The 288,358-nt window shown below is 39.0% G+C and overlaps 1 long non-coding RNA gene across 1 annotated transcript; it reads right to left on the bottom strand.

Annotated features, from left to right (window-relative positions):
- Nucleotides 1-46,765: 46,765 nt before the first annotated feature.
- Nucleotides 46,766-275,611, bottom strand: LOC128663059 (uncharacterized). The gene is made up of 3 exons (XR_008402828.1): nt 275,558-275,611; nt 47,080-47,127; nt 46,766-46,807 (listed from the first exon to the last, which is right to left on the bottom strand). It is a non-coding gene; the product is annotated as an uncharacterized LOC128663059 (long non-coding RNA).
- Nucleotides 275,612-288,358: the final 12,747 nt, after the last annotated feature.

Below are 288,358 nucleotides of genomic sequence, written 5' to 3'. Positions count from 1 at the left end.
CTCTCCCCCCTCTCTTTTGCGCTCTCTCCCCCCTCTCTTTTGCGCTCTCTCTCCCCCCTCTCTTTTGTGCTCTCTATCCCCCTCCCTCTCTTTTGCGCTCTCTCCCCCCTCTCTTTTGTGCACTCTTTCTCCCCCTCTCTTTTGCTCTCTCTCTCCCCCCCTCTTTTGCTCTCTCTCCCCCCCCTCTCTTTTGCGCTCTCTCCCCCCTCTCTTTTGCGCTCTCTCTCCCCCCTCTCTTTTGTGCTCTCTCTCCCCCTCCCTCTCTTTTGCGCTCTCTCCCCTCTCTTTTGTGCTCTCTCTCTCCCTCCCCCCTCTTTTGCTCTCTCTCTCACCCCCTCTTTTGCTCTCTCTCCCCCTCTCTTTTGTGATCTCTCCACCCTCTTTTGCGTTTTCTCTCCCCCTCTCTTTTTGCGCTCTCTCTCTCCCCCTCTCTTTTGTGCTCTTTCCCACCCTCTCTTTTGTGCTCTCTCTCCCCCCCTCTTTTGCTCTCTCCCTCTCCCCCTCTCTCCCCCCCCCTCTCTCCCCCCCCCTCTGTCTCTCTCCCCCCTCTCTCTCTCTCCCCTCTCTCTTCCCCCTCTCTATCTCTCTCCCCCCCCTCTCTCTCTCTTTCTCTCTCCCCTCTCTATCTCTCTCCCTCTCTATCTCTCTCCCCTCTATCGCGCGAGCACACCTGGCAACGCCCCCTTCACGTCCGGCCATGCCCCTTCACTGCCATTCATGTCCGGCCACGCCCCTTTACTTCTAACGCAGACAGCTAGGGACTCAAAGGCCAGGTGTGTTTGTCCTCGTTCTGTCTCTACTGCACATGACAGCTTCGGACAAACACACTTGGCCTTTGATATTATAGGACTAGTCCTAAAGCCCGTTCACACAGGCCATTTTTTGCAGTACAGCGGTCCCACCCTTCGCTCTCTCCCTCCCCCTCTCTTTTGCTCTCTCTTTCTCCCCCCTATTTTGCTCTCTCTCTCTCCCCCCTCTCTTTTGCTCCCTCTCTCCCCCTCTCCTTTGAGCTCTCTCTCTCCCCCCTCTCTTTTGAGCTCTCTCTCTCCCCCCTCTCTTTTGAGCTCTCTCTCTCCCCCCTCTCTTTTGAGCTCTCTCTCTCCCCCTCTCTTTTGCACTCTCTCTCTCCCTCCTCTCTTTTGCGCTCTCTCCCCCCTCTCTATTGTGCTCTCTCTCTCCCCCTCTCTTTTGCGCTCTCTCTCTTCCCCTCTCTTTTACGCTCTCTCTCTCCCCCCCTCTCTTTTGAGCTCTCTCTCTCCCCCCCTCTCTTTAGAGCTCTCTCCCCCTCTCTTTTGCACTCTCTCTCTCCCTCCTCTCTTTTGCGCTCTCTCCCCCCTCTATATTGCGCTCTCTCTCTCCCCCTCTCTTTTGCGCTCTCTCTCCCCCATCTCTTTTGCGCTCTCTCCCCCTCTCTCTCTCCCCTCTCTTTTGCGCTCTTTCTCTCCCTCTCTTTTGCATTCTCTCTCCCCTCTCTTTTGCGCTCTCTCCCTCTCCCCTCTCTTTTGCGCTCTCTCTCCCCTCTCTTTTGCGCTCTTCCCCCCTCTCTTTTGTGCTCTCTCTCCCCCTCTCTTTTGCATTCTCTCTCCCCCCTCTTTTGTGCTCTCTCTGTCCCCTCTCTTTTGCACTCTCTCCCCCCATCTCTTTTGCGCTCTCTCTCCCCCATCTCTTTTGCGCTCTCTCTCCCTCTTTTGTGCTCTCTCTCCCCCCTCTTTTGCGCTCTCTCTCCCCCCTCTCTTTTGCGCTCTCTATCGCGCGACCGCACCTGGCCACGCCCCCTTCATGTCCGGCCATGCCCCTTCACTGCCATACATGTCCGGCCACGCCCCTTTACTTCTAACGCAGATCAGCTAGGGACTCAAATGCCAGGTGTGTTTGTCCTCGTTCTGTCTCTACTGCGCATGACAGCTTCGGACAAACACACTTGGCCTTTTATATTATAGGACTAGTCCTAAAGCCCGTTCACACGGGCCATTTTTTCTCTCCCCACTCCTCTCTTTTGCGCTCTCTCTCCCCCTCTCTTTTGCGCTTTCTCTCCCCCCATCTCTTTTGCGCTCTCTCTCCCCCATCTCTTTTGCGCTCTCTCCCCCCTCTCTTTTGCGCTCCCTTTCCCCGCCTCTTTTGCGCTCTCTCCCCCCCTCTCTTTTGCGCTCTCTCCCCCTCTCTTTTGACCTCTCTCTCCCCCTCTCTTTTGCGCTCTCTCTCCCCCCTCTCTTTTGTGCTCTCTCCCCCTCTCTTTTGCACTCTCTCTCCTCCATCTCTTTTGCGCTCTCTCTCCCCCATCTCTTTTGCGCTCTCCCCCCCTCTCTCTCTCTCCCATATCTTTTGCGCTCTCTCCCCCTCTCTCCCCCCTCTTTTGCTCCCCCTCTCTCCCCCCTCTTTTGCTCTCTCTCTCCCCCCTCTCTTTTGCGCTCTCTCTCCCCTTCCTCTCTTTTGCGCTCTCTCTCTCCCCTCTATTTTGCGCTCACTGTCTCCTCCATCTCTTTGCGCTCTCTCTCCCCATCTCTTTTGCGCTCTCTCCCCCCCCCCTCTCTCTCCCCTCTCCCCATTTTTTTTCTCCCTACTCCTCTCTTTTGCGCTTTCTCTCCCCCCTCTCTTTTTCGCTTTCTCTCCCCCCTTCTCTTTTGCGCTCTCTCTCCCCCTCTCTTTTGCGCTTTCTCTCCCCCCATCTCTTTTGCGCTCTCTCTCCCCCATCTCTTTTGCGCTCTCTCTCCCTCTTTTGTGCTCTCTCTCCCCCCCTCTTTTGCGCTCTCTCCCCCCCCCTCTCTTTTGCGCGCTCTATCACGCGACCGCACCTGGCCACGCCCCCTTCATGTCCGGCCATGCCCCTTCACTGCCATTCATGTCCGGCCATGCCCCTTTACTTCTAACGCAGATCAGCTAGGGACTCAAATGCCAGGTGTGTTTGTCCTCGTTCTGTCTCTACTGCGCATGAGAGCTTCGGACAAACACACTTGGCCTTTTATATTATAGGACTAGTCCTAAAGCCCGTTCACACGGGCCATTTTTTCTCTCCCCACTCCTCTCTTTTGCGCTCTCTCTCCCCCTCTCTTTTGCGCTTTCTCTCCCCCATCTCTTTTGCGCTCTCTCTCCCTCTTTTGCGCTCTCTCTCCCCCTCTATTTTGTGCTCTCTCCCCCCTCTCTTTTGCGCTGTCTCTCCCCCCTCTCTTTTGTGCTCTCTCTCCCCCTCCCTCTCTTTTGCGCTCTCTCCCCCCTCTCTTTTGTGCTCTCTTTCTCCCCCTCTCTTTTGCTCTCTCTCTCCCCCGCTCTTTTGCTCTCTCTCTCTCCCCCCCTCTCTTTTGCGCTCTCTCCCCCCTCTCTTTTGCGCTCTCTCTCCCCCCTCTCTTTTGTGCTCTCTCTCCCCCTCCCTCTCTTTTGCGCTCTCTCCCCCCTCTCTTTTGTGCTCTCTCTCTCCCCCTCTTTTGCTCTCTCTCTCACCCCCTCTTTTGCTCTCTCTCTCTCCCTCTCTTTTGTGATCTCTCCACCCTCTTTTGCGTTTTCTCTCCCCCTCTCTTTTGCTCTCTCTCTCTCCCCCCTCTCTTTTGCGCTCTCTCCCCCTCTCTTTTGCGCTCTCTCTCCCCCCCTCTCTTTTGTGCTCTCTCTCCCCCTCCCTCTCTTTTGCGCTCTCTCCCCCCTCTCTTTTGTGCTCTCTCTCTCCCCCCTCTTTTGCTCTCTCTCTCCCCCTCTCTTTTGTGATCTCTCCACCCTCTTTTGCGTTTTCTCTCCCCCTCTCTTTTGCGCTCTCTCTTTCCCCCTCTCTTTTGTGCTCTTTCCCACCCTCTCTTTTGTGCTCTCTCTCCCCCCCTCTTTTGCTCTCTCCTTCTCCCCCCTCTCTCCCCCACCCCTCTCTCCCCCCCTCTCTCTCTCTCCCCTCTCTCTTCCCCCTCTCTATCTCTCTCCCCCCCCTCTCTCTCTCTTTCTCTCTCCCCTCTCTCTCTCTCTCCCTCTCTATCTCTCTCCCCTCTATCGCGCGACCACACCTGGCCACGCCCCCTTCACGTCCGGCCATGCCCCTTCACTGCCATTCATGTCCGGCCACGCCCCTTTACTTCTAACACAGACAGCTAGGGACTCAAAGGCCAGGTGTGTTTGTCCTCGTTCTGTCTCTACTGCGCATGACAGCTTCGGACAAACACACTTGGCCTTTGATATTATAGGACTAGTCCTAAAGCCCGTTCACACGGGCCATTTTTTGCAGTACAGCGGTCCCACCCTTCGCTCTCTCTCCCTCCCCCTCTCTTTTGCTCTCTCTCCCCCCTATTTTGCTCTCTCTCTCTCCCCCCTCTCTTTTGTTCTCTCTCTCCCCCTCTCCTATGAGCTCTCATTCTCCCCCCTCTCTTTTGAGCTCTCTCTCTCTCCCCCCTCTCTTTTGAGCTCTCTCTCTCCCCCCTCTCTTTTGAGCTCTCTCCCCCTCTCTTTTGCACTCTCTCTCTCCCTCCTCTCTTTTGCACTCTCTCCCCCTCTCTATTGTGCTCTCTCTCTCCCCCTCTCTTTTGCGCTCTCTCTCTTCCCCTCTCTTTTACGCTCTCTCTCTCCCCCCTCTCTTTTGAGCTCTCTCTCTCTCCCCCTCTCTTTAGAGCTCTCTCCCCCTCTCTTTTGCACTCTCTCTCTCCCTCTTCTCTTTTGCGCTCTCTCCCCCCTCTATATTGCGCTCTCTCTCTCCCCTTCTCTTTTGCGCTCTCTCTCCCCCATCTCTTTTGCGCTCTCTCCCCCTCTCTCTCTCCCCTCTCTTTTGCGCTCTTTCTCTCCCTCTCTTTTGCATTCTCTCTCCCCTCTCTTTTGCGCTCTCTCCCTCTCCCCTCTCTTTTGCGCTCTCTCTCCCCTCTCTTTTGCGCTCTTCCCCCTCTCTTTTGTGCTCTCTCTCCCCCTCTCTTTTGCGTTCTCTCTCCCCCCTCTTTTGTGCTCTCTCTGTCCCCTCTCTTTTGCACTCTCTCCCCCCTCTCTTTTGCGCTCTTCCCCCCTCTCTTTTGTGCTCTCTCTCCCCCTCTCTTTTGCGTTCTCTCTCCCCCCTCTTTTGTGCTCTCTCTGTCCCCGCTCTTTTGTGCTCTCTCTCTCCCCCCTCTCTTTTGCGCTCTCTCTCTCCCCCTCTCTTTTGTGCTCTCTCTCTCCTCCGTCTCTTATGCGCTCTCTCTCCCCCATCTCTTTTGCACTCTCTCCCCCTCTCTCTCTCTCCCCCCTATCTTTTGCGCTCTCTCTCCCCCTTCTTTTGCGCTCTTTCTACTCCCCCCTCTTTTGCACTCTCTCCCCCCTCTCTTTTGCGCTCTCTCCCCCTCTATTTTGCGATATATCTCTCCCCCTCTCTTTTGCGCTCTCTCCCCCTCTTTTGTGCTCTCTCTCACCCCCTCTTTTGTGCTCTACCTCTCCCACCTCTTTTGCACTCTCTCCCCATCTCCTTTGTGCTCTCTCACCCCCTCTCTTTTGTGCTCTCTCTCACACCCTCTCTTTTGCTCTCTCTCTCTCTACCACCCTCTCTCTCCCCCCCTCTCTCCCCCTCTCTCTCCCCCCTCTCTCCCCCCCTCTCTCTCCCCATCTCTCCCCCCCTCTCTCTCCCCCCTCTCTCTCTCCCCCCTCTCTCTCCCCTCCTCTCTCTCTCTCCCCCTCTCTCTCCCCTCCTCTCTCTCTCTCCCCCTCTCTCTCTCTCCCTCCCTCTCTCTCTACCCTCTCTCTCTCACTCCCCTCCTCTCTCTCTCTCTCTCTCTCTCTCTCTCTCCCACCTCTCTATCCCCCCTCTCTCTATCCCCTCTCTATCGCTCTGCCCTCTCTATCTCTCATCCCTCTATCGCGCGACTGCATCTGACCACGCCACCTTTACGTCCGACCATGCCCCCTTTACATCCGACCACACCCACTTCATGACCATACACACCCCACCATGCCCCCTTCACGTCGGCCACGCCCACTTCTGCCGCAGATCAGCTGCTGCTAGGGACTCAAAGGCCAGGTGTGATTGTCCTTATGCTGTCTCTACTGCGCATGACAGCTTCTGACAAACACACTTGGCCTTTTATATTAAAGAATATGATTGAATGTGAATAGCATTTGCATGCAATATATTTGTTTTCTGGTAGATTTGACTAAGTTTAAATGTTTCAAGTTTAGCTATTAGTGATGTCGCTAATAGTTCGCCGGCGAATAGTTCCCGGCGAACATAGCATGTTCGCGTTCGCCACGGCAGGCGAACATATGCAATGTTCGGACCGCCCCCTATTCGTCATCATTGAGTAAACTTTGACCCTGTACCTCAAAGTCAGCAGACACATTCCAGCCAATCAGCAGCAGACCCTCCCTCCCAGACCCTCCCACCTCCTGGACAGCATCCAATTTAGATTCATTCGGAAGCTGCATTCTTAGTGAGAGGAGGGACAGTGTAGCTGCTGCTGATTTAATAGGGAAATCGATAGCTAGGCTAGTGTATTCAGTGTCCACTACAGTCCTGAAGGACTCATCTGATCTCTGCCTTTTTAGGGCTAGAACAACAGTCTGCTTTTTTTTTTTTTCCCCTGTGTAATCTAATTGCAGTTGCCTGCCTGCCAGCGTGTGTGTCAGGCTTACATACTGTGCCCACTTGCCCAGTGCCACTACTCATATCTGTTGTAACAGTAGTGTATATTTAAAAAAAACCCCACTTTTTTGACTGTGAAATAATAGCAGTCAGTTTCCTTCACACGTGTGCGTTTCAGTGCCAGCCAGGGCACAGTGTCACCCCAGTGCCACCACTCATATCTGTTGTAACAGTAGTGTACATTTAAAAAAAACAACACTTTTTTAACTGTGAAATAATAGCAGTCAGTTTCCTTCACACGTGTGCGTTTCAGTGCCTGCCAGGGCACAGTGTCACCCCAGTGCCACCACTCATATCTGTTGTAACAGCAGTGTACATTTAAAAAAAAAACAACACTTTCTTGACTGTGAATTAATAGCAGTCAGTTTCCTTCACACGTGTGCATTTCAGTGCCTGCCAGGGCACAGTGTCACCCCAGTACCACCACTCATATCTGTTGTAACAGTAGTGTACATTTTAAAAAACACTTTTTTTGACTGTGAAATAATAGCAGTCAGTTTCCTTCACACGTGAGCATTTCAGTGCCTGCCAGGGCACAGTGTCACCCCAGTGCCACCACTCATATCTGTTATAACAGTAGTGTACATTTAAAAAAAACAACACTTTTTTGACTGTGAAATAATAGCAGTCAGTTTCCTTCACATGTGCGCGTTTCAGTGCCCGCCAGGGCACAGTGTCACACCAGTGCCACCACTCATATCTGTTGTAACAGCAGTGTACATTTAAAAAAAAAAAAACACTTTTTTGACTGTGAAATAATAGCAGTCAGTTTTCTTCACACGTGTGCGTTTCAGTGCCTGCCAGGGCACAGTGTCACCCCAGTGCCACCACTCATATCTGGTGTAACAGTAGTGTACATTTAAAAAAACAACACTTTTTTGACTGTGAAATAATAGCAGTCAGTTTCCTTCACACATGTGCGTTTCAGTGCCTGCCAGAGCACAGTGTCACACCAGTGCAACTCATATCTGGTGTAACAGTAGTGTACATTTAAAAAATCAAACACTTTTTTGACTGTGAAATAATAGCGGTCAGTTTACTTCACACATGTGCGTTTCAGTGCCTGCCAGGGCACAGTGTCACACCAGTGCAACTCATATCTGGTGTAAAAGTAGTGTACATTTTAAAAAAAAAAAACACTTTTTTGACTGTGAAATAATAGCAGTCAGTTTCCTTCACACGTGTGCGTTTCAGTGCCTGCCAGGGCACAGTGTCACTCCAGTGCCACCACTCATATCTGTTGTAACAGTAGTCTACATTTAAAAAAACAAAACACTTTTTTGACTGTGAAATAATAGCAGTCAGTTTCCTTCACACGTGAGCCTTTCAGTGCCTGACAGGGCACAGTGTCACCCCAGTGCCACCACTCATATCTGTTGTAACAGTAGTGTACATTTAATAAAAACAACACTTTTCTGACTGTGAAATAATAGCAGTCAGTTTCCTTCACACGTGTGCGTTTCAGTGCCTGACAGGGCACAGTGTCACCCCAGTGCCACCACTCATATCTGTTGTAACAGTAGTGTACATTTAAAAAAAAACAACACTTTCTTGACTGTGAATTAATAGCAGTCAGTTTCCTTCACACGTGTGCGTTTCAGTGCCTGCCAGGGCACAGTGTCACCCCAGTGCCACCACTCATATCTGTTGTAACAGTAGTGTACATTTTACAAAAACAACACTTTTTTTGACTGTGAAATAATAGCAGTCAGTTTCCTTCACACGTGAGCATTTCTGTGCCTGCCAGGGCACAGTGTCACCCCAGTGCCACCACTCATATCTGTTGTAACAGTAGTGTACATTTAAAAAAAAAAAACACTTTTTTGACTGTGAAATAATAGCAGTCAGTTTCCTTCACATGTGCGCGTTTCAGTGCCCACCAGGGCACAATGTCACACCAGTGCCACCACTCATATCTGTTGTAACAGCAGTGTACATTTAAAAAAAAAAAAACTTTTTTGACTGTGAAATAATAGCAGTCAGTTTCCTTCACACGTGTGCAATTCAGTGCCTGCCAGGGCACAGTGTCACCCCAGTGCCACCACTCATATCTGTTGTAACAGTAGTGTACATTTAAAAAAACAACACTTTTTTGACTGTGAAATAATAGCAGTCAGTTTCCTTCATACGTGTGCGTTTCAGTGCCTGCCAGGGCACAGTGTCACCCCAGTGCCACCACTCATATCTGGTGTAACAGTAGTGTACATTTAAAAAAAACAACACTTTTTTGACTGGGAAATAATAGCAGTCAGTTTCCTTCACACATGTGCGTTTCAGAGCCTGCCAGGGCACAGTTTCCCCCCAGTGCAACTCATATCTGGTGTAACAGTAGTGTACATTTAAAAAAAAAAACACTTTTTTGACTGTGAAATAATAGCAGTCAGTTTCCTTCACACGTGTGTGTTTCAGTGCCTGCCAGGCCCAGTGTCACCCCAGTGCCACCACTCATATCTGTTGTAACAGTAGTGTATATTTAAAAAAAAAAACACTTTTTTTACTGTGAAATAATAGCACTCAGTTTCCTTCACACGTGTGCGTTTCAGTGCCTGCCAGGGAAAAGTGTCACCCTAGTGCCACCACTCATATCTGTTGTAACATTAGTGTACATTTAAAAAAAAAAAAAACACTTTTTTTACTGTGAAATAATAGCACTCAGTTTCCTTCACACGTGTGCGTTTCAGTGCCTGTCAGGGAAAAGTGTCACCCTAGTGCCACCACTCATATCTGTTGTAACATTAGTGTACATTTAAAAAAAAAAAAACACTTTTTTGACTGTGAAATAATAGCAGTCAGTTTCCTTCACACGTGTGCATTTCAGTGCCTGCCAGGCACAGTGTCACACCAGTGCAACTCATATCTGGTGTAACAGTAGTGTACGTTTAAAAAATCAAACACTTTTTTGACTGTGAAATAATAGCGGTCAGTTTCCTTCACACATGTGCGTTTCAGTGCCTGCCAGGGCACAGTGTCACACCAGTGCAACTCATATCTGGTGTAACAGTAATGTACATTTAAAAAAAAAAATCACTTTTTTGACTGTGAAATAATAGCAGTCAGTTTCCTTCACACGTGTGCGTTTCAGTGCCTGCCAGGGCACAGTGTCACCCCAGTGCCACCACTCATATCTGTTGTAACAGTAGTGTACATTTAAAAAAAACAACACTTTTCTGACTGTGAAATAATAGCAGTCAGTTTCCTTCACACGTGTGCGTTTCAGTGCCTGACAGGGAACAGTGTCACCCCAGTGCCACCACTCATATCTGTTGTAACAGTAGTGTACATTTAAAAAAAAAAACAACACTTTTTTGACTGTGAAATAATAGCAGTCGCTTTCCTTCACACGTGTGCATTTCAGTGCCTGCCAGGGCACAGTGTCACCCCAGTGCCACCACTGATATCTGTTGTAACAGTAGTGTACATTTTAAAAAAAAAACAACACTTTTTTGACTGTGAAATAATAGCAGTCAGTTTCCTTCACACGTGTGCGTTTCAGTGCCTGCCAGGGCACAGTGTCACCCCAGTGCCACCACTCATATCTGTTGTAACAGTAGTGTACATTTAAAAAAACAAAACACTTTTTTGACTGTGAAATAATAGCAGTCAGTTTCCTTCACACGTGTGCGTTTCAGTGCCTGCCAGGGCACAGTGTCACCCCAGTGCCACCACTCATATCTGTTGTAACAGTAGTGAACATTTAAAAAAAACAACACTCTTTTGACTGTGAAATAATAGCAGTCAGTTTCCTTCACATGTGTGCGTTTCAGTGCCTGCCAGTGCACAGTGTCACCCCAGTGCCACCATTCATATCTGTTGTAACAGTAGTGTACATTTAAAAAAACACTTTTTTGACTGTGAAATAATAGCAGTCAGTTTCCATCACAAGTGTGCATTTCAGTGCCTGCCAGGGCACAGTGTCACACCAGTGCAACTTATATCTGGTGTAAAAGTAGTGAACATTTAAAAAAAAAAAACTTTTTTGACTGTGAAATAATAGCAGTCAGTTTCCTTCACAAGTGTGCGTTTCAGTGCCTGCCAGGGCACAGTGTCAAACCAGTGCAACTCATATCTGGTGTAACAGTAGTGTATATTTAAAAAAAAAAAAAAAACACTTTTTTGACTGTGAAATAATAGCAGTCAGTTTCCTTCACACGTGTGCGTTTCAGTGCCTGCCAGGGCACAGTGTCACCCCAGTGCCACCACTCATATCTGTTGTAACAGTAGTGTACATTTAAAAAAAACAACACTTTTTTGACTGTGAAATAATAGCAGTCAGTTTCTTTCACACGTGTGCATTTCAGTGTCTGACAGGGCACAGTGTCACACCAGTGCCACCACTTATATCTGTTGTAACAGTAGTGTACATTTTAAAAAAAACAACAACACTTTTTTGACTGTGAAATAATAGCACTCAGTTTCCTTCACACGTGTGTGTTTCAGTGCCTGCCAGGGCATAGTGTCACCCCAGTGCCACCACTCATATCTGTTGTAACAATAGTGTACATTTAAAAAAAACAACACTTTTTTGACTGTGAAATAAGAGCAGTCAGTTTCCTTCACACGTGTGCGTTTCAGTGCCTGCCAGGGCACAGTGTCACACCAGTGCCACCACTCATATCTGTTGTAACAGCAGTGTACATTTAAAAAACAACAACACTTTCTTGACTGTGAATTAATAGCAGTCAGTTTCCTTCACACGTGTGCGTTTCAGTGCCTGCCAGGGCACAGTGTCACCCCAGTGCCACCACTCATATCTGTTGTAACAGTAGTGTACATTTTAAAAAAACAACACTTTTTTGACTGTGAAATAATAGCAGTCAGTTTCCTTCACATGTGCGCGTTTCAGTGCCCGCCAGGGCACAATGTCACACCAGTGCCACCACTCATATCTGTTGTAACAGCAGTGTACATTTTAAAAAAACAACACTTTTTTGACTGTGAAATAATAGCAGTCAGTTTCCTTCACACGTGTGCGTTTCAGTGCCTGCCAGGGCACAGTGTCACCCCAGTGCCACCACTCATATCTGTTGTAACAGTAGTGTACATTTTAAAAAAACAACACTTTTTTGACTGTGAAATAATAGCAGTCAGTTTCCTTCACACGTGTGCGTTTCAATGCCTGCCAGGGCACAGTGTCACCCCAGGGCTACCATTCATACTTGTTGTAACAGTAGTGTACATTTAAAAAAAACAACACTTTTTTGACTGTGAAATAATAGCACTCAGTTTCCTTCACACGTGTGTGTTTCAGTGCCTGCCAGGGCATAGTGTCACCCCAGTGCCACCACTCATATCTGTTGTAACAATAGTGTACATTTAAAAAAAACAACACTTTTTTAACTGTGAAATAAGAGCAGTCAGTTTCCTTCACACGTGTGCGTTTCAGTGCCTGCCAGGGCACAGTGTCACACCAGTGCCACCACTCATATCTGTTGTAACAGCAGTGTACATTTAAAAAACAACAACACTTTCTTGACTGTGAATTAATAGCAGTCAGTTTCCTTCACACGTGTGCGTTTCAGTGCCTGCCAGGGCACAGTGTCACCCCAGTGCCACCACTCATATCTGTTGTAACAGTAGTGTACATTTTAAAAAAACAACACTTTTTTGACTGTGAAATAATAGCAGTCAGTTTCCTTCACATGTGCGCGTTTCAGTGCCCGCCAGGGCACAATGTCACACCAGTGCCACCACTCATATCTGTTGTAACAGCAGTGTACATTTAAAAAAAAAAAAACTTTTTTGACTGTGAAATAATAGCAGTCAGTTTCCTTCACACATGTGCGTTTCAGTGCCTGCCAGGGCACAGTGTCACCCCAGCGCCACCACTCATATCTGGTGTAACAGTAGTGTACATTTAAAAAAAACAACACTTTTTTGACTGGGAAATAATAGCAGTCAGTTTCCTTCACACATGTGCGTTTCAGTGCCTGCCAGGGCACAGTGTCACCCCAGAGCAACTCATATCTGGTGTAACAGTAGTGTACATTTAAAAAAAACAACACTTTTTTGACTGTGAAATAATAGCAGTCAGTTTCCTTCACACGTGTGCGTTTTAGTGCCTGCCAGGGCACAGTGTCACACCAGTGCAACTCATATCTGGTGTAACAGTAGTGTACATTTAAAAAAAACAACACTTCTTTGACTGTGAAATAATAGCAGTCAGTTTCCTTCACACTTGTGTGTTTCAGTGCCTGCCAGGCCCAGTGTCACCCCAGTGCCACCACTCATATCTGTTGTAACAGTAGTGTATATTTAAAAAAAACAACACTTTTTTTACTGTGAAATAATAGCAGTCAGTTTCCTTCACACGTGTGCGTTTCAGTGCCTGCCAGGGCACAGTGTCACCCTAGTGCCAGCACTCATATCTGTTGTAACATTATTGTACATTTAAAAAAAAAAACACTTTTTTGACTGTGAAATAATAGCAGTCAGTTTCCTTCACACGTGTGCGTTTCAATGCCTGCCAGGGCACAGTGTCACCCCAGGGCTACCATTCATACTTGTTGTAACAGTAGTGTACATTTAAAAAAAACAACACTTTTTTGACTGTGAAATAATAGCAGTCAGTTTCCTTCACACGTGTGCATTTCAGTGCCTGCCAGGGCACAGTGTCACACCAGTGCAACTCATATCTGGAGTAACAGTAGTGTACATTTAAAAAATCAAACACTTTTTTGACTGTGAAATAATAGCAGTCAGTTTCCTTCACACGTGTGCATTTCAGTGTCTGACAGGGCACAGTGTCACACCAGTGCCACCACTTATATCTGTTGTAACAGTAGTGTACATTTTAAAAAAAACAACAACACTTTTTTGACTGTGAAATAATAGCACTCAGTTTCCTTCACACGTGTGTGTTTCAGTGCCTGCCAGGGCATAGTGTCACCCCAGTGCCACCACTCATATCTGTTGTAACAATAGTGTACATTTAAAAAAAAAAAAACACTTTTTTAACTGTGAAATAAGAGCAGTCAGTTTCCTTCACACGTGTGCGTTTCAGTGCCTGCCAGGGCACAGTGTCACACCAGTGCCACCACTCATATCTGTTGTAACAGCAGTGTACATTTAAAAAACAACAACACTTTCTTGACTGTGAATTAATAGCAGTCAGTTTCCTTCACACGTGTGCGTTTCAGTGCCTGCCAGGGCACAGTGTCACCCCAGTGCCACCACTCATATCTGTTGTAACAGTAGTGTACATTTTAAAAAAACAACACTTTTTTGACTGTGAAATAATAGCAGTCAGTTTCCTTCACATGTGCGCGTTTCAGTGCCCGCCAGGGCACAATGTCACACCAGTGCCACCACTCATATCTGTTGTAACAGCAGTGTACATTTAAAAAAAAAAAACTTTTTTGACTGTGAAATAATAGCAGTCAGTTTCCTTCACACATGTGCGTTTCAGTGCCTGCCAGGGCACAGTGTCACCCCAGCGCCACCACTCATATCTGGTGTAACAGTAGTGTACATTTAAAAAAAACAACACTTTTTTGACTGGGAAATAATAGCAGTCAGTTTCCTTCACACATGTTAGTTTCAGTGCCTGCCAGGGCACAGTGTCACCCCAGAGCAACTCATATCTTGTGTAACAGTAGTGTACATTTAAAAAAAACAACACTTTTTTGACTGTGAAATAATAGCAGTCAGTTTCCTTCACACGTGTGCGTTTTAGTGCCTGCCAGGGCACAGTGTCACACCAGTGCAACTCATATCTGGTGTAACAGTAGTGTACATTTAAAAAAAACAACACTTCTTTGACTGTGAAATAATAGCAGTCAGTTTCCTTCACACTTGTGTGTTTCAGTGCCTGCCAGGCCCAGTGTCACCCCAGTGCCACCACTCATATCTGTTGTAACAGTAGTGTATATTTAAAAAAAACAACACTTTTTTTACTGTGAAATAATAGCAGTCAGTTTCCTTCACACGTGTGCGTTTCAGTGCCTGCCAGGGCACAGTGTAACCCTAGTGCCAGCACTCATATCTGTTGTAACATTATTGTACATTTAAAAAAAAAAACACTTTTTTGACTGTGAAATAATAGCAGTCAGTTTCCTTCACACGTGTGCGTTTCAGTGCCTGCCAGGGCACAGTGTCACCCCAGGGCTACCATTCATACTTGTTGTAACAGTAGTGTACATTTTAAAAAACACTTTTTTTGACTGTGAAATAATAGCAGTCAGTTTCCTTCACACGTGAGCATTTCAGTGCCTGCCAGGGCACAGTGTCACCCCAGTGCCACCACTCATATCTGTTATAACAGTAGTGTACATTTAAAAAAAACAACACTTTTTTGACTGTGAAATAATAGCAGTCAGTTTCCTTCACATGTGCGCGTTTCAGTGCCCGCCAGGGCACAGTGTCACACCAGTGCCACCACTCATATCTGTTGTAACAGCAGTGTACATTTAAAAAAAAAAAAACACTTTTTTGACTGTGAAATAATAGCAGTCAGTTTTCTTCACACGTGTGCGTTTCAGTGCCTGCCAGGGCACAGTGTCACCCCAGTGCCACCACTCATATCTGGTGTAACAGTAGTGTACATTTAAAAAAACAACACTTTTTTGACTGTGAAATAATAGCAGTCAGTTTCCTTCACACATGTGCGTTTCAGTGCCTGCCAGAGCACAGTGTCACACCAGTGCAACTCATATCTGGTGTAACAGTAGTGTACATTTAAAAAATCAAACACTTTTTTGACTGTGAAATAATAGCGGTCAGTTTACTTCACACATGTGCGTTTCAGTGCCTGCCAGGGCACAGTGTCACACCAGTGCAACTCATATCTGGTGTAAAAGTAGTGTACATTTAAAAAAAAAAAAACACTTTTTTGACTGTGAAATAATAGCAGTCAGTTTCCTTCACACGTGTGCGTTTCAGTGCCTGCCAGGGCACAGTGTCACTCCAGTGCCACCACTCATATCTGTTGTAACAGTAGTGTACATTTAAAAAAACAAAACACTTTTTTGACTGTGAAATAATAGCAGTCAGTTTCCTTCACACGTGAGCCTTTCAGTGCCTGACAGGGCACAGTGTCACCCCAGTGCCACCACTCATATCTGTTGTAACAGTAGTGTACATTTAATAAAAACAACACTTTTCTGACTGTGAAATAATAGCAGTCAGTTTCCTTCACACGTGTGCGTTTCAGTGCCTGACAGGGCACAGTGTCACCCCAGTGCCACCACTCATATCTGTTGTAACAGTAGTGTACATTTAAAAAAAAACAACACTTTCTTGACTGTGAATTAATAGCAGTCAGTTTCCTTCACACGTGTGCGTTTCAGTGCCTGCCAGGGCACAGTGTCACCCCAGTGCCACCACTCATATCTGTTGTAACAGTAGTGTACATTTTACAAAAAAAACACTTTTTTTGACTGTGAAATAATAGCAGTCAGTTTCCTTCACACGTGAGCATTTCTGTGCCTGCCAGGGCACAGTGTCACCCCAGTGCCACCACTCATATCTGTTGTAACAGTAGTGTACATTTAAAAAAAAAAAACACTTTTTTGACTGTGAAATAATAGCAGTCAGTTTCCTTCACATGTGCGCGTTTCAGTGCCCACCAGGGCACAATGTCACACCAGTGCCACCACTCATATCTGTTGTAACAGCAGTGTACATTTAAAAAAAAAAAAACTTTTTTGACTGTGAAATAATAGCAGTCAGTTTCCTTCACACGTGTGCAATTCAGTGCCTGCCAGGGCACAGTGTCACCCCAGTGCCACCACTCATATCTGTTGTAACAGTAGTGTACATTTAAAAAAACAACACTTTTTTGACTGTGAAATAATAGCAGTCAGTTTCCTTCATACGTGTGCGTTTCAGTGCCTGCCAGGGCACAGTGTCACCCCAGTGCCACCACTCATATCTGGTGTAACAGTAGTGTACATTTAAAAAAAACAACACTTTTTTGACTGGGAAATAATAGCAGTCAGTTTCCTTCACACATGTGCGTTTCAGAGCCTGCCAGGGCACAGTTTCCCCCCAGTGCAACTCATATCTGGTGTAACAGTAGTGTACATTTAAAAAAAAAAAACACTTTTTTGACTGTGAAATAATAGCAGTCAGTTTCCTTCACACGTGTGTGTTTCAGTGCCTGCCAGGCCCAGTGTCACCCCAGTGCCACCACTCATATCTGTTGTAACAGTAGTGTATATTTAAAAAAAAAAAACACTTTTTTTACTGTGAAATAATAGCACTCAGTTTCCTTCACACGTGTGCGTTTCAGTGCCTGCCAGGGAAAAGTGTCACCCTAGTGCCACCACTCATATCTGTTGTAACATTAGTGTACATTTAAAAAAAAAAAAAACACTTTTTTTACTGTGAAATAATAGCACTCAGTTTCCTTCACACGTGTGCGTTTCAGTGCCTGTCAGGGAAAAGTGTCACCCTAGTGCCACCACTCATATCTGTTGTAACATTAGTGTACATTTAAAAAAAAAAAAACACTTTTTTGACTGTGAAATAATAGCAGTCAGTTTCCTTCACACGTGTGCATTTCAGTGCCTGCCAGGCACAGTGTCACACCAGTGCAACTCATATCTGGTGTAACAGTAGTGTACGTTTAAAAAATCAAACACTTTTTTGACTGTGAAATAATAGCGGTCAGTTTCCTTCACACATGTGCGTTTCAGTGCCTGCCAGGGCACAGTGTCACACCAGTGCAACTCATATCTGGTGTAACAGTAATGTACATTTAAAAAAAAAAATCACTTTTTTGACTGTGAAATAATAGCAGTCAGTTTCCTTCACACGTGTGCGTTTCAGTGCCTGCCAGGGCACAGTGTCACCCCAGTGCCACCACTCATATCTGTTGTAACAGTAGTGTACATTTAAAAAAAACAACACTTTTCTGACTGTGAAATAATAGCAGTCAGTTTCCTTCACACGTGTGCGTTTCAGTGCCTGACAGGGAACAGTGTCACCCCAGTGCCACCACTCATATCTGTTGTAACAGTAGTGTACATTTAAAAAAAAAAACAACACTTTTTTGACTGTGAAATAATAGCAGTCGCTTTCCTTCACACGTGTGCATTTCAGTGCCTGCCAGGGCACAGTGTCACCCCAGTGCCACCACTGATATCTGTTGTAACAGTAGTGTACATTTTAAAAAAAAAACAACACTTTTTTGACTGTGAAATAATAGCAGTCAGTTTCCTTCACACGTGTGCGTTTCAGTGCCTGCCAGGGCACAGTGTCACCCCAGTGCCACCACTCATATCTGTTGTAACAGTAGTGTACATTTAAAAAAACAAAACACTTTTTTGACTGTGAAATAATAGCAGTCAGTTTCCTTCACACGTGTGCGTTTCAGTGCCTGCCAGGGCACAGTGTCACCCCAGTGCCACCACTCATATCTGTTGTAACAGTAGTGAACATTTAAAAAAAACAACACTCTTTTGACTGTGAAATAATAGCAGTCAGTTTCCTTCACATGTGTGCGTTTCAGTGCCTGCCAGTGCACAGTGTCACCCCAGTGCCACCATTCATATCTGTTGTAACAGTAGTGTACATTTAAAAAAACACTTTTTTGACTGTGAAATAATAGCAGTCAGTTTCCATCACAAGTGTGCATTTCAGTGCCTGCCAGGGCACAGTGTCACACCAGTGCAACTTATATCTGGTGTAAAAGTAGTGAACATTTAAAAAAAAAAAACTTTTTTGACTGTGAAATAATAGCAGTCAGTTTCCTTCACAAGTGTGCGTTTCAGTGCCTGCCAGGGCACAGTGTCAAACCAGTGCAACTCATATCTGGTGTAACAGTAGTGTATATTTAAAAAAAAAAAAAAAACACTTTTTTGACTGTGAAATAATAGCAGTCAGTTTCCTTCACACGTGTGCGTTTCAGTGCCTGCCAGGGCACAGTGTCACCCCAGTGCCACCACTCATATCTGTTGTAACAGTAGTGTACATTTAAAAAAAACAACACTTTTTTGACTGTGAAATAATAGCAGTCAGTTTCTTTCACACGTGTGCATTTCAGTGTCTGACAGGGCACAGTGTCACACCAGTGCCACCACTTATATCTGTTGTAACAGTAGTGTACATTTTAAAAAAAACAACAACACTTTTTTGACTGTGAAATAATAGCACTCAGTTTCCTTCACACGTGTGTGTTTCAGTGCCTGCCAGGGCATAGTGTCACCCCAGTGCCACCACTCATATCTGTTGTAACAATAGTGTACATTTAAAAAAAACAACACTTTTTTAACTGTGAAATAAGAGCAGTCAGTTTCCTTCACACGTGTGCGTTTCAGTGCCTGCCAGGGCACAGTGTCACACCAGTGCCACCACTCATATCTGTTGTAACAGCAGTGTACATTTAAAAAACAACAACACTTTCTTGACTGTGAATTAATAGCAGTCAGTTTCCTTCACACGTGTGCGTTTCAGTGCCTGCCAGGGCACAGTGTCACCCCAGTGCCACCACTCATATCTGTTGTAACAGTAGTGTACATTTTAAAAAAACAACACTTTTTTGACTGTGAAATAATAGCAGTCAGTTTCCTTCACATGTGCGCGTTTCAGTGCCCGCCAGGGCACAATGTCACACCAGTGCCACCACTCATATCTGTTGTAACAGCAGTGTACATTTTAAAAAAACAACACTTTTTTGACTGTGAAATAATAGCAGTCAGTTTCCTTCACACGTGTGCGTTTCAGTGCCTGCCAGGGCACAGTGTCACCCCAGTGCCACCACTCATATCTGTTGTAACAGTAGTGTACATTTTAAAAAAACAACACTTTTTTGACTGTGAAATAATAGCAGTCAGTTTCCTTCACACGTGTGCGTTTCAATGCCTGCCAGGGCACAGTGTCACCCCAGGGCTACCATTCATACTTGTTGTAACAGTAGTGTACATTTAAAAAAAACAACACTTTTTTGACTGTGAAATAATAGCACTCAGTTTCCTTCACACGTGTGTGTTTCAGTGCCTGCCAGGGCATAGTGTCACCCCAGTGCCACCACTCATATCTGTTGTAACAATAGTGTACATTTAAAAAAAACAACACTTTTTTAACTGTGAAATAAGAGCAGTCAGTTTCCTTCACACGTGTGCGTTTCAGTGCCTGCCAGGGCACAGTGTCACACCAGTGCCACCACTCATATCTGTTGTAACAGCAGTGTACATTTAAAAAACAACAACACTTTCTTGACTGTGAATTAATAGCAGTCAGTTTCCTTCACACGTGTGCGTTTCAGTGCCTGCCAGGGCACAGTGTCACCCCAGTGCCACCACTCATATCTGTTGTAACAGTAGTGTACATTTTAAAAAAACAACACTTTTTTGACTGTGAAATAATAGCAGTCAGTTTCCTTCACATGTGCGCGTTTCAGTGCCCGCCAGGGCACAATGTCACACCAGTGCCACCACTCATATCTGTTGTAACAGCAGTGTACATTTAAAAAAAAAAAACTTTTTTGACTGTGAAATAATAGCAGTCAGTTTCCTTCACACATGTGCGTTTCAGTGCCTGCCAGGGCACAGTGTCACCCCAGCGCCACCACTCATATCTGGTGTAACAGTAGTGTACATTTAAAAAAAACAACACTTTTTTGACTGGGAAATAATAGCAGTCAGTTTCCTTCACACATGTGCGTTTCAGTGCCTGCCAGGGCACAGTGTCACCCCAGAGCAACTCATATCTGGTGTAACAGTAGTGTACATTTAAAAAAAACAACACTTTTTTGACTGTGAAATAATAGCAGTCAGTTTCCTTCACACGTGTGCGTTTTAGTGCCTGCCAGGGCACAGTGTCACACCAGTGCAACTCATATCTGGTGTAACAGTAGTGTACATTTAAAAAAAACAACACTTCTTTGACTGTGAAATAATAGCAGTCAGTTTCCTTCACACTTGTGTGTTTCAGTGCCTGCCAGGCCCAGTGTCACCCCAGTGCCACCACTCATATCTGTTGTAACAGTAGTGTATATTTAAAAAAAACAACACTTTTTTTACTGTGAAATAATAGCAGTCAGTTTCCTTCACACGTGTGCGTTTCAGTGCCTGCCAGGGCACAGTGTCACCCTAGTGCCAGCACTCATATCTGTTGTAACATTATTGTACATTTAAAAAAAAAAACACTTTTTTGACTGTGAAATAATAGCAGTCAGTTTCCTTCACACGTGTGCGTTTCAATGCCTGCCAGGGCACAGTGTCACCCCAGGGCTACCATTCATACTTGTTGTAACAGTAGTGTACATTTAAAAAAAACAACACTTTTTTGACTGTGAAATAATAGCAGTCAGTTTCCTTCACACGTGTGCATTTCAGTGCCTGCCAGGGCACAGTGTCACACCAGTGCAACTCATATCTGGAGTAACAGTAGTGTACATTTAAAAAATCAAACACTTTTTTGACTGTGAAATAATAGCAGTCAGTTTCCTTCACACGTGTGCATTTCAGTGTCTGACAGGGCACAGTGTCACACCAGTGCCACCACTTATATCTGTTGTAACAGTAGTGTACATTTTAAAAAAAACAACAACACTTTTTTGACTGTGAAATAATAGCACTCAGTTTCCTTCACACGTGTGTGTTTCAGTGCCTGCCAGGGCATAGTGTCACCCCAGTGCCACCACTCATATCTGTTGTAACAATAGTGTACATTTAAAAAAAAAAACACTTTTTTAACTGTGAAATAAGAGCAGTCAGTTTCCTTCACACGTGTGCGTTTCAGTGCCTGCCAGGGCACAGTGTCACACCAGTGCCACCACTCATATCTGTTGTAACAGCAGTGTACATTTAAAAAACAACAACACTTTCTTGACTGTGAATTAATAGCAGTCAGTTTCCTTCACACGTGTGCGTTTCAGTGCCTGCCAGGGCACAGTGTCACCCCAGTGCCACCACTCATATCTGTTGTAACAGTAGTGTACATTTTAAAAAAACAACACTTTTTTGACTGTGAAATAATAGCAGTCAGTTTCCTTCACATGTGCGCGTTTCAGTGCCCGCCAGGGCACAATGTCACACCAGTGCCACCACTCATATCTGTTGTAACAGCAGTGTACATTTAAAAAAAAAAAACTTTTTTGACTGTGAAATAATAGCAGTCAGTTTCCTTCACACATGTGCGTTTCAGTGCCTGCCAGGGCACAGTGTCACCCCAGCGCCACCACTCATATCTGGTGTAACAGTAGTGTACATTTAAAAAAAACAACACTTTTTTGACTGTGAAATAATAGCAGTCAGTTTCCTTCACACATGTTAGTTTCAGTGCCTGCCAGGGCACAGTGTCACCCCAGAGCAACTCATATCTTGTGTAACAGTAGTGTACATTTAAAAAAAACAACACTTTTTTGACTGTGAAATAATAGCAGTCAGTTTCCTTCACACGTGTGCGTTTTAGTGCCTGCCAGGGCACAGTGTCACACCAGTGCAACTCATATCTGGTGTAACAGTAGTGTACATTTAAAAAAAACAACACTTCTTTGACTGTGAAATAATAGCAGTCAGTTTCCTTCACACTTGTGTGTTTCAGTGCCTGCCAGGCCCAGTGTCACCCCAGTGCCACCACTCATATCTGTTGTAACAGTAGTGTATATTTAAAAAAAACAACACTTTTTTTACTGTGAAATAATAGCAGTCAGTTTCCTTCACACGTGTGCGTTTCAGTGCCTGCCAGGGCACAGTGTAACCCTAGTGCCAGCACTCATATCTGTTGTAACATTATTGTACATTTAAAAAAAAAAAACACTTTTTTGACTGTGAAATAATAGCAGTCAGTTTCCTTCACACGTGTGCGTTTCAGTGCCTGCCAGGGCACAGTGTCACCCCAGGGCTACCATTCATACTTGTTGTAACAGTAGTGTACATTTAAAAAAAACAACACTTTTTTGACTGTGAAATAATAGCAGTCAGTTTCCTTCACACGTGTGCATTTCAGTGCCTGCCAGGGCACAGTGTCACACCAGTGCAACTCATATCTGGAGTAACAGTAGTGTACATTTAAAAAATCAAACACTTTCTTGACTGTGAAATAATAGCGGTCAGTTTCCTTCACACATGTGCGTTTCAGTGCCTGCCAGGGCACAGTGTCACACCAGTGCAACTCATATCTGGTGTAACAGTAGTGTACATTTAAAAAAAAAAAAACACTTTTTTGACTGTGAAATAATAGCAGTCAGTTTCCTTCACACGTGTGCGTTTCAGTGCCTGCCAGGGCACAGTGTCACCCCAGTGCCACCACTCATATCTGTTGTAACAGTAGTGTACATTTAAAAAAAACAACACTTTTCTGACTGTGAAATAATAGCAGTCAGTTTCCTTCACACGTGTGCGTTTCAGTGCCTGACAGGGCACAGTGTCACACCAGTGCCACCACTCATATCTGTTGTAACAGTAGTGTACATTTAAAAAAAAAAACAACACTTTTTTGACTGTGAAATAATAGCAGTCGCTTTCCTTCACACGTGTGCGCTTCAGTGCCTGCCAGGGCACAGTGTCACCCCAGTGCCACCACTGATATCTGTTGTAACAGTAGTGTACATTTTAAAAAAAACAACACTTTTTTGACTGTGAAATAATAGCAGTCAGTTTCCTTCACACGTGTGCGTTTCAGTGCCTGCCAGGGCACAGTGTCACACCAGTGCAACTCATATCTGGTGTAACAGTAGTGTACATTTAAAAAAAACAACACTTTTTTGACTGTGAAATAATAGCAGTCAGTTTCCTTCAAACCTGTGCCTTTCAGTGCCTGCCAGGGCACAGTGTCACCCCAGTGCCACCACTCATATCTGTTGTAACAGTAGTGTACATTTAAAAAAAAAAAACACTTTTTTGACTGTGAAATAATAGCAGTCAGTTTCCTTCACACGTGTGCGTTTCAGAGCCTGCCAGGGCACAGTGTCACCCCAGTGCCACCACTCATATCTGTTGTAACAGTAGTGAACATTTAAAAAAAACAACACTCTTTTGACTGTGAAATAATAGCAGTCAGTTTCCTTCACATGTGTGCGTTTCAGTGCCTGCCAGGGCACAGTGTCACCCCAGTGCCACCATTCATATCTGTTGTAACAGTAGTGTACATTTAAAAAAACAACACTTTTTTGACTGTGAAATAATAGCAGTCAGTTTCCTTCACAAGTGTGCATTTCAGTGCCTACCAGGGCACAGTGTCACACCAGTGCAACTCATATCTGGTGTAACAGTAGTGTACATTTAAAAAAAACAACACTTTTTTGACTGTGAAATAATAGCAGTCAGTTTCCTTCACACGTGTGCCTTTCAGTGCCTGCCAGGGCACAGTGTCACCCCAGTGCCACCACTCATATCTGTTGTAACAGTAGTGTACATTTAAAAAAAAAAAAAAAAACTTTTTTGACTGTGAAATAATAGCAGTCAGTTTCCTTCACACGTGTGCGTTTCAGTGCCTGCCAGGGCACAGTGTCACCCCAGTGCCACCACTCATATCTGTTATAACAATAGTGAACATTTAAAAAAAAACAACACTCTTTTAACTGTGAAATAATAGCAGTCAGTTTCCTTCACATGTGTGCATTTCAGTGCCTGCCAGGGCACAGTGTCACCCCAGTGCCACCATTCATATCTGTTGTAACAGTAGTGTACATTTAAAAAAACAACACTTTTTTGACTGTGAAATAATAGCAGTCAGTTTCCTTCACAAGTGTGCATTTCAGTGCCTGCCAGGGCACAGTGTCACACAAGTGCAATTTATATCTGGTGTAACAGTAGTGTACATTTAAAAAAAAAACACTTTTTTGACTGTGAAATAATAGCAGTCAGTTTCCTTCACACGTGTGCGTTTCAGTGCCTGCCAGGGCACAGTGTCACACAAGTTCAACTCATATCTGGTGTAACAGTAGTGTACATTTAAAAAAAAACAACAACACTTTTTTGACTGTGAAATAATAGCAGTCAGTTTCCTTCACACGTGTGCATTTCAGTGCCTGCCAGGGCACAGTGTCACCCCAGTGCCACCACTCATATCTGTTGTAACAGTAGTGTACATTTAAAAAAAACAACACTTTTTTGACTGTGAAATAATAGCAGTCAGTTTCCTTCACACGTGTGCGTTTCAGTGCCTGCCAGGGCACAGTGTCACTCCAGTGCCACCACTCATATCTGTTGTAACAGTAGTGTACATTTAAAAAAAAAAAAAAACTTTTTTGACTGTGAAATAATAGCAGTCAGTTTCCTTCAAACCTGTGCCTTTCAGTGCCTGCCAGGGCACAGTGTCACCCCAGTGCCACCACTCATATCTGTTGTAACAGTAGTGTACATTTAAAAAAAAACAACACTTTTTTGACTGTGAAATAATAGCAGTCAGTTTCCTTCACACGTGTGCGTTTCAGAGCCTGCCAGGGCACAGTGTCACCCCAGTGCCACCACTCATATCTGTTGTAACAATAGTGAACATTTAAAAAAAACAACACTCTTTTGACTGTGAAATAATAGCAGTCAGTTTCCTTCACATGTGTGCGTTTCAGTGCCTGCCAGGGCACAGTGTCACCCCAGTGCCACCATTCATATCTGTTGTAACAGTAGTGTACATTTAAAAAAACAACACTTTTTTGACTGTGAAATAATAGCAGTCAGTTTCCTTCACAAGTGTGCATTTCAGTGCCTACCAGGGCACAGTGTCACACCAGTGCAACTCATATCTGGTGTAACAGTAGTGTACATTTAAAAAAAACAACACTTTTTTGACTGTGAAATAATAGCAGTCAGTTTCCTTCACACGTGTGCCTTTCAGTGCCTGCCAGGGCACAGTGTCACCCCAGTGCCACCACTCATATCTGTTGTAACAGTAGTGTACATTTAAAAAAAAAAAAAAAACTTTTTTGACTGTGAAATAATAGCAGTCAGTTTCCTTCACACGTGTGCGTTTCAGTGCCTGCCAGGGCACAGTGTCACCCCAGTGCCACCACTCATATCTGTTATAACAGTAGTGAACATTTAAAAAAAAACAACACTCTTTTAACTGTGAAATAATAGCAGTCAGTTTCCTTCACATGTGTGCGTTTCAGTGCCTGCCAGGGCACAGTGTCACCCCAGTGCCACCATTCATATCTGTTGTAACAGTAGTGTACATTTAAAAAAACAACACTTTTTTGACTGTGAAATAATAGCAGTCAGTTTCCTTCACAAGTGTGCATTTCAGTGCCTGCCAGGGCACAGTGTCACACAAGTGCAATTTATATCTGGTGTAACAGTAGTGTACATTTAAAAAAAAAAACACTTTTTTGACTGTGAAATAATAGCAGTCAGTTTCCTTCACACGTGTGCGTTTCAGTGCCTGCCAGGGCACAGTGTCACACAAGTGCAACTCATATCTGGTGTAACAGTAGTGTACATTTAAAAAAAAACAACAACACTTTTTTGACTGTGAAATAATAGCAGTCAGTTTCATTCACACGTGTGCATTTCAGTGCCTGCCAGGGCACAGTGTCACCCCAGTGCCACCACTCATATCTGTTGTAACAGTAGTGTACATTTAAAAAAAACAACACTTTTTTGACTGTGAAATAATAGCAGTCAGTTTCCTTCACACGTGTGCATTTCAGTGTCTGCCAGGGCACAGTGTCACATCAGTGCCACCACTCATATCTGTTGTAACAGCAGTGTACATTTAAAAAAAAAAAACACTTTTTTGACTGTGAAATAATAGCAGTCAGTTTCCTTCACACGTGTGTGTTTCAGTGCCTGCCAGGGCACAGTGTCACCCCAGTGCCACCACTCAAATCTGTTGTAACAGTAGTGTACATTTTAAAAAAACAACACTTTTTTGACTGTGAAATAATAGCAGTCAGTTTCTTTCACACGTGTGCATTTCAGTGCCTGCCAGGGCACAGTGTCACACCAGTGCAACTCATATCTGGTGTAACAGTAGTGTACATTTAAAAAAAAAAAACACTTTTTTGACTGTGAAATAATAGCAGTCAGTTTCCTTCACACGTGTGCGTTTCAGTGCCTGCCAGGGCACAGTGTCACACCAGTGCAACTCATATCTGGTGTAACAGTAGTGTACATTTAAAAAAAAAAACAACACTTTTTTGACTGTGAAATAATAGCAGTCAGTTTCCTTCACACGTGTGCGTTTCAGTGCCTGCCAGGGCACAGTGTCACCCCAGTGCCACCATTCATATCTGTTGTAACAGTAGTGTACATTTAAAAAAAACAACACTTTTTTGACTGTGAAATAATAGCAGTCAGTTTCCTTCACACGTGTGCGTTTCAGTGCCTGCCAAGGCACAGTGTCAACCCAGTGCCACCACTCATATCTGTTGTAACAGTAGTGTACATTTAAAAAAAAAACACTTTTTTGACTGTGAAATAATAGCAGTCAGTTTCCTTCACATGTGTGCATTTCAGTGCCTGCCAGGGCACAGTGTCATAAAAGTGCCACCACTCATATCTGTTGTAACAGCAGTGTACATTTAAAAAAAAAACAACACTTTTTTGACTGTGAAATAATAGCAGTCAGTTTCCTTCACACGTGTGCGTTTCAGTGCCTGCCAGGGCACAGTGTCACCCCAGTGCCACCACTCATATCTGTTGTAACAGTAGTGTACATTTAAAAAAACAACACTTTTTTGACTGTGAAATAATAGCAGTCAGTTTCCTTCACACGTGTGCGTTTCAGTGCCTGCCAGGGCACAGTGTCACCCCAGTGCCACCACTCATATCTGTTGTAACAGTAGTGCACATTTAAAAAAAAAACAACACTTTTTTGACTGTGAAATAATAGCAGTCAGTTTCCTTCACACGTGTGTGTTTCAGTGCCTGCCAGGGCACAGTGTCACACCAGTGCAACTCATATCTGGTGTAACAGTAGTGTACATCTAAAAAAAACAACACTTTTTTGACTGTGAAATAATAGCAGTCAGTTTCCTTCACACGTGTGCGTTTCAGTGCCTGCCAGGGCCCAGTGTCACCCCAGTGCCACCACTCATATCTGTTGTAACAGTAGTGTACATTTAAAAAAAAAACACTTTTTTGACTGTGAAATAATAGCAGTCAGTTTCCTTCACACGTGTGCGTTTCAGTGCCTGCCAGGGCACAGTTTCACCCCAGTGCCACCACTCATATCTGTTGTAACAGTAGTGTACATTTAAAAAAAACAACACTTTTTTGACTGTGAAATAATAGCAGTCAGTTTCCTTCACACGTGTGCGTTTCAGTACCTGCCAGGGCACAGTGTCACACCAGTGCAACTCATATCTGGTGTAACAGTAGTGTACATTTAAAAAAACAAACACTTTTTTGACTGTGAAATAATAGCAGTCAGTTTCCTTCAGACGTGTGCGTTCCAGTGCCTGCCAGGGCACAGTGTCACACCAGTGCAACTCATATCTGGTGTAACAGTAGCGTACATTTAAAAAAAAAAAAACAACACTTTTTTGACTGTGAAATAATAGCAGTCAGTTTCCTTCACACGTGTGCGTTTCAGTGCCTGCCAGGGCACAGTGTCACCCCAGTGCCACCATTCATATCTGTTGTAACAGTAGTGTACATTTAAAAAAAAAACCACTTTTTTGACTGTGAAATAATAGCAGTCAGTTTCCTTCACACGTGTGCGTTTCAGTGCCTGACAGGGCACAGTGTCACCCCAGTGCCACCACTCATATCTGTTGTAACAGCAGTGAACATTTAAAAAAAACAACACTTTTTTGACTGTGAAATAATAGCAGTCAGTTTCCTTCACACGTGTGCGTTTCAGTGCCTGCCAGGGCACAGTGTCAACCCAGTGCCACCACTCATATCTGTTAAAAAAAAATACAATTTTGACTGTAATAGATTGAATAGCAGTTAGTTGTCTGCAAGCGTGTGTGTCAGGCCTACAGCGTCTACTCTGCCAACTTCTGCCAGTGCACAGTGCCACTCATATCTGTTGTCACAGTAGCTTGCACACACAGTACCACTAATCGGAAAAAAAATGACAGGCAGAGGCAGGCCAACCTGCAGGGGCCGTCGTGGTCGTGGTGCTGTGATTTCCTTTGGCCCTAGAATAATGCCCAATGTTCAGAGGCCACGTACCCTGAACGTGAACAGTTCTGAGGACATAGTTGACTGGCTAACACAGGACACCCAATCTTCTACAGCTTCCACTCGGAACCTTGACGCACCATCCTCCTCCAGCTTAGCTTCGGGCACCTCTCAAGTTACCACTCGCCTGCCTGCCGCCACCACCAACACTAGCACCACAGCCGCTTCACTTGATCTGTCAGAGGAGTTATTTACACATCAGTTGGAAGAAATGAGTGATGCGCAACCATTATTGCCAGAGGATGTAGATAACAGGGATATGTCTCAGTCAGGCAGCATTACACACATGGACGTACAGTGTGATGATGATGATGATGATGTTGTACCCACTGCTGCTTCCTTTGCTGAGTTGTCAGATACAAGTGAAGCGGTTGATGATGACGATGCGTCCGTGGATGTCACGTGGGTGCCCGCTAGAAGAGAAGAACAGGGGGAAAGTTCAGATGGGGAGACAGAGAGGAGGAGGAGACGAGTTGGAAGCACGGGGAGGTCATCGCAAGGAGCTAGTGGCACAGTCAGACAGCATGCATCGGCACCCGGGGTCAGCCAGACAGCACGCAAAATCAATGCATGCTGTTGCCACCACCAGAATGCCGTCATTGCAGAGCTCAGCAGTGTGGCATTTTTTTTTTGTGTCTGCCTCTGACAACAGTGATGCCATTTGCAACCTGTGCCAAAAGAAACGGAGTCGTGGGAAGTCCAACACCCACCTAGGTACAACTGCTTTGCGAAGGCACATGATCGCACATCACAAACGCCTATGGGATCAACACATGAGTACAAGCAGCACACAAACTCAAAGCCGCCATCCTCCTCCTGGTCCAGCATCTTCAGCCACGTCAACCACTGCTGTCCTCCTTGCCCCCTCTCAACCATCCACCACTCCGTCTCTCACCTTGAACAGTTCCTGCTCATCTGCCCACAGTCAGGTGTCTGTCAAGGACATGTTTGAGCGTAAGAAGCTAATGTCACAGAGTCACCCCCTTGCCCGGCATCTGACAGCTGGCTTGTCTGAACTCTTAGCCCGCCAGCTTTTACTATACAAGCTGGTGGAGTCTGAGGTGTTCCAAAAATTTGTAGCTATTGGGACACCACAGTGGAAGGTACCCGGACGAAATTTCTTTGCACAAAAGGCAATCCCCAACCTGTACTCGATTGTGCGAAAGGAAGTAATGGCATGTCTGGCACAGAGTGTTGGGGCAAGGGTCCAACCTGGTCTGCAAAGCATGGTCAGGGCAGGTATATCACCTACATTGCGCATTGGGTAAACCTGCTGATGGCTGCCAAGCATGGAATGCGTGGCTCTGCAGAGGAGGAGTTGGTGACACCGCCACGACTTGCAGGCAGGCCTGCTGCCACCTCCTCTACTCCTCCTACTCCATCCTCTTCCATAACCTCCTCGGCTGAGTCCTCTTCTGCTGCTACGTCTTGCTCCACATCAACGGCACCCCCCAGCTCCCCAAGTACTATTCCACATCCCGGATACGGCAGTGTCACGCCGTCTTGGGGTTGACTTGCCTGAAAGCAGAGAGTCACACCGGAACAGCACTCCTGTTCGCCCTGAACGCACAGGTGGATCAGTGGCTGATTCTGCACAAACTGGAGATCGGCAAAGTGGTTTGTGACAACGGAAGAAATTTGTTGGCGGCATTGAATTTGGGCAAGTTGACACATGTGCCGTGCATGGCACATGTGTGTAATCTGATCGTACAATGCTTTGTGCATAAGTAACCAGGCTTACAGGACGTCCTGAAGCAGGCCAGGAAGGTGTGTTGGCATTTCAGGCGTTCCTACATGGCCATGGCGCACTTTTCAGATATCCAGCGGTGAAACAACATGCCAGTGAGGCGCTTGATTTGCGACAGCCAGACACGTTGGAATTCCACACTCCTAATGTTCGACCACCTGCTCCAACAAGAAAAAGCAGTTAACGACTATTTGTATGATCGGGGTGCTAGGACAGCCTCTGCGGGGATGGGAATTTTTTTGCCACATTACTGGACGCTCATGCTCAATGCCTGTAGGCTCATGCGTCCATTTGAGGAGGTGACAAACCTAGTCAGTCACACCGAAGGCACCATCAGCGACATCATACCATTTGTTTTCTTCCTGGAGCGTGCCCTGCGAAGAGTGCTGGATCAGGCCATAGATGCGCGTGAAGAGAAAGAGGAAGAGTTGTGGTCACCATCACCACCAGAAACAGCCTTATCAGCATTGCTTGCTGGACCTGCGGCAACGATGGAAGAGGATTGTGAGGAAGAGGAGTCAGAGGAGGAATGTGGCTTTGAGGAGGAGAAGGAAGACTAACCACAACAGGCATCCCAGGGTGCTCGTTGTCACCTATCTGGTACCTGTGGTGTTGTACGTGACTGGGGGGAAGAAGATACCTTCAGTGAGATCAGTGAGGACGAATAACGGGACATGAGTAGCTCGGCATCCAACCTTGTGCAAATGGGGTCTTTCATGCTGTCGTGCCTGTTGAGGGACCCTCATATAAAAAGGCTGAAGGAGAATGACCTGTACTGGGTGTCCACGCTACAAGACCGCCGGTATAAGCATAAAGTGCCTGAAATGTTACCGAATTACCGCAAGTCGGAAAGGATGCAGCAGTTCCAAAATAAATTAAAAAGTATGCTTTATACAGTGTATAAGGGTGATGTCACCGCACAACGGGAATCTAACAGGGGAAGAGGTGAAAGTAATCCTCCTCCTCCCATGACCACGCCGGCAAGGACAGGACGCTTTTCAGACGTGTTGTTGATGGAGGACATGCAGAGCTTTTTAAGTCCTACGCATCGCCACAGCCCTTCGGGGTCCACCCTCAGAGAACGACTCGACCGACAGGTAGCAGACTACCTCGCCTTAACTGCAGATATCAACACTCTGAGGAGCGATGAACCCCTTGACTACTAGATGAATGAGGGATGGATCCCGAAGGGACTGACAGTGGGCGATACATTCGACTAAAAAAGGCCTGATCAGATGAGCTGCCTTGGGCTAAAAATGGTCCACACGCTGCTGTATTTTATCTCTGAATGCTGGATGACTTGCGTGACTTATCCGCCACCAACTAGGGTTCAAGCCACAATGTTTTAGGGCACTTTCTGCCTGGGAAACAAACATCAATTTTTCTGGCCGCTGCTACAGCAGTGGCTGCAACAATACCTAATTTTTCAGGCATGTGTACATGCCTAATTTTTCTGGCCTCTGATGCTGCACTGTGGCTTCAAAAAACTGATAGGAATAGTACTACTTAACACACCACTCCTATCTGGTGGCACATTAGATTGCACGCGCAGTGCCCCATATTTGAAGTAGGAGGACCGACCAACCATCTTTTTCCATCTCCCGGTTCCTAAAATCGATGCCATATACACGTCCCCTGATAGGGAACGTAACAAGGATTAAACTAATAAGAATAGAACTACTTAACACACCACTCCTATCTGGTGGCACATTAGATTGCATGCGCACTGCACCAAATTTGAAGTAGGAGGACCGACCAAGCATCTTTTTCCATCTCCCGGTTCCCAAAATCGATGCCATATACACGTCCCCTGAAAGGGTACGTAACAGGGATTAAACTGATAAGAATAGAACTACTTAACACACCGCTCCTATCTGGTGGCACATTAGATTGCATGCGCAGTGCCCCAAATTTGAAGTAGGAGGACCGACCAAGCATCTTTTTCCTTCTCCCGGTTCCTAAAATCGATGCCATATACACGTCCCCTGATAGGGGACGTAACAGGGATTGAACTGATAGGAATAGTACTACTTAACACACCTTATAATAACGCAGAGAGAGGCAATGCAGAGAGAGGAGTCTGAAGAAGATGAGTCAGAGGAGGTGGAAGACCAAACACAGCAGGCGTCCCAGGGGGCTTGTTGTCACCTTACGGGGACCCTTGGTGTTGTATTTAACTGGGTGGAGGAAGAGACCTTCAATGACATCAGTGAGGACAAGGAATGGGACATGGCTAGCTTGGTATCCAACCTTGTGCAAATGGGGAGTTTGCGGTTGTGCAAATGGACTTCTTGCGGTTGTTTGCGGTGTGTTAAACGGGGAGTTTGGTCTGTCACTGTGAAGCGGGCGTAACCCTTACACTACCTGATCGATACAACATCATACCTGATGTTTTAAAGCACGTTATTCCAAACAATTTAGGAATGTTAGGTGATTTATGCCCTTTATGGATTAAAACCAGACTCTGCATCAACTATGTAATTTTCCATGGGATTTTTGCCATGGATCCCCCTCCGGCATGCCACAGTCCAGGTGTTAGTCCCCTTGAAACAACTTTTCCATCACTATTCTTGCCAGAAAGAGTCCCTGTGGGTTTTAAAATTCGCTTCCCTATTGAAGTCTATGGCGGTTCGCCCGTTCGCGAACATTTGTGGAAGTTCGCGTTCGCCGTTCGCGAACCCAAATTTTTATGTTCGCGACTTCACTATTACCTATATGTGTACTCTGTATCTTGCAAAGCTTTATTATGTTTGTTACATTTGATATTTCATCTCGCTGCATGGATATTGTGTACAATATTGTCATGACAACCGGTCCTCTGTTTAGTTGTACCACATGTTACGTCGCACTACATGACGTTATCATTACTGTACTGGTTGGCAGCTTAAGGACGGATGAGATTGTCTGGTTGCTGTACATTCTATATATGCATGCATACTTCCTGTTGTCTTATTGTAGTCATGACAACCGTTCTCTCCATGTGCGTTCTGATGATGGCGGCGTTTTGTGATGATGTCATCAGGACGGGAACGGCGTGTCTGGAGTTCGTGTTTATTCGTGGCTATATAATGTAGGTTGGGAGACGATGTAAGCACTTGTTTTTAGGTTCACACTTGTGGACCATGACCTGGCATTTGACAAAGGGTTTGCAATACCCTCGAAATGTTATGCTGTTTTAATTTGTTTGGAATAAAGTATAACTTTTTATTAAAGTCCAGTGAGTGCCTTTTTCTTCTGTCTTGATACTTAAACTATTTTGAATGTGCACCCTGGCAGCTGCTGTTACTGACAGCCTGTGATAATCCTCTTTTGACTTATATATATATATATATATATATATATATATATATATATATATGTATGTATGTCTTGTCAAAAATAATAATAACCAAAGATTGAGAATAGCTGATTTATAAAAGAAAAGTAATGTTACAAACATTAACGTTTAGTTTTTTTAATCGCATTTTAAAAGGTGATTATAGAATCATGAACCTATTGCAATCCATTTGCATCTGCATCACACTGCTAAACCATTGCTTCTTTTATTTTGTAATAATATGTGGATTATACACCATGGGCCCGATCCGATATAAATCGTCGCCCGCAAAAGCCGGCGACCCCAAATTTTGTGCTGGTTTGGTATCACATATACGGCGTAACATAGAAGTTACGCTGGTATATTTCTGCCTTTGGCCGTAGTTTTTTGGCCCATAGACAGGTATACCAAACCAGCGCAGTTTGGTATCCAATATTCAGCATAAGGCCTAACGTGGCGAAAATGGAGGATAAGAGCTACTGTAATTCTATTGGCTGATTAGAATAGCCAATAGGATTACAGTAGCTCTTATTCTATTGGCTATTCAAATCAGCCAATAGAATTAAAGTAGCTTGCATCCGATTGGCTGATTTGAATTTGAAGGCTCAAATCAGCCAATAGGAATTCAAGGGACGCCATTTTTAATCGCGTACCTTGAATTCCTATTCAGTGTACGGCAGCAATCGTATGAAGAGGATCCTCCACGCTCCGGCTCCGGACTTCAGTTCCAGCGTCGTCGATCTTCAGTTCCAGCATCGCCAGTCTTCAGTTCCAGACGGACGGTCTTCAGCTCCGCGGTCATCGGTCTTCATCTCCTCCGCTCCTCCTGGAAGAAGAAGAGGTTGCCGCCTGGAAGAAGACGTCTCTGCCTGGAACAGGACCTTCTCCGCCAGTCTTAAGGACAGGTAAGGAGCACTTGGGGGTTAGACTTAGGTTTTTTTATGTTTAAATACTTTTTATTGAAAACATTTTTTTACCATGTGTAAACAAAGCGAAATTATCAATACATTCTCATTATAACTAAAATACAGGTCTTTAACCTCTTAAGGACATATGACGGAATTTTTCCGTCATAAAACAATTGAGCAAACTGAAAGCTGTGTCCTTAAAGGGTTAAGTCATATAAGTAAATAATACTTCTGCTTGCATACCTTCATAAATGTCCATTGTTTTCAGCGTGAGATTGATACAACCTAGTGTATTTTCTACTTAATTTTTATCAAACTTCTCACACCAAAGAACAACGCAACTGTGAGATACGTTGCTATCAGGTTAAACAAAACAAATTAAAAACTAAAAAGAACAGAGGTTTGTCAGTCCCTCATCTTTGTTAACGAAACTACAAACTAACAAACCAACAGAAAACAACAGGGGGAAAAAAAGAAAAAAAAAGGGAAATTTTTAAAGGGGGGAAAAAAGGGAAAGGGGGAGATTCTTTCTCCGTTCACATAAAACAGTGACTCTTTTTGTAGGTAGCACTTTACCTGATGAGTAGAGTCCCTCGTCCCACAACGCACCCCTGCCAACCCGACATCAGCTCATACTAAGTTAAGACCCTAGATGATTGTTCCTGTCTACTTATCCAGTAGAACCAAACCTTTTGTATTGTCTCTCTATTGTTTAGAATTCCCGCTGCTGCTTCATACATAGTATATGTGAGTTGTATTTTATTGTATATCTCTGTCCATGCTGGAGCCCCTACTTTCCAGTGTCTCGCTATACATGTTCTGGTGACTGTACATAGGATTCTAATGAAAGTGTTCAGGTGTCTATGGTAGGTTTCTATAGGTTCATGTAGTAGTGCTTGTTGTATGGTAAGGGTAAGCTCCTCATCCACCAACTGACCTATAAATGAAGAGAGTCTCCTCCACACCTCTTGGACAATCTCACAATCCCACCACATGTGTTTGTATGTGCCTCTCTGTCCGCAACCTCTGTAGCACAAGTTGCTTCCCTGTGGGCTCATATGAGAAGTCCTAATTGGGGTTAAGTACCAACAGAAGGCTGTTTTCAGTGCGTTTTCTTTTAAATCAACACTTAATAGGCCCTTGTCTCCTAGTTGGAATGTTGTTTCCCACTCCTGTCTATCTTTTACTATACCTAGGTCCTGCTCCCAAGCCAGCATTATGGGAGTTTTAGGCGTATTTGGGGGGGATTGAAGTGCCACATATAGCCTGGAGATCAAGTGTTTGGTCCTATGTGGACTGATGCTGGAATTTTCTAACACTGTAGCGATTAGCGATCCTACCTGGGGCATTTTTAAGGAATTCCCGAAGAGCAGACTGCAGCTGCAAGTAGATATACCAATGTAGCTTGAGGGGTGCGATCCTCTCTTGTAAATGAGAAAATGACAATATTGCTGTATTCTCTAGGATGTCTGCCACTCTATAGAGGCCCTTATTTTCCCATTTCTGTATGTGTTTACGTGTGTCATCAACAGGGAGTGTTGTGGGATAATATCTACTCTCTTCCTTATTTTTTACCATAAGTTAATTGTAAGGTCTCTTGTGTGTGTTTCTATGTGACAGTCATCAACTCCAGTCTGTTGTGTGTCCCACAATATAGAGTCCGGGTACACCCTCCCCTCCAATTCTGCTTCTAAGGTAATCCAGATCATTTCTTCCCCTCTCTTTAGTATCATCGCATCCTGCGCTGTTCTAGCTGCCTTAAAATAATCCATCAAATTAGGACCCCCCCCCCAAGGATCTATGTCGGTAAACTAAGGATTTAGAAATCCTGGCTGATTTTGTCCCTCTGATAAAAGCTGAGAGATCCGTCTGTAGTTTTTCTAAATCTGCTTTGACAATCTTTATTGACAATGCTCTGAATAGGTAAAGTAATCGGGGTAAAATAGTCATTTTGACTGCTGCCAACCTGCCCAACCAAGAGAAGTTGTATTTACTCCACTTTGTGATGTCTTGTCTAATTTTTCAGAATAGAGGTGGATAATTGCATTTGTATAGGAATTGTATCTGTTGTGGAAGGTGAATCCCCAGATATTTAAGTGTATGCTTGACCCACTTAAAATCAAAGTTTAGCTCCAACAATTTCTGAGTATGAAGGGGAATGGCAATGGGAAGAGCTTCACATTTATCCTAATTGATTTTGTAGCCTGATATGTTTGAGAAAGTTGCTAACACCGAGTATAAATTAGGTAAGGATATGAGAAGTTTGGTAATTGTCAATAGAATATCATCTGCGAATAGGGCCACTTTGTATTCTGAATGTCCTACTTTAGCTCCCTCTATGTCTGGGTGTGTTCTTATTCTAGCTGCCAATGGCTATATACAGAGCGCAAATAACAACTTCTTGTGTCTTGATTTTTGCCACTTTGACTGGTCTTCTGTACATGTAGAGGTCGGTCTGTGTGCCAAGGTTGATTCTCTCTCAGGTAACGGAGGGGTCTCCAAACCCAACAACTCACACACTTCAGGAATGTCTTCTGGTTCCTTGATGGTTATGACTTTAGTGTATTTTGTTATAATTAATGCGAAAGGGAAACCCCACCTGTATGGTATTTGTCGTTTCCTCAACAAAGAAGTAAGGGGTCGCAGGGCACTTCGCCTTTGCAGGGTCCGGAGGCTCAGGTCCTGGTAGAATTGGATCACGTTGCCTTGAAATTTGAAAGTGGGTTGTTTTCTGGCAGCTTGGAGGATCTTCTCTTTGTCTGGATAGAAAGTCATTTTAATAACTATGTCCCTTGGTGGGAGGCCCGCCTTTGGTTTAGCTCTTAGTGCCCTATGGGCTCTCTCAACATGGAAGGTGTAATCAGAAGGCGAGCCTGTGATCTGGGTGAAAAGTTGCGCAAGGTATGCCAGGAGCTTTGCAGTGGTTATCTCCTCTGGAACTCCTTTCAGCCTGAGATTATTCCTCCTGCTTCTATTCTCCAGGTCATCTAGTTTATCCTGAAATTCCAACAGCTGTTGTTGTTGTGTTGAGACCACCTGCGATATTTCATCCACATTCTCCTTTTTTTGAAACCAGGGTCCGCAAGTCAGCTTTAGTTAATGGGGCGTTATCTTCTATTTGTGATCACGACTCCCCTTCTGCCTCCATCTCCTTGTTAGTTTTGTTAGGTTGCAAAGACTTAAAGAAGGAGGACACTGTGGAAGGTTTAGTAGCTGACTTATCTCCCTTCACTACTCTCTTGGAGGCCATTTTACTATCAAAGAGTATGTACTGTCCCTTTGTGGTACTTGATTGGTTCCCACCTATGAGAAAACGTAGTAAGTATCGTGGTCAGGTGGTCTTTTGCTACTGGTTAGATATGGAGGGACAGTAGTTAATGATTATTACGGCATCACAGTATCTCTTATCTCCCTTATTGTGGTCTCATCTTGTGGTATGCGGGGGGTAATATTATTCCATAGGCTAGAGGAGTTCAGTTTATTCTGCTCATTGGCTTGTTAGACGAGCTTCCCCATGTGGCCCTGTCGTGCAGACTACATGCCACCACACACTGTTCAGGGGTATGGGTGGAGTGGTGTTTTGGAGATGCCTTTATTTGTGGGTATAAAATATCATAATAGTAGGTTTTGCAAACTGTTTGACTCTTAATTAAGTCTCTCTTTCAATGGCTTTGAGGCCCAATTTTCTAAATGTACCCTTCTCCCCAGGGCAGTTGTCCTCACAGGACGATCACGGGAAAAGGTGTAGAGGGTATGACCTGTCGCCCCTAAAGGCTGGCAGGAAAAGGAAGGGGAGAGGGCACTAAGGGCAGTCTCTTCTGTGTTGTTTGGGCTATGTTAAGCTGTAATGCTGACTTTTTAACTTTTCCTTCTGGACACTAAATCACTGCTGTGCAAAGGAGGGACCCAGTAAAATGTCCATTCAATCTTCCTTATCTCTGCCTGTTACACCTAGCTTCAACCCTGCACTCAGTATTGATTTGCAGCAATTTTTGTCATATACCACTCTGTGGATGCTAAGGTGAGTGGGCAATCTCCTTTTGATTATGATTCCCTGAGGAGACGCCAGGCTGCTGCCTGTTTTGTATATAAAGTTCCCCTGTTGTCCCCACAGACCAGCTCTCTCTTTTACCTCCTATTATGTTTCTGAGGCTTAATTTTTAGGTGAGAAGGACAAAAAAAAAAACCTCTTATATCTTGGGGCAGTGTTCTCTTTATAGCCCCTATATAGCAGCAGAGTCTGGGGCCCCTGTTAACTGGTGAAGTAGTCAGCGCTGCAGAGTGTCTGTGTGGTGCTTTACTGTGGCGCACTTACAAATGGGGCAAGATGGCGGCTCATTCCCAGGAGGATCACAGGACAACAGATCCCTCCGAGGCAGATCTCTATCCCCGCTTGTTGGTCAGAGGCTCCGGTGTCTGGTAGGATTGTCCTAACCTCTGGGGGGTTGTCGCTGCAGCGCTAGCCTCTCTCGCTGTTAGACCGGTAATGGCGGCTGTAGATGTTCTGGTGCTTCACCGTTTGTGGTAGTTCCCGGTCAGCTCCTTCTGTATTTTACCGCCTCCGGATTCCCCCACAGCTCACAGGGATGGTAGGGCACGCATAGGCTGAGGGAAGGGTTCCCAGTCACGAGTGAGCATGCAGGCCTCTAACGGTTGTCACCTCTATCCAGCCGTATACTTGTCCGGTCACCAAATCTGTGCCTCTTTGGCCCCAGCTGCAATCACGGGCTATCGTCCCCTGTATTTTGGGCAGTTTGAGGTAATTTTGCAATGATTTTAGTGCGCTGATATATTTATAAAAGTTAGTAATTTTATGGAGCTTAGGTCAGGCACGTCTGCTCACACTTATCTCTAGCTCCGCCCCCCCACACTCTCAGACTTAGGTTTTTTAAGGGGGGATTGGGTGGGTTAGAGTAGGGGTATGTGGGTGGTGGGTTGTAATGGGGGGTTTACAGGTAAAAGAGCTGATTACTTTGGGGCAATGCCCCACAAAAGGCACTTTTAAGGGCTGGTAATAGAGCTGATTACTTTTGTAATTTAGATTAGGGTAGGGAATTTTTTTTTATTTTGGGGGCTTTGTTATTTTATTAGGGGGCTTAGAATAGGTGTAATTAGCTTAAAATTCTTGTAATCTTTTTTTAATTTTTGTAATTTAGTTTTTGTTTTTTGTAATTTAGTTTAGTGTATTTAATTGTATTTTAGTTTAGATATTTGTAGTTTATTTAATTAATTTATTGATAGTGTAGGTGTATTTGTAACTTAGGTTAGGATTTATTTTACAGGTAATTTGGTAATTATTTTAACTAGGTAGCTATTAAATAGTTATTAACTATTTAATAGCTATTGTACCTAGTTAAAATAAATACCAAGTTACCTGTAAAATAAATATAAACCCTGAAATAGCTACAATGTAATTATTAATTATATTGTAGCTATCTTAGGGTTCATTTTATAGGTAAGTATTTTGATTTAAATAGAAATATTTTAATTAATAATATTAATATTAATTAGATTTATTTTAATAAGAATTTAGTTAGGGATGTTAGGGTTAGATAGGATTATTATACTTAATATATATAATATAATAACGATATTAACTATATTAACCCTAATATAATTAGGGTTAATATAGTTAATATATATAATATAATAACTATATTAACTATATTAACCCTAATATAATTAGGGTTAATATAGTTAATATAGGTGGCGGCGGTGTAGGGGGGTCAGATTAGGGGTTAATACATTTAATATAGGTGGCGGCGGTGTAGGGGGATTCGATTAGGGGTTAATATATTTAATATAGGTGGTGGTGGTGTAGGGGGATTAAATTACAGGTAACAGAGCTGATTACTTTGTGAAAATGCCCCGCAAAAGGCCCTTTTAAGGGCTGGTAATAGAGCTGGTTACTTTGGGGCAATACCCCGCAAAAGGCCCTTTTAAGGGCTGGTAATAGAGCTGGTTACTTTGGGGCAATGCCCCGCAAAAGGCCCTTTTAAGGGCTGGTAATAGAGCTGGTTACTTTGGGGCAATGCCACGCAAAAGGCCCTTTTCAGGGCTATTTGTAGGGTTAGACTTAGGTTTAGTGGTAGGGAAAATTTAGTATTTTAGGGGTTAATAAATTTAATATAGGTGGCGGAGGTGGTGGAAGTGTAAGGGGGTCAGATTAGGGGGTAGTACATATAATATAGGTGGCGGCGGGGTAGGGGGCTCACATTAGGGGTTAATATAGTTTAAATAGGTGGAGGCGGGGTAGGGGGCTCACATTAGGGGTTAATATAGTTTAAATAGGTGGCGACGGGGTAGGGGCTCACATTAGGGGTTAATATAGTTTAAATATGTGGCGGCGGGGTAGGGAGCTCACATTTGGGGGTAATAATTTTAATGTAGCTGGCGGCGGTGTAGGGGGATCACATTAGGGGGTAAAACATTTAATGTAGCTGGCAGCGGTGAAGGGGGGTCAGATTAGGGGGTAAGACATATGTAGCTGGTGGGGGGGATTGCGGATAGAGGGGTATACGTGTCGGGTTATTTTTGGGAGGTGTGTTAGACAGTACGGGAGATTTAATACTTTAGTAAGGTTGTGTAGGCAGCGGCAGTTTCTAAAGTGCCGTAAGTCACTGGCGACTCCAGAAATTTGTACTTACACAGATTTCTGGACATCGCTAGTTTGTCAGACTTACGGCACTTTAGCATCTGACGGCGCCGTATATGTGATAGCTCGAGTTGCGAGCTGAAACTACGGGCGGCGCAGGTTTCCACATATATCGGATCGCGTCCCATTTTTTCTATTGCTATAATGACACTTTTTATTGTTTTTGACAATATTTAATTAAATTGTTTACTAAAGCACTGTTTCCATTTTGGCGTGAATTTAAAAGAAGATGGTGACTACAGGTTTCTATTGAAAGGACTTATAATATCTTCTTATAATGGATTTTAACATTACTGAAACTGTAAAACATGAACCCACTGCCTTGCAACATTGTATCTGACTCGGAGACTAGATTGCACCTTCATGAACTGGTTTAAGAAGGACAAGAATGCAAGAAAATCACTAAAAAAACTTACAAGAAGTCTATTAAACAAACTATTCAAAAAGTGAACTTGCAATTACCAGACGGTAGTATGTCTGCTTCTATATATCATCCTACCAAATTAATACCCAATCTGTTTATTGGTTTGAATTCTAATATTGCGCTTTTTTCAGCTCTGAAGATATTAAAAACTTCTCAGCTTCATCAAATTTCAACGGCTTTAGTAATTTCCTTTTCCTGTTTTAAATAAAATTTGTTGGCCTACAATGCAGCTATATTTTTTTGTTTTATAGTAAGGACATTCTTTGACAAACAATAATTACCACAAAATAATTAATGTATTCATTTGTGCAGCACAAATACTCACACAGCATTAGCACTATCTACCCACATTAGACTCACATGCAAAATCTTATCACACCAGCAGGAGAAGGAAATTTAGCAAGAATGTGGTAGGAAACTTGAATCAGCACAATACTATAAATATTAGTTTTTGTTTAATAAAATCTTTTGATTTTTGAAATAGTGTATATGCCATGTATCATGCTATTTTTTTCATAGTTGGAGCCACACTTACATATAATTTTTGGAGAATGAGGTTGGATATTGCTAACCAGACCACATTAAGTCTAGGAAAATAAAAACAACATCTTTAAAAAAAATAAAAAAAATATGCATTTTTGAATGCACAGTTCTATGGCACATTTTTTAAGAATACTAAAAAAACTGTTTCAAATTTTACCATCTTAAGATGGTAAAATTTGAAACTGTATTTTATTCTTTTTAAAAATGTGCCATAGAACTGTGCATTAAAAAATGATTTTTTTTTTTTTAAATATGTTGTTTTTATTTTATTAGACTTAATGTGGTCTGGTTTGCAATATCCAACCTCATTCTCCAAAAAGTATATGTAAGTGTGGCTCCAACAATGAAAGAAATACCATGATACATGACATATACACTATTTCAAATAATGAAACCACCTTCAATCCATAGCATTAAAGGGACACAAAATCCAAAAATTTTCTTTCATGATTAAGATAGAGAATACAATTTCAAACAACTTTCCAATTTACTTTTATTATTTAATTTGCTTCCTTCTCTTGTTATCCTTTGCTGAAAGGTTTATCTAGGCAAGTTCAGGAGCAGCAGAGAACCTAGGTTCTTGCTGCTGATTGGTGGCTGCATATATATACAGATTGTCATTTGCTCACCCATGTGTTCAATTAGAAACCAGTAGTGCATTATTAACAAAGCATACTAAGAGAATGAAACAAATGAGATAAATTAGAAAGTTGTTTAAAATTATATTCTCTATCTGAATCACAAAATAATTTTTTGGGGTTTCATGTCCCTTTACGTAATGAACTAACTAGTCCCTCTTACTACATCCATATTATCTGTCCACACATACCTTTTATCTTATGCAATGCATGTTGTCTTCAAATTCACCATAATTAATAAATAAAATAAAATGTAAAAAGTCCCTTAATTTCCTCCCCTGTTTCTCTCTTTCTCTCTTATTTTCACTCTCAGGGCCCGATGATGAAAATAGGGGATCAGACCTTATGTTGTAATTTAGGTTTCTCTCCTTCACATTGTGAACCCTGACTATCAAAATAAACACATCTCAAGCTAAAATTTACCTTATTAAAATTCTTTCAGGGACAATGCAGTACTGATGAGTCTTCATAGATAATCTCACCTGACTAGAGTTTTAGAAAATCTGGCCCACAGTGTCTCCCTCTATCCCTATTCTATGCAAAACATATCAATTGTAGACTGTTTTAATGAAACAAATATTTTCAAATAAATCTTTATTAGTTCAATGTTAGTACAACATTATAAATTATTAAATAGATTATAAATAGATTATACATTACAAAAGCAATATATTATTTAAATATCGTTTTTAAGATTATTGATTTGATGAAAGGCATCCTTCAGTTTGTCTAGGAACATGTAGACATTTTTTGTTTCATATTGAGCACACGGGTTTGAACAATTTTGGGTCTGCATATAAAAAAAAAGTTATGAAAATAAGTATAAATAGCAACGAAAAAAGGTTAATTATTTACAAAAAATACATTTAATTCTGAATTTATTTTTGGTGGAATTTTGAAAAACTTCAAATATTAAAATATTAAAAACATACCATACAAAGATTGCCCAGTGTCTTTATTCTTGTTGATAGGGTTTTGTACGCTTTATTATCACGTGTAATCACATTTCTTAATCCCTCTTTTACACCTTTTTCGAAGCATGAAATATTACAGGTTTGCTGAAGATAAAAAACAATCATATGTAATATATATGAACTGAATACATTGGTCAGAATACTACAATAGTTTGGTATAAAAACTCAAAATAAATGTATTGTATATTTCTTTCTAGTTTTGCATGTTATTACAGAATGTCCCTTGAAATTAAATAAAAAAAGTTAGTAAACTTTCATGTGCAGTTGAATCTGCCTTGTATTTGAAAATTGTGCTTAACAGAAATAGGATCTAAAAAAGAATAATGTTTATATGATCTAATGATTAGTTAATTGTATATGTTTGTCCTAATGAGTATCTTCAAGTGTTATCAGTTTATCATTAGAATGAAGCATTTCCTTCTATATACTGGTGTGAAAAGTTCAAGATGTTTTAAGAAATGAGCAAAATAAAAGTTACACCCACAATCAAACTCTAGACTGTAAAACTACAAAAATGCTTTCAGTTAAATCCTTTCTTAATTACATAATACATACAGATGAGAAAGCATTGTTTGAATGGAGTCCAATTCCAGCTATGAATTGCAAGCCAAAAGATATATAGATTGTTAATAAATAAATGCATTTTTGGATGTTTGGGAGATTGTTTAAACATTGGTTGGATCTCCTCAAGCTGGTAAATGTGATATAATATACAACAATGTTGGCTATGTCTTTGTTTTTTTAATTCTACAGTTGCTTTTATTTTTTTAAATATTTGGATCAGGGAAGTGAAATTCCAGCTTCATATAAAGATATAACAGAAGTCTCTGTTCTGCAATCCATATGGGCAAATCAAGTGAAATATAACTTTAGTAATATTCTTTATTCTGTAGAAATATGAATTCTATTATATCTTGCTTTTAGATGCATGGTTATTAGGAAAAAAAACTGAATTAAGCATTAGGAAAGCAATACAGCTTTATATTTAATTAAACTATTTATTTTTTGATCCTTTAAAAGTAAGGTATATATATATATATATATATATTTTTTAATTAGCTGATAGCTTTCCAATATTATATTAATGTAATAAAATGTTACTCTAAGCTAAAGGTATTAGATTTGTTCTCTACAATGCACAATTGGCAGTTGAGTTTGTAAAATAAATGTGAATTGACTAATGCTGGCGTAAGAGGTAAGAAGTATACATTGTAATATTGTTGTGGAACTATGCTAAATGCTGACATAAATAATTTGCTGCATGAGACAGCAATTTAGTTTTTTGACTCTGTAGATGTTGCAGCAATTAGGTTTATGTCACAATAATAAAAAATACAGGTAATTAAATGTCTAATTTATTAAAGACTGTATAAAAATGTTATATAGAAATTACTAAAGTTTTAATAAATATTCCCTTACTTTGTTTATATATTCTATCTAGTTGTTATGAGGCTATACGAGCTTAGAGAGTCTGTGAATAAGACAGAAATGTCATTTTATGAGAAAATTTAGCATTAGCAGGACACTTGATTATATTGCATTGCTTTGCTGCCTTTTTTATAGAATGTTTTATGTTGTAACTTTGACAAAAAATAAATTAGATAAAATTATTTAGACTTTTTGAATTTCTTTATATTTTCTCAGTTTTTACCACATAATTAAACATATGCCCTTAAGCATCTTAATATCATTATATTTATATTTTCCTAAAAAAAAAATTGGAATCCAGATACAATTACCTAAAAGTGGCGAAAAATAGATATTATAATTCTAAATAAGAAAGAACGAATATATATGTTATTTGAAATTCAACCAAATTCTAAATTATTGTAAAGGAAAAACACTTGTATACTAGAGTATTCATTTATACTGGCTGAGAGTTACAACTCACAGAGCCATATTAGAGAACAGGTGTGACACTTAATAAGTTTGCTCTAAAAGTAGGTTTATATAGCAGGGAAACATTTATTTTCCATGAATATATTAAAAAGTTATGTTTCTATTGAAAACCTATAGCCAAACTGATTAAATACATACAAACAGAATAGTGATTGAAATGTAGTTTTACAAAATAATTTGAGAAATTTGTTTATGTTACTAATAAAATTAATTTCCTTTATAAATCAACTATGGTCAATCTCTAGTTATTACTCTTTATGACAAGACATGTATATATATATATATATATATATATATATATATATATATATTATATACACACACAATAGAAAAATGTGTATCCAGATTCAGCAAAGATTTGGATACACATTTTTCTATTGAATGTGGTTACTAGAAGTGCCCAGGACATAATATATATTGTAAACATCAATAAGTGTTACCTATTTAATTATAAATTAATCAAGAGTAAACACCTTTTTTCATTTTAATATCTATTTATTTATAGGGACTCTTAAAGGGACAGTCAACACCAGAATTTTTGTTGTTTAAAAAGATAGATAATCCCTTTATTACCCATTCCCCAGTTTTGCAAAACCAACACTGTTATATTAATACACTTTTTACTTCTGAGACTAACTTGTATCTAAGCATCTTCTGACCGCCCCTAATCACATGACTTTTAGTTATTATCTATTGACTTGCATTTTAGCCAATTAGTGCAGTGTCTGCCACTAGCCACGAGCGTGATCACAATGCTATCTATATGGCCTACATGAGCTTGCTCTCCCCTGCTGTGAAAAGTAAATAAAATAGAGGCAGCCTTCAAGGGCTTAGAAATTATCATATGAGCCTTCCTAGGTTTGCTTTCAACTAGAATACCAAGAGAACAAAGCAAAATTGTTGATAAAAGTAAATTGGAAAGTTGTTTAAATTTACATGCCATATTTGAAAAATTAAAGTTTTTTTTGGACTTGACTGTCCCTTTAAGTTCATATCATACATCAGCAATAAGCATTGTGATGCAAAATAAATGCTCTCCTAGATGCTGCAAAAAATGTAAATGTAAAGCCCCATTTAGATTAATCTTACCTGAGGAACAGGAAGACATACACATCTCTTTTCTCGAGGTGCCTAGGACAGAAAAAAATATTTAGTACTATTTTTATTAAATATTTAATAATATATACATGTGTTTTAGAAATTCAATATTTCTGTAGTTTTTTTTCAGAAATATTCTGTAATAATGGAAAATCAGTTTGCCTATATTTAAATAGTAGACTTAAAGGAATATTAAATATATCTTATGTTAGTATAAAATGTGTTTTGTCCCACGCTCCCTAAATAGACACAAAAGCAAAAGGTTTTTCATGTCCTTTTAAAAACAGAAAAAAAAATATACTTACAACAGTAGTTTCATTTGACCCATTGCATTTACAGTCCGCATATGTTGTCTAAATAAAATAAATAAAAGACAAGTCTGTTAAAAAACAAAAAAGAACCTTTTAAAAACTGTAGTAAAAATAATAATACCATACCTTTAATGTGTCCATCATTTTTACAGTTATGTCTAAAAATTTATTAACTTTGCACTGATTTGTTTTGCACTGTTCTATATTAGAGAAAAATAAAATAGCACAAATCAAAATGTATGACTTCATTTTTTTGCTTTTCAGGGCTGTTTAGCAGATTATCCTGCATGCTACTGGAACTCTTTTAAATCCAAATATACCTTCATATCTAAGGGGAAAATCCCTCCTGTACCATGAGAAACTTTTTGACCACTTACTTTTTTGGAAAAAAAAATATCATTTTTACATTGTAAGTTTAGTCATCTATATTGACAGAATACCTCTCTCTCGCCAGGGAAATTCATGCATTTGGTTCAAATATAATAAACTTTAATCTGTTGCTTCTCTTTCAATACAGGAAATATTACGTAAATCTTCCACCCTTGCAATTTTTGTTTTACATCTGGGAATTCCACTACTATAGTTTGTAGCATTGTTTCCCTTCATAAACAAAATGTTTTCTATTAAATAGCCACATACATCACACATTTATGATGTAATGTTTTATCAAATTAATATGTATTATCAAAGATATAAATCTGTGTATGTTTTAGATGATATCCAACAACCTTTTTGCACATAACTTTTTTTCTCATTAAATTATGTCAATTGTCTTTGGCTTTATTATTAATTATTGTCATAACACTAAAACATTTACCTATGATCAGCTAAACTGAATATGCAAATATTTTTAAACTATTTAATAAACCTTAACATTTACCACTAAAAAAATGTAATATACACAATATAATTCATATATAAATATATATATATATATATATATATATATATTTATATATATATATATATATAGATGCAACAAAGAATGGGACCAGCGCTCAATTGGATTTTATCCACAGATAAGTATCTGGGATAGAGTGGTTACTGTGTGATCTATATATTTATACAGTTATAGTGGGTATAAGATTAGATGAAAAGGTAATGTATGATCATGTAAGGAGTATAAGTCATCCTCTCTTAAGAAATAAGGAACCTCAGGACTGTAGATTCTGGAGTATGATGTTTTCAGAGTCCTTCACTGCTGTCCTGTGTATGGTCTTTATCTTGTGGAAACTTCCAGGATTTTGTTGTAGGTGCCTAAGTGTCTCCCAGGAGTATAGTGTTTTAAACTGTATTTTTGGCTCCACCGTTTCTCAGGAAGATATGTTTAAAAAAAAGAAAAAGAGTACATAGCATAATACTGTTTATATAATCAATTTATTAAGAACAACAGTGGTAAATAATTCACTCACATGTAAAGCCCTCAATCCGTGATGAGGTAAGCTTTTGGCACATAGATTAATGTAACAACAGTAGCCAATAATTCACATAGGTATTTTGTAGTGAAGCTGGAAGGTGAGTGTCAATATTTCTTTCTCTAAATGTTGAATCACTCCTTCCAAGTAAAAGTTTTCTGGAATATGCTGGCTAATAATATGAATAGCTAAAGCAGCTAAAATGGGCCACCCAGAGGGCGGAAGTGAAAATGAAGGTGAGCCCCAAAGCAAGGGCTGTTGTTGAGTCAATAAGAACAGTTGAAATAAAAACACTTATAAGCAAAAAAAGAAGGGAACAAAGGTCCTCAGTAGCCGGTCACAAATCAAGTATGTGAAAAACTGCACTGCCACACTTCTATCACACCTTACGCATTTCAAAGTTTTAAACTTACTTCTTCATCAGAGGCTGTGTGAAGTGCAGTCTATCCGGCTGGAGTTTTAAAGGTGAGAAGTAGGCGTGTTTTTTCGCATACTGCGTGTGACGTCATTACGTCTGGGCTCTGAGGCAGCCAATGGAATTAATTGTGACCGGGGTTGCTATAGTAACTCAAAAAGCTAGTTTGTTGGTACGGACCGTGAGTGTATTAGTTAGCTTTTAGATTAGACTTCCTGCTATGCGCAAACAGCTTTAAACACTTACACAGATTATTGTGTGATTCAAATGAATATCAATTGAAAAAACCAGGGGTCAGTACGTGTATTCATAGTATAGACTGGGGTTTCTATTTTATTCATAATTACTATGGTTGCTGAGGGTAATGTTTACAGCTGTATGCGATAGGTTGGATTGTTTTCTCTATTTCATGTATTGAGGAAACTTATGTATATATATGTGTATATACAACCGTATAAAAATGCTAGGTTACACATTGAAGAAAATAACTCAGGAGAAGCAATAATAATAATGTATGCAATAAAGCTTCATAATCTGTTAGTGTGTGACAAATTACATTGCTAAGAATTCTAGTATAAAACTTACACGACCTGTGACTCATTAGTAAAGGGTGAGTTTTTTTCTCTAAATATCCCCCATTGTAAGTATCGTTTCTGGTAATAGCCTGTAAAAGGCATGGGGGCGATTGTAACGATGTCCTTGCTATTTCATGATAGGGGGAGAAACCAGATGTTATTTTAATTCTTATTATTAGTTCTGTTATTTCTTATACAGAGAGTCAAGAAAAAAATGAAAAAAATGTGTCTATTTGCTAGGAGCTCCGTTTTCTTTCCATTGTAGATTATTACATTTTGTTATAAGGTCCGCAGAGTCTCTAATATATGTTGGTAATAATGTTACGAGCGGTTTCAAGAAGAAATCTACGTATTCCGATAATCTAGCTGTTAGAGAATCGATTCCGGACACTATGGGCCGCCCCAGAGGTTTTTTTTTATCTTTGTGGATCTTCAGAAGATGGTAGAAGATATTTAAGCTCATTGATGTTAAGTAATTTATTAAATTTAGCTGTGTCAATCAAAGAGTCATATTCTTTTTGGAATATTGTGAACGGACCTCCTCTGAGGCACACGTAGGTTTCGGGAATCATTTAGAAGCCTATATGCTTCGGTAATGTAGTCAGATTTATTTTGGATGACTAAGCCCCCTCCTTTGTCAGCCTCTCTGAGGACTATGTCATCCATCTCCATAACTGATTTTAGTGCTTCTTTTTCTTTTTTAGACATGTTGTCATTTTTTATTTTAAAGTTGACACACAAGTTATCCAGTTCTTTGGAAACAAGATCACTAAAAGTAGGGATGAAATTACCCTTAGATTAAGTTGGATAAAAGATGGATGTGGGCTTCAGATTGGAGTTGCTCTTAGTTTCTAGCATCAGTGGCGTCACTAGGGTTGGTGTCACCCGGTGCGGTAAGTTATGGTGTCACCCCCCCCCAGAAAGCAGACACACACAAAAACACAGGCACACACACATACAAACACTCAGACACATTTAAAAACACACTCAGATGCACACACAAACACTTGGAAACACACACAAAAACACACACACCAAAACACTGAGACACACACACAAACACAAAAACTCAGACACACACGAAAACTCAGACACAAACACATACAAAATAGACCCCCGCCCGCCCTCCCCTCCTACCTCTTCAGTGTGCACTTAGTGTACTGTGACCGTACCGGTCTGGTGGGCATCATACGTGGCTCCTTCACTTTAGAGACAGTGTCAGACAGTCATGCGGTCAGGTGCCAGGCATCCCCCTCACGATTTCCCAGTTCCCGTTTAGAGAGACAGCACAGCAGTGAGTGACTGCACTGCTCCACACGTCACTGAGCAGTGAGCACAGATAGGAAGGCAGGTTTAGGCTAGCAGTCCCCAGTCCCACTAATGTTCACAAATGCCGGCCCCTCTAATAAAAAAAATCTATGCATCTCTACATGTATTTCTTTTAATTTCAATTAATTTTTTTTGTGGTGTCACCCCCTGGAGGGTGTCACCCAGGTGCGACTTGCACCCCCTGCACCCCCCTAGTGACGCCACTGTCTAGCATTGTATTCTTCTGAAGGTTTTTGCTTTCTAGGTTAAGTTCTTCTAAAATATTCAAGGTTTCTGTGTCCATTATAAATTTTCATTTATATTCTCGGAATGTTTCAGTCTTATTTTTTCATAATGTCTGCATAAGGTAAGTTTACGGATGAATTTATTGAAGTCGATGAATAGATTGAAGGGATTTGGTCATCGGGTAGGAGCGAAACTAAGTCCCTTTGACAGTACTTCCATTTGGGTATTAGAGAAGGATGATGAGGAGAGATTGAATATTTTCAGTAATTTGTCTCCTGTTTCCCCCTCTTTGGGGTTCTTGGTATTTCGTTTCCTCTTTATGTTTCCCACCATACCTCTTCCTCTTCTTCCTCTACTGGTCCTTTTCTTTTTATTGTTTGATCTCTTGACCATTGTGGTCTCAGATTTACCTCGTAGTCGTTTAGTTCTGTCACTGTTCGTGGTAGTGTCTCTGTAAAATTTGGTATATCTTGAGGGTAATGGTTTCCTGTCCATTCCCTCTCTAAAAAATTCTGTGTGTGACCTCTATATTGAGGTGGTTTGTATATTATTTCCTGGTGTCTATGGGATTTTTAATAACTTGGTCCTGGATTTGAATTTCTCCATTCAGGTTTGTGGTCTCTATGGTGAGGTTTGTTTTGGTTGTGATGTTGGTATGTAGTATCTGATCTGTTATATTATTGTTTTGTATGAGTGAAATTATTTTGGGAATGATCTCTATTTTTAGTGTCTTTATTCCATGAGACTTGCTTTGGTATGAATTGGTTAGTATTCCTTTCATTTGCGTTAGGATGATCAAAGTGACGTCTTATGTTTGGGTTTCTATTCGAATTGGAACTATTGGTTCTGGCTTTGTGATTTTGCATGTTATTTGAATTACTATATTTTCTATTGGTGTTAGAAGCCAAATGTTTTTGGTATGTATGCGTAGAGGTCTTATTTTGTTTTGGATAGTGTGATCTATTCTTTGTGTCCTTTGGTATGTTTTCTATTGGTTCTACTGTGGGTATCTCTTCCCAAATCGCTTCCTCTCCCTCTACGTTGTGTGGCTCTTCTCCCTCCTGCATATCTAGATAGTCTCTTAGAATTGTTTTTCTCTTTTTTGCTTCTAAAGTTATTTTGAATCTAGATATTTTATCTTTATTTTTTTCATCTAGTTCTTTGAATACTGGGTCTCCCTTGTGTTTCTCTAGGTTATTTTTAAGTTCTTTAATTTCTGATGTAATTTTTTCAACCTTAAAATTTCGGTATTTGGAGGCAATTTTCATTAGAATAAAGGAACATTCCTCTAGGGCTGTGTCCCATTCAGTAAGATATTCTACATCTTCTGGTTCAAAAATAGATGATTTATATAACTTCAAGCCTCTCTGTATAATGTTATATTTAAGGTATCTTTCTAGGTTGAGATTGTCATACCAGTGTGTCAGTTGTTTCTTACTTAGTTTTTCTAAGTTTTCAAATATTTCTTTCGGATCTACATTTTGTTCAATAATACGTTTACTCTCTTCCTCTAAGTTAATAGAAAGTTTTTTGATTTTGGAAAATGGATCGAAATAGTTTCCAAATTCAAATGTGTTGGAGTCCATATTTGACTCCTATACCTAGGGCCAACGAGCTGCTGATTAGGGTACGTCACTAACAAGAGACGGGATAGGTAGATGCAACAAAGAATGGGACCAGCGCTCAATTGGATTTTATCCACATATAAGTATCTGGGATAGAGTGGTTACTGTGTGATCTATATATTTATACAGTTATAGTGGGTATAAGATTAGATGAAAAATAGTATTGTGCAGCATGAACCAAAAATAATGTGTACCCCTAACACAGTGGGTAATATGAATAACAAGAGAACAAATTTTGGAAATTCAGCGCAACAAAATACAAAAAGTGAATAAACCAATGGTACAGATATACGATGTGTATATACAGTCGATAAGAACAAATACACAGTCTATATAAACATACAACACAGAAAGAGAGAGAGATTTATAGATAGATAGATTACTTTAATATAATATAGATAGATTAATTACTTTAATATAATATAGATACTGTAGATGATAGAGATAGATACAGTAGATTACTTTTATATATTATAGGTAGATGATTGATAGATACATTACTTTAATATAATAAAGATAGATAGATAGATATACATCTCTCTCTCTCTCTCTCTCTCTCTCTCTCATATAATCCCAGAATGTATTATATTTTATAGTCATATTTTATAGTACAATATATCTAAAATATTAAAGCATTGAGCTAGCTGAAAAATGCCAATGACAGTAATGTGAACTGAAGAGAAAAAAATACAATTTAACGACTTTTGTCAACTTCAATGGTAGTTAAAAGTTGCTTTCAACAAAATCTTGAAAATACAATATTATTTTTTTTTAAAATATATGGTTATTATTGTATTTCAAATAAACCATTACTGTATTTTAATGTAAACCCTGCTTTTTAGTTTCAATTGTGTGCTGGATACTTCATCAATTTCCAGGTGTGTGGGTGGTGGGTTTTACTGTTGGGGGGTTGTTTCTATTTTTTTACAGGTAAAAGAGCTGATTTCTTTGGGACAATGCCCCGCAAAAGGACCTTTTAAGGGCCATTGGGAGTTTATTGTAGGCTAGGGTTTTTTATTTTGGGGGGCTTTTTTATTTTGATAGGGCTATTAGATTAGGAATAATTCTTTTTTATTTTTGATAATTTTGTTTTTTATTTTCTGTAATTTAGTGTTTATTTTTTTTGTAATTTAGATAAATGTATTGTATTAATTTAATTTATTTTATTTTATTGTAATGTTAGATTTTAGTGTAAGGCAGGTTAGGTTTTATTTCACAGGTAACTTTGTATTTACTTTAGCTAGGTAGTTAGTAAATAGTTAATAACTATTTACTAACTAGTCTACCTAGTTAAAATAAATACAAACTTACCTGTGAAATAAAAATAAAACCTAAGATAGATACAATATAACTATTAGTTATATTGTAGCTAGCGTAGGTTTTATTTTACAGGTAAGTATATAGTTTTAAATAGGAATTATTTAGGTAATAATTGTAAGTTTTATTTAGATTTATTTTAATTATATTTAAGTTAGGGGGTGTTAGGGTTAGGGTTACGTTAGCGTTAGTGTTAGGTTTAGGGGTTAATAGGTTTATTATCGCGGCGGTGTGGGCGGATGGCAGATTATGGGTTAATAATATTTAACACAGGATATACAAAAAGGGAGATAGAATTGCACCAGAATAAGATGCAGTTCAAAGACCAGGATATCAAGCCAAGCACATTATAATAATAAATTGAATTAAATACTCAAATAGATAAAAAAAATGCAATTTATTAAACTTCTAATTAGTCAAACAATACCTGATGAATTGTTTAGGTAAATTTCAAATTAAAGAAATACAACAACAAAAACCACATACCAAAAATTTCTGACATATAATAGTAGTTATTCCAGTATTAGCTTTTTGGATTTGCTTATAAGCAAAAAAGGCAATCAGGTCCCCACTGCATCCAATAGTATTCTTTTGGGTAGCAGCCATCATCCCAAGAATCTAAAAAACAGTATCCCTTATGGACAATTTTTAAGATTACGTAGGACATGTTCAGATACCTATACATTCAACAAACAAGCCTCAGAGATGATGGAAAGGTTTCTAGTAAGAGGCTATTCTAAAAGAACCTTAAAGAAAGCAAGACATAGGGCATTGATGCAGGAAAGATCTAATCTTCTCTATAGTCAAAAGGTCCAAACCCCTGCGGACAGCAAGGTGCGATTTATAACCAAATTTAATTACCATTGGGATAAATTGAAAATGATACTCAAAAATAACTGGCATTTGCTGACTCAGGACGAGGACCTGTCTGATTGCATTGATGATTTTCCATCTATGACCGCACGGAGAGCGAATAATCTGAAGGACCTACTGGTCAAAAGTGAATTTGTTAAATCAGTACCTCAAAATTGGCTAGTAAGCCACTCTCAAAGTATAGTAGGATGTTCTCCCTGTGGCCATTGTGCGGCTTGTTCATTTGTCAAAAGAACAAAAAAAAATTTTTGAGACCACCACACAGAGAAATTATCAGATCAGATCTTTCATAAATTGCTCTAGTACAGGTATTATCTATATTCTATCTTGCACCTGTCCTTGTTTCTATGTAGGTAAAACTTATAGGGAATTTAGAACAAGAATCTATGAACATCGTGATGACATTAAAAATGTAGATGTGGACAGTCCAATTGCAAGACATTTTGCTAAATATCACGACTCCAAACTGGATGGTTTGGAGTTTATAGGAGTCGAAAAAGTGAGCCCCCATAGAAGAGGAGGGGATATTGATACTATCCTTCTCCAAAAAGAGGCACGATGGATTTACCATCTTAAAACTCTGTCCCCTACTGGATTAAATGAAAAATTGTAGTTTGTATCGTTTCTCCCTAAAAAATGAAAAGTGGATTAGCAGTGTCCATATATCTATTCTTCATTTTAAATGTAAATTCATGTATCTAAAAATTATTCTTCATTTTCTATGTAATTCATTGTGTTCACTCTTTGGTGTGGCCAATGCTCTGGTGTTGCCTTCCTCCTTTCTCTCAGTTACTTGGTGCCACCCAGTGTGGCCGACCCATTTCCCCACATACGTGTGGGAAGTGGTAGTACAAAATAATTGTAATTTTATTTAAAGAATTATTTGTTTATTCAAATAGTATTTCCTATATGCTTAATGAATATTGATTTATTTGTCATTATTCTATGTATCAACCTGCCACTGCACGCAATGTTGAAATCAGATTAAAATTAGACTGTTTTTGCATTTATCTGACATATGTTTTCAATTTTTATATATGTATTCCATTTTCAATAATAAGTATGTCTTTTTTATTTTTCTTTATTTAGTTTTATAAATAATTGTCCTTGTGTTTTGTATTTTTTTGTGTTGTCTGTTTTGTATGGATTGGTAGTAATTTGCAATGTTATCTCTATGCTTCATCTGCCTATTACAGTTACAGTAATTCTCCTTTAAGTTTGGTGATCTGAAAGTACAAAGTGACCGCTTTAAGGCATAGCATTGAAGTTATTGGTTGAACATTTTTTGACTACCAATTAAAAGAGACGCCATGACGTGAATCGTCACTACCCGGAAGAAGCTCCCTGCTGCGGACTGGGAGTGAAACGCGCAAGAGGACGCATCGGTGAGCAGCGTGGTTTGCCGTGGGTTACCCCAATCTTGTTTATGCAAACAGCAATTTCCAGTACGAGTGACTTCTGGTCTCTGCCGGTCAGAGAGTTGGTGGTCAGTTGTGTGAAGCGGTCGTGAGTATAATCTGGAGGATCGCATGAGTGATCAGCATAGGGGCTTGAAGTATTGTGTTGTGCCTGCTATTTGCCTCACATTGTTGCTATATACTCGCCCCTAACAGGAACTTTGATTTGAACTCTCTGTTGCATGTCCGCCACACTTCCCCACCAATTTTGCAATTAATTACATCTTGGCTGCTGTTTGTAGTTGTACTCTACACCTGTTACTTTACCTAAGTCTTTGGATATACAGTTATCATCACCAGTCATTATTCATCATTTCATTCATCTAATTCATCCTTGTATTCATCTATCATAACCATGAACAGTTTATTTTGATTACTTTTTGTCATCAACTACAGTCATTCAACGCATTGTTTTACTGTCATGCTATGCTTTGTTCCATCTTCATGAAAAAACTCTCTACAATGGACTTTTATTTGCCGGCTTAGGTTTTGTACAGTGTTTCAAGTGGGGCCCATGTGAATTGTCTGTTTGTCTTTGTGTGTTTATGTGGGGGGTTTTGGTATGTGGTTTTTGTTGTTGTATTTCTTTAATTTGAAATTTACCTAAACAATTCATCATGTATTGTTTGACTAATTAGAAGTTTAATAAATTGCAATTTTTTTTATCTATTTGAGTATTTAATTCAATTTATTATTATAATGTGCTTGGCTTGATATCCTGGTCTTTGAACTGCATCTTATTCTGGTGCAATTCTATCTCCCTTTTTGTATATCCTGTGTAAAATTATATTTACCAGGTAGCTAGCACTTTGTATTGTTTAATTATTATTCTAATTGTGGTACTTTCTCTTCATTTGTTTGTTTGGTTTGTTATTAATAATATTTAAATAGTGTTTGCGATGCAGTAGGGCAGCGTTTTAGGGGTTAATAGGTTTATTATAGTGGCGACGATGTCAGGAAGAGGTGGAATAGGGGTTATTACATTTTTTTCAGTGGCGGCGATGTCCAGAGTGGAAGATTAGGGGTTAGTAATTTTATTATAGTGTGTGCGATGCGGGAGGGCCTCGGTTTAGGGGTTAATAGGTAGTTTATGGGTGTTAGTGCACTTTTTAACACTTTAGTTATGAGTTTTATGGTACAGCTTTGTAGCGTAAAACTCATAACTATTGACTTTAGATGGCGGTACGGATCTTGTCATTTTAGGCTGTACCACTCACTTTTTGGCCTCACAGGAAAACTTGTAATACCGGCGCTATGGGAGTCCCATTGAAAAAGTGCGGTACTGATGTTGCGTGGCGGCCAAATAAGTGTGTGGTACAGCTATTCTGGCAAGACTTGTAATAGCACCGTTAGTGAAAAAGCATCATTATGGGTCATAATGAATCTTTTTTTACTCATAACGCCAAACTCGTAATCTAGCTGAGTGATAGTATAGTATGAATATACTGGAGCTTCCAAGTAAAAGCACTTGAATAAAACTTGCCAAAGCGATCAATTATTTTCATGCCCCCTAATGTAGCTAGCAATAATTCCCTTTGTATATGGCAAAAATGATTTTTAAAAGTATTACAGGTACAATGAAAGGACTTATCTGAGAATGAAACATGCCCTTTCCTTCCTCATTCAACCAGTTGTAGTAAGGCCTATTAGGCTGTCATATGCAAATGGGAGAGGGGAGTTAAAAATTTACCGTCACTGAAACAAGCTATGTATTATCCTCTTTAGAGGGATTGGTGCAGACCCATATACAATGTATATCAAAATTAATTGAAGGAAGATGGTGATAGTGTAATCCACTTCTAACAAAAAAGAAAGGGAATCAAGCACTCTTTTAACCTTTTATTTATATAGCTATAAGGTTTTTGCAATGCCAATTATTAAATGCAAAAATCAAATATAGAGACACTCTCTCACAGAAAGTTCCAGTCATCAAATACCTTTACCAAATCAATTATAATATTGATGTAGACAAACATATAGTGAAAACATTTATACAGTGAAAACAAGAAAACACTCTTAAAATAAATATAGTGAAAAATAAAATAAAAATAGTGACGTCACTTGGAGATTAGTGCTGAAAGGAAAAATCAAAAACTTGCAAACCTTATCAGAGGGCAGCCCCAACTCTGTGGAAGGGAATAGCTGTCATGGATGAAAATAGGATCTATGCTGTCATTCCTTCTCTATAGTAAACTGGTGGATGGTGTTAGCTTTTAGGCTGCTTGGATTGGCGCACACAAATTTATTTTTATTTATTTTTAAACAGATTTATTGTATACAAATCAGTTTTACAAAAGTTCGGAGGCGCAGCTCCGCAGTGCAGAATACAACAATAGCTGTCAATTTTGTGGGTAACAGTAATAGAGCCTAAACCTCTTCAATGCTGAACAGCAGCAACCTATTTCCAAAAGTATGCAAAACTGAATTGTGAAAAAAGTCCTCCAAAGCTACTTAGTACCCACTTAGTGGTCGAATAGTCCATTTGAAAGTCTGTTTGGAAATCATCCAATCTAAGGAAGAGGTGTACTGATAGTTAAATAATAAGTTTCCACCTGGTATGATATGTTTCAACATTTAAACATTCAGAAAATGTTAGGTCCTGGTCCACCCACGCCCCATGCAAAGATAACCACATCACCCTTTTTGTTCTTTAACTCCCACATCCAGTTATATACAACCCGTAGCATTAATCATTTCTTTTGATTCTGTGCTGAACATAGTTAGACCAGAGCTGCGAGAAGTCTGCGTAAGAATCCATTTTATTGTGTTTAAGATAATAATATTCTAGTTCTATAATTTCTGAAACTTTCTGGATCCACATGTCTATAGTTGGCGTTTCCCTGCTTCTCCAGTTTTTGGCTATCAGAATTTTAACTCCATTGGTTAGAATGTTGAATAAATGGGTGTATGGTTTATATTTAATTGTTAGGGGAGGTTTGTGTAGGAGCCACACCAGGGGGTCAAGTGGCAGTAGGGTTTCTAGTATGATCTCCACTTCTGAAATCGCTTCTCTCCAGAAATTCTGGATAATGTTACACCACCACCACATATGGGTTGTATCACTGTTCACGTGGCCACAGCACCAGCATTTGTTGCTTTGAGTGTGGAATAAGTGGTGTATTTTCCTCAGGGTGAGGTACCATCTATGTAGTAATTTGTAATAATTTCAAGGATAGAGGATGAGATTGATGATCTCATCATGGCCTGAAACATCAGTGTACTAGTTTGGGGTAGTATTATAACTCCTAGGTCCCATTCCCAACTCTCTAAGTATGGAGGTATGTAACCCGGTGGAGTGTGTGTTAACATTTTATATATGATTGATAGTGTATGCCTCAAAGGAGGATTTTGGAAACAGAGGGATTCAAAGTTGGTTAGGGACCTGACCATATTTATGTAACCTGTATGTTTGGTTATGAAATGAGTCGTTTGTCGGTAGGTGAACCAGTTGGTAAAACAGTCATGTCCCCTTGAGATTAGTTCTGTTTGAGAGAGTAGAGATTCGTTATTGGTTAGTGTGTGGATTGTGAAATCCCTATTGGATGTGTTCACCGTGGCTTGGTTAGAAAAGGGTCTCACCACGAAGTCTCCGTTTTCGATCAAGGATGTCAGTGGTGATGGAATTGATGATATACAGTGCATTGTGTTGATGGTGTGTTCCCATGTCTGGTAAGTCTCCCGGATCATTGGGTTGTCTGTTCTGATTTTTTTAAAAAGGTTTGGGTTGCCCCAGCACAGTCTCCCTAAGTGTGGTCTACCCATTATTAGATGTTCCAGTGGGTCCCATCTTTTATGTTCAAAATGAATGTTCCAGTCTACCAATCGCTGAAGAAAGATGGCCTGGTGGTAAGCTGAGAGGTTCGGCACTCCCAGATCCCCTTATATTTTAGATGTTTGCATTATTAATCTGTTTAATTTAAGGCGGCTTTTTGCACCATATGAAGTCGCTAAATGCTTTTTGTAGTGAAGGGAGAAATGCTTTAGGCAAAGGGATTGGAAGGGTTTGAAGGAGGTAAAGAATTCTTGGCAATATGTTCATTTTGATGACGTCTAGCCACGATAGTTTTTTTGAGCCCCACGATGAAAGATCTCTTACTATAGTTTGGTATATCTTGAGGGTAATGGTTTCCTGTCCATTCCCTCTCTAAAAAATTCTGTGTGTGACCTCTATATTGAGGTGGTTTGTATATTATTTCCTGGTGTCTATGGGATTTTGAATAACTTGGTCCTGGATTTGAATTTCTCCATTCAGGTTTGTGGTCTCTATGGTGAGGTTTGTTTTGGTTGTGATGTTGGTATGTAGTATCTGATCTGTTATATTGTTGTTTTGTATAAGTGAAATTATTTTGGGAATGATCTCTATTTTTAGTGTCTTTATTCCATGAGACTTGCTTTGGTATGAATTGGTTAGTATTCCTTTCATTTGCGTTAGGATGATCAAAGTGACGTCTTATGTTTGGGTTTCTATTCGAATTGGAACTATTGGTTCTGGCTTTGTGATTTTGCATGTTATTTGAATTACTATATTTTCTATTAGTGTTAGAAGCCAAATGTTTTTGGTATGTATGCGTAGAGGTCTTATTTTGTTTTGGATAGTGTGATCTATTCTTTGTGTTCTTTGGTATGTTTTCTATTGGTTCTACTGTGGGTATCTCTTCCCAAATCTCTTCCTCTCCCTCTACGTTGTGTGACTCTTCTTCCTCCTGCATATCTAGATAGTCTCTTAGAATTTTTTTTCTCTTTTTTGCTTCTAAAGTTATTTCGAATCTAGAAATTTTATCTTTATTTATTTCGTCTAGTTCTTTGAATACTGGGTCTCCCTTGTGTTTCTCTAGGTTATTTTTAAGTTCTTTAATTTCTGATGTAATTTTTTCAACCTTAAAATTTCGGTATTTGGAGGCAATTTTCATTAGAATAAAGGAACATTCCTCTAGGGCTGTGTCCCATTCAGTAAGATATTCTACATCTTCTGGTTCAAAAATAGATGATTTATATAACTTCAAGCCTCTCTGTATAATCTTATATTTAAGGTATCTTTCTAGGTTGAGATTGTCATACCAGTGTGTCAGTTGTTTCTTACTTAGTTGTTCTAAGTTTTCAAATATTTCTTTCGGATCTACATTTTGTTCAATAATACGTTTACTCTCTTCCTCTAAGTTAATAGAAAGTTTTTTGATTTTGGAAAATGGATCGAAATAGTTTCCAAATTCAAATGTGTTGGAGTCCATATTTGACTCCTATACCTAGGGCCAACGAGCTGCTGATTAGGGTACGTCACTAACAAGAGACGGGATAAGTAGATGCAACAAAGAATGGGACCAGCGCTCAATTGGATTTTATCCACATATAAGTATCTGGGATAGAGTGGTTACTGTGTGATCTATATATTTATACAGTTAAAGTGGGTATAAGATTAGATGATAACTAGTATTGTGCAGCATGAACCAAAAATAATGTGTACCCCTAACACAGTGGGTAATATGAATAACAAGAGAACAAATTTTGGAAATTCAGCGCAACAAAATACAAAAAGTGAATAAACCAATGGTACAGATATACGATTTGTATGTACAGTCGATAAGAACAAATACACAGTCTATATAAACATACAACACAGAAAGAGAGAGAGATTTATAGATAGATAGATTACTTTAATATAATATAGATATATTAATTACTTTAATATAATATAGATACTGTAGATGATAGAGATAGATACAGTAGATTACTTTTATATATTATAGGTAGATGATTGATAGATACATTACATTAATATAATAAAGATAGATAGATAGATAGATAGATACATATACATATCTCTCTATCTCTCTCTCTCTCTCTCTCTCTCTCTCTCTCATATAATCCCTTAATGTATTATATTTTATAGTCATATTTTATAGTACAATATATCTAAAATATTAAAGCATTGAGCTAGCTGAAAAATGCCAATGACAGTAATGTGAACTGAAGAGAAAAAAATACAATTTAACGACTTTTGTCAACTTCAATGGTAGTTAAAAGTTGCTTTCACCAAAATCTTGAAAATACAATATTATTTATTTTTTAAAATATATGATTATTATTGTATTTCAAATAAACCATTACTGTATTTTAATGTAAACCCTGCTTTTTAGTTTCAATTGTGTGCTGGATACTTCATCAATTTCCAGGTGTGTGGGTGGTGGGTCTTACTGTTGGGGGGTTGTTTCTATTTTTTTACAGGTAAAAGAGCTGATTTCTTTGGGACAATGCCCCGCAAAAGGACCTTTTAAGGGCCATTGGGAGTTTATTGTAGGCTAGGGTTTTTTTATTTTGGGGGGCTTTTTTATTTTGATAGGGCTATTAGATTAGGAATAATTCTTTTTTATTTTTGATAATTTTGTTTTTTATCTTCTGTAATTTAGTGTTTATTTTTTTTGTAATTTAGATAAATGTATTGCATTAATTTAATTTATTTTATTTTATTGTAATGTTAAATTTTAGTGTAAGGCAGGTTAGGTTTTATTTCACAGGTAACTTTGTATTTATTTTAGCTAGGTAGTTAGTAAATAGTTAATAACTATTTCCTAACTAGTCTACCTAGTTAAAATAAATACAAACTTACCTGTGAAATAAAAATAAAACCTAAGATAGCTACAATATAACTATTAGTTATATTGTAGCTAGCGTAGGTTTTATTTTACAGGTAAGTATATAGTTTTAAATAGGGATTATTTAGGTAATAATTGTAAGTTTTATTTAGATTTATTTTAATTATATTTAAGTTAGGGGGTGTTAGGGTTAGGGTTACGTTAGGGTTAGTGTTAGGTTTAGGGGTTAATAGATTTATTATTGCAGGGGTGTGGGCGGATGGCAGATTAGGGGTTAATAATATTTAAATAGTGTTTGCGATGCGGGAGGGCAGCGTTTTAGGGGTTAATAGGTTTATTATAGTGGCAACGATGTCAGGAAGCGGTGGAATAGGGTTTATTAAATTTTTTTCAGTGGCGGCGATGTCCAGAGTGGAAGATTAGGGGTTAATAATTATATTATATTTTTGCGATGCGGGAGGGCCTCGGTTTAGGGGTTAATAGGTAGTTTATGGGTGTTATTGCACTTTTTAACACTTTAGTTATGAGTTTTATGGTACAGCTTTGCAGCGTAAAACTCATAATTATTGACTTTAGATGGCGGTATGGATCACTTTTTGGACTCACAGAAAAACTTGTAATACCGGCGCTATGGGAGTCCCATTGAAACAGTGCGGTACTGATGTTGCGTGACGGCCAAATAAGTGTGTGGTACAGCTATTCTGACAAGACTTGTAATAGCAGCGTTAGTGGAAAAGCATCGTTATGGGTCATAATGAATCTTTTTTACTCATAACGCCAAACTCGTAATCTAGCTGAGTGATAGTATAGTATGAATATACTGGAGCTTCCAAGTAAAAGCACTTGAATAAAACTTTCCAAAGCGATCAATTATTTTCATGCCCCCTAATGTAGCTAGCAATATGGCAAAAATGATTTTTAAAAGTATTACAGGTACAATGAAAGGACTTATCTGAGAATGAAACATGCCCTTTCCTTCCTCATTCAACCAGTTGTAGTAAGGCCTATTAGGCTGTCATATGCAAATGGGAGAGGGGAGTTAAACATTTACCATCACTGAAACAAGCTATGTATTGTCCTCTTTAGAGGGATTGGTGCAGACCCATATATTCTGGCAAGACTTGTAATAGCACCGTTAGTGAAAAAGCATCATTATGGGTCATAATGAATCTTTTTTTACTCATAACGCCAAACTCGTAATCTAGCTGAGTGATAGTATAGTATGAATACACTGGAGCTTCCAAGTAAAAGCACTTGAATAAAACTTGCCAAAGCGATCAATTATTTTCATGCCCCCTAATGTAGCTAGCAATAATTCCCTTTGTATATGGCAAAAATGATTTTTAAAAGTATTACAGGTACAATGAAAGGACTTATCTGAGAATTAAACATGCCCTTTCCTTCCTCATTCAACCAGTTGTAGTAAGGCCTATTAGGCTGTCATATGCAAATGGGAGAGGGGAGTTAAAAATTTACCGTCACTGAAACAAGCTATGTATTATCCTCTTTAGAGGGATTGGTGCAGACCCATATACAATGTATATCAAAATTAATTGAAGGAAGATGGTGATAGTGTAATCCACTTCTAACAAAAAAGAAAGGGAATCAAGCACTCTTTTAACCTTTTATTTATATAGCTATAAGGTTTTTGCAATGCCAATTATTAAATGCAAAAATCAAATATAGAGACACTCTCTCACAGAAAGTTCCAGTCATCAAATACCTTTACCAAATCAATTATAATATTGATGTAGACAAACATATAGTGAAAACATTTATACAGTGAAAACAAGAAAACACTCTTAAAATAAATATAGTGAAAAATAAAATAAAAATAGTGACGTCACTTGGAGATTAGTGCTGAAAGGAAAAATCAAAAACTTGCAAACCTTACCAGAGGGCAGCCCCAACTCTGTGGAAGGGAATAGCTGTCATGGATGAAAATAGGATCTATGCTGTCATTCCTTCTCTATAGTAAACTGGTGGATGGTATTAGCTTTAGTATCCACTTAGTGGTCGAATAGTCCATTTGAAAGTCTGTTTGGAAATCATCATCTAAGGAAGAGGTGTACTGATAGTTAAATAATAAGTTTCCACCTGGTATGATATGTTTCATCATTTAAACATTCAGAAAACGTTAGGTCCTGGTCCACCCACGCCCCATGCAAAGATAACCACATCACCTTTTTTTGTTCTTTAACTCCCACATCCAGTTATATACAACCCGTAGCATTAATCGTTTCTTTTGATTCTGTGCTGAACATAGTTAGACCAGAGCTGCGAGAACTCTGCGTAAGAATCCATTTTATCGTGTTTAAGATAATAATATTCTTCTAGTTCTATAATTTCTGAAACTTTCTGGATCCACATGTCTATAGTTGGCGTTTCCCTGCTTCTCCAGTTTTTGGCTATCAGAATTTTAACTCCATTGGTTAGAATGTTGAATAAATGGGTGTATGGTTTATATTTAATTGTTAGGGGAGGTTTATGTAGGAGCCACACCAGGGGGTCAAGTGGCAGTAGGGTTTCTAGTATGATCTCCACTTCTGAAATCACTTCTCTCCAGAAATTCTGGATAATGTTACACCACCACCACCACCACCACATATGGGTTGTATCACTGTTCACGTGGCCACAGCGCCAGCATTTGTTGCTTTGAGAGTGGTGTATTTTCCTCGGGGTGAGGTACCATCTATGTAGTAATCTATGTAGTAATTTGTAATTAATTTCAAGGATAGAGGATGAGATTGATGATCTCATCGTGGCCTGAAACATCAGTGTACTAGTTTGGGGTAGTATAATAACTCCTAGGTCCCATTCCCAACTCTCTAAGTATGGAGGTATGTAACCCGGTGGAGTGTGTGTTAAGATTTTATATATGATTGATAGTGTATGCCTCAAAGGAGGATTTTGGAAACAGAGGGATTCAAAGTTGGTTAGGGACCTGACCATATTTATGTAACCTGTATGTTTGGTTATGAAATGAGTCATTTGTCAGTAGGTGAACCAGTTGGTAAAACAGTCATGTCCCCTTGAGATTAGTTCTGTTTGAGAGAGTAGAGATTCGTTATTGGTTAGTGTGTGGATTGTGAAATCCCTATTGGATGTGTTCACCGTGGCTTGGTTAGAAAAGGGTCTCACCACGAAGTCTCTGTTTTCGATCAAGGATGTCAGTGGTGATGGAATTGATGATACACAGTGCATTGTGTTGATGGTGTGTTCCCATGTCTGGTAAGTCTCCCGGATCATTGGGTTGTCTGTTCTGATTTTTTTAAAAAGGTTTGGGTTGCCCCAGCACAGTCTCCCTAAGTGTGGTCTACCCATTATTAGATGTTCCAGTGGGACCCATCTTTTATGTTCAAAATGGATGTTTCAGTCTACCAATCGCTGAAGAAAGATGGCCTGGTGGTAAGCTGAGAGGTTCGGCACTCCCAGACCCCCTTGTATTTTAGATGTTTGCATTATTAATCTGTTTATTCTAGGCGGCTTTTTGCTCCATATGAAGTCACTAAATGCTTTTTGTAGTGAAGGGAGAAATGCGTTAGGCAAAGGGATTGGAAGGGTTTGAAGGAGGTAAAGAATTCTTGGGAATATGTTCATTTTGATGACGTCTAGCCATGATAGTTTTTTTGAGCCCCACGATGAAAGATCTCTTACTATAGTGTGTTTGATAGGTGTATAGTTCAAATGAAATATGTCATCTAGTGAAGGTGTGAGGTGTACCCCAAGGTATTTCAAGGAGTGGGTACACCAAGTGAATGGGGTAACTTTTCGGACGGCCGTTAAAGGCGGTCCGGACATATTTATGTTTAGTATTTCAGATTTAGACATATTAACAACAAAATTTGACAGGGATTGGAAGGTGTTAAACTCGGTTAGGAGGTGAGGAATTGAATTTTCCGGATCGGTGAGAGTGAAAAGCATGTCGTCTGCAAATACACAACACAACACATATCTCTGCTCCTCTATATTAATACCGGTTATCTGGGGGTTCTGCCTGATTTTTACTGCTAGGGTTTCGATGACACATGCAAAAAGGAGTGGGGACAGGGGGCACCCCTGACGTATCCCGTTGGTAATGGAGAAAGGAGAGGAGAGGGCACCATTAACTAAGATTCTCGCAGTGGGTTGGAAGTATAAAGAGAAGATCCTAGTAAGTATCTTCGTTCCTAGTCCCATATGGGTTAGTGTGGCCCGCATGAAATCCCAAGCAACACGGTCAAAGGCCTTCTCCACGTCTGTGGACAAGAGAACGGAGGGAATATTTTTGAGTTTGACATAATGGATTAAATTTAAGGCCCTGACTGTGTTGTCTTTCGCCTCCCTCCCAGGGACAAAACCGACTTGGTGGAGATGAACTATGTCTGGGAGAATTTTATTCAGTCTATGTGCCAATATTCTTGCGTAAAGTTTGATATCGGTGTCTAACAATGATATGGGATGGTAGTTGTTGGGGAGGTCTTGTGGTTTGTTGGGTTTAGGAATTAGTATTATGTGGGCTTCTAGTGCTCTAGGGGAAAAGGACTTGTGTTCATCAATGGATTGAAAATAGTTTAGCATGTGTGGGTTCAAGATGTCTTGTAACACAGTATAATATTTGTGACTGAAACCATCAGGGCCTGGTGCTTTTCCAGTGGGTAGGTTTTTCAGGGCCGATCTTAACTTGTTAAGTGAAATGGGGTCTTCTAATTGCTCTTTTTGAGATTCGGTTATTTGTGATAATTGGAGTTTCCCAAGATATTCCTCTATTAATTGTGCCCTGATCACGTCGTGATTTTGATTGCTAGTGTTTGAGTTTTGAATGTTGTATAGTTTGTGAAATTTTTTTTGAAGGTGTGTGTAATTTGTTTAGAGGAATTCCGGAGGAGGCCGTTGTTATCTCTGACCTGCATGATGTATTTTTTATGTGCTTATTTCTTCCTTCATAGTGTTTTTGTTGGGTGTATAATGTTTGCCTTTTATGTGCTTTGTTAAGGTGCGAGGCTAATACCTGTCTTTCTTGTGTACGTTCGCTAAGTAATTCTTTATTTGTTGGCAAGCTCTTATGCAAAGATTCTAAGTGTTGTATGTTTGAGATTAGTGAGGTGGTTAGTTCTCTTTTAGTCTTATTTATTTACGCTTTTATGGCTATTAGTTCTCCCCTGATGATGCTCTTGTGGGCTTCCCATAAAGTGTGTGGGGTGATCTCAGGGTTATAATTATGTTCAAAGTATTGTAGAATTGCTTTCGAGATTCTGGGGGCTACAAGGGGGTCTGTCAACATGTATTTATCTAGTCTCCAAATATAGTCTTTTAATGGTTTTGAGGGCCATGACATTGTGCAGAGTATGGTATCTGTGCAATGTTATGCCACTCGTAGTGAGGGGCGGGAGGTCTGGTTCAGGGTGATTGAGTGTCCAACTTTTTCCTTTTATTGAATAAGGTCCATTGTGATTTTTGGGGTTTGGGTACGGAGTCATTTCTGGAGGTAGACAATTCCGATGGCTTTGGGGTCAGCGACGGAAAGGAGATGTTGAGACCCTTTGAGAATGCTTCCAAATCATCTGGTTCTTTATATACATGGGTCTTGCCTTCTTGCTGAACAATGAGGCTGAAGGGGAAGCCCCAGCTGTATCTCACCCGTCTCTCCTGCAAAACTTTGGTAATGAAACGTATTTCTCTGTGTCTCTCGATAGTGGAGCGGCATATGTCTTGAAATATTTGGATGCTGTAGGTTTGAAATTTGATCTACCGGTGCAACCTGACCTGTTTCCATATTGCTTCTTTTTCCAGATAATTTGCAAATTTGATAATAATGTCTCTTGAAGGGTTAGGAGTAGTGATGTTGTGAACTGTTCGCCGGAGAACAGTTCCCGGCGAACATAGCTTGTTCGCGTTCGCCGCTGCGGGCGAACATATGCGATGTTCGATCCGCCCCCTATGTGTCATCATAGAGGAAACTTTGACCCTGTATGTCACAGCCTTCTGACATATTTGAGCCAATCAGCAGCAGACACTCCCTCACAGACCCTCCCAGCTCCTTGGCAGCAGCCATTTTAGACTCATTACGATCTTGCTTTCTTAGTGAGAGGAGCTTTAGTGTTGCTGCTGCTGACATTATAGGGAAAAAGATAGCTAGGCTAGTGTATTAAGTGTCCAATACAGTCCTGAAGGACTCATCTAATCTCTGCTGTAAAGACAGCACCCCAAAAAGCCCTTTTTAGGGCTATAACTTCAGTCGTCTTTTTTTTTTTATTTGTAATTTTATTTGCATTTGCCTGGCTTTCAGCCTGTGTGTGAGGTTCACAGCATATACTGTGATTAGTGCCACCACTGATATCTGCTTAACATTAGTGTAAATTTAACCAACAAAACTTTTAAATCATTTTGCTAGTGTAATCTAATTTCATTTTCTATCAGGCCTGTGTGTTTCTGGCTTACACAGCATACTGTGGTTAATTGCTGTCCTAGCAGCAGCCAGCCACCACTCATATCTGCTTAACATTATTTGAAATTTAAAAAAAAAAACTTTTAAATCATTTTGCTAGTGTAATCTAATTTCATTTTCTATCAGGCCTGTGTGTTTCTGGCTTACACAGCATACTGTGGTTAATTGCTGCCCTAGCAGCCACAACTCATATCTGCTTAACATTATTTAAAAAATTTTAAAAAAACTTTTAAATCATTTTGCTAGTGTAATCTAATTTCATTTTCCATCAGGCCTGTGTGTTTCTGGCCCACATCATATAGTTTGATTAATAGCTCTTTTTTCCACCACTTATATCTGGTGTAACATTAGTGTAAATTTTTTTAATTTTTTTTTTTTACATCAGTCTGCTATTGTTATATAATTTTAGTTGCTTGGCCAGCCTGGCTGCCATTAGTGCCAGCCTGTGTGTCAGGCTGCCAGCATATACTGTGCCTACTTCCATCCTCAGTGCCAGTCCACCACTCCTATCTGGTGTAACATTAGTTTAAATTTTGTAAAAAAAAAACTTTTACATCAGTCTTCTAGTGTTATTTAATTTTATTTTACAGGCCAGCCTGCCACTAGTGCCAGCCTGTGTGTCAGGCTGCCAGCACATACTGTGCCTAGTTCTATCCTGAGTGCCATCACTCCTATCTATTGTAACATTAGTGTAACTTTTTTAAAAACAAACTGTTACATCAGTCTGTAAGAGGGATTAAACTGCTAAGAACAGTACTACTTAACACAACCTAGTTACCATGGGTCCAAGACCGTGTTTCTTGTTGTTATACTTTGTCAGGGTAATCATGCAGGCCATATAGACCTCCCCCGATAGGGGGAGTAACAGGGATGAAAGTGCTAAGAATAGTACTACTTAACACAACCTAGTTACCATGGGTCCCAGACCGCATTTTTTGTAGTTATACTTTGTCAGGGTAATCATGGAGGTCATATAGACCTCCCCCGATAGGGGGAGTAAGAGGGATTAAACTGCTAAGAAAAGTACTACTTAACACAACCTAGTTACCATGGGTCCCAGACCGCATTTTTTGTAGTTATACTTTGTCAGGGTAATCATGGAGGTCATATAGACCTCCCCCGATAGGGGGAGTAAGAGGGATTAAACTGCTAAGAAAAGTACTACTTAACACAACCTAGTTACCATGGGTCCCAGACCGCGTGTCTTGTTGTTATACTTTGTCAGGGTAATCATGCAGGCCATATAGACCTCCCCCGATAGGGGGAGTAAAAGGGATTAAAGTGCTAACAATAGTACTACTTAGCACAACCTAGTTACCATGGATCCCAGACCGCATGTTTTATTATTATACTTTGTCAGGGTAATTATATATCTATCAAATCTATCTATTTATCTTCTATCGATTCTATCTAACTATCAATCTATGTATATCTATCTATCAAATCTATCTATCTCGTGTCCGGACTGTTTTGAGACAGCCACTTGTGTTTTTGACAAATTTGAAGTAGGAGGACAGACCAATCATCTTCTTCCATCTCCCTGTTCCAAAAATGCAGGCCATATAGACCTCCCCCGATAGGGGGAGTAACAGGTAGTAGTAAACTGCTAAGAATAGTACTACTTAACACACCACGGGTCCCAGACCGCATGTCGTATTGTTATACTCTGTCAGGGAAATTATATATCTTTCAAATCTATCTATTTATCTATCAAATCTATCTAACTATCAATCGTATCTATCAAATTTATATTGCATCTATTGATTGATGTAATTCGTATCTATAAAATGTATATTGCATCTTTTGATCGATGTAATTCGTATCTATCAAATGTATATTGCAGCTTTTGATCGATAAAATTCGTATCTATCAAATGTATATTGCATCTATTGATCTATGTAATTTGTATCGATCATATGTATATTGCATCTATTGAGCTATGTAATCTATGTATCTATCTATCTATCTATCTATCAAATCTATCTATCTCGTGGTTGTGCAAATGGACTGTTTGCGTTTGTTTGAGGTGCGTTACACTTGGAGTTTGGTCTGTCACTGTGAAGCGGGCATAACCCTTACACTACCTGATCGATACGACATCATAACTGATGTTTTAAAGCACGTTATTGCAAACAATTTATTAATGTTAGGTGATTTAGGCCCTTTATGGGTTAAAAGCAGACTCTGCATCAACTATATAATTTTCCATGGGAGTTTTGCCATGGATCCCCCTCCAGCATGACACAGTCCAGGTGTTAGTACCCTTGAAACAACTTTTCCATCACTATTGTGGCCAGAAAGAGTCCTTGTGGGTTTTAAAGTTCGCCTGCCTATTGAAGTCAATGGCGGTTCACGCGGTTCGCCGGTTTCGCGAACAGTAGCGGAAGTTCGAGTCCGCCGCTCGTGAACCGAAATTTTTAAGTTTGCAACATCACTAGTTAGGAGCTTTTGTGACAGGCCTCAGTGCCTTAAGGGCGCGTTCCATGGAGGATTCTGTGAGTTTTAGGGATGGAATAATGTATTCCAATAACTGAAGTAGATAGGAGGGATCCTTGTGTTGCCTCCTCTGGGACCCCCCTTATCCGTAAGTTGCTCCGTCGACTTCTATTGTCAAGGTCTTCCACTTTAAGTTGGAGTGATTGTATGAGGATTTCTTGTCTCACCATTTGGTGGTTTGAATCTGATACCATGTTGTTCAAAGTGTCCTGTCCCTCTTCAAGGCATTCTATTCTTGACCCCAGACCGTTTATGTTTTTCTTTAGGGAGGTCATTTCTGTTTTAATGAATGATTTTAAGTCTACCAGATCAGATTTAAATGGCAGCTGGGAGATAGTCGTTTGAATTTGACTGAGTTGTTGTGCATGTGGTGAAGCTGTCTGATCCTGTGCCAATTGTGTATCTGACATCAACAAGTCCTTGGCAGTTTCAGCAGTATCATTGTCTTGCTTTTGGAAGAAGGAGCTCATAGTGGTTGTAGATGCCATGGGTGCCCTCTTATCTGTCTTGGGTTTCTGCCTAGACGCCATTGAGAGAGTGCTGTTTGTCTCCCCACGTGGCTAGGGGAGCTGCAATGTCCCAACGCTAACAGATATGTACTTATTTGTAGGTGCAGTTTAGTGAAGCAAAGTGAGGAAAATGGGGAATGTTGAGTTATATAGTTACGTTGTAGCAGACATATAAGTTCCCCTTCTCCTTATTCAGGTGTCTTTACTTTGTGGCCTATCTGGGTGGGATATTGGGTTATGAAAAGGTCCCCAAGTTAGTGTGATTTGGGAAATAGTTCCCAGGTTTACAATTTGGTAGCCCAGCTAATAGTCCATGACCCCAGGCAGGCACTTACTTGCAGTGGGGCAGCTAACCGCTTGTATAGCATACAATTTTTGGGAGGCTGCAGCTGCTGTGTGGCTGTGCTGTGAAGAGTTTATGTGTGCCACATAGAGGCCGCAATGGCGTCTCGTTCGTCTCTTGCGTGTGATCTTCCCGGTTTTCAAGTTCGATCTCTGGATCTTACTTTTTAGTCTCGTTGTTGAGAGAATACTTCCGTAACTACAGGGTCGACTGCCCCTTTGCAATTCGGGCCCTTTTTGAGCTAGATCACTGCGGATGGTTCGTCTCAGGATTCCTTATATCTCCATATCCGTTATGGTGAGTAGTTGATTATAGCCCCTTTCGAGATCACCGGGTGATCAAAGATGTGCCATGAGTTTTTAAAGAGTGGATTTGCCCCTATTTTCATCAGTATGGAGCCAGTAGTAGAGGATATGCCATGGAGCTGTTTCAAAATGCAGCCATGTTCCTGCACGGCTACGCTCCACCCCCCGGCGCACACACATTTTTAAATGGTGGTCTAGTAAACCCCACTGTGATTTGCCTACAGTCCCTCCCACAGTCTAAGTGATTAAAACTTTATAGCCGTTGTGAAGCCCTGCTGAGGCGCATGCACTCTCTGTCATGGCTAGCCCTCTTTTGCAAGTAACTTTAGTTGTGTAACTCAGCAAAGTTCCAGTTGGGTAAAAGGTTAGTGGGCATGTAGGAGGATAGTCAGGGCCGAGTGCAACTTTCCACAAACAATCCTGGCATGGGGCAAATACAACACACCCTCACAACTGTCAACTTGGCACACCCCCTGTTTCCATCACATTCTGGTAAGACCTGAAAGGGATGAGTGTATGCTCGTTATCTGAACTTCACTCTAGTAAATGGTTAGTGGGTGTATGGGGGCGTAATGGCCAAAACTGTGACATTAGCCTGTATAAATAGTGTTAAGAAGTGATGAGCTACTCACTCTAATACTAAAAAGGGGGTGCTATACCTCAATGAATTAGTAATCAAGGGTCATAAACCTACAGTGGGGAAAAAAAGTATTTAGTCAGCCACCAATTGTGCAAGTTCTCCCACTTAAGAAGATGATAGAGGCCTGTAATTTTCATCATAGGTATACCTCAACTATGAGAGACAAAATGTGGAAACAAATCCAGACAATAACATTGTCTGATTTGGAAAGAATTTATTTGCAAATTATGGTGGAAAATAAGTATTTGGTCAATATCAAAAGTTCATCTCAATACTTTGTTATATATCCTTTGTTGGCAAATGGCAATGACAGAGGTCAAACGTTTTCTGTAAGTCTTCACAAGGTTGTCACACACTGTTGCTGGTATGTTGGCCCATTCCTGCATGCAGATCTCCTCTAGAGCAGTGATGTTTTGGGGCTGTCACTGGGCAACACAGACTTTCAACTCCCTCCAAAGGTTTTCTATGGGGTTGAGATCTGGAGACTGGCTAGGCCACTCCAGGACCTTGAAATGCTTCTTACGAAGCCACTCCTTCGTTGTCCGGGCGGTGTGTTTGGGATCATTGTCATGCTGAAAGACCCAGCCACGCTTCATCTTCAATGCCCTTGCTGATGGAAGGAGGTTTGCACTCAAAATCTCACGATACATGGCCCCATTCATTCTTTCATGTACACGGATCAGTCGTCCTGTTCCCTTTGCAGAGAAACAGCCCCAAAGCATGATGTTGCCACCCCCATGCTTCACAGTAGGTATGGTGTTCTTTGGTTGCAACTCAGCTTTCTCTCTCCTCCAAACACGACAAGTTGTGTTTCTACCAAACAGTTCTACTTTGGTTTCATCTGACCATATGACATTCTCCCAATCCGCTTCTGGATTATCCAAATGCTCTCTAGCATACTTCAGACGGGGCCGTACATGTACTGGCTTAAGCAGGGGGACACGTCTGGCACTGCAGGATCTGAATCCCTGGCAGCATAGTGTGTTAATGATGGTAGCCTTTGTTACATTGGTCCCAGCTCTCTGCAGGTCATTCACTAGGCCCCCCGTGTGGTTCTGGGATGTTCTTTTGATCATTTTGACCCCACGGGGTGAGATCTTGCGTGGAGCCCCAGATCGAGGGAGATTATCAGTGGTCTTGTATGTCTTACATTTTCTAATTAATGCTCCAGCAGTTGATTTCTTCACACCAAGCTGCTTGCCTATTGCAGATTCAGTCTTCCCAGCCTGGTGCAGGTCTACAATTTTGTTTCTGGTGTCCTTCGACAGCTCTTTGGTCTTCAACATAGTGGAGTTTGGAGTGTGACTGTTTGAGGTTGTGAACAGGTGTCTTTTATACTAATAACAAGTTCAAACAGGTGCCATTAATACAGGTAATGAGTGGAGGACAGAGGAGCCTCTTAAAGAAGAAGATACACGTCTGTGAGAGCCAGAAATCTTGCTTGTTTGTAGGTGACCAAATACTTATTTTCCACCATAATTTGCAAATAAATTCTTTCCAAATCAGACAATGTGATTGTCTGGATTTGTTTCCACATTTTGTCTCTCATAGTTGAGGTATACCTATGATGAAAATTACAGGCCTCTCTCATCTTCTTAAGTGCGAGAACTTGCACAATTGGTGGCTGACTAAATACTTTTTTTCCCCACTGTATATCCTATGCAGTTATCTAATTCACAACTAATTATTATCAGATCTCATAGCAATACACTGGTTGTGAAATTATCATATAATACAGTGACCATATATGTTTGTTAGAATAGTCTCTGTAATATAGTCACTTTGATGCTCAAATGAAATGAAGACACTAATTTTGTGTACGTTATTTTCATCTCTCACCTTTCATAGCGCTGCTATTACAAGTTCTGAAAAAGCAGGCTTGCGTAGGCGATATGGTGGCGTTGAGCTCCATACTTCACCCAAATATAAGCGCTGCTTTGACATGCTCGTGCACGATTTCCCCATAGACATCAATCGCGGAAACAAAAGATCCGTAACGCAGCCCCATTGATGCTCTTTTAAATAGTTAATAACTATTTAATAACTATTCTACCTAGTTAAAATAAATACAAACTTGCCTGTAAAATAAAAAAAAACCCTAAGCTAGATACAATGTAACTATTAGTTATATTGTAGCTAGCTTAGGGTTTATTTTATAGGTAAGTATTTAGTTTTAAATAGGAATTATTTAGGTAATGATATCAATATTTATTTAGATTTATTGTAATTATATTTAAGTTAGGTGGTGTTAGGGTTAGGGTTAGACTTAGGTTTAGGGGTTAATAAATTTAGTATAGTGGCAGCAACATTGGGGCGGCAGATTAGGGGTTAATAAATGTAGGTAGGTGGCGGCTATGTTAGGAACGGCAGATTAGGGGTTAATAATATTTAACTAATGTTTGCGAGGCGGGAGTGCGGCGGTTTAGGGGTTAATATATTTATTATAGTTGTGGCGACATTGGGGGCGGCAGATTAGGGGTTAATAAGTGTAGGTAGGTGGCGGCAACATTGGGGGTGGCAGATTAGGGGTTAATAAATATAATGCAGTTGTCGGCGATGTTGGGGGCAGCAGATTAGGGGTTCATAAGTATAATGTAGGTGGCGGCGGTGTCCGGAGCAGCAGATTAGGGGTTAATAAATATAATGCAGGTGTCAGCGATGTCGGGGGCGGCAGATTAGGGGTTAATAAGTGTAAGATTAGGGGTGTTTAGACTCGGGGTTCATATTAGGGTGTTAGGTGTAAACATAAATTTTATTTCCCCATAGGTATCAATGGGGCTGCGGTACTGAGTTTTACGCTGCTTTTTTGCAGGTGTTAGACTTTTTTTCAGCCGGCTCTCCCCGTTGATTCCTATGGGGAAATCGTGAACAAGCACGTTACACCAGCTCACCGCTGACTTAAGCAGCGCTGGTATTGAAGTGAGGTATGGAGCAAAATTTTGCTCTACTCTCACTTTTTGTCTTTTAACGCTGGGTTTGTAAAAACTCATAATACCAGCGCTGTACGTAAGTGAGAGAAAACTGCTCGTTAGCACCGCACAGCTCATAATGCAAAACTCGTAATCTAGCCGAATGTTTGGTAGGCAAAGCCCACCTCCACCCCAAGGCATTGACAGATGAGTTTTTCCTATCCTATGTTTTTTCCCCTGCCAAATGAAGTGCCCTACAGATGCCTGGAGGGAGCTGGCATCTTGTTTAGTGAGGAGGAGGGGTAACATCTGTAAGGGATATAGAAGTTTGGGTAAGGCGACCATCTTAAATAGGTGGGCCCTGCCCAAGAGCAAGAGGGGAAGCTTCATCCAACTTAGCAGCATCTGTTTAATATTAGCAATGGTTCCCCTAAATTTAGGGCATATAACTTGTGGGGGTTCACATGAATTTGTATTGCTAGGTATTTAAAAGAACCTTCAGTGATCCTAAGACCAGTGTCTATCAGTGTAGTATTATGGGTGTTCTGCAACCAGGTGACCTCAGATTTGTTAATGTTTATCTTGTAACCAGAGAAAGAGCCAAAGCTTTTAATAATTTCAATAAGTGGGAGTAAGTTAGTACAGGGGTCACTTACAAATAATAACAAGTCATCCGCATATAACTACAGATGCTGTTTGATGCCAGAGTCCTACGCAGTGTTGCCGAATATAGGATGCCAAAGGCTCTATGGCCAAATTGATAAGCAGAGGGGAGAGAGTGCAACCCTGTCTGGTGCCCCTCTGCAGCACAAAAGAAGGGGAAAGTCCTCCATTGACTATGAGGGATGCTCTAGGGGCGGAGTATAGTCTCTTAAGGAAATTCGAGAAATCACCTGAGATACCAAATTTTGCCAGCGAGGTGTGTAGATGGTTCCATTCGATCCTGTTGAATGCCTTCTCGGCGTCAAGTGCCAAAAGACAAGCATCCGGCAACGGGACAGGGGTTTGCGAATGTGCATTGTACCAATAATGTGCAGTAATTGCAAGGGTTCTTCTAAGGTTTACTACTGAGGATCTACCCTTCACAAAACCAGTCTGGTCTGCGTGAACTATAGAAGGTAGGACAAATGCCAATCTATCTGCCAAGATTTTTGTTAATAGCTTATAATCCCCATTTAGTAGTGAAATAGGGCGATATGATGATGTTTGAGTTGGATCCCTATCTGGTTTTAGTAGAAAACAAATATTAGCCTCAGTAAATCTGGCATCCATCTGTTCAGTACCCACTAAATAAGCAGAGTATAAAGAGGAAAGAATCGGGGCAACCTCCTCACCTAATAATTTAAAATATTCTATAGGCAGTCCATCAGGACCTGCAGCTTTCCCTAATTTACTGTTTCGAATAGCCTTAAGTACTTCCTGTGTCTGTATAGGACAATTGAGGAGTGATTTTTGCTCATCAGTAAGGAGGGGAAGCTGCACTGCACCCCAAAATTGGTGTTTCACCTTTAGGTTAATTGTTTGCCTAGCGTAAAAAGATGTATAGTTTTTCACAAATTCAGCCATAATTTCCTTGGTGTCTGAAGTTATATGGGATTGGGAGTTAATGGCCACAATGTGGGATTTAGGGCTATAAGATTTAACAAGTATGGCTAGCAATTTACCCGCTTTATTACCATGTCTGTAATAACGGCCCTGTCTATGCAAGTTAAGTTTGTTGTCTTGTTGAGCCAAGAATGTGTCCATGGTTTGCTTAAGGTCATAGTAGGTTTGTTTGGTGAAGGGTGTGGGGTGTGAGAGGAAGTCATTATAAGCTGCTGTTAGTTTGGAAAGAAGATAATTGTCTACCCCTTTAATGTGTTTATTATAATGTGCCGTGAAAGAAGTTATATGGCCCCTCATCACTGCCTTTGAGGCATGCCAGAACAAGTCAGGAGAGTTCAAGTGAGAGGCATTGTCTGATGCATATTGCATCCAAGAGGATTTTAAATGTTGGCGAAAGTTTGTATTACTATAAAGCTAAGAGGGAAATCTCTAAGTCTTTTCCTGGGGTTTGGTGGGCAATGATTGTAGCACTAGAGTGATTTTGTAACCTGTCCTATATTTGTGGACTGAACCTGTAATGTTAGCAATGGGGAGGTTAGGAAGTAGTGAATTTGCGACATGGTGTGGTGTGTTTTGGATAAACATGTGAAATCCCTCCCATCTGGATTTCTCACCCTCCATACAGCCAGCAAATTGTCCTTAAAGGAGCTAATGAGAGTCACCTCTAATTTATGTCTAGCCATATGCCTTCCTGTGTTTGTTGAAATGGCAGGGTCTCTAAATCTATCCAAAGGGAGAGCCAAGTTAAAGTCCCCCCCCCCCCACAATTAGGGGAGCATTGTATGCGGCCAATTTTGCTGTTAAATTAGTCCAAAATAAGGGGTTGTAATCGTTGGGGCCATAAACATTACATATGGTGTAGGTAAAAGTGTTGACGTGAAGGAGAGCTATAATGTATTTACCCTTTTGATCTATCTCAATTTGAGAGAAGGACGCTGCTAGACCCTTTCATAATAATAATGGTAACCCCCTCTTCCTACCCTCAGTCGGGGAATATAATATCTGACCTACCCAGCGGATTTTCAATTTTTCATTTTCCTCTGCCGACAATTTGGTCTCCTGGAGTAGGGCTAAATTAGTGTGTAGGGAATTTAGATACTGTAAGATAGTGCTTCTTTTTGCAGGAGATGTGATGCCACCTACATTCCAAGAAGTTATCCTAATAGGAAGAGCCATGACTACAGCTGTAGGGGATATGGAGTTTGAATCTGGAAAAGGGGATTCTCCCTTTCACTAAATGTGGTGTGTAAGGTGTAAGAGACACATTGTGACTCATTGTTAAGAGGGCAAGAGAACCTTCAGGGATACCTGGCACGAGGTAGGAGGGGGAGACCGGAGGTGTCCGGGCACACACATGGCAACTGCATACTGCTAACAAAAGAAAAAAGAGGGAAAAATAGAATAAGGTATGTGTTAAATAGTACAGTAGTCTCCAAAATGCAAATACAGACATATTACAGAGCCAACTCAAAAAGGCAAAATGGCAATAACAGAATGAGGTAGGAGTGAACCCCTGTCCTGGAAAATGATACACATAGTAGCATGGGCCCTTTAACATATATGGGAGGGGAAGACCCTGAGATAGGGAGGACTGAAGTGGTAGTAGGACATATTTGTCAAGGAGTGGAACCAAATCTACCTTAAGTGCTCTGATGAGGAAAGGGGATGACAGGTCAAATTTATTGTGACTAGTTGTGAGATGGGTTAGATGCTGATAAGTCACAGACCTACAAATGCCAGGGCAGACAGGAATCATATTTGGGAGGGCTGGATTCTAATAAGTTAAGGTTTTAAGGAGAGATAAACCCCTGAATTTGCAGAGAGAACAATGGCCACGGGGATAGGGGCCGACACCTAGGAGGGATACCTATTCTAACTAGCAGGTACAGAAATATCATGAGTGCCCTGCACGTAAGGGGGGATAGCAGGCTGACAACCTGATAACGAGGTATGGGTTGGGATCTAGAATGAAAGGTCCTGGGATCATTATCGCCATGGTTTGCAGGAGATACAGTAGGACAATTATGCATGTACGGCTTAACAATAATAACAAATAAACAGAATAACATAGAGAACCTCAGGGCTATGTGCCCTGTGTAATAAAGGTCAAACATTAAGGTAGGTGAAAAATGCACTGCAGTGCCCGTGAATGCGGTGTCTGCAACCAGGAAAGCTTGAAAATGGCCAAATTCTATGACCTGAGGGCATTTCGGTGCCACAGTGCTTCGATTCCTAGCCCCAGCCCAAGCAGCATAGTTTCGTGAGAAATATAAGCAACCAATGTGCTAGTCCCTGTGGAAGAAAAGCAGCAAACATTTTAGAATGTAAGACATGCTAGAAATGACACATTAACACTTAGTGGTGGCCTCTCAGCCATTGTCCTGTCTTCTCTCTGTTGACAGGTAGGCCTGCGCTGTAGCGGGCGTGAGGAAGGTATTAGGGCCTGAGGTGGTCTGGATTTTCAATTTGGCAGGGAACATGAGGGCAAATCGTCTGCCCTGCTCATGGAGGCTGGAACAAATTAATGCAAAGTCTTTGCGTCTCTTAGTTACCTCCACCGGAAAGTCCTGAAATAACAGGAGACGTCGATCCTCATATTTGATTTCGTTTGCTGATCTGTAGGCTCTTAGAATAGCCAGCTTGTCCTGGTAGTTCAGGCACTTAAAAATTACTTAACAAGGTTTTTCCCTGGAGTTTTCCAGGTATCTGTCTGGGCCTATGAGGTGTGATCTCTCAATGTCCAACGATAAGCAATCCAAGAAGTTTAGGAAGGCAATTCCAAGAAGTTTAGGAAGGGTGAAGGCTGCAAATTTTAGCAAATCTTTATTTTTGATGGATTCAGGTACTCCCACAATACGTAGGTTGTTCCGTCTGCTGCAGTTTTCTAAGTCCTCCATCTTGTAAATACTGGTTCTGCTTCAAAAGATGTTTTAAGGAGATTTCTGCTTCTTGTTGTCTGTCTTCAACTCCAGAGATTCTCTGCTCTGCAGCGGACATTCGTGTTAAAAACATTCTCACCTCACTAGTCAAGGTATCTACCCCAGCCTGCAGTGTGTCCATCTTTGGCAAGAAAAAAGCTTTGAGATCTTGGAGCAGGAGTGTATGATCTGCTGAGGAGCTTCCCTCATTCTCTAGTAGTGAGGCATTTGCATGAACATCTATGATGCTTTTTTGCCTTCTGTCCACATTTTTTGATCTGTGACTCATGGTGTCTTTTATAGGCGGGGGTAGCCTATGGAAATAGTTGTCAACTTTCATAGAACAAAAAAATAATATTTACTTGAATGCAGTAATGAGTATAGGTCACTAGATGGTGCTGTTGCTTTATTTAGAGGAGTAGCCTCACTGAACGTGATGGGGAGGTGGGAAGAAACAGTGCTGGAATGTGCCCAGGCGGTGCAAATGCAGTCCAATACACAAACAGTCATTAACACACTCTCCAAACACACTTTTTGCGTATTATAATGAAATGAAAATTTGCAGGCAACTATTCAAAAAGTTTTAGAAAGACCTTTCAAAAGAAGTATAGATACACAGTTCAGGCAGCTGAGGTGTACTAGGCTGATATTTTCCCCCAATAAAAAGAGTCAGTGCATGTATAAATAGGCTTCTATGCCAAGTGGCTATATAAATATCCTTGAGGATGTTTATGAAATCTTTTACTCACAGAGAAATATGCGGCCTAAGTTTGCACTAGTGGTTGAAAAGGCCTTGCTTCCATAAGTAGCGGCCCCCTGCACAGTACCTTGACAGTGGCTTGGTGAGTATAGTGCCACCCTCACTCAGAGGCTTACAAGGCAGGACACGATTGCTGCATCAAAGCTGTTACACTGTGTAGAGGATCTCAGCCAAGGCACAGGCCACGAGGGGAAACTCTGAGAGCCACTCCCAAGATGGCGCCTGTCCGCGCTTCTTCTTCTGCACCTCTTCCGAGGACCAGGACCATTACCTTCATCCTGCATGCATGGGATTCGGCCAGGAGTTGCCTGCGGCAAGCCAAACCACAGCTCTGGCAAGAAATAGGTACGGGGATAACAGGGAAGGCAGTGATTGCTGGTTATTTCGGCAAGCTGAATGCGGAGCTTGGTTAAGCTGCTGCCTTCCCGTCGCCTCGCCCACCGGAAGTCCGGGGTTAATATATTTATTTAGTGATGTGGGAGGCCAGAGGTTTAGGGGTTAATAGTTTAATTTAGTATATTTAGTTGTGGGGGGCTTGCGGTTTAGTGGTTAATAGGTTTATTATAGCGTCGGTGTGGCCGGACGGCAGATAAGGGGTTAATAATATTAAAATAGTGTTTGCTATACGGGAGAGCAGCGGTTTAGGGGTTAATAGGTTTATTATAGTGGTGACTATGTCAGGGAGCGGCGGAATAAGGTGTTAATAAATTTTAATAGTGGCGGCAGATTAGGGGTTAACAATTTTAGTTTAGTATTTGCAATGTGGGAGGGCCTCAGTTTAGGGGTTAATAGGCAGTTTATGGGTGTTAGTTTACTTTGTGACAGTTTAGTTATGAGTTTTATGCTACAGCTTTGTAGCATAAAACTCAGAACTACTGACTTTAGATGGCGGTACGGATCTTGTAATTTTAGGCTGTACCGCTCACTTTTTGGCCTCACCACAAAACTCGTAATACTGGCGCTATGGAAGTTCCATTGAAAAAGGACTTTTTTAAAGGTGCGGTACTGAAGTTGCGTGACGGCCAAAAAGGTGTGCAGTACACCTATTCTGACAAGACTTGTAATAGCAGCGTTAGGGTAAAAGCATTGTTATGAAGCATAACAATGCTTTTTCACTCATGACACAAAACTCGTAATCTAGCTGATTGTGCGTCAGTTAGTATAGTAATAGGGGAGACTATATAATTTGTGTTACGTATATCTGGTGACCTAAGTGCTAAGGAATATTGAACAGGGAACATCCTATAAACTGTTATATTGTTGGGGCTGTAATTGTGCACCTAGTAGACTGAATAGACATTAAAGGGAGTATGGAGTCTCATGAGAGATGTTTTGAAAGGAATATTAGAGCTGTATATGTTGCTAACTAATGTGAGCATATATGGATACCTTTATGATGTCATGAATTGTTGTTTGAAAGGATCAGAATCAAGGTTGGCATAAATTATATACTATCACCTCTGCTAATAGAAAGGCAGACTATCGCAAACTTCAAGTGGGCAATGTAGGGTATATATCCCCTTTATATATGTGTAGCAGAATACTAAGGAATCTCCAAAAATCAATCGTAGGTATGTTTTGGCTAACAAATATTAAATAGCATATATATCTCATCTCCACCAGGTAAGATACTTTAACAAGAAAGTATGTTTAGCTCCAACATCTCGGCCACTGATAACAGAGCAACAACCCTATGTAAAAATACAATAAGCTGCTATCAGTTATCATTTTAAATTTTGTATAAATTATGAGTTAAAGTGTTTAGCTTAGACTATTGGCATGCTTATAAACCTGAAATATGTAATACACAGACATAAAAACCTTAAATAGCCAAATCAAGTTAAAATAACGTGTAACAGAAATTCTTACTGCTTAAACTTGTTTTGATAGTTAAACACCTAAATTAAAAAATTAGCTGTATTAGGGGAATCCAGTTAAGATCATTTCAGAATAGGACTTTGCTTAATTCAAATCTTAGGATAAAATAATGTTTCAATGAATAGGCAAAAAAAATAACGGGGGACACATGTATATCTAATATCTCAATATATAAAGCCGCTACATAACCTCATAGGCATAGACTGAAATGTGACACATGATTTCTAATACATGTGTAATACAGGATATGTTAGCTATCCCTAGACTAGCTCAAGGGGGTAATTTAACTTAAGAAAGTAGGATTCAATCTTAAGGGGTATCCAGTCTCAGACTCACTGTCATCATGTTAGGGTTTAAAGCAGGGGATTACAGGTGGGCACTCTATGTTTTCAAAGGTCCACAAAATATACCCTTATCCAATGTTGGTTTTATGATACAGCTTGATCAGCAGCAGGAGTCTATATGGGCATCTCAAGGGATAAGTGAACTCAGGGAACACCATGAGTATAACGACTGAGTCCACCAGGACTTCTGAATTACTTGGTCCCAAAGTTTTATTTATGGTGCTCTGCGGTCGCTCGGTCTTGGTATCCTGGGGTCCTAACTGCACAGCTATAGGGCTATCGATAGACTTCCTTCCACCTGCATCGGCCTCTGCCGCATTAGTATAGTCTTCCTCATGTGTACCTTGCCCAGCTGCACTTTTCTAGCGGGTCACCAGCACCATCTTAGACCTGCTGTCAATGCTAAATTAAGAAAGCTGGTTAGGCTGTAAAATTCGATAGCACGGCAGTTCCATCTAAATCAGAGTCCCCTATTTTGGTAGGGTTATTGTAATGCTGCACAATATGTCGGGTTTTCGCTGGTAAGTGGGTCGAGTGGGAAAGGTTTAATTTCTACCGCCCGACTCACTAGGCGAGTTGCAAATGGTGTCGGCAGCTCAGATGTCATATCTGGTAGTTCTGAGAATGCTTCGGCCACATAGGCCTCTGCTCAATCATTTGTCAGTAGATTCATCTATAGCTCGCGATATGTCAGAAACTGCTCCTTGCTGATTGAATTGTAGGTTTTCTATAGCCAACGAAGGGTAGTTTATAATCTTCAGGCTCCCCATTCATATTTAATAAGCATTGATAGCTGGTGAAAGTGGTCACTCAAAATTCGTTCGCCATCTTAGCATAGGGTCACTCTCTACTAGCAAAAGGAGTTCTTCCACAGACTTTTCCTAGCGTCGTTAGGTTCGTGATGTACTGTTGTATTTTCGCTCTAGAAAGGTAGTGATCTTGTACTACTTACCCCATTTACTAGGGGGGGAGGCTGAGATCCTCACCTCGAGAAGGCCGCCATAGGCCTCAACGCTCCGGTTCAGAAAGCTGTGGTAGAACTTTACAAAAGTTAAATCTAGTAGTTCAGCAGAAGTTTTGAGTTTAGATAGTATAGTTTAGCTGGTAATTGGTGATTTATCAGCTATCTACTCGCAGCTGCTGAAACTGCGACCAGTGTAGTCGCTGTCCAGAGACACGCCCCGCTGATATCTGTTTTTAATGAATCAAGTAATTGAATGTTTTAGCCAGAATTTTTTTTTTCATATTCTCCTTTGCTGGTTTGGATCGTATTCACATAGTGGCTTGAACAGCCATGAAGCAGTTCTGCAACAGTGATAGCCTGCAAAGCAACTACATTTTTCCGGCGAAGTCATATATATATATATATATATATACAGTATATATATATATATATATATATATATATATATATATATATATATATATATATAGTTAATGTTGCAGAGATAGACACAACACTCACCAGATTGTTTGAAAAAGTTTAAAACTTCACCTTTAATTCATGAGATTAAAATTCATAAACAGAGACACCGAATATATATATATATATATATATATATATATATATATATATATATATATATATATATATATATATATTTCTTAGTGGTCCACTTTTTTAACTTCATATTTTCACGTCGGGTTATGTGTAAAATTTATCATTTGATAACACATGATTTATTATACATTTGGATTAACAAAAATACTTTTTATTTACACTATAACAAATATTTCAAAATAATGTGCAATTTGAAAAACAGTGAACTATTAAAGTAAAACTTTAACAATAATGAGTCTTCACAAAATGGTGGCGCTTCAAAAATTTTAAAACCTTGACAATTAATGTGGCTTTTAAATAACAATCCTTAAAAATAATGTGCACTTTGAAAAACAGTGAACTATCAAAGAAAAACCTGAATAATAATGTGCCTTAACAAAATGGTGTTCCTTCCAAAATTCGATAAATAAATTATTCTATTACTTTGAATTGACCCTTTAATGATTTCAAACCTTTAAAATAATGTGACCTTTGCAAACAACTGAACTATTAAAGTAAAAGCTTAAAAGTAATGTACCTTCACAAAATGGTGGCTCTTCCAAAAAGTGAAAACCTTGACAATTAATGTTCTTTTTAAATAACAATTGACCCTTTAATTATTTGCAAACTTTCAATATAATGTGCCCTTTGCAAAACCGTGAACTGTAAAATTAAAACTTTAACAATGTGCCTTGACAAAATGCCTTCTAAGAAATTGCAAACCTTCACAGTTGTGCGTCCCTTAAAGAACAATGGCACCTTTAATAATTTGCAAACCTTCAAAATGTGACCTTGATAATTAATGCCCCTTTTAAAGAGCAATTATTTGCAAACCTTTAAAATTATCTGACCTTTGCAAAAAAAGTTAACTAACTATATGTAGAACCTGAAAAATAATGTACATTCAAAAATGGTGCCGTTCTTAAAATTTTCCAAATCTTATCAATTAATGTACATTTAGAATAAAGAATGGCTTTTTAATTGCACACCTTTACAAAAGTGAGCCATTTAAAAAAAAAAAAAAAAAATATGTTCTCAATAATGTGCCCTTCACATAATAGTGCAACCGAGAAAAAAAAAAAACTTTCACAAAACTGTGGATCTTCAAAAAATTGACAATAATGTGCCTTCACAAAAAATACAATGGTTAAAATAAATGTAATGGTCACAAAAATGTGTCCCTTCAAAAAATGTGTTAGAAAAATTGATAGAATAAATCTGAATAATTGTAACAATAGTGGGGGACAACTTAGGAATCACAATAAGCCCTTAATAAGGTGCAAAAACCCCTTAATAAGCTCACCCAATCACTTAACAAGCAGGTCCCCAAACCTTATAATAAGCACATTCATGCACTTAATTATAAGTGGCCCCCAAACTTCTAAGTGCACCCAAGCCCCCAAATTTCTTTACACACTTTTGAGCCCTTCACAGTTAACTAACTAAAAACATAAAACATCATATTTATGCAATATTCATATTTAATAAAGTGTTTAACTGTGTATTTACTGTGAATATTTGACATTTCAATGTTCTTCACATAGGGGAATATGTTCTTTCTAAGTATTTATAAAATAGATATTCCTATATATATAGGCAAGGATAATACCCTCTGTAGGTCGTACCCTAAATGAGGTATACCCAGTGCGTGATCTGGGAACTTCACTGCTACATATCTACTTCATTCTGGTCTGTGCTAAATACTCACCTACTATCTGCCTGCTGCATCACCGCATTCACCAGACTTTAGCTTGCCCGTATAATTTGCTTGAATGTATAAGCTTTCTTGCTGTCGCTAATTATTATTAATAAGTAGCTGCTAACTAACACAGACTTATGCTTGTTGACTTACACTCGCTTTATCATTATCTGCACATTGCATTATTGGATTACAGTTAAGAGACTCTGTATGGGGCAAGCTATAATGTGAATTGACTCTCCTTCTGCTCATTAGCCCTTCACAGGCCCAAGGATATGGGAAACAATAAACCCCTAAATTACTGTTTACCTGAGCTCTTGAATTGCAATAGGACTAGAACATTATCCCAATGCCCATTGGTAGATGGGTATCATAGATTAGTGTCCTAGTATATGCATTTTACTTTTTATTGCACTTATTATATAAGATTAATTGTTGAATAAATATGAATTTTTGTATCATCTGTTTTCATCCAACCAGGGACCTCTATACTCAGTGTTTGATTGCTCTATCTTTTTATATGATTATTTATAGACAGTGCTGGCATAAAGCATATTGTGTCTCTTTAGTTTTCTATTTCCTTTTTTCTTTAATTATCTATCTATCTATCTATCTATCTATCTATCTATATATATGTATTTATGAATACTGTACATAGAAGATATTCTACTATTTGAACAATATTGGAATTTGATATATTAATATTTCACGTCGGGTTAGCAACCATGCAATCATGATATGAAATCACGATATTTAAAGTTTGGATTTTTTTATGCACATTAGATTAATGATTGAGAGAAACATTTTTACTTTTAACTTGTAATACGAGCGGTATCCGACGCACAATAAAAATAACTTCTAGCGAGCATGAGCAATACTTACCACTGCACTCGTAATCTGGCCCTAAGTATTTAATTTGGCCTGGTGTTGGGATCATGGCATTTTTGCTTCTTAACTCTTGACCACAGTGAACAAGTAAATATGTGAAAGTTAATAGGATAATAAACTTCTTGAGATTTTTATATAAAATGTTTAGTTATGCATATTGATATAACTTTGCAATATTCTTTATTTAGCCCCCTTTTCGTGTAATTTATCTCTGAAATGAGCAATTTCTAATCCTCAGAACTCAAGGCTAACCCTGCTAGATATCCATCTCTAATTGGATTTATTCGATAAGAACTGCAAAACAAGGTACTTTATACTAACTTTATGACAGTGACTAGACTTATTGTCTGTGGACTAAAGACCAGATTGACTTCTCCAAATAAGGCAAATGGTAGGTGGAGTTTGGCTATTGAAAAGTAATCACAGCAAAAAGGATGTTAATTTCTGTTAAAAACTAAGACTTGCTTGATATGTTATTCTATAGCAAAACAAAAATGGAATGTGGACATATACTATAGTAGCAGAGATTGCTAACGAAACTCAAAAAACAGACCTAAAAATGTCAGTTCAAGATAGGGAGAATATAGAGATCCTTTTATCAAATTATTAAAATTCGTGAGAAGGGAGTTATTACCTGTGCTTTGTGTCATTCAAATTACTGGAATAATTTGAAAATGATTATGTCAATTTAGAACATGTTCATATCAAGAAGTCCTAAGAATAAATTATATACACCTAGATTACAAGTTTTGCGCTATAGAGGGTGTGAAACGAACGCAACAAAAGTTGTGTTATTTCACCCTCCATAGTGCTGCCATTACAAGTTTTTGAAAAGCCGCCTTGGGCATATAATATATATATATATATATATGTATATTAATATAAGCGATAAAAACTCCATACGGCACAAAATCCAAGTGCTGCTTTGATGTGCTCGTGCACCATAGATATCAATGGGGAGAGAGTGTTAGAAAAAAAACTAACACCTGCAATCGCGGAATGAAAAGCTCCGTAATGCAACCCCATTGATGTCTATGGGGAAAAAAAGTTATGTTTAAACCTTACACCCTAACATACATCCCAAGTCTAAACACCCTTAATCTGCGACCCCTGACATCGCCGACACCGAAATAAAGTTATTAACCCCTAATCTGCCGCTCCCGACATCGCCGCCACTAATACAATTTATTAACCCTTATTCCACCGCTCCCCAACATCGCCACCACTATAATAAAGTTATTAACCCCTATTCCCCCACACCACAACACCACCCACACTATAATAAAGATATTAACTCCTATTCCAACGCTTCCCGACATCCCCGCCACTAAATAAAGTTATTAATCCTAAACCTCTGACCTCCCACATCATTGCGACTAAATAAACCTATTAACCCCTAAACAGAAAGCCCCCACATCGCAAAAACTAAATGAAGCTATTAATCCCTAAACCTAACAACCTTTAAATTAAAATTACAAGATCCCTATCTTAAAATAAATAAAAATTTACCTGGGAAATTAAAAAAACTTAAGTTTAAACTATAAGTTAAACTAACATTACTAACATTATCTACAATTACAACAAATAAAAAATATTAAATTACAAAAAATAACAAACACTAAATTACAAAAAATAACAAATGAAATTATCCAAAATAAAAACAATTACACCTAATCTAATAGCCCTATAAAAATAAAAAGCCCCCCAAAATAAAAAAACCCTAGCCTACAATAAACTACCAATAGCCCTTAAAAGGGCCTTTTGTAGGGCATTGCCCTAAAGAAATCAGCTCTTTTACCTGAAAAAAATACAAAGACACCCCAAAAGTAAAACCTACCACCCAACAACCCCCCAAAAAAACCTAAGCTACCCATTGCCCTGAAAATGGCATTTGTATGGGCATTGCCCTTAAAAGGGCATTCAGCTCTTTTTCATTGCCCGGAAAAGGGCATTTAGCTCTTTTAAGATAGCCCAAACCCTAATCTAAAATAAAAACCCATCTAAAAAAAAATCTAAGACTAACCCCCGAAGATCCACTAACAGTTTCTGAAGTCCAGGCATCCAGGCAGTGAAGTCTTTAACCAGGAGGCAAAGTCTTCATCCAGGCGGCGAGGTCTTCATCCATCCAGGGGGGGCGTCTTCTATCTTCTGCCCGGGCAGCGCGGAAACGGTCCATCCTGAAGAAATCCGTTGCGGAGCATCCTCTTCATATGGTCGCCGCCGTATACAGAATCTTCAATAGCCAATAGAATTTCAGTAGTTCTCATTCTATTGGCTGATTTGAACAGCCAATAGGATTGTAGCTCTCATCCTATTGGCTAATTTGAATTTCAAAAATCAAATCAGCCAATAGGAATGCAAGGGACGCCATTTTGAAAAGGCTCCCTTGTATTCAAGATTCACTATAAGGCGGCGACTGTATGAAGAGGATGCCCCGCGCCGGATGTCTTCAGGATGGACCTGCTCCGCGCCACCGGGATGAAAGTAGAAGATGCCGCCTCAATGAAGATAGAAGACGCCGCCTGGATGGATGAAGACCTCGCCGCCTGGATGGAGGCTTCGCCGCCTGGATGTCCGGACTTCAGAAACTGTAAGTGAATCGTTGGGGGTTAGTGTTAGGTTTTTTTATACTTTTTCTGGGTGGTTTTTTTTTTTAGATTAGGGTTTGGGCTATCTTAAAAAAGCTAAATGTCCTTTTCAGGGCAATGATAAAGAGCTGAATGCCCTTTTAAGGGCAATGCCCATACAAATGCCCTTTTCAGGGCAATGGGTAGCTTAGGTTTCTGTTAGAGATAGTTTTTTTATTTTGGGGGGTTGATTGGGTGTTGGGTTTTACTGTCTTTGTATTTTTTTTCAGGTAAAATAGCTGATTTCTTTAGGGTGATGCCATAGAAAAGGCCCTTTTAAGGGCTATTGGTAGTTTATTGTAGGCTACGGCTTTTTATTTTATTTTGGGGGGAGCTTTTTTATTTTTATAGATAGGGATCTTTTAAGTTAGGGATCTTGTAATTTTAATTTTAAGTAAGGGATGTTAGGTTTAGGGGTTAATAGTTTAATTTAGTTTTTTGCAATGTGCGGGGCTGTTGGTTTAGGGGTTAATAGGTTTATTTAGTGGCAGTGATGTGGGAGGCCAGAGGTTTAGGGATTAATAACTTTATTTAGTGGCAGTGATGTCGGGGAGCGGCGGAATAGGTGTTAATATCTTTATTATAGTGTGGGCGATATTGGGGTGCGGGGGAATAGGGGTTAATAACTTTATTATAGTGGTGACAATGTCTAGAACTGTGGAATAGGGGTTAATAAATTGTATTAGTGGCGGGGATGTCGGAAAGCTGCAGATTAGGGGTTAATAAGTTTAATATAGTGTTTGTGATGCGGGAAGGCCTCAGTTTAGGGGTTAATAGGTAGTTTATGGGTGTTAGTGTACTTTGTAAAACTTTAGTTATGAGTTTTCTGTAACAGTTTTGTTGCGCAAAACTCATAACTACTGGTCTCAGATTGCGGAACGGATCGTGTCGGTATAGGCTGCAACGCAAGCTTTTAAGCCTCACCGCAAAACTTGTAATGGCAGCGCTATGAAAATCCCAGGCAAAAACGTAATTTTTTTGAGTGCGGGACTGATGTTGCGTTACACGCTAAAATGCTTGCGGTATAACTATACCGACAAGACTCGTAATGGCTGCGTTACTGTTTTAACACTGAAATTGGCATTTTTTCACATTAAAACACAAACGCAAAACTTGTAATCTAGGTGATAGTTATTTGTCAAATTATTTAGGAAGTTTGAACGGCAAATTTAAAGGGACACTGAACCCAAATTCAGATAGAGCATGCAATTTTAAGCAACTTTCTAATTTACTCTTATTATCACATTTTCTTCATTCTCTTGGTATCTTTATTTGAAATGCAAGAATGTAAGTTTAGATGCCGGCCCATTCTTGGTGAACAACCTGGGTTGTTCTTGCTGATTGGTGGATACATTCACCCACCAATAAACAAGTGCTGTTCAGGGTACTAAACCAAAAAAATAGCTTTGATACCTTCTTTTTCAAATAAAGATAGCAAGAGAATGAAGAAAAATTGATAATAGGAGTAAATTAGAAAGTTGCTTAAAATTGCATGCTTTATCTGAACAATTTTTGGGTTCAGTGTCCCTTTAAGCATCATGTACCATTCCATGTAAACTTTTATACATTTATACATTGCAAAATATTTCAAGAATTTGAAAGCTCTTAATAACACTGCTACAGCAGGGCAACATATGTCAGATATGACTTGACATCACATGGAGGGTTGTGTTCAGTATACAAGATTGTATCAGAAGGCTCATAGAGCAGAACTTAAAGGAATATGAAGTCAATATATTTCTTTCATTATTCAAATAGAGTATGCAATTTTAAACAATGTTCCAATTTATTTCTGTAATTTGCTTTTTCTTTGGTATTCTTTGTTAAAAATCTTACCTAGTAGGTTCAAGATAAGCATTGCATCACTGGGAGCAAGCTGTTGATTGGTGGGTGCACATTTATGCCTCTTCTTATAGTCTCGTCTGATGTACTCAGCTACCTCTTAGTAATGCATTGCTGTTAATTCAACAAAGGATACTAATAAAATTAAGTTAATTTAAAAAAGAATTGTATGCTGTATCTGAATCATGAGAAAAAAAAAGGTTTAATTTCTATAAGCTGTGTGGCTGCAGTGGGTTTAGTCTCTGATACATTGTATTTGAGCCGATGTATAATAATTAAGTAACATTTTAACCCCTTAATGACAACTGACGTACCAGGTACGTCATGCAAAAACTAACAGTTAATGACAATGGACGTACCTGGTACGTCAGTTGTCTAACAGAGTTCTGGAAGCGATCACAAATGCTTCCAGCAGCTCTGAGGGTATTGCAGTGATGCCTCGATATGGAGGCATCCTGCAATACCACTTTACAAGCCTCCGATGCAGAGAGAGCCACTCTGTGGCCCTCTCTGCACCGGTAGCGATGGTGACAGTGTCCGCCGGGTGTGAGGGTGCGCGCGCGTGCACGAGGGGTGAGTGTGCACGTGAGCACGGGCGCGCGTGCACGGGCGCGTGCACGTGCACGTGCACCCATTAGCCACACTGACACCAATGAATGAGGGCAGAAAGGGGGGAAAAAAAAGGGATTTTTTTTTTTTTTAAATATAAAAGGATCTGGGGGGGGGTGGGGGTGGGGGTATTGTGGGGGGCTGCTACACTACAGAAATAGTTTTTAAGTAAAAAATAAAATAAAAATACTTTTTGGGGGTTTTTTGGGGCCAAACTGGGTACTGGCAGACAGCTGCCAGTACCCAAGATGGCGGTAATTAGGTAGGGGAGAGGGTTAGAGAGCTGGAGGGGGGATCAGGGAGGTTGGGGCTAAGGCAGTGGTCCATCACAGCTAAAATATTTTATTATTTTTATTTAAAAAAAAAAAAAAATCTTTTATTTAGTACTGGCAGACTTTCTGCCAGTACTTAAGATGGCGGGAACAATTGTGGGGTGGGGGAGGGAAGGGAGCTGTTTGGGAGGGATCAGGGGGTGGGATGTGTCAGGTGGGAGGCTGATCTCTAAAATTAACCCTGCAAGCTCCCTACAAGCTACCTAATTTAACCCCTTCACTGCTGGGCATAATTAACGTGTGGTGCGCAGCAGCATTTAGCGGCCTTCTAATTACCAAAAAGCAACGCCAAAGCCATATAAGTCTGCTATTTCTGAACAAAGGGGATCCCAGAGAAGCTTTTACAACAATTTCTGCCATAATAGCACAAGCTGTTTGTAAATAATTTCAGTGAGAAACCTAAAATTGTGAAAAATGTAAAGTTTTTTTTTTTATTTGCTCGCATTTGGCGGTGAAATGGTGCCATGAAATATACCAAAATGGGCCTAGATCAATACTTTGGGATGTCTTCTAAAAAAAAATATATACATGTCAAGGGATATTCAGGTATTCCTGACAGATATCAGGGTTCCAATGTAACTAGCGCTAATTTTGAAAAAAAGTGGTTTGGAAATAGCGAAGTGCTACTTGTATTTATGGCCCTATAACTTGCAAAAAAAGCAAAGAATGTGCAAACATTGGGTATTTCTAAACTCAGGACAAAATTTAGAAACTATTTAGCATGGGTGTTTTTTGGTGATTGTAGATGTGTAACATATTTTGGGGGTCAAAGTTAGAAAAAGTGTGTTTTTTTCCATTTTTTCCTCATATTTTATTATTTTTTTTTAGTAAATTATAAGATATGATGAAAATAATGGTATCTTTAGAAAGTCCATTTAATGGCGAGAAAAACAGTATATAATATGTGTGGGTACAGTAAATGAGTAAGAGGGAAATTACAGCTAAACACAAACACTGCAGAAATGTAAAAATAGCCATTGTCATTAAGGGTAAGAAAATTTAAAAATGGTCCGGTCATTAAGGGGTTAAAGTGAATTTTTACTTATGCTTTTATCCATTTATCCAAATAAATATCTTAAATAAGAATACCATAGATCCACTGATTTATGATTGATACAAATTTTTGTTTATCAAGACCACTTTGGAGAAGTGTTTTGTTTATTTAAAGATATGAATGTTGACTGTATCATTCCCAGTGGAGTGCACCGTGTTTTCATTCATTTTAATATATTTTGACACTTATTTAGTTTCCCTTTTGTGATAATTATTTTTTTGTATTAGATATTTGTTTTTCTTTAAACCAAGAATGTAAGAGGAGTATAGAGGCCCTCCAACAAGAAGAATACAGTTATAGCACTCAAGAGTTAAAGTTAATATAAGTCCAGCTAAAATTGCTGATTCATAGAAAGCTACTCAAACAAAAAGGGGGATGTGAGCTATGAAACAATTAAAAGATAACTTATTAAATCATAAATTGCTTAAAATTAGTATTGTATAAAATAAAAACACTCTTAGTAACCTTGTGTAGTGCTTATACATCAACTATAATTGTTGGAGTTAATGTATAGTTACTCATAGAGAGCAACTGCTACAGACGTTAATGATGGTGTTCAGCAATATATATTGAGCTAATCGGGTAAATATACGTCTCCTTAAATATAGGAAGGCTATAGGATATTAAAGTGGCTATGTTTGTACAGATGGTAACTAAAGAGGCATGTATAATAGCTTAAATCATATATATCAGACAAGCCATGAGTAAACATACGTTGATGTCTCAATAGGATCAAGCAGTAGTGCTTTAAATCTGTAACTGCAACCTTTTTATATGCTATAGTATTGAGTCACAGTGCATTGATAAATATATAGCAGGATAACCAATGCATTTGTAACTGATAAGTAATAAAAATATGAGGTTGCTATTGTTACCTAAAAAGTACAACTGTAACCAATAGATAATATAAAAATATGGTTGCCAATGTTACCTATAATAACACTAGTTAAGGCCTAGAAGTACTCTGGTCTTAACCTTTAATATCCAGTAGACCTCCCTCTTGGCCAACAATTGGTCCAGATCACCTCTCCTCCTTGGTTTAGCTATCTTCTCAATACACACCATTTAAAGGTGTCCAATCTGCTGTTGTGTTTCTCAGTGAAATGCTGTACCAATGGGGTAGATAACCTGCCAATAGTAATGGTAGACATATGTTACTGAATACGGGATTTCATATCTCTGGAAGTGAGTCCCATGTATTAGACCTCACATTTGTCACAAATGTTGAAGTATATTACGTATGTAGAGGTGCAATTAAGGCATGACTCAATTCCAAATACCTCCCCCGTTACACTGGATGTAAATGTCTTGGTGGTAATCACCTAATCACAGGGTTTGCACTTTCTCCCACATTTGAACATCCCTATGCACGTTAACCAGAAACTCTTTTTTTTTTTTTCTCATCACTCTTAATTCAGTTGGTGATAGAATAGAACCCAAAGTTCAACACCTTTTTATATGAGCATCTCAGACCTTTTCTCCCTATAGAGGTAAGTTTATCTTCTGGTGCCAGAAGAGGGAAATGTTTACAAAGTATTCTGCATATATCTGGGTATTGGGCACTGTACCCAGTAAAAAATGTTACCCCCTCATAATTGGATTTCCACCCTCTGGCAGCTAAATCTTTCAAAAAGTGTTCCTTAGGTGAAGATTCCACTATATTCCTTGCTCTTTTTATGTCACTTATTTTATATTTCCGCTCTAATAACCTATGTTTCAATAGGTCTTTACTGAAATCATCCTATTGTGTACAGTTACATCTAAGACGTGTGAACTGACCCTTGGCTACAGCAAATGGTGTTTTTCTTGGATGGCAGTTATTCCCCTGCTACAGGAAAGTAACCTAATATAGTCTTAAAATAGACTTTTATTGTGACTCTACCATTATCTGATCCAATTAAAGTGAGATCCAAAAAATTGATCTGGGAGGAATTTTTTACAAAAGTAAACTTTAAACCCAAATCATTCTCATTGAGTCAATCCACAAATATTTCTATATCTTCATCGGAACCTTACCACACCAGTAGCAGATCGTCTATAAATTTCCTGTATAGTTTTATGCTGGCTTAAAAGGGGTTTCTATCTCCAAAGATGTGGGTAAACTCCCACCATCCTAAAAACAAGATGGCATATGAGGGGGGCAAATGCTGCCCCCATAGCCTTCCCATATCTCTAGAGATAGAACAGCCCCTCAAATAGAAAAGCATTGTGAGTAAGCAAAAATATATAAACTCTGATGATAAAATTCTGGAATTCTTCAGTATACTCAGTAAAATTGTTTAGAAAAAAGCAAAGGCATTCAATTCCCTTCTCATGCAGGATGGAGGAATATAGGGACACCACATCTATGGTCAACCATTGGTTAACTTTATTCCACTCAAAATCCTGCATGACATTCAAAACATGTTTTGTTTCCCTAACATAGGATGGTAGAGTCAAAACCAAGGACTGTAAAATTGAGTCAAGCCACTGAGAGAGCTTTTCTAAAAGGAAGTTAATCCTGCTGACTATTGGTCTACATTTTTCTATTAGTCACATATTTGTGCACCTTAGGGCAATGGTAAAAATGTGGGACCCTAGGATGTATCACATCCAGATATTCAACAGTATCTTTATCCATGAAACCCCCTTCCTCAAAATTATCCAGAATCTGATGCAACTCTGCTTGAAATAGATCAGTGGGATCCTTACTCAGCACCATGTAATCATCTTTATTACCAAGTTGTCTCATAGCTTCCTCAATGTACATATTCCTATCCGTGATGACAAGAGTGCCCCTCTTATCTGCAGGGTGTATTACCACCTGATCGTTATCCTGCAAAGATCTGAGGGCTCTTTTTTTAAGATAGGGTTAAATTGTATTTCACTTGCCTGATATTCTCCTTCAGAGACAAAAAATCAGACTCAACTCGATTAAAGAAAGTCTCTATAATGGGGCCTCGATTATGTATGGGATAGAAATGGGATCTATTCTTAAATGAAGTACCACTAGTGGATGTTCTACACTGAATATTTGATTCCATTTGTAATTCTTGTAATAAAATTAGATCACAAGACTCTTCAAAAGTATAAGACTCATGTGGCCTAGTGATAAGGGTCGGTGCATCCGTATCTTTCAGTGCAGTATTGACATAGTCTGAAAAAAGTTTCTGTAAAGTAATGTTTCGAATCAGACGATAAACGTCATTGATAGTTTGAAATATATCAAAATTAACCATAGGGGAAAAGGTCAAACCATAACTAAGTACCCTATATTGTTCAATTGTTAAAATGTGATGATATGATTGGTATTATTAACATTTACTTTGGGTTGATCTACCTGTTCCTGGTTCCGCTGGGGTAAAACCTGATTTACTGATTTTTTAAAAATATCTCCCTGTGTACCGTTAGATTTTCCCCTCCCGATCCTTTCATCAGATGAGTACTCTGGTTCACTCTCAGAGAAGGATACTGATTTAGATTTGTTCCCCTTCTTTGAGTGATCCTATTATTTTTATTTTGTTTATTCTGTTTCCTTCTATTTACCCCAATCCTTTATTTTGTATTCTATTTAACCAAGCTTGGTCCTTTCTAAAGTTCCTCCTCTGTTTTCTATTCAAAATATAGACAGAGTTGGAACTGTAATCAGATTTGTCTATTAAGTATTTTAAATGTTTGTTTTCAAGAATAAATTATTTACCAAGTGCCACAAATTCCTAGAGTATACCATCAAACCTCACAAAATTTGGGTCTGTACTTCTCTTATTCATCTGTACTTCTCTTATTCATTAAAACATAGTAACATAGCAACATAGTGACACCTTGCCCATGTAACCCTCTAAACCTCATTAACTGCACCTTTGTTAGTACACCCCAATTCTCTTGTGCCCTTTGGAATGCATGCTCGCTAAGCAATAAGCTTACATCTATTCACAACCTATTTATTTCAAGTTTACTTAACCTGTTAGCCATCACTGAAACTTGGCTTTCCTCCTCTAACACAACTGCTGTAGCCCCTCTGTTCTATGGTGGCCTGCAACCTGCACTTTAGTCACACTCCCAGGCCAGGAGACAAACAAGGAGTAGGAGTAGGAATTATCCTGTCTCAACACAGTACCTTTCACTGCATTCCTTCACCCCCTCTCTTTCCTTTTGATCCTTTGAAGTTCACGCTATCCGCCTCTTTTCCCCTATAGCTCTTCGTGTTGCAGTTATCTATTGGCCCCCTGGCCCAGCATCACAATTTCTGGACCACTTTGAAGCCTGGCTTCCAACATTTTCTCTCTTGTAATGTCCCTTCTCTCATCTTAGGGGACTTCAACATACCCCTTGATATTTCTAACATGCCTGCTGCCTCTAAACTTCTATCCATTACCACCTCTTTAGGCCTGCCCCAGTGGACAGCATCTCAAACCCACTGTGACGGCAACTCCATAGACCTGGTCTTCACTAATCTCTTTGCTATTTCCAACTCCCTTAACAGGAATTTAAATGACTTGGATCTCACAGACTTTTCCACTCAATTGAGTCCTCTGCTTTTTGACATTTCATCCCTCTCTTGTCCAAATCTCGTCACTCTACAGTATAATTCGGCACTAAAATCAATACTTGACAAAGCTGCGCAGTCCACTCTTCGACTTACATCAATCACTCGACGGCAACCGTGGCACACCAAACAAACCAGATATCTTCAGCGATGCTCACGGCTGCTGAACGGCAGTGGAGGAAATCACGCCCCTGTGCTGATTTCCGGCATTATAAATTCACCCATAAGTCCTACAACCCTGCGCTCAGCCTGGCCAAACAAGTCTATTTCTCCTGCCTTGAGTCATCTCACGCATCCAACCCCAGAAAGCTGTTCTCAACCTTTAACTCCCTTCTATGTCCACCTGCACCCCTGCCCACTACCTCAACCTCACTCAAATTATTGATGATCACTTCAAAAATAAAATTGACACCCTTAGAAAATAGATCTGCACCTCACACCCCTCAAACCCAGCAATCCTAAGCACCCCTTTTATAAACAAAACTCTATGCTACTTCCCTCCTGTAACAGAAGTCTCTGTACTCCTATCCTTGGCTCATCTCACAACCTGCCCACTTGACCCTATTCCTTCACAACTTATTCCCTCTCTCTCTGCTTCACTAACCCCTACCCTAATTCATCTCTTTAACAATCTCTCACTGCTGGCACATTTCCTGACATATTCACGCATGCATCAATCATCAAACTACAAGTATGGTTTATTATTCATATGCATATAAACAAGGATGAGTAAATAAGAGGCAGCTCCTGGGTGGTAAATCACCATAGAATTAGCTGATGAGCTGTTGTCCGTTCCTGGTAGAGTGCTTCTCTCTTTGTATGCAAAGCAATGGATTACCTGTCCCTGATATGCATAGACCCCAATACTTTAAGGTATAATGTCATGTAGATCCCAATATCAAGCGACCAAGTCCACTCACTATATGTAAATCTCAACTATTGTAACCAGATCAAACAGACATAAAATGTCTGGTTACATTATTGCACCATTTATTCCCAAAAATGTATTATATCATAACGTGAGTTAAGGCCTAGAGGTACTCTGGTCTTAAGCTTTAATATCCAGTAGACCTCCCTCTTGGCCACCAATTGGTCCAGATCACCTCCCCTCCTTGGTTTGTGTTTCTTAGCGAAACGCTGTACCAACGGGGTAGATGATCTGCCAATAGTAATGGTGGACATATGTTCCGGAATATGGGATTTCATATCTCTGTTAGTGAGTCCCACAAATGGGTGTGTTTGTTTTAACATATCAGCAAGTATATGTGATTTTCAATATTGTGTGTTAAGCATTACCAGCCAGGCTATTACAGCGGCAAGCAGAAACGCGTAAACCATTTGGTATACGCCACTCTGTGATTGCTGTGTGAAGCTGTGACCTCCGTTTGGATTTTTAATGTTTTCCAAATAAAGCATTCTTTTTATGGAAACTGGACTCTCTCTTTGAATTTGTCTAACTATACACTCACTCCAACAATTATAGTTGATGTATAAGCACTACACAAGGTTCCTAAGAGTGCTTTTATTTTATACAATCCTAATTTTAAGCAATTTATTATTTAATAAAAGTTATGTTTTAATTGTTTTATAGCTCACATCCCCCTTTTTGTTTGAGTTGCTTACCATTATTTAACAATTTTAGCTGAAATTATATTATCTTTAACTCTCAAGTGCTATAAGTGTATTCTTTTTGTGGGAGGGCCTCTATACCCCTCTTACATTCTTGGTTTAAATTAAGTTTTCTGCACAGCACCCATACCATGAATCTAGATTCTCTGATACAGAGATTTTTACAAGGGATTAAGAGTTTGCGTTTACACATTAGTAGTTCCATTAGTTTTCCTATTTCTGACTAAATTTGTTTTTCTTTATATAACACATCCAATCACTTTTCCCTTACAGTGCCCTCCACTAATATTGGCATCTTTGGAAATTATGAACAAAGAATACTCTGAAAAAATGTCTTCATTTTTTAACCTTTTGGTATTTTGCTAAAAAATACACAAAAATACTCTGCTCTCATGGATATCAAACAATTGCAAACACAACACAGGTTTACCTCCCTTTTCCAAGATAACTGCTATGAGTCTTCTCCTATCATGCCTGCTGAGGTTGGAGAATACATGGCAAGGGATCTGAGATATTCCTAAATACAGAATCTCTCCAGATCCTTCATATTTTGAGGTTGACGCTGGTGGACTCTCCTCTTCAATTCACCCTCAGACTTTCTATGGGGTCAAAGTTAGGGAACTGGGATGGCCATGGCAGGACCTTGATGCTATGGTCATTAAAACATTTTTGTGTTGATATTAATGTATTTTTTGGATCATTGTCCTGCTAGAAGATCCATTATGGCACATTTTAAGCTTTCTGGCAGAAGCAGTCAGGTGTTCATTTAATATCTGCTAGATATAGTCCATTATGTCATGTATCCTAACAAAATGCCCAGGTCCTCTGGCAGAAAAAAGAGCTTGTGGTGATGTAGGTGATGTTGCTGCTCCTGTATGCTTTATTCATGGTGAATATATGTCTGTTGCTTCTTTGTTTTTAAAGTGCACCAATAAATACCTACACTTTTGCTTTCAATCACCTTGGCTCTCATTTTTGTGAGTTGGATTGACGGTGAGCCGGAACCTTTTCTTGGTGTTTCTAGATGTTGGATTGTAGTTTTGGAGACTTTCTAACCCCAAGACGCAACTAACTTCTGCAATTCTCCAGCTGTGATCCTTGGAGATATTTTGGCCACTCGTACCATCATCTTCACAGTGCTTTGAGACAATATAGACACACTTCGTCTTCCAGGTTGATTCATAACATTTCCAGTTGACTTGAACTTATTTACTATTGCCCTGATGGTGGAAATGTGCATTTTCAATGCTTTAGCTATTTTCTTTTAGCCACTTCCCATTTTGTTAAGCTCAGCAACCTTTTGCCGCACATCACAGCTATATTCCTTGGTCTTACCAATTGTGGTGAATGACTAAGGGAATTTAATGTATTTGCTATCTCATATGTTAAAGTCATGGTTGAACAATTTCTTGTTCCTAGTTACCCAGGTGTACTAAAAAATATAAAATATCAATGGGAATATACTTCAAATATATTTTTCTCATATGAATTTATAAGGGTGCCAATAATTGTCTTTGGCCCGCATTTCAATTCATCAGAGTCTGCCTTATGAAAACTTCTTATTTGACTTAATTTGCTTAGTTCTCTTGTTATCCTTTGATGAAAATCATACTTAGGTAGGCTCAGGAGCTGGGATCTAGCTGCTGATTGGTGGCCGTACATATATGCCTACTTACATTGGCTTACCAATGTGTTCAGCTAGCTCTCAGTAGTGCATTTCTGTTCCTTAAATTAAGGATAATAAGAGAATAAAGCAAAACGGATAATAGACGTAAATTGGAAAGTTGTTTAAAAATCTATGCTCTATCTTTAGCATGAAAAACAATATTTGGGTTTCATGTCCCTTTAATATACTTCCATGCCCTTCATGTATTAACATGCAACACAATCAAGCTTATCACCTCTCCAAGCAACTTAATTGTGCTGTAGGGGAGGGAAAAATGTGATGACAGCCCTATACTCTTGTTTGTTTGTTGTTTATTTTTTATAGTTTGTTATATTTTTATTTTATTATTATTGTTTTATTTCAACTACACCTGTCCTTTCCTTCTCCAGGTATGTGAAAATGTAAAGGGACATCATAGTCATATGCTAAACTTTAAAAAGCTGACAAGAAAATATTACCTGAGCATCTCTATTTTAAAAAATAAGTTATTTTACCTCAAAATGCCTTCAGCTCACCAGAGTAAGTGCTGTGCAAACAGTTATTCTTCAGCTGCTGCCCAGCTGCAAGTTGAAAAAAACAAAGAAAACAATAGCCAAACCAATCAGCATCAGCAGTGCCAAGGTAATGCTTTGTCTTTGCTGCGATCTCATGAGATTTCACAGAACTTACTTAAACTGAATAGGAAAATAAGATGTCTGTGCCTGTACATGACAGATACACACTCCCTAGCTTGTCCTTGGACAAGCATCCTGACTGACTGCTTAGTCTCTTTATGGTGGGGTGTGAATACTTAGGAAATTTGAGGTAAAATATATTTTTTTTTACATAAAGATGTTCAGGTGATATTTGCTAGTCAGCTTTTTACAGCTAAGCTGCATCAATTTCATCTGCTTCAACATTTGGGTAGAATGTCCCTTTAAGTCAGCAGTTATTTTAGAACATCTAAGTCAAGAAAGCTGATTGGCTTTCTTGAAGGCACAAATTGTGCCATGTACCACCGTGTCTTTGCTGTAAAACAACTTGATAGTTGAAACTTGTCAAAAGCAGCCCAGACACAGGTTCCCTAAGAGGACGGCATGGTGATAGCATCCACATTCCATGGGAAATGCAAATGCCTGCAAATCTAGCACTTGTGGTAAAATATATTGCAACATAACCTCATATGATAACAAACATAAAATATATTTATAGCAACATATCTTAAAGGGATAGGAAAGCCAAAATTAAACTTACATGGTTCAAATAGAGCATGTTATTTTAAGACACTTTTAATTTCACTTCTTTTTTCAAATGTGCTTTGTATTCTTGGTATCCTTTGTTGAAAAATAATATGCACATATCCTACACTAGTGGGAGCTAGCTGCAGGTTGGTGCCTGCACACATTTGTCTCTTGTGATTGGCTGACTAGGGGCTTACTTTTATTGAGCCATGATTTTGTTTTTGCTGGGACGCAAACCAATAAATATAGGCCCCTAGTTATCAAGCCGTCAACCTCAAATACGCTGGAATTCCGCAACGTATTTGTGGCGAGGCTGATTCGCCTTAGTTATCAAGCCCTAGACACCGGCAAAAGTAGAATTTTGTGACGTAAGCTTCGATCCGCCGGACTCAGTCCGACACAGATCGATTCTTACGTCACTACAGATGTTCCGCACACAAGTTCGGCGCAATCTGACTACTTTTGCTAGTTATCAAAAAACTAGCAGGTACGCTCGGCACTTTTCCGGCCCAGCGTACCTGGTTTTCAAACCGCTGTCCTGGAGGCGGCGGATCCCATAGGAATCAATGGGAGTCTGACCATAGCGAAAGTTCATGTTCGCTGCTGCCAGACATCCCATTGATTCCTATGGGAGCTGTCTACACCTAACACCCTAACATGTACCCCGAGTCTAAACACCCCTAATCTGTCCCCCCTACACCGCCGCAACTAAATAAATGTATTACCCCCTAAACCGCCGCTCCCAGAGCCCACCGCAAGCTATAATAAATATGTTAACCCCTAAATCGCCGCTCCCGGTCCCCGCCTCAACTATAATATATGTATTAACCCCTAAACCGCCGCTCCCAGACCCCGCCGCCACCTACATTATACCTATTAACCCCTATCCTGCCCCCCCTACACCACCGCCACTATATTAAATTTATTAACCCCTATCCTGCCCCCCTACACCGTTGCCACCTATAATAAAGTAATTAACCCCTATCCGGCCCCCCCTACACCATCGCCACCTATAATAAAGTTATTAACCCCTATCCTGCCCCCCCTATACCGCGGCAACTGTAATAAAATTATTAACCCCTAAACCTAAGTCTAACACTAACCCTAACACCCCCCTAACTTAAATATTAATTAAATAAATCTAAATAATATTTCTCTTATTAACTAAATTAATCCTATTTAAAACTAAATACCTTTAAAATAAACCCTAATATAGCTACGATATAAATAATAATTATATTGTAGCTATCTTAGGATTTATTTATATTTTAGAGGCAACTTTCAATTTATTTTAACTAGGTACAATAGCTATTAAATAGTTATTAACTATTTAATAGCTACCTAGCTAAAATAAAGAGAAATTTACCTGTAAAATAAAAACGAACCTAAGTTACAATTACACCTAACACTACACTATACTTTAATAAATTATAGGTTAGGGGAAGGGAGGCTAGTAAAGCCTAAAAGTTATATCTTTACCTTGGGCTGTAAGGCAACGCCCAGGTGATAAAAAACCTTATATGAAGGAAAAATTGCGAATGTGCAGACCCTTAAACTATTTAAGTATTTATTATAAAGAAGGAAGATTATACAGCAACCGCAGTTAGATTGCTATATGGATAGACAGGGATTTCAGCACATCTTTTTTATTTATGAAATGCTAAGAAAATTCTCAGCTCCGCAAAATAGCGGTAAGTGAAGTCTATTCTCATTCACCATATTCCCATATGTCACCTAGAGAATATAAATATCAAAGTAATCAACCAATGTAAAACCACATGAACCAATGAATCAGGAAACGTAGTTGGACAAATGCATTAGCACAGATTTCGCTGTGCAAATTTATTGTAAATACACAGAGCAACAAGGAAATCAAATTTAACTGTGAACTGTCAGCACTGACAACACCTCCACTAGCGAGTGGTTACGTATAGACGTAAAATCTGCCACCATAGTGATCCTTGAGGATCTATGTCAGCACAAGTCTTGTATAAGTCAAAAGCAACAAACAAATTACACTGTAATAGCAGGGTAAAGTGTTAAGTGTATCGTTTTAGTAATGTGCACAATACTTCAATTTGGCCAAAATGTGCAAAATCATCCCCAATATTTATGGAAGAAAGCAGTATAGTCTGTAGGGGGCTAGAAAAACAACTCCAGTAACAGCGGGCACCACCAAATAATGATAGAGTTATCTGGTGTCATGTTATAGTAATTCTGGATCTATGTTTCTCATCGCCAGTGTATACAGACTAACTGAAAAAATAACTTAGAGCAATAAACATATGTTAATTGATACAATGATTTATTCAAAGACAAGAAAAAGCTATAGGGATAGGATATAACAACTCCAGTATTCAGCGGTCACCACCAATAGTAAGGTATCAGGTGTCATGAATATAGTATTTCTGGATCTATGTTAGAACTATCCTAAAGCAAATCTTTTCGTCTTTCACAGTTGCATATATGCTGATAATGTTAAATCAGAATTATATTTAAACCATTGAACATAGTGCATAAAATACATGATAAAAAGATTGTACACAAATTGCGCACAAGTTGTTAATGTAGCAGTGTAGGCAAATTTCCAAAGACAGCTTTAAGATTGTCCCGTTACTTGGAGCTGTATGTACAACACCCTCTGATATCCAGAGTATAGCGGACTACAAAGTCAGAATTATACGTTCAATTTGTTATACAACCGTATTTTAGCTTGCAATGGTCAAGTTTCCAATTTGTTTCTGTGTGGGCTGTATCAGCATTAGTTGTTCGCCATCGAGCTGAATTTAGCACAGCGTGAATGCCACAGCGATCTGTCCTTCGTGCACGTCCATCTCCACTTCCTACGTCACTGCAGACGTACGTTTCACCCCCCACGTGACAACCAGTAAGCACAGGGGTTTCCTCAGGGCAAAAGCGCTTTTATTTTATTAGGGGGCGTAGATTAGGTTTAAGTAGCTTAAAATTGTTGTAATATTTTTGAAATGTTTGTAACTTATTTTTTTTTATTTTTTGTAACTTAGCTTTTTTTATTTTTTGTAATTTAGTTAGTTTATTTAATTTAATTGCAGTTATTTGTAGCTCATTTATTTAACTAATTTAATGATAGTGTAGTGTTAGGTTTAATTGTAACTTAGGTTAGGATTTATTTTACAGGTAATTTTGTATTTCTTTTAGCTAGATAGTTATTAAATAGTTAACAACTATTTAATAACTATTCTAACTAGCTAAAATAAATACAAAGTTACCTGTAAAATAAATATAAATCCTAAAATAGCTACAATGTAATTATTAATTACATTGTAGCTATCTTAGGGTTTATTTTACAGGTAAGTATTTAGTTTAAATAGGATTAATTTATTAAAGTATAGTCTAGTGTTAGGTGTAATTGTAACTTAGGTTAGTTTTTGTTTTACAGGTACATTTCTCTTTATTTTAGCTAGGTAGCTATTAAATAGTTATTAACTATTTAATAGCCATTGTACCTAGTTAAAATAAATTGAAAGTTGCCTCTAAAATAAAAATAAATCCTAAGATAGCTACAATATAATTATTATTTATATTGTAGCTATATTAGGGTTTATTTTAAAGGTAAGTATTTAGTTTTAATTAGGATTAATTTAGTTAATAAGAGAAATATTATTTAGATTTATTTAATTAATATTTAAGTCAGGGGGGTGTTAGGGTTAGTGTTAGACTTAGGTTTAGGGGTTAATAATTTTATTACAGTGGCAGCGGTGTAGGCGGGGCAGGATAGGGTTTAATAAATTTATTATAGGTGGCGACGGTGTAGGGGGCAGATTAGGGGTTAATAAGTTTAATATAGGTTGCGGCAGGGTCGGGGAGCGGCGGTTTAGGGGTTAAACAATTTATTTAGTTGCAGCGGGGTCCGGGATCGGCAGGATAGGGGTTAATAAATTTATTATAGGTGGCGGCGGTATAGGGGGGGCAGGATAGGGGTTACTAGGTATAATGTAGGTGGCGGCGGTGTCCGGGAGCGGCGGTTTAGGGGTTAATACATTTATAAGAGTTGCGGCGGGGTCTAGCAGCGGCGGTTTAGGGGTTAATAACTTTATTTAGTTGCGGGGGGCTCCGGGGGCGCCGGTATAGGGGGTAGAACAGTGTAGTTAGTGTGGGTTTTTAGTGACAGCTTGTCAATAAAGCTGTCAAAAAGCCGAAGAGCAGCGGGATCGGATGAGTGATAACTATCACAGTCCGCTGCTCATCGCCCCGTACTTTGTGCGCGGCTTTTTGACAGATTTTTTGATAACTTAGGCAAAATTTTTCAGGTCCGCGGTGGCGATGGTAGGCGAGCTTGGGTGGGTGTATTGAACCGGCGAAGGCAGGTAAAGTAGACACATTGATAACTAGAGGCCATAGTGTCTGAAGCAATTTTGTTAATCAACTGCTTCCGATGGCGCATTATACCTCAAACATTTTCGCATACCATAGAAAGTATAAGAAGCCGTTAAGCATTAACTTATACCAGGTTTCCAATAAAAACGCAAACTGTTAATAAACTGTCGGAGGCTGTAGATACACAGCTCAACTAGTTATAAAAGACGAAACCAGATTTTTGAGACCTATTTCCCATTGAAATGTTAAAACTTGCAAATGATGCAAGCGTTTCAATGTAGACAAAAATTGAAATATGTAATATTTATGTTTGTCCCATGTATAGGAATAGTTGAACTTATGTTCTTATGGAAATATCAGTATGCATTTACATATAAAGATATATGCAAGCACTTATTACATATAGGGCAGCAATACATATTACATATATCAATAAAGTGAAAAATATTATTATAATCAAAAATAGCATTTGCTTCTAGTTAAAAATTATGTATTATAAATACGTATATTTTTGTTTTTGTTTCTTTTTAGAAGTGATCACAGGTAAGGAGCACAGACGTTAAATGTAGATTTTATAGTGTAAGTCCGGATTACCATAGCAACTAATTGATTTTCAAGAAATCTGACGTTGGATGGAAGTGTTAACACAACGTAACTTACACCTACAAGAAAAGAGTGACTGCACGCAATGCGCAAATATTTCAATGGAAACCTGGTACTAAAATGAAGCTGTAAACTACTTTTATCTGTCGGCCACTTCGATAGCTTACGACTCCATTGTATATAGCTAAATGGAAGTGAGCCCTAGATGTGTTCAGCTAGCTGTTAGTATTTCAGTGCTGTTCCTTTAGCAATGGATGAATAAAGCAATAAGCAAATTTGATAATAGAAGTAAATGTAATAGCTTTTTAAAATAGTATGTTCTATCCAAATCATAAACAAGAAAATTGGGGTTTCCTTTCACTTTGAAACTGGAGTCTTGTGAATGAAAAATACTCTCCTTACTATTATCCATTTACTCATACTATTCTTTATTCCTTTGTTTCATTTTTGTATGAGTCCTTTGATGATGGATATAACCCAAACCGCAGGTTTCACTTACACAAGTTTAGAAAAAGTAGGCTTTTCCCTGCCTTTTTGTATCTGTATTTTTGTGAGTTTCTGTGACCTGATCAATGAAAATGTAAAACATAACAGCAAATGTATTAAATACTGATGGTTATAGTGTTTGAATGCAGTTAAATTGAATTAAAGGGATGTGAATACCAAAAATTTTCTTTTGTGTTTCCGATAGAGCATGCAATTTTAAACAACTTTCCAATTTTATTCAACCCCTGATGATTATTATGTAATATGATTATGCAAGAAAATAGAAAGATTGAAAAAGCCACACAAACAAGTCATAGTGAAGGGTCAAACTTTTAAATTACAATAATGCAAAAATGATGCAAACCCCAAGGGGCCGATTTATCAATGTCTGGTGAACTGCTTCTGCAATGCCACCCCCTGCAGATTCGTGGTCAATCGGCCACTAGCAGGGGGTGTCAACTAATCCGATCGTACACGATTGGGCAGATTGAAGTCTGCTGCCCCAGAGGAGGCGTATGAATTAAAGAGCAGCAGTCTTAAGACCACTACTTCTTAATAGTGATGTCGCGAACTGTTCGCCGGAGAACAGTTCCCGGCGATCTTAGCTTGTTCGCGTTCGCCGCAGTGGGCGAACATATGCAATGTTTGATCTGCCCCCTATTCGTCATCATTGAGGAAACTTTGACCCTGTATCTCACAGTCTGCAGACACATTTGAGCCAATCAGCAGCAGACACTCCCTCCCAGACCCTCCCAGCTCCTGGGCAGCAGCCATTTTAGATTCATTACGATCCTGCATTCTTAGTGAGCGGAGGTTTAGTGCTGCTGCTGCTGGTGATTTTATAGGGAAATAGATAGCTAGGCTAGTGTATTCAGTGTCCATTACAGTCCCGAAGGACTCATCTAATCTCTGCTGTAAGGACAGCACCCCAAAAAGCCCTTTTTAGGGCTAGAACTTCAGCCCAAAAAGCCCTTGAACTTCAGTCGTTTTTTTTTTTGGTCATTTTATTTGCATTTGCCTGCCTGTCAGCCTGTGTGTGAGGCTCACAGCATATACTGTGATTAATTCTTCTGTGCCACCACTGATATCTGCTTAACATTAGTGTAAATTAAAAAAAAAAAAACTTTTACATCATTTTGCTAGTGTAATCTAATTTCATTTTCCATCAGGCCTGTGTGTCAGGCCCACATCATATACTGTGATGAATAACTCTGTTTTCCACCACTTATATCTGGTATAACATTAGTGTAAATTTTTTAAAAAAAAACTTTTACATCAGTCTGCTATTGTGATTTAATTTTAGTTGCCAGGCCAGCGTGCCATTAGTGCTCAAAGTATGAGCTGTGAGTTGGACTATCTATAGTGGGTAAATATATAGGCCAGCGTGCCATTAGTGCTCAAAGTATGAGCTGTGAGTTGGACTATCTATAGTGGGTAAATATATAGGCCAATCTTTGATTGGTGTGTATTCGATTAATATATGGGAGCGTCCCCTCAACTATATGTTGATGTGAGTGTAATAATTTATCACTATTGTGACCCAATCTACTGTGTAATGGTCTAGTGAAATTGTCCGTGTATAATGTTATATCAATGTAATGCAATCTTATGCAATGTATACACAATATTATAAGTTATATGTCCTTTGAAGAAAGATAGTATGTAAAATTGAATTTGATTCTTATAAAAAGTAGAAGTTAATTGGATATCCGTTAATATGTTATTCTGAGAGACTATAATTCATTAGACCAAACAAACCATAAAAAATACAATAATGCATAGGTTTTACTGTAAAATGATTTTTACTGGATTAAAAATGAACTTTTATAAAGACATGTAGGTGTCTAAAAATACACTTAATAATAGTGGGTATCAATTCTTATATGGATTGAAGTAATTAATTCATAAACGCCAAATGGCAACAATTGACACATCAGCCCCAAAAGGCAACAAGTGTAGCAGTTAAATTCTATATGTATTATCACAAAAGATGGAACATATTACATATGATTGAATCACAGGTATAAGCAGTTTCAATCAATACAGAGACGTCAAATTGTAACAAATAAATTTCACATCAAAAAGAACTGCCTATATATACATTGGCAATGGTAGCACTGATGAATTACGAAAGGTTATAATTGTTTACTGCTATTAGTATTGTAATGTTCCTGGTCAGAACCTCATATGGGTTGTATATAGATGATGATCGTTTTATGACGATTATGTAAGCAAAGTTAAAATAAGAGCTGTGGCCACAACTATTTGTAATAGATCCAAGGGCGTATGCCCCTGTTAAAAAATGCTCAATTCAGCTGAGCGGTAAAAATAATGTGAAGTTGCTGTTTAAAAAGGCTCAATATAGCTGAGCGGTGGAAATCAAGCGAAGTGAAGCGGTGCTCCCCCTTACCGTACTACTGATATCCCTTACCTCCTCTACAGTTGCATGGGTTGTTGGAAGATTAACTCAGTAGTTTCTGCAACGGGATGCGGATCACTTTTCTCGTCGGCGTCTCGCCGTTTGAGTTTCCCGGCAATTCCTTCTTACCCTGGCGTGTGTAAAGTATTCCATGTAGTCCTCGGAGGTCCAATCAGGTAGCCGGGTCGTGGGGGGAGTGGTTCCTGGACGGATCTCTCGTTCTTTCGCTAGAGCCTGTTTCCTGATCACACTGGATAGTCAAATCTACGCGTTTCAGCGTTATATGTGCACCTTTATCAAGACTTGATAAAGGCGCACCTATAACGCTGAAATGTGTAGATTTGACTATCCAATGTGATCAGGAAACAGGCTCTAGCGAAAGAACGAGAGATCCATCCAGGGACCACTCCCCCACGACCCGGCTACCTGATTGGACCTTCAAGGACTACGTGGAATACTTTACACACGCCAGGGTAAGAAGGAATTGCCAGGAAACTCAAACGGCGAGACGCAGACGAGAAAAGTGATCCGCATCCCGTTGCAGAAACTACTGAGGTAACCTTCCAACAACCCGTGCAACTGTAGAGGAGGTAAGGGATATCAGTAATACAGTAAGGTCCACAGTCTCAAAGTGATTCAAGCACCAGTAGTGTAGATTAGGTGTGCAAAGCTGGAGGAGCCACTGCTCAAAGACTCCCATATATCAAGTAAAAAGAAAATCCAGCAGCACCACAATGGTTATCTTTCAAAGTTTTATTAGTACCTGGAGGTAAAAAGATGACGTTTCGGGCTCAGTAGCCCTTAATCATATGACCCTCATGCAGTATACAACTCCCTTAAATACCCAACACCACAGGTGTATTCAATAACCATATCATCTAGCTTATACCTGCAACAATTCTCTAATGTTATCGCCACCTAGTGGTATATAGCAATAAATACATCAAACACAAAACTTTATATAGAAGTCTAACAGTGTTACATACTCGTATTTCAACTGCATCTTACATTTCATATCAAGATTACAGAACAATACACAATTTAATATTTACAAAGATAGTAGTGAGTGATAATTCTTCATCTTGATCCTTCATATCTAGAAAAGGGAATTATTGTAGAATCTGTAAAATCACAAAAAGATATTAAAATCAATTTCACGGTTCATTCCTTTTGGATACAGACAATCCAGTCTATAAATCCACATAGACTCTCTCTTTTTTAAGATCAACTCTCTGTCCCCACCTCTTCGTGGGACAGAGACATGATCTATAATTTGGAATTTCAACTGTGCAATTGAGTGGCCAAAAGTCAAAAAATGATTGGAGACAGGGGCATTAAAATCTTTACACCTATTGTTAGGCTTATGCTGTATGATTCTGTCCCTCACCCTTTGGGTGGTCTCTCCAATATAAATCCACCCACATGGGCATTTAATCAAATAGATTGCATAATCGGTATTACAAGTATAGAAGCCATTAATTTTATATACTTTACCAGTTAAGGGATGTGTAAAATTATGGCCCTTAGCCATGTTGTTACAATTAGCACACCCTAAACAGGGATAACAACCCAAACTTTTTCCAGATATATAGCTTTGTTTCAATGTCTTACTCCCTATATCTGCTCTTACAAGTTTATCTTTAATACTGGTACTTTTCCTATTATCAAAAACCTTTTTATCTTGATGACAATCTCTTAACAAGAACCAGTATTTATTCACAATTCTTTGTATTTTATAACTTTGATTACTATATTCTGAGACAAAGATAATTCTATCTTCTCTATTGTCCACTCTCTTTTTATTACCACTGGTCAGTGTATCTTGCTTAGCTCTCTTTATTTCATCATTTATAAGGTCAACCGGATAACCCCTATCTCTAAACTTCTTACCCATCTCTTCCAATCTAGTTTCAATAAGCTGTTCATCTGATACAATTCTTTTCACCCTAGTCATTTGACTTCTAGGTAAGGATTTAATTAGAGAGAGTTGGTGCACACTTGTATAGTATAATAAGCTGTTCTTATCTGTAGTCTTCCTATACAAGTCTGTTTTAAGACCACCTCCTTCTTTGTATACCAAAGTATCTAAAAAATTGATAGATTGTTCATCCCAGGTAAGGGTAAACTTAATACATCTTGTGGCTCTATTCAAATCCTCCACAAACTCCAATAGGGATCCAATGTCGCCCCACCATATTCCAAAGATATTGTCTATATACCGCCACCAGGTGGCGCCATATAGAAGAAACATCTTATTTTGATAGACAAACTTTTCCTCAAATGTTGACATAAATAAATTCGCATAGGTAGGGGCGACATTGGATCCCATTGCAGTACCCTTGACGTGTATATAGAAATTGTCCTCAAAGAGAAAGAAGTTACAATACAAGATTATACTCAAAAGGTTCAGCAGCTTGCGGAATACCATAGGATGCAAAGAATTCCCAGGTGCCTGAGGATGAGCTCCAGACCCACCCTATTGGTAGACAATAAGGAATATTGCAGGAAATATGAGTGCATCTTAAATAAATGCTCGCTAGATATTATAGTGCTATAGCTTACAAAAAGCTATAGACGAGCAGAAGATTGAGATCAAGCAAGTCGAGGATGCATTGAAAATGGCTCTATCTACTGCCGATATCGAATCAAAGCTGGCTGCAATTAACAAAGAGATAGCTGAAATAAAAAAAGAACTACAAACCAGAAAGCGTGAGAAGTTCTATCGAGATGAACAGGATTATACACACGGAACTGTGTATCACTGGACCAGGGAACGCACCGGAAGGGAATGCCAGCGCACTTCCGGTTGGGCCAGACGGGCAACCGTTGCACTAGACGTGAGATGAATACACCTGACTCGCAGACAGATAGTTCTCCGGGGGAGTCGGATGCAGGAAGCGACGCGGGGGCAAGAGACACCGCCACAAAGGGCCCACAGGGACAAGGACGGATACCGCAGAGGGAAATGCCACAACAACGCCAAACGAGACAGAAAAACAGGACTTGATAGTGAATATCTCGGGAACACCCTTGACGGCCGCGGAGGAAAAAGTACTGAGTAAGGGTCTTTCTTTTTGCCCTAGCAAAGACTGTAATTTCTTTAACTTACAACAAGATCTTAATAGACTGTTTAGGAATATTAAATTGAAATCCTTTTTTTCTAGTAATGAATTACATATGAATGTGAAAGAGTATAATGAGTCAAACATTCGCAAATTTGGGTTAAAGAACAAAAGTAATTTTATACCTAACAGCTATAATCATTGTGTAGATACCTATATAGATTTGGTATGCAAAAATATTGACAAACTGAGAGATAATGTCTATAATAAAAAGGTAATACACACTAATAGAAACAATCTTGCAAAAGCAGAGAGAGAGGCCTTGATAACATTGAAAGATAAAAAAGACACGATCTATAAGCAGGCCGATAAGGGTGGTGCCTTAGTGGTACTTAATAAAGGTTATTATGTGGATGAAATAAGATCACAATTATGCAATACAGAAGTATATCAGCTTTTGAATTATAATCCAACATGGGCAATACAGAAAGAAATAAGTGGTTGTTTGGAAAATGCTATGAATAATGGGCTAATTGATAATGAAAACAAAAAGTTTTTGTTTGTAGAAAATGGGATAATACCCGTTTTTTATACTTTACCAAAAGTGCATAAGAAACTATATAAGCCGGCATGCTCTTGAGGAGTTCCGGTGGAGGAGGAGCTTCACAGGTGTTGCACAGGTGTGGCACAGGAGCTGCACAGGTGCTGCTAGGCTCGATACTCCAGCCCTTCAAACACTGGCGGTTTTGCTTCTCCGCGCCTGGCCTCAAGTTTTGGGTCTATTGCTGTAGGCAGTAAAGAGAATCTACTCTGGAACTCGCTACAGTGGTCTGTCATCCCACTGTTATTTAAGCCTATTTTCCGGCTATTGATTTCTATGACCTAACCACTACAAGGTGCCTTCCAAGTTATCAAAGGTTCATAGCCCACTAACTAGGCACCAGCGCAAAGTGACTTCCTACCCCCCCCTTACATATACACAGACTGGATAAACAGAACTCAACAAACGGCAGTGTTACTCCCCCATCTCAAACTGCTAACCCCGCCAGCTAAAGGTGTAATCCATCAGCCTAATCCGCAAACTTTAAGTCATCTTTCGAACTGTTCCTACCTTTCTTTTTCTTTGCTGGGACTTTGTTTGCTTGGTGTTTTTCTTCTTCCCTCCCCCACCGGTGCTGCGTGGGAGGGATTGCGCTGGTTCTGAGATGGGACCTGACGTCTGGAGCACGCTTGTCGCCTTGTGGTAACGATTTGCCCGCTCCCCTCCAACCGGTGCTGCGTGAGGGGAGCTGAGCGCGGATCATAGTGAAACTGAACACGGGTGCCGGCGGTGCCCGGCTGAATATATAAAGAGCTAGAAATTCTGGAGGTTCTCGCTGCGGGCGGTGGATGCCTGGATATCGTGTGAAGGGGTGAGTCTGTAGTGAACTGATTGCTTGGTAAAAGGGGAGAAGAAAGAAAACGCATAGAAGAAGATCAGAAGGGGGGGAGGTTAACTAATCATTTATTATATAAAGACTGGCGGTGCCTAGTTCCTTTTCTTCTTGGAAATTACAGTCCGAGGCAAGGCAAGAACAGAGGAGAGAGGAAGAAATTGAAGGAGATAATGGACAAAACGGCCTGGTTATGCCGATATAACATCAGAACTGCACAGAATTATAGCAGGGGATAATAAAGTTGGACAGAAGGAAAAAGATTAAAAACTTCAGAACTCTGCTCTGTTATATCAAAATTGCCAGACTGGTTAAATTGCACTAATATGCTTTCTGTCAGTTTATAATATCCATGAGAAATGTATCACTGAGATGATTACATTGTATATTGATTACAACATTGCTTGACGGTGCATAGGTTGACAGCTTTATATCTGGAAAAGGCTTCTGATTTATGTCCTCTTTCCTTTCTCCTTTATCTTTTGTTTCCTTCCTTTCTTTGACATCTAGTTAAAAATGATTAGACTCTAAAGGTTTGGTTTACCATTCAGGTAACAAAAGTTCAGAGATATAGGTGTTTGAATATTACAATTTAATTGCTCTTGGTTACTATAAGTCACATTATCTACAGATTCAAGTCTTGAGAGCTATTTATATACTCAATTTAAAGGGGATAGCAAGCAAGGGTCAGTAATCCCTCGGCCAATATCTTAAAAACTATCTAGGGTAGTAGGCCCGTGCAGCCCATTTTTGGATCAGGCTCTGTGTAGAGCAAATATTGCTGTGAATTGCTCTCTTACTGTTGTTTTTGCTGCTTGTATTGAGGCGAGTGAGCTTATTCACTTCACATTTTGGGGTCCTTGAATTCTTCTTTTTCTTATGGTATAAATTGGGAATATATCTTCACATTTTTAGATTAGCACTGCCCTGCACTCAACTCCCCCACACTCACTCCCATCCTTCCTCTCCCCCACTTCCAATCTATCATTGATTGTCACAGGGAGGCTCATCCCCCCCTTAGATTATTTTCCCCAACTCGGCACATGGACAAGGTTCTTCACAGTCACTCTAGCTCTCACTCCCCAGGTATGGCAGCAAGACAAAGGCATAGGAGAGCAAAAAATGCCTCTGAGAGTTTATCTGAGACACAAACAACCCATAATAATGCAAAAACTCTGAATGACACAGATAATATGCAAATCTTGGTCCTAAAAATCTCTGAGGCCCTAGCACCAAATTTTGATGCATTGAAATTAGAGATTAAAAATGATATTACACTACTATCACAGGAAGTAAGACATTTTGCCAACAGACTCAACGAAGCTGAACAGAGGGTCTCAGATCTTGAGGATCTTACGACACTGCATAGTGCTAACTTAGAAACAACTAATCAATCAATCATGACATTACAGGCTAAACTCGAGGACCTCGAGAATCATTCCCGTAGGAACAATATTCGTATAATCGGGGTCCCAGAGGATAAAACATATGAGGACTTAAATATCTTTATTTCAGAGACCTTGCCCCAAATATTAAAAATTCCATCTAACCATCCCCAGATTATAGTAGAAAGAGCACACAGATTAGGTAGGCCAAGGGTAGACAATGGAGGCAATTACAGACCGAGACCTGTAATTGCAAAACTTCTAAATTTCCAAGATAAGGTCACAATAATGCAATTTTTCCGCAAGAACCAACCTATTACTTTAGATGGATCTAGAGTCCTCCTCTTCCAGGATTTCTCGGTTGAGACATCATCTAGGAGGAGGGCACTGGCTCCAATCTGCTCTAAGTTGATCCAACAGGGCCATCAAGCCACTATTGTCTACCCTGCAAAATTGAAAATTATAAATGGTGAAAATATACATGTGCTCAACAATCTATCAGAAGCTGAACAATTTTATAAAGAATTAAATGTGTCAGGCCCATAATTGCCAGGCTGAAAATAGGCCTCTCATACGCTGTTTTTCTTTTCTTTCCCTTCCTTTTTTTTTTTTTTTTCTTCTTCTTCTACCTCCCTCCCCCTTTATGTTTTCCCCTGTTCCCCTTCCCCCTGCCTCGACTCTACCCTGCACCACGGAATATGGCTATAGATCCCATTTTGTATGGCCAATTTTAAAGTAGTATCTTGGAATGTGGGTGGTATATCCACCCCCATTAAAAGGAAGTCTATCCTCACACACCTAAGGAAATTGGGGACTGACATCGCATTTTTGCAAGAAAAACATTTAAATTCAGAAGAGTCCCTGAAGCTAAGATCATCCTGGGTTAAAGAAAAAATTTTCTCACCAGCCTTGGGCAGGAAAAGGGGGGTGGCTATTCTGATAGGGAAAAGAATCAATCTAGAATGTATACATAGTGAAGCAGACCCTGAGGGAACATTTGTATTGACAAAATTTAAAATTTTTAAAAGGATCTTTACCATGTGCAATATCTATGCTCCTAATAAACTTGAACCAGTTTTCTGGTCTAAATTACAGACTAAAATTCTATCTGTGTGTGAGGGTCATCTGGTTCTCGGTGGAGACTTCAACATGTCACCACACTGCCCGCTGGACAGGTTAAGACACTCCACTAGATTAATTAAGCATAAAAGGGACAATCTAGAAACTAAATTGTTGAAATCAATCATGCAGAACCTAGCAATTAAGGACGTGTGGAGACAACAGAACCCTGATATAAGAGATTTCACCTGTCTCTCACGGGCACACAAAACTCTCTCAAGAATCGATTTATTTCTAATCGATGAGAGACTATCTAGGTCAGAAGTAAAATCAGGTATATTACCAATCTTCTTGTCAGACCACGGTCCAATATTCCTGGATTTCCAGTTAACACACTCCAAGGACAGATCAATACGGTTTGCTTTTCCAGTATTCCTTGCGTCAGATTTAAAGTTTAAGAATTGGCTCAAACTTAAATTCTCTGAGTATTTTAAAAATAACCAGGCCCAAATAAGCTCGCCTCTGGTTTTCTGGGAGGCCGCGAAGGCAATCCTTAGGGGAGAAATTATAGCTTACAGTGCCTGGAGACACAGGAAAATAAAATTGAGAGAGAAAGAAATCACCAACTCAGTAATTAATTCATATAATTCTTTCCTAATAGAAAAATCGTGTGTGTCAGGCTCCCAGCATATACTGTGCCTACTTCCATCCTCAGTGCCACCACTCCTATCTGGTGTAACATTAGTGTATCTTTTAAAAAAAAAACTTTTACATCAGTCTTCTAGTGTTATTTAATTTTAGTTGCCAGGCCAGCCTGCCACTAGTGCCAGCCTGTGTGTCAGGCTCCCAGCATATACTGTGCCTACTTCCATCCTCAGTGCCACCACTCATATCTGTTGTTACATAAGTGTAACTTTTTTAAAAAAAACTTTTACATCAGTCTGCTAGTGTAATTTAATTGCAGTTGCCTGTCTGCCAGCGTGTGTGCCAGGCCCACTTTCCAACTAGTGCCACGAATCATATTTGTTATAACAGTAGTGTAAATATTTTCAATAAAAACTTTTTTGACTGTGAAACATCAGTCTGTTAGTGTAATCTAATTGTAGTTGCCTGCCTGCCAGCGTGTGTGCCAGGCCCACTTGCCAAGTTAGTGGCACCACTCATATTTGTTGTAACAGTAGTGTAAATATTTAAAATAAAAACTTTTTTGACTGTGAATCATCAGTCTGCTAGTGTAATTGAATTGCAGTTGCCCGCCTGCCAGCGTGTGTGCCAGGCCCACTTGCCAACTAGTGCCACCAATCATATTTGTTATAACAGTATTGTAAATATTTAAAAAAAAAACTTTTTTGACTGTGAAACATCAGTCAGCTAGTGTAATCTAATTGCAGTTGCCTGCCTGCCAGGGTGTGTGCCAGGCCCACTTGCCAACTAGTGCCACCAATCATATTTGTTATAACAGTAGTGTAAATATTTAATAAAAAAACTTTTTTGACTGTGAAACATCAGTCTGCTATTTTAATCTAATTGAAGTTGCCTGCCTGCCAGCGTGTGTGCCAGGCCCACTTGCCAAGTTAGTGGCACCACTCATATTTGATGTAACAGTAGTGTAAATATTTAAAAAAAAAACTTTTTTGACTGTGAAACATCAGTCAGCTAGTGCAATCTAATTGCAGTTGCCAGCGTGTGTGCCAGTCCCACTTGCCAAATAGTGCCACCACTCATATTTGTTATAACAGTAGTGTAAATATTTAATAAAAAAACTTTTTTGACTGTGAAACATCAGTCAGCTAGTGTAATCTAATTGCAGTTGCCTGCCTGCCAGCGTTTGTGCCAGGCCCACTTGCCAACTAGTGCCACCAATCATATTTGTTAAAACAGTAGTGTAAATATTTAATAAAAAAACTTTTTTGACTGTGAAACATCAGTCTGCTATTGTAATGTAATTGAAGTTGTCTGCCTGCCAGCGTGTGTGCCAGGCCCACTTGCCAAGTTAGTGGCACCACTCATATTTGTTGTAACAGTAGTGTTAATATTAAAAAAAAAAAAATTTTGACTGTGAAACATCAGTCAGCTAGTGCAATCTAATTGCAGTTGCCTGCCTGCCAGCGTGTGTGCCAGTCCCACTTGCCAACTAGTGCCACCACTCATATTTGTTATAACAGTAGTGTAAATATTTAATAAAAAAACTTTTTTGACTGTGAAACATCATTCAGCTAGTGTAATCTAATTGCAGTTGCCTGCCTGCCAGCGTGTGTGCCAGGCCCACTTGCCAACTAGTGCCACCACTCATATTTGTTATAACAATAGTGTAAATATTTTTTAAAAAATTTTTTTGACTGTGAAACATCAGTCTGCTAGTGTAATCTAATTGAAGTTGCCTGCCTGCCAGCGTGTGTGCCAGGCCCACTTGCCAACTAGTGCCACCAATCAGATTTGTTGTAACAGTAGTGTAAATATTTAAATTAAAACATTTTTGGACTGTGAAACATCAGTCTGCTATTGTAATCTTATTGCATTTGCCTGCCTGCCAGCATGTGTGCCAGGCCCACTTGCCAAGTTAGTGGCACCACTCATATTTGTTGTAACAGTAGTTTAAATATTTAAAAAATAAACATTTTTGACTGTGAAAACATCAGTCTGATTTTTTTGTCAGGCTCACAGCGTATACTGTGCCCACTTGCCCAGTGCCACCACTCATATCTTGTTTAATAGTAATGTAAGTGTACATTTAAAAAAAATAAACTTTTTGGATTGTGAAACATCAGTCTGCTTTTTTTTGTCCGGCTCACAGCGTATACTGTGCCCACTTGCCCAGTGCCACCACTTATATCTTGTTTAATATTAGTGTAAGTGTACATTTAAAAAAAAAACTTTTTGGATTGTGAAACATCAGTCTGCTTTTTTGTGTCAAGCTCACAGCGTATACTGTGCCCACTTGCCCAGTGGCACAACTCATATTTTGTTTAATAGTAGTGTAAGTGTACATTTAAAAAAAAATGACAGGCAGAGGCAGCCACCCCGCAGGTGCCATCGTGGTTGTGGTGCTGTGATTCTCTTTGACCCTACAACTATGCACAGTGTTCAGAGGCCACGTGCCATGAACGCAAAAAGTTCTGAGGAGGACTTAGTTGAATGGCTAACACAGGACACCCGATCTTCTACAGCTTCCGCTCCTAACCTTGACGCACCATCCACCTCCAGCTTAGCTTCGGGCACCTCTCAAGTGACCAGTGCCACTCGCCCGCCTGCCGCCACCACCAACACTAGCACCACAGCCACTTCACTTGATCTGTCAGAGGAGTTATTCACACATCATTTGGAAGAAATGAGTGATGCGCAACCATCATTGACAGACGATGTAGATAACAGTGATATGTCTCAGTCAGGCAGCATTACAGACATGGACGTACAGTGTGATGATGATGATGATGTTGTACCCACTGCTGCTTCCTTTGTTGATTTGTCAGATACAAGTGAAGCGGTTGATGATGATGCGTCCGTGGATGTCATATGGGTGCCCGCTAGAAGAGAAGAAGAAGAGGGGGAAAGTTGGGGAGAAAGAGAGGAGGAGGAGGAGACGAGTTGGAAGCAGGGGGAGGTCGTCGCAAGGAGCTAGTGGCACAGTCAGACAGCATGCATTGGCACCCGGGGTCAGCCAGACAGCACGCCAATCAACGCATGCTGTTGCCACCACCAGAATGCCGTCATCGCAGAGCTCAGCAGTGTGGCATTTTTTTGTGTGTCTGCCTCTGACAACAGCGATGCCATTTGCAACCTTTGCCAAAAGAAACTGAGTCATGGGAAGTCCAACACCCACCTAGGTACAACTGCTTTGTGAAGGCACATGGTCTCACATCACAAATGCCGATGGGATGAACACATGAGTAGAAGCAGCACACAAACTCAAAGCCGCCATCCTCCCCCTGGTCCAGCATCTTCAGCCACATCAACCACTGCTGTCCTCCTTGCCCCCTCTCAACCATCCGCCACTCAGTCTCTCTTACGTAGCAGTTCCTGGTCATCTTCCCACAGTCAGGTGTCTGTCAAGGACATGTCTGAGTGTAAGAAGCCAATTTACCAAAGTCACCCCCTTGCCCGGCGTCTGACAGCTGGCTTGTCTGAACTCTTAGCCTGCCAGCTTTTACCATACAAGCTGGTGGAGTCTGAGGCATTCAAAAAATTTGTATCTATTGGGACACCGCAGTGGAAGGTACCCTGCCGAAATTTCTTTTCACAAAAGGCAATCCCAAACCTGTACTCGATTGTGCGAAAGGAAGTAATGGCATGTCTGGCACACAGCGTTGGGGCAAGGGTCCATCTGACCACTGATAGCTGGTCTGCAAAGCATGGTCAGGGCAGGTATATAACCTACACTGCGCATTGGGTAAACCGGCTGACGGCTGACAAGCATGGAATGTGTGGCTCTGCAGAGGAGTTGGTGGCACCACCACGACTTGCAGGCAGGCCTGCTGCTACCTCCTCTACTCCTCCTACTCCATCCTCTTCCATAACCTCTTCCTCGGCTGAGTCCTCTTCTGCTGCTGCATCTTGCTCCACATCAACGGCACCCCCCCAGCTCCCCAGGTACTATTCAACATCCCGGATACGGCAGTGTCACGCCGTCTTGGGGTTGACTTGCCTGAAAGCCGAGAGTCACACCGCACCAGCACTCCTGTCCGCCCTGAACGCACAGGTGGATCAGTGGCTGACTCCGCACCAACTGGAGATTGGCAAAAGTTGTTTCTGGAAAAAGAAAGAATTAAGAAGTAACAATCTGGAAAAATCTTTCACCCTGGAACTTGCTTTTTCTATATGAACTCTAGGCTACAGGAGTTTTTAAATTGTGTTTTTCTTTTTTAATTGTATTTTTTGTGATTTATGATTGAATGTTTTAAATAGGTCGACCTATATTGTAATAAAGTTTTTTACATATAGCATCTTCTATATATTGAATATTAAATACATTATCTTATACTTATATTTACATGTATCATACTTAAACTTATATTTATATTTACATGTATCATATTATACCCAACACCTTTTTTCTTTAATACGGAATTGCTTACTTTATCAGTATTAGGTTAGGTATTTTAATTTTACTCTTAAGCTGGTTTCAGCGCTCCCTAGTGTTTGTGTTGTATATCTAAAAGTTGTTTCTGACAACAAAAGTAATTTAGTGGCGGCATTGAAATTGGGCAAGTTGACACATGTGCCGTGCATTTCACATATGTGTAATTTGATTGTACAACGCTTTGTGCATAAGTACCCAGGCTTACAGGACGTCCTGAAGCAGGCCAGAAAGGTGTGGGGCCATTTCAGGCATTCCTACACGGCCATGGCGCACTTGTCCGATATCCAGCGGCGAAACAACCTGCCAGTGAGGCGCTTGATTTACGACAGCCCGACACATTGGAATTCAACACTCCTAATGTTCGACCGCCTGCTCCAACAAGAAAAAGCTGTTAACGAGTATTTGTATGACCGGGGTGCTAGGACAGCCTCTGGGGAGCTGGGGATTTTTTTGCCACGTTACTGGACGCTCATGCGCAATGACTGTATGCTCATGCGTCCTTTTGAGGAGGTGACAAACCTAGTCAGTCGCACCAAAGGCACCATCAGCAACATCATACCATTTGTTTTCTTCCTGGAGCGTGCCCTGCGAAGAGTGCTGGATCAGGCCGTAGATGAGCGTGAAGAGGAAGAGTTGTGGTCTCCATCACCACCAGAAACAGCCTTATCAGCATTGCTTGCTGGACCAGCGGCAACACAGGAAGAGAATTGTGAGGAAGAGGAGTCAGAGGAGGAATGTGGCTTTGAGGAGGAGGAGGAAGACCAAGCACAACAGGCATCCCAGGGTGCTCGTTGTTGTCACCTATCTGGCACCCATGGTGTTGTACGTGGCTGGGGGGAAGAAGATACCTTCAGTGAGATCAGTGAGGACGAGAAACGGGACATGATTAGCTCGGCATCCAACCTTGTGCAAATGGGGTCTTTCATGCTGTTGTGCCTGTTGAGGGACCCTCGTATAAAAACGCTGAAGGAGAACGACCTGTACTTGGTGTCCATGCTACTAGTCCCCCGGTATAAGCATAAAGTTACTGAAATATTACCGAATTCCCGCAAGTCGGAAAGGATGGAGCAGTTCAAAAATAAATTAAAAAGTATGCTTTACACAGCGTATAAGGGTGATGTCACAGCACAACGGGAATCTAACAGGGGAAGAGATGAAAGTAATCCTCCTCCTCCCATGGCCACGCCGGCAAGGACAGGACGCTTTCCAGACATGTTGTTGATGGAGGACATGCGGACCTTTTTAACTCCTATGCAAAGCCACAGCCCTTCGGTATCCAGCCTCAGAGAAAGACTCAACCGACAGGTAGCAGACTACCTCGCATTAACTGCGGATCTCGACACTCTGAGGAGTGATGGACCCCTTGACTACTGGGTGTGCAGGCTTGACCTGTGGCCTGAACTATCCCAATTTGCAATCGAACTTCTGGCCTGCCCCGCTTCAAGTGTCCTGTCAGAAAGGACCTTCAGTGCAGCAGGAGGTATTGTCACTGAGAAGAGAAGTCGCCTAGGTCAAAAAAGTCTTGATTATCTCACCTTTATTAAAATGAATGAGGGATGGATCCCGAAGGGACTGACATTGTGCGATACATTAGAGTAAAAAAGGCCTGATGAGATGAGCTGCCTTGGGCTACAAATGGTACACACGCTGCTATATTTTATCTTTGAATGCCGGATGACTTGCGTTACTTATGCGCCAACAACTAGGGTTCAAGCCGCAATGTTTTAGGGCACTTTCTAACTGTCAAACAAACATCAATTTTTCTGGCCGCTGCTACAGCAGCAGCTGCAACAATACCTTATTTTTCAGGCATTTGTACATGGCTAATTTTTCTGGCCTCTGGTGCTGCACTGTGGCTAAAAAACACAAACCAAAAAAAAAAGGCACATAACAGTGATTAAACTGTTAAGAATAGTACTACTTAACACACCACTCATATCTGGTGGCACAGTAGATTGCACGCGCAGTGCCCCAAATTTGAAGTAGGAGGACCGACCAAGCATCTTTTTTCATCTCCCGGTTCCTAAAAATTATCTCTGGCTTCCTAAAATTGATGCCATACCTTTACTCGATTGTGCAAAAGGATGGCATATGTGGTATTTCATGCTGTTGTGTCTGTTGAGGGTCGTGGACCCTCGTATAAAAAGGCTGAAGGAGAACGACCTGTACTGGGTGTCATAGCATCTTTTTCTATCTCCCAGTTCCTTCCTAAAAATTGTCTCCGGGTTCCTAAAATCGATGCCATACCTGTACTCGATTGTGCAAAAGGATGGCATATGTGGTATTTTATGCTGTTGTGCCTGTTGAGGGTCGGAGACCCTCGTATAAAAAGGCTGAAGGAGAACGACCTGTACTGGGTGTCCAAGCATCTTTTTCCATCTCCCGGTTCCTTCCTAAAAATTGTCTCTGGGTTCCTAAAATTGATGCCATACCTGTACTCGATTGTGCAAAAGTATGGCATATGTGGTATTTCATGCTGTTGTGCCTGTTGAGGGTCGGGGACCCAAGTATAAAAAGGCTGAAGGAGAATGACCTGTACTGGGTGTCCAAGCATCTTTTTCCATCTCCCGGTTCCTAAAAATTATCTCTGGGTTCCTAAAATCGATGCCATACCTGTACTGGATTGTGCAAAAGGATGGCATATGTGGTGTTTCATGCTGTTGTTTCTGTTGAGGGTCGGGGACCCTCGTATAAAAAGGCTGAAGGAGAATGACCTGTACTGGGTGTTCTAGCATCTTTTTTCATCTCCCGGTTCCTTCCTAAAAATTGTCTCCGGGTTCCTAAAATCGATGCCATACCTGTACTCGATTGTGCAAAAGTATGGCATATGTGGTATTTCATGCTGTTGTGCCTGTTGAGGGTCGGGGACCCAAGTATAAAAAGGCTGAAGGAGAATGACCTGTACTGGGTGTCCAAGCATCTTTTTCCCTCTCCCGGTTCCTAAAAATTATCTCTGGGTTCCTAAAATCGATGCCATACCTGTACTGGATTGTGCAAAAGGATGGCATATGTGGTGTTTCATGCTGTTGTTTCTGTTGAGGGTCGGGGACCCTCGTATAAAAAGGCTGAAGGAGAATGACCTGTACTGGGTGTCCTAGCATCTTTTTCCATCTCCCGGTTCCTAAAAATTATCTCTGGGTTCCTAAAATCGATGCCATACCTGTACTCTATTGTGCAAAAGGATGGCATATGTGGTATTTCATGGTGTTGTGCCTGTTGAGGGTTGGGGACCCAAGTATAAAAAGGCTGAAGGAGAACGACCTGTACTGGGTGTCCAAGCATCTTTTTCCATCTCCCGGTTCCTAAAAATTATCTCCGGGTTCCTAAAATCGATGCCATACCTGTACTCGATTGTGCAAAAGGATGGCATATGTGGTGTTTCATGCTGTTGTTTCTGTTGAGGGTCGGGGACCCTCGTATAAAAAAGCTGAAGGAGAACGACCTGTACTGGGTGTCCAAGCATCTTTTTCCATCTCCCGGTTCCTAAAAATTATCTCCGGGTTCCTAAAATCGATGCCATAGCTGTACTCTATTGTGCAAAAGGATGGCATATGTGGTATTTCATGCTGTTTTGCCTGTTGAGGGCCGGGGACCCAAGTATAAAAAGGCTGAAGGAGAATGACCTGTACTGGGTGTCCAAGCATCTTTTTCCATCTCCCGGTTCCTAAAAATTATCTCTGGGTTCCTAAAATCGATTCCATACCTGTACTGTATTGTGCAAAAGGATGGCATATGTGGTGTTTCATGCTGCTGTTTCTGTTGAGGGTCGGGGACCCTAATATAAAAAGGCTGATGGAGAACGACCTGTACTGGGTGTCCAAACATCTTTTTCCATCTCCCGGATGTAGCGGTACTCCACTAGGGGGTCTCCCTTCCTCTGTCCAAACCCAGGGGTGGCCACCGGATAGTGGGACCAGAGATATAGTTGCTGAGACCAGGGTCAAGCCAGCGGGTGTATCTCCCACAGCTGGGCTGGTCTCAGTGGACTCCCAGTCAGGTAGTGTCCTCTCTGCCCTGCAGCTCTTTCTTGGCAGGTATCGTCCCCTCTGCCTGTCTACTTCTAGGCAGGAATAAATCCCCCTGCCAGGCTGCTTCTTGGCAGGAATAGATCCCTCTGCCTCCAAATAGTGGGACCAGGGCTATCGTGGCTGAGACTGGGGTCAAGCCAGTGGCTGTATCTCCCCCAGCTGGGCTGGTCTCAGTGGGCTCCCAGGCAGGTAGCGTCCCCTCTGCCTGTCTGCTTCTAGGCAGGAATAGATCCCTCTGCCTCACTGCACACTTCCAGCAGGTAGCGTGTCCTCTGGTTTCTTATAGGCAGGAATTGATCCCTCTGCCTTGCTGCTCCTTTCAGGCAGGCCAGCTCTTTGCATACAGGCCCACAGACTCTGTAACTGGTATACCTGAAAGAATCAGACAGCACAAAAAGCCAATCCCAGACCCCAACCTGTACTCGATTGTGCAAAAGGAAGTAACCTTACCATGGGTCCCAGTCCGCATATCTTATTGTTATACTCTGTCAGGGAAATTATATAACTATCAATCGTATCAATCAAATATATATTGCATCTATTGATCTCTGTAATTCATATCGATCAAATGTATATTGCATCTTTGGATCTGTCTTGCTGCTCCTTTCAGGCAGGCCAGCTCTTTGCATAGAGGCCCACAAACTCTGTAACAGATCTATCTTGCAGGGAGAGGTGCAGCTACAATGCAGGGTCAGAACCTCTGCAACTGGTATACTCGAATGTGCAAAAGGAAGTAACCTTACCATGAGTGTCAGACCTCATGTCTTATTGTTATACTCTCTCAGGGAAATTATATAACTATCAATCATATCAATCAAATATATATTGCATCTATTGATCTCTGTAATTCGTATCGATCAAATGTATATTGCATCTTTTGATCTATGTTATTCGTATCTATCAAATGTATATTGCATCTTTGGATCTGCCTTGCTGCTCCTTTCAGGCAGGCCAGCTCTTTGCATAGAGGCCCACAGACTCTGTAACAGATCTTTCTTGCAGGGAGAGGTGCAGCCACAATGCAGGGTCTGAACCTCTGCAACTGGTATACTCGAATGTGCAAAAGGAAGTAACCTTACCATGGGTCACAGACGCATGTCTTATTGTTATACTCTGTCAGGGAAATTATATAACTATCAATCGTATCAATCAAATATATATTGCATCTATTGATCTCTGTAATTCGTATTGATCAAATGTATATTGCATCTATTTATCTATGCAATTCGTATCTATCAAATGTATATCACATCTATTGATCTATGGATTTCGTATCTATCAAATGTATATTGCATCTATTGATCTATGTAATTCATATCTATCAAATGTATATTGCATCTTTTGATCTATGTAATTCATATCTATCAAATGTATATTGCATCTATTGATGTAATTCGTATCTATCAAATGTATATTGCAGCTTTTGATCCATGTAATTCGTATCTATCAAATGTATATTGCATCTTTTGATCTATGTAATTCGTATCTATCAAATGTAAATTGCATCTTTTGATCTATGTAATTCGTATCTATCAAATGTATATTGCATCTTTTGATCTATGTAATTGGTATCTATCAAATGTATATTGCATCTATTGATCTATGTAATCTATGTTTCTATCTATCAAATCTATCGATCTCGTGGATGTGCAAATGGACTGTTTGCGGTTGTTTGCGGTGTGTTACACAGGGAGTTTGGTCTGTCACTGTGAAGTGGGCATAACCCTTACACTACCTGATCGATACAACATCATACCTGATGTTTTAAAGCACGTTATTCCAAACAATTTAGGAATGTTAGGTGATTTATGCCCTTTATGGATTAAAACCAGACTCTGCATCAACTATGTAATTTTCCGTGGGAGTTTTGCCATGGATCCCCCTCCGGCATGCCACAGTCCAGGTGTTAGTCCCCTTGAAACAACTTTTCCATCACTATTGTGGCCAGAAAGAGTCCCTGTGGGTTTTAAAATTCGCCTGTCCATTGAAGTCAATGGTGGTTCGCCCGGTTTGCCGGTTCACGAACATTTGCGGAAGTTCGTGTTTGCCGTTCGCAAACGCAAAATTTTAGGTTCGCGACATCACTACTTCTTAATTCCTGTTTCCGGCGAGCCTGAAGTCTCGCACAGAAATAGATACATTAGGGGCCGGGGATTGATAAATCGTCCACTAAGTGTAAATGGGTTTTCTCAAGGATTGGAATGACATTAGAAACCTGTGTGAAGCATTTCACATGATTCTTCTAATGGAATCAGAATTTCCATCTCTTAAAGGGAAAATAAACACCCATTGTACACTGCATAACTATGTACCTTTATATCTGTGAAGAACTGAGCAATGATTAATACAGCTTTATTTTATCAAATTAGCATATTATTTAGTTTTTTCTTTTCATTGATTTCATCGTCCTCCAGAATAAAAGTACCCTTGCTAGCTAATTATAAATTTATATGCAGATACAGCATGAACTCTATTTGCACATGTGCAGTTAATGAAAGAAAAAAAAATTCCAGAGGTGACTGCAAAAAGGAGTTTATTTAAAACACACACAGGGAATAGCAGAGCAACGTTTCGGAAGTGATCCCTTTTTCAAGCTAATATCACACTGTTCAAAATCCTCAATTTATACATACTCCCTACAAGGGGGAGCTAAATAAATATGAGTAAATTGACTCTATCATGGCCAGAATCAATTCATTACACATAATTGTGAAAAAAGATTAAAACACATGATAGAGAATATAATAAATAAATTACACAATTCCTACATGATTACAGAAAGCAGAAAGGCAATTCAATAATCTGAAACCTAAGTTGGTTTATAGCATGACCTATTTTAAGAAAGTGATATGCAACAGGGGCTGTATCTTTTTTAGTTCTTATATTACTTTTATGTTCAATTATCCGATCACGGATACATCAAGTGGTTTTGCCGATATAGCTCCTCCCACATGAGCATTTAATCAAGGTATCTATTAGTACTATATTTGTGGCCAGTTGTAGGATGATATAAAACGGATCCCTTAATAAGATTTCCACAACATGAACACCCTAAACAGGGAACCATTATTCTTTTTAGTGATATAACGTTGTAGCTATCTTTTTTTACTACTGCCAATATCAGCTTTAATCAGATGTTGTTGGAGATCAGGCCCTCTTTTATACGCTTGCATAGGGATAGTTTTAAATTCTGATATTTCAGGATTACATTTTGATAATATTTTCCAATGTTTCCTAATGATCTTTTGTATGACATGACTTTGTGCATTGTATTCTGATACAAATACCATCCTCTGATCATCATTAATATTGCTCTTATCTTTCTGTAATTTACCCTTCTTAGGATATAACAATGTTTCTCTTGGGGTAAATAAGGCCAACTGTTTCTCATTTTTTAATAATGGTCTCAGGATAGCCACATTCTAAAAATCTATCGCCCATTTCATTTAACCTGATCTTAAAAACCTCTTTATTTGAAACTATTTTTGGAACCCTAAGGAATTGGCTTCTAGGGAGAATATTAAATAAGGAGGGGGGCTGGGCACTGTCATAATGGAGACTGTTATGATCAGTTTCCTTTCTGTACAAATCAACCTGTAAACCAGTTTCAGATTTAATACTTTTAGTGTCAAGGAATGCTATACTCTCTTCGCTCCATGACAGTTTAAACTTTATGTGACTAGTAGTTATATTTAAATCCTCAACAAAAGCCAACAGGAATCCAACGTCGCTTAACCATACACCAAAAATGTTGTCAATATAGCGCCACCAGCAGGTGCCATATTGAATAAATAATTTGTGAAAAAAAAAAAAAATTCTTCGTAGACATTCATAAAAATATTTGCGTAATTGGGGGCGACGTTGGATCCCATGGCTGTGCCTTGCACTTGTAGGTAATAATCCTCTGCAAATAGGAAATAATTACAATATAGAATAACTTAAATGAATAAATAAAATGAGGAAATGAAAAATAAAATCAACCTGAACAGAATCATATTTACCACTTGTGTTAAGTACTATTTTAACTGTACCTAGTCTGCTCTCATGGGTTATGGATGTATACAAGCTCTCAACATCTAGGCTAAATAATAGGTATTTATTGGTAGGTAAATCCAATGTGTCAATTTTCTTAAAAAATCTCCTATGTCTTTTATAAACGAATTGGACAATTCCACATATGGTCTAAGTATTTTATCCAGAAAAAAATGACACATTGGTAGTGACTGATCCATTGCTTGCCACAATTGGGTGGCCAGGGGGCTTATTAACATTTTTATGCACTTTCATAAAATGGGTCATGCTATAAACCAACTTAGGTTTTAGATTATTGAATGTGTTCTCAGACCCCGTCGTGGTGGTAATAGACAACTTTTATTGAAACAGCGCAAATCCTTTTGGATTCATAAACTTGGCACCCTAGAGCCATCTGGATTAAAAAGAGAGTTGGATCTCTCTGTGTTTTTTGTAAATAGCTCTCTCTATTGAGGTCTTTAAAATAATAATATAAAAAATTTAAATTTAAAATTTGGATTTAATTCATATTAAATTTGAAAATGTATATATATGAATTTTTGCCTTTCTGCTTTCTGTAATCATGAAGGAATTGTGTAATTTATTTATTATATTCTCTATCATGTGTTTTAATCTTTCATGAAATGTCTGTACAGTATATAGATTAGTTTTTTTCACAATTATGTGTAATAAATTGATTCTGGGCATGAGAGAGTTAATTTACTCATATTTATTTAGTGCACCCTTGTGGGGAGTATGTATAAATTGAGGATTTTGAACAGTGTGAAATTAGGGATCACTCCCGAAACTTTGCTCTGCTATTCCCTGTGTGTGTTTTAAATCAACTCCTTTTTGCAGTCACCTTTGGACTTTTTTATGTTGATTTGGGAGTTTTGTGGAGCTCCTGTGGTTTGCATACAGTACCCTCAGTGATGGACATTTCGAAAAAGTTGGGACAGTATGGAAAATGCAAAAAAACAAACAAAAAGAGTCATTTTAAAATTCAATTCACCCTGTACTATACTGAAAAAAATTATTTGATGTTTTACTTTGTGAATTTAATGTATTTTTGAAAATATACACTCATTTCAAATCTGATGACTGCAACACGTTCCAAAAAAGTTGGGACAGTCAACTGTTTACCACTGTGTAACATCAAGGGGCCAATTTATTAAGGGCCGAATGGCCCCTGATGCCCCTTTTCCATGCAAGGCTTCAGGCTCACTGGAAATAACAGTTATGAGGCAGCGGTCATAAGACCGCTGCTCATTAACTGGTACGCTTCCTCTGAGGCTACGGACATCAATCCACCGCTGATAACAACTTGCATGGTCCTTTTTCTCTTTGACCCGGAGAAAACACGGCTGTGTTTTCCAAAAACTATTTGAAATGTTGACTCGTCAGACCCCAAAACACGATTCCACTGTGCTACTGTTCATCTCAGATGAGACCGAGCCCAGAGAAGTTGGCTCCGCTTCTGGAAAGGGTTGATGTATGGCTTTTGCTATGCATAGTAAAGTCTTATCTGTGGATGCAGCAGCGAATGGTGTTGATTGACAAAGGTTTACCAAAGTATTCCGGAACCAATGTCAGGATATCCATTACAGACTCAAGACGTTTTTTGAGACAGTGACGTCTGAGGGATTCAGAAGTGGTTTTCCGCCTTGCCCTTTACACTCCAAGATTTGACCAGATTTCTTGAATCTTTTAAAGGGACACTCAGGTTTTATTAAATTTTCATTATTCAGATACAGCATGTAATTTTAAACAACTTTCCAATTTACTTCCATTAAAAAAAATGTGCACAGTCTTATATATTTACACTTTTTGAGTCACCAGCTCCTACTGAGCATGTGCAAGAAGTCACAGACTATACGTATATGCATTTGTGATTGGCTGATTGCTATCACATGGTACAGGGGGAGTGGAAATATACATAACTTTGAAATTTGTTAGAAAAAAATCTACTACTCATTTGAAATTCAGAGTAAATGTTATTGTAGTGTCTTGTTATCTTGCATTTGTTGATTATGCAAATCTACTGTGTTTACTGGTCCTTTAACTATATTGTGCACTGTAAAAGGTGAAATGCCCAAAATCCTACCAATTTGTCTTTGGAGAATGTTCTTCTAAAATTGTTGGAATATTAACTGAAGCATCATTTGGCAAACTGGCGAGCCTCGACCCATCCTTGCTCATGAAGGACTAGGCCTTTTTTGGAGGCTCCTTATATACTATGATTATACGATTGCCTCACCTGTTTCACATTACCTTCTAATTTCAACTTGTCACATTGCTATTAGTCCTTAATTGCCCATGTCCCAACTTTTTTGGAACATGTTGCAGTCATCAGATTTGAAATGAATGTATATTTTCAAAAATATATTAAATTCCCAAAGTAAAACATCAAATAATCGTCTAGATTACGAGTTTTGCATTATGGTGAAAAAACAGCATTATGCCTCATAACGCTGCTTTTTTACTACTGCTGGTATTATGAGTCTTGCAGATTTAGGGGCACCACACACTTTTTTGGCCTTACCGCAAATCAACTTACGCAAATTGCGTATAGTCTTTTTTCTATGGGACTTCCATAGCGCCGGTATTACGAGCTTGTCCTGGGAGGCCAAAAAGTGAGTAGTACACCCTACCACGTCAAGATTCGTACCGGATTTTAAAGTCAGTAGTTATAAGTTTTACACTACAAAGCCGTAGCATAAAACTCATAACTAAAGTGCTAAAAAGTACACTAACACCCATAAACTACCTATTAACCTCTAAACCGAGGCCCTCCCGCATCACAAACACTAAAATTAAATTATTAACCCTTAATCTGCCGCTCCCGACATGGCCGCCACTATAATAAACATATTAACCCCTAAACCACCGCACTCCCACCTCACAAACATTAATTAAATATTATTAACCCCTAATCTGCTGTTCCTAACATCGCCGCCACCTAACTCCATTTATTAACCCCTAATATGCCACCCCCAACGTCGCTGCCACTATATTAAATGTATTAACCCCTAAATCTAAGTCTAACCCTAACCCTAACGCCCCCTAACTTAAATATAATAAAATTAAATCTAAATAAAACTTACTATTAATAACTAAATAATTCCTATTTAAAACTAAATACTTACCTGTAAAATAAACCCTAAGCTAGCTACAATATAACTAATAGTTACATTGTATCTAGCTTAGGGTTTATTTTTATTTTACAGGCAAGTTTGTATTTATTTTAACTAGGTAGAATAGTTATTAAATAGTTATTAACTATTTAATAACTACCTAGGTAAAGTAAATACAAATTAACCTGTAAAATAAAACCTAACCTGTCTTACACTAACACCTAACCTAACCCTACAATTAAATAAATTCCCTAAATTAAATACAATTAACTAAATTTAAACAAATACAAAAAACCCCCACTAAATTACAGAAAATAAAAAACAGAATACAAGATCTTTAAACTAATTACACCTAATCTAATAGCCCTATCAAAATAACCCCCCAAAATAAAAAAAACCCTAGCATAAACTAAACTACCAATAGCCCTTAAAAGGGCCTTTTGCGGGGCATTGCTCCAAAGAAATCAGCTCTTTTATCTTTAAAAAAAAATACAAACAACCCCCCCCAACAGTAAAACCCACCACCCACACAACCAACCCCCCAAATAAAAACCTAACTAAAAAAACCTAAGTTCCCCATTGCCCTGAAAAGGGCATTTGGATGGGCATTGCCCTTAAAAGGGCATTTAGCTCTATTGCAGCCCAAAGCCCTAGCCTAAAAATAAAACCCACCCAATACACCCTTGAAAAATCCTAACACTAACCCCCGAAGATACACTTTCCAACGATCGTTTAGCTTTGCAAGCTTTTTCAAGGAGATTTCCTTGAAAAAGCTTGCAAAGCGAAACGATTGTTGGAATTCTTTACTCTCCTAGGCGTCTGTACATCTGCTGATACACTTGTAGGAGGAGCCACTCCCATTTGGAGTCAGGTTGATCAGTGCAGCGGTTAAGTTTCTGCTGCCTGAATCCGCTGACATCCTGTAGTATGAGTTGACTTTTGTGAGCAATATTAATATATAAGGCTCTATTAACCTCTACATAAGTTGTTTTGCATTGCATTTGTGACGCTTTTTACTCTATTTTAAATAAATCTTTTATATTGTATTGCCGTGAGAGTACTGTTTACCCACCAGTATAAAGTGGGTGTGCGCATTTCCCTGAGCTTGGTCGTAAGCTCAAGTACATGTGAGTAGGCATTTGGCTACAAGCTTGATACATTGTTGATAACCATCACAGAATTACACTATGTTGCTATTTCTTTCTCCTTTTCTTTGAGAATCTTCAAGGATATAAAAAGGCACAAAAGCTACGGAAGTCTCCACAAGAATACACATATCCTTATATGAACTTTTTATTCATTGGTTCTTTTAGAATCATCACATTTATTCTCAGATTAGGGGTTAATAACATTATGTAGGTGTCGGCGATGTTGTGGGCAGCAGATTAGGGGTTAATAAATATAATGTAGGTGGCAGCGATGTTGGTGGCAGCAGATTCGGGGTTCATAAGTATAATGTAGGTGGCAGCGATGTCCGGAGCAGAAGATTAGGGGTTAATAAATATAATGTAGGTGTCAGCGATGTCGAGGCGGCAGATTAGGGGTTAATAAGTGTAAGGTTAGGGGTGTTTAGACTCGGGGTTTATGTTAGGGTGTTTGGTGTAAACATAACTTTAGTTTCTCCATAGGAATCAATGGGGCTGCGTTACAGAGCTTTACGCTGCTTTATTGTAGATGTTAGACTTTTTTTCAGCCGGCTCTCCCCATTGATGTCTATGGGGAAATCATGCATGAGCACGTACAACTAGCTCACCGCTAAGCAGCGCTGGTATTGGAGTGCAGTATGAAGCACAATTTTGCTCTACGCTCACTTATTGCCTTTTAACGCTGGGTTTATAAAAACCTGTAATACCAGCGCTGTAGGAAAGTGAGCTAATAATGCTTGTGCAATGATAAATTCCGACAGCGTATGCATTTATCGATGTGCGGCGGACATGATCCGCTACAGTGGATCATGTCCACCCACACATTTTTAAATCGGCCCTTTAGATACAAGGTAATCAGAGAGGTTAAAAGTAAATTAGTATAATAGTTTTGGTTATGCAAAACTGGGAATGAGTAATAAAGGAGTAGACTGTCCCTTAAAAGTTTTACATTGAAACAGCACAGCAAATGTTCTTCTTTATAATTTTTAAGTACAAATAAGTAATATGTTAAGATTTTGATTCCTTCCAGTGGCTGTCTATAGAGGAGGTTATTTTATAGACTATGGACCAGTTCAAAAATTGCGCAGCAAATCTAAATTTACCGTTAGCAAAAACACCTCTGATATGTTTTTTACGATTCTCTGGATCTGCTGGTATTGCAAGTTGATAAAAATACATTTTTTTCACTAGGGGTAGCCCAAGAATGTGTTCTCCCTTAGAAATCAATGGAGAAAAAATAAGTGGAAAAAAATACCTTACTTGCGAAACCAACAAAATAAGCACCTAGCCTTGTAACCCCTAATATGCCATCAACCCACATCACAAACTATCTAAATAAACTGTTAACCCCTAAACCTCCACCCCCACAATGCAAACTATCTGAATAAATTATTAACCCCTAAACCACCATCCCCCCACATCGCAAACTATCTAATTAAATTATTAACCCCTTGTCACCATCCCCCCACAACACACAGTAATAAACTCATAACTAAACCCTCTAACCAAACACCCCTAACTTAAAGAGAATGTAAACTTAACTAGCCATGAAAACGGCATTCTATTGACTTTTTAAAATTAGCATAAGTTTAATTCATTAAATTGTTTAAATGTATGTATTTTCTTACATTGTTATCTTTTAACATACTGTCTAATTGATTGACAGATGACGATGCTGTAAACAACTAACCATGGTTTCCCCCCGGTCCGTGACGTTTATGCAAAGGGGATGAATGCCCCGGGGGGAAACCATGATTAATTGTTTGAAGATTTGTCAACTGTCAATCAATTAGACAGTATGGCAGGTGGGAGAGCTGCGCTTATTGACAGTGCTGTAAACAACTAATCATGATGCTGTAAACAACTAATCATGGTTTCCCCCCGGTCCGTGACATTTATGCAAAGGGGATGAATGCCCCGGGGGGAAACCATGATTAGTTGTTTGAAGATTTGTCAACTGTCAATCAATTAGACAGTATGGCAGGTGGGAGAGCTGCGCTTATCGGCAGTGCAGTTAAAAGATAAAAATGTAACGGCTAGATTTAGAGTTGGGCGGTAGCCGTCAAAACCAGCGTTAGAGGCTCCTAACGCTGGTTTTTACCGCCCTCTGGTATTTGGAGTCAGTCAGGAAAGGGTCTAACGCTCACTTTGCAGCCGCGACTTTTCCATACCGCAGATCCCCTTACGTCAATTGCGTATCCTATCTTTTCAATGGGATCTTTCTAACGCCGGTATTTAGAGTCGTGGCTGAAGTGAGCGTTAGAAATCTAACGACAAAACTCCAGCCGCAGAAAAAAAACAGGAGTTAAGAGCTTTCTGGACTAACGCCGTTTTATAAAGCTCTTAACTACTGTGCTCTAAAGTACACTAACACCCATAAACTACCTATGTACCCCTAAACCGAGGTCCCCCCACATCGCCGCCACTCTATTAAATTTTTTAACCCCTAATCTGCCGCTCCGTACACCGCCACCAGCTAAGTTATCCCTATGTACCTCTAATCTGCTGCCCCTAATACCGCCGACACCTATATTATATTTATTAACCCCTAATCTGCCCCCCCCAACGTCGCCGCCACCTACCTACACTTATTAACCCCTAATCTGCCGAGCGGACCTCACCGCTACTATAATAAAGTTATTAACCCCTAATCCGCCTCACTCCCGCCTCAATAACACTATAATAAATAGTATTAACCCCTAATCTGCCCTCCCTAACATCGCCGACACCTAACTTCAAGCATTAACCCCTAATCTGCCGACCGGAGCTCACCGCTACTATAATAAATTTTTTAACCCCTAAAGCTAAGTCTAACCCTAACACTAACACCCCCCTAAGTTAAATATAATTTAAATCTAACGAAATAAATTAACTCTTATTAAATAAATTATTCCTATTTAAAGCTAAATACTTACCTGTAAAATAAACCCTAATATAGCTACAATATAAATTATAATTATATTGTAGCTATTTTAGGATTAATATTTATTTTACAGGCAACTTTGTAATTATATTAACCAGGTACAATAGCTATTAAATAGTTAATAACTATTTAATAGTTACCTAGTTAAAATAATTACAAAATTACCTGTAAAATAAATCCTAACCTAAGTTACAATTAAACCTAACACTACACTATCAATAAATTAATTAAATACAATACCTACAATTATCTACAATTATACCTAACACTACACTATCAATAAATTAATTAAATAAAATACCTACAATTATCTACAATTAAACCTAACACTACACTATCAATAAATTAATTAAATACAATACCTACAAATAAATACAAACTAACTAAAGTATAAAAAATAAAAAAGAACTAAGTTACAAAAAATAAAAAAATATTTACAAACATTAGAAAAATATTACAACAATTTTAAACTAATTACACCTACTCTAAGCCCCCTAATAAAATAACAAAGCCCCCCAAAATAAAAAAATGCCCTACCCTATTCTAAATTAAAAAAGTTCAAAGCTCTTTACCTTACCAGCCCTGAAAAGGGCCCTTTGCGGGGCATGCCCCAAAGAATTCAGCTCTTTTGCCTGTAAAAAAAAAACATACAATACCCCCCCCAACATTACAACCCACCACCCACATACCCCTAATCTAACCCAAACCCCCTTAAATAAACCTAACACTAAGCCCCTGAAGATCTCCCTACCTTGTCTTCACCTCACCGGGTTCACCGATCGGTCCAGAAGAGGGTCCGAAGTCTTGATCCAAGCGGCGGCTGAAGAACTCCATCATCGGGCTGAAGTCGGAAGTCCATCATCGGGATGAAGTCTTCTATCAAGCCGCATCTTCAATCTTCTTTCTTCCGGAGCGGAGCAGAGTCATCTTCTTCCCAGCCGACGCGGATCCAACCTCTTCAAGCGACGCCTACTCGCCGAATGACGGTTCCTTTAAATGACGTCATCCAAGATGGCGTCCCTCGAATTCCGATTGGCTGACAGGATTCTATCAGCCAATCGGAATTAAGGTAGGAATATATAATATATAATTGATTCAAGTTCAATCCGATTGGCTGATCCAATCAGCCAATCAGATTGAGCTGGCATTCTATTGGCTGTTCCGATCAGCCAATAGTATGCAAGCTCAATCTGATTGGCTGATTCCATCAGCCAATCAGAATTTTCCTACCTTAATTCCGATTGGCTGATAGAATCCTATCAGCCAATCGGAATTCGAGGGACGCCATCTTGGATGACGTCATTTAAAGGAACCGTCATTCGGCGAGTAGGCGTCGCTTGAAGAGGTTGGATCCGCGTCGGCTGGGAAGAAGATGGCTCTGCTCCGCTCCGGAAGAAAGAAGATTGAAGATGCGGCTTGATAGAAGACTTCATCCCGATGATGGACTTCCGACTTCAGCCCGATGATGGAGTTCTTCAGCCGCCACTTGGATCAAGACTTCGGACCCTCTTCTGGACCGATCGGTGAACCCGGTGAGGTGAAGACAAGGTAGGGAGATCTTCAGGGGCTTAGTGTTAGGTTTATTTAAGGGGGGTTTGGGTTAGATTAGGGGTATGTGGGTGGTGGGTTGTAATGTTGGGGGGGGGGTATTGTATGTTGTTTTTTACAGGCAAAAGAGCTGAATTATTTGGGGCATGTCCCGCAAATGGCCCTTTTCAGGGCTGATAAGGTAAAAGAGCTTTGAACTTTTTTAATTTAGAATAGGGTAGGGCATTTTTTTATTTTGGGGGTCTTTGTTATTTTATTAGGGGGCTTAGAGTAGGTGTAATTAGTTTAAAATAGTTGTAATATTTTTCTAATGTTTGTAAATATTTTTTTATTTTTTGTAACTTAGTTCTTTTTTATTTTTGTACTTTAGTTTATTTAATTGTAGTTATTTGTAGGTATTGTATTTAATTAATTTATTGATAGTGTAGTGTTAGGTTTAATTGTAACTTAGGTTAGGATTTATTTTCCAGGTAATTTTGTAATTATTTTAACTAGGTAACTATTAAATAGTTATGAACTATTTAATAGCTATTGTACCTGGTTAAAATAATTACAAAGTTGCCTGTAAAATAAATATTAATCCTAAAATAGCTACAATATAATTATAATTTATATTGTAGCTATATTAGGGTTTATTTTACAGGTAAGTATTTAGCTTTAAATAGGAATAAGTTATTTAATAATAGTTAATTTATTTCGTTAGATTTAAATTATATTTAACTTAGGGGGTGTTAGGGTTAGGGTTAGACTTTGCTTTAGGGGTTAAAAAATTTATTAGAATAGCGGTGAGCTCCGGTCGGCAGATTAGGGGTTAATGTTTGAAGTTAGGTGTCGGCAATGTTAGGGAGGGCAGATTAGGGGTTAATACTATTTATTATAGGGTTATTGAGGCGGGAGTGAGGCGGATTAGGGGTTAATAACTTTATCATAGTAGCGGTGCGGTTTGGTCGGCAGATTAGGGGTTAATTATTGTAGGTAGGTGGAGGCGACGTTGTGGGGGGCAGATTAGGGGTTAATAAATATAATATAGGGGTTGGCGGTGTTAGGGGCAGCAGATTAGGGGTACATAAGTATAACGTACATAGGGATAATGTAGGTAGCGGCAGTTTACGGAGCGGCAGATTAGGGGTTAAAAAAAATATGCAGGTGTCAGCGATAGCGGGGGCGGCAGAATAGGGGTTAATAAGTGTAAGGTTAGGGGTGTTTAGACTCGGGGTACATGTTAGAGTGTTAGGTGCAGACGTAGGAAGTGTTTCCCCATAGAAAACAATGGGGCTGCGTTAGGAGCTGAACGCTGCTTTTTTGCAGGTGTTAGGCTTTTTTTCAGCTCAAACAGCCCCATTGTTTTCTATGGGGGAATCGTGCACGAGCACGTTTTTGAAGCTGGCCGCGTCCGTAAGCACCGCTGGAATTTAGAGTTGCAGTGGCGTTAAATTATGCTCTACGCTCCCTTTTTGGAGCCTAACGCACTGAAAACGCAGCTCTAAATACCAGCGGTATTTAAAAGGTGCGGGGGGAAAAAAGCACGCGTAGCTAACGCACCCCTTTGGCCGCAGAACTCTAAATCTAGCCGTAAGAAAATACATACATTTAAACAATTTCATGAATTAAACTTATGCTAATTTTTTAAAGTCTATAGAATGCCTGTTTTCACGGCTTGTTAAGTTTACATTCACTTTAACCCCAATTAAAATACCCATAAATTAAATTAAAACTACCCAAACTAACTTAAAATAAATAAAAACTTACCTGTAAAATAAAATTTAAACCTAAGCTTACCCTAAAAAAAACATTTACCAAAAAAATATAAAAATAAATTACAAAAAATAAAAAACCTAACTTTTACAAAAAATAAAAAACCTAACATTTATATAAAAAAAACTACCATTACAAAAAATAACAAAACCTACACTAACAAAAAATAACAAATTAAATGACCAAAAATAATAAAAAATAATCTAATACCCCGCAAAAAACACCCCAAAATAAAATAAAAAAACCCTATTCTACAAAAAAACTACCAATAGCCATTAAAAGGGCCTTTTGTATGGCATTGCGCTAAAACGAACAGCTCTTTTGCATAAAATAAAACAATTACCCCCTAACATTACAACCCCCCACCCCCAACCCCCCGAAATAAAAAAAACCCTAACTAAAAAAAACCACTAAACTACCCATTGCTCGAAAAGGTAATTTGAATGGGCATTCAGCTCTTTTTGTGCCCATAAAAAAAAAATAATAATCTTAAAAAACACCCCCCCAAAAAAACATATCTATCTTCATCCATCGTGGGTCCATCTTCTTTCTGGACGCGGTCCATCTTCTATCTTCATCCCGTAGTGGCAGTGAGGTCATAGATGATAGTGGTGGTGACATTGGTCCAAATCTTCAGCCCAGTGCCACGGAGCTCCCTCTTCATGTGGTTTCCAGCCATACACTAAAGATTGAATGCAAGGTATGCAATTAGTGCTTATAAAATTAACCAGATATCAGATTTTATGAATCTGCCCCAAATGCCCCCAAAATACCGTGTAGTGTATTTTTATTAAAAATAAAGATGGCAGCATCTTTATTTTTTAATAAAATTACTGCACTAGGCCATATTTTGGGGTTAAAGTTGGTGGGAGTGAAAAGTGCCTTTACATTGCAGTCCATGGGAACTGTGTGTTCCCAGTAAATATATATGTATATGCTTATATACATATATATTTATGTGTTAATATGTTCTGATATCTGACAGCATCAGAACAATGCTCTCATAGGAGCGCTTTCATGTTGGAACTGGTATTACAAAGTAGAGAGCAAATTGCTTTTATGAAAGCGATATTTAGCGCTCTACTTGTAATCTGGCCCACAATGTTTAGATTTCCCTCTTGACTGATCCTAAGCACTGAGACCTGCTGGGGAGCTGGGATCAGTCATGGATGTTGCATCATCAGGTCTGAGATTTATCCCTCATGTGCACATAAAACATCCTCTCTTTCCACAATAAAAAAATTAACATTCTGCTCTAAAACACAGTGTAAGTCATAGGTACATCTATTAGACTTTGCATCCAAATAAGTGTTAAGTTTTTTTTCTGTAGTAAATATAAATATATCTATACAATGCAAATAAAGTTAAATATTGATAAGTCTATACATTTCCTGCATCGCTGGTCTTGTTCCTGTCTTCTACATCACTTGTCTCTTCAATCTCCACCAAGGGCTCCATGTACTAAGCAGTCAGCGAGCTACCCGCAACAAATCTCGCGTCAAAACTCGCAAACTGATATGTACAAAGTCGTCAACTATGTTCAAACTCGCATCTTTAAAATTGCGAGCGTACTTATCCGCCAATCCTCGCTACCTCTCCATTTTTCACTGTAATTAGACACATTTGACCACCAACTCGCCAAAAACGAATGTACTAAAAAATCTATTTGTCCGCTCGCTACAATTTCCGCTCCCACCTCGTTATTTTTGCCTCGCCACCTTTTAGGTGGCGGGCAAGGTACAAAACAATAGGAAAGTCAATCTAGACGCCAGTCTAGACATATATAAAAGGCAGTAATATCAGCATTGTACTTACAGCATAACTGGCGTCTAATTTGTCTCTCATTTCCATGTACATAAATTGCGCCCAATTTGTCGACTGTAATTAAAGAGTAATCTATATTTTAAATTTGTATTGTATAGTTGTCAATCTTTATAATTATTTTTATATTAATATTTATATATTATCAGATCCAGATGAAGCCATATCCAAATTGTAAATAAATATTACAAAAATAACGCTCTGTTATCACTCTTCAAAAAATTTTGAACAATAATAAAGTTGTTTAGATAAGTTGAACTTTTATAATAGCAAAATTCTATTCCCGCGACTACTATGATGTTCGTGACACCTTGCATGTCACGTGTTAATAATTGGCCAGACAATTCAACTGAAAGTTAAGCACATCAGCTTAGTCGCGGCGAGCGAGGCGTCAAATTTATCAATAATCCGCCACTGCTCGCGGCGGGCTAGACTTGTCTATTTATTGGGGGATTATTAGTACATAGTGACAGCGGACACCATTTCGCCCGCGGCGAGTAACGGCGAGTTTATCCGCGTCTAAAATGATGGATGAATTGACGGCTTAGTACATGGAGCCCCAAGTGTCTATAGTTCAGCTCTGAGGTCAAGCCTATCAGCAACTTTGTAGTCTTGCTTACATGTGCTACTCCTGTGCATGCTTTGAAGTTGTACTGCAAATCACATAAATTGTGGGTTTTTTTATGGATCTTCTAAGTGTTCACATTCTTCTGCATCAATCAGGCTGTAAAACCTTTAATGTCATTTGTGATTAGTGGAGAATGGTTAAAAAAAACTTTACTAAGTGATATGTGAGGTATTCAAGGTCCCTTTAAGATGTTAAACTTTGGGCTAAACTTTGGACACTACATCTATCAATTTGGTTCCCTTATTGCATTATTATATTGTTTACCTTATTGGTCCTATCTGACTGTAGATCTTGCCTTTATTTAGTACCTGCTGACCATAAGTGGTTAGAGTTCCTGCTGGTTTGTTAACCTGCAATCTCCTTTATAGTACAGTTCATGCCTCAGTGTTTTGATCATAAGCTACTCATAACCAGTGCCAGATTGGCCCTTTAGGTAGGCCACCATCACCGTAGGGCCACATCCTTAGTCAGGGAGATCACGAGCGAGCCTTGTGCACATTTATAGAGCATTTGTGCAAGGCTGCTCTGCTCCTGACAAGGATGTGGGGGTCTGTGGCCCAGGACTGCTCCTAACAAGGATGTGAGGGCCTGTTGCAGAAGAAAAGTGGCCCTAAGCAAGGTAAAGGGGTGAAGGTGGGGCCGGGGTGGAGGTGGAGCCGGAGGGCTAGTTTTCAAACATTTCCAGGGCCAGTCTGATTTTCTAGTCCGGCCCTGCTTATAATAGACCTTCATCTACTCAATGGTGACACAAATAGGGACATGCAAACTCTAAGAGAGACTTTTAGACAAACTTTGAGGATGATTATTATTATTATTATCATCATCAGGTATTTGTAGAGCGCCAACAGATTACGCAGGGTGATACATCTGAAACATGCAAATGAAAGACATAGCTCAGTATTGGGAAAAGCACAGAGTAAGAAAGGGAGTAAGAAAAACAAAGAGAGGGGGGGCAGTGACAAAAGAATAAAAGTGTAAAAAAAATAAAAATGTGTTGAATATAAAACGTTTTTGTATGATACATGAAACACAAAACAGAGAAACACAGAATTTAGCAATGACTATGTAATATGATATGTGATTTTTATACTAGCACATTTTTTATAACATTTTAATAATTCGTAAAATACTTTTAAGTTTTAAATAATGCAATAAAACTGTGTAATTATGCATATTACTGTAAATACAGTCAATATATAAATAGTTTCTTTGTCCACCTGTAGAATTTCCAACATTCCAAATTATGAGTATTTTTCTCATTAAATAATACAAATGCTATAATAGAGATTTTCCAGTAAGATAAATACTATGACACAATCTGAGTGGTTTGCTTTACATTCTACGTGTATTATCTTTGTCTCATCTAGTTAGTGGAAACTAATATATGCAGTTACAAAAAAAAAAATCATGGTTATGACGTATTTTTTATGCTAATGCGTAAACACATTTTTATTTTAGCTTTCAATGATAAAATTTGACTGAACAAAATGTGTCAGTTATAATAATATTAAGAAAAGATACGTCCACATGTTTCCTGCATAGATAGTTCATTCAGTAAAACAATGACTTTCCTTTTATTAGAGGGCTGTGTTAATATTGTCATTTTAAATAAGATTGTAAGGAAATCTTAGTAAAACTCTAATAAAGGGGTAAATTAAAATTAATTTAGAAATGTTTTAAAATGTATTTACTGCAATGATAATGATCTCACAAAACATGTAATGGTACCTCGGAAGTTGAGGATTAACACACTATGGGCTAGATTACAAGTGGCATGGTATATCTAATATTTGTGATCGCAAAAACTCCGTAGAATTAAGCTTTTTGCGCTAGTTGGGTTGCACTCGTATTACAAGTTAAAAAAAAACTTATTTTGCACAAGCGGTAACCTGACTAGCGCAAATCGAATATCGCGTGCGCGTTCATGTATTCCCCCATAGAAGTCAATAGAGAAAAAAAGTGGGAAAAAAACTAACACCTGACTATCGTGCAAACACGATCACATAAGAATTCTTATCGACCATGTGCCCAGCTTGGATAGAGGAGGGGATAGGAACAAGACACTTCTCATGCGGGAAGCCCAGTGGATCTATAGACTGGGCACAATCTATCCTGGTGGACTTAACACATTGCCGGACTTTAAATTACTAATTTAGTTCATGTGAGTGCAATACTTACCTGGGGTGCAAGCCCATACTTACCTGGGGTGCAAGCCCATGTTGTTTGGACTCAACTGGGGGTTTAACTCTGTGATCTCATGATGTGGGGCTACAAGTTTTTACTATTCTGGCTGCACATATCACCTGGTACAATCTTTGTCTCAGAGGATGTGTGAGTTCACGCAACATGGGGGGTCACTCAACCATCTACTTGTACATGGGACTCTATACCGGCAGTGGGCTATGAATGGCCATTCAACTTAAAGATAGGGTACTACAGACCAGGGGTGCATATTGTCATTCTGTATTTTGTACCCACCTGGACATACGAGTACACATTCCAATAGTGGTAAAAATGCTACCGTACAACTGTATGATGAAGATACCTTGGTCCACTCTGGACGTAATATTTCTATGCGATAGTTTGATTCCCTTATATGATGTACATATGGTTTCCTCTGTGTATGAGACAAGGGAATATATCCGATGTACATATTGTTAATTTCTGATATGGGATAGATCATGGGTTCAACAAGATTTGACAAGATGGTGGCTATGGAATACCATGTTTCTCCTTGTATAGGGGGTATAATTGCAAAGATTGCAAAAATAAGCATTTAATTTTAACCTATGACAGTAAACAGTGTAGTCTATAGGTGTTTCTTTTAGGTCTTTTAGTGTAAATAGTATTTTGTTAAGACAACCCTACTATCTGAGATGCACTAGTAGGGGGTGTGGTTTGAAAGGTATATTTAGGTATGTTCATGACCATTTTGTAGGTAGTAGTTTTGCAACACATACGGCTAGATTTAGAGTTTTGTCGGTAACGACCCGCGTATCTAACGCTGGCTTTTTTCTGGCCGCACCTTTAAAATAACTCTGGTATTGAGAGTCCACAGAATGGCTGCGTTAGGCTCCAAAAAAGGAGCGTACAGCATATTTAACGCAACTTCAACTCTCGTGCTTACGGACGCGGCCAGCCTCAAAAACGTGCTCGTGCACGATTCCCCCATAGGAAACAATGGGGCTGTTTGAGCTGAAAAAAAACCTAACACCTGCAAAAAAGCCGCATTCAGCTCCTAACGCAGCCCCATTGTTTCCTATGGGGAAACACTTCCTACGTCTGCACCTAACACTCTAACATGTACCCCGAGTCTAAACACCCCTAACCTTACACTTATTAACCCCTATTCTGCCGCCCCCGCTATCGCTGACCCCTGCATATTATTATTAACCCCTAATCTGCCGCTCCGTAAACCGTCGCTACTTACATTATCCCTATGTACCCCTAATCTGCTGCCCCTAACACCGCCGACCCCTATATTATATTTATTAACCCCTAATCTGCCCCCCACAACGTCGCCTCCACCTGCCTACACTTATTAACCCCTAATCTGCCGAGCGGACCGCACCGCTATTATTATAAAGTTATTAACCCCTAATCCGCCTCACTAACCCTATAATAAATAGTATTAACCCCTAATCTGCCCTCCCTAACATTGCCAACAGCTAACTTCAATTATTAACCCCTAATCTGCCGACTGGAGCTCACCGCTATTCTAATAAATGTATTAACCCCTAAAGCTAAGTCTAACCCTAACACTAACACCCCCCTAAGTTAAATATAATTTAAATCTAACGAAATAAATTCACTCTTATTAAATAAATTATTCCTATTTAAAGCTAAATACTTACCTGTAAAATAAATCCTAATATAGCTACAATATAAATTATAATTATATTTTAGCTATTTTAGGATTAATATTTATTTTACAGGTAACTTTGTATTTATTTTAACCAGGTACAATAGCTATTAAATAGTTAAGAACTATTTAATAGCTAAAATAGTTAAAATAATTACAAATTTACCTGTAAAATAAATCCTAACCTAAGTTACAATTAAACCTAACACTACACTATCAATAAATTAATTAAATAAAATACCTATAATTATCTACAATTAAACCTAACACTACATTATCAATAAATAAATTAAATACAATTCCTACAAATAAATACAATGAAATAAACTAACTAAAGTACAAAAAATAAAAAAGAACTAAGTTACAAAAAATAAAAAAATATTTACAAACATTAGAAATATATTACAACAATTTTAAACTAATTACACCTACTCTAAGCCCCCTAATAAAATAACAAAGCCCCCCAAAATAAAAAAATGCCCTACCCTATTCTAAATTACTAAAGTTCAAAGCTCTTTTACCTTACCAGCCCTGAACAGGGCCCTTTGCAGGTAAGTATTTAGCTTTAAATAGGAATAATTTATTTAATAAGAGTTAATTAATTTCGTTAGATGTAAATTATATTTAACTTAGGGGGGTGTTAGTGTTAGGGTTAGACTTAGCTTTAGGGGTTAATACATTTATTAGAATAGCGGTGAGCTCCAGTTGGCAGATTAGGGGTTAATAATTGAAGTTAGGTGTCGGCGATGTTAGGGAGGGCAGATTAGGGGTTAATACTATTTATTATAGGGTTAGTGAGGCGGATTAGGGGTTAATAACTTTATTATAGTAGCGGTGCGGTCCGCTCGGCAGATTAGGGGTTAATAAGTGTAGGCAGGTGGAGGCGACGTTGAGGGGGGCAGATTAGGGGTTAATAAATATAATAAAGGGGTCGGCGGTGTTAGGGGCAGCAGATTAGGGGTACATAGCTATAATGTAGGTGGCGGCTCTTTGTGGTCGGCAGATTAGGGGTTAATTATTGTAGGTAGCTGGCTGCGACATTGTGGGGGGCAGGTTAGGGGTTAATAAATATAATATAGGGGTCGGCGGTGTTAGGGGCAGCAGATTAGGGGTACATAAGTATAACGTAGGTGGCGGTCGGCAGATTAGGGGTTAAAAATTTTTAATTGAGTGGCGGCGATGTGGGGGGCCTCGGTTTAGGGGTACATAGGTAGTTTATGGGTGTTAGTGTACTTTAGAGTACAGTAGTTAAGAGCTTTATGAACCGGCGTTATCCCAGAAAGCTCTTAACTACTGACTTGTTTTGTCGTTAGAATTCTAATGCTCACTTCAGACACGACTCTAAATACCGGAGTTATAAAGATCCCATTGAAAAGATAGGATACACAATTTACGCAAGGGGATCTGCGGTATGGAAAAGTCGCGGCTGAAAATTGAGCGTTAGACCCTTTTTTGACTGACTCCAAATACCGGCGGTAGCCTAAAAACAGCGTTAGGAGCCTCTAACGCTGGTTTTCACGGCTACCGCCAAACTCCAAATCTAGGCCATAGGTAATACACATATATGCACCTTAAGGAAATAAGTTGCAAATTGGGTTTTCACAAGAGGTATTAAAAATAACTTTATTGACATGGTACACTATAACACAATAGGTGGTTTGTTGGGTCACATGCATCTATGAGATTGTGCTTACACAGGAGGTGCAGATATAATTGTGTACCATTGAATATATCATATATGGTATATAGGCTAATACAGGCTGACACGCAAGCAGTTCTTGTTGCCATGGTTACCATCTCTTATTGTGTACAAGCCGACCTAATTCACCACACATACATATGTCGTAACACACAGGGCAAGTATGATTAGCATTTTGAGATTATGTTTGAGTCACGATGTGTGATTTTTTCCTAAGTTGACAAATAATTTGAGCCGCAGTGTGATATAGAACCGGAAGTGACGTAAGTGCACTTCCGGGTACATGAGACAGTGGAATGCAAGTATGTGTTCCAGCACTTTAATTTGGCGCCACAATTTTACGAGACAGGTTTGGAATTAGATTGATTTGTTTTCCACTATATATTGTGTGATTTTCTTCATTATTGTTATACTGATGAAGGGTAGTACATACCTGAAAACGTTTCATTAAAAATAACTTTGTTATTCCTTATAGAAGTCCTGTGAGTGCAATTTTTTGTCTTGCTATTGCTCTATATTTTTGCTTCCAGGCAGCTGACAATGGTGGGTCGACCTGCAGAGAGGGTTTATATATATATATATATATATATATATATATATATATATATATATATATATATATATATTTATATATATATATATATATTTAGCACTCAGGGTTCTGAATAAGATTCATTAAACTCAAAAATTTGGTACCAACTCAAATGTGCTGTGTGTCACTAAAATTTTACTTTTATTGGTTACAGATTAAAAATGGGAAAGACAATCTTTAAAAACATCCTCCTATGTTCGAAAATGGCATCATTGAAAAATTATAGCTCTCCTTAGCATGTGGAATGTGATTGTTTAGGCTGAATAAAGTAGCTCATAGTTAGTAATTGAAAAACCATGAACTAGAAATTTGGAAACATCCTGGTAAAGTTCAACCCTTGAAAAGGGATAGATAAGTAAAGTTTAACCCTTAAAAAGCGAGATATAAGTAATATGAATGTTTCTAATTAGTTCATAAGTTATGCAATGCCGCCCCCTGCAGATTCGCGGTCAATCAGCCGCTAGCAGGGGGTGTCAATCAACCCGATCGTATTCGATCGGGTTGATTTCTGTCCACAGCCTCAGAACAGGTGGACAAGTTATGTCATATCTTTGAGTCCTTATAACTTTTTTGTGCATTTTGTTTTAAATAGTTTTTATTAGGTGGTGTTATTATGAGCCTAACTCTACTTTCTAAAGTATTTTTGATGTGTTTTGTGACACTTTTATGTTTTTCAAATCAGTTAACCAAGCTCTAAGGATACGCTATCCCAAAGCGTGTTAACTTTAATTGTGCTCAAGCAATTGTGTTTACTTTCAACTTGTAATACGAGCGCTACATCCGACGTGTGCAAACAGCCGCGATAAACACCTTTTCGCTTGTGCGTAACTGTCAGTGCAGCACTTGTAATCTGTCCCTCAGTCAGAAAGTACCAACTCTTAGCCAATAGCGTGCCAGCCATCTGTCATAATGCAGAAGGGCAAGCATGGCTATTGGCTAAGAGGTGAAAACATCACCTCATTAAAAAAATAGCGTTTTGCTTGGGCGGCTGGAGGCACTTGGCTCGGCATAATCTGCAGGCAAATAAAGGAATTTTGAACATGCAGTTTTTTTATACTTAATGATTGAAAGTCTCCTTTATAACACTGGTAAATCCTAGCACTTCAAAAATGCTAGCATTTGCCATCACTTTAAGGACTTTCTAAGATACTTGAACATTTCACAAGTAGATGGCATTCTATGAGGTAACTACAGTATTTATGTTTTTATCTTTGTTGCTGCAGGATTAATAGCAATAGGTTAATAGACCCAGAAATACCCCAATAAATCTTTATTTTTGTATGTTCTGTGAATTTTCCCAGCACATGAAAAGCCTGATGTGTTAAGTACCTGCTTAGAGTCTCAGTATATACATGGGGGAAATTACACATTACAAATTGTGCAAAACTATTGAGCTGCCTGGCTTCCTCACCCCTTGTCTCCTACCCTCCCCAGTATTAAATAAATCACATATCATGGCTTTTCCTTACCTGACATGCACATTGCTAAACGTCAGTGTCCACAGAAACTGCATAAAAAAACATACTGCAAGCAATGAGGCTCATGCCATAGCACCTTCTGTGATGGAAGTACTGCACTGCACACAATATTTATAAATTACATACAAACTGAATAGAACAAAGGACAAGCTTAAAAGGCAGGGACAGGCAGCCAACAAAATGGGACTATCCTGGTTAAAACAGGACAGTTGGCAACTATTGTCAACTATTCTTTTTTGCTACCTCCTGTCCCAATAACAAACTATCGGCTAGATTTAGAGTTTTGTGGCCAAAGAGGTATTAAAAATAACTTTATTGACATGGTACACTATAACACAATAGGTGGTTTGTTGGGTCACATGCATCTATGAGATTGTGCTTACACAGGAGGTGCAGATATAATTGTGTACCATTGAATATATCATATATGGTATATAGGCTAATACAGGCTGACACGCAAGCAGTTCTTGTTGCCATGGTTACCATCTCTTATTGTGTACAAGCCGACCTAATTCACCACACATACATATGTCGTAACACACAGGGCAAGTATGATTAGCATTTTGAGATTATGTTTGAGTCACGATGTGTGATTTTTTCCTAAGTTGACAAATAATTTGAGCCGCAGTGTGATATAGAACCGGAAGTGACGTAAGTGCACTTCCGGGTACATGAGACAGTGGAATGCAAGTATGTGTTCCAGCACTTTAATTTGGCGCCACAATTTTACGAGACAGGTTTGGAATTAGATTGATTTGTTTTCCACTATATATTGTGTGATTTTCTTCATTATTGTTATACTGATGAAGGCAGGGTAGTACATACCTGAAAACGTTTCATTAAAAATAACTTTGTTATTCCTTATAGAAGTCCTGTGAGTGCAATTTTTTGTCTTGCTATTGCTCTATATTTTTGCTTCCAGGCAGCTGACAATGGTGGGTCGACCTGCAGAGAGGGTTTATATATATATATATATATATATATATATATATATATATATATATATATATATATATATATTTATATATATATATATATATTTAGCACTCAGGGTTCTGAATAAGATTCATTAAACTCAAAAATTTGGTACCAACTCAAATGTGCTGTGTGTCACTAAAATTTTACTTTTATTGGTTACAGATTAAAAATGGGAAAGACAATCTTTAAAAACATCCTCCTATGTTCGAAAATGGCATCATTGAAAAATTATAGCTCTCCTTAGCATGTGGAATGTGATTGTTTAGGCTGAATAAAGTAGCTCATAGTTAGTAATTGAAAAACCATGAACTAGAAATTTGGAAACATCCTGGTAAAGTTCAACCCTTGAAAAGGGATAGATAAGTAAAGTTTAACCCTTAAAAAGCGAGATATAAGTAATATGAATGTTTCTAATTAGTTCATAAGTTATGCAATGCCGCCCCCTGCAGATTCGCGGTCAATCAGCCGCTAGCAGGGGGTGTCAATCAACCCGATCGTATTCGATCGGGTTGATTTCTGTCCACAGCCTCAGAACAGGTGGACAAGTTATGTCATATCTTTGAGTCCTTATAACTTTTTTGTGCATTTTGTTTTAAATAGTTTTTATTAGGTGGTGTTATTATGAGCCTAACTCTACTTTCTAAAGTATTTTTGATGTGTTTTGTGACACTTTTATGTTTTTCAAATCAGTTAACCAAGCTCTAAGGATACGCTATCCCAAAGCGTGTTAACTTTAATTGTGCTCAAGCAATTGTGTTTACTTTCAACTTGTAATACGAGCGCTACATCCGACGTGTGCAAACAGCCGCGATAAACACCTTTTCGCTTGTGCGTAACTGTCAGTGCAGCACTTGTAATCTGTCCCTCAGTCAGAAAGTACCAACTCTTAGCCAATAGCGTGCCAGCCATCTGTCATAATGCAGAAGGGCAAGCATGGCTATTGGCTAAGAGGTGAAAACATCACCTCATTAAAAAAATAGCGTTTTGCTTGGGCGGCTGGAGGCACTTGGCTCGGCATAATCTGCAGGCAAATAAAGGAATTTTGAACATGCAGTTTTTTTATACTTAATGATTGAAAGTCTCCTTTATAACACTGGTAAATCCTAGCACTTCAAAAATGCTAGCATTTGCCATCACTTTAAGGACTTTCTAAGATACTTGAACATTTCACAAGTAGATGGCATTCTATGAGGTAACTACAGTATTTATGTTTTTATCTTTGTTGCTGCAGGATTAATAGCAATAGGTTAATAGACCCAGAAATACCCCAATAAATCTTTATTTTTGTATGTTCTGTGAATTTTCCCAGCACATGAAAAGCCTGATGTGTTAAGTACCTGCTTAGAGTCTCAGTATATACATGGGGGAAATTACACATTACAAATTGTGCAAAACTATTGAGCTGCCTGGCTTCCTCACCCCTTGTCTCCTACCCTCCCCAGTATTAAATAAATCACATATCATGGCTTTTCCTTACCTGACATGCACATTGCTAAACGTCAGTGTCCACAGAAACTGCATAAAAAAACATACTGCAAGCAATGAGGCTCATGCCATAGCACCTTCTGTGATGGAAGTACTGCACTGCACACAATATTTATAAATTACATACAAACTGAATAGAACAAAGGACAAGCTTAAAAGGCAGGGACAGGCAGCCAACAAAATGGGACTATCCTGGTTAAAACAGGACAGTTGGCAACTATTGTCAACTATTCTTTTTTGCTACCTCCTGTCCCAATAACAAACTATCGGCTAGATTTAGAGTTTTGTGGCCAAAGGGGTGCGTTAGCTACGCGTGTATTTTTTTCCCCCCACACTTTTTAAATAACGCTGGTATTGAGAGTTCTATGAAGGGCTGCGTTAGGCTCCAAAAAGGGAGCGTACAGGCATATTTACCGCCACTTCAACTCTCAATACCAGCGTTGCTTACGGTAGCGGCTAGCTGGAAAAACGTGCTCATGCACGATATCCCCATAGGAAACAATGGGGCAGTTTGGGCTGAAAAAAACCTAACACCTGCAAAAAAGCAGCGTTCAGCTCCTAACGCAGCCCCATTGTTTCCTATGGGGAAACAGTTTCAAAGTCTGCACCTAACACCCTAACATGTACCCCGAGTCTAAACACCCCTAACCTTACACTTATTAACCCCTAATCTGCCGCTCCGGACACCGACGCAACCTACATTATACCTATGTACCCCTAATCTGCTGCCCCTAACATCGACGACCCCTATATTATATTTATTAACCCGTAATCTGCCCCCCCCAACGTCGCCGCTACTTTACCTACACTTATTAACCCCTAATCTTCCAACAGGACCTCGCCGCCACTATAATAAATGTATTAACCCCTAAACCGCCGCGATCCCGCCTCGCAAAACTTATAATAAATAGTATTAACCCATAATCTGCCCTCCCTAACATCGGCGACACCTAACTTCAAGTATTAACCCCTAATCTGCCGACTGGACCTCGCCGCTACTCTAATAAATGTATTAACCCCTAAAGCTAAGTCTAACCCTAACCCTAACACCCCCCTAAGTTAAATATAATTTTTATCTAACGAAATAAATTAAATATTATTAACTAAAGTCTTCCTATTTAAAACTAAATACTTACCTGTAAAATAAACCCTAATATAGCTACAATATAATGAATAATTATATTGTAGCTATTTTAGGATTTATATTTATTTTACAGGCAACTTTGTATTTATTTTAACTAGGTACAATAGCTATTAAATAGTTATTTACTATTTAATAGCTACCTAGTTAAAATAATTACAAAATTACCTGTAAAATAAATCCTAACCTAAGTTACAATTAAACCTAACACTACACTATCAATAAATAAATTAAATCAATTAACTACAAGTACCTACAATTAAATAAACTAAACTAAATTACAAAAAAAACAAACACTAAATTACAAAAAATAAAAAAAGATTACAAGAATTTTAAGCTAATTACACCTACTCTAAGACCCCTAATAAAATAACAAAGCCCCCCAAAATAAAAAAAATCCCTACCTTAATCTAAATTAAAATAGTTAACAGCATGACAATGGCGCTTTACTTGGCCCTGAATGCGAGGGTCCGGGTTAACAGGACACTCTCAGACACATTTTATATCAGCAACGGGACGAGGCAGGGATGCCCATTATCACCCTTACTATTTGCTATATCTATCGAGGTCCTAGCTCAAAAAGTGAGGCTAAATGACAAAATTAAAGGAGTTAGGGTGGGTACCCAGGAGAATAAACAAGCACTATACGCGGACAACGTGCTTTTCACACTTACCGACGCTGAAACCTCTGTACCAGAACTATTGCGAGAGCTTGACTCATTTGGGGCTGTATCCAATTTCCACCTCAACCTAAATAAATCTGAACTAATGAACATTAATACCCTTCCACACCACATAACTTCTCTACACAAGAAATATAACATACCGTTAGCTCATCAAAAACTTAAATATTTAGGGATATATCTAACGCCATGTGTCCAAGACCTCTTCAAACATAATTACATTCCCTTAAAAAATGACATCGTTAGGGATCTCTCTAGTTGGAAGAACAAACCTCTTTCTTGGCTGGGGAGGATTGGAGTGTTTAAAATGAACATTCTCCCTAGAATTCTTTACATCCTTCAGGCGCTACATATCCCTCTACAGGGAGGATATATCAAACAATTGCAATCTATAATAGAGCACTACATTTGGGCAAACACTAGACCTAGGGTTCCGAAAAAAACAATGTATATGTCAAGGGATAGAGGAGGGTTAGGGCTACCAAACCTGGCAGTATATAGAAGAGCGATTTTCATACAGAGAGTAGTCGAATGGTCACACAACAACAAAGATAAAGAATGGATAGGCCTAGACAGAAAAATATTTGCAACAAACAATATAGGTACTCTGGCTTGGATACCACTAGCACATAGGCTAAAACACTTGCAGAAGTACATCATCACAGCAGAAACACTATCGGAATGGGACAAAACACTGGCTACTAGCACTCATATCTCGTCTAGAACCTCACCCCTAACACCAATAATTGAAAACCCTTACCTTCCCTATTGGAAATTAGGCTTCCGTAGCTCTCCCCATTATGGCCTCAGAGAGGGATCAATGCAGTTCCTTAGAGATCATGATACTTTTAAAACACAAGCTCAACTAGCCGAGACCCACAGGGAAACTTTCACCCCCTGGCTCAACTTTAACCAACTACTTCATTACATCTCTCACCATAAAAAACGGGCAGAAATGGGTCGTAGACCCATGCCTTTTGAGGAACTCTGCATTCTCCCAAACTTACCCAGGCATCTCATATCCCTGTTATATAAGATTATATCTTCTGAGAGCAGGACATCCCTACCATCATATACTATAGCGTGGAACAATGAATTAGCCCAAGAAATAGGGTCAGACTCCTGGAAAAAGGCCTTTGAACTTACAAAGCGCTCTTCGGTATCAGCAAGCATTCAAGAAATGCACTTTAAACTCTTCAGTAGGTGGTACCTCACCCCCGTTAGGCTCCACAAAATATTCCCTACACTGAGTAACACTTGTTGGAGGGGCTGCGGGGAAGAGGGCTCTGTCTATCACATATGGTGGTCATGCCCCAAACTGGGTTCCTATTGGGTGAACATCTTCTCCAATATATCCAGATTACTGAACATTCACCTTCCCAACTCAATGGGGAGCATCATGTTTTGCTCCTTGCCCAGAATCAAAGACCCGGCTAAGCTGGCTCTTTTGTTGATTATGATTACAGGAGCCAAAAAGCTGATACCTAAGAGATGGAAAACTCAAACAGTTCCAACAATGGAGGAGTGGAGGAAAGAGGTCATGGATCTTTTCACTCTCGAGAGATACCATTACCTTAAAATAGACAGACTAGAGGTACATGAGATGATCTTGGCAATTTGGAAAGGTACTATATAAAGTATCCTCCCCCCCCCCCTTTTTTTTTTTTTTTTTTTCTCCCCTTACCTCCCTCCTCCCCCTCCCATCTCACACTTCATTAACCTCTTCTCAAACTCTTAAATCTCCCTACTCTCTTCTAATGGCTCTTCTTGAATAAGCCAGTGGAGAATGTAGCCAAGTCAATATTGTTGTTATTTTTCAATGGTATATCTTTGATCACAATGGATCAATGGATTTCGAAGAATGAACATTATTCGAATGACACAGTTATATTTTGCATATCTCGTAAAAGAAAAAGAGAACATTATAACATGACAGAAACAGGGTTGCACATCTGTACAATGACTTTTTGAAACAATGTATGTTTCATTGTGATTATTGTAAACCTGTGATTTAATTAATAAAGCTCTTTTGAAAAAAAAAATAGTTAACAGCTCTATTACCTTGCCAGCCCTTAAAAGGGCTTTTTGCGGGGCATGCCCCAAAGAAATCAGCTCTTTTGCCTGTAAAAAAAACACAATACCACCCCCCAACATTATAACCCACCACCCACATACCCCTACTCTAACCCAAACCCCCCTTAAATAAACCTAACACTACCCCCTGAAGATCTCCCTACCTTGAGTCGTCTTCACTCAGCCGAGCAGCGATGGACCAAAAGAAGACATCCGGACTGGCAGAAGTCTTCATCCTATCCGGGCAGAAGAGGACATCCGGACCGGCAAACATTTTCATCCAAGCGGCATCTTCTATCTTCATCCATCCGACGAGGAGCGGCTCCATATTCAAGGCCTCCGGCATGGAACATCCTCTTCTCCCGACAACTAGACGACGAATGAAGGTTCCTTTAAGTGACGTCATCCAAGATGGCGTCCCTCGAATTCCGATTGGCTGATAGGATTATATCAGCCAATCGGAATTAAGGTAGGAAAAATCTGATTAGCTGATTGAATCAGCCAATCAGATTCAAGTTCAATCCGATTGACTGATCCAATCAGCCAATCAGATTGAGCTTGCATTCTATTGGCTGATCGGAACAGCCAATAGAATGTTCAAGTTCAAGTGTGACTATTCACTCATATGCTGTTTTTATTTTTAACTAACATCAGCATTGCTGAAGCTAGACTGGTGGCAGCTTATGTCCCAAGAGAATCTGTTATGAAGCTGTGCATGGTCTAATCTGGGATTTTTTCCTTTGAGTTCCTGCAAAAAGTGTGAAATTTAAGCTTTGCAGTTTGCTTTTTTAAGCAATTTACATTGACTTTTGGATTAACCTATGTGAACACTTTCCACATAATTTCTTTGAACACAAACTCATACTTAGGAACCTGCTACCACATATAATAGCAGACTACTGTTTTGGCCTAATATCATGATTGCCATGCTTTCTATAACTGTGAATGTATATCACTTTGTGTGGAAGTTATATTTCTACTTCATCCTGTTGTATTTTTTTTTTTTTTTAATCAAAAATTTTTTATTGAGGTGTTTCAACAACATGCAATTTAACAAATACAATACATATTTCGTAGAATTATAGCATGTATTCACTCATGACATATCCTGTATCTATATGAAATATAACTAACATCTCAGACACCACCTCACCCTCATTTACCATAAAGAGGGAGAGTCAGGGACATTTTATGTGAGTATAAAGTATTTGAGTCATAAGTCACATTCACCTCTTTTACATTTAGTTTCCTATGTTGAGACAAAACAAACTTTATGCTAATTAAACAACCTTGAAAACCTATACTTCTTATAGAGTGATATTTTGTATGTAATAAAAGTGTATTCATTATCTAAGTCTTTACATAATAGAAGAAGTCAGTACAGGTATTTCCCATTCAAAACATGGGAACACCCTATAACAATATGATAAGAGTAGCGGATAAACACCGCTTATGTGTTCACCTATTTAAGGGTGAACTCTATATAGAAAATGCTTAGGAGGGGGGACGGAGCCTTAAATGATTATGCAAAGTTTAAGGTTTAAAAGAAGCCGTACTCACAACACAGACCTTAACAGTAAATAGGTTAATATATAACAGCAATAAGAGGGGGCGATTACATCAGTCTAAATAACCAATGTGGGACACATAACAAACCTGAGCATGACACCTTGTTTGTATTATACACTCAAGTACTCATGTACACATAGCAGGTGAAAAATGTACCTTGCATATAGTTGTTACAATATTAGCATAGAGACTAAACTGTAAGCTGCATGACACTGGAAGGTATAAATAAGGCGTATTTTAGACAAAAATTATTTAAGTAATGCACAGATTTTTAGGGTAATAAATATTATAACTAATGCAGAGAACTGTAGTCGTAACACAAGCCTTAATAGCACATAAGTTAATACATAACAGCAATAAGAGGGGGTGATTGCATCAATCTAGATAACCAGAGTGGGGCAAAGAACAGACCTGGGCATGACACCTTGTTTATATTATAAACTCAGGTACTCATACGCACATAGTAGGTGACAAATATACTTTGCGCACAGTTGCCACCATATTAGTGTATAGACTGAACCGACAGAAAATATGTAGCGGGTCAATGCACATAAATCTTAATGGATAACATAGCTTGCACAGTCACATAAAGAACCATTACACCATTTGGATGTACATTAGGAGAGAACCAATTTAAGAAGCATATATGATCATTCCTACAAGTAAAACTAAACACATACATATATATGCCTATTTGTAAGGTGAGAAAGAACATTTAGTCTGGATAAACAACAATATATAAAATTGGAGAGATAGGATTATAAGCTATATAAACAGCGCAAGTACTCAATTTATTTACTTAGAGGTGAGATAGTCTGCCCTGCATTGTTGGAAGGATACTTGGCCCTTGTTAGGGCATCCTCTGAAATTGTATATTATCAACACCTACCGTGTTGCCCAAGTAAATGATAATAAGCACAAATAAAATAGGGTCAGTCTAATTCCACAATTTGGCAGTAAGGCATGGAGGACCTTATAGCATATGGGGGCCAGTAATTAAAGGTCCAGATATAAAGACCACATTCAATATAATATTTGTAACTTTTTTAGAAGCCATTGTAGTTGTGTAATATTTCTTAACCTTATAAAAAATAACCTTAACAGCAGAGTGACTCTCTGTCTAGTATTTACTAACCAGACGGTGCCCGCTATATAGATATAATAGTTCTGAGGCTATAGCTTAAATATTTCTAAACATATGCCCTCTGCAGCAGGGATAATACACTCAATGTATAAAGAAACTGATGTGCTATCTTAGTGGTTCATATCTGCTAAGAATGGGGACACAATTTATAAAGTACCTTTTACATCATGACAATACATTGGGAATAGACTCCACAGTTAAAACATAAAATGTGAGGAGCATATTATCACAGTTATTAATGGCAAATACACAGAAAAAAAATAAATAAACAAAAAGTGTCCCCTTCATGTTCGTTATACCGGGTTTTAGGAGAGAGACAGTCCCAGAGAATAACTCACACTATCTGGTGATCAGAATACCCTCCGGGGACAACATTATAAAGGGGAATAGTGAAAGCCACATTCCTTACAACCATAAATCATACAATAATATTACAAGGTATTTGTAGTTATCTTGTTATAGAGCTTAAGTTCTGTATGACTTCAGGGATTTATATGTGGCTATCAGATAGTCGTAATATTTTTCATTGTCCCATTTTTTCAAATCTCTAGTTCGCCATGTTGGGCAAAACGTCCTCTACAGTGCAAGACAAATGCTACCAGTACATGTATTTACAAGCAAGCGTGGGCTGAGTGAGCTAGGGCTAACTGCCCAGGTTTTCAGGGCTGCGGATACAAATTTACCCCACTCCAACTTTTGCTATCGGCTGCGCTCTTGTTGTTGGGGAGATCTGCCAATATACTGTGTTGTAGTAACGAGCATGGGTCACCTTTTCAGTGGGCTCTGTATGGAGACCGTATTGCTGCAAGACGGCGTCAGAGAGGTCAGCCGTATTATACCTTCCACTCCGATCTTGTGTTGCGCTGTGCTGGGAAGTCCCTACTTCCTGTATAGAGGGGTGTAAGGAATTGTTTCGCTTGCCAAGCTGTGTTGCCACGTTAGGTTCGCGGTTCAATGCCCCTGCCTTGCGCATTTCCCTGGCTTCCTGAGGTACCCTCTCTGTCAAATGCGGTGTGTCTGAAGCACTATAATCAGGCATTACCGCGGTCCTACATGCAGTCAGTAGATCCGGTTGCGCGCCCACAGCCCTGCTCAATTCACTAATGAGGGCATGTTGTTGGATGTCCAAGGTGACTAGTAGACCACACAGCTTAGCTGAGAGCAGCTCCTCCATGTTAAAGCTGAAGGCTCAGATAGTTTGCGGGGAATATGTCTCTGGCAGCAGGAAAGGCACGCAGGTATTTCGTACAATGGCGGCTTACTTTGTGCTGTCGTCAACTCAGGCCCAGAGATCTTCGTGCCTTTGTAACATCCAATACTTTTGCATCAATGTCCAATAAAGGTTGTCCCGCTCTTCCCAGTGTGATTAAGAAGATGAATTAAAGTTTAAGAGTCCTTAATTTGTGTAAAACAATAGTATATTTAAGCAAATGTCAGGAGCTATAGAAAGAAGCGTCTGGCTGCTTCGGCTGCTAGCTCCGCCCCCATCCTGTTGTATTTTAATACAACAGATACTATTAGACAGCTTAGATCCCATGTAACTACCCTGGCCTGGCCTTACCTCCCTGAATTCTCTAGGGGGTTCAGTGTGCAGCTGGGTGTAGCTGGTCTGATGTTTATCAGCTATATTTATATATCTTATTATGCTGGTGATTGATGTATACCATGGTACAGCATTTACTTCTTACTATCAAGCCTTGACCGATCATGTTGTTTTTGTTTGTTTTTTGTCTGAAGTACGGCTTATTTAATACTTGATGCCACCATATCTCACACTGTAAGGTTTATATTTTGCACTGTGCAACTCAATACATGTATTTTTCATTTTTGCCCATATGATTCTGTGAATATATTTTGAAGCGTGCTGAATTCCCTGTCTTTCTTTGGTAAATTAATTTTATGTACCTTCTCCTTTTCTTCCCCCTCACCACCTGAAATATTCATTGGCCTATCTCTCCAACCCTCATCTCGCTTTTGCATCCCAAAGACACTCTTCCTCTTAAATATATCAGCTGCTGGTGATATCTACCCCAGTCTTGCTTTCCTATAATCTCCTTATCTTGTACACCCATGTATGCCTTTCTATAGACCTAGAACCCAGAACTCTGAAAAACTAACTCCTATTCCTTGTGGTATATCAAATGCCCCATTCACTTGTGCACTCTGCAACTCTTGCTCTTTTTGTAACAAGCTCACTTCTATCCATGACCTCTTAATCATCCATTTCCTCAACCTTCTGGATCTCACAGAAACCTGGCACCCTCCCTCAGCCACAGCCTCCCCTTCTGCATTGTCACATGGGGTTCTCCCTTTCAGCCACACTCCTAGGCCTGGAAACAGACAAGGGATTTGTATAGATATTTTACTTTATTTTCACCATTTAACAAATACACCCCATAATTTCCCTTTGAAACCCACATAATTTCCTTATTCTCTCCCCTCTCTCTACATGTCCCAATTATCAATCACCACCCCCCCCCCGATTTGTTTACTCAAATGCTTGATCATTTTGCTGCCTGGCTACCTTATTTCTTCTCCTCAGACACCCCTACTCTCCTTCTTGGTGATTTCCACCTCTCTGCTGCCAATCTCACTGCTCCAGGAGAAACAAAACTGTTCCAGCTCACTGGCTCTTATGCTCTGTCACAATGGATTGACACTCCCTTGATATAGATATATTCAAACCCAAAATGTCTCTTCCCCATTTTCAATACTCTTTTTTGCCTACCCCCACCTCCTATTACCAGTTCTCTCTCAGCCCCCCACTTCAACAACAAAATAAATTAAATGAGAAAAAAGATGATCTCTCAGTACATTACTAGTCTCCACCACTCAACCATTCAAAACAATCCAAATAAACAGAAATTCTCCTCTTTTGCCTCTGTTTTTGAGGATGATGTTTCTGACCATTTTGTCCTCATTCTCTTGCTCAGCACGTGTATATTTCCCTTATCCCTTAAACATGTACCAGTCACACCTATCCTCAAAAAAAAAACTTTGGATCCAACCTCCCCTTCCAATTACAGCCCTATTACCCAACTCCCCCCTTGCCTTATAACTTCTGGAAGGACTAGTATATGCAGATCTATCACATTTCCTCACATTAAATTCCCTCCTTGATCCATTGAATTTTGGATTTTGCCCCAATACAATTCATTCTTTGAACCATTGAAGACTGAATTCTACTCCCAACGCAATGATGAGAGCAAAGTAGAAACTCACTCTCATATTACAAGCATATGGTTGATATTTGCATTTAAGCAATAATCAAATTAACACTTGAAATATTAACTAAAGTGAAAAACTCTGGTAAAGTCAATGTGATTGCTCTTACAGGAAGCCACAAAACTGGCTCTTAGGTTTTCACTATTTCATGACATTTTACAGTTAACATTACATTTCTGCATAGACATAGCACACAGGCCTAGTTTACAAGTGGAGTGCAAAAATATTTAGCGTTATTGAGCGCTTACAGTGCTCAAGTCAAATCACTTGTGTTTTTATTTTTGTGCTAGTATTACAAGTTAAAAGTAAAAAGTGTTCATGGAAGGGAAAGACCTAGCAAAGCTAATATCTGAAGGTCGGACATTGCAAATTTGCTAGCTATCTTTCCCTATAGAATTATGATGGCGCTCTATGAAAGCATCTTCTGGCTTCTTTAGCTCACATGATAACCTGAAGGTGTGCTAGAACAACTGATCTGAAGTTGAGGATGCATTAAGGAATACTTCAAATACCTGTTTACGTAGAAAAATAAAATATTTTTTTGTTTTTTATAAAAATTAAATATATATATTTTTATATATATATATATATATATATATATATATATATATACTGTATATACATCCAAATCAATATTTATTTAGTTGTCTATCTATATCTATCTATCTATCTATCTATCTATATATCTATCTATGTATCATCTATCTATCTATCTATATAAATATATATAAATAAATGTAACATGTTATTCTAAGTGAAGGTATTTGAAGTATTTATATTAAAAAAAAGAAAAGATATTCACTTTGTTTAAAGGAAAATGCTCAAAGTTATATACATATATGTGTCTATATTTTTATGTGTTTGTATGTATGTATATATATATATATATATATATATATATATATATATATATATATATATTGTGTGTGTGTGAACTAATAGAAAGGTAGTCCCCAAATGCTTGTGCTCGTATCTACAAATGATCAAGTAAAAAACTGGTCAAAAACTGGGAGTCAAAAAGCAGAAACTTTCTGATTGATTAAAATAAGGGGGTATGTGTAGCAGCCTTCAGCTGTATTGGGTCAATGTGGGAGAGGATGCAATTGCTGTACCCCAAGGTAAGGGAAAAACTTACTTCAATGGCGTCTGAGCGCTAAGATCACGTCTTCCAATCTGCCGTTATCCGCAGCACATCAGGGGCCGAGATGTGCCCTGCGATCCAATAAGTTACCTCCTTAGCTTTCAGGAGTTAGAAGCTTTTAATTAATTCACAGCAGCCACCTGTTGCTCCCGCAGCTCCTCTATTCCTCACACCCTCCAGTGCTATCGACGCTGAATTCACACTGAATGGAAGATCCGGCCCCCTGCTCAAACGTGTGACCACTCCGCCACCAATGAGAGAAACCTATACGAATGTACTATGCAGTTATAATCCTTAGGACCTGAAAGTGCACAGCTATGTAGGGAAATACTTGGAGAAGAGAATTAGGCAGCCAGCCAGCACAAACTTTGGTTAAAAAAGTCTAAAACTTGTATTCGATAACGATAAAAGGAAAAGCTGCTACATGCAACTAGCAACAAACAGCAAAAAGCAACAGTCTTAGTCTGACATGTTTCAGCCAGTGGCCTTAATCATAGACATAATTAAAAATACCTTGTGCTCTGTTTCTATTGGTTAACCACTGATTGGATAACGAAAACCAGAATATATTATGTAAATTCATTTAACTCTTTGCTCTCCTATACATATTAAAATAAGCTTAATCAGATACAGAACAAATGATGCTATAAGTCATAAGGAAGTAATAATGTTAAGCAGTAAATGCTATAAGTAAGCATACACATAAACCATTACTTACATAAATATATATAAATATATATAGGTATATATATATTTTGCGTAACCTTTTATATGTGAAATCATTTGTTACACAGCACTCCTATATGCCTCTTTAGTGAAAAGCAACTATTTGAATTGTATTTGTGGCCTGTATCCTTGAGAGCATTTTAAGGAGTATAAATAAGTCCCTGGAAAAGTGACATACACAATATCAAGAGGCAGACAAATAGCTGACACTTAGCAGATACAAAGTAAAAGCACACAGACACCTATTGTAGTGCTTGAATATATTCTACCATATTCATGATTACTAACTACTTGATACCATGGGTTTTATAATACTGGTGTACCAGCTAGCTTCTAGCAAATATGTATGTGATTAAGTCCCTATATACCTGTGTATCACCACAGTTACCTTTTTCTGTACATCTATTTATGAACTACAATTGTCTAGAGTATACCATAGGAGTGCATCATTTTCAATAGTATCAGGGGACCTACCCCATTTCCTAACGCATACTTGTGTAGCATAGTACAAATGTTGATTAAACTATTATTGATCCTTAGTTAGTTACCTCTCAAAAGTTGATAATATCATAAATGGAGTTATAACCATTAGTGATCCTGGTGACCAAAGAGAAAATCCAAAAGGCCTCCTATTTAAACAATAGTTTAATCAAGTCTCCCCCTCTTTTTGGTTTCTTAAGTCTTTCAAAAACCTTCCATCTGAATGTCAGATTGGAACTTGCATTTTCATGTATGAAATGTTTTGCTAGTTCTGACCTAGCATCAGATCTCTTTATGTCTGATTAATGCTGTTGTATCCTCTCTCTTGCCTCCCTAGAGGTACAACCAATGTACTGTTTATTTGTGCATGTGCACCATGCCATGTAAATTACGAATTTTGACCTGCAGTTTACACAACTTTCAATCTGATACTCTTTGTTGTTCACTTCTGACCTGAATTTATCTCCTTTTTGTATAAAACTGCAGGGAATGCACGGGCCATAGCCACATCTAAACATTCCTTTGGATGTAAGCCAAGCACTTGTTGCCAAATTTTGTGGCAAATCACTAGGTGACAGGATATTTCCCAACGTCACCCCTTTCCTATATGAGAACCTACAGCCATTGCTTAGTATCTCCGTCAGTCCCTCATCTGCAGTTAGCAAAGACTTCTTGGTAGTCAGAAGAATATTGAGTCACAAAAGTCACTTTATCTGTGTCGCTAGTGATCCTAGGTGAAACAACCTTGGGAGTATCCTTGAGCAAGATCTTCCTATCCGTCATGTCCACTGTTTTTTAATTTTTTTTAACTGTATGTTTGTTGTATCCTCTCTCATATAATCACCTAGTGATATCCTCACTATTTATCTTGTACTCCCTCTCATTTGAACAATTTCTTTTCATTCTTAAAAATTGCCCTTTCGCTATAGATTTTTGAACACTGGATGGATGATTGCTTTTACCATGTAAGAGGGTGTTCCCCGAAATCGGTTTTCTATAATTTGAGGTTTCTATTTTACTTGTTCCTTTATTGGATAGAAGTTTCAGATCAAGATATCAAACTGAGGAATTATTACACTCATGGGTAAATTTGAGACCCCATATGTTCTGATTAAGGGAATTTACAAAGTCTGTGGTGTCTCTCCTATCTCCCATCCATATGAATATCAAATCATCTATATACCTGTAGTAAGTTTTTATTCTATTTGCAAACATATTACCTTCTCCATAAATATGAGGTAGTTCCCACCATCCCATCATGAGGTTGGCAAATGATGGGGCGAACTTTGCCCCCATTGTGGTGCCTTTTAACTGGAGGTAGTAATTACCATAAAATTTAAAGTAATTCTGTTTGAGAAGAAAACTCATTACTTTAAGTATATAGTTAATGAATATATATGTATACTTTGTATCTCTTTCAAGAAAAAATCTGATTGCCCTCAGTCCCATTCTGTGGGGTATAGAGGAATAAAGAGACACCACATCCACAGTTAACCAACTATACTGTGGTTCCCAAGTACAGCCATCCATAATTTGAAAAAGATGCTTGGTATCTCTTAAGTACCTACTTAGGTTAAAGACTAGTGGTTGTGATAAACTATCCAGCCACTCTGAAAATGGTTTGCACAAAGATCTAATCCCTGAAACTATAGGGCATCCAATAACCTCAGTAATTGATTTATGGACTTTCGGGGGAATGTGAAAGATGTGAATTATAGATTCTTGGACAAGTAAGTAGTCATGAGTGTCACGGTCAATATGTCCCTGTTCTAGGCCGTCATCCAAGAGGGACCTTATTTCCCTCGATAAAACAGATGTTGGGTCCCCTGGTAAAGTTATGTAATCCTCATGACCACCTAGTTGCCTCAAGATCTCACTCTTATATGCTTCCCTACTCCAGACCACTATGCTCCCTCCTTTGTCCGCCATCTTGATTACTAGTTGATCATTCTTTCTTAAAGAATCAATGGCTTTCTTTTCTTCTTTGGAAAGGATAGGATGATTTTTGGCTGGTTTCTTAGCTAAAACTATCACGTCTACCTCTATCCTTTTCTGAAAAGCTAGAAGAAAGTCGCCTCTTCACTGGAATTATACTTGTGGGCACACTAAGATACAGACGTTTGGGACTCACAAGACTCTTTTCTTGAGTTTAATGGTCATTGTTTATATTTCATATTTATGTAATTTTATGTTTTCCTTCTTTCATCATTTGTGTTTTAATTTTTGTGTTTTTCATTTCATCATTATCATTTTCATTCATTCATTCATATACATAGCTTAAGCTTCAGTTTAAGCTCTAGTTAGTTTAAGCTCTACACCCTGTTCCAAATTATTATGCAAATTCTATTTCAGTGTCATAAAGATTAATTTTTTTTGTTTGTTTAACTCATGGATGGCAATGTGTCTCAGGGCTCTTTTGATCAATGAAAACAATCTTGAACACCTGTGATAATTAGATTGCCAGGTGAGCCCAATTAAAGGAAAAACTACTAAACGAGGGTGTTCCACATTATTAAGCAGAGCACCATTTTCAAGCAATATGGGGAAGAAAAATGATCTCTCTGCTGCCGAAAAGAGTGAAATAGTTCAATGCTTTGGACGAGGTATGAAAACATTAGATATTTCATGAAAACTTAAGCGTGACCATCGCACTATTAAGAGATTTGTGGCTGATTCAGAGCACAGACGGGTTCATGCAGATAAAGGCACATTGAGGAAGATTTCTGCCAGATCCATGCATCGGATCAAGAGAGCAGCTGCTAAAATACCATTACATAGCAGTAAACAGATATTTGAAGCTGCTGGTGCCTCTGGAGCCCCACGGACATCAAGGTGTAGAGTCCTCCAGAGTCTTGCAACTGTGCATAAACCTTCCATTTGGCCACCACTAACCAATGCTCACAAGCAGAAATGGCTGCATTGGGCAGAAAAATACGTGAAGACTAATTTTCAAACAGAACTGTTCACTGATGAGTGCCGTGCAACCCTGGATTGTCCAGATGGATGGAGTAGTGGATGGTTGGTGGATGGCCACCCTATTCCAACAAGGCTGCTACGTCAGCAAGGTGGTGGTGGAGTCATGTTTTGGGCCGGAATCATGGGAAGAGAGCTGGTCGGCCCCTTTAGGGTCCCTGAAGGTGTAAAGATGACCTCTGCAAAGTATGTGGAGTTCCTGACTAACCACTTCCTTCCCTGGTACAGAAGGAAGAACTATGTTTTCCGTAATAAAATCATCTTCATGCATGACAATGCACCATCTCATGCTGCAAAGAATACCTCTGCATCAATGGCTGCTATGGGGATAAAATGAGAGAAAGTCATGGTGTGGCCTCCATCCTCCCCTGACCTCAATCCTATTGAGAACCTTTGGAGCATCCTCAAGCAAAAGATCTATGAGGGTGGGAGGCAGTTTACATCCAAACAGCAGCTCTGGGAGGCTATTTACATCTTGCAAACAAATTCAAGCAGAAACTGTCCAAAAACTAACAAGTTCAATGGATGCAAGACTTGTGAAGCTGCTATCAAATAAGGGGTCCTATGTTAAAATGTAACGTGACCTGTTAAAATGTTTAAAAAGTTAAAATGTTGTTCAAAGTTTGATTGAAATATCTTTTGATTTCAGTAAATATGCTGCAAACACAACAAATGACAATTTTCAGTTCTTTACAACATATAAAGCGTTTTGAAACTTACTGTGCGTAATAATTTGGAACAGTGCATTGTAAGTTTTTTATTTTGAAAAAAAATACTGTTATCATTAGGAGGTTTGTTCAATAAAATTTGAATTGTACTCTTAATAGTTGATAACATGAGAATTATGCTGACTGTTGTTTATATCAATTATTTAGGTAAATGAGAAATATATCATTGGCATAATAATTTGGAACAGGGTGTAGTTAGTTTTATGTTTATGTGGGTTTTAGGCCCCCCTTTTTCTCACATGCTTTTTGTTTATTATCAACACTGTTATATCATGATTAGATTTCAGTGTTTTTGAAAAGTAAATACACAGTAAATTCAGTGAGTCATTATTGATACATAGAATAAGGTACCATCCTTTTATATATTGTAAAACTAATGTGTCATATGAGATAAGATACTGAATATTATGTTCTAACACTAATAGCATGTTGGTGGTTGGTGGTTAGAGAAATTTTGGCCATCCGTATCAGTAAGTTTAAGTATTTTTGTTTTAATCCCTATATGGAATATACTTATATTTTGTATTCAGATAGGAATCCAAAAGAGCAGGTCAAATCCCAGTCATTTCTTTTTACGCTTTATAATCATTAAAGTGATACTTAAGTGTTCTTTATTAACACTAATACTAACATTAATATGATGATTAGATACATAATTGCTTTTTACTGATTGGTACTAGAAGGACAACATACAGTACCTTTGAAATTTGTATGTTAGTATTTTTACAACTTTATTATCAACTTTACAATATGGCTTCTCAACCATTATATTACATTGTATCTTTAATTTAGCATGCTTAATAGAAGTGATATATGACTGAAGGGTATGAGAAGGATAACTTATTGAACCTTTGTATTTTTGTATTCTTGTATTCTTGCAATCTTTGTTTATGCTTCAATATTGTCATATAGGGACTTCAATATTATTCTACAAGCATGATAAAACTTGTGTATTAGAAGTTATAGGAGAATGTCATGATCAACTCTAGTTTATTTTTCATATACGGTATACATATGGGTCTAATGTAATAATAACCCAGAGTATACATATATATCACAATAGCTACATACCAATAACTTGTAAGAGGTATCACTATCAAAAAAGTTAATAATATACCCTTTTAGTAGTTCATCTCACTAACTACTAAAAGGGTATATTATTAGTATGCTAACCAGGGCCGCCACTAGAAATTTTGGGGCCCCTGACTTAACCATTGATCAGGCCCCCCCCCCTCCTTTGACATGTGCAATTTTTGACCAAGTGACTAAAACATATATGCACTTTATTCTTAAGTGTCTATTTAAACTTGGAAATGTTGTAAAGGTAGTAACATACACTGAAACACACACACACACACACTCACACATAAGAATTCACATATAGACACTCTAGCAAACACTCAAAGAAACTCAGACACTGACACCCAAACAGACACTTAGCACTTGTTTACATTGACCTGACAAGCAGGGCCGCCACTAGAAATTTTGGGGCCCCTGACTTAACCATTGATCAGGCCCCCCCCTCCTTTGACATGTGCAATTTTTGACCAAGTGACTAAAACATATATGCACTTTATTCTTAAGTGTCTATTTAAACTTGGAAATGTTGTAAAGGTAGTAACATACACTGAAACACACACACACACACTCACACATAATAATTCACATATAGACACTCTAGCAAACACTCAAAGAAACTCAGACACTGACACCCAAACAGACACTTAGCACTTGTTTACATTGACCTGACAAGTAATGAGGTAAACTACAGTTTTGTAAAAAAAAAAAAGGAGATTTAGAAAACAAAATATGGAGTTCTGATTATATTTTTGTAAAGGAAGATGCCAACTAAATGATGACAACAGCATACAGTGGCTGAAAGGAAGGGCCCTGAACTGCCTAAACAATAATTTAAAGGTTAAATGGTAGATTGGTGACTTCCGGAAAGGTTTCATTAGTCTCAAACTATGTAGAAAGATGTTAATAATCAGTAGTAAGGTCAAAATGTCCTAAAAAGGAACAGACAATGGACACACACACACAAACACACACAAACTCACACAAAGACATACACACAGACAAAGAGACACCCACAGAAAACACAGAAAGACATACATACACACCCTCACTGAGACATCCACAGAAAACACACAAAGACATACACACTCCCTCACAGAGACACCCACAGAAAATACACACCCTCACAGAGACATCCACAGAAAACACAGACATACATACATACACACACACACACACACACACACCCTCACAGAGACATCCACAGAAAACACAGACATACACACCCACCCTCACAGAGGCATCCAGAGAAAATACACAAAGACAAACACACGCCCACCCTCACAGAGACACCCATAGAAAAAGCTCAAATACATATGCACACACCCTCACAGACATCCACAGAAAATTCACAAAGACATACACACCCACCCTCACAGAGATGCCAACAGAAAAAAAATACATACACACTCATAGAGACACAAACCAAAGCACAAAGACAAAAACACAGACACCCACAGAAACACTCACAGGAGGAAACATTTATGCACCACCTTGCATCCCCTAAATCAACAGTGTGTGACATGCATGATAAAAAAAATTAAGAAATTAAGAGATCACTTTTAAAGAATCATATTTGTAAATGTGCAAACAAAAATAATTCTGTGAATTGAAAATTGTACATTAATGATCTGGGTAGATGGCTAGATGAAGAAAAGTACTTTTAAAAGGTTGACATATGTTTGTTTGATATTTTCCCCATTTTCCCCAACCAAGAGCACCACTTCAAATATAGTGTACAAATGTTCCCATCTGTCAGCTGTACTTGTGGATTTTGAAAATGCTGTGCTCTATATGGTCTTGGTGTAACCATAAGCTGTGGTACTCATACCATTAGATCTGGTTAAATGCAGGATTTAAGCTTGTTGGTATGTATTTCAAAATTAAGTCAGCTGTAGAGTAAACTGAACAGTTTTAAGTTAACCTGTCTCATTTGAGCAATCTTAGAGTATAACATGTTATGCAGATGTAAAAATCTTAGATAAAATGCCTCCTTGTATCTGGAAAGTCCTTGCATAAAGGGGCAGTAAACTGGAATGTAATATATATCATTTGTGTATTGAGGAGGAAACATTTCTGCATGGTTTTAAATATAGAATTTCTACAGCATTGTCAAATAATCATAAATACACTGCTGCTAAAAAAATGTGTTTTTATGGACCCCTGGCCCCACCATACAACTACTACCACACTGAAGTTACAATCTTAAATTGCACAAAGAAATAAAAAAACATTTGCTAAGTAATTTGTACCTCCTCTGCAAATGAAAGTGATCTGCAGTCTGACTCAGGCACATACTCTACAAAGTGCCAAGTCTGTCTCACACTGTGCATAGTGGTTTAGTGCACACTCAGAAATCCTCTCAAATGCTAATACTTTACTCCTTGTAATAACATTTCCCATGCTCAATTAGCACTCTGCTGTAGTACCCACTGATGGCTGCCAAAATGTAAAAAAAAAAATTTTTTTTTTTTTTTTAGTTCTTGCTTCATGGGGCCCCCCTAGCCCATTGGGCCCCTGACAGGAGTCACCCCTGTCACCCCCTGATGGCGGCCCTGATGCTAACATATAGCATACTAGAGAACATAATATTAGTAACAAGCATGGATACACAATTATCTTGTCTATTGTCTATTGCAAAAAAAAAAAAAACTTTTCAGGTGTGTTGGTATAGGTAAACTGAAACAGAATTTGTAGAACAGAATTAATCCTTAGCCTTTAAGATGGAAATATCTAATATTGATGGTGGATCTAATATTTATTATTCACAAATCTCGAGAGCTGATCTTGACCTATTAGAGTACGATTTTGAACAGATTTTCAATGAAACTGCAGTTAGAAGTTCTCTGAGTGGTCAATTTCAGACAATGGAAACATTAATGAAAAAAGAAACTAAATTAAAATGGGACAAATGGACCCTAGAAAGATATATTCAACTTAAAATAGTCCCAAGAGGTCTTAGGATCAGAAAATGTCCTACATTTTCTATAGATGATGAGACATTTATAGAGAAGTGGAACAACAGTTTGTCGGAATGTTCCTTTAAACTCATGCATTTGATTATAGAGTATAAGGACATACAACTTCTAGGAGTCTGGGAAGAAATAGCTAAAATACAGACTGCACTAGAAATATACATCAACAAAATCAATTATAAAGAATATGACGGTATCATGAAGGAGACCATTGCTACACTTAAAAAAGAGTTAATTGAGATCAAACATGAAATGTTTATGAGAGACCAACACGATTATTCCCAAGGTAAAGTGTATATCTGGCAAAGATTGTCCAGATAGGTCACGGGATAGATATAGGAGAAGAAACCAAAGAAGGGCAGCTAACCAAGGTAATGAGGAACTAGAGCCTAATGTAGGAGGTACTGAATCAGGGGGTACAAGTCATTCAGATAACGAGATTTCTGATAATGATCGAGGAAATAGTCAGAATAGTACTATTCCTAAATCCATATTGAAAACATCAAAGGAGTCAGTACAAAGGACGGTTAATTTTGGTGACAATAAGGTTTACACTTTAACACAACCAGGAAATAGGAGACAATTACCTAGTCTAGTGAATAGAGATAGTAATATTTTGACACAAGACAATAGAGACGACAATGACCTTGAACAGGTTTTTCAGTCCACCCCAATGAATTCCTCCATAAGAGGAGGAAGAGGAGGGGAAGGAAGAGGCATAATAAGAGGATCAATGAGAGGAAGGATGAACAATACACGCTATTATCTGAGGCAGAACAGAAAACAAGCCAAATATTAGTAGAGAGTACAGCTTCTACAAATAACGTGATTAATTTAACAGACTATCGTTTAAGTGACTCTGAACTTAAAGTGTTAGGTTATGGTTTAGGCTTTGTGCCAACTCATAGATTCAACCTATTTCAAACATTGGTTGATGTTAACAGGTTAATTCGGAACCTTACTTTAAAAAAACACTTTGATACTAACAATCGGACCAATGCTGAGGAGAATAGGGACACTACACAGAGACATATGAACTCCTGTAATGACACTATTCATTTGGATTTTTCTGAACAACAAGATATTCAGAACTTAGTGAGTCTTTAGAACGAGAGTGACCTACAGACGCCAGAGATAAATGGGCATAGTGGATATAGACCAAAATCAGTGTTCTATCCGGTTCAGTCAAGAGGCGACTTTCTTCTAGTTTTTCAGAAAAGGATAGAGGTAGACCTGATAGATTTAGCTAAGAAACCAGCCAACAATCATCCTAACCTTTCCAAAGAAGAAAAGAAAGCCATTGATTCTTTAAGAAAGAATGATCAACTAGTAATCAAGGTGGCAGACAAAGGAGGGAGCATAGTGATCTGGAGTAGGGAAGCATATAAGAGTGAGATCTTGAGACAACTGGGTGGTCATGAGGATTACAGAACTTTAACAGGGGATCCAACATCTATTTTTTCGAGGGAAATGAGGTCCCTCTTGGATGACGGTCTAGAACAATTACATATTAACCGTGACACTCATGACTACCTACTTGTCCAAGAACCTATAATTCCCATCTTTCACATTCTCCCAAAAGTCTATAAATCAATTACTGAGGTCAAGGGGTGCCCTATAGTTTCAGGGATTGGATCTTTGTGCGAACCATTTTCAGAGTGGCTGGATAGTTTATTACAACCACTAGTCTTTAACCTAAGTAGCTACTTAAGAGATACCAAACATCTTTTGCAAATTCTGGATGACTGTACTTGGGAACCACAGTATAGCTGGTTAACTGTAGATGTGGTGTCTCTTTATTCCTCTATACCCCACAAAATGGGACTAAGAGCAATCAGATTTTTTCTTGAAAGAGATACAAAGTATACAGTACATCTATTTTCATTAACTATTGAACTAACGAGTTTTCTTCTCAAACAGAATTACTTTAAATTTGATGGTAATTACTACCTCCAGTTAAAAGGCACCGCAATGGGGGCAAAGTTCACCCCATCATTTGACAACCTCACAATGGGATGGTGGAAACTAACTCATATTTATGGAGAAGGTAATATGTTTGCAAATAGAATAAAAACTTACTACAGGTATATAGATAATTTGATATTCATATGGATGGGAGATAGGAGAGAGGCCACAGATTTTGTAAATTCCCTTAATCAGAACATATGGGGTGTCAAGTTTACCCATGAAATAAATGATTTCTCAGTTTGTAATCTTGATCTGAAACTTCTATCCAATAAAGGAACAGGTAAAATAGAAACCTCAAATTATAGGAAACCGATTACGGGGAATTCCCTCTTAGATGGTAAAAGCAATCATCCATCCAGCATTCAAAAATCTATAGCGAAAGGGCAATTTGTAAGAATGAAAAAAAATTGTTCAAACGAGAGTGAGTACAAGATACATAGTGAGGATCTCACTAGGCGATTATATGAGAGAGGATACAACAAACATACAGTTAAAAAAATTAAAAAACAGGTGGACATGACAGATAGGAAGATCTTGCTCAAGGATACTCCCAAGGTTGTTTCACCTAGGGTCACTAACGACACAGATAAAGTGACTTTTGTGACTCAATATTATTTAGACTACCAAGAAGTAGTGATGTCGCAAACCTAAAATTTTAAGTTTGCGAACGGCGAACGCGAACTTCCGCAAATGTTTGTGAACCGGCGAACCGGGCGAACCACCATAGACTTCAATAGGCAGGCAAATTTTAAAACCCACAGGGACTCTTTCTGGCCACAATAGTGATGGAAAAGTTGTTTCAAGGGGACTAACACCTGGACTGTGGCATGCCGGAGGGGGATCCATGGCAAAACTCCCATGGAAAACTACATAGTTGATGCAGAGTCTGGTTTTAATCCATAAAGGGCATAAATCACCTAACATTCCTAAATTGTTTGGAATAACGTGCTTTAAAACATCAGGTATGATGTTGTATCGATCAGGTAGTGTAAGGGTTATGCCTGCTTCACAGTGACAGACCAAACTCCCCGTTTAATGCACCGCAAACAACCGCAAACAGTCCATTTGCACAACCGCAAACTCCCCATTTGCACAAGGTTGGACCTGAGCTCTGCAATGACGTCATTCTGGTGGTGGCAACAGCATGCGTTGATTGGCGTGCTGTCTGGCTGACCCCGGGTGCCGATGCATGCTGTCTGACTGTGCCACTAGCTCCTTGCGACGACCTCCCCCTGCTTCCAACTCGTCTCCTCCTCCTCTCTGTCTCACCATCTGAACTTTCCCCCTGTTCTTCTTCTCTTCTAGCGGGCACCCCCATGACATCCACGGACGCATCGTCATCATCAACCACTTCACTTGTATCTGACAACTCAGGAAAGGAAGCAGCAGCGGGTACAACTTCATCATCATCACACCGTACGTCCATCTGTGTAATGCTGCCTGACTGAGACATATCCCTGTTATCTACATCCTCTGGAAATAATGGTTGGCCATCACTCATTTCTTCCAACTGATGTGTAAATAACTCCTCTAACAAATCAAGTGAAGCCGCTGTGGTGCTAGTGTTGGTGGTGGCGGCAGGCGGGCGAGTGGTAACTTGAGAGGTGCCCGAAGCTAAGCTGGAGGAGGATGGTGCGTCAAGGTTCCAAGCGGAAGCTGTAGAAGATTGGGTGTCCTGTGTTAGCCAGTAAACTATGTCCTCAGAACTTTTCGAGTTCAGGGTACGTGGCCTCTGAACACTGGGCATTATTCTAGGGTCACAGCACCACGACCACGACGGCCCCTGCGGGGTGGCCTGCCTCTACCTGTCATTTTTTTTTCGATTGGTGGTACTATGCGTGAAAGCTACTGTGACAACAGATATGAGTGGCACTGTGCACTAGCAGAAGTTGGCAGAGTAGACGCTGTAGGCCTGACACACACGCTTGCAGACAACTAACTGCTATTCAATCTATTACAGTCAAAATTGTATTTTTTTTTTTAAATGTACACTACTGTTACACCAGATATGAGTTGCACTGGTGTGACACTGTGCCCTGGCAGGCCCTGAAACGCACACGTGTGAAGGAAACTGACTGCTATTATTTCACAGTCAAATCTCTAGTTTTTTTTATGTACACTACTGTTACACCAGATATGAGTTGCACTGGTGTGACACTGTGCCCTGGCAGGCCCTGAAACGCACACGCGTGAAGGAAACTGACTGCTAATATTTCACAGTCAAATTTCTATTATTTTTTTTTAATGTACACTACTGTTACACCAGATATGACTTGCACTGGTGTGACACTGTGCCCTGGCAGGCCCTGAAATGCACACGTGTGAAGGAAACTGACTGCTATTATTTCACAGTCAAATTTCTAGTATTTTTTTAACCACTTAATGACCGAGGACGTACGCCATACGTCCTCAGAAAAAATACAGTTAACGCCTGAGGACGTATGGCGTACGTCCTCGGTTTGGAAAGCAGCTGGAAGCGATCCTGATCGTTTACAGCTGCTTTCCGGTTATTGCAGGATGCCTCGATATCGAGGCATCCTGCAATAACAAATTTTACCCCTCTGGTGCAGAGAGAGCCACTCTGTGGCCCTCTCTGCACTGGGCATCGATGGCCGCATTCGTTGGTAGGTGGGAGCTGAAGTGGGAGGCGGGTGGGCGGCCATTGATGCAGTCCTTGTCAGAGAGGGGGGCGGGATCAGGGGCGGGATCGCCGGGGGCGCGCGTGCACAGGAGGAGGCGGGCGGGCGCGTGCATGGGGAGGGAGCGGGTGGGAACCGCTACACTACAGAAAAAAATGTTTTTATAAGTGGGAGAAAGGGGTGCAAAATATTTAGTACTTGGAAATCTAAGTGATCAGGGAGCGGGTGGGGGATTGGTCTTGGGGGGGGGAAGCTACACTACAGAAAAATGAAATAAAAATAAGAAAAAAACATTTTATTTGCAACTGGGTACTGGCAGACAGCTGCCAGTACCCAATATGGCCCCCAATAAGGCAGAGGGGGAGAGTTAGGAAGCTGTTTTGGGGGGGATCAGGGAGGTTGGGGGCTAAGGGGGGGGGATCCTACACAACAGCATATGTAAATATGCTAAAAAATATATATAAAAAAAGATACCTTTTATTTTAGTACTGGCAGACTTTCTGCCAGTACTTAAGATGGCGGGGACAATTGTGGGGGAGGGAAGAGAGCTCTTTGGGAGGGATCAGGGGGTCTGATGTGTCCGGTGGGAAGCTGATCTCTACACTAAAGCTAAAATTAACCCTCCAAGCTCCCTACAAGCTACCTAATTAACCCCTTCACTGCTGGGCATAATTCATGTGTTGTGCGCAGTTGCATTTAGTGGCCTTCTAACTACCAAAAAGCAACGCCAAAGCCATATATGTCTGCTATTTCTGAACAAAGGGGATCCCAGAGAAGCATTTACAACCATTTGTGCCATAATTGCACAAGCTGTTTGTAAATAATTTCAGTGAGAAACCTAAAGTTTGTGAAAAAGTTGACTATTTTTTTTAATTTGATCGCATTTGGCGGTGAAATGGTGGCATGAAATATACTAAAATGGGCATATATCAATACTTGGGGTTGTCTACTACACTACACTAAAGCTAAAATTAACCCTACAAGCTCCCTACAAGCTCCCTAATTAACCCCTGCACTGCTGAGCATAATACACATGTGGTGCGCAGCGGCATTTAGCGGCCTTCTAATTACCAAAAAGCAATGCCAAAGCCATATATGTCTGCTATTTCTGAAAAAAGGGGATCCCAGAGAAGCATTTACAACCATTTGTGACATAATTGCACAAAATGTTTGTAAATTATTTCAGTGAGAAACCTAAAATTTGGAAAAATGTAACGTATTTTTTTATTTGATCGCATTTGGCGGTGAAATGGTGGCATGAAATATACCAAGATGGGCCTAGATCAATACTTTGGGTTGTCTACTACACTACACTAAAGCTAAAATTACCACAAAAATCTCCCTACATGCTCCCTAATTAACCCCTTCACTGCTGGACATAATACACGTGTGGTGCACAGTGGCATTTAGCGGCCTTCTAATTATCAAAAAGCAACGTCAATGCCATATATGTCTGCTATTTCTGAACAAAGGGGATCCCAGAGAAAAATGTACAACCATTTATGCCATAATTGCACAAGCTATTTGTAAATAATTTCAGTGAGAAACCTAAAGTTTGTGAAAAAATTTGTGAAAAAGTGAAAAAAAAATTTATTTGATCCCATTTGGTAGTGAAATGGTGGCATGAAATATACCAAAATGGGCCTAGATCAATACTTTGGGATGTCTTCTAAAAAAAAAATATATACATGTCAATGGCTATTCAGGGATTCATGACAGATATCAGTGTTCCAATGTAACTAGCGGTAATTTTGAAAAAAAAATGGTTTGGAAATAGCAAAGTGCTACTTGTATTTATGGCCCTATAACTTGCAAAAAAAGCAAAGAACATGTAAACATTGGGTATTTCTAAACTCAGGACAAAATTTAGAAACTATTTAGCATGGGTGTTTTTTGGTGGTTGTAGATGAGTAACATATTTTGGGGGTCAAAGTTAGAAAAAGTGTGTTTTTTTCCATTTTTTCCTCATATTTGATAAATTTTTTTATAGTAAATTATAGGATATGATGAAAATAATGGTATCTTTAGAAAGTAAATTTAATGGCGATAAAAACTGTATATAATATGTGTAGGTACAGTAAACGAGTAAGAGGAAAATTACAGCTAAACACAAACACCGCAGAAATGTAAAAATAGCCCTGGTCCCAAACGGACAGAAAATGGAAAAGTGCTGTGGTCATTAAGGGGTTAATGTACACTACTGTTACACCAGATATGAGTTGCACTGGGGTGACACTGTGCCCTGGCAGGCACTGAAACGCACACATGTGAAGGAAACTGACTGCTATTATTTCACAGTCAAAAAAGTGTTGTTTTTTTTAAATGTACACTACTGTTACACCAGATATGAGTGGTGGCACTGGGCAAGTGGGCACAGTATACGCTGTGAGCCTGACACACATGCTGGCAGGCAGGCAACTGCAATTAGATTACAAAGGAAAAAAATAAATAAAGCAGACTGATGTTCTAGCCCTAAAAAGGGCTTTTTGGGGTGCTGTCCTTACAGCAGAGATCAGATGAGTGCTTCAGGACTGTAGTGGACACTGAATACACTAGCCTAGCTATCGATTTCCCTATTAAATCAGCAGCAGCTACACTGTCCCTCCTCTCACTAAGAATGCAGATTCCGAATGAATCTAAAATGGATGCTGTCCAGGAGGTGGGAGGGTCTGGGAGGGAGGGTCTGCTGCTGATTAGCTGGAATGTGTCTGCTGACTGTGAGGTACAGGGTCAAAGTTTACTCAATGATGATGAATAGGGGGCGGACCGAACATCGCATATGTTCGCCGTTTGCAGCGAACGCAAACATGCTATGTTCGCCGGGAACTATTCGCTGGCGAACTATTCGCGACATCACTACCAAGAAGTCTTTGCTAACTGCAGATGAGGGACTAACGGAGATACTAAGCAATGACTGTAGGTTCTCATATAGAAAAGGGGTGACATTGGGAAATATCCTGTCACCTAGTGATCTGCCACAAAATTTGGCAACAAATGCTTGGCTTACATCCAAAGGAATGTTTAGATCCAGATACACCAGCCTCCTTTTCCGCCGCTGTTCTACAGTCATCTCCACACTCTGCTCTGCAGCCAGGCTAAGCTTTCGCTCAGCCTCTGACATTTGCAGTTGCATGGCAAGGTCCCTCTCCAAATGCTCTAATTGTACTTCCTGAGGGGGTGATAGGGGCACAGACCCACATCACATCGCCGCCTGCCCGGCACTCACTGCCTCTCATTCTCTGTAACACACAGCGCACAGCATAGATGAGAGGCAGTCAGTGCTGAGTACGAACAGCTAAAGAGCTGAAATTGGGGCTGTGGGGATGAATGAGGGAGATAGTGAAGTGAGGGGGGTGCCATATGAGTGTCTCACTGAACTGAATAAAGGGAGACATAGGAGCACACTGGGATGAAAGAAAAGGAAAGGATCCTGTACTAGTGGGAGCTTTTGGGAGATGTCAGAGAAGGAGGGGTCAGGTGGCCATTTCAAAATGGCCAGATGAGATCTAGTAAGTGTATTTTCTGCCAAAGTTTATTTAGATGAAAATTGGGCCACAGTTTACTGTAAAGATCGTTATTTAAATAATCTAAATAATTTACAATAATTTTTGGGTTGACTGTCCCTTTAAGAAGCAGCGTCCCTAAGACCTGCTTGTGCAATGTTAAATGCTGTCAGCATTCAGTGATGTCGGGCGGACATTATCAGTACAGGGTATAATATTAATATTTGTCATAAAAACATGGCTGCAGATTTTCCTGATCTCAGTCGTGCATTATGAAGCATTTCGCACACTCTGCCTGATATTGAAAACCTTCCCCCTCAGGCGAGAAATTCTAAGAAGTCTCGTAGGTATGGCGAGGCCCTTACAAAATTTAGAAACACAAATTTGATATGTTTATGTTGCTTTGTTCTTTTATGTGACAGAGACTCCTAAAATATAGTACAAGGTCTGAAAAAAATCCAAAAGATTTTGTGAGATTTCTCTCCATGTCGTGAGGTTTTGAATATCAGGTCCACTGTGATGAATGCTCAAAAAAGCCCCCAAATTTTTTTGTGTGATTTCTCTCCTTGTTGAAAGTTTTTGATCATAAGGCCCTAAGGGATCTATAATCAAAAACTCACTGGCATGGAGAGAAATCAAACAAAATCTTTGGTATTTTCTTTAGACTTTATATTGTAAAGTATGTCTCTTCTTTAAAAACAGAAATCTGCATAGTGATATAAACATCTCTTTAGCTAAATTTTTATTTTATTTTTAAATTTGAGGTACCTCACCATACTGAAACAACTTCTTAGATCTTGTCGCTTGGATGGAGACCTTAAAAGGGACATTAATCCCCAAAAAATGATTACCCAGGTGCTAAACCAAAAATGGGCTGGCTCCTAAGCTTCAATTCCTACTTTTTAAATAAATATAGCAAGAGAATGAAGAAAAATTGATAATATGAGTATATTAGAAAGTTGCTTAAAATTGTATGCTCTATTTGAATCATGAAAGAAAAAAAAACATAATTTATGCTTACCTGATAAATTTATTTCTCTTGTAGTGTATCCAGTCCACGGATCATCCATTACTTATGGAATATATTCTCCTTCCCAACAGGAAGCTGCAAGAGTCCACCCACAGCAAAGCTGCTATATAGCTCCTCCCCTAACTGCCATATTCAGTCATTCGACCGAAAACATGCAGAGAAAGGAAAAACCATAGGGTGCAGTGGTGACTGTAGTTCAAATGAAAAAATTACCTGCCTTAAAGTGACAGGGCGGGCCGTGGACTGGATACACTACAAGAGAAATAAATTTATCAGGTAAGCATAAATTATGTTTTCTCTTGTTAAGTGTATCCAGTCCACGGATCATCCATTACTTATGGAATACCAATACCAAAGCTAAAGTACACGGATGATGGGAGGGACAAGGCAGGTACTTAAACGGAAGTTACCACTGCCTGTAAAAAACCCTTTCTCCCAAAAATAGCCTCCGAAGAAGCAAGGTATCAAATTTGTTAAATTTGAAAAGTATGAAGCGCAGACCAAGACTCCGTCTTGTAAATCTGTTCAACAGAAGCCACATTTAAAAAAGGCCCAAGTGAAAACCACAGCTCTAGTAGAATGAGCTGTAATCCCTTCAGGAGGCTGCTGTCCAGCAGTCTCATAAGCTAAATGAATTATGCTTTTTAACCAAAAAGACAGAGAGGCTGCTGAAGTCTTTTGACCTCTCCTCTGTCCAGAATAGACAACAAACAAGGTGAACGTTTGATGAAAACTGTAGTAGCTTGTAAGTAAAACTTTAAAGCACAAACCACGTCCAATATTGTGTAATAGACGTTCCTTTTTTGAGGAAGGATTAGGATACAAGCATGGAACAACTATCTCTTGAGTGATGTACTTGTTAGATACCACCTTAGGAAAAAACCCAGGTTGGTACGCAGGACTACCTTATCCGTACGAAGGACCAGATAAGGAGAATCACATTGTAACACAGATAACTTGGAGACTCTACGAGTCGAGGAATTAGCTACCCAAAAGGAACTTTCCAAGATAAAGATTGATATCTATGGAACAAAAAAGGTTCAAACGGAACTTCTTGAAGAACCTTAAGAATCAGGTTTAAGCTCCATGGCGGAGCAACAGTTTTAAACACAGGCTTGGATCTAACCAAAGCCTGAACGTCTAGAATACCTGCCAGACGCTTGTGCAAAAAAATAGACAGAGTAAAAATCTGTCCCCTTTTAAGGAATTAGCTGACAACCCTTTTCTCAAAAACATCTTGGAGAAAAGATAATATCCTGGGAATCCAGACTTTACTCCATGAGTAACCCTTGGATTCATAACAATCAGATATTTACACCATATCTATGTTCAATTTTCCTAGAGACAGGCTTTCATGTCTGTATTAAGGTATCAATGACTGACTCGGAGAAGCCATGCTTTGATAACATCAAGCGTTCAGTCTCCAGGCAGTCCATCTCAGATTGATTCTATTTAGATGGTTGAAAGGACCCTGAGGTAGAGGGACCTGTCTCTGAAGCAGAGACCGTGATGGAAAGGATGACATGTCCACCAGATCTGCATACCAGGTCCTGCGTGGCTACGCAGGCGCTGTCAAAAACACCAAAGCCCTCTCCTGCTTGGTCTTGACCTCCGGAGGAAATCCCACTCCCCCGGAAGAAAAGTCTGACGACTTAGAAAATCCACCTCCCAGTTCTCAACACCTGGGATATGGATAGCTGATAGACAAGAGTGAGTCTCTGTCCAGTGAATTATTGTAAGACTTCTAACATCGCTAGGGAACTTCTGTTCCCCCTTGATGGCTGATGTAAGCCACAGTCGTGTATATTGTCCGACTGAGTATGATGTACCTCAGAGTTGCTAACTGAGGCCAAGACTGAAGAGCATGGAATATCACTCCCAGTTCCAGAATATTTATTAGAAGGAGGGTCTCCTCCTAAGTCCACTATCCCTGAGCCTTCAGGGAGTTCCAGACTGCATCCCAACCTAAAAGGCTGGCATCTATTGTAACAATTGTCCCATCTGACCTGCGGAAGGTCATACCCTTGGACAGATGGACCCGACATAGTCACCAGAGAAGAGAATCTCTGGTCTCTTGGTCCAGGTTTAACAGGGGGACAAATCTGTGTAATCCCCGTTCCTCTGACTGAGCATGCATAGTTGCAGCGGTCTGAAATGTAGACGTGCAAACGGTACTATGTCCCTTGCCGCTACCATTAAGCCGATTTCATTCATGTACTGAGCCACCGAAGGGCGCGGATGGGATGAAAAAAACACGGCAGAAATTTAGAAACTTTGACAACCTGGACTCCGTCAGGTAAATTTTCATTTCTACAGAATCTATCAGAGTCCCTAGGAGGGAAACCCTTGAGATTGGGGATAGAGAACTCTTTCCTTGTTCACTTTCCACCCATGTGATCTCAGAAATGCCAGTACTACGTCCGTATGAGACTGGGCAATTTGGATGTTTGACGCCTGTATCAGGATGTCGTCTAAATAAGGGGCCACTTCTATGCCCCGTGGTCTAAGGACCGCCAAAGCGACCCCAGAACCTCCATAAAGATTCTTGGGGCTGTAGATATCCCAAAGGAAAGAGCTACAAACTGGTAATGCCTGTCTAGAAAGGCAAACCTGAAAAACGATGGTGATCTTTATGCATCACAATGTGAGGATAAGCATCCTTCAAATCCATTGTAGTCCTCTATTGACTCTCCTGGATCATAGTTAAGATGGTACGAATAGTTTCCATCTTAAATGACGGAATTCTGAGGAATTTGTTTAAGATCTTTAGATCCAAAATAGGTCTGAAGGTTCCCTCTCCTTGGGAACCACAAACAGATTTGAGTAAAAACTCTGTCCCTGTTCCTCTCTTGGAACTGGATGGATCTCGTACACAATGTAAGAATGCCTCCTTCTTTATCTGGTTTGCAGATAATTGTGAAAGGCGAAATCTCCCCTTTTTTTGGGGGGGAATCTTTGAAATCCAGAAGATATCTCTGGGATATAAATTCCAATGCCTAGGGATCCTGGGCATCTCTTGCCCACGCCTGGGCAAAGAATGAAAGTCTGCCCCCTATAGGATCCGTTACCGGATAGGGGTCCGTTCCTTCATGCTGCCTTAGAGGCAGCAGCAGGCTCCTTGGCCTGCTTATCTTTGTTCCAGGTCCGATTGTCTCCAGACCGCCTTGGACTGAGCAAAAATTCCCTCTTGTTTTGCCTTAGAGGAAGAGGATGCCACACCTGCCCTGAAGTTTTTAAAAGGTACGAAAATTAGACTTTTTTTTTTTTTTTTTTGCCCTTGATTTAGACCTATCCTGAGGAAGGGCATGACCTTTTCCTCCAGTGATATAAGCAATAATCTCCTTCAAACCAGGCCCGAATAGGGTCTGCCCCTTGAAGGGAAGTTAAGTAGCTTATTTATTAAAGTCACGACAGCTGACCATGATATAAGCCATAGCGCTCTGCGCGCCAGTATAGTAAAAAACAGAATTCTTAGCCGTTAGTCTAGTCAAATGAACAAGGCATCAGAAAACAAAGGAATTGGCTAGCATAAGCTTGTCAAATATATTCATCCAATGGAGTCGCTTAACTGTAAAGCCTCATCAAGAGACTCAACCCAGAACGCCGCAGCAGCAGTGACAGAAGCAATGTATGCAAGGGGCTGCAGGATAAAACCCTGTTGAATAAACATTTTTTATCCATTGGATCTAAAAAGCACAACTGTCCTCGTCAGAGGTAGTGGTACGCTTAGCTAGAGTAGAAACTCTTCTCTCCACCTTAGGAACTGTCTGCCAGAAGTCCCGTGTGGTGGTAACTATTAGAAAACATTCTTCTAAAAAATAGGAGGGGAAGAGAACGGCACACCTGGTCTATCCCATTCCTTATTAAAAAATTTTTTAGTAAACCTCTTTAGGTATTGGAAAAACATCAGTACACACCGGCACTGCATATTATTTATCCAGTCTACATAATTTCTCTGGCCCTGCGATTGTACACATTCATTCAGAGCAGCCAAAGCCTCCCTGAGCAACAAGTGGAGGTTCTCAAGCATAAATTTTAAATGTAGAAATATCAGAATCAGGTTAAATCATCTTCCCTGAGTCAAAAAAAAAAAAAATCACCCACAGACTAAGCATATTGTGAGGTAGTATCATACATGGTTCTTAAAGCGTCTGTATGCTCTGTATCTACCCCCAGAGCTAACTGCTTTCCTTTAATTTCAGGTAGTCTGACTAATACTGCTGCCAGAATATTATTCACCACCTTTGCCATGTCTTGTAAAATAAACGCTATGGGCGCCCTTGATGTACTTGGCGCCATTTGAGCGTGAGTCCCTGAAGCGGGAGTCGAAGGGTCTGACACGTGGGGAGAGTTAGTCGGCATAACTTTCCCCTCGACAGAATCCCCTGGTAAAGAAACGCTATGGGTGCCCTTGATGTACTTGGCGCCATTTGAGCGTGAGTCCCTAAAGCGGGAGTCAAAAGGTCTGACACGTGGGGAGAGTTAGTCGGCATAACTACCCCCACGACAGAATCCTCTGGTGATAATGTTTTTAAAGACAAAAAATGATCTTTATTGTTTAACATGAAATCAGTACATCTGGTACACATTCTAAGATGGGGTTCCACCATGGCTTTAAAACATAATGAACACAGAGCTTCCTCTATGTCAGACATGTTAGAACAGACTAATAATGAGACTAGTAAGCTTGGAAAACACTTTAAATCAAGTTAACAAGCAAATATATAAAACGTTACTGTGCCTTTAAGAGAAACAAATTTTGCCAAAATTTGAAATAACAGTGAAAAAAGGCAGTTAAACTAACAAAATTTTTACAGTGTATGTAACAAGTTAGCAGAGCATTGCACCCACTTGCAAATGGATGATTAACCCCTTAATACAAAAAACAGATTAACAAAACGAAAAATATGTTTTAAACAGTCATAACAGCTCCTACTTTTGAAGCCCTTTTGAGCCCTTCAGAGATGTCCTATAGCATGCAGGGGACTGCTGAGGGAAGCTGAATGTCACTGTTTGTAATTTTAACTGCACCAACTGTAACTTTTATACTATAACAGTGGAAAGCCTCAGGAAACTGTTTCTATGCAAAATTTAAGCCAGCCATGTGGAAAAAACTTAGGCCCCAATAAGTTTAATCACCAAACATATGTTAAAAAATGATTAAACATGCCAGCAAACGTTTTAAAACACATTTTTACAAGAGTATGTATCTCTATTAATAAGCCTGATACCAGTCGCTATCGCTGCATTTAAGGCTTTACTTACATTACTTCGGTATCAGCAGTATTTTCTTAGTCAATTCCATTCCTAGAAAAATATTTTACTGCACATACCTTATCTGCAGGAAAACCTGCACGCCATTCCCCCTCTGAAGTACCTCACTCCTCAGAATGTGTGAGAACAGCAAATGGATCTTAGTTACGTCTGCTAAGATCATAGAAAAACGCAGGCAGATTCTTCTTCCAAATACTGCCTGAGATAAACAGCACACTCCGGTGCCATTTAAAAATAACAAACTTTTGATTGAAGAATAAACTAAGTAGAAAGCACCACAGACTCTCACAACCTCCTATCTATGTTGAGGCTTGCAAGAGAATGACTGAATATGGCAGTTAGGGGAGGAGCTATATAGCAGCTTTGCTGTGGGTGGACTCTTGCAGCTTCCTGTTGGGAAGGAGAATATATTCCATAAGTAATGGATGATCCGTGGACTGGATACACTTAACAAGAGAAATGGGTTCAGTATCCCTTTAAATAGTTTTTACTGTTTGCACTATAAAATAAATGTTAAGTTTTACCACTTCTAATTATGCCTTGGATTGATGAGCATATTAAAGACATGCGGCTAGATTACGAGTTTTGTGTTATGAGCGGTGCGGTACTAACTTGCAAGTTATTGTCACCGCTCACTTCCCTACAGCGCTGGTATTACAGGTTTATATAAACCCGACGTTAGCAGGCAAAAAGTGAGTGTAGAGCAAAGTTGAGCTCCATACAAAACTGCAATACCAGTGCTGCTGAAAGCTGAGGTAAGCTGGTTGTACGTGCTTGTGCATGATTTCCTCATAGACATCAATGGGGAGATCCGACTGAAAAAAAGCCTAACACCTGCAAAAAAACGTAAAGCTCCGTAACGCAGCCCCATTGATTCCTATGGGGAAACAAAATTTATGTTTACACCTAACACCCTAACATGAACCCCGAGTCTAAACACCCCTAATCTTACACTTATTAACCCCTAATCTGCCACCCCCGACATCGCAGACACCTACATTATACTTATTAACCCTAATCTGCCTCCCCCAACATCACTGACACCTACATTATACTTATTAACCCATAATCTGCCGCCCTGACATCGCAGACACCTACATTATACTTATTAACCCCTGATCTACCCCTCCGACATTGCCGACACCTACATTATACTTATTAATCTCTAATCTACCGCCCAACATTGCTGACACCTATATTATACTTATTAACCCCTTATCTGCTGCCCCAACATCGTCGACACCTACATAATGTTATTAACCCCTAATCTGCTGCTCCCAATGTCGCTGCAACCTACCTACATTTATTAACCCCTAATCTGCAGCCCCCAACGTAGCCGCCACTATACTAAACTTATTAACCCCTAAACCTAACCCTGGCCTAGATTTGGAGTTTGGCGGTAAAAGGGCTGTTAACGCTCCGCGGGCTTTTTTCTGGCCGCACCATAAATTTAACTCTGGTATCGAGAGTTCAAACAAATGCTGCGTTAGGCTCCAAAAAAGGAGCGTAGAGCATTTTTACCGCAAATGCAACTCTCGATACCAGAGTTGCTTACGGACGCGGCCGGCCTCAAAAACGTGCTCGTGCACGATTCTCCCATAGGAAACAATGGGGCTGTTTGAGCTGAAAAAAAACCTAACACCTGCAAAAAAGCCGCGTTCAGCTCCTAACGCAGCCCCATTGTTTGCTATGGGGAAACACTTCCTACGTCTGCACCTAACACTCTAACATGTACCCCGAGTCTAAACACCCCTAGCCTTACACTTATTAACCCCTAATCTGCTGCCCCCGCTATCGCTGACCCCTGCATATTTTTTTTAACCCCTAATCTGCCGCTCCGTAAACCGCCGCAACCTACGTTATCCCTATGTACCCCTAATCTGCTGCCCTAACATCGCCGACCCCTATGTTATATTTATTAACCCCTAATCTGCCCCCCACAACGTCGCCGACACCTACCTACACTTATTAACCCCTAATCTGCCGAGCGGACCTGAGCGCTACTATAATAAAGTTATTAACCCCTAATCCGCCTCACTAACCCTATCATAAATAGTATTAACCCCTAATCTGCCCTCCCTAACATCGCCGACACCTACCTTCAATTATTAACCCCTAATCTTCCGATCGGAGCTCACCGCTATTCTAATAAATGTATTAACCCCTAAAGCTAAGTCTAACCCTAACACTAACACCCCCCCTAACTTAAATATAATTTACATCTAACGAAATAAATTAACTCTTATTAAATAAATGATTCCTATTTAAAGCTAAATACTTACCTGTAAAATAAATCCTAATATAGCTACAATATAAATTATAATTACATTGTAGCTATTTTAGGATTAATATTTATTTTACAGGCAACTTTGTAATTATTTTAACCAGGTACAATAGCTATTAAATAGTTAAGAACTATTTAATAGTTACCTAGTTAAAATAATAACAAATTTACCTGTAAAATAAATCCTAACCTAAGATATAATTAAACCTAACACTACCCTATCAATAAAATAATTAAATAAACTACCTACAATTACCTACAATTAACCTAACACTACACTATCAATAAATTAATTAAACACAATTCCTACAAATAAATACAATTAAATAAACTAGCTAAAGTACCAAAAATAAAAAAGAACTAAGTTACAAAAAATAAAAAAATATTTACAAACATAAGAAAAATATTACAACAATTTTAAACTAATTACACCTACTCTAAGCCCCCTAATAAAATAACAAAGCCCCCCAAAATAAAAAATTCCCTACCCTATTCTAAATTAAAAAAGTTACAAGCTCTTTTACCTTACCAGCCCTGAACAGGGCCCTTTGCGGGGCATGCCCCAAGAAGTTCAGCTCTTTTGCCTGTAAAAGAATAAATACAATACCCCCCCCAACATTACAACCCACCACCCACATACCCCTAATCTAACCCAAACCCCCCTTAAATAAACCTAACACTAAGCCCCTGAAGATCTTCCTACCTTGTCTTCACCATCCAGGTATCACCGATCCGTCCTGGCTCCAAGATCTTCATCCAACCCAAGCGGGGGTTGGCGATCCATAATCCGGTGCTGAAGAGGTCCAGAAGAGGCTCCAAAGTCTTCCTCCTATCCGGCAAGAAGAGGACATCCGGACCGGCAAACATCTTCTCCAAGCGGCATCTTTGATCTTCTTCCATCCGGAGCGAAGCGGCAGGATCCTGAAGACCTCCAGCGCGGAACATCCATCCGGACCGACGACTGAACGACGAATGACTGTTCCTTTAAGGGACGTCATCCAAGATGGCGTCCCTCGAATTCCGATTGGCTGATAGGATTCTATCAGCCAATCGGAATTAAGGTAGGAATTTTCTGATTGGCTGATGGAATCAGCCAATCAGAATCAAGTTCAATCCGATTGGCTGATCCAATAAGCCAATCAGATTGAGCTCGCATTCTATTGGCTGTTCCGATCAGCCAATAGAATGCGAGCTCAATCTGATTGGCTGATTGGATCGGCCAATCGGATTGAACTAGATTCTGATTGGCTGATTCCATCAGCCAATCACAAAATTCTTACCTTAATTCCGATTGGCTGATAGAATCCTATCAGCCAATCGGAATTCGAGGGACGCCATCTTGGATGACGTCCCTTAAAGGAACAGTCATTCGTCGTTCAGTCGTCGGTCCGGATGGATGTTCCGCGCTGGAGGTCTTCAGGATCCTGCCGCTTCGCTCCGGATGGAAGAAGATCGAAGATGCCGCTTGGAGAAGATGTTTGCCGGTCCGGATGTCCTCTTCTTGCCGGATAGGAGGAAGACTTTGGAGCCTCTTCTGGACCTCTTCAGCACCGGATTATGGATCGCCAACCCCCGCTTGGGTTGGATGAAGATGTTGGAGCCAGGACGGATCGGTGATACCTGGATGGTGAAGACAAGGTAGAAAGATCTTCAGGGGCTTAGTGTTAGGTTTATTTAAGGGGGGTTTGGGTTAGATTAGGGGTATGTGGGTGGTGGGTTGTAATGTTGGGGGGGGGTATTGTATTTATTCATTTACAGGCAAAAGAGCTGAACTTCTTGGGGCATGCCCCGCAAAGGGCCCTGTTCAGGGCTGGTAAGGTAAAAGAGCTTGTAACTTTTTTAATTTAGAATAGGGTAGGGAATTTTTTATTTTGGGGGGCTTTGTTATTTTATTAGGGGGCTTAGAGTAGGTGTAATTAGTTTAAAATTGTTGTAATATTTTTCTTATGTTTGTAAATATTTTTTTATTTTTTGTAACTTAGTTCTTTTTTATTTTTTGTACTTTAGATAGTTTATTTAATTGTATTTATTTGTAGCAATTGTGTTTAATTAATTTATTGATAGTGTAGTGTTAGGTTAATTGTAGGTAATTGTAGGTAGTTTATTTAATTATTTTATTGATAGGGTAGTGTTAAGTTTAATTATATCTTAGGTTAGGATTTATTTTACAGGTAAATTTTTTATTATTTTAACTAGGTAGCTATTAAATAGTTCTTAACTATTTAATAGCTATTGTACCTGGTTAAAATAAATACAAAGTTGCCTGTAAAATAAATATTAATCCTAAAATAGCTACAATATAATTATAATTTATATTGTAGATATATTAGGATTTATTTTACAGGTAAGTATTTAGCTTTAAATAGGAATAATTTATTTAATAAGAGTTAATTTATTTCGTTAGATGTAAATTATATTTAAGTTAGGGGGGTGTTAGTGTTAGGGTTAGACTTAGCTTTAGGGGTTAATACATTTATTAGAATAGCGGTGAGCTCCGGTCGGCAGATTAGGGGTTAATAATTGAAGTTAGGTGTCGGCGATGTTAGGGAGGGCAGATTAGGGGTTAATACTATTTATGATAGGGTTAGTGAGGCGGATTAGGGGTTAATAACTTTATTATAGTAGCGCTCTGGTCCGCTCGGCAGATTAGGAGTTAATAAGTGTAGGCAGGTGTCGGCGACGTTGAGGGGGGCAGATTAGGGGTTAATAAATATAATATAGGGGTCGGCGGTGTTAGGGGTAGCAGATTAGGGGTACATAGGGATAACGTAGGTGGCGGCGCTTTGCGGTCGGAAGATTAGGGGTTAATTATTTTAAGTAGCTGGCGGCGATGTTGTGGGGGGCAGGTTAGGGGTTAATAAATGTAATATAGGGGTCGGCGGGGTTAGGGGCAGCAGATTAGGGGTACATAAGTATAACGTAGGTGGCGGTCGGCAGATTAGGGGTTAAAAATTTTAATCGAGTGGAGGCGATGTGGGGGGAGCTCGGTTTAGGGGTACATAGGTAGTTTATGGGTGTTAGTGTACTTTAGGGTACAGTAGTTAAGAGCTTTATGAACCGGCGTTAGCCAGAAAGCTCTTAACTCCTGCTATTTTCAGGCGGCTGGAGTTTTGTCGTTAGAGCTCTAACGCTCACTTCAGAAACGACTCTAAATACCAGCGTTAGAAAGATCCCATTGAAAATATAGGATACGCAAATGGCGTAGGGGGATCTGCGGTATGGAAAAGTCGCGGCTGAAAAGTGAGCGTTAGACCCTTTAATCACTGACTCCAAATACCAGCGGGCGGCCAAAACCAGCGTTAGGAGCCTCTAACGCTGGTTTTCACGGCTACCGCCGAACTCCAAATCTAGGCCCCTAAGTCTAACCCTAACCCTAACACCCACTAACTTTAATGTAATTAAAATAAATCTAAATAAACCTACTATTAATAACTAAATAATTCCTATCTAAAACTAAATACTTACCTATAAAATAAACCCTAAGCTAGCAACAATATAACTAATAGTTACATTGTAGCTATCTTAGGTTTTATTTTTATTTCACAGGCAAGTTTGTATTTATTTTAACTAGGTAGAATAGTTACTAAATAGTTATTAGCTATTTATTAACTACCTAGCTAAAATAAATTCACATTTATCTGTAAAATAAAACCTAACCTGTCTTACACTAACACCTAACCTTACACTACAATTAAATAAATTACATAAATTAAATACAATTAACTAAATTACAACCCCCCCCCATTAAATTACACAAAATAAAAAAAAGAAATTATCAGATATTTAAACTAATTACACCTAATCTAATAGCCCTATCAAAATAAAAAAAGCCCCCAAAATAAAAAAACCATAGTTAAACAAAACTACCAATAGCCCTTAAAAGGGCCTTTTGCGGAGCATTGCTCCAAAGAAATCAGCTCTTTTACCTGTATAAAAAATACAAACAACCCCCCAACAGTAAAACCCACCACCCACACAACCAACCCCCCAAGTAAAATCCTAACTAAAAAAACCTAAGCTCCCCATTGCCCTGAAAAGGGCATTTGGATGGGCATTGCCCTTAAAAGGACATTTATCTTTTTTTCCGCTGAAAAGCCATAATCTAAAAATAAAACCCACCCAATAAACCCTTAAAAAAACCTAACACTAACCCCTGAAGATCCACTTACAGTTTTTGAAGACCCGACATCCATCCTCAGTGAACCTGGCAGAAGTCCTCAACGAAGCGGCAGAAGTCTTCATCCAACCGGGCAGAAGTCTTCATCCAACTGGGCAGAAGTCTTCATCCAGATGGCATCTTCTATCTTCATCCATCCAGCGTTATATCAGCCAATCAGAATTCAAGGGACGCCATCTTGGATGCCGTCACTTAAAGGAACCTTCATTCTTCGTTAGATATCAAGAGAAGAGAATGCTCCGCGCCAGATGCCTTGAAGATGGACCCGCTCTGCACCGGATGGATGAAGATAGAAGAAGCTGTCTCTGTAACATACGATCCGCCAGTCTCAGTCCGACACAGATCAATGCTTACGTCACTACAGATGTTCCGAATGCAAATTCGGCACTATCTGACTACTTTTGCAAGTTATCAAATACCTAGCAGGTACGTTAGCCACTATTCCGGCCCAGCATACCTGGTTTTCATAATATAAATTAAAAAAGCCCCCACAAAATAAAAAACCCTAACCTACAATAAACTACAAATAGCCCTTAAAAGGGCCTTTTGCGGGGCATTGCCCCAAAGTAATCAGCTCTTTTACCTGTAAAAAAATACAAATACCCCCCCCCCCGGCAGTAAAACCCCCCACCCACACAAACAATCCCCCAAATAAAAAGCTAACTAAAAAAACCTAAGCTCCCCATTGCCCTGAAAAGGGCATTTGGATGGGCATTGCCCTTAAAAGGGCATTTAGCTCTTTTGCAGCCCAAAACCCTAATCTAAAAATAAAACCCACCCAATAAACCCTTAAAAAATCCTAACACTAACCCCTGAAGATCGACTTACAGTTTTGAAGATCCGACATCCATCCTCTAAGAAGCCGGGAGAAGTCTTCATCCAAGCGGCAAGAAGTCCTCCAAGAACAAGTCTTCACCCAGATGGCATCTTCTATCTTCATCCATCCGGCGCGGAGCGGGTCCATCTTCAAGACATCCAACGCGGAGCATCCTCTTTTTCCGAAGGACTAACGACAAATGAAGGTTCCTTTAAATGACGTCATCCAAGATGACGTCCCTTAGATTCCGATTGGCTGATAGAATTTTATCAGCCAATCGGAATTAAGGTAGAAAAAATCCTATTGGCTGTTGCAATCAGCCAATAGGATTGAACTTCAATCCTATTGGCTGATCCAATCAGCCAATAGGATTGAGCTTGCATTCTATTGGCTGATTGCATCAGCCAATAGGATTTTTTCTACCTTAATTACCATTGGCTGATAGAATTCTAGCAGCCAATAGGATTGAGCGGGCATTCTATTGGCTGTTCCAATCAGCCAATAGAATGCGAGCTCAATCCTATTGGCTGATTGAATCAGCCAATAGGATTGAAGTTCAATCCTATTGGCGGATTGCAACAGCCAATAGGATTTGTTTCTACCTTAATTCCGATTGGCTGATAGAATTCTATCAGCCAATCGGAATCTAAGGGACACCATCTTGGATGACGTCATTTAAAGGAACCTTCATTCGTCGTTAGTCCATCGGAAGAAGAGGATGCTCTGCGTCGGATGTCTTGAAGATGGACCCGCTACCCATCGGATGGATGAAGATAGAAGATGCCGTCTGGGTGAAGACTTCTGCGGGCTTGGATGAAAACTTCGGCCGGCTTCTTGGAGGACTTCTTGCCTCTTGGATGAAGACTTCTCCCGGCTTTTTAGAGGATGGATGTCGGATCATCAAAACTGTAAGTCGATCTTGGGGGTGGCAGATTAGGTGTTAATAGATGTAGGTAGGTGGTGGCGATATTAGGGGCGGCAGATTAGGGGTTAATAATATTGAACTAGTGTTTGCGATGCGGGAGTGCGGCGATTTAGGGGTTAATATGTTTATTATTGTGTCGGCGATGTCCGGAGCAGCAGATTAGGGGTTAATAATTTTATTTTAGTGTTTGCGATGGCAGACTCGTAATACCGGCGATATGGAAGTCCCATTGAAAAAGGACTTTTTGAAAGCTGCAGTAATTACGTTGCGTTACGGCAAAAAAAGTGTGCGGTGCCCCTAAACCTGCAAGACTCTTAATACCAGCGGTAGTGAAAAAGAGCCTTAACGCTGCTTTTTCCCTCATACCGCAAACCTCGTAATCTAGCCGATCGTCATTTACTAAGGTACATGGATTACATAATTCAAATTTACTACTTTTACCTTGGACAGAAGTGCATGACTGATTCAATTTAAAATGGGTTTATACTAATGTCCTATTAATGAGTGTAAGATATTTTTGCTCTGGAGCTTTATCAGACATTGCCCGTGTACTTATGTACTAATTATAATATAATAAAACAATCATTGCTGTAAATTCCTTCAGATTGCTTTTATTTTCCACATTTTAGATATATCTCCATTGTTGTAGGTTTTAAATTTTAATTTATATTTTTTGTTTTCTCAAAGTTGTACTTTTCTAATATATTCTCTTTCTATCCTACACTATGACTACATTCATTGGTGTTTACTGCTCCTGTTTGTTAACCATGTTAGTACTTTCTTTTGTTTTGCTTTGTTTAGGATGACTGACAAGCCCTGCTTTCTCATAATTAGTAAAGCGTGAGCAGGGGATGCTCCTGCAATGTTAAAGTCTATCAGTCAGTGCCTTCAGAGGCCCTAAAGGTATGCGGAGAGGTTCTCTCTGTCTGGAAAAATGTCCTCTTGGACTTTAAGAAATATGAACTCCTTCCTGCTACAGTATATAATGCAATACTTGTGTCTCTCGAGACCTGATTTATTCTTTTTTTATGCAAACACTATACTCACATCTAGGATTCAGCACTGATTGGCTAAAATGCAAGTCTGTCAAAAGAACTGAAATAAGGGGGCAGTTTGCAGAGGTTTTGACACATGGGGGTAGATTAGTCATTTAACATTGCCCAAGCATTTCTGGTGAAATGCTTGTGCAATGCCGCCCCCTGCACATTCTAGGCCAATCATCCTATCTGATCGGGATGATTGCAGTTTGTCACCTCAGAGGTGGCGGATGAGTTAAGAAGTAGCAGTCTTTAGACCGCTGCTTCTTAAAGTGAAAGTCAACCATAGAGTTTTTGAAATACTAGCGTTGACTATTGTAACAAATCACGTCATAGGATATAAGGACATAAATAAAGAGTTATTGCAGAACTATAAAATAAAACTCAATCTTGTATCTATAGGTGTTAAACATGATTATATTCAGGCTTACATAGTCAAATTGGTACAAATAATAAGTAATCCAATTGGTAAAAACGATTAATATATATGCACTATAAGTATATTTAAAGCATGAGTGATGTCACATTTTAATATTGAGACCAAATAGGCCCCAACTACTTGAGTTATAAATAGAAATTATATTCATTGGACAATATTATTGTTGTGTTATGAGAGTGTTTATTGTATCTTGTAGTTATTTGGAGATTCCTTTTAAAATTAATTTAATAAATATGGGGCTACTTAATCAAGTCTTCGTTTCTGTTAAAAAGTTCCACATAAAAATAAGTGTATCTTTTTACAAAGGAGGAATAAGAGACCACCAATTGTGGATTCTACATTGTCTTTTCTACTCAATAATAAGATAATAATTCTATACGTCAGATATCATTGCTTTTTCAGACCTGGAAATGCATTATTGGCTCAAAGATAAAAGGCCTATACATAACATTATGTTCAACATGATGACAATACAATTTTGGGAAACTTTTCAACAGGCTTTTGGAACCATTTTTCACTTATCAAACATGACAGCTAAAACCAATACTGAACCAACCTAATTTGACTTATTTGTGTTTCAATACCTTTTAAAATAGTTACGTTGTGCATATGCAAAAATTAATTAAAGATATTTGCATATTTATTTGTAAGTGTGTGTATGCTCCTAAATTTACATTTGTAAATGTATTTATTAGCTATCTACATGATCTATCGCACAGAAAACAATAAAATAGAAATCTCTACAACATCTAAAATTGGCATTTAGATAAAAAAAATGCTATTATCTTAATAATCACATGTCTGCAATGTTAAAGGGACAGTCAAGGCCCAAAAAAACTTTTATTTTTCAAATAGGGCATGTAATTTTAAACAACTTTCCAATTTACTTTTATCAACAATTTTGCTTTGTTCTCTTGGTATTCTAGTTGAGAGCAAACCTAGAAAGGCTCATATGATAATTTCTAAGCCCTTGAAGGCCGCCTCTAATCACATGCTTTTGTATTTGCTTTTCACAGCAGGGGAGAGTAGTTCAGGTAAACCATATAGATAGCATTGTGATCACGCCCGTGAGTTGTGGCAGACACTGCACTAATTGGCTAAACTGCAAGTCAATAGATAATAACTAAAAGTCATGTGATTAGGGGCGGTCAGAAGATGCTTAGATACAAGTTAGTCACAGAAGTAAAAAGTCTATTTCTATAACAGTGTTGGTTATGCAAAACTGGGGAATGGGTAATAAAGGGATTATCTATCTTTTTAAACAACAAAAATTCTGGTGTTAACTGTCCCTTTAAATTACCATATTTTAAAGCCTGATTGGATTATTTTCTGTTCCATCTTGAAATGGCATTACGTATTTTTTGCATTATTGTTTTTATTAAATTACTATTCACAAAATCATGGTCTTAAAAAGACCATTGTCTTTCTAATGCATTGTGTGCTGCAATCTGGTGAAAATAATAAAAGTAGAGCAAGTAGAGCAGAAAAGTAATATATACTAAAATATAGACAAAAGCTAGTTAAATTGTAGTGAAAAATAAGAAAAAAATAGAGCGCCACTGATACTATATACAATAATTGTGTATAAATGTGTATAAATTTGTGTATGAGCAGCTGTTATAATGGATAAACAAAAAGTAAATAACAAGTGGTAACAGCGCTGCAAATAACTTTGCAAAACAACCTTATAGTGTAGATAATAATGTTTATTTAAATATATAAAACACAGTATGCAAAATATGCAGACATAGTTGCAACCTCTATACAGAGTGAATGATCACAGTTTTAGTAGCAATTTAAACAATTGAGAATGTTTTACAAGTGAATTGTATCTTAGTACATCAATGCCTGCTGGCAGTATAGTGATATCTACTATCAATACAGTACAAAGGAACTGTTCATAATGTTATAATGTTACACAATAATAAAAACAAGTACATACAAAATAAAAATATCTCAATAAAAATGAGTAAAAGTTAACAGCAAGTTGCAACCTACTGGTCTGGTCAGACAACTCAAACAATATATTCACTACGTGTTTCTGGGTCACGCTCCTTCATCAGGTGTAGAGTGAGTAGGGTGCAACTAGCTGTTAAATACTCAAAAGACAAGCCATTTCCTGTTTGTTTAACCAATAGACTGTCTCCGGATATTTAACTGACAAGTTACTCTAAAATCGTCATCTTGGAAAAGGGCATCAAAGAAATAATTCAGGCAATAATACTAAAATCTCTATGTAGAAATTCTGAGAAAAATTGTATTTTTAATAGGACTAAACAAATATACTATATAGCGGTGTGTACAAAGATGAATCTGTCATTAAAACATTGTATAACTATAATGACAACAAAATATATAAAAAATATATAGAAAAACGTTGCAAATGAATGATTGAGTATACTTGCCACTGTATATTAAATCTAAAAAGATATAATAAGAGATATATATACAAGAGTGGTGCAATTACTAACAAATGATGACTGAAAGAAACAATTCATTACACACATCTATTGTTACATTCTGTCAAGTACATAGTATAATCCAAATCTAACTTTATAAACAATGAGTCAACGTTCCAATTAATTTATAGTACTGCTACAGTGTCACAAGTATGCTGCGGCATACACCCTAAACAGAAATTGTTGTATATATGTAGCTGTTAACCTGGACTAGGGGAAGAGGGAAAGAGGGAAAGAGGGGAATAAGGACGGCAATCTGATAGTCAGGCCGGCTTGGGCTACTAGATGAGCATCGGGGGGGGGGGGGAGAGGTGAAAGGAAAGTCCAGATTAACATCTACTGGAATATATATATATATATATATATATATATATATATATATATATATATTAGTGTAAGAAGGGGTACTAGAAGGAATACTGTGCCTGTTAGTGTGCCCACTCAAAAATTAATAATAACAAAAATTATTACCATATAAATAAATAGTATAAGAGATACATTTTCATAACAATCTTTGCAATGCAATGACAAAGGTAATTATCATATGAGTGAGAGATATAAGGGAAGAATTATTAAAGAGAATATTTGCAAAAATACAAATTACATCTGAGGTGTTTGGTCTGAAAATCCTGAATAAATTAAAATGTATTAGTCTTTGAATTCACTGTGACAAGTCTGTATGCCACTTTGTAGAAATCACAGAAGTGTGTATCCAACAATGCTTGTATTCATTACTTACAGGACACACCCTCAATCCTATGAGGTTAGTGTAGGGCGTAAAACGAATGATGTTCACAGGGTAATATCACTGTATCTGGCGAATCAGCTCCATATACTGAATTCCACCTCTAGATCATCAGATCGAAATCCGCCCAATGTGGAGTGAGATTATGATTCCCAAAAGGAGGCTGAAGTCCCCAAAAGAAGGCAAAGACTCTTTCTTGCAGGACTCTTTAAGCCTGGATACCGGTCTGGTGAGACATATTTGCTCAAGGAGCAGCCGACTCGTCACTCGAAGATCTGACTACCAGGAAGTGATAACCTGAACCTCAGATTTAATTTGTATTTTTGCAAATATTCTCTTTAATAATTCTTCCCTTATATCTCTCACTCATATGATAATTACCTTTGTCATTGCATTGCAAAGATTGTTATGAAAATGTATCTCTTATACTATTTATTTATATGGTAATCATTTTTGTTATTATTAATTTTTGAGTGGGCACACTAACAGGCGCAGTATTCCTTCTAGTACTCCTTCTTACACTAATTTTTATTTTCTAAGGAACTACCTAGAAAGGGTTCTCCCGCCCACTAGCAGGTTACTTACAGCAGCCAGTTTTTTGTGTCCTATCATTAACACAAATTTGCACTCACTTATATAGTGTTCTTTTTTCATTCAGGAGCTGTAATTTTTCTACTTTTATATTGACATTTATATTGACACTCTGAATGTGAATTTCATATTAAGAATATTATTTCAAACTGAACAAATCTTAAGCAACAGAAACTTATTTTTGGATGCATTTACCAACATACAATAAATTGTTTTGGATATATTAAATAGCTCCAGTTTCCCTTCACACAATTATATAAGTGAGTGTGCATTCCATGCTCTAATATTCAACTCTGAATCTATTGTACTTACAAATCCAATCCAATTATACATTTAACTGAGTTTGTGCGCACTCACATCCAGGGAGCTTGTACTTGCATTTACATTCTACTTGTTACACTATATATATATATATATTCTATAAAAATAAAAATACTTTTATGTATATATGTAATAACTTGAGTTAATTTTCAACTGAATTAAGTAAAGTCTGCCTTCTAAGAATAAGTAGATACAAAACAGTTCCAGTATTTAGGCAAAAGTCTCAGGGTAATATTCACTTGAAATAAGGTTATTTGTGTCACTGAGTTAACCACAATAGGAAGCTTTAAGGGTTAACTCTGTGACTTGCAATTTGCCTAAGCTACAGACTGTGTGTGGAAACATAAGCGGATAACACACAATAGTCTGGCAGGCAGTGAGTGAATATAACAGAAATAATGCAGTAAGGTAAATAGTACTCACAGCTCCCTTGCAGCACGGAAGGTACTTAACTCACAGACCGGAGTAAGAAAGGAGGAAGCTGGTAGTCCTGGTCCGGTCAGAGAGGAGAGGTGTTGTTTGTACCTGGGAAACCTCAGTATGGTGCAAAGAAGGAGAAGCTGTGGCAAGGTGGTTTGTCAGTGTGAGAGCCACGCTCTCGTCTGTAGCTGATGACGTCAGCAGGAAGCACAGCAGTTGAGGAATAATCCAGCAATGCGATGTCTGGGAGGTGGCCTTAAATAGGGGAGAATACCCAGGCTTAAAGGAACAGCACAAGTAAGTAAGCATAAGCCACAACACCTTACACAGGCCCCCCCCCAGGAAACCACAGCGAGGTTTCAGGGCCAAGGGCGATCAGGGTACCTGCGGTGGAAAAGAGACAACAGGTGGGGGGCAGTGATCTTAGCAGCAGGCTCCCAAGAATCTTCCTCATGACTGTATCCCTTCCAGTGGATTAGATAGAACAACTTGCCAGAACAAATACGTGAATCAATAATACTGTGAACTTCGTATTGAACATCAGGTACAGTCCCATAAGCGGCATCACGGGAGGCAGCAGAGGGTGTGTTGGAGGTACAGGGTTTGACCAAGGACACATGAAAGGTGGGATGGACTTTAATATTAGGAGGGAGTTGCAAGGTAACGGTGAGTGGATTTTTAATGGAAACGACAGGGTAAGGTCCGATGAAGAGTTTCCCCAATTTTCTGCTGGGGTAATGTAATTTAAGGTTCTTTGTAGATAACCATACCAACTGTCCGACCTTATATTCCGGAGGTTTCCTATGGCGGAGGTTGTAGTACTTTTGTTTAGAGGCTTGAGCGTCGAGAATATGAAGTCTCACCGAGGTGAAAATGCTGGAGATGTCATTTACGAGGTCATTAACTTGCGGACTTTGGGTGTCAGCTCTAGGGAGTAGGTTGAAATGTGGATGCAGTCCATAGTTATAAAAAAAGGAGTGTAACCAGTGGAAGTGTTGACATGATTATTGTAAGTGAATTCAGCTAGGGGTAAGTAGGGAACCCAAGAATCCTGATGTTGAGAACAGAAGCAACGTAAATATTGTTCAATCCACTGGTTAACACACTCAGTCTGTCTGTTTGTTTGCGGGTGAAACGAGGTGCTCAATTTCTGATCCATATGTAAGGATTGACAGAGGTGTTTCCAAAATTTGGATGTAAATTGTGTTCCCCTGTCACTCAACACAGATGTAGGTAGACCATGAAGGCGTACGATTTCCTTAATGAATAATTCAGAGGTGACCTTAGAGGTGGGTACACCTGAAACCGGGATGAAATGTGCCATCTTTGAAAATAAGTCTGTAACTACATATATTGTAGTGTGAGAATGAGATGGTGGAAGGTCAACAATAAAGTCCATTGAGAGGGAATGCCAAGGATGCTGAGGAACCGGGAGAGGTTGTAGTAAACCCATTGAGTGTTGACGGGAATGTTTGGAAGTAGCGCAGATATCACATTGAGAGATGTAAGTCTTCACAGAGTTGGATAAGGAGGGCCACCAATAGTTTCTACTGATTAAATTCAGAGTTTTATCATTTCCCATATGACCGGCGAGTGGAGAGTCATGTGATAATTTAAATACATAGTATCTTAGAGATGGAGGTATATAGAGTTTGTCGTTCATGTAAAGAAGACCATCATCTTGTTGAACTAATAAGTTGATGGGTTTTGAATCATCTGAAGATTGTGCATTCCTAATTTGTGTTTTAAGATCATCAGTAGAGTCAGTCAGTAAACCCATGAAGCTATGTTTAGGGATAACAGTGGAAGGGGTTCTGTTTAAAGAAACCTTGGTATCCTTACGAGTGAGGGCATCAGCCTTTCCATTCCTTGTACCAGGTCTATAACAGATAGTAAATTGGAACCTGGAGAAGTATAAACTCCAACGGAGTTGTCTGGAAGAAAGGGTTCTGTTGGATTGAAGGTACTGGAGGTTTTTATGATCAGTATAGATGATCATAGGGAATGAAGCTCCCTCTAGCAGATGAAGCCACTGATCAAAGGAGGATTTAATCGCCAAAAGTTCCTTCTCTCCGACTGGGTAGTTCAACTCAGCCGGTTGCATAATTCTTGAGAAATATGCCACAGGATGTATGGGATCCTTAAAGGATTTTCTCTGTGAAAGTATAGCGCCTATGGCGTAATCGGATGCATCTACCTCCAAGATGAACTGTTTATTGAGATCAGGAAATTGAAGAATAGGAGCGGAGGAGAACTTAGACTTCAATAAATCAAAAACGGTTTGAGTAGTCTCTGTCCAATGGAAAGTGGAAGTGAGTTTTGTTAAGTCTGATAGTGGTTTTGTAATAGCAGCAAAACCTGGGATGAACTTCCGATAAAAAATGGAAAATCCTAAAAATCGTTGAACATCCTTTTTTGAATGGGGAATAGGCCAGTCTTTTATTGCTTGAACTTTATTGTTTTCCATGCTAATACCATGAGGAGTGATATGGTAACCAAAAAATGTGATGTCTTGGGAATCGAAAATACATTTTTCTAATTTAGCGAACAACTGATGTTGTCGCAACCGTTCTAGAACAGTAGCCACATGAATTTTATGATCAACAAGGTTTTGGGAGAAAATCAAAATGTCATCCAAATAGACAACAACATATGTATCCAAAATGTCTCTGAAGATGTCATTGATGAGGCACTGAAATGTAGCAGGTGCATTGCACAACCCGAATGGCATTACTGTATACTCAAACAGGCCATATCTGGTCCTGAATGCAGTAAGCCATTCGTCACCTGCTCTTACTCTGACAAGATTGTATGCTCCCCTAAGATCCAACTTGGTGAAAATAGAGGAGCCACGCAGTCGTTCTATTAACTCGGGTATAAGGGGGAGTGGATACCTATTCTTGCGGGTACGTTTGTTTAACTCCCTGTAATCTACAATCGGGCGGAGAGAACCATCTTTGTTTGTAACAAAAAAGATACCCGCACCAGCGGGAGAGGTACTAGGTCTTATGAAACCCTTCCTCAAGTTCTCATCAATGTAAGTTTTTAGGTGTTCAAGCTCGGGTTTGGAGAGGGGGTATATATGCCCAAAGGGTATAGAGACCCCTGGTAAGAGGTCAATGGGGCAATCGTAGGCCCTGTGGGGTGGTAGAGACTCTGCTTCTTTTTTGTTAAAGACATCAGAGTACTGATTATAGTGAAGAGGCAGGGAATTGTCACATACCTGAGAAATTGAAGCGTTGAACATACAACTGACCTGACTAGGTGGGGGAGTAAAATGTAAACTAAGGTTTTCCCAATTAATTACCGGTTTATGAGTGTGTAACCAGTTTATGCCTAAGATGACATCAAACATGGGTGAATTTATAACGTCGAAAGACAACTGGTCAACATAACCGGTAGGAGTTGTGATTTAAATATTAGAAGTGTGATGTGTGACAGCAAGTAAAGTACCATCAATGACTTTAACTGAGACTGGTTTCTGCTTAGTAACAAGTGGTATTTTATTTTTTCTCACAAAACCCCAGTGCATGAAATTCCCATAAGAGCCAGTGTCGATGATAGCTGTGGCTTTAATCTTGTGTTGTTCCCACTGTAAAAGAAGAGAAACAGTTATGTAAGGGTTTGTGGTACGTGGTACCATAGGATCAAGATGGAGGATAGAATCCTTACCCATTTTTTGTTTATTAAGGACTGGGCATTCCTTTACCACATGTGCAGGGGATGCACAATACATGCATAAGTTTTGGTTCTTCCTCCTAGTCTTCTCTTGGGGACTTAGGGGACCCTTGATGAACCCGATTTCCATGGGTTGTGTGAGCTCCTTGCTAATGTAGGTAGGTGAGGAGAGATATTTCTTAGTTGTGCTAGTCTTTTCAGAGCGTCTTTCTCTCAGACGTCTGTCAATACTGATTGATAGACTGTACAAGTCTTCGAGGGTATCAGGTATGCCTGTACGAGACAGCTCGTCCTTTACCTCCTCAGATAGTCCCAATCTGAATTGTTTTTTTAGTGAGACATGGTTCCATTGAGAATCTGTGGCTGCAATTTTAAATTGTGTGATATATGTCTCCACTGGGTTCTTTAGTTGCCTTAGAGACCTGAGAGTATTCTCAGCAGAAACCTGCTTGAAGGGATCGTCATAAAGTACAGACATTTCAGAGAAAAACCCATCTAAAGAACCCAGGATATAAGATTGCTGTTCATAGAAGGAATCAGCCCAAGCCCTGGGCTCCCCTCTAAGATAGGAGATTACTGTGAGCTCTTTGTCTCTATCCGTGGGATAGGTTTTTGGCTTTAGTTCAAACATTAAATTACACAAATTCCTAAACTCCCTGAAAAGGGAGCGGTCTCCAGAGAATCTTTCAGGTGCAGAGACTAGTGGTTCAGGATGTGAATCAGTGGAAGGAGTCTTTGAAGAGAGCACCTCCCTGAGACAAGCTTTCAGAGCTTGGTTTTCCACCTGGAGCTCATGAAAGGAATTAGTTAAAATGTCAATCCTGTCAGAGAGGCTTTGTATTTGGCCAGCAACCTGAGTAGGATCCATCATGTAAATGTACAAACTGAAGTGTAAAACAGTAGAAATAAGGCAAACAGGTAAATCAACACACACCTGTGTGATTACTATTGGCTGGATTATTATGTAATAACTTGAGTTAATTTTCAACTGAATTAAGTAAAGTCTGCCTTCTAAGAATAAGTAGATACAAAACAGTTCCAGTATTTAGGCAAAAGTCTCAGGGTAATATTCACTTGAAATAAGGTTATTTGTGTCACTGAGTTAACCACAATAGGAAGCTTTAAGGGTTAACTCTGTGACTTGCTATTTGCCTAAGCTACAGACTGTGTGTGGAAACATAAGCGGATAACACACAATAGTCTGGCAGGCAGTGAGTGAATATAACAGAAATAATGCAGTAAGGTAAATTGTACTCACAGCTCCCTTGCAGCACGGAAGGTACTTAACTCACAGACCGGAGTAAGAAAGGAGGAAGCTGGTAGTCCTGGTCTGGTCAGAGAGGAGAGGTGTTGTTTGTGTTGTTTTTACCTGGGAAACCTCAGTCCGGTGCAAAGAAGGAGAAGCTGTGGCAAGGTGGTTTGTCTGTGTGAGAGTCGAGCTCTCGTCTGTAGCTGATGACGTCAGCAGGAAGCACAGCAGTTGAGGAACTGACAGGAGCAGGCAGCGTTAGTGAGAGCTGAGAATAGGTCAGACGAGACGACAAGGAGATTCCTTAGGAGGTTGGTCTGCAATAATCCAGCAATGCGATGTCTGGGAGGCGGCCTTAAATAGGGGAGAATACCCAGGCTTAAAGGAACAGCACAAGTAAGTAAGCATAAGCCACAACACCTTACAATATATGAAATGTAAACTTAGCAAATAATATTTTATAAAAAAGATACAAGATCATAATTTTCATTTAAGCCTATTGGTTGTTATGTATTTAATTTAAGTATCCAGTAAGTTTCCCGTTGGTTCAGAATTCTTTCACAGTCACCTCTACGTCTATCGATAGAAATATGGTCAATTCCAAAAAACATGAGATCTTGCTTATTATTTTGATGTACCTGTTTGAAATGCTGAGAAACAGAATGTTTAAGAAAACCAGTTTCAATGTTATAAACATGTTCATAAATTCTTTTATGAAGAGGGCGTGTTGTATGTCCTACATAAAACAAATTACAGCTACATTTCAAAATATATATTACAAAAGTGGAGTCACAATTGATGAAATTTCTAACTTGCTATTGTATTTTCTCAAATTGGTATGTCAATATCTTCTTAGGGGAATATTTACAGTAATCATACCTACCATATCTATGCCAACCTTTTGATGGAGCTTAAGTTAGTGTCTGCACTATTGCATTTTCATTTATTCCAGTCTTAGTGTCAATATTTTGTGTCTGTATTTGCCATCTAATACATTTCTGGCTCATATTAGAGGGGGAAAGAATTGATTTTAAATTCTGCCCTCTTTTAAAGATCATACGGTTTCTATCAGGCAAACTTGATCCTAAAAAAGGGTCTTTTTAAAGTAAATGCCAATGTTTATTTACTGTATATTCTATATTTTTTTTATCTTGACTATAAGTGGTTAACATTCTATTACAAAACTAACTATCGCGATCACTATTCATAATGGTGTTGCCATCCATTGTTTTTATATAGTATTTTTTCTTTCTACTTACCTCTGATTTACCTTCTAGCAACTTATCCTGATTCAAAACCTTTATCGATGAATCTCTCTTTTAACATTTTGGCCTGAGAATGAAAATCAGGTATATTGGTACAGTTTTTCCTTATGCGGGCAAATTGTCCCTTGGGTATATTTTGGAGCCATTTCTTATCATGACAACTATTAGAATTAAGGTAAGTATTCTGATCTACTGTTTTAAAATAGGTCTTAGTTGTTATTTTTGCTATCTTCACTAATAATTTCCAAATCTAAAAATTCACATTGATTACTATCGATTTTCTAGTAAAAATTAGACCCAAATTGTTTTTATTCAGATGTTCCAAAAAAACATTCAATTTGCCTTTCCAAATTAGGATCACATCATCGATGCACCTTTTATATATTAACAAATTGTCTAAGAAATGAGTTTGAGTACACATATATTCCTTTTCCCAAAGTGGTAAAACAAGGTTCACATAGCTAGGGGCAAATCTAGTCCCCATAGCTGTGAATTGTATTTGTTGGTAAAATTTACAGTTGAAGGAAAAATAATTGTTCTCAAGTATAAATGTAATACTTTTAGTCAAAAAAAATCTTGCTGAACAATTGAAGGAAAATCAAAATCTGAGAAAATCTTTTTTATTATATCTACCCCTTTATCATTGTTTATAACTGTGTAAAGGGATCTTATATCAGCAGTGACAAATAACCAAGAGGGATTCCACACTAAATCTTTAAGAATTTTAAGTAATTCAGTGCTATCTTTCAAGTATGTAGTAGTCCTCGGAACTAAAACCTGTAAAAACATGTCAACATTTAATGATAAATTAGAATATATACTAACAATACCTGAAATTATCGGTCTCCCGGGTGGGTTCAAAACATTTTTCTGAATCTTCGGGAGATGATATATGATTGGTATCCTTAGTTCTTTTATTAAGAGGAAATCAAATTCTTCTTTACAGATGGCTTTAGTTAATAGCCCTGAGATTAATAACTTTTCAAGTTCCCCAATTAATATCTTAGTTGTATCATATCTATTCAATTTATAGCTTTGTGTATCAGACAGCAGATGGCAGGCTTCATTTCTATAGGTGTCCGTGTCTTGTATGACCACCCCTCCTCCTTTGTCTGCTTGCCTAATCACAATACTAACATTATTTTTCAATTCCTTAATAGCTTTTCTTTCATGTATATTGAGATTATAATATATGTTATCATTATTTCCATTTTTACTTTCAGATTTTTCTAAACCGGTCCTGTGTTGTGAGAATATTGAAAGATTCTAAGAAACCACCTCTACTATGTATAGGTTTAAATTTAGATGGTGGTCTTAAGTTGGTGTATAAAAGAATTTCCTCTTCACAGTTCTAATTTTCTCTATTTAATTGTTCTAACGTATAGATGTCCAAAATATCTATTTTTAACTGATTTGTAGTTGTAATATGCCAAATTTTCATAGGAGTACCTGAATGTATTTTCTTTTGAATTTTGAATCGTCTATCTATCGATAATTTTCTTATAAATTTCTGGAAATCAATCTGGATATCTATATTATTAGAATATGCTGTCGGAGTAAATTTATTTGACTGACAGTAAGACAGACAGAAGAAAGATTAAAAATACCTGAATTTTTAAGTTCTTCATTGTTTAGTTCTCTTATCATTCTGTTAAAACTTCTAATTGATTCCCTTCTTCCTCCCCGTTTACCTCAGACTCTGTTGCTTCCTATATGGTAAATTTCTTCTTGTTTTTTTGATATGTTAATTCTGTTCTTTTTCTTTTCGCCTGTCCCATATTCCCAAGCCAGTTTTTTGACACATTGGAATCATGTTCCTCAATGTTCACACTTGAAGTAGCCATAGTGTTTTCTAGCTCTAAAATAGTAAAATTATTGGGAGATAAATCCTCTAGAATTTTATATCGATTACTTTGTTTTGTATCCTTAAATTGTACTTCTTCCTAATCTCTCTTTTTAAGTTCAAGATTAGTCTGATTTATTGATGTTGTGGGGTTATCTAAATTGTTATTCTTATTTTTAGTTTTCTTTTGATAAACTAATTCACATTCACTTTCAGACTCTACATCAGTAGAATAAGTTCTCTGATTGGGATATTTGCCAGTAAATGAGGGTAATCTTTGTGTTTTTTGTTCATTATTCTCCTTGGTATATTCTTTAACTACTGATCTTGGATAAAAAGGGTTCGTGGAATAATTAGTTCCAGATCCCACCTAGTGAGATGTATTAGTTTTAGTATTATATTTTTCTTTCTCGTTATCCTCTCTTGTGTATGAAGAACCGAAAAAAGCTTTATTTTTATTTTTATTCATGTTGGTATTTTTATATTGTTGCTGATATCTGCTTTGGTGGGTTATTGTAATGATCTTTTTTCCAATTTTTCTTTCTATTTTCATTATCATTTTTAACATCTCTATCAAATTTAGTTTTCTTTTTGACCATAATTTCATCTTCAAAAGCATCTAACTTATCTTTCAACTCATTAAAATAAGTTTTAAACGGTTGCATACCTTGATATTCATCTAGGAGTTTTACTAAGATATCTAATTTAGTTTTTTTTTTTTTAATGAGAATTTCAACAAGTCTCAGGGAACAATCATCTATACAATCATCCCACTCTTTCATAAAAATATCATCATCAAGCCCATATGTTGGTTGTTTAGATAATCTTAGACCCCTGTGTATTATTTTATTTTTTGAATAATGCTCTAACAGGTTAATGTCCCAGGATATTCTTATCTCTTTATTTTAAATATTTTCTCATACTCTCTAAATAGGTCCTTTAGATAATTTACCTTTGAGGGAATGTCTAATTTATTAGACTGATTTTCATTCTCATGCCAATCTGCTTCTCCAAATACTTTATTAATGTAATTTATTTATTTAACCCCGTCGGCTTTTCTCCTGGAAAAATAATTAATTTTGACAAAATGTAAAAAATATTTTTTAAAGATAAAAACTTTTCAATAGTTTACAGTATTTTAGGACAATTGACAAAAAAAAAATGTTTTTATGTTTCAGATGCTAGAAAATATAAAGGCATCTATTTATCAAGCTGTCAACTTACCTGCATTTGACAGCACCAATACGCTCGCCTAAGATCGCCTAACATCGCTGCCACGGACCTGAATACGTTCTCCAAAATTATCAAAAAAGCTGTCAAAAAGCCGGGCACCAAGTACGGTGTGATGAGCAGCGGACTGTTGTTAACTAACAGTCATCGATCTCGCTGCTCTTCTGCTTTTTTACAGCTTTCTTGGTACCCTGTCACTAAATACACACACAATACTATACTGTTTACCCCCTAAACCGCCGCACCCGGAGCCCACCGCAACTAAATAAATTGTTTAACCCCTAAACCGCCGCTCCCGGAGCCCACCGCAACTAAATAAATTGTTTAACCCCTAAACCGCCGCTCTCAGAACCCACCGCAACTCTAATAAATGTATTAACCCCTAAACCGCCGCTCCTGGAGCCCACCGCCACCTACATTATATTTATTAACCCCTAATCTGCCCCCCCTACACCGCCGCCACCTACATTATATTTATTAACCCCTAATCTGCTCCCCCACACTGCCACCACCTACATTATATTTATTAACCCCTAATCTGCCCCCCCACACCGCCGCCACCTACATTAAATTTATTAACCCCTAATCTGCCCCCCCCCACATCGCTGCCACTATATTAAATTTATTAACCCATAAACCTAAGTCTAACCCTAACCCTAACACTCCCTAACTTAAATATAATTTAAATAAATCTAAATAAATATTCCTAGCATTAAATAAATTATTCCTATTTAAAACTAAATACTTACCTATAAAATAAACCCTACGATAGCTACAATATAACTAATAGTTACATTGTAGCTATCTTAGGGTTTATTTTTATTTTACAGGGAACTTTGTATTTATTTTAACTAGGTAGAATAGTTATTAAATAGTTATTAACTATTTAATAACTACCTAGCTAAAATAAATACAAATTTACCTGTAAAATAAAACCTAACCTAAGTTACAATTACACCTAACACTACACTACAATTAAATTAATTACCTAAATTAACTACAATTAAATAAATTATCTAAATAACCAAAAAAAACAAACACTAAATTACAGAAAATAATAAAATAATTACAAGATTTTTAAACTAATTACACCTACTCTAATCCCCCTAACAAAATAAAAAAGCCCCCAAAATAAAAAGCCCTACCCTACACTAAATTACAAATAGCCCTTAAAAGGGCTTTTTGTGGGGCATTGACCCAAAGTAATCAGCTCTTTTACCTGTAAACAAATTACAACCCCCCAACATTAAATCCCACCACCCACTCAACCAACCCTACTCTAAAACCCACCCAATCCCCCCTTAAAAAACCTAACACTAACCCCTTGAAGATCACCCTACCTTGAGACGTCTTCACCCAACCGGGCCGAAATCCTCAACGAAGCCGGTTGAAGTGGTCCTCCAGACGGGCAGAAGTCTTCATCCAAGCCAGACAGAAGAGGTCCTCCAGACGGGCAGAAGTCTTCATCCAGGCGGCATCTTCTATCTTCATCCATCCGGCGCGGAGCGGGTCCATCTTCAAGACATCCGACGCAAAGCATCCTCTTCATCCGGAGTCTTCTTCAACAATGACGGGTCCTTTAAGTGACGTAATCCAAGATGGCATCCCTTCAATTCCAATTGGCTGATAGAATTCTATCAGCCAATCGGAATTAAGGTAGGAAAAATCCTATTGGTTGATGCAATCAACCAATAGGATTGAACTTCAATCCTATTGGCTGATCCAATCAGCCAATAGGATTGAGCTTGCATTCTATTGGCTGATTGGAACAGTGGGTGGTGGGTTTTAATGTTGGGGGGGTTGTAATTTTTTTTTACAGGTAAAAGAGCTGATTACTTTGGGGCAATGCCCCGCAAAAGGCCCTTTTAAGGGCTATTTGTAATTTAGTGTAGGGTAGGGCTTTTTTTATTTTGGGGGGCTTTTTTATTTTATTAGGGGGATTAGAATAGGTGTAATTAGTTTAAAAATCTTGTAATTTGTTTATTATTTTCTGTAATTTAGTGGGGGGGTTTTTGTACTTTAGGTAATATTATTTAATTTTATTTAATTGTAGTTAATTTAGGTAATTAAATTTTTTTTTTAAATATTTTTTTTTATTGAGACATTGAGTGGGATCAACACAATAGAGAGTATGTCCAGGCACGGAACAAGAGCAATAGAGAAACTAATACATTTCACATGTGGAAGGTATACAAGGATTAAAACATTGGTGCGCTAATGTAGTATTTGTTATAATAGTATCTAGTCCATAGTAGTTCAATATTTGTATAAAAGTAAGAATCAATGACATGGAATATATCTAGGTCAATAACAGAAGGATAACAGTTGATGTAAGCTATAGTGCTACCTTTATAACCTTGAACATGAGATGTAGAACAGTATATATAAAATATGCGTGACTGGAACATATAGAAATGAAGCCTCGATTTTTTTTTTTTAAAACAGGTAACAAGTGGTCCCTACTCCAAGATAAGGGGTATTATATAAGCTGAAAATAGGGAGAGATAGGGAGCTGGCTTTTGTCAGGCCTCCCGTAGGCCTGAATGTATAGGGGGGGTCAGGAAATACAGCGGACAAGAGCCGCTCGTAATGGAATGGAAAAAAGGGGGGGCGGAGCCAGTTAAAATGTTATGAAAGTACAGACTACAGGGCTATTTAAAATGGAATGGGATTGGGACACAGGACTTTTGAGTACACTCCTAGTGGGGTTATTCTTAATCTACGCCTCTAGTAAAATGAAACTAGGGCATGTGAAAGTAAGGGTAGCTTCCCAGAAAGGATATAGACAGGAGGGGACATTTATATATATATGTACGAAAGGGGAGGGACTGCTACATGAGCCCCTCTCCTGGGGAGGTGCCAACTATAGGCGATGCGGGTAAAGGAGGTAGGGATATGACCCGCAGGTGATAAATGCCGGCGGGAAAGGGAGGAGAGGGGTCATATGAAGGTGGTGAATGACTAAGAAAGCAATAGCCTGAAAAAGCTATGTGTCCCTCACATACAAGCTTAAAGGGAGCTATAGATAGAGTGGGATCAGAATTGAAAATTTTCCCTTAAGGTAGTTTAAGTCATAACAGAAAACTGCACATATAAAACAAATGTGTAGGTAGAGGGCATAAGGAACCGCCAGCTGCAAAATAAACAACTCTCAACATGTAATAAATGACATTTATGAAGCGGTATTGTAAAGTCTCTAACATCCATGTAGTGGGGTACTTTAAGAGAGATAAGGGAGTCGCTTGCATGGGCATTTCTAACATTCTCATGTTGCAACACCACTGACATAAAGGACACCAAGGGAGGAGATGGGCATAATATATCACGGCCAAGATGTATAGATAGCTGTGAGGGACATGTCTTCGGCACCATATATACTGTCAGTTACTACACATATACTTTAAACCAATATAGTTAAGTTATCTCGTAGCTTAGCACACATCAGATGTCCAGCGCCTTGTGGTTAAGGCCTACATGTTTATATAAGTAAAATACAAGAATGTATATGTAGATGCTGGACCGTGCTTTCCCAGCTGACACAGCCCAGCAGCATGTATTAGTACATGTATGGAAAAACTGCAGTAGATAGAATGCATGTCTCTGAAATTGAGAGTATTGTTTGGTAATATCAAAGTGGTACATTCTGCACCTAAAAGTGAGCCAACCCAACATCTACAAAAGGCTTGGACATATAGGGTAGCCCCACAGGGTATACACTAGGATAATACTGACTTGTATCTGTTGAATTGTACTAGGTCTAAATATGGCAGAGATAAAATGTGAGAGTGCAAGCCATATACACTAGCCACTTACAATATCCACATAAGAGAGAAAACACGTTGCAGTTATAACAGGATTGTACAGTTATGACACAATATGGCTATAGCTTTAGTAGTGTACATATGTAAGTTGCTATTGAAAAAGGCGGTCTATACCAATGTACACACAAGGAGACCTTGTACAAGTTATAAACAGTCATGTAGATACAACCTATGAACAACAGTATGGTTAATACCACCTCCTCTGCATTTTACAGCAGTATTATTCATATAGACAGCTGGTATCTGTGCGTCTCTAATAGGGTGTCATCCACAAGACCTGCATGAGTATGGGATTCAAATTCTAATAGTATAAACCTTAAGGTCCATAACATATGCTAAATATCTCCTGTACAATCCACCTCTTGAAAATTGGCTAAATGTTGAAGAGGAAGGGAGATCATATAACCCATCCTAATAATGGTTATTTTCACGAGGCAGGCACTGGAACATAGTAATATGGGCAACTACGAACTTTTAGGTAGCAACTCTGAACACAGAACAAACCTATCAGTAGAATACACTAAAAATAAAGGAGAACATTAGGTTATAAGCAACATCCTGAATAATAGAATATATGGTAATAATTTGCATAATTAGGCTGATAGGAAAAGTTCCACAAAGAAGATGACAGGACCACTGAGAATATATGGGAGCAGGTTATGTCAAAGAAAAGTTCCTCATCACTCAGAGCTATGACACGTCAGTTAGGGAACAATCTGAAGTAAGGGAAGATCTAGTGATATCAGAAAAAAGGGGTAAAGTGGCTGAACAATAGTGATAAATAACATAGACATGTCCACTTGCAAAGAAACTATAAACATTTAAAACTAAATTAGTGTCTACTACATTGGGCTCGTGTAGGCGTCAAAAAGTCACAGCTGAAGAGGGGCCTGGTGTGAGAGTGGATGGTCAAGGCCTCAGCTACACAAGTTCAGAGTCACCCCACTCCAGCCTTTATATAGTGGCTTAAGGGCAAGAGAAACACAGGCTGTTGCATGGGTCTGTAAGGCTTGCGGGTATTGGTAAAAGATTTGCCAACTAGTTGAACAACACAATGCTGAACAGGTCCTGCGTGGATGTCTGATGGCCGTAGGGCGCTGTACTGTCCACGGGCACTTAACTGTGCTGCCATCACAGGTATGGGGTTCCCTGTCTCTATCTTGCGCACCGCTACTATAATCCGAGGCTCACCTCTCCTCCAATGCGGCGAATTTGACTCATGTAGGCAGGGAACTTGGACTGTCGCCATGGTCAGCAATGCGTTCTCTATATCCTGAGGTGAAGTGGCATCTTTGATGAGGGATCGCTCCGGGATCAATGCGGCAATCTGCGTAGAAGATGAATGCCCAGCTAAGCCCAGTGTTATCAGCCGCTGCGGGGAGGAAATCTTATGCTCCGACCTACTCGGTAAGAGCAGAGCTGGAAGATCCTGATGGGAAGACAAAACCTTCATGGACGTGCCCCTGGGGATGAGCGTCGGCAATACTGCAGCTTCCCTCTCAGCAAGTGTGGTTGTCGGAGGGCGGCAAGCTAGAGTTCCCTCCAGCCCATCACACTCTTTTCTCAGCGTTGATCCACGAGAGGGGGTCTCTGGGGTTTCCGGTGTCCTGAATGTAGATGTAGCATGGCTCTCGTCATTCTGTACTAGGCCAGATCTTTCAGTGGCTTGATTCAGTGGCGATGTGAAGGCAGAGAGTAGTAGCTTTATACCTTCCTGCATACCCCCGTGATACCTCTCTAGGAGTTGTTGGGTGCGTTGTTCCCAGGCATCAAATATTTCCATGTTGACAAAGCTTTTGGGTATGAGTGCTGTAGTTTTTCGCGTGGCAAGGTTTGAAAGGCGCTATCAGTGTTAAAGTCCAAAAATAAAGTATCTTTGTTTCCTTTATGTATAGGGCTAGTAATATCTGTTTTCTATTAAATCTTAATATGAGTTTGAGCTCTTTTAAAGTAAATTTATCTATGAAATTATATCTGAGAGCTCAGAGCTATAGAAAACACATCTAACTGCCTTAGTAGCTCGCTCCGCCCCCCCCAATTTATGTAATTAATTTAATTGTAGTGTAGTGTTAGGTGTAATTGTAATTTAGGTTAGGTTTTATTTTACAGGTGCATTTGTATTTATTTTAGCTAGGTAGTTATTAAATAGTTAATAACTGTTTAATAACTATTGTACCTAGTTAAAATAAATACAAAGATGCCTGTAAAATAAAAATAAACCCTAAGATAGCTACAATGTAACTATTAGTTATATTGTAGCTATCTTAGGGTTTATTTTATAGGTTAGTATTTAGTTTTAAATAGGAATACTTTATTTAATGCTAGGAATATTTATTTAAATTTATTTAAATTATATTTAAGTTAGGGGGTGTTAGGGTTAGACTTAGGTTTAGGGGTTAATACATTTAATATAGTGGCGGCGGTGTAGGGGGGGCAGATTAGGCATTAATAAATATAATGTAGGTGTTGGTGGTGTAGGGTGGGGCAGATTAGGGGTTAATAAATATAATGTAGGTAGCGACGGTGTGGGGGGGGGCAGATTAGGGGTTAATAAATATAATGTAGGTGGTGGTGGGCTCTGGGAGCTGGGGTTTAGGGGTTAAACACTTTATTTAGTTGCGGCGGGGTCTGTGAGCGGCGGTTTAGGTGTTAATAAATTTATAGAGTGGCAGTGGGCTCCGGGTGCAGAGGTTTAGGGGTTAATAAGTATAATGTAGGTGGCGGCATTGTAGGGGGGGAGATTAGGGGTGTTTAGACTCGGGGTACATGTTAGGGTGTTAGGTGTAAATGTTCCCATAGGAATCAATGTGATATCGGGCAGCAGCGAACATAAGGTTTCGCTGCATTCATATTCCCATTGATACCTATAGCATCTGCCGCCTCCAGGACAGCGGATTGAAAACCAGGTACGCTGGGCCGGAATAGTGCTGAGCGTACCTGGTAGACTTTTGATAACTAGCAAAAGTAGTCAGATTATGCCGAATTTGCATTCAGAACATCTGTAGTGAAGTAAGCATCAATCTGTGTCAGACTGAGTCCAGCGGATCGTATGTTACGTCACAAAATTCTACTTTTGCTGGTCTGTAGGGTTTGAAAACTAAGGCGAATCAGGCTCGCCACAAATACGCTGCGGAATTCCAGCGTATTTGCGGTTGACGGCTTGATAAATAGATGCCAAAGTGATAAGTGCATGTCTAATTATAAATGTGAAATAAAAGGTGGCAGCTTCTCTTAAATAGAACAGCAACAAAAATAAGAAAAAAATAGAGAGCGCCACTGATACTATATACAATAATTGTGTAAAAATGTGTATAATTTGTGTATGAGCAGCTGTTATAATAGATAAACAAAAAGTAAATAACAAGTGGTAACAGTGTTGCAAATAACTGTGCAAAAAAACCTTATAGTGTAGATACTAATGTTTATTTAAATATATATATATATAAAACACAGTATGCAAAATATGCAAACATAGTTGCAACCTCTATACAGAGTGAATGATCACAGTTTTAGCAGCAATTTAAACACTTGAGAATGTTTTACAAGTGAATTGTATCTTAAAGTGAAGGTCAATTTTGATGAATTAGTGCCCGGTTTTTAATAATCCTATTAAAAACAAGGGCACTTTAATTCATCAAAATTGACATTTCACTAGTTTTCTTCAAAAAATTACCTTTTAATCCTGGCAGCCGCTCCAGCACTTCCTCCGCCTGTCGCAAGCCATCTTCGCAGGTCCAAAATGACGAATCCGGCTTCCTCCAATCATGGCATTGCATCAGGCCAAGATTCCCCAGGGGGGGAGGCCATGATTGGAGGAAACCGGATTAATCATTTCTGATGTCTGCAGAGGCTTCCAATGGCCATGGGAATCGCTGGAGCAACTGCCAGAATTAAAAGGTAAGTTTTTGAAGAAAAAGAGTGAAATGTCAATTTTGATGAATTAAAGACCCCTTGTTTTTAATAGGATTATTAAAAAACGGGCAACAATTCATCAAAATTGACCTTCACTTTAATACATCAATGCCTGCTGGCAGTATAGTGATATCTACTAACAATACAGTACAAAGGAACTGTTCATAATGTTATAATATTACACAATAATAAAAACAAATACATACAAAATAAAACTATCTCAATAAAAATGAGTAAAAGTTAACAGCAAGTCGCAACCTACTGGTCTGGTCAGACAACTCAAACAATATATTCACTACGTGTTTCTGGGTCACGCTCCTTCATCAGGTGTAGAGTTAGTAGGGTGCAACTAGCTGTTAAATACTCAAAAGACAAGCCATTTCCTGTTTGTTCAACCAATAGACTGTCTCCTGATATTTAACTGACAAGTTACTCTAAAATCGCCATCTTAGAAAAGGGCATCAAAGAAATAATTCAGGCAATAATACTAAGATCTCTATATAGAAATTCTGAGAAAAATTGTATTTTTAATAGGACTAAACAAATATACTATCTAGCGGTGTGTACAAAGATGAATCTGTCATTAAAACATTGTATAACTATAATGACAACAAAATATATAAAAAAATATATAGAAAATCACAGCAAATAAATGATTCAGTATACTTGCCGCGGTATATTAAATCTAAAAAGATATAATAAGAGATATATACAACAAGAGTGGTGCAATTACTAACAAATGATGACTGAAAGAAAAAATTAATTACACACATCTATTGTTACATTCTGTCAAGTACATAGTATAATCCAAACCTAACTTTATAAACAATGAGTCAACATTACAAATAATTCATAGTACTGCTACAGTGTCACAAGTACACTGCGGCATACACCTTAAACAGAAATTGTTGTATATATGTAGCTGTTAACCTGGACTAGGGGAAGAGGGAAAAGTATGTCTTTTGAGTATTTAACAGCTAGTTGCACCCTACTCACTCTACACCTGATGAAGGGGCATGACCCAGAAATGCGTCGTGAGTATATTGTTTGAGTTGTCTGACCAGACCAGTAGGTTGCGATTTGCTGTTAACTTTTACTCATTTTTATTGATTTAGTTACCTTCTCTCTACCATGTGAAATGTTCTATTCCAGAGAGCTTCATTACTTTCGAATGCATCTCTCATTAAGTTCCTCTCCTTTTCTTAGAAAACTCACAGCTAGATTACAAATTATGCGCGCTATAGGGAAATTAACAAATCCCTCTATAGCGCATGCCATTACAAGTTTTCAAACAGTCAGCTTGTGCGTGCGATATGGTTGCGTTGCGCTCCATACCACACACACTCAAAGCGCTGTTTTGACGTGCTTGTGCACTCTTTCCAAATAGACATTAATGGGGAGAGCGGATCAGAAAAAAGCCTAACACCTGCGATTGTGGAAAGAAAAGCTTCATAATGCAGCCCCATTGATGTCTATGGGGGAAAAAAAATAACGTTTAAACCTAAAACCCTAACATAAACCTTAAGTCTAAACACCCCTAATCTGCTGCGCCCAACATCACCGACACCTGCATAATGTTATTAACCCCTAATCTACCGCTCCCGATATCGCTGCCATCTAAATTAAGCTATTAACCCCTAATCTACCGCTTCCAATATCGCCGCCACAATACTAAAGTTATTAAACCCTATTCCCCTGCACCCCAACATCGCCCACACTATAATAAATCAACTAACCCCTATTCCACCACTCCCCAACATCGCCATCACTAAATAAAGTAATTAACCCCTAAACCTCTGGCCTCCCACATCACTACCACTAAATAAACCTATAACACAACAAACCAAATATCCAGCACCTGAAAGTAACAAGGTGTGCAAGCTTCAGGAATACTGCACTGTACTCCACACAATATAAAGTCACAAGGAAGAAGCAGCACCAACCAGTAGTTTCCAACAGATTTATTCGTGCAGTATGCACAGTGTGAACAGCCAGACCAACAACAGCAACGTTTCGGACTTAGTCCTTAATCATGCATAGTTACACCTGTATTTAAGCTGCATGATCTCCAGGTGTAACTATGCATGATTAAGGACTAAGTCCGAAACGTTGCTGTTTGTTGGTCTGGCTGTTCACACTGTGCATACTGCACGAATAAATCTGTTGGAAACTACTGGTTGGTGCTGCTTCTTCCTTGTGACTAAATAAACCTATTAACCCCTAAACTGCCAGCCCCCCGCATCGCAACAACCTAAATTAAACTATAATAACCCCTAAACCTAACCTTAACGTTACCTTAAACCCAACCCTAACCCCCAACACACCCTAACTTTAACATAATTAAAATAGAGCTAAATTAAAATTAGAGTTATTAACTAAATAATTCCTATGTAAAACTAAATACATACGTACCTGTGAAATAAAACCTAAGCTAGCCACAATATAACTAATAATTATATTGTAGCTAGCTTAGGTTTTATTTTTATTTCACAGGTAATTTTGTATGTATTTTAACTAGGTAGATTAGTTAGTAAATAATTATTAACTATTTACTAACTACCTTGTTAAAATAAATACAAACTTACCTGTGAAATAAAACCTAAGCTGCCGTACACTAAAACCTAACATTACAAAAATTAAGAAAACCTACCATTACAAAAAAAAAAAAAAAAAATCATCTAAAACAATAAAATTATTCCCATTCTAATACCCTTTAAAAAAAAAAAAAAAAACACCCCAAAATAAAAAGAGGAATCTAGAATAAACTACCAAGGGCCCTTAAAAGGGCATTTTCTTGCCTTTTGTAGGGCATTGACCCAAAGTTAACAGCTCTTTTGCTACAAAACAAACACCCCCTAACAGTATATAGCTCTTTTGCATTGCCCTGAAAAAGGCATTTAGCTCATTAACGAATGCCCAAACGCTAAACTAAAAAAAAAACACACCCAAAAACCCTTAAAAAACATATCACTAACCCCCGAAGATCCACTTACAGTTTTTGAAGTCCTGCTTGAACGATCTTCATCCAGACGGCCTCTTCTATCTTCATCCATGCGGTGAAGTCCTCATCAATGCGGCGAGAAGTCTTCATCCAGACGGCCTCTTCTATCTTCATCCAGGTGGCATCTTCTATCTTCATCCCTGCGGCGCAGAGCAGGTCCATCCTTAAGACATCCAGCGCGGAGCATCCTCTTCATACGGTCGCCACCATATACTGAATCTTCAATGCAAGGTACGCAATTCAAAATGGCATCCCTTGCATTCCTATTGGCTGATTTGATTTTGGAAATTCAAATCAGTCAATCTGTTGAGAGCTACTGAAATCCTATTGGCTGTTCAAATCAGCCAATAGGATGAGAGCTTCTGAAATTCTATTGGCTGCTCAAATCAGCCAGTAGAATTTCAGTAGCTCTCATCCTATTGTTTTTTTAAGGGTTTTGGGTGTTTTTTTTTTTTTTAGTTTATGGTTTTTAATATAAAGTTAGAGGGGCGTTAGGTTTAGGGGTTACTTGTTTAAATTAGTTTATTGCGATGTGAGGGCTTTCGGTTTAGGGGTTAATAGGTTTATTAAGTATATTTTGTTGTGGGGGCTTTTGGTTTAGGAGTTATTAGGTTTATTATAGTGGCGGTGGAATTAGGGGTTAATAACTTTAGTATAGTGTGCGGGACTGGCGTTGCGTTACAGGCTAAAAGGTTTGAGCTACAGCTATACCAACAAGACTTGTAATGGCTGCGGTGCTGTTTTAATGCTGAAATGGCCATTCATTTTTTCAGCATTAAAACACGAACGCAAAACTTGTAATCTAGGTGTCTGTGAGTTCTGCCCCTGTTAAGTCTGCTCTACAACCAGAATTTGTAAAATCACAATCCTATATATAATGCTATTCTAAAATATAAGGCTAGATTACAAGTGGAGCATTCAATTATTGCGCGCACACGATAATAACCAGCCATTACAAGTGGCTGGTTATTACTACTCCAAGCTTGTGGTAGCAATCTACGCTAAGAAAATTAACCAGAGATTAGATCTCTGGTTAATTTTCTAAAAGTGCCCCAAATGCCCTCAAAATAGAAGGCATAATTGTTTTTTATTTAAAAAAATGTAGCATTTCTTTTAAATAAAAAACAAGTGCACTAGGCAGTTTTGGGGCTTTAAAGTTGACGGGTGTGGGGTGTTCGAAAAAAAAAACGGCACTAAAAAGTGCCTTTAAGTTGCGGTCTATTGGAACTGTATGTTCCATGTAGATATATATGTATATGAATATATACAAATATATTTTCATGTTAATATGTGTATATATACACATAAATATATATGTATAATATATATATATTTTTTTTCAAACTGCTGCCATCGCAGCCATATTAACCCCTCTTGTTGAGCTAAAGTTCTGTGCCATCTCTTAATGAGGATCCAATTGGAGCCTATGGAAGCGTGCTCTCGTGAGCTCATTGCAACTAACTTGTTATACCAGCACACATTAACGTGTGCTGGTATTACAACCCCAATTCCGAAAAAGTTGGGACAGTATGGAAATTGCAAAAAAATCAAACAGAGTCATTTGAAAATTTAATTCACCCTGTACTATATTGAAAACACATTATTAACACATTATTTGATGTTTTATTTTGTGAATTTAAGGTATTTTTGAAAATATACACTCATCAAATCTGATGACTGCAACACGTTCCAAAAAAGTTGGTAAAGTCGACTGTTTACCACTGTGTAACATCACCTTTTCTTTGAATAACACTTATTAAGCATTTGGGCACTAGTTGGTTAAGTTTAGCAAGTGGAATTTTTACTCATTCATCTATTATGCATGTCTTCAGCTGCACAAATGTACGGGGCCTTCATTGCTTTATATTGCACTTCATAATATGCCACACATTCTCAATCGGAGACTGTTCAGGACTGCAGGCAGGCCATGTTAGCACTCGCACTCTCTGCTTACTCAACCATGCGCTTGCAATAAGGGCAAAATGTGGTTTGGTATTGTACTGCTGGAAAATGCAGGGACGTCCCTGGAAAAGACGATATCTGGATGGCAGCATATGTTGCTCCAAAATATAAACATATGTTTCTGCATTAGCGGTGCCCTCACAGATGTGCAAGTTACCCATGCCATGGGCATTGACACACCCCCATACCATGATAGGTGCTGGCTTTTGGACCTGGCACTAATAACAGCTTGGGTGGTCCTTTTCCTCTTTGGTCCGGAGAAAACAACGGCTTTTTTTTTCAAAAACTATTCTAAATGTTGACTGATCAAGACAACAAAACACAATTACAAGCGCATGTGTAAGCAAAGAGTGCGGGTGCTAACATGGCCTGTCTGCAGTTCGGACCTGTTGCCGATTTAGAATGTGTGGCACATTATGAAGCAAAAAATAAGGCAATGAAGGCCCGGTACATTTGCGCAGCTGAAGACATGCATAATGGAATAATGGGGGAAAATTCTGCTTGCAAAACTTAAACAACTGGTGTCTTCAGTGCCCAAATGCTTAATAAGTGTTATTAAAAGAAATGAAAAAGTCCTAGAAAACAAGAGAGAGGCATCTAATGGTGTAATAACGTTAATGCCATGCACATAGATGGACAGACAAATGAAAACTCACAGATTTCGAAAGCACACACAGTGCTATAAACAACAGGCTGAGACCTCTCAGTTGCTCGACAGACTCAGTCACGGAAACACTCAATCAGTCACGTGGGGAAGCATCAACAAATCACATTGGATCTCGTTAGCTACATCAGAGGAGGTATCGGTACAGGGATTCAAATCCAGCGTATAGTGAGGGCACAGCTCAAGGTCCGGGAAATCACCCAGATCAAATATTAGAGAAGGAGCATGATTAATAATAAAAGTAATTTTATTAAAAATATAAAAACAGTACAAACAGCAATGCATTTCTTGGCTACATGGGCCATTTCATCAGGCTGTGATCTTTAAAAATAACACGTCCTTTATATTCCCTCTTCTATCCAATCACAAAAGGGCATCGATACACACACCTCTCTCTGAAGGTCCAGCCTCTAACAACTTTTAATATGATTCGTATGCTAAGGGCTAATACATATAGATAATAAATAAAAAGGTAACAAAGCAGATTAATAACATACTCAAACAAAGTAGATGCAAAATAATAATACCCATATATTAGATATGATCATGACTTGTAATGCCCGCACTACACCCACCAATGACAAATACCTAGACTGTATTAAATCATGGCATTTACTAGATGCAAATGCTGAATGTGCATTGCAATACTACAAGTCCTACAGGTCAAAACAATATAAAAGTACTGACATGAGAGTACAGATGGTTACATATATGTAATCTTGAATCACAATATATCAATCATGACATAAATTCCAAAAAAGGATAATAACGAAATGCTTCCACTGTTAATGAAAAATAATAAATAAAACTAAAAATCAAATTCCTAGATTTATCCAAAAGGAGTGCTAATTATTAATTAATTGCTAATATATATTGAAATAAAATAATACAGTGACTAAATCAATACTAAGACAGTTAATTCTTATACTGTTTCATGTGTGTGTTAAATAATACATACAAAGTAACATATAATATAATGTGAAAAAGTGTTGACCCCCTAATGGGGTGGCATCATACAATATTAACATTGCAATACATATAGTGGTCAATTGTCAAATGTTTAAACAAAGATTACAATATATAAACTTAATAAAACATGTATATAAACAAATGTGTAATAGTGAGGGCCAATCCCCAGCAAATTATAATTAAAACAATTCAGTGTTATGTATCAGAGAAACATATATTGAAAAATAATAAAACATCAATATATATCAACTAGGGGGACCAATGCATATTTCTGGTTATCTACTCATAGAAATATAGATAATATATGCTGAGTCAATGGAAAGCCACCAGAGCCACATTCATATTGAGACCAGAAGGATACAAGGTTCTAAAATTGTGGATCCAGTAGGTCTCTCTCTGTCTCAGATTATAGAATATATTATACAAATGTGATTTTTCAATAAACTCAAAAGGCAAAATAGTGAAGTATTTCAGGTTACCTTGATGCTTCAGTATATAATGTCTGGAGACACTATGCAATTTGAAATTATTTTTCATATTTCAACACTGCTCTGACCATCTGTGGCTCAGGTGCCTACAGGTACGGCCGACGTACTGAATGCCACAAATGCAGGATAGAAGATTTATCACATAGCTGGATGCACAATATATATTACAAGCTATTCTTTATTACCCCTCCAGACAGATTGTCTATATATCTGCCATAGAATACCAGGGTCGCCCCGAAAGAGGATTTATAAATATATTCCTGTTCAAATGCCCCCATGAACAGGTTAGCATAACTCGGGGCGAACCGGGTACCCATGGCAGTCCCCTTTATATGGAGGTAAAATTCATCCTGATAGACTATATAATTGTGTCTCAGGATGAAAGATATCAATTGTAGCTAAAATGATTCCAGATGGAAGAATAATAGCTCTCAACAAATGCACTATAATCAAATGCCCAGAAATTATGAAAACACTGAGGTTTCTTCTTCTAGATTACCATACACAAACTACCAAAGAGAGCGACGTAGAAATACACATTTGTCTAGGCCTTCTTATGAAACACACAAAGGATCCTTACACCCTAGGGAATTCACAAGCCACAATACGCATAATAGATACGAACGTTCAAAGGACACTACACCTAGAGATTCTGCAAGTTACAACATGAACAACAGGTATGAACGTTTGAATGATGGTACACCTGTGTTTTTTGATGACAATCAACCAAATAAGAATTTTAATTCCACTAATAATAATTCATCCCCTCTTTTTTAGAGCAGCGGCCAAGACAACAGTCTTGGACCCAAAAGAAAATTGCCAGTTACTTAGAACCTGTAGTCTCTTTTACTCCGTTCCATAAGGGAAAAGGCCCCATGGAAACGAGGGTGCATAGGATGTAGTACAGCCATCGAAAAGTCAAGACTAGGGGCGGAGATAACTGCCAAGCTGAGCAGACGTGCTTTGAATGAGCTCTCTGCCACGGAGCCTTAAAAAGTTGGTTTTTTTTGCAGAAAGCAGGGATATAAGGGAGTTTATTTGACAAGACAGGCTCTAACATTGAGGTATTAATCCCTTCCTGAGGTTTCCGAGCCCTCAGAAACTTTTAACACAGACTCGGTTGCAGCTCAAGATCCACGCACTTGTGGCTTCTAGCCTGTTGTAATTCTACCGCCTTCCAGTGACAGTGTGCTCTTCCTAGGCTCCGGAGGGTCGGGGCTCTGCTCCAGAGCTGAGGTCTCAGCAACCAAAGACAATCTGAGATTGGCCGTTCTGCCGCATGGCACCAGTGAACTGATCTCACATAGCGACACTACGGCTACATAGTAAGGTGGATATAGACCGCCATCCAGACCTAAAACTAAGGCTATTCACTAGAGGTCGCCTGAGAAGGCAACAGAAGCAATCCACGTACCTGAAGGTGACCTCAGTGGACCTCAGCGGAGTGACCGTCATTTGCAAAGTGGCACGAACGGCCGCAATTTTCCTTACACAGCACATGAACGGCCTGCAAGATACCCTGACCAAGGCCATTAAGGTTTCTGCAGCAGAATTGCACAGGGACATAGCTGCTATTGGAGAAATAACTGAAGCATTAGAGAGGAAGCAGGAAGACTTAGCAGTTGACCAGGAAAATCTACTATCATACTCCCAAAACCTCGCCTCTCAAATCTCCGATCTGGAGCTGAAGCTCTCTGATCTAGAAGACAGATCCAGACGGAATAATTTATGGTTTCGAGGTGTACCTGAAGATGTTGGGTCTACTGACCTGGAGAAGTTTATTAAAGAATTTTGTGTTCAATTTCTTACTGATCTAGATGCTCCCAATTTCATCTTAGATAGAGTTCTCCGTACTCCTAGGCCCCCAAATATCTCAGCGGATAAACCCAGAGATGTCCTAGTGAGGATCCACTTCTTTAGGAAAGGATCTTAAGAGAATTGTCTAATAAGCCTGCAATGTATGAAAAGTTCCAGACAATAGCGGTCTTTCCAGACCTGTCCCAGTTCATGCTACAGAGGAGAAGATCTTTTGGCCCATTCACACAAACCCTTAGGTATCATAACTTAAAGTACCATTGGGGCTATCCTACAAAGCTTATAGTAAATAGGAATGGAACTCTGTACACAGTAACATCAGTGAATAAAGGCCTAGATTTGCTTAGAGAATGGGACTTAGCAGTTGCAACCTCACATTCCGGTGATCCTGGAATCTCACAACAGCTCCAAGTAACCCCACCTGAGTGGTCACCTCTTCTGCAACACATTACTCCACTTTGAGACCCCAAGATTGTGTCCACTGCCGCACAGACCTGCCCCACTAATCCGGATGCCCAAGTTCAGTGACTCCTACCTTATGTCTGTTAATTCTAACTTTACCTAATAGTCTGGGATGCTGAACTGAGATACTATTTTTTTTCTGAGTTGCTATCTCCCAGATCTGAACATCTAATGTGAGACACCTAGGATGCAAATGTCACTTTACATTCTACTGTTGTACTGTTTTATTATTGTGGTTGCCTTTCCTTATCCCTCCCTTGCCTGGAAATGGGATATGGACTACACACTGTTTGTATATATTTTTATCTAGATAGATGCACTAGAAGAGGTTACCTATTGTTGAGTACTCTAGGTTTATAGCACTCCCTCTTAGTTTCTTGCAAATTCAAAATGTAGGCCTAACCCTTATATTTTAATCCACATTTGTAACCTCTTAGACCTGGGTTCTGATGCTAGCAAGTACTCACACAATTAGGGTCTATACACTGATTAGTTACCCTGACTATACTCATGGCCCCTGTATACTAGAGCTATAAGTAATTTCATATGCATATAACTAAATGCTGAAGCTGTAGCCTAATGAGGCAGCTATTTAATCTGACCTCCCATTGTCTCCTACACCTAGCCCATATGTCCGAACTTTAAGATTTGATAATTTCTTCTGCGGAACAGGCTAGGACTATGCCGCACAACAGTTCCAAATAATATTAGTAACCTAAGTAGAGATGGGAACTACTCCCGCAAATACCCATGGTCTTCAGACCCATATAGACGCCCTCCCCCCCAATATGTTTTAAATCGCCTATTATCTAGGGACGTACTGTATTAGCTTATATTGTACTTCCCAATTCAACACCCCCCCAATTTGTTTCTCATCTTGATGAGATCAAGGAATTAGACTACCTTGAGTGTGTATATTCGAGTTCCTTGTTAGGTGGTGTATAGGGCCGCCACATCTTATTTGATAAATTTAGCGACCCAAAAGTCTAGCTCACACGTTTGTACTGGTTAAATCATTCTGATTGTATAATTATTAATTATTTCAGCACTACTCCTTTTGATTTTTATTTAATAAAGTTACTGTTTATTCTCTCATAGAGGACATCCTAGTGTACAACAATAGTGTTCTCAATAGACATGTTCGATTCGTTTCGGATCGATTCGGAAATTCGGAAAATTCGGAAAATTTGGAGATTCGGATCGATTCGAATTTCCGAATTAAAATACTGCCGAATCTACCGAATAAATCCAAATCGAATCGAATACATCCGAATCGATTCGAATACATCCGAATCGATTCGGATGTATTCGGTAGATTCGGATGGCCGTGTATTACACTAGTATTGTACAGTATATTAGGTTTTATCACTCTGCTATGGGTTAAACCTAATATACAGTACATAATACTAGTGTAATACACAGCACATCCCACCTAACACTTACCAAAATTCCGAATTTCCGAATCGATTCAAACCGAATCGAATCGAATTGAACCAAACCGAATCGAACCGAACCAAATTTTTTCCGAATCCGAAAGAATCCGAATGAATCCGAAACAAATTCATTCGAATTTTTCTGAATTCGAATAGATCCGAACCGAAATTCGAATCGATCCGAACCGAACCGAAACAAATTTTTTTGAAGCTGCACAAGTCTAGTTCTCAAACTGTTGCATCCAACTGCATGTAGACCGGTAACTAATACACCCAGTTAGGGGTACAACCTTTTCTTCTCCCTTCTTTCTCCTTCTCCCTGTCCCCCCCACCTTTTTTTTTCTCTCTCTCTCCTATCCCACAACATGCAACACAAATCGAACATTCTCACTTTCGCTTCCCTGAATTGTAAAGGCTTGAATTCTCCCACAAAGTGTAGCCTCTTAAACAACTATATGCACGCTAATAAAGTTAAAATAGCATTTATCCAGGAGACTCACTGGCTGGCCTCCTCATCCCCAGGGTTTAGATCTCCATATTATATTCACTATGTATAATCTTCACACACAGACAAATCTAGAGGGGTAGCCATTCTTATACAGAAGCAGGTTAGTTTTGAAAAAGTATATCTAGAAGCTGACCCAGAGGGTAAATATCTTATACTAATATGTAAACTGGATGGACAAATATATACCCTGGTTAACCTTTATGCACCAAATCAAAGCCAACCCCGGTTTCTTAAAACTCTACTACAAAACATTGCACAACTCAAGACAGGAGTACTGCTTGTGGGGGAAGACTTTAACATGATTTGGGATCCGGCACTATATAAGCTAGTTAGTAACAATAAAAAAGATGGACTCCTACTAAATTAATACAGCTAAGAAATTTAGGGACCTCATTTCGCAACATAACCTCTATGATCTTTGGAGAGCATGTCGCCCCTCCACCAGGGATTTTACATTTCTCTCTAGGCCGCACAGTTCATACTCGAGACTAGACTACTTATTCACTAATACATGGACCCTAAATAAAATTAAAGGAGCTAAGATTAGATCTTGCTCCTGGTCAGATCATGATGCACTCATCTTTTCCAGGTTGGAAGCTGTCAGACCATCTATGGTCAGATCCAGAATTTAGTGCCCTACTGCAAAACTCCATACAAGAATACCTGACACACAATTCAGATTCCTGGACCTCTCAACAAATGATATGGGCAGCCCTAAAAGCTTACATTATAGGGGTTTGTATTCAAAAGCAGGCTTTCATTAATAAATTAAGAGGGGCTCCTTTGGGTCTCCTAGTTGCTAAGTTCCGAACTAAAGAGAGACTCAATAAAAACAATCCTTCCCCAGAAATAACTGCTGAAGTGGAGTCCCTACTAAGTCAGATAAAAGATATGGAAGCAAAACGAGTTCAAGAAGCTGTTCATCATTTTAAACAGCTCCTCTACTATCAGGGCAATAAGGCATCAAACATTCTTGAGTATAAGCTAAGGGGCAGATGTGCAAATTCCCGTATTCTTGCAATTGATAGGGAAAGTCAACTCGTCACTTTCCCTAGAGATATAGGTGAAGCTTTTGCGGCATACTATTAAACAAGTGATAATCTCCTTAAAGATACAATTTTAACCTTTCTAAAGAACTTGCAACTTCCTTCACTGACAGAGAAGGTTGCAACATCCCTAACAGCTCCATTTACCAAAACTGAGCTAAAAGGAGTTATTAGGCAACTTCAGAACGGCAAAGCTCCGGGTCCTGATGCCTTCACAGCCATGTTTTATAAAAACCTACTGTGAACTCCTTATGCCCCTACTTTTGAGGACTTTTTCGGAAGCTAGGGATTGTGGCACTTTTAGAAGGGAGCTTTTAGATGCGACAATTCTGACACTGAAAAGGCCTTCGATAGGGTCAGATGGGAATATCTGTGGGAGGTGCTGCTGCAGTTTGAGTTCCCCAGGGAAATAGTGGTAGCCATACAGACCTTATACTCCTCTCCCTTTGCGAGAGTTAAAGGGATGGGATTTTGCTCTGACAAATTCTTTATTACTAATGGCACACGGCAAGGCTGTCCTCTGCCACCTCTAGTCTTCGCCCTCACAAATGAACCCTTATCACAGGCCATCAGAGGCTCTGCTGTAATTTGTGGTGTTCCCTTAAGCTATGCAGGGGAAAAAATTGTACTTTTAGCAGATGACATCACCCAACTCTTAACCAAACCCATAGGATCACTTCCCATGCTATTTGATCTCATAGCCCAATTTAGTTCCCTGAGTTTCTACAAAATTAACCTGTCTCAAACAGAGGCCCTTCCCATACATATTCTGAAATTCGAAATGGAAATACTAGAGGAAACTTATCAGTTTAAATGGCCACTAGAGACTATTAGACACTTAGGAGTGCAGTTGGGCCCTGATGTTCCTATGGTCAGAAATAGGAATTACAACAAGCTTATCCAAGAAGTTAGGAACTTTTTAAATTTCTGGACCTTCCAAGAGGTATCATGGCTGGGCCGGATAGCATCGGTCAAAATGACCATCTTGCCAAAGCTTCTATATTTTTTCCGCTGCCTTCCAATAAATCTACCAAAGGACTTGTTAGACAGAATTAATGCACTGATTATGAGATATATCTGGCAAAACAAAAAGCCGAGAGTCTCCAAAAAGACTCTACAAAAACCCTTCACTCAAGGCGGAGTTTCACTACCCAACATCTCCATATATTATGAAGCTGCGTGACTCACACAAATTTCTGGATGGAGTATGGTAGATGAATCCCTGGGATGGAAAAGAGTTGAACAATTTTCCCTGCCAGCAGGGTTCTCTTTGGGAGACTTACCCTGGATCCCTGACTACCTAACTAAGGCCTAGATTTAGAGTTCGGCGGTAGCCGTCAAAACCAGCGTTAGAGGCTCCTAACGCGGGTTTCTTACGCACTCCGGTATTTAGAGTTTATTTACCGCCACTCAAAATACACCTAACGCTCACCTTTCTACCGCCACCTCAGACCCAGTAGTAAACATATACCGACAAAAAAAACATCCACGAATCACAAAACAAATATTACACAAAGTACACTTACACTCATACAAACACGACACTATCTTTATTTTTCATATTTTATTTTTTTTCGTTAAAATACAAAGGATTAAAGTTGCGAGATCTCTGGTGTTTGAAAAAAATCCACACAAATCCATTTTCCCATTGACTTACATGGACATACGGGAAAAGACCCTCATATACCTACATCTAACGAATAACATTATCACAAACATACACTCATCGATGCATACAAACAATACACAACCCATGACATACACAAAATATTTATTTATTACAAAAAGAACACGATTTAGCGACTTTTTCACACAAGATCATGACGTCACTCACTTTACGAGGAAAACCAGTCTTAGAAAAAAAAATTAGAAATCTTTTGAGCCTCCATTGACTTCTATTGGGAAGACGTGCTCGTGCACGCGAAACCCTCATTTCCCTAACGCACGCAAATAGCGTAGACTGAAAAACTCCAAATACCAGCGCTAGAAAAGACATGATTTCATGCGTTAGACCCAGCTATGATAAATAGATAAAGAAATGACTATTTCCCTATGGTGGACTTATGGTTTTTAATTATTAAATATTCACCACACCATAAATATTTTTCACACTTTTAGATTACATCAACTACAAATCCACATCACTAGTAACACATTATTATTTCAATAAAATTACATTTACAATTAAAATAAAATTCAATACACATTTCCGGATTCCCAAACACTACACAATGGGAAACATCTCTCATTTACCTTTATTATTGCATTTCAGTTATTCAACTCATATGCTTGCAGCAACTGCATATCTACATAGGCTTAACACATAATCACTCATGGATGCACATATATTACTTTTTTTTTTTTTTCAAAGGAGCTTTATTCGAAAATAAAAATATGAACATACATGCATTGCAAACAATGCCTTATAAAATTACAATATATAATTACAACCATACGGTTCGCTCCCCTTAGCCCTGCACCTACAAGGGTCCATTACATTCTGAGTCCAATGAGCTATAAAGAGGGGAGGTGCTTAAGATGCAAAGCTCCTGTTTTCACTTTTTTCTCCGCTTACTTTGTGTGAAGTGAAGTGTCTCAACAATTAACACAGTAAAACAAATAATTGTAAACACCGTATAATGCTACTGATGGTGATATAAACAGGTCAACTGTGCACCGCAACACAATAATACCAAATAATGATAGCATACCACAGGTGGGGGGTCCAGGGCCAGTGAACATAAGAGAGACGTGAGGGTCATCGCCAGACAATATGTATGCAGGTCTAGGGATGCCCCCCCGCCCGTCTATCAAATCCTATAGAGGGAGGGGGAAGTTAGGAGGGGAAGGGGACATTGAAAGAATGTATAGGAGGGGCAGAAGAGAGGTGGAGGGGGGGGGAAGGGGAAGAAGAAGAAGAGAAGAAGAGAAAAGAGAAGAAAAAAAAAAAAAAAAAAAAAACTACAATTTTTCCTTTCCTTTTTTCTCACTTTCCCTATCCTTTCAGCCTCTAGGCAAAAATGCCAGAGATCTCAATCAGCCAGCCGATTGATCCCTTACAAGGTCTCCGTCTTTCCAGAGCTGCACCAGCAATTCATGAGTATCCAATTTCCCTATCCGAGCGTAGTGGTATCTTTCAAGATTTAGCAGGTTGTGTACCCCCTGCTTCCAGTCTAATGCCAACGGGATTTTGGATGTTTTCCACCTGGTTGGTATTAAATTTTTAGCACTTACCAACATTAACATTAATAAGGCTTTTTTGGTCGGGTCCGGGACTTTACATGGGAGATGGAACAGCAGTGTCTCCATAGTTTTTGGAACCACAAGCTCCAGGATCGACTGCATGTGCTCCCAAACTGCCTTCCAAAATCCCTCTAGCATAGGGCAATCCCACCAAATGTGTACCATGGTGCCTACTCCCCCACATCCCCTCCAGCATTTATCAGACGAATTCGGATAGATCTTTTTGAGACGGGATGGTGTCAGATACCATCGGCTCAGCAGTTTATACTGGGACTCTTGTATGCGCGCAGAAACCGACACGGCTTTGGTGGCCCGGAATATCCGTTGCCACTCCTGCACTTCTAGCTCGATACCCAGTTCTATCTGCCACTGCCTGACATAAGCAGGCGGTTCACTGTCTCCCTTGAGAAGAAGCCCATAAACCTTGGAGATTAAATGTCTAGGGACACAGTTCTGAGTGCAAAGCCCCTCAAAAAGTGTATGATCTCTCAGCAGTGATTGCTTGTGTTTATGTCTTGTTATATAATGGCCTATCTGTAGGTATACGAACCAGGGGACCCTGATGATGGGTTCACCTGACAGAAGTTCCTCCCTAGTTTTCAGAGACCCGTTTATTACAAATTTATCAATCCGGTTGTTGGAGAACAAAAGTTGGTCGGGCGTTAATTGTGCCTGTATTGGAATTCCTGGGTTCCCAAAAACCGGTGTTAGTGGAGAAAATGCAGTAGATATGTGTGAGTCTATTCGTATTGTCTTATCCCATTCATCCAATACTACGCCAATCAATGGGTAAATGTTAACCGACTTTGGTCTATGTTTTTTATCAGTCCAAGGGAGGGAGGCGAGGTTTCCTGACCGTAAGATGTTGGCCTCCAGTGTAATCCAATCTTTTTGAGGGTCATGGTGACACCATTCAACTATCCTCTGGAGTAGGATGGCCTTTCTGTAGTAGAGTATATTTGGGAGCCCCAGTCCACCCTCTTCCCTGGTGAGGTACATTGTCCTTCTGTTCACTCTGGGCCTAATGTCCTTCCAGATATATTCCTCTATTAACCTCTGCAAAGAGGGAAGAAAAGAATGTGGGAGGGGGATTGGGATAGTCTGTAGGATATATAGCACCCTGGGAAGGACATCCATTTTGATGACATTGATCCTTCCCACCCATGAGACCAATTTGTGCTTCCAAGCCGACAGGTCATTGGAAATATCTTTTTTAAGTACCATGTAGTTGGATTCAAACATGTTAGGAATCTTAGCGGAAAGCTTGACCCCCAGATATTTCAGAGATGTAGTCTGGAGGACAAATGGGCTATAGGTCTTAAGCCATGACATAGTGGCTGGGGCCAAGTTTATATTTAGTAGCTCAGATTTGGTGTTATTGAGGAGAAATTGGGAAACCTCTCCATATTCACGAAACTCGTTTAATAATGCAGGGACTGAGGTTTCTATCTCAGAAAGCGTGAACAGAAGGTCATCTGCGTACATCGCAAGTTTGTACTCCTTGTTGCTTACTGTTATCCCCTTAACCCGGTTATTGTCCCTGATGCTACACGCCAGTGCCTCTACCGCAATAGCGAACAGCAGGGGCGACAACGGACACCCTTGTCTAGTGCCGTTTGTGATCTCAAAGGGGGAGGACAGGATGTTATTTACCTTAACTCTAGCATTGGGCGTTGAGTATAGAGCAAAGACCATTCCCAAAAATTTCCCACCGAAGCCTATCTTTTCCATTACACTTCTGAGGAACCGCCAGTTAACTCTGTCAAACGCTTTTTCAGCGTCAGTTGACAGAAGAGCTAGTGGGATGGCGTTATTTTTAGAATATTCAATTAGCTGTAACACTTTCAAGGTATTGTCTCTCGCCTCCCTCCCCGGGACAAACCCCACCTGGTCTTGTGAAATCAAAGTGGGGAGTATGATGTTCACTCTGTTCGCCAGAGTTTTGGCCAATATCTTTACGTCAGTATTCAGCAGTGAGATTGGTCTATAGTTCTGGGGGACGTCTGTGGGTTTACCCGGTTTTGGCAGTACTGTGATATAGGCAGTCAGCATTGACGCAGGAAGTGTCTCGCTTTCAGATGTGTTATTAAATAAGTTTTGCATGTATGGGAGCAGAATTGGTGAGAATGCTTTATAATATCTAGTTCCAAATCCGTCCGGACCTGGGCTTTTCCCATTCGGGAGATCTGCCAGTGCAGCCTGAATCTCCTCTTGTGTAAGTGGGGAATCAAGAGACTCTACCGTTTCTCTTGCTAATGCATTCATATGTAGTCCTGCAAGATATTTTGATATTTTACATTTCTCTTGGCTAATATTTAGTGTAGGGGCTGTAGAAGAGGTTTTCAAATTGTATAGTTGACTATAATATTTACGGAAAGATTCAGCGATGTTTGGACTGTCTTTTTGAACTTTACCGTTCTTGTCTTTTATAGTGTATATATACGTTTTAAGTTGGGAGCGTCGGAGGGCCCTAGCTAGTATTTTTCCCGCCTTGTTGCCTCCTTCAAAATAAATTTGCTTTAGGTGAAGAGCTTTTCTCTGATTCTCTTCCTGAAGTAGTTGGTTAAAATCAGTCCTCGCCTGAGTTAGTGTTGCCAACAGTTTAGTATCAGTAGGGGCCCTTTTGTGCAATTCCTCCAGCCTCCCTATCTGTAAAAGGGTGTGGTTATACTTATCCCTGGCTTGTTTAACTACCCTACTTTTGTGATCTATTAGGAGACCCCTGATGACACTTTTGTGAGCCTCCCAAACAGTGGTCAGTGGCATGTTCCCGGTCATGTTAAGAGCAAAGTACTCTGTCATTTTAGTCTTAATGTCTTCTATTATAAGTGGACAGTTCAGTAATGTATCGTCTAGGCGCCACATATACGGAGTGGCCGGGGTATCCGGCCAGTCCATCAGGCAGGAAACCGGCGCATGATCTGTCCAAGTAATAGGGGAAATATCACTTTTTATGACATATGCAATGCCCTGTGAGTCCGTGAAAAAGTAGTCGATACGGGAGTATTTCATATGCGGGTTTGAGTAGTATGTAAAGTCTGTCTCAGCTGGGTGTAAAGTGCGCCAGACATCATGCAATAAGTGCGTCTTCATGGTGTTGTTTATATGTTTTAAAATGTGGTGTGAAACACTTGAGATCCCATTAGAGGTGTCTAGTCTAGGGATTAGTGGTGCGTTGAAGTCACCTCCTAAAAACACAACTCCCCTAGAGATTTCCAGGAGTCTCTGTGAGAGTGTTCTGAAAAAAATATGTTGTGCCGTGTTCGGCGCATACACATTGACTAGCGTGACGGGTCTGCCATGCAAGAGTCCCACCACGATAAGATATCTACCTTCCCTGTCACACTCCACTGAATGCGCCTGGAAAGGGACTTTGTGATGTATGAGTATCCCGACACCGTTATGCTTACGGGGCCCCGATGCAAAAAAAGAGACTGGGTATTTATGGTTATGCCATTTAGGTTCCTTATGCCTGGCGAAATGGGTTTCCTGAAGGAAAAACAGGTCCCCCTTTAACCGATGCAGTTCGCGTGTCACTATGGAACGTTTTCCAGGACTATTTAATCCTTTAACATTCACAGTAATAAATTTGGTCGGGTGAACCTTCGGTTCTTTTCCCAAGGGTGCCATTGCGGAGAAAAAAAAAAAAAAAAGGGGGAGGAGGAGTGTAATAAAGAAGGGGGGAGTAAAAAGAGAAATGAAAGGAGGAAAAAGAGTAGATAAGTGGGGTGGAGTGGATAGAAAGATTGAAGGGGTAAAGAGAGGGAGGTGCCCGATAGGGAGTGGGTCTAATGTACACCAATAAGACAAGATTTGGTATATTCTCACAACCACCTGCGGTACAAACAGTACAATAACAGTACAAAACTTTTGTAGGGTAACCTCTAAAGGGAATGTGCCTATGGCTAGTCTTGTCATGAAAATAATTAGTGAGCTAAATCTTAAGTAAGAGTTATAAGTTGTAAACTAAAACTGACATCAGGTAATAAAAACCTAATACTTTATTATGTATTAAACTATATATGCTAAGTGAACCGAGGGGGAGGGGAAGTGGGGAGTATCAAAGAGAACAGGGGTAACTATGATTACTCGCGTGCCTGATGCATATCCTTGTTAATCAAGTGTAACCGGTAGGTGACTTGAATATGATCTGCCTTTAACTAGTAATGAACATGTTGATTTGGTGTTACCTACAGTTATCTAGATAATAAAAAATAAAAAGAAACACCACATATTTATAACAAGAACATCGAAACATCATAATAAACTGACATATTATTATTAACTTTTACCACGGTACCTGTTCAGGCCCCTGGCAATCATATGGAGTATGTAACAGTCCATTGCAGTTGGCTCTATATGGCAAAAGGGAAACACAGGCTAAAGGCATTTAAGTAATCTCATGCTTCTAAGATTGCTGCAGTAGTTCGTCCTGCAGCCTTCCATGTTGCTGCAAATTATCTAATGCTGGAGTTGGTACCCCCAGGATTGAACAAAAAGTATCCAGATCTTCAACAGACCTGTATATGGCTGTATTTCCATTGCTGGTGGCCACGAGACAGGTAGGGAATCCCCACCTATACTGTATTTTATGGGCTTGTAATGCTGTGGTGAGGAATTTCATTTCTCTGCACTTTTGAAGGGTCGCAGGACACAAGTCCGAGAACACCTGAAGAGTGATGCCAACATGCTGGATTGGTTGCTTGTTCCTGCTATGGCGAAGAATTTCCTCCTTATCTTTGAAGCTCAAAAGCTTAAGGATCACATCCCTAGGGGGCGCCTTAGCTGAGGGTTTCGGGCGTAATGCCCTGTGGGCTCTCTCAATGCTAACTTCCGGTGACATAGGAGTACCTTTAATCACTCTAAATAAATCCTGCAAATACCCCTGCAGCGCAGAGGGGTTAACGCTTTCAGGGATACCCCTAATACGCAAGTTGTTCCGCCTTCCGCGGTTATCTAAGTCCTCAATTCTTTCCATTAAATTCTGTATTGTGTTGGCATTGAGTTGTACTTGGGGAATTGTTTCTTTTATCTGATCCTGCATAGTACTCTGAGATTGTTCTATAGTTGTAACCCTCTGGGCTAGGTCTGACACATCTCTGCGCAATTCACCAAATAAATTCTTAATCTCGCTTACTACTTCTTTTATGTCTTGCTTAGATGAGAGTGTTTGCAGGTCTGCTTTCGTAACATACTGCATCAGAGGGGCAACCCCTGCAGGAGGGTGGTCCTGCTCTGTTAATATGGGGTCTGGCAGAGGTGTAATACCTTCAGAGGTCTGGGGCTCAGAGCTTTTTAAATAGTGACTCATATTTCTGGTTTTTGAGCCCTTGTCTCCCAGGCCCGCTTTTTTTTGCGCCATCTGGAGTATGTGTCACACTTACAAATAAGGCCCTTAATATCTAGTGTATCTGTCAGGCCAAAAATGTTCTTAGCAGTAAGAGGTTACCTTAGTGAAGTCACTTTTATTCTGGTTGTACAGCAAGCCCTTCAGTGTAAAAAGCTGATTCTGTGGCCGTTCTGTATAATTTCCTATCACTAGTGTGTATACAAAGTTTGTAGGCCTAGCTGTCAATGCTCCCTTCTCTAGATTCGGAGTGCACAGTTCTCAGTGTGGCATTAAGCCAAGTTAATTGACAGCCTCCGGTAAATTTCACAGACACTCAGGGCCCAAAAACATGCAGGCTTCTTAACAAACTCACCGGTTCACGGATGTTTCTTTGGAGCGTGAGGACTATCACTTCTGTGTGAGGGTTCCTGGCCGGTATTCAACAAGTCCCCTGTGGCTCTGTTCCTTGCAACCGACGGAGGGTTCCGGCTTGCTCCCCTTGCTCTAACTAGAATGTGCCTCTTTGCTAACAGCGCTGCGTAAGCGCGCGAACCTGTCTCCGGCTTTGATTATGAGACCTCCGGCGTGAAGAGCAGAGGTGTCTCTCCTATGACGTTTCCCCTCCGGCCGACGGCCTGTATCTCCGTCTTCTTAGCAGGACAGTTTGTGAGTACCGCTTCTATGTATAAGATGTGCTGTGTTTGCGAAGCGGTCCTTGCTGTGCTTATGCTGCACAGAGTAGGAATCTGCTCAGTCGGTGCCGCGCTTCTAGGCTCTTGGCGGGCTTACGGCCTTCAGTTGCTGCTATGCGAGATGCTCAGCACCTTTCAATCCAGTCCCATATAGAGCGTATATAAGCAGGATATTTCCCCCTCGGCTCAGTCAGGGTTATTATCTATTTTTTAGCTCAGTTGTGGGCATTTGATTGTAGTTGACTAGCTTTTGGCTCAGGAGCTCTACTCAGCTGCGGCCATTCTCCAGCACAGCCAGGCTCCGCCCCCCATATATTACTTTTAACATTCACTCATACATGTGCATTCAAATGATGGGGGACAAACACATTACATTCTCTACAGGAATCACAAAACACAACATATGGATTTGACTGTACTTGTAACATCATGATTCCATCACCAGAAACCATTAGGAATTACGTACAACACGAACATCATTACACCAGATTACAGATGTCACTTTATGGGAAGGAACAACAATGCCACACCGCTATATAGAAGTCAGCATATGTGGGACACAATCACAATATATACGTACATGTACATAACACGCATCACCCATCACGCAACCACAAAGCACACATTTAGATTTTATTCAGCACACAATAACAATGTAGCACAATACAACAACACAATGAGGATTTCACAACTACATAGGCAGGTTAATAATATCATGACGTCATTAGAAGATTCAACCATACACATCACAGATTCACCACTGTACCGCCCCTTTAGGAACTTTAACACTCAATACTACAATACAACATATACGTAAACCACACTTTTGAACAACATTATTATGGAGATTTCAATGGGACAATTAAGAAATATTGTCAGATCGCAAATCAATTATATATACAATACTACAGATGACAGCCGGAAGTTATTCAGTATTAGTGCGATTTGAAAGGGACGCATACAATATTGACTGCTCGGCAATCACTTATATATATAATACTACAGATGACAGCCGGAAGTTCTTCAGTATTAGTGCGATTTGAAAGGGACGCATACAATATTGACTGCTCGGAAATCACTTATATATACAATACTACAGATGACAGCCGGAAGTTATTCAGTATTAGTGCGATTTGAAAGGGACGCATACAATATTGACAGCTCGGCAATCACTTATATATACAATACTACAGATGACAGCCGGAAGTTATTCAGTATTAGTGCGATTTGAAAGGGACGCATACAATATTGACAGCTCGGCAATCACTTATATATACAATACTACAGATGACAGACGGGAAGTTCTGAATTCTTATTGCGATTTGAAAGGGACGCATACAATATTGACATCTCGGCAATCACTTATATATACAATACTACAGATGACAGCCGGAAGTTCGGAATTATTATTGCGATTTTAAAGGGACACGTACAATATTGACAGCTCGGCAATCACTTATATACACAATACTACAGATGGCAGACGGGAAGTTCTGAATTCTTATTGCGATTTGAAAGGGACGCGTACAATATTGACATCTAGCTAATCACGTATAGATACAATACTACAGATGGCAGATGTTACTTTATCGTTTACAAACAATATTGCAGCAACATTGATCGATCACATTCGATGCACATTATACACAACTATGCACTTTCATTCATGTTAGCGTGGACGTGTGCTTGTTACTATAAGATCGCGTTTAACAAATATTGATTACGCATATGAGCAAACATTACAAACATGCACTGTATGTGTGATATTTGACACTTTCACATTGAGATTCATTGGGGGAAAACAACATTTCAGCAAACAACAAAAAAACGCCCACTGTGAAAGCATTCGCGCCGCTCACATACCAACAGGTGAATACAATCAGCAATCATTACAAACTCACTACCATTGGACTAATTGTACTATAAATCCCCCAAACAACATGGCCAATGCATCACTTGTGATCCACATCAGATAAAGTGCTTACCTTGTTACGCTGTTTTGAAAGATGGATGACGATGACATGGTAGACGCTGCTGGTGGTGCTATTGGCGAACTAGCTGTTGGTCGAATCAGGCAGCCTCGGCGGCTCAGACCGAGACGAAGGGGTCGTCTGGTTCGAGGTCCTCGTGTCTACAGGGTGAGACCCACCTTGGAAAACATGAGCGACTTTGAGGTTTTTGATAAGTATCGGCTCGATCGCGAACAGCTCATTGGCCTTTACGATCTTCTTAAACCTCATTTGGAGCCACGTATACAAATAAGGACTGCTGTTCCCCCCATGAGTAAGATGCTAAGCTGTCTATACGTCCTGGCCTCCGGGAGTTTTCAATCCGGAGAACTGTACATGCATGGCCTGGCTCAAGGTACATTCTCTGTGGTGTTTGATAACTTTCTGGACGCCATGGTACGTATCAGTAAGCAATACATAGGATTCCCACAGAATGATGGTGATTGGAGGCGCCTGAAGCGGGAATTCTTTGATATTGCTCAATTGCCCAATGTCTTGGGAGCCATTGATTGTACCCACATTGCGCTGCGTGCTCCAATTGATGACTTGCCCTTCAGAAATCGCAAACATTTTCATAGCCTCAACGTGCAGTATGTTTGTGACGCACGGATGAGGATTATGCATGTGTATGCGAATTTTGGAGGGGCTTGTCATGATGCCCGCATCCTCTCTCTGTCGTCCCTGTGGAGACAGTTTGAGGAAAGACAAATGCCCCCTGGTTATCTCGTTGGTGAGTATTTGTGCTCAACATGGTTAATTATTTTGACAATTGCCCCTGTATTTTTTAACTGTTAGCGTCATGTTCAGCTATAGGATTAAATTTAACCATTTCTTATTTACCGACGCTAATGTCTAGTTTTATTGAAAAGCAGATATGTAGCATGTCTTACCTTAAGTGTTCAGATAGAGAATGCAATGTAACCATGTAGTTAGCATTTTACACAAGGTTTGTTTTAGGAGAAATACGCATATGTAGCATGTCTTAGATGAAATGGCAAGATATTATCTCATGCAATTTAACGCTGTCATTGTCTTTTTCCGCTAATGTCTAGTTTTATTGAAAAGCAGATATGTAGCATGTCTTACCTTAAGTGTTCAGATAGAGAATGCAATGTAACCATGTAGTTAGCATTTTACACAAGGTTTGGTTTAGGAGAAATACGCATATGTAGCATGTCTTAGATGAAATGGCAAGATATTATCTCATGCAATTTAACCCTGTCATTGTCTTTTTTCGCTAATGTCTAGTTTTATTGAAAAGCAGATATGTAGCATGTCTTACCTTAAGTGTTCAGATAGAGAATGCAATGTAACCATGTAGTTAGCATTTTACACAAGGTTTGTTTTAGGAGAAATACGCATATGTAGCATGTCTTAGATGAAATGGCAAGATATTATCTCATGCAATTTAACCCTGTCATTGTCTTTTTCCGCTAATGTCTAGTTTTATTGAAATGCAGATATGTAGCATGTCTTACCTTAAGTGTTCATATAGAGAATGCAATGTAACCATGTAGTTAGCATTTTACACAAGGTTTGTTTTAGGAGAAATACGCATATGTAGCATGTCTTAGATGAAATGGCAAGATATTATCTCATGCAATTTAACCCTGTCATTGTCTTTTTCCGCTAATGTCTAGTTTTATTGAAATGCAGATATGTAGCATGTCTTACCTTAAGTGTTCATATAGAGAATGCAATGTAACCATGTAGTTAGCATTTTACACAAGGTTTGTTTTAGGAGAAATACGCATATGTAGCATGTCTTAGATGAAATGGCAAGATATTATCTCATGCAATTTAACGCTGTCATTGTCTTTTTCCGCTAATGTCTAGTTTTATTGAAAAGCAGATATGTAGCATGTCTTACCTTAAGTGTTCAGATAGAGAATGCAATGTAACCATGTAGTTAGCATTTTACACAAGGTTTGGTTTAGGAGAAATACGCATATGTAGCATGTCTTAGATGAAATGGCAAGATATTATCTCATGCAATTTAACCCTGTCATTGTCTTTTTCCGCTAATGTCTAGTTTTATTGAAAAGCAGATATGTAGCATGTCTTACCTTAAGTGTTTAGATAGAGAATGCAATGTAACCATGTAGTTAGCATTTTACACAAGGTTTGTTTTAGGAGAAATACGCATATGTAGCATGTCTTAGATGAAATGGCAAGATACAGAATTATATATAAATCTTTTTTTTTTTTTTATGTTTCTGACAACTTTTAATATGGATTATGTTTTTAAAAAAATATATTTGTACAACAATATACTAGTTTAAGTATTCTGTTTGAATTATGTTCTGTTCTAAATTTATAGGTGATTCTGGGTACATGAGCCGGCCTTGGCTCATTACCCCCTTGCGTAGCCCAACTGATGTGTCTGAGGAGCGCTACAATAGGGCTCATAAGAGAACCAGGGCGGTGGTTGAAAGGATGTTCGGGCTCCTGAAGATGAGATTCAGGTGCCTGGACCGTTCTGGAGGAGCACTCCAGTACAACCCAAAGAAGGTGGCTAAGATCGTTGTAGCCTGTAGCGTCCTGCATAATATTGCACAGCGGGCTGGGATGCTGCAGGCCGTCCCGGTGGACAGAGACCTCCTCAGAGATGAGGAGGATGATCCTGTTCTAGAGGGGGAATTCCAGGACGAGGGACTTGATGTCAGAGCAGACGTCATCAACCGCCACTTTAGACGGTAAAGAATAGAAGTTACACTGGAGTATTTTCAATAGATGTGAACTCTATGGAAATGACAAGTAGAGAATTGTGCAAACATGTTAGTATTGATCAAATGTTAGAATAATCTTTATTTTTCATAATATAGGTGATGCTCTGGGCATTGGGTCCTATAGCGAGTCTTTGCCACCTGGTTTTTAAAGAGGACATCAGATGGTAAGTAGAAATGTATGGACTGTTGCTGGCATGATTTGTACACAAATACATCATATGGCATACATTTTAAAAAATATAATTTTGTTTACACATTACTTAAAATGTACATAATCAGAAAGGGATACTCTAGAATGACTATGGTTCAATGTCACACAGAGGTTTGTTCTGCTCAATATGACTCATCTTCACACTTGATAGAAAATAACACAGGTTCATACACAGGCTTAGTAAGCTAGTGATAGATATTTATTATGAAATGGGGGGTGGGAGAGGGGTACAGAACTGATTCACACACTTGTATGAAATCTTTATATATAATTTCTTACATTAGGGAGATGACTTAATCTAAAGACTGAAAGGGAACAATTTGAAGCCTGACAGTGAAGATTTCCAAGACTGACAGTGGGGAAAAAGCCAAGATTGAAATTGAAGTATACCAATGGGATCATGTCTGGCATTATATTTCAATTCTGCTGACCTTGAAAACCATACAAATACATGTTCACATGGTAAGTGCAAACTATTTGATAGAATAAGGCTGTGGAGACATCCTATTGGAGACACTTAGATGATTTTCTATTTTGTAGATGGTATTTCCCAGTCCTCTATTTAATGAACTGATGAATAATACACCTATTGAAGATCAACTGTTTACCCCTGAATTGACTTTCAAAGACCATGCATTGTCCAGGTTGGTGTACCAATGCATGCTAGTGAAGACTGTAGAATATTAGTGGCTTACATACATTAGTCATATTTAGTTCTTAATGAGATATTTAGGGATCACAATCAGACACTTAGATGATTGTACTTTTTTAGATGGGATTTCCCAGTCCTCTATTTAATGAACTGATCAATAAGACACCTATTGAAGATCAACTGTTTACCCCTGAATTGACTTTCAAAGACCATGCATTGTCCAGGTTGGTGTACCAATGCATGCTAGTGAAGACTGTAGAATATTAGTAGCTTACATACATTAGTCATATTTAGTTCTTAATGAGATATTTAGGGATCACAATCAGACACTTAGATGATTGTACTTTTTTAGATGGGATTTCCCAGTCCTCTATTTAATGAACTGATGAATAAGACACCTATTGAAGATCAACTGTTTACCCCTGAATTGACTTTCAAAGACCATGCATTGTCCAGGTTGGTGTACCAATGCATGCTAGTGAAGACTGTAGAATATTAGTAGCTTACATACATTAGTCATATTTAGTTCTTAATGAGATATTTAGGGATCACAATCAGAAAAAGGAATACATATTATAGTTGATATAGAGGTATTTGAATGGACATGAAATATTACATTTAGGTTCATCATACATATATTGTTTACATGTGATATACATTATTATGTATAATTTTAATTTTTGATATTTAAATATAATTTTTAATCAACAATATAATGGTGTATGTATTTAATTAATTTAAAATCAATGTAATGATTATCTTTAAAAAATGTTGATCAAAGTTAGAGCATAGACACCATATGATTTTAAATGTATTTTATGAATATTTTACAACGTGTGTATTAACTTTGTTCCATTTTTATTATTTGTCATTTCAGATTGGCATCTGATGACTTCCTGGAATATTTAATTATTTTCTATTAAATATATGTTTATTTTTAACAGATTCTAATATATATCAATATAATCTGTAAATAAAACTTGGACTCCCTTGACTGGTAGTTGGCTATTTGACAAGCACATGCATAAGAGAAAATAATGCATTAATAGTAGAAAATAAAAATCTTACGAGAATATTAAAATATATCTTTTAACATTAATTGGGGAGTCAGATTCTTCAATGCTTTTATATAGAAAAAGTATATATTAAAAATATTTAGGATATGTAGTAATATTATGATTGTTTTAACATTTAATAAGGTGAAGTGGTTCAATTACATGAAAGTGACAGTGTTGTTGAATGTAAAAAGAATTGTATAAGATCATGTATCTTCCTTAGGTATCTCAAAACATTATTAGAAAATATTTTACAATTATTACATTTATAAATGGTAGGTCATTTAACTTGATATTTTTAACAAATTAGTTATTGGATGCCAGGTTAATCTATGTAATTTTCTAGTGGAGTCATTTAACTATACTTAGTAATATTATGTATTTATTACAATCTTACCTCTTGGGTTAGACATCAAATATCTATATAGAATGAAATTTCCCCTTTAGTTTATTTTGTCAATGTTAAATCAAAATACAATATGTTTGGGTCCTTAAAGGGGTCATTCAAAATGTATATTTTGTATAGATTGTTACAAATATCATACAAGAATTTAAACATATTTAGAATGTACTATAGAATTACATTCAGTCTTTAAATATACTTGTTAAAATAAAAATAAATGCACATATCTTAGTCAATGATATAAGGCATCTATATGCAAACAACAATCAGCATCAAAATAGCCTATGTAGAGATGTATTTAATCCACGAATATATATAATTACAATATAATGATTGAATAACAAAACATATTAAGTTGGTCAAATATAAGATTATTATACAAAATGCATACATAACATATAGCTTAATGTCCCTCTACGCTGAAGGCTAAAAAAGACCTCATTTAATAAATATATTTCAGTCAGTGTGTAAAACAATCTAGAAGTTAATCTAAATTTGCTTTACTCATATGTTAGACTCATTTAGCAAAAGGAAGGTGCCTAGGTTTATGATATATTAAGCATTATTGTGAAATGTTTATTTAAAGGGACATGAACTCAAAATATACTTAAAGGTAGACAGTTAAAAAATGAATGATTTATACATTCTGAATGAGTATTCTATTTTAATCAACTTTAAAACTTGTCTCATATTATGAATGCTCATTGTGATGTTGCTATCATTACTTTAAAAATAAGGCAGTAAATAGCTAATTTATTTGCTTCAGTACTCTGGACAGAACTTGATTGTTTGGAATAATTGATGCAACAATCGTCAAGGACAACCCAGGTTTTTATTAAACAATTGTCCGTAATATAAAATCTCATTATTGATTTGCAAAGAAACATAACAAGATAACTGTTAACATTTGATAATCGGATTAAATAATAAAGTTGATTAACATTTCATGCTCAATCACCAATGGTAAATTTGTTTGGACAGTGTCCCTTTAAGAGATTTAAATAGTGTATTTACTTCTCTTCCTATCTTGACATACTTTGCTTGAAAAGCATATCGAGATAGGCTCAGTAGATGAAGATTGGTGGATGCACAGAGATGCCTTATGTGATTGTCTCAACCATGTGCATTTAAATTTCTTCTGTTGAGGATATATAAATACTAAGAGAAAATGATTTACATTTTAAAGTCTAAACAATCTTCTATCTCTACAGATCATTTGATACAATTGTTTGTAATGTCTCTTTAAAACTAAAGACGCCATTGCACAATAACATATATGAGCACTTCAGACAAATACAAGCTAGAGGTTTATTTGAGAATAACAAATCTGTAGTTTAACATTTATAAACAGATTATCCAAGTTACTGACATTCTAACCGGAATTTTAACATTAATAAATATTGCGTGGGAAACGCATCTTCAAACACCAGATTAGCATATTTAAACATTGTGTGCTATTGCGTGACATTAGACTCTAATCAATGTGCATTATAAATACATTTAATAGAGCAATGTCAATACTTCACAATAAATTTATTTAAAGAACAATAAAGACATACAATATGAAATGTGTATTTGTATTAAAGAAACAGACCGTTATTAAACCGAGAAATGTCTACAACATTAATAATGTGACAGTATTAGATTTTAAAGAGTATTTAATCATTAATATTTCACGGATCACGGATATTAAATCTGCGTCACACATATCCGCATGACAGGCCCATGAGTTACAAATAAGTCTACATGAAAAATGAAGTTACAGCACCACCAAGCGGTATGTGTAAGGATGTTACTAAGATATGAAACATTAAGGAACGGCCAATCAGAGTTCATCACACAAACACAACTTGAGTCAGGATGGTCTCACAGACATTATAACAATATTTCAAACTTTTATCCAATCAGATGTACAGATAAATTGTCCCATGGTGCATCTCATGTTTACTTCACCATATAAAAGTCCATTACACGTTGCCATCTTTGTCAGTTCTCTAATGCCTGCAGGCAGTATATATTATAATATATTTTTTGCAAAACCCAGCAGGCATGTCAGTTCCCAGGTTCACCAAGGAGGAGAGCGCTGCACTGGTCCACGCCGTCAAGGACTTTTATCCCCAGCTGTTTGGGAACAAGAGGAGCTCGACAGATGCGCCTGTTAAGAAGGCCCTCTGGGAGTCTATCACCAATGCGGTTAGATTGGTGTGTGACGTCCAGAGGACCCAGGATCAGATCATGAGGAGATTCGGAGATATGAGGTTGCGTTTATCGAAAAAAGTCAACCTCATAAGGGACTGGGTACAAGCCCGTAAGAGAGGGGGCCAAAGAAAAGCCCCGCGGAAACTGTACCTACTCCCTTATGAGGTGACTTTATGCGAGCTCCTCAATCTCCGGGTCCCCAAAAGATTTAGATCCTCGCCATCCTCGGCCTCCTCTTCTTCCCTCCCAGCTGCGGGATCTGAAAGTCCTGACGCGGGGGACAGGGCAGATGCTTCTCCGTCCGGTGGCCTGGGAGGAGCCGATAGAGAATCTGAACCAGGTAATTATCCAACTTCATATAATATTTTTTATTTTAAAAATCAAATATGTGTATTTAGTCAGATACTAAACCTATACAGATCTCACAACATACACTACATATGATGTTTAGATATCTGATTTTAGATTATTGACACATGAAATAGGAATGATGTTTCTTGCGCTCTACAGAATATGCGTCACAGAGCGGAAATGTAATTTCGCATCCACGTTAACATGGGTTTGCGGAAAGTGGCATTGCTTTATACATGTTGTTATAAATTAAATGGAAATTCCTAGATTAGTGAAGAATACAGTATTCTTATTTTAAATATTATAGCTAATAAAAAACGAATAATACAAATACATTATAACATATGGCCATCAATTGATGATTATGTAATAACAAGCAGATATTCTTAAAGATACAGTAAACAACACAACTGATTGAAAATAAGAGTCCAGGATATATTTATCATTAATTTAATTGCGGAAAATATTAACTCATGGGACTACCAAAGGATTAATATCTTTGTATTGATTTGTTATTAATGTAAATATTTTAAACATGGCATGATTAGTATTAATGATATGCAATCCTCATTTAATATATTACAGATATGGATGTGGCTGCTGGATCCTCAAGCCAGGGCTTGTCACAGTATGGTATGTCTCTTTTTAATTGACATTTGTCTTCGAAACATGGACTGAACATTACATACTAAATACACATTGTTCAATATTTATATGTAATGTCTATTTAATAGATGAAAATTAAATAATTATTCGGATATCCTTAAATAACATATTATATTTTAATTGCATGCTCAATACCATTCATGACATCAACATATGGAGTAGATAATTCATTAACAAACAACAACATTGTGGAATCTATTTAATTTTAGATTAAAGGGATACTGAGCTACAATTATTAATATTGTCTTTCACATACAGTATGCAATATTAATAAACATAAAATATAATACTATCATCATATGTGACATATTCTATTGCTAAATGTATTTTAAAATAAAGAAAGTACGTTTATGTGCATCTATATTTTTGTTGACCAACCTGGGTTTTTATTGATGATTGGTGGATACCTTCAACAAACAATATTTATTGAATCCAATATTCCTTATCTGCCTTTATGATTAATAACGAGCAACATTCTAATTATAATAGGAGTCAATGTTAAATCATTTTTTACAGTTTGAACATAGAAATCAATTATTTAAATTAATCATGTCAGTGTCCCTTTAAGACAAAATAGATTCATTCATCTTTACATTCTTTTTATTAAAAACTATTGATATATAAATCTAATTATCTGTTGGAGTTACTTTATAGATATCTGCATACTCTAACAGCACCATGATTACATATTTGTAATAATCAATTTTGTTATGTATTGTGATAAATATGTGTTGTGTCCTAAACAAGATTACTGTACATTGAAAAAATGGGTCGATGTGACACATGTTTGTTTAGATTTGTCAACAGATGTTCCGCAATATGTGGTTTGTGTGTATTCTTGTAACTTCTTAAGGACATATGACGGAATTATTCCGTCATAAAACAATTGAGCTAAGTGAAAGCTGTGTCCTTAAAGGGTTAAGAACATTGATCATTGGGTATATTTAGATATGCAATAGCAGCATCTGAGATTAATTTGATGTCTAATGTAGTCTGACATTAAACATATGTTCAATACAGATATGTTTACAGAATCCCCTTGATTCAATCAAGCATTTTCTGGTGTAATGACTGCTCTATTCTTCACATTTTAAAGTTGATTAATGTTAAAATTCTAGACAGATGTGATTTAGTGATATCCAAAATGTGTTTAATAATATATATCTATATCATTCATAGAGAGAGTTGGTGTGGGGAGCCCACAGGAATCCAGCAGTGACATAGAGCCGCCTTTGCGGTCTCCTGGTAAGTCCATTGACTCATTTATATGTAATTGAAGGTGTATTGCTAATCAATATTATGATCATGATTCCGATGAAGCATAACATTATAAAAAATCAAAAAATTTATCTTCTGATTATATTATTTTTTTTTTCTATTGAGCGATTAATAATTTCAACTTTATTAGTCTACACATTTGTTATTCATAAGATGTATAACATATGTTTTTTTCAATTTGATTTTTTGACAACAGTCATCAAGTGATACACACATGATAAATCTTAAATGTTCTATGTACTATGCTTTTATGAATTTAACATTAAGACAAACAATACATTAAAATTCTGATTTATTGACAATAACAAATCTATTGTCATTTGTATGCTCCATCAAAATGATGTAAATCATAACTTTGTGTGTGTATATCTTTAATGCAACATTGATGTGCGTATTTGAGCAACAGTAACATATGTTATAATATCTGATCTTAAGGTGTACACAACATGTTATGTTTTACAGAGATTGATGTCACATGTGGGATGGAGGAGGAAGAGGCTGCCTTGGAGTCTGATGGTATGTGAAATATATCTATCATGTTTCCAACATGTTTCTTTTTTGGAAATCATTTTATTGAAGACATTCAAAGTCTACAGCTTTTTCCCTTTAAAAAGGAATATTATTTGTCTGTTCAAATACACTACTGCCCCCTTTCTATATCAGGCAGCATGAAAATCTGCTTGTATATTTTTTTTTAAGAATATATAATTCATGCCATCATTATGTCACATGCATATTCCATGCCAAAACACAATAATAAGTTTCAAATAGTACAGACAGTCATTGAGATTCATCTGAGTGCCTATATAGATACCATATCCTCATTTCAGAATAGTTTACAGATTCAAACACACTTCGAAGTATATTGAAAACATAATCAATTTGAAATGCGTTGATTTGATGTCAGGATGTATGAGATGTTAATATATTTTCTTTACATTTTCAGATGGATCCACCACTTCTGGTCATCTGGATTCCGCCCCTGCCCAGTCACAGACCCCTCCCCATGCACACACCCCTGACCATGGCCACACCCCTGCACACACCCAGAGCCCTTCCCATCACCAAACTCATGACCATGCCCCGACCACTGCCAGCCCTTCCCATATTTCATATCCTGTCCCTCCAAAAAAACGCCCATACACCCCCCTTCGCCGCTCTCCCCGTATTCTGGCCCGTACAGCTGCCCAGACCCAAACTCCCCACTCCCCAGCTGTACGGCCTACCCTGGAGCGGCAGCTCACCACTCCCCAAGCCATTCCCATCCCTCCCCAAGCCAGTCCCATCCCTCCCCCCTGTTTCAACCTTCATTGTCCTGGGTGTCAGATTGTCCTTCCCAGGCACAGCTGTAAGTATCATTCTAAATACACTTTATAAGATACTTAAAGGTACAGTGAAGTTAAATTGGTTAAATTGTGATTCAAATCCAGCATGCAATGTTAAGCCAATGTATAATAGAATACTCTTATGAATTATTCGTCATTCTCTTGCTATCTTTTTGGAAAACAACTTATTCCTATAATTAGTTTAAACAATAAAATAAATGTGTCCATCATTTCTTTATTGTTGGATGAATGTATCCATCAACCAGCATGCACAAACAAAGTTCATCAACAAATATTGGCTTCCATAAAAAGCAACATTCTTGCATTCAAAATCTAGCTTGAGAATTAAAACATATAATGAATATGTGTAATTTCTAAAGATTTGTCATGTCATGCTCTATCTGAATCAGTCCATTAAATATTTAGGTTCAGTGTCCCTTTAATTGGATATCACTACATATACCAAACACCACTACTTGGATCCAAAATTTTATGTACAAATGTGGATACATTATCTCTTGTCTAACCCAGTGGGAATGTAATTTCTTCTGGTTGCTATGTTTACACAGCTTGTCCTCAATGCCAAAATGTTTAAGGATAGGTGTGCCTACCACAGTCTAAATTGATTTTTTAAATTGCTGATGTAAGTACAATGTAAATCCTTTAACAACATTTGATACACTCAAGCTGTATAAGTGGATCATCTAAAACCAATTAAAGGGGACAACATGTTTGAGTAACATGAGCCTTTAATGATTTCTGTCTGTCTGAATAACCTAATTCATGTGTAAAGAATATATGAAAATTAATTTTGGTAAATAATTATTTGTCTTTATGATGACAATGTATGTATAAATATTTTTTATTCTGTTGTGTAATTATCCTTAATATTTAATTTTATTTTATTTTAGGCTGTGACTCAGCATGGCTCATGCTAGAAGGGATAGCAAGAGTAGAGCAGGCCGTGTTGAGGAACGCAGCTGTCCTGAGAGGGATGAACGACACCATGCAGGCCCAGCTCCGGGTTCAGGACTTGACTCTGCGTGAAATTATGCAATTACGTTCAAGGCCTGAATCTGGAGCTGGACATGCACAGGACAATGAAGAGGATGACCAGTAAGTGGAGGATCTGGATATGCTCCATGGTGGCAGATAATAATCCTCCGTCCACATGTTGAATTTGTATTTATATTGTTGCCATTTGGCCTTTTTATCAGTTTATTGTTGTGCCTGTTGCACTCTTTTACCTTGTCATGTGTCTCCAATGGGGCTATGCTGGCCCTTGGCAACTCTCTTCATGGACTGTGATGCACTGTGTTACCTTGCCATGTGTCTCCAATGGGGCTATGCTGGCCCTTGGCAACTCTCTTCATGGACTGTGATGCACTGTGTTACCTTGTCATGTGTCTCCAATGGGGCTATGCTGGCCCTTGGCAACTCTCTTCATGGACTGTGATGCACTGTGTTACCTTGCCATGTGTCTCCAATGGGGCTATGCTGGCCCTTGGCAACTCTCTTCATGGACTGTGATGCACTGTGTTACCTTGTCATGTGTCTCCAATGGGGCTATGCTGGCCCTTGGCAACTCTCTTCATGGACTGTGATGCACTGTGTTACCTTGCCATGTGTCTCCAATGGGGCTATGCTGGCCCTTGGCAACTCTCTTCATGGACTGTGATGCACTGTGTTACCTTGTCATGTGTCTCCAATGGGGCTATGCTGGCCCTTGGCAACTCTCTTCATGGACTGTGATGCACTGTGTTACCTTGTCATGTGTCTCCAATGGGGCTATGCTGGCCCTTGGCAACTCTCTTCATGGACTGTGATGCACTGTGTTACCTTGTCATGTGTCTCCAATGGGGCTATGCTGGCCCTTGGCAACTCTCTTCATGGACTGTGATGCACTGTGTTACCTTGCCATGTGTCTCCAATGGGGCTATGCTGGCCCTTGGCAACTCTCTTCATGGACAGTGATGCACTGTGTTACCTTGTCATGTGTCTCCAATGGGGCTATGCTGGCCCTTGGCAACTCTCTTCATGGACTGTGATGCACTGTGTTACCTTGTCATGTGTCTCCAATGGGGCTATGCTGGCCCTTGGCAACTCTCTTCATGGACTGTGATGCACTGTGTTACCTTGTCATGTGTCTCCAATGGGGCTATGCTGGCCCTTGGCAACTCTCTTCATGGACTGTGATGCACTGTGTTACCTTGTCATGTGTCTCCAATGGGGCTATGCTGGCCCTTGGCAACTCTCTTCATGGACTGTGATGCACTGTGTTACCTTGTCATGTGTCTCCAATGGGGCTATGCTGGCCCTTGGCAACTCTCTTCATGGACTGTGATGCACTGTGTTACCTTGCCATGTGTCTCCAATGGGGCTATTCTGGCCCTTGGCAACTCTCTTCATGGACTGTGATGCACTGTGTTACCTTGTCATGTGTCTCCAATGGGGCTATGCTGGCCCTTGGCAACTCTCTTCATGGACTGTGATGCACTGTGTTACCTTGTCATGTGTCTCCAATGGGGCAATGCTGGCCCTTGGCAACTCTCTTCATGGACTGTGATGCACTGTGTTACCTTGCCATGTGTCTCCAATGGGGCTATGCTGGCCCTTGGCAACTCTCTTCATGGACTGTGATGCACTGTGTTACCTTGCCATGTGTCTCCAATGGGGCTATGCTGGCCCTTGGCAACTCTCTTCATGGACTGTGATGCACTGTGTTACCTTGTCATTTGTCTCCAATGGGGCTATGCTGGCCCTTGGCAACTCTCTTCATGGACTGTGATGCACTGTGTTACCTTGTCATGTGTCTCCAATGGGGCTATGCTGGCCCTTGGCAACTCTCTTCATGGACTGTGATGCACTGTGTTACCTTGCCATGTGTCTCCAATGGGGCTATGCTGGCCCTTGGCAACTCTCTTCATGGACTGTGATGCACTGTGTTACCTTGCCATGTGTCTCCAATGGGGCTATGCTGGCCCTTGGCAACTCTCTTCATGGACTGTGATGCACTGTGTTACCTTGTCATGTGTCTCCAATGGGGCTATGCTGGCCCTTGGCAACTCTCTTCATGGACTGTGATGCACTGTGTTACCTTGTCATGTGTCTCCAATGGGGCTATGCTGGCCCTTGGCAACTCTCTTCATGGACTGTGATGCACTGTGTTACCTTGTCATGTGTCTCCAATGGGGCTATGCTGGCCCTTGGCAACTCTCTTCATGGACTGTGATGCACTGTGTTACCTTGTCATGTGTCTCCAATGGGGCTATGCTGGCCCTTGGCAACTCTCTTCATGGACTGTGATGCACTGTGTTACCTTGCCATGTGTCTCCAATGGGGCTATGATGGCCCTTGGAAACTCTCTTCATGGACTGTGATGCACTGTGTTACCTTGTCATATGGCTCATATATTCCTTATTTTTACAAGATTATTTATAAACGTTTTGTATGTTTTCTTACATACTAATAAAATACATTTTATTTCACAAATCTTTGTCCTCATTCTTCCTCTTATTTTTTGAAAGCTCTAGTTTATGCTGTTGATCCTTAAAGGGACCTACCAAATATATTTGTTATAATGAAATCATATATGTAAGACAATAGTAAATGACTTTAAGATTAACATCTCCAATGTAATCTTATTATTTGTGTTTATATTATTTTCTCTTAGCTCTATCATTGCCTGATTATGATTAGCAGAGTAATTTCTTTATATATGTATATATATTTGTATTTGTGTATATATGTATATTGAAATGTTCTGATCCATGTGTGTATTTATAAACTCTGCATGAATTGATGCACCTTTACCAAATGATCTGAGTATTGATACAATGATATAATCCCTGTAAAGTGTTCATTTTATTTAAATAGTATTGACTATGTGTATGCTCTTTTTAAAAACAAAATTATGTCCCTTTAAGTGATGTTGATCACAATTGTTAATGAATGTATTTCCATTTGTAAAGCGTTTTTGTCCTTTTTACAAGAACAAGGACATATAATTTTATTAATAAACAATCTTATTGTAATGTTGACAGAACCTGTATTTCATTTTCAAATCTATATTATTGTCAAAGTGTAACCAAATAAATCTCTGTGTGTAATGCAAATAATGTGGATGATGAATATTGGTTAACTAATATGGTAACTAAATACATCTCCTCCCATTTATGGCTATAGGTAGGCTGACAATAATTAAACTTGAATAAATGACACGTTTAATCAATCCATGTATAACTATTGTTATTCAACAACAATCCAAACATATCTTAAAACATCAATGGCATATGTATTTCTCATGTGTATCTTTTAAATGTTAAAGATATACACCATAGCTATAGTTCAAGGGACAGTCAAGTCCGAAAAGATGATTCTGGATTTGTTGTCATTCCTAGATAGCAATCTACACACATACTAGTTCCTAAAATATAAATACGTTTCTTAGTGATATGCCAAGATGTCACTGAGTCCTTGTATTGTCTGCGGTTTTTCAGCGATCTCGGATGCGCCATGTTGCTTAAGACGTCACCTGCCAGGCTGTCCAATGATTCCTTGTATTGACTGACGTTCTTACGTGATCAGGAATATGCCTTTTATTGGATTGCGTTTTGACGCGATCAAGGATGCGCCTTTTTTTTTGGGCGTTCTTACGTGATCAATAATGTGCCTTTCATTGGATGGCGTTCTTACGTGATCAATAATGTGCCTTTCATTGGATGGCGTTCTTACGTGATCAAGGAAGCGCCATGTTAAGACGGCACATGTAAAGGTAAAAAAACGTCTGATTGGATTGCGTAGTCCCGCAATATTTGTGCACGTTAAAAACGTTTGTGACTGCATGCAATTTTAAAAAGCTTGCAAATATGTATTATTTGCATCATGTTACATTGTTGACCCGTAGCTGATAAAGACCACCACATTCTCTTTTGCTGGATGTCTGGTTGAATCAACGAACGAAAGCAAAATGTTTTCATGCATAGGATATTTATAGGCAAGTGCAAATCTCTACAGTCCATGTTTAATATGTTTGTCAACAATGTTCCTTTTTCTTAAAAATTACTGTTGTGTTTAATGTTGAACATATCTAATTAATAAATATGCGCTATTGTGTTTGAATAAAGTAATCAATATGCATTTATCATATGCTAAATATATGATGCCGACTTCTTCTAAATGTAATTTCGTTGTATATTTTATTAAAGGTTCATTATACACTCACATTATAAATCAAAATCTTGGATTTTGTCTCTAGTTAGATAGTCCATTGTTTAACCAATAGGTTTATTTTGTCTTGTGTTGTAAGAAAATGTAAGTAATTTTCTTACTCCTCGCAAAGCCTCTGAGTTTCATGTGAGTACCATCTCCAGCTTTGTCCAGTTTGTGTAAAGGGTCTTTTCATATGTTAATGATGGTGTATTGTGTTGTTTTACGGTTGTAATGGTGGTTCATCTATTTTTTCAATATAGCTAACCCTATTTTATTTGCAAGTGTTTGAAGCTTTTTAATATTGATATCAGTATATGTTAATCTTGTTGTTTGTAGTAGTGTCTATTACATACAGTTATGTAAAAAATATAGGATACTGTCCCTTGAATGCAAATGTTGTTTTTTGTATCATGTATGAGATCCACATAGTTTAATCTTCAAATATATTTTTGTTAGCATATTTCCCCCCCCCCACACTCCTAAAAGGACTTTAAACCATATTCATTGTTAAAATAAAAATATTTACAATAAAATATTAACACAATAATGTCTCTTAAAGAAAATAGACTTTATTTAACACGTCAATATAAATGTGATTTTAAAATTTATTTTTTGACAAAGTACATGTAGATATACCAACAAGCTTAAAATATGTGTTAGCATATGTAATGTTGTTAAAGGGACAGTTTAGAAAATTTTTATTTTTTAAGATTATTCGAAAAGTCAATTCTGTAATATCAAGGATATAAAATGTTTCTCAACAATTGAACATTTGTCTGTGTTTATTTAAATTTGCTATCTAAACCTATGAGGTTGGTGTGCTCATTTCTTCAATCTTGAAGAGTGCTTGTAATCATTATACAATTTGAGCACTAGAGGGCATTTGGATAGCATTTGTATATGTAAAACCTTGTGCTCATACAGCATATTATTGACCATGTATTGATAATTGATATCTAAAATGTTGTTATGTCAGAACAACAAATAAGTGGTCATTTTTCATAGTCATAGATACAAGGGTAAGCACATAAGTCACACATGTATTTCTCCATGTTTTGTTGTTTCCAACTTTATAATGCGTAATACAGTGTTTTCTTTGTAATCAATAATTTTCTGACTGTCCCTTTAAGCTGTGTTATTGGCATTCAAACAGTAATATGCCATCATGGATAATTGTTATGGTAATTTAGTTAGCGATTCGGGAAACAGTTTGGACATCACATCACAGAAACCAATCAATATCATGAACAAGGATAGGTATGTGATGATGTGGTTTTCACACACTTATAACCCACACTCTGCAAACAATCTTCCTCCATGGACCCGGTCCCATAGAAGTCGATTATATACAGAGTGTGGTCCACAAGTGTATGAAAACCACATCATCACATACCTATCCATTACACATTACATAAAAAAATAATTTGAAGATGGAAAAAAATACTTACTTCCTCTTCCTTCCCCTCTTCCCACGGGGCTGAGGCTCTGGGAGAGGCAACTGCCGACTCTGAAGAGTCCTCCTTGGAGCTGTTGTGGGAGGAGTGGAAGGAAGAGTACTGGGACGACCAAGGTGAGGAGTAGATGGCTGAGGAGGAGAAGATGGATGAGGAGGAGAAGATGGCTGAGGAGGAGGAGGAGTAGATGGCTGAGGAGGAGGAGGAGGAGTAGATGGCTGAGGAGGAGTATGAGATGGGCCGGCAGGAGGAGATGGCCCAGCAGCAAGAGGCCCAGCAACAAGAGGCCCAGCAACAGGAAGTAGACCAGCATGCGCCTCCCGGAAAAAAGTGAACATTTCTTGATGAAGCTGAAACATTCTTGTTTGTCCTTCTTGTATTCTATTCAGTATGCTGATTATTTCATTTTGTCCTTGAATAATTTGATTCTGGCCATCAAGTATTCTGCGTCGTCCTTCTATGTTTTCTATCCGGGAGGTACGCATCTGGTCTATGTACTCCAGTAGAACCCGCACCTCCGCTATTTCCTCTTGTTGTGCCTGTTGAACCCGTGCACGGCGGGGTGCCCGTGCACGGCGGAGTGCGGGTCTTTGAGGGACCTCGGGTTCCGCGGGTTCCGCGGGTTCAGCGGGATCCTCCTGTGCTTCCGGGGCCTCTTCATCATCTCCCGTGCGCTGTTCCTCACGGGGGGCCTCTTCCCTCCGAAGTGGGAATTCCTCACCACCACTCTCATCCCGGGGAGATGCAGGAGGCTGTGCTGCCTCGTCCCCAGACTCTGTATATAAAAAAAAAAAAAAAAAAAAATATATATATATTAGCATATTTGCAAATAAAGGTTTAAATGACTTAGCTTACGATACAATTACAAATGCAGAATCATTAATCCACTTTGAAATCTAACAAACAATCAATACGATTTCCGCTTTTTCTAAACCGTGTTTGTGATATCTGTGGTCAATGTGAATGTTTTAGCGTTTGTTTTCAGTCTGTTTAAATGCACACCTAACCTATAGCCTAGATACTGATGTAACCGCAAAGTAATAGAATGCGTGTAAACAGCGTAATAGCATTAATCTGATCCTTAACACATGAAACCCAATGTTTTATCTTTCATGATTTAGAAGCATACATTTAGTATCAACTTTCGAATGTACTTTTCTTATCTAATTAGCTTCATTCTCTGGATATTCTTTGCTGAAAAGCATATATAAATATGCTTCTAAGATGCTGATTGTTAGGTGAATATAGCTGCCTCCTGTGATTGTTTCACCGTGTGCATGGCTATTTCTTCATTAAAATATATCTCAAGAATGAATCTAATTAGGTAATTTAAGTACATTTGAATGTTTTGTCAAATTGTATTCGCTACCTCAATCATGACAGTAAATGTTTGCGTATAGTGTCCATTGAAATACATTCGTATGTGAAATTATTGTTCAATGAGCTTACCGTCAGATGAGAGTGGCAGGTTCCCGGTATCGATTCCTCCGATACCGACTACTTCCACCTCGGAGATGCTGGGCCGCAACATTTCCTCCCATCGGCAGTACTCCATTTCAAGGGCAGGGCCGCCACCGGTCCCTGCGGCATGTCGGGCCTCCAGGCTTAACTTTTTTTTAAGTTCAAGTTTACAGTCCCGGTACCGATGTTTGATAGAATCCATATCCCGGTTCAGGCCACCCACTGCATTGACTGCATTCCTAATCTCGTTCCAGAGCCTCCTCTTCTCAGTCGGGGTGGTCTTTTGGTGCTGCAGCATCCTATGCCTGGCCATATAGGCCTCTACGAGGGCCTCCTTCTCCTCCATCGTAAACCTCGCCTCCCTAGTCACCTTGGCCTTCCCCTGTGACGATGCCCTCTGTTTCCCGGACTGTGAAGCCCTACTCTGACCGCCACTGGGCCCAGCCACTTGGTCATCTTGAACCAAGTGGCTGGGTCCACCCACCGCTTCCACCCCCGCTTCCTGCCCCCCTTCCTGCCCCCCTTCCTGCCCTGTTCCTCTCCCCCTCCCTCTACTCCCCCCTCTACCTGTCCCCTGCCTGGCCTCCATCTCCTCCCTAAACTAAACCCCAAATAATCAAACAAAAAGTGAGTGTGATGAAATGAAAGGGGGTCAAAATAAAGAACTAAAAAGACAAAAAAGGTGCTTAAAGTGTGAGGGATGTAAAAAAACAAAGAGGGTAAGGAGTATTTAAATAAACGAAAAGAATAAGACTAAAAGGAGGATATGTAAACTAAATGTAACTAGGGGATGGGTATGGGATGGGTATGGGGTATGGGATCAGAGTAAATGGGATGAAAGGGAATGGGACTACAAGGAATGGGGTATGGAGTGTAGTATGAGGGGGTAGGGGGTATGGAGTGTATGTAGTGTTATTGATAAGTGTATGTATGTATTGAATGTGTTTGCGTGTAAATGTGTTAAGTGTACAGATAAATCACTCGCTCGCTAACTCACACTACTTCTAATTCTCACTAACAAACACTCCCACTAACGCTCACTAACTACCACTAACTGACGCTCCCACTAACAACTCTCACTAATAACTCCCACTAACTCACTCACGCTCCCACTAACAGACTCTCTCCCACTCCCACTAACTCCCACTAACTCACTCACTCTCTCACGCTAACACTACCAACTGACTCTCTCACGCTAACACTACCAACTGACTCTCTCACGCTAACACTAACTCACTCTCAAAAATTCGCTAACTCTCTATTCTTAAACCTCCAATCTCCAAAGACCCACCAGCAACACAGTCAAAGAAGCCATGCTTGTGTGGTGCTTATATACCCTGTGTAAATGTTTAATGATGTCCCAATTTCCATTGTAATTAGTGTTCAGGTGTGCTTTATTAGCAATTAATATTATTGCAATGTGTATTAGGTGTGTGAATTTGCGCATGCTCATTTCGAGTTGGTATTTGTGGAATGTGTAGAATGCGATGATGTCATAGTGTTCGTTTTAGCTTTCATTGTCCAAAAGTATTCTTATTAAATGTGAATTTGCGATGGTGTGTTCTTCGTGAAGTGTTGTATATGTATGTTTTTCATAATATATAATGATATTGAATGCGATTTTGTTTGTAGTGTATGTATCTCTTTTTTAATCCTTGTTGTTATTGTGCGATTTTCCGCATCTTAAAGTATATGCGTATTCCCCGTATAAATAGTATTAAAACTTCCCCCGCTTGTGAATGTGTAATGCTTGTGTGCTTTGTTGATTGATTGTTGTTGTGACATTTGCGGCGTGTTATTGTTGTGCATGATGTGGTATGCGTCATATGACCGAGCTGTGCGTATTCTCGCGAGATCGAGTGTTAGATTAAAAAAGGCAATTTTTTTGCTTTCCCATTGATCTCTATGGGAGACTGTCTAACGCGGGCAGGATTACGCGTGTGACATACACGCGTTAGGAGCATCGTTAGATGGTCTTATCTTAACTCTAAATATCGGAGTCAAACATTGACGTGCGTTAGACATAAACACGCGTGGCGTTAACAGCCCATCTACCGCCGAACTCTAAATCTAGGCCTAATAGAGTTAACATCCATAACAAGATTACTAAACAGAACTTAGATTGCTGAAAATCCCTTTGCAACTAAACCAAAATAGCCCCCTATCCTTCTCTGATCCATTCTATTCCAGGATTATTAAGGGGACTCCCATGTCTCACATTGGAGAACATGGGGCCTTACAAATGTATCCAAACTGTACTTACAGAATGCACTAAAACCCGCGGACATTCCTAATGTAGATTATGATCTGCCCCCATCTTGGTTTCATTTCGAATGACTCAGACTCCATACATTTCTGACTAGTTGGGAATTCCCAAAATCAGAACTTATACAACAGAGCACGTGTCAGCAGAGGTGGTTGGCAGGTTCCAATCTGATTAAACCCCTCAATTACCACTATAACTTCATCATGAAAGATGTAGTTGCAGGAGATGCTTGGTCACTGAAAGCCTGGGAACAAGGCCTAAAAACCAAAATCTCTGACAAAATATGGGCACAAGCCTTTTCAATCACAAAAAAAAAACACTCCACTGCGCTAACTCTATAGAGCTTTATGTCAAGGTCACATTATGGTGGCACTATACCCCCCTACAACTTGAACAGATGTCCACCTCCCCACTCATCGATATGCTGGAGAGAGTGTGGACACGTAGGTTCGGATATTTGGTGGTCATGCCCTAAAGTAGCGGCGTTGTGGGACGAGGTATTCCAACTGTGCAATTCTGTGGGGATCCCGATCCGGAAGGATCCTAAACTGGCCCTTGTTAACATTTTTCCACCGAACATTCCTAAAACTCTGAGACACCTAGCCACTTTCATATATGCACCTACTAAAATTTAAATTGCTAGAACCTGGAAACAGACACCCCCCTTTCAGTAGTGTTTTGACAACAGTTGACTCATTTGCCACAATGAAAAGAGGGTTTTACCAAAAAATAGACAAACTAGACTTGTACTGGAGAATTTGGGACATATGGTTTCTTAGGCCAGAGATCAAGGTAAGGTTTAAAACCCATAGTACTGCACTAGAATTACCTAAGATGCTCTTCCTAGGACCCGCTACCGTATGGGCCTATTTCTCCCCCCCCCCCTTTTTTTCTTCTTTCTCTCTCTCTTCTCTCCTCCCCACTGCCCCTCTCCCCTCTTCTTCTGTCCTCCCTCCTCTATCTGGGTGTAGTGGAGGACATAATCACCTAGTGTAAGATTGTAAATGTTACAATGATCAATGTTCTCTTCTCACACCATTGTTGCCAGAGACTCTAACTATGACTAATCTGGTAGTTGGACAGCAAACTAGATGTATTAGGTAACGAGGAGATACTTATAATACATATATATGCTTGATTGCACTCTTTATTATAATGCCTAGAGATGTTTACTAAAGGTCCTATAGTTGAGGGGGGGGGGCTAGATGTCCTTGTTATTGATGATTATTTTGACTATTTATACATACGTAACATGCTTTATGTATGTAACATGTTTCTTGTTACCTCAATAAAAATCTTAAAAAAAAAAAAAAAAGGGGAGACTACAGGGACTAAGTAAAGGCATTTTTAACGTTTCCTCTCATACTCTTTCGAATGACAAAATTAGAGTGCTAGGTAAGGGTTTGTCTTTCAGTCCCTCCAATAAACATAATATGTTCAATATTTTTGCAGATCTTCATAGATTTACTCAAAAGTTATCATTACAAAAATACTTTGCTGAGAAGAAATTGAAAGATGATGCTATACTGCCCATCTTAACAGATAACATGGATACTAGATTACGTGGTAATAACATTACAGTGCATGAACCTGTTACCCTCATGGACAAATTATGTGATGGTTTCATTCAAACACATTTTAAGAACAAATCCAATTTTGGTCTGAGACAAAGCAATAATGCACATATCGAATTTTTTAAAGATTTGGTGAGTGAGGATTTCAATTTGATCCCAAAAAATCGAATAGAGAAATCATATCTATACCCTAATGAAAAAAGAGCTCTGAAATCTCTAAAAAATGATACCAGCTTAGTGATTAGACAGGCTGACAAGGGCGGAGGGATCGTCCTACAGAATTTAGATGATTATCTTAGAGAGGCCTGGAGGATTCTGCAGGATGATTCCTATTATATACGTCTAGATGGTGATCCAACCAGCCAATTTTTAGCTACTCTTAATGGGATTATCGACTTTGCATACGGAGAAGGCATGGTATAAAAAAAAAGAAAGAGAATATTTAGTTCCTAAAGAACTGAACCATGCCTTCTATTATCACCTTCCCAAAGTCCATAAAGACCCTATCTGCCCCCCTGTTCATCCCATCATAGCTGGCATAGGTAGTTTAACTGACAATGTCTCCTCCTATTTCGATTTTTTTCTTACAAAAATATGTATGGGTTTAGATTCTTATATTAGGGACTCTTCTGACCTTATTAACATATTAAAAACACTTCAAATTCCTCCTGAACACTTATGGATAACTTGCGATGTTCAGGCCCTATACTCTAATATTCCCCATGATATGGGGGTATTGGCAGTATCTAGATATTTAGAGAAAGATTGGTATATACCTGAGGTCCAAAAGCAATTCATTCTACAATTGATATATTTCATCCAGAGACACAATTATTTTGTCTATCAGGATTAATTTTACCTCCAGATAAAGGAGACTGCCATGGGTACCAGGTTCACCCCCAGTTATGCTAACCTGTTCATGGGGGCAATTAAAACAGGAATATATTTATGACTCCTCTTTCAGTGCAAGCCTGGTATTCTATGGCAGATATATAGATGATATGATCTTTGTCTGGAGGGGTAATGAAGAACCAGCTACCTCTTTTGTAAGTCATCTTAATAGGAATAACAGAGGATTCATATTTACTAGCTGTGTTCACCAAAATTCAATAGTTTTTCTTGATCTTGATTTAAGAATCAATCAGGATAGGAATGTCATTAGTACCATTGATGTCAAGACTGTTGATTGCTATGGTTACCAAGACTTTGCAAGCAACCACTACTACCTTTGATAGAAAAACGTCCCATATAGGCAATTTAAAAGAGTACAGAGGTATTGTAGTACTATACAAGATTATGAAGCACAGAGTCTAGTCTTGAAAAAAAGATTTCAGGAAAAAGGTTATCCAACTAAAATAATTGAATATTGGTATACAAGAGCAAAGAATGACAATAGGGCGGATTACTTTACTTTATGAACAACCCATATAATAAAACTATGTTAATAACACAATATAATTGTAATCACAATAAAAATTAGAGAAATAATAAACAAACATTAGAAGATCCTCAAAAAACACCCCATTTTGGGAAATTTGATAGATGAAAAGCCAGTGTTGGTCTTTAAAAAGGCACCAAACTTAAAAACCATTCTAGTACCTAGCAAAGTGGTTAACATACTAAGACTATTAATACTACTGGCACAGTTAATTGCCATAGGCCTAGAAAGGAGGTTGTCAGATGTGGGGCTAGGAGGTATAAAATGTGTGCACACATTGAACATGGCAAATCTGTATTTCGATTGTCTGTTACTAAGAGGATCTATCCCATAGCTGGTAACATATCTTGTGTGCCCAGCTATGTGATATATCTTCTATCCTGCATTTGTGGCATTCAGTACGTTGGCCATACCTGTAGATGCCTGAGCCACAGATGGTCAGAGCACTATGAAATATGAAAAATTATTTCAAATTGCATTGTGTCTCTAGACATTGTAATCTGAAGCATCAAGGTAACCTGGAGTGCTTTACTATTTTGCCTATTGAGTTTATTGAAAAATCACATTTGTATAATAGATTCTATAGGCTGAGACTGAGAGAGACCTACTGGATCCACAAATTTAGAACCTTGTATCCTTCGGGTCTCAATATGAATGTGGATCTGACGGCTTTCCATTGACTCAGCATATATTATCTAGATTTCTATATAAAGTAAATCACCAGAATTATGCAATGGTCCCCCTGATTGATATATATTTTTTTTTATTCTTTTTAAATATATGTTTCTCTGATACATAGCACTGCTTTGTTTTCACTATGAAATGATGGGGATTTGTTTATATACATGTTTTATTAAGTTTATATACTGTCATCTTTGTTTAAACATTTGACAATTGAGCAATGTTAATATTGTATGCTGCCACCCCATTAAGGGTCAACACTATTTCACATTATATTATATGTTACTTTGTATGTATTATTTAACATACACATGAAACAGTATAATAATTCATTGTCTTAGTGTTGATTTCATCACTGTATTATTTTATTTTATTTCAATATATATTAGCAATTAATTGATTGATTTTTAGTTTTATTTATTATTTTTCATAAACAGTGGAAGCATTTCGTTATTATCATTTTTTGGAATTTATGTCACGATTGATATAGTGCGATTCAAGATTACATATATGTAACCATCTGTACTCTCATGTCAGTACTTTTATATTGTTTTGACCTGTAGGACTTGTAGCATTGCGATGCATGTTTACCATTTGCATCTAGTAAATGCCATGATTTATTACAGTCTAGGTATTTGTCATTGGTGGGTGTAGTTCGGGCATTACAAGTCATGATCATATCTAATATATGGGTATTATTATTTTGCATCTACTTTCTATGAGTATGTTATTAATCTGCTTTGTTACCTTTTTATTTATTATCTATATGTCTACACACAGCATACATATATAAACACACAGATCAGGACAGTTAAAATTACATTGATTTGACATCAATCTCTTCTGGACAGAAAGCTCATCAGAAATATATTATTGTGAAAACAAAGTGCCTAATATTATGTGTCTGGGCCAGCTTGCAAAGAATGCAAAGTATCTGAGACTAAGTATACTGTGGTGTTACTGACCCCTTATTTATAACAGTGAATGCTAAGTGCCTGCACAACAAAACTGCAGATAGGGTCATCTAATTTATTATCATATACACACACTCACATTGACACTGCTTTCAACTCCAAGTTCTCCAACAATCAACAATGTATTCCGTAACTTCAAAAGAGCTATACATGAATGGGTCACTGGGTGTAACAGCAGGGCAGCTGATGAAAGTAGCATAGGAGCGGAAACTAGAGAGGCAGTTTAAGCAAACGCAGGCAGTAAGAACAGGAACAGAGAAGATAGAATGAAGGATTCAGGGCCCGGTGTTTATCTGTTCTGTATTACACTAACCAGTGACAACTCTTTGCCTCTCTCCCACCCCCACTCGCCTCTGCTCAGACTCTTTGCCTCCTCCTGACTCCAGGCTCCTTCTCACACTTGCTGCCTAAAGACACAATACACATGTCTGCAGTACTGAGTCTGACTCTGCATTGATGAGCCGACACATAGAGATCACACCGGCCCCAGCTCTCCTCCATGACCATCCACACACACGTGAGAGTGCCCCCTGCCTGGCCCCCACCCCCAGAAAGTTCCCGCTGCCCACAAAATCCAGAATCCAGCAAGCCCAATAAAAATAATACATTTTAATTAAAAAAAAAATCCTAATTCTTCTGCCGCATAATGCATGCCTGCAGTGGCCCCTCTAAGATGCAGGGCCCTCGGGCAAGGGCCGATTTGCCTGATTTGTCAGTCCGCCCCTGATATTAGCCCATAGCATACAAATCATATTAAAAGTTGTAAGAGGCGGAACCTTCAGAGAGGGGTGTGTGTATCGATGCCCTTTTGTGATTGGATAGAGGAGGGTATTTAAAGAGTGTGTTATTTTTAAAGATCAGAGCCTGATGAAACGGCCCATGTAGCCGAGAAACGCATTGCTGTTTTTATATTTTAATAAAATTATTATCAATCACGCTAATTTTCTAATATTTGATCTGGGTGATTTCCCGGACCCCGAGCTGTGCCCTCACTATACGCTGGAATTGAATCACTGTACCGGATACCTCTGCTAATTTATCTAGCGAGATCCAAAGTGATTCGTTGACGCTTCCCCACGTGACTGATCGAGTGTTTCTGGGAGTGAGTCTGTCGAGCGACTGTGAGGTCTCGGCCTGTTGTTTATAGCACTGTGTGTGCTTTCGAAATCTGTGAGTTTCCATTTGTCTGTCCATATATGTGCATGGGATTAACGTTATTACACCATTAGGCACCTCTCTCTTGTTTTTCCAGGACTTTTTCATTACCATTCACCATCTTTGGGAGTGCTGCCTCATTACTTTGCGATTCACTGTGGGTAGGGTCTGCCTATTGGAGGACTACACTTTGGACTCTCTTACACTTTGAATTGCTATATTTCATATTTTAACTTATTGTTATCTGTGCGCACTTCATATAGGTATATTTACCTTACTGTATTATTAAAAGAAAACGTGATGTTACACAGTGGTAAACAGTCGACTATCACAAATTTTTTGGAATGTGTTGCAGTCATCATATTTGAAATGAGTGTATATTTTCAAAAATACATTAAATTCACAAAGTAAAATATAAAATAATGTGTTTTTAAAAAAGTACAGGGTGAAATGAATTTTCAAATTACTCTTTTTGTTTGTTTTTTTGCATTTTCCATACTGTCTAAACGTTTTCGGAATTGGGGTTGTATATGTATTTATATTTATAGATATATACAGATATATAAAGGAATATCTATTTAAAAAAAAAAAAGAACATATTCTCCTATGTGAAGAACATTGGAATGTAAAATATATTTACAGTAAATACATAGTTAAACACTTTATTAAATATGAATATTGCATAATTTTACTTTAACAAGTTTTCAGCTACTTCACTGTCCTTTTGATGCCTAAGACCACATTTTATTAAAATAATTTTTATTAGACAGTGTTATTATGAGTGTACCTGTACTTTAAATCAAGTTTTGATACGCAGGTTACTTCTGACACGCACAAAGAGCCGTGATAAACCCCTTATCAATCGCGTACAACAGTTAATGCACCATTCGTAATCTAGCTAATCTTTTTTTTATCAGTTTTACAGATGGAAAAGGCAAATTAAATCTATTGGCCATCAGCGAGTTTTCAATAAAAAACTTCCCAAAAATGTGTTTTTTTGTTGTTAAGTTCTTGTTATTGTGATCAAAACTACTGGGAAACAACCTAAAACTGATAAATATAATATTCATCTGTCAGCTCTAGATATTGCATTATTGTTGATAAGTTAACAGCAATGCGAACTCGAGCTCACGCTAGGAAGAATTGCACTCATGACAGTGCACTTCCATAGGCTCCAATGGGAGCCTCGATCTGATGCTGTCAGAGACAGCATCAGAACCTAAGCACAGCTAAGGGGGTAAGTCAAGCAGCTATTGCAGCATTTGTAAATATATATGTATATGCTGATATACATTTATATTTATGTGTTAATATGTGTATATACACATATTAGCACATAAATATATATGTATATAAGCATATAATCCACAGCAAAGAAAAGGATATAACCAAACCAGCTCCGTCCACAGTAGAGATAGAGTGTGTAATAACAATGGTGGGGAAATGGAGCGCATACATGTACATTCAAAGGTATCAAAAGTTCCCATATAATGTGCCAAGGATTTTAAGCGCAACCTGCATACAGCAAAAGAAAGTCACAAAAACTCAGGACGATAACTCAACACCCTTAGTAATTGGACTTCTATGCACGACAGGACTGAGCACTTCAATGGCTGACAGTAACTTCCAGTATGCGCTCCTGCAATCCCTTAGCCCGGGCTCCGTGTTGCATCCGGGTTACACGTGACACACACTCCTCCGGTTGTTGCCCAATAGTGTTGCTCTTGAGAAACGTCACATCCAACAGCTGATCCAGAATGAAAATCTCGAAGGTGCCTTGCTCGACAGGAAAAGAGGTAGACTTCTCAAAGAAAAAGCAAAACCTGGCACATCTTCATAAAAGTTAAAAAGTCATTTTATTGAAGTCATACACAAAGGGCTAGATTACAAGTGGACTGCTAAAAACGTTAAATAACCAGCCATTACAAGTGTCTAGTTATTGCTACCAAGAGCTTGCGGTAGCAATTAGCGCTCAGAAAATTAACCAGAGATCGGATCTCTGGTTAATTTTATAAAAATGCCCCAAATGCCCACAAAATAGATGGCATTATAATTTTTTTAGAATTTTGCTTAAATAAAAAAGAAACTCACTAGGTAGTTTTGGGGTTTTGAAGTTGGTGGGAGTGGTGTGCTCCCAGTAAATATAAATATGTATATGCTTATATATCTCAAAGAAAAAGCAAAATCTGGCACATCTTCATAAAAGTTAAAAAGTCCGTTTATTGAAGTCACTTTAAAATTAACAAGCGGTATGCAAAGCCAAAGAAATACGCCTTACATGTTTCGGCTGTTAAGCCTTACTCATAAGCGTAATTCATTCTAAGACACCATTAAAATAAATAGGGCATGTCTCTCACTCATAGGTTAATTCTTAACATGCGACTAACCATACCTATTACCTGAATTAAGGTGGAATGTGGGGATAGAAGAAGAAGTTACTTAAGATAGTAACACTTCGGCTTAAGACAAAATCAATATATGTTACACAGGCAAAAAATGATATTAGCTCAAAACTACCCAGATTAAGTACAAGAAATTATTATTCTAATATGAAATGATATAGAATTAGGTAGAAAAATATTTAATTAACGCACATACAGAGAGTATAAGTGCTGAAAATTCAGTGACTGTGCCTTGACTGAACATGTTCTCATTGGTTTTAGTATTGGAAAATTCAGTATGCAGTACATAATAAGTTGGACTATTATTCCCAAAAATTAATCAAATCAAATGATGAATTAAAACCTTTTGGTATGCGTGTATCCAAAGTGAAAATCCAGAAGGCTTCACGTTTAAAAAGTAATTTACTCATAACACCCCCTCGTCTAGGAAGTTTAACTAGTTTGATAAACATCCATCTTAGTGTTTTATTGACACTGTTGTGTTCCAATATAAAATGGTTAGCCAACTCAGAACAACCATCCTGTCTTTTGATGTTAGAAAGGTGTTGTCTGATTCTCTCTCTGACCTCCCGTGTTGTGCAACCTATGTACTGTTTATTATTGCAGGTACACCAAATCATGTACACTACATTTTTTGATTTGCAATTGACACAGGTGTCGAGTTCATACCTTTTACCATTAACATTCGACTCAAAAGTTTTAGACATACTTCCAAAGCCACAAGGGATGCAGTGGCTGTAGCCACACTTATGCATCCCTTTAACCTGAAGCCGAGAGCTGGTAGGCCTATCACTCTTAAGTTCACTCGGTGAAAGTAAGTTTCCTAAGGTAACTCTCTTACGATAAGAGAAGTTACAACCTTGTTTGTAATTTATCATCAGCCAAGAGCATTGGAAAATGTCTTCTAACTACATTTCATATTTGATGGTATTCAGACGAGAATTGAGTATCAAAAGTTACTCTATCAGGAGAATACTTAGATTGAATATTTCTCACACGATCTTTCCGAAGAGAATCACGACTGATACCATCAACCTCTGTCTTTGCTTTTTGGATTGTGTGGTTTTTGTAACCCCTATCTAAGAATCTCCTAGTAAGGTCTTTACTTTGTGTTTCAAAATCCATTTGATTACTGCAGTTGTGTTTGGCTCTAATTAATTACCCTTTGATGATAGAATAGGGGACCTGTTTGGGGTGATGACTTTTTCCATGAAGGATGGTGTTACCTGATATGGGTTTTCTATATATTGGGGTCTCAACTTTGTTGTTAGTATAATTAGATATTAGAGTGATGTCAAGAAAGTTAATTTTCTCATCATTATACTCATGGGTAAACTTGAGACTACAAGGATTATCATTAAGATAAATCATAAAATCTCCAATTTGGCGATTGTCACCAGACCAGACCAAAAGAAGGTCATCTATATAGCAACAATAAGTACGAATATCTGAGATCAAAGGATTTTTGTCACCATAAACAAAGAGGGACTCCCACCAACCCACGGTCAAGTTTGCATAAGAAGGAGCAAACTTTGCCCCCATGGCGGTCCCACGGATTTGGAGGTAATAGTTATCTTGGAAAGTAAAATAGTTATGGGTCAGAAGGAAATTTGTTACTTCAATCAGATAACTTACAAAGGTGGGAGTATAGTCTGTGCAATTAGTTAGATAGTATTCAATCGCTCATAAGCCCACTTGGTGTGGGATTGAAGAATACAGTGAGACTACGTCCACTGTCAACCAACAGTCATTTTGATTCCACTGAAATTGATTACCTTTGTAATACCTGTTTTGTGTCTCTTAAATGGCTTGGAAGTTTTAAAACTAACAGTTGGAATATGCTATCTATCAGTTCAGACAGTTTTTCACAAAGTGAAGTTGCTTTTGGACAGAGGTCTAGCGGCCGGTCATTTAGATCAAGACACATTCAATTTTCTGTATGTTCAACAACCTATTACACCTATTTTTCACGTTCTTCCGAAGGTGCATAAATCTTTGGAGGACGTTAAGGGTCGCCCCATAGTCTCCGGTATAGGTTCACTTTGTGAAAAACTGTCTGAATGGATAGATAGCATACTCCAACCGTTAGTTATAGCAAATACTTCACACACATTCACTCATAACATATTTACAATCACATTCACACTGAGCTGTATTTCTAGTTCCAAGTGAGTTTACAGCTTTAATACAGTGCAAGGCATAAGTGGTTGGTAAAAAGATGCGTTGCAAACAAGAATATATGACAAATTACCTTATCCGTTGATGGTATTCTGAGCAGACTGAATACAGAGTTAACAGCCAAAAGTTTACCTGAGAGCTGTGAAAGCAGCTACCTTAAGCTGCAGGGAGAGATAGAGTGAATGTGTGACTCACTTCCGGTTTCGGGTTACAGCATCAGAGGAGCTGAAGCAATGTTGAAAAACAGTATTCTGATGTGATCCGGAGCTTAGGCAAAAAGGGATAAGCAAAGTAAAAGTAAGTCTTCTTATAATTATTCAGAACCAGGTCTAAATAATGTAGTAACAGGTAATATCTTCAGTTAAAGCCTTTGACAGCAAAATGAACTTGACCTGAGTAAATAGACACAGCGTTCAGCTGCAGAGCTGAAAAGCATCAATAATCAGGCAAGGAAGTGATGTCAGAGGATGCCTTTTAAAGGATCAGAGGTAAGAAGGGATATACCTTAAAGGTATATCACATCTGGTGACAATCGACGAATTGGAGATTTTATGATTTATCTTAATGATAATCCTTGTGGTCTCAAGTTTACCCATGAGTATAATGATGAGAAAATTAACTTTCTTGACATCACTCTAATATCTAATTATACTAACAACAAAGTTGAGACCACAATATATAGAAAACCCATATCAGGCAACACCATCCTTCAAGGAAAAAGTCATCACCCCAAACAGGTCCCCTATTCTATCATCAAAGGGCAATTAATTAGAGCCAAACGCAACTGCAGTAATCAAATGGATTTTGAAACACAAAGTAAAGACCTTACTAGGAGATTCTTAGATAGGGGTTACAAAAACCACACGATCCAAAAGCAAAGACAGAGCTTGATGGTATCAGTCGTGATTCTCTTCTGAAAGATCATGTGAGAAATAATCAATCTAAGTATTCTCCTGATAGAGTAACTTTTGTTACTCAATTCTCGTCTGAATACCATCAAATCTGTAATGTAGTTAGAAGACATTTTCCAATGCTCTTGGCTGATGATAAATTACAAGATGTGGTCAAACAAGGTTGTAACTTCTCTTATCGTAAGGGGGTTACCCTAGGAAACTTACTTTCACCAAGTGAACTTAAGAGTGATAGGCCTACCAGCTCTTGGCTTCAGGTTAAAGGGATGCATAAGTGTGGCTACAGCCACTGCATCCCTTGTAGCTTTGGAAGTATGTCTAAAACTTTTGAGTCGAATGTTAATGGTAAAAGGTATGAACTCGAGACCTGTGTCAATTGCAGATCAAAATATGTAGTGTACATGATTTGGTGTACCTGCAATAATAAACAGTACATAGGTTGCACAACACGGGAGGTCAGAGAGAGAATCAGACAACACCTTTCTGACATCAAAAGACAGGATGGTTGTTCTGAGTTGGCTAACCATTTTATATTGGAACACAACAGTGTAAATAAAACACTAATGTGGATGGTTATCGAACTAGTTAAACTTCCTAGACGAGGGGGTGATATGAGTAAATTACTTTTTTAAACATGAAGCCTTCTGGATTTTCACTTTGGATACACGCATACCAAAAGGTTTTAATTCATCATTTGATTTGATTAATTTTTGAGAATAATAGTCCAACTTATTATGTACTGCATACTGAATTTTCCAATACTAAAACCAATGAGAACATGTTCAGTCAAGCCACAGTCACTGAATTTCCAGCACTTATACTCTCTGTATGTGCGTTAATTAAATATTTTTCTACCTTATTCTATATCATTTCATATTTGAATAATAAATTCTTGTACTTAATCTGGGTAGTTTTCAGCTAATATTTTGAAAAAACATCATTTTTTGCCTGTGTAACATATATTGATTTTGTCTTAAGCCTAAGTGTTACTATCTTAAGTAACTTCTTCTATCCCCACATTCCACCTTAATTCAGGTAATAGGTATGGTTAGTCACATGTTAAGAATTAACATATGAGTGAGAGGCATGCCCTATTTATTTTAATGGTGTCTTAGAATGAATTACGCTTATGAGTAAGGCTTAACAGCCGAAACATGTAAGGCGTATTTCTTTGGCTTTGCATACCGCTTGTTAATTTTAAAGTGACTTCAATAAACGGACTTTTTAACTTTTATGAAGATGTGCCAGATTTTGCTTTTTCTTTGAGATATATAAGCATATACATATTTATATTTACTGGGAGCACACCACTCCCACCAACTTCAAAACCCCAAAACTACCTAGTGAGTTTCTTTTTTATTTAAGCAAAATTCTAAAAAAATTATAATGCCATCTATTTTGTGGGCATTTGGGGCATTTTTATAAAATTAACCAGAGATCCGATCTCTGGTTAATTTTCTGAGCGCTAATTGCTACCGCAAGCTCTTGGTAGCAATAACTAGACACTTGTAATGGCTGGTTATTTAACGTTTTTAGCAGTCCACTTGTAATCTAGCCCTTTGTGTATGGCAATGCAACAAAAATGCTTGATGAATATGAATGATATAAGGCATTTAATGGATTGAATACCAAGGCTGTTAATCCCTATTAACAAAATTACACTTTGAAATGCTATTCAATATGCAGATTTAAAAAAATAAATAAAAATATGTGCTCCTTTAACAATTTGTTTTGAAAGTTAACCTTCCTTATTTATACACATCACCGATAAAACCTAATTTTCTCATGCAAAATATAAAAAAATCAGCAATTTTGTTAATAATTATATGTTTTTCTTCAATAAAATGTATGGAAAAAATGCAAATAGGTGTAAAATATTTTCCATGTGGGTACTTTAAAACATGAGCCACTCTAACTTTGGTAGATTGAAAAGTTTATCACCAAAAATTCCCATAGAGTTTTTAGAGAATTCTGTATAAAAAAATGTTCATAAGGTTTTCTACTAGACAAGAATCTGATTGTATACATAATGATGTAGCACTCTTTCAGTAAATTATGTGATAAAGTAGACGGTAATACCTACAGTGTATTATATCAAAACATTTATCTGTCTTCCTGTTGCATTAATGCTCCATAATTACTGTTGTATTCAGATGTGTCTGAGATAACTGATTCACCTCATGTAATATTTCTAACTACTTAACCACTTCCTTGTAAAGAAAACAAATTCATTTAGCTTTTGAAAAAAAAATGTAATCATTATTTAAAGGGACAGTCTAGTCAAAATTAAACTTTCATGATTAAGATAGGGAATGCAATTTTAAACAACTTTTCAATTCACTTTTATCATCTGTAGTGGTTCACACCTAATTCACTTATAAGGTCTTAAAGCACAGTTATATTGAAATATAAATTCCAAGCACTGAACTTTAAATATTATATCAGTGAAACAGGTCTCATTTCTTACAAATAAAGTTTTGAGTACAATAAAGAAATGGTACTTGAGAAGATAACATTGTTTTAATAAATTTTTTATTATACAAAATAATTAGCATACAGAAGCAATAAAAATTAAATTCATTTAAATCCAAATTAAACACAGAGTTAATTGACTATCAGTTAAAACTTGCTTTCAATAACAACTATAACAATTGTTTACATACCACTCGAAATGACTTCTTTGCAACCAAATCTTATCCTTAGTGAAGCTCTATAACATCCTGTCAGAGTCACCTGCCTCATGTTTACAACAAGGTGTTTTTATAGTTTTTTATTTGGATGACGTCATCATTTATTGTTTTCTTTTTATATGTATTTTTAGCATCATTTTAACATCAACAAAACTTGTCTAGCTTTTTCTATCTTCAACTATGTGGCCTTGATAATCTGTTATACAAGAGTTTAGACATACGCACTTTAAATTGCAAGGAGCATCCATTTTAGAGCTATAAATTCAAGGTTGAATAAACCTCCATTTTAAATCACATAGCATCTTATGTTAAAACTAGTTAGCTGGTTAGTATGTTTGCAGACAGATAAAAAAAACCTTTTATATTGTAAAAGACTTTTGTTAAAACATATAAAAGGATACAGTTATACATTGTACACATTGTAGAAGTAACATATATTTGAATATAGTCATATACTTCATATATTGCAAAATAAGCATATTAAAGATTATATTTTTCACAATTTATGTGAACAGGCTCTTATAACAAGGTACAGTCTTTATGTATAGAAGCTGTACATGATAGATTTAAAAGAAATCTATCATTTATAGTTAGTTATAAGTGTCTTGCTGAAAGAATGTATTTCTTACTGTTGGCATATTTATCAAGTGAATAGCAATATTAATTTGCAATCTAACATTACATAGCAGCTTTTATTGAGACAAGCATGCTATAAACAAAGTTTATTTGCAAAGTTATGCATTGTTAACTAAAAATTACATTTACAAGCACAGGTGTATCACAGGGTTAATGAAAGCCTGTTACACATCAAATTTGCTTTGTTCTCTTGGTATTCTTTGTTAAAAAGCTAAACCTAGTTAGGTTCATATGCTAATTTCTAAAAACCTTGAAGGCCACCGCTATTTCAATGCATTTGGCAGTTTTTTACAGCTAGAGGGTGTAATTTCATGTGTTTCATATAGATAACACTGTGACCACGCCCTGGAATTACAAGTGAGAGGGCACTGATTGGCTAAATACATGTCAGTCAAATAATTGAAATAAGGGGGCAGTCTGCAAAGGCTTATATACAAGGTAATCACAGAAGTAAAAGTGTATTTATATAACCGTGTTGGTTATGAAAAACAGGGGAATGGGTAATAAAGGGATTTTCTATCTTTTAAAACAATAACAATCCTTGAGTAGACTGTCCCTATAACCCTCTTGTACATTTTGACAATTATTTTTCATTAAATATATTTCATTCATATTTGAGTTTTTTTGGTGATGATTATCTTTACTAAAAATGAATTGCCTAACACTAATTGCCTAACAATTTTTTGGACGGAGATAAGATATATGATCTAGGAACATCTAAAGGGATAGGAAAGTCAAAATTAAACTTGCAGGATTCATAAAGGGTATGTAATTTTAAGATACTTTTAAATTTACTTCTATTTTCAAATGTGCTTTGTTCTCTTGGTATTCATTGTTAAATAATGAATACGCACATATCATACACTAGTGGGAGCTGCTGCTAATTGGTGCCTGCACACATTTGTCTATTGTGATTGGCTAACTAGATGTGTTCAGCTAGCAGCTAATGTTCCTTCAGCAAAGGATAACAAGAAAATTAAGTAAATTGGAAAGTTGTTTAAAATGGTATGTTCTATCTGAATTGTGTCCATTTAAGACATAATATTTTTACTAAAAAAAAAGTGTTGTTTAAAAAACATGTGCTTTAAAATTTGTTTAATTCCTACATTAAAATATTAATTCCTTAAAGGGACATTAAACACTTTGAGATGGTAACATAAACAGCTCTGCAATATACTTTCATTATTTATTTTGTCCTCTTTGCCTGTAATTCCATTCTGAAATTGTGAGCTTTTCAGTTCCTGTTAGAAATTGAAGTGCAGAACACTGTTAAATCCATCACAACCATTGGCTGCACACTCTAATGACCTATGTATAGCTGTCCATAATTGGCCACAGCAGAGAAGGTAACACAAGTTACAACATGGCAGCTTCCAGTGTTTTATAGACACTAAAACTTTACACTTATTTTGTCACTTTTTAAACAACTAATGAAACTTTAAAAAAAATACATCTACATGTTAGTCATGGACTAATCTTTTCTTTGAATGCATCATTCTATCTAGCATGTATGCAGGTATAGGGACAGACAAAGGCTGTGGCGGACATTTTCCAAAGTACAGACTTTAGTGAAGGACACCAAGGTACATTTGAAATTAAAAACATTATTTTATAGTGCTTGGTGTTTTTGTACTGATGCAGATATCACTAATCCTATAACCAGCCCTCCTCTGGCTATACCCATGTGCCAGTGTCACTACTGTGTCATTATATAGTGCTTGGTGTTATTATACTGATGCAGATGCCACTAATCCTTTAACCAGCCCTCCTCTAGCTATACCCATGTGCCAGTGTCAGTTCTGTGTCATTATATAGTTCTGGGTGTTATTATACTTATGCAGATATCACCAATTCTATAACCAGCCCTCCTCTGGCTATACCCATGTACCAGTGTCACTACTGTGTCATTATATAACTCTGGGTGTTATTATACTGATGCAGATATCACTGATTCTATAACTAGCCCTCCTTTGGCTATACCCATGTGCCAGTGTCACTACTGTGTCATTATATAGTGCAGGGTGTTATTATAAAGATGCAGATATCACTGATTCTATAACCAGCCCTCCTCTGGCTATACCCATGTGCCAGTGTCACTCCTGTGTCATTATATAGAGCTGGGTGTTATTATACTGATGCAGATACCACTGATCCTATAACCAGCCCTCCTCTGGCTATACCCATGTGCCAGTGTCACTACTGTGTCTTTGTATAGAGCTGGGTGTTATTATACTGATGCAAACACCACTGATCCTATAACCAGCCCTCCTCTGGCTATACCCATGTGCCAGTGTCACTACTGTGTCATTATATAGCGCTGGGTGTTATTATACTGATGCAGATACCACTGACCCTATAACCAGCCCTCCTCTGGCTATACCCATGTGCCAGTGTCACTACTGTGTCATTATATAGCACTGGGTGTTATTATACTGATGCAGATGCCACTAATCCTTTAACCAGCCCTCCTCTAGCTATACCCATGTGCCAGTGTCAGTTCTGTGTCATTATATAGTTCTGGGTGTTATTATACTTATGCAGATATCACTAATTCTATAACCAGCCCTCCTCTGGCTATACCCATGTACCAGTGTCACTACTGTGTCATTATATAACGCTGGGTGTTATTATACTGATGCAGATATCACTGATTCTATAACTAGCCCTCCTTTGGCTATACCCATGTGCCAGTGTCACTACTGTGTCATTATATAGTGCTGGGTGTTATTATAAAGATGCAGATATCACTGATTCTATAACCAGCCCTCATCTGGCTATACCCATGTGCCAGTGTCACTCCTGTGTCATTATATAGTGCTTGGTGTTATTATACTGATGCAAACACCACTGATCCTATAACCAGTCCTCCTCTGGCTATACCCATGTGCCAGTGTCACTCCTGTGTCATTATATAGAGCTGGGTGTTATTATACTGATGCAGATACCACTGATCCTATAACCAGCCCTCCTCTGGCCATACCCATGTGCCAGTGTCACTACTGTGTCTTTGTATAGAGCTGGGTGTTATTATACTGATGCAAACACCACTGATCCTATAACCAGCCCTCCTCTGGCTATACCCATGTGCCAGTGTCACTACTGTGTCATTATATAGCGCTGGGTGTTATTATACTGATGCAGATACCACTGACCCTATAACCAGCCCTTGTCTGGCTATACGCATGTGCCAGTGTCACTACTGTGTCTTTGTATAGAGCTGGGTGTTATTATACTGATGCAAACACCACTGATCCTATAACCAGCCCTCCTCTGGCTATACCCATGTGCCAGTGTCACTACTGTGTCATTATATACTGCTGGGTGTAATTATACCGATGAAGATACCACTGACCTTATAACCAGCCCTTGTCTGGCTATACGCATGTGCCAGTGTCACTACTGTGTCATTATATAGCGCTGGGTGTAATTATACCGATGAAGATACCACTGACCTTATAACCAGCCCTTGTCTGGCTATACGCATGTGCCAGTGTCACTACTGTGCCATTATATAGGGCTGGGTGTAATTATACTAATGCAGATACCACTGACCCTACAACCAGCCCTTGTCTGGCTATACGCATGTGCTAGTGTCACTACTGTGTCATTATATAGTGTTGGGTGTTATTATACTGATGCAGATACCACTAACCCTATAACCAGCCCTTGTCTGGCTATACGCATGTGCCAGTGTCACTACTGTGTCTTTGTATAGAGCTGGGTGTTATTATACAGATGCAGATACACATCCAGTATTTCACTCAGGCTTTATTTATTCCATAACTTATCACCCAATATCGCTAGCAGTCTCTTGACAAGCCACTAACTTTATTCACACTACATATTTTTTTTTTATTCCTATTATTTATTCAGAAAGAAAAGATATACTAAGGTTGTGGCGAACTCTGCAAGGGCTAGTCACGGACACCAGTGTCCGTGTACGGACACCTTGCCTATCCCTGCATGTATGTAGTGTTTAATGTCCCTTTAATGCTTTAAAATACTAATAAATCTTGTTACAAAATGTGTATATATATTATAATTGAGACGCCATTAAATTAGATTCTAAACATAACTTTGACATATTGTACTTTGGAGGAATAAAATTTATTTAAAATTTTTAAAAAAATATCTTAGTTTTGAAAAATAGTGACTCTGGGGCCTATTTATCAAGCTCCGTATGGAGCTTGATGCCCCGTGTTTCTGGCATAGTCAAGCCTCTATTATTCATTTTTTAAAACTCTTTATCCTCATGCATAGTACCCCAGGACTGGTGTAAAGCTGATGTGGTGCCACTTTTTAAAAAGATAAACAGAGCTGGCTCAGGAAGCTATAGACCAATAAGACCAATATAGGTAGTAAGGAAGATAGTGGCATGTATAATAAGAGATTACAATATATTTGTGAAAACAAGATAATAAGTTCAGATCAACATGGTTTTATGAGAAATAGATCTCATGTCAATCTAATCTAACAAGATTATATGAGGAAGTTAACAAAGCTACAGATAAAGGCGAATCAGTTGATGTGGTTTACTTATATTTTGCAAAGGCTTTTGATACAGTGCCACATGAGAAATTATTGTAGAAAAGTGAAGGGACTGGGAATAGATGAAAATGTTAGTTCTTAGACAAATAACTAGGTAAAAGATGTGTTGTAGTAAATGGATCATATTTAGATTGTACAAGAGTAATTAGTGGGTTCCTCCAAGGAACAGTATTGAGAATGAGCTCTATTCTTTTTAATAGTTTTATGAATGACTTGGAGTAAGGGTTAAATAGCAACATCTCTTTTATTGCAGATAATGCAAAGTTGTGTAAGGTCATTTGGTAAAAGTAGGATGTAATTGCTCAGAAAGGAGATTTACAAAACTTGGAAGAATGGGCTAGTACATGGCAAATGAGATTTAATACTTGTAAGTGTAAGGTTCTATATTTTGGAAGCAAAAATGTGCAGGCTACCTATAATTTAAATGAGACAAAACAGAGAAGAAAAAGGATTTAGGCATACTTATAGATAAGCTAAAAATAAGTACACAATGCAAGGCAAAGACAAAACTAGGGTGTATTAAAAGAGGCATAGATGCAAGAAACAAAGGGATATTGCTGAATAAGAAAAAGTTTAGAGAAGGATCACATAACAAAACTAATAATGAGAATTGAGGATTTAATTATGTGGAGAGTTTAGCCAAACTGCATCTGTTTATTTAAGAAAAAAAGGAGCTTTATTCAAGGCGCATATACAGAGCTGGCAGAAGCGCTGTTTATTCTAACTCAATTGTTTTGTGAAAACAGGTTGTACTTTAAGGCTAAAGGATAGGAGATTTATTCTCAGCAACATAAACGTTAAAAGATTTTTCCACTGTAACACCAATCACATTGTGGAACTCATTGCCTAGGGAGGTAGATACATTTAAAAATGGCTTAGACAAATGTTTGGTTAAATATGACATTCAGGGATATGATTGCTTATATTAAATGGGCTAGCTTTCTAATTGCATTAATGTAAGTTAATTTGGCCGCTTCTTTACTGTAAATCATATAGGATATGTATAGATTGAACTTGATGTACTTTTGTCTTCTTTTAACTTCATTTACCATGTGATTTAGATAGAGCTAACAATAAAAAAAAAATACTTCTATTCTATAAGCAAACACTGCTGCTATCTATTCATCTTGGAAATTGTTTAAAGCATTATTGCGAAACTGCAGCTATGTATAAGATTATTTGCAGAAATTGCTTTATGCTGAGAGATTCAATGCTCAATATGGAGGAATTTCAGACTCCTCCATATGCAGATTTCCATAAGGATAATACTATTGGTAAACAATGGTCAAGGAGAAACAAGTTTTGCAACAAGGCAAACAATCTTTCCTTAAGCCACAATGTTATGGTACATGTCCATGTTTAAAATGCTAACATTGTAATAGCATTATTGAGGGAGATTTGATTTGTCACCCTTATACGGACAAGAAGTTCTCTATCAAGGGATCAAGTATGTACTTGTCCTCTTATGTTGTCTATGCACTCAAATGTTAGTGTGGCTTGTTATATGTTATGGTGACTTTCCAAATTCCAATGAGTTAAGTATTGGCCAACATAAATTGACTATACACAATCCCAAACTTTTGCACTTACCAGTGCCTTCTCATTTTCATGAAAAGGTTCACCAGGTTAATTAACATTAAGCCACCAATCAGCAAGCACTACCCAGATTTTATACAAAAAATGGGCCGGTTCTTAAGCTTACATTCCTGCTTTTTCAAATAAAGATAGCTAGAGAACGAAGAAAAAATTGATAATATAAGTAAATTAGAAAGTTGCGAAAAAGTTGCTGAATCATGAAAGAAAAAATGTGGGTTTAGTATCCCTTTAACAGTAACTATTATAATATAACATTTTGTGCTGTGATTGTCAATGGCATTAACGAGGACACTAGCACTTTAACTGTGATCATCAATCGATTTTCCCAACACCTTTCTGTACAAGATTCCCTCAGCTCTGCCCGGCCCTATCTATGGAACACCCAGTCCAACCCATGCTCCGTCTGCTCCCTACATATGGGCTTCTTGGAAGTAAGCCCCCATAATTAAGCCCTGGAGACGCAACTGGTGAATATTAGTCAATAATTATCTTTTGCTTCTAATGTAAGGAAAGTATTAATATTTTGCCAGATTACAAAACAAAATTGGTTTTGTGAAATTATATTTGTGTTTCACTGGGTAACAGCAGTGCACGCTAATGTGCACTTGTATTACAAGTTGGCAGCAATGTGAACACGAGGTAGCAATATCTAGCCACTTGTAATCGCTGATTATTTATTGAAATTTGCCCATTTGCGGGCACAATAAATTAGCTCTCCACTTGTAATCTAACCCATGGTTGGTATAATTATTATTTACTTTATGGTAGGCATTTCTTATGAACTTTGAAGAAAAAGGTACGATCCACACCATCCGAAGTAAAAACAATAAACTTTATTTGCAAATTCTTAAAACAAGGTAGGAAGCTCAAAAGCAAAACAGAGTGAGTGCAGCACTTTGGCTTACACGTTTCGGCTAACAAGCCGTAGTCATAGCCTATAGTGCTGTGCTTACCTCTGATATTTAAGAACAGAGAACAAAGCCCATTGGCTTGAATTCAAAATCAATTAGTACATTCATTACAACCATATGCGCTAACCCTGTTAACCTTATAATGCCTGTTTATGTGAGAGCATTTGTATTAACTTGTACAATACGTAAAAGAAGCTTCATAAGTCCAAAATGTATGTGTATTTATATACAAAGAAAAGAAAAGGAAAATAGTATATTACGTTAGCCTATCCTAATTTATGTTAGTGGAAAAAGAGTCTATTGGAAATATATTAAAACACCAAAAAATATTATTCAGGCAATTTGCTGTAAACTGTCATGTGTTGACATGTAACATGTAACATGAACCTGGGCGATATATGTATAGACAAAAATCTATTTACACACTATATAATACATATGAAGTGGGTCATTAGAGCTCAATTTAATACCTGATAAGTATTGCCAAACATGTAGGCACTCTCAGTATTTGGAAACATAGACCAGAGATCAGGGTATAGGGAGAGAGTTAAATTAGGCTCAAAGGGATACTATTCACAATAATTGATCATATCAAATCTTGAATTAAGTCCCTTTGGAACCCTGGTCTTTAGTCTAAAGATCCAAAAGATTTCTCTCTTGGCCAAAAGCTGGTCCAAATCACCACCACGTTTAGGCAAGACCACCTTCTCAATTGCACACCACCTGAATGTATTTAAATTCCCTTTATGTGTTCTTGCAAAATGTTGCACCAATGGAGTGGATGCCTTTACTATACTGATGGTCGAGAAATGTTCCCTAATTCTCAAATTCATGTCCCTTGATGTGGACTAAAAAGGGCTTTTTGGGGTGAGACCAATGTATGTACAATTCAAACATGCCTGTATATCAAAACTATTCCCATTCACTGTTGACACAAAATTCTTGGTGATATGTAAATATTCGCATAGGCGACAGCGGCTACTCCCACACCTATACATTCCTACATGTCTGAGCCAAGAGCGATTTGTACTTGTGTCTGTCTCAACTGTGTTGGGGCCAGTATTGAACCCTGAGAGTCCTGCTCTTCTTATAGGAGCACCTTATGCCTTTTTCTACCACCTTGGTAAGGAGGTCATCTGCTGCAAGAAGTGAGAACATTTTCCTCACTATTTTGCAGATATCTTGATATTGGGCACTGAATTCAGTGACAAAATTGATTCCTTCAAATTTGTCCCGATTTGTTCTCTTCATTTTGGTACTTAGCAATTGGTCTCTGGGAATAGAGTCTACGACATGTTGGGCTCTGACAATGTCATAATTAGGGTATTTCCTTTTTCTTAATCTCTTGCTGTGGCCAATAGCTTCTTTATGGTAATCGGAAGGATTCGAACAATTACGCTTTAGTCTAATGAATTGGCCTTTTGCTATGGCAAACCTGATCTTCTTAGGATGACAACTATTGCCATGCAAAAGGGTATTCCCTGTTATTGGCTTGCAGTAGACACTGGTGGTAACTCTCTCGTTTGTAATGCCCTCAAGTGTCAGATCCAGGAAATTGATTACCACTGGATTGGTCTCACAG

This window comes from Bombina bombina, chromosome 6, assembly GCF_027579735.1.
Source record: "Bombina bombina isolate aBomBom1 chromosome 6, aBomBom1.pri, whole genome shotgun sequence".
NCBI classification, from domain to species: Eukaryota; Metazoa; Chordata; class Amphibia; order Anura; family Bombinatoridae; genus Bombina; species Bombina bombina.
This window is presented reverse-complemented; position numbering and strand designations above follow the sequence as displayed.